Source organism: Acinonyx jubatus, chromosome D1 (genome assembly GCF_027475565.1).
Source record: "Acinonyx jubatus isolate Ajub_Pintada_27869175 chromosome D1, VMU_Ajub_asm_v1.0, whole genome shotgun sequence".
Lineage (NCBI taxonomy): Eukaryota > Metazoa > Chordata > Mammalia > Carnivora > Felidae > Acinonyx > Acinonyx jubatus.
The window spans coordinates 7,210,621-7,457,685 of NC_069390.1; the positions used below are offsets into that span (position 1 = coordinate 7,210,621).

The window sequence follows — 247,065 nt, forward strand, 5'->3', positions numbered from 1 at the left end:
ATAAAAGAGAAGATTAATAAGTTTGACTACCTCACACAAAGATCTTTGCACAGCAAAAATGCCATAAACAAGGGGCGCCTGGGTGGCTCAGTCGGTTAAGCTTCCGACTTCAGCTCAGGTCATGATCTCACAGTTCGTGAGTTTGAGCCCCGAGTCGGGCTCTGGGCTGTCAGCGCAGAGCCCACAGCAGATCCTCTGTCTCCCTTGCTCTCTGCCCCTCCCCCGCTTGCACGGTCTTGCTCTTTCTCTCTAAAAAATAAATGAAACATTATTAAAAATGCCATAAACAAGCTGTGACCGCCATCGTAGGACCACCAGAGGGCACATCGGGAGACAAAAATCATTACGCTGAGGATGTCAGAGTAGAAACATAAGAAAATGCTAGATCTCTGATGACATCATCGAGCCACTTAATTATCAGAGGAATTTACCACCTACTCGGACTTCTTTTATATGAAATAATAAATGTCCTTTATTTTAAAGCCTTTGAAGAGGAGCCTTTTACTTGCTGTTGAAATTATCTCGTGTTAACACTTGATCCCCATAAAACATTCCAGCCATAGAAACATTGTATATAAAATAGAAAACAAAAGCCTCTCACAGTTTCCAAAGACACCAGACAAATGAAGACAAAATTTGTCGACATGTATCCTTAATATAGAAAGAACTATTACAACTTGAGAGACAAAAAGACCAAAACCCTGATTTTATTTTTTTATTAAAAAAAATTCTTTTTAACCCTGATTTTTAAAAAGGAAAAAAGATCTGAACGGAAAATTCACAGAATAAAAGACATAAAAATCTTTTTCAGGGGCACCTGGGTGACTCAGTCGGTTGAGTGTCTCACGCTTGATGTTGGCTCAGGTCATGACCCCAGGGTCGTGGGATCAAGCCCTGGCCTCTGTGCTGAGTGTGGAGCCTGCTTGAGATTCTCTCTCTCTCTCTCTCTCTCTCTCTCTCTTTCTCTCTCTCTCTCTCTCTCTCTCTCTCTCTCTCCCTGCCCCTCTCCCCCATTCTTGCCATTACAGGTTGTGGTCGCGTACGAACTCCAAAACAGCAAGAGAGATTGCACAAAACCAAGTTTATGACGGCCGGGCCAGACGGGGAGTAACAGTTCCCAAAAGTCTGGCCCTGAACTAGGTTTGAAGATTTCTTACAAAGGCTGCACAAACCAATCAGGTTACGAAAGGTGGTAGTTGAAATAGGCGGGCCCCGGGGCGCCTGGGTGGCTTGGTCGGTTAAGCGTCCGACTTCGGCTCAGGTCATGATCTCACGGTCTGTGAGTTCGAGCCCCACGTCGGGCTCTGTGCTGACAGCTCAGAGCCTGGAGCCTGTTTCAGATTCTGTGTCTCCCTCTCTCTCTGCTCCTCCCCTGTTCATGCTCTGTCTCTCTCTGTCTCAAAAATGAATAAACGTTAAAAAAAATTTTTTTTTAAATAAAAAGAAATGGGCGGGCCCCAATCACATTGCCTTAGAGTTATTTGAAACATAACTTGCTGACTCCAGCTAGTTGAATGCTGAATCATGTTGTTCGTAATGTTAGTTTTTAATCTAGTTAGAGCAGGATGGGGTGACCGAGTATGGGGAAGTATGATTATGCCAAGCAGTTTACGGAAGCCAAGCAAGCCATTAAGAGGAAGCTTTAATTGTCAGTAACTCACCAATGTGGATTTAAGCAGCACTAATATTCAGGGAATAGGAACGCAGCATTTTAGCGACGATATCTTATTTCTGTGGAAGCCCAACGTAAACATTGGCTCGGTATCCCAGGTCCTAAGGTCCTCTTAGGTTCACATATGGTTTATTCTTGGACGCTGGGATGTTAACTATGTTTTATTCTTCAACATTCCCCACTTCCTTTGGCTTATACCCGATTCCTTGGGTATCAGTTACTGTTCTGGGGCGTCAAGGGTACATAATGCCCTCGCAGTACCATGAGTTTAATGGATCCGAGTCTTTGATTTATGAATTGTAGGAGTACTTTTACCAGGCAGGGCCCAATAAGGGAATAAGAACAACCAAGATTAGTGGCCCAGCCAAGGCACTAAAGTAAGGTAGTTAACCAGGGAGACCAAGAGAAGAGAGACTCATACCAATTTTGATTAGCTTGCCTTTGTTTTTCCCTTTTTTCTAATCTCTGCCTGATGTGGGCCAGGCTTTGTTTAAAAATACCTGAGTTGGTCACAGAGAAGCAACACTGTTCCCCTAAGGCTAAACAGAGCCCTCCTTGTTGTAAAAACAGGAGGTCCAGGCCTCTGCGATTTTGAACTATTACCCCTGCTCGTGAGTCTATAGATTTTGTTCATTTATCCATATATATTTTTTAAATCCGAAAGGTCTTGGTGAATTTGTCTGCTAAGCGGTTTGAAATTTTGGTCCCCTGTAATGAAAGGAGCAGTGCTTACCCCTAGGGACCCTGCAACTCCTAATCCTACAATAAGGGCAGCACAATGGTAGAGATGGGTTTTCTTATCCACCTAGACTGTGGAATGAAGCCTGAGTGTTCCCGGCCACCTTTCCCCGAGAAATAAAAAACCTGGGGAAGTAGATGAACTAGGATACAAAAATCAGAGCGTTTTTTTCATGTGAAAGTTTAAAAATGGGGTTAATCCTGAGGAGTATGCAAACCAAGTCCCGGTGGGGGGGGTACTGAGAAGCGGAGGGTGTCTCCAAGGTGAGGGGTCTTAGGAATGGAAGTGGTGCTATTACAATAGCTTAAATATCGGGATTGATTACCTTGATAATTTCCTGCATAGAAACAGGTTCCCTGACCTTTTAGATCACCTAAGGTAAGACTGGGGTGTTGTCCCCGTTGGCCCTTATTTTGTAATTGATAGTGGCTCATATTCTGGATATGATTATCTCCTGTTCCCAGGGATATTGGTGTTCCTATTCCAATATAATAGGGTTGGGGGGGGTTCTAGGATCCAGGCATAGCCAACAGTCTCGGGTGATGTTAGGGTGAGTAGAGTTTAAAAACTTAAAAGTATAACATAAGGCGTTAAAGGTGTCCGTCTCCTCACTATGTGTCTCTTTGTTTGTCGGGGAAGTGTTTGTCAGCAAGGTTGCCTTCGTGGCAGCCAAGGTGGGTGATCTTTCAGGATCGGGTAGAGGGTTAATAATGGGGTTTGGTCCGATGGGGGCCCTGGGGGTAACCTGGACCTTGAATCTCTGTATGGTGATTTTAACACCTGGATCACTTCCAGTCACATACAGTCTGAGTCCCCAAGTCTTTCCTGAGTTCCATCGGGGGTCTCATCCATCTTTAATTTTTAGGGATATCAGGTGTTGGGTTTTAGAATTAGAAAACGTAGTTATAGAGGATAGAAACGGGTCTTTATGAGTCCGGTCTGCAACTGTCTCACAGCCCCAAGAGGCACAGTGGAATTGCCCATGGCCTTGACAATCTGGAGGCCCATCCGAGGGGCAAGCATAAAGCTGCACCTTTTAAAGGTGTTGACATTCTGGTCCCTTGGGATGGGGGCTGGCTCCAATGAAGCCCATTTTGGCTCCAGTGGGTGATACCATGGGCTTTCCTCCTTGTTTGAAAAGAAAAGGGTTTGTCCAACTTAGGAAATGACTACAAAGGTAAAAAATGAGCAAAGGGGAGGCATAAGAAGTGGAGTTGGCTAAGACCAATCCGTTGACATCGGATTGGGGCGTGTTTACAGAGTGCCTGTCTAGTTATAGAAATTACAAAAAGCATCCGATACTTATAAAACATTCTATCCCTGATAAAAAAAAAAAGCGAACAAGAATAGCCCTTTTTCAAAGGTTGTCCAATCCGTGGGTGTGACAGCAACCAATCTGATAGCTAATGGTTCAGTTTCGGGGGTGGGGGTGGTTCCTTCTGGTTCTCCTATATCAGGTTATGGATAGCTGGCAGCATAATTTGCAGGGCCTGTAAAGGCTTAAGGAGATGGTGGTCGGAAATTTCAGCCCAATGTTCGTCTCCTGATGTGGGGAGTAAAGGAGGCGGTCTCCAGAACAGAATCTCAAAAGGGGTGACACCCTTGACGTAAGTGCAACGTATACTCTGAGTAGAGCAAAAGGAAGGAGGCCTACCCAGTTTTCGCCAGTTTCTGTAATTAATTTAGTCAAGGTTTCTTTTAGAGTTCTATTCATTCTTTCTACCGGCCCTGAACTCTGGGGGTGGTGAGCACAATGCAATTTCCAATTTATTTGTCAGCTTTTGGCCAACATCTTAGATATCTGGGCGATGAAAGCCGGGCCATTATCCGACCAGACCAACAGGGATGCCAAATCGGGGAACCAATTCATCGAGTAATTTCTCAGCCGCTACCTGGGCTGACTCTGTTCTAGTGGGGAAAACCTCTACCCACCCAGAGAAAGTGTCTACAAGTTCAAGGCGATAATGACAGCCATAGAGTCCATGTTTCATCTCAGTGAAGTCAAGTTCCCATGTTTCTCCAGGCATCTGTCCGCAGAGTCTCTGTCCTGCCAAATCAAACTTAGGAGAAGGATTAGTTTCAGCACAAGCTTCACATCTGCTAACCAGATCCTTTAAGTCTGCCCTCAGTCCCATAAGGGTACTCACTGTTTCCAGGCAATCATGGAGCGGGGTCCCCGCTTCACTATCAGGCAACGACGTAGCTGGGTTCAAGGCCTCCGTCTTCGGAAGGTGATTTGTGGAGCAGCACCTGATACTGGACGATTCGTGCGTTGGAAATCCACCCGTCCGGCGGGGGGTGTAACAAGGCAGCCGCTGCATGAGGTCCTATAATCTGGAGGTCTTGCCCAAGTGTCAATTTGGAGGCCTCTTTAACCACTATGGCAGTTGCAGCAACCGCTCTAAGGCAGCTGGGCCATCCAGTGGCGACTGAATCTAGCCACTTAGATAAACAGGCTACGGGTTGTTTTCAGAGGCCCAAAGTCTGGGTGAGGACTCCCTTCGCAATTCCCCAGGCCTCGTGTACAAACAGTTGGAAAGGCTTGGTAAGGTCCGGTAAGGCTAGGGCTGGAGCCTGGGTAAGAGTGCTCTTGATTTGCTAAAAGCCCTATCTTCTTGTTCTCCCCGGACCAACTCAGTTCCTTCACCCCCAGTGGCAGAGTACAGGGGTTTTGCCATTTCAGCGAAACCTGCTATCCAGAGGCGGCAATACCCAGCGGCCCCTAGGAACTCCCTGATCTCCCTTTTAGTTGTGGGTTTAGGAATGTTGAGGATAGCTTGGATTCTCTCCGGCCCCAGCAATCGCTTGCCTGCATGCAGTTGGTAGCCCAAGTATATGACAGAGTCCAGGCAAATTTGCGCCTTCTTTGCAAAAACTTTATATCCCAGGACATCTAATTCCCTTAGCAGGTCCTCTGTAGCCTTTGTACAATTTTCTAAGGAGTCAGCGGCCAGGAGCAAGTCATCTACGTATTGTAACAGTGTAACATCTGGGTGGCTCTCCCGGTAGGGGACCAAATCCCTTCCGAGAGCCTCATCAAAAAGAGTGGGGGAGTTTTTAAATCCCTGGGGCAGTAGAGTCCAGGTTAATTGCCCATTGAAAGTTCCATCTGGGTTAGTCCATTCAAAGGCAAAAATGGGCTGGCTAACTTTGACTGTCGGTAAAGCAAAGAATGCATCTCTTAAGTCCAAGGCAGAATATAGACAGTGATTAGGTGAGAGTTCACTTAGGAGGGTATAAGGGTTGGGGACTATAGGATGAATTGTCTCCACCCTTTTGTTAACTTCTCTGAGGTCATGTACCGGCATATATTCTGAGGTCCCAGGTTTGGGGACAGGACGCAAGGGAGTATTCCAGGGGGAATGACAGGGCATTAGGATCCCAGCTTCTCGTAAGTGATTGATGTGTTTGGCAAGTCCCTCCCTCGCTTGCCGGCTGATGGGATATTGTCTCACCCGGTTTGGGGTGGCTGTGGCAGCTAGCTGGATCACTAGCGGCGCTTGTTGAATGGCTAGTCCAGGGGGATTAGTTTCAGCCCAAACTGTAGGAATTATCTGCTTCCATTTTTCTATTAATGGAGAGGGCTTTGGTTCTGGTTTTTCTAGGAGCAGATATTCTTCTGATATAGGACAGGTAACTAGAATGGCAGGTGGCTGTAGGCTTAAGTCTATAGAATTTCCAGTAAAGGAAGTTTGGGCCTTGGGGCGCCTGGGTGGCTCAGTCGGTTAAGCGTCCGACTTCAGCTCAGGTCACGATCTCGCGGTCCGTGAGTTCGAGCCCCGCGTCGGGCTGTGGGCTGATGGCTCAGAGCCTGGAGCCTGCTTCCGATTCTGTGTCTCCCTCTCTCTCGCCCCTCCCCCGTTCATGCTCTGTCTCTCTCTGTCTCAAAAATAAATAAAACGTTAAAAAAAAATTAAAAAAAAAAAAAGAAGAAGAAGAAATTTGGGCCTTAAGCTTGTGTAATAGATCTCTCCCCAGAAGGGAATATGGGCAATCAGGTATGAGCACAAAGGAATGAGTAATAGTCCCTTGAGCTAGGTCAGTAATTCGGACATGAGTCCGCGGGTAGCCTTGTGTTCGTCCTGTGGCTCCCTGAATATATACCTTTTCTTTAGTCACGGGTCCCAAGGGTTCCTTAAGAACAGAATACGTAGCCCCAGTGTCAACCAGGAATCTGGTTTCTTTCCCTTCTATGTTGAGGGTAACCACAGGCTCCTGGGGACTCAGGGAAAGAGGGGAGCTGTGGGGACGTCATTGTTCCTGGGCAACCAAAACGGTAGGCGGGCTGGGAGGTTTTGGCTTTTTCTTGGGGCACTCATCTTTCCAGTGTCCCTCTTTTTTGCAATATGCAAACATTGATTTTTCCCTAAAGTCGAGCGGGGTCTCTTCTGCTGGGGTTGAGGTTTCCCCATCCCCTTATTGTGGTTGGGAGGCCTTCCCCATGCCGCCACAAGCACCTTTGCTATTTCCTTTCCTTGTATAACGGCTGGACTATCTCCACTCTGGAAAACTCGTTGAGCTATCTCTACCAGCTTAGAGATCACCTTTCCTTCGAGTCCCTCTAATTCTTGGAGCTTTTTATGGAGGTCTGGGGCCGACTGAGAAACGAAAGCCATGTTAATGGTTTTCCGGTTCTCTGTTGCCTCGGGGTCAATAGGAGAGTATAAGCGGTAAGCCTGGTAAAGCCTTTCTAGGACATTCATTCGGTCCCTGGACCGTGTCATGAATTTTTGTCAGATCGGTGGGCTTTCGTGCCACTGCGCGAAGCCCCTGTCACAGAATCTGGCGATACTGGAATAGACGCTCCCTACCGTTATCCGTGTTAGGCTCGCACTGGGGCGGCGTGGGAGGGAAAACATGCTCAATTCGGTGAAGGTCTGTGGTAGGCATTCCATCTGGGCCAAGGACTGCTCTCGTGGCTTCCCGGAGCACTCGGGCCCTTTCCTCCGAAGCCAGTAAGACCTGCAAGAGTGGGTGACAATCTTCCCAAGTAGGTAAGTGAGTGGTGAAAATGGAGCTCAAGAAGTCAATCAGGCCCTGGGGGTTTTCAGACAAAGGGGGATTTGGGGTCTTCCAGTTGTAAAGGTCAGTGGTTGAGAAAGGGGTATAAACTAGAATAGACCTAGGTTGAGGCCCTTCTGGGCCAGGAATTGGGGCAGTCTGCCGAAGGGGGAGAATGGGGGCTGGGAGTTCGGGGGATTGGGGTCTAGTCCCATAAGATGTCCCTGCCCTGGTATGGGGCGGGCTAGCCATCTTATCTTGAGCATTAACAGCGGAGGGGGGAGCTGAGGGGTAAGGGGGCGGCCGTTGCTCTCCAGAAGTGAAATCCCCTCCCTCTGGGTTTTCCTGGAATACAGGGTAGAGCCTCTTTGACGGTTGGGTAACAGGTAGAAGGGCTTTAGAGGATGTCGGGGGCGCAGGGGCAGAAGGAGGACCAGCGGGGTGCTTCCCTTGGCCTTTACAATATTTTAACCAGGACGGGGGGTCTTCTAGAAGATCTACCCAGGTGATGGCATATGGCTCCCGGTTGGGATGAACATCACGACAGATCCTGCGGACGGCATAAGCAAGGTTGAGATTATAGGAGCCCTCTGGGGGCTCCAGTCAACCCCAGAGAATGTCGGCCAGTCCAGGTGGCGACATGTCCGCACCCAGGATGGCTTTAGGTTAAAGCCATAGTTTTCTCCTCTTTTCCTGAAACCAGAAAAGTTATTTAACCTACATTGGAGGGGGGATCAAGCCTCGGAAGAGGAAGATAGACCTATAACGAGGTTAGACAGTGGGTCACAACAGATAAACGACACTCTAAAGATGACTAAGAGATGGACAGTGGTGTAGGGGTGATCAGCCCCACCAAGAACCAGAACCAGGTGCAGGTGACCCAAGAATCGTCAAAACAAATTAAGAATCAGATGACGATTAGTGAGTCCCGGCAGCGACTTAGGGACTTCTCCTCTAAGCACCCGCTAGGGGAACTTGAGCTGCCTCCAGCCTTCCTCTCCAGCAACAGATCTGGCCAGAAACAGCAACCAAAAGGAGAAGCCAGGTGTGGTTCCTAGCCTACCTGTAGCCAAGGAAAGCCGGGGCCGAGGACCATCTCTCGGGAGCTCCCCGCTAGCGATTCCATTCAGATGCTGACGAAACATTTTGGAGTTCGCGAAATAAAACGATCTCGGTGGAACCTCCAAATGTTACAGGTTATGGTCGCGTACGAACTCCAAAACAGCAAGAGCGATCGCACAAAACCAAGTTTATGACGGCCAGGCCAGACGGGGAGTAACAGTTCCCAAAAGTCTGGCCCCGAACTAGGTTTGAAGATTTCTTACAAAGGCTGCACAAACCAATCAGGTTACAAAAGGTGGTAGTTGAAATAGGCGGGCCCCAGTCACATTGCCTTAGAGTTATTTGAAACATAACTTGCTGACTCCAGCTAGTTGAATGCTGAATCATGTTGTTCGTAATGTTAGTTTTTAATCTAGTTAGAGCAGGATGGGGTGACCGAGTATGGGGAAGTATGATTACGCCAAGCAGTTTACGGAAGCCAAGCAAGCCATTAAGAGGAAGCTTTAATTGTCAGTAACTCACCAATGTGGATTTAAGCAGAACTAATATTCAGGGAATAGGAACGCAGCATTTTAGCGACGATATCTTATTTCTGTGAAAGCCCAACGTAAACATTGGCTCGGTATCCCAGGTCCTAAGGTCCTCTTAGGTTCACATATAGTTTATTCTTGGACGCTGGGATGTTAACTATGTTTTATTCTTCAACATTGCTCTCTCTCTCTAAAATAAAAATAAATTTGAAAACAAAAAGTAAGAATCTTTTTCAAACGCGCGAAAACATGTTCAGACTCACTTAAGTAAATCAAATTAAATCAACACCGAAACAACCATCAGATTGGTAAAAAAGTAAATAATACCAACATATTTTGTTGGTGAGGCTGTGGGGAGACAGACCTCATATGTCGCCAGGGGAAACGGGAACTGGTATAACAACCCTTCCCCAAGGAAATTTGGCAATTTCTAGCAAAGCTACATATGGACTTACTTTTTGGCCCAACAATGCCACTTCTAGGAAATTCCCCTGAGAATACATCTCCAACAATACGAAAGCATACATGCAGATTTTTTTTTAATTTTTTTTTTAACATTTATTTATTTTTGAGACAGAGAGAGACAGAGCATGAACAGGGGAGGGGCAGAGAGAGAGGGAGACACAGAATCTGAAACAGGCTCCAGGCTCTGAGCTGTCAGCACAGAGCCCGACGCGGGGCTCGAACCCACGGACCGTGAGATCATGACCTGAGCCGAAGTCCGACGCTTAATCGACCAAGCCACCCAGGCGCCCCATACATGCAGATTATTTACTGCAGCTTTGTCTGTCATTGCAAATAATTGAAACAAACTTTGCATACTATACCACATGTGGGAGGTGGGTGAATAGATTTGGTACATATAGACAATGCAGCTATAAAAAAAAAAATGAGAAAAATCTCTATGAACCACGAGGGAGTAATTTCCAGCAGCAGATAGGGTGCTACCCGTACGAGGGAAGAGATTTTAAGAAAATAGACATACATCTGTTCCTTTGTGCAAAAAGAAAGACAAGAAAGATAAGCCAGAATGAATGACATTTATTACTTTTATGGAGTAGGTGGGAAACGGGTTAGAAAGAATCCAGGGGGCGCCTGGGTGGCTCCGTTGGTTGAACCTCTGACCCTTGATTTCAGCTCAGGTCATGATCTCACGGTTCGTGGGTTCGAGCCCCACGTCGGGCTCTGTGCTGGCAGTGCAGAGCCTGCTTGGGATTCTCTCTCTCCCTCTCCCTCTCTGCCCCTCTCCCACTCTCTCTCTCTCTCACACACACTCTCTCTCTCTCAAAATAAATAAACATTAAAGAAAAGAAAGAAAGAAAGAAAGAAAGAAAGAAAGAAAGAAAGAAAGAATTCAGGAATGAAACTGGCATAGAAGGGGTAAGGGAAGAATCTGAGTACAATTTTTGTATAGTGCTGACTCTTAGGTCCGCCTGCTCCCCAAAACAAGAAATAAATAAAGTCAACCAGAATGTGGTGGTGGGGGGGGGTACCTAATAAGGAAAATAAACAGTAAGACATGAACTTAGCTGCATTAAAAACAAGTAACATAACCATACTGAAGGTCGCCTGGCAGTATTTTGATTACATACACTAAAGCAAAAGACAAAGGTTGCACTTCAATTACAATATTTGTTTTTCAGAGCGGTATGGGTTAGAAATTCTGAAACTATCTAATATGTATATACTTGTATTGAGCAGGTAAGCAATACATTGTGGATGAAGAGAACCAGATTTGTCACTGTTGAAATAAGAAGTTACAAATAAGGAAAAGGGTAGTGTTGGATTGGAATCAAAGACATTAAATATAAACTTATGGGGGCGCCTGCGTGGCTCAGTCGGTTAAGCGTCCGACTTCGGCTCAGGTCATGATCTCACCATTCATGAGTTCGAGCCCCGCGTCAGGCTCTGTGCTGACAGCTCAGAGCCTGGAGCCTGCTTCGAATTTTGTGTCTCCCTCTCTCTCTGCTCCTCCCCTACTCATGCTCTGTCTCTCTCTCTCTGTCTCTCTCTCTCTCTCTCCTTCAAAAATAAATAAAAACATTAAAAAAATTTTTTTAAATATAAACTTATCATTGGGGCGCCTGGGTGGCTCAGTCGGTTGGGCGTCCGACTTCGGCTCAGGTCATGACCTCGCAGTTCGTGAGTTTGAGCCCCAGGTCGGGCTCTGTGCTGATCAAGCTCAGAGCCTGGAGCCTGCTTTGGATTCTGTGTTTCCCTCTCTCTCTGCCCCTTCCCCACTTGCACTCTGTCTCTCTCAAAAATAAATAAACATTTAAAAATTGAAAAAAAAAAAGCAGAAGAAGAAGAAGCATCGAGAGCAGACGATGATGTCCAGCTCAAGCAGTCCGGCAAGGGGCAAATGCTTCCTTCCCCCACCTTTTGTTCTCTTCAGGCCCTCACTGGACTGGATGATGCCCACCCCCTTTGGGAAGGACTAACTGCTTCCCTGAATTCACTGATTCATACGTTCATTCCATCCTGAAACACACTCCAGACACACCCCAAAATACTTAGCCAAATATCTGGGCACTTCGTGATCCAGTCAAGTTGACACATAAAATGAACCATCGCAGATAGTAATCGATTGTTACTTAAAAATAAAATAAATATGCATGAGCCTATACTCATATAAATAAATGGGGTAGAAGAAACAGCTCTTCTTTAAGTAGGATTCTAATAAATAAATGCGGAAGAAATGATAGAAACAGAAAATCAGGAGGCACCTGGGTGGCCTAGTCGGTTAAGCATCTGATTCTTGATTTCGGTTCAGGTCAGCATCTCATGGTTTGTGAGTTTGAGCCCCGCGTCAGGTTCTGCGCTGACAGCCAGGAACAGGCTTGGGACTCTCTCTCTCTCCCTCTCTTTCTGCCCTTCCCCTGTTCTTTTGTACATGCACGAGCTCTCTCTCTCTGTCTCAAAATAAATAAACATTTAAAAAATGAAAAGAAGTAGAAAATCATCATTAGGCAAACCCCACAGTAATAATTGTTGCATGAATCACTCATGGATGTTAAAATTAGTAAGTAAAGTATGATGAGAAACAAGATATTTACATCAATCCAAGGTATCTCCCCAGAGATGTTTGCTAATCACGAAGAGAAAAACCTGGAAGGCACCACCTTAACCAAGTGGTCAAAGTGTACGTGTCCAGTTATAAGACGTACCAACATCATGGACCATCTAAGATGCAGGACTTACAAGAGGACTTCACTTCTGGAGTATTCTTACCCAAAGCGAATCATCTCAAAGTACGCATTACAAAACATCAGAGAAATCCAAATTGAGGGATATTCTAGAAAATAGCTGGCCAGTACGCTTTAAAAAAACAAAAAAAGTGTCAGGTTCATGGAAGAAAGATAAGGCTGAGACATTGTTCCAGATTGGAGGAGACTAGGGAGGCATGACAAGGGTGGTAATAACCAGCCTCCAAAACGGCCTGAGAGAGGCTGCTTGCTATTCATGGAACACGGCTGACCTGTGTACCAACAGGATATTGTGAAAACCACACAGCGTGATTTCTGAAGCTAGGTCATCAAGGACTTTGCAACTCCAGCTGTCCTTTCTCTGGGTGAAGCCAGAGGCCACTCGAGCAGCACCCTGGAGAGCCCCACGTGGTCGTGAACTAGAGCCTCCTGCAGTTACGTGAATAGGCCGCCTTGAAAGCGGATCCCCCAGTCCTAATCAAGACGTCAGATGACCACGGTCCAGGCTGACATCATGAATGCAACATTCTCCGAGACCCTGACCCAGAACTACCCAACTAAGCAGCTCCCAAATTCCTGACCCACAGAAACTATGAGATAAAAAATATATATATATATTTATATATATATATAATATATAATATATGTATATATTTGTTGTTTTAAGCTATATATATAATATATAATATATAATATATAATATATAATATATAATATATAATATATAATATATATACACATATTTGTTGTTTTAAGCTACTAAGTGTTAGGGTAATTGTCACATAACAATAAATAATACAGCAGTGATATGCAATTTGGAATCCTGGAATCCTGGAATTCCTGGACCAGGAAAAAGACATTAGTGGGACCATTGACACAGATAAAACAAGGTCTATAGTTTAGCTAATAGTATAATGGCTCTGTTAATTTCCTGGTTTCAATAACAGTCCTGTGGTTGTGTAAGGTGTTAGCATTAAGAAAAGTTTGGTGAAGGGTATACAGGAACTCTCTGCACCGTTTTTGCAATTTCTTGCAAGCCTAAAATGATTTCAAAATCAATAGCTTTAAAAAAAGAAGAGAAAAATATTCCTAACGAAAGTAGAAGGAATAAACTTAACAAATACAAGAGCAGAAATGAATAAAATAGAAAAGGAATTTTGAAGTCAAAATTGGGTTCTTTGATAATACCAAGAAAATCGACAAACCTCTGGCAAGACTGATTCAGAATGATTATTTTTTTATTATTTTAAAAAATAAATATTTATTTTTTATTTTGACAGAGAGAGAGAGAGAGAATGCGTCCAAGCAAAGGAAGGTCAGAGACAGTTACCATTTATTATAAATAAGTATCATTTATCAAGTCCCATGCTAGGCACTAAAAAATGTGGAATCTGCTCAATGTGTCACTGAAAATGGGAAATGGAGGGGCGCTTGGGTGGCTCAGTCGGTTGAGCCTCCCCCTCTTGTTTTCTGCTCAGGTAATGATCTCACAGCGGGTGGGATTGAGCCCTACGTTGGGCTCTGCGCTGACAGCTCAGAGCCTGCTTGGAATTCTCTCTCTCCCTCTCTCTTTCTGCCCCCTCTCCTGCCACGTGTGTGCGCTCTTTCTCTCTGTCTCTCTCAAAGAAATAAACGTTAAAAAATAAAATAATATGGGGCACCTGGGTGGCTCAGTGGGTTAAGCGTCCAACTTTGGCTCAGGTCATGATCTCACGTTCGTGAGTTCAAGCCCCACGTCAGGCTCTGTGCTGACAGTGCAGAGCCTGGAGCCCTCTTCGAGTTCTGTGTCTCCCTCTCTCTCTGCCCTTCTCTCTCCCCTGCCCACCCTCTGTCTCTCTCTCTCTCTCTCTCAAAAATAAATAAACATTAAAAATGTTTTAAAAATAATAAATAATAAAAAATACAATAATAAAAAGTAGGGGTGTGGGAGTCAGGGAGATGTGTTGGGAGGAGGCAATGGAGAAACAGAAATGTTGCCAATGTTTTGTTTTTCAACTTTGGTGTTTATTATCTCACTCCATCGTTTATGTACATTTGACAACTATTTTGTACATATCAAGTATTTCACAATTTTAATTTTTTTAATGTTGATTTATTTTTGAGAAAGAGACAGAGATGGAGCTTGAGCGGGGGAGAGGCAGAGAGAGAGGGAGACACAGAACTCAAAGCCGGCTCTGGGCTCCAGCCTCTGCACTGTCAGGACAGAGCCTGACGGGGGCTCGAACCCACAAACTATGAGATCATGACCTGAGCCGAAGTCGGAGGCTTAACTGACTGAGCCACCCGGGCGCCCCTCTTTCGCTTCCATTTTAAATGTCACTTCCTCATCCCATGTTTCGTTGTATTTTATTATTCACTACAAGGTGTGGCATTTAAATACCTCCCTAACAATCTCCCTCACTTTCTATATCCCTGACTTCCAGCCAAATGCAGAGGGTCTCCAGGGCACTCCGTGGGCCCCCAGGGGATGGCAGAGCCACAAAGTGGAAGGAGCCTGGGTTCTTGCATAAACAGATGGGAGCCTGCCCTCCGATGGCCCCTCTCTCTATCAAAGACACATGGTGTATTAGTTACCTGTTGTTGTAGAAAAATTATCCCAGAGCTTTGTGGTTTCAATCAAAAAGCAATTTACTCCCTCTCTGTTCCGTGGGTTAGGACTTCAGGAGCAACAGAGCTAAAAGTCCTGACTCACCATCTCTCGTGAGGTTTGCGATCAAGATGTCAGCCGGAGCTTGGCACAAAACAGACACTCAGATCAATAGAACAGAATAGAGAACCCAGAAATGGACCCACAAACATATGGCCAACTAATCTTTGAAAAGAAGGAAAGAATATCCAATGGAATAAAGACAGTCTCTTCAGCAAGTGGTATTAGGAAAACTGGACAGCAACATGCAGAAAAATGAACCTGGACCCCTTTCTTACACCAGACACACACAAAAAACTCAAAATGGATGAAAGATCTACACATAAGACAGGAAGCCATCAAAATCCTTGAGGAGAAAGCAGGCAACACCCTCTTTGACCTTGGCCGCAGCAACTTCTTACTCAAAACATCTCCGGAGGCAAGGGAAACAAAAGCAAAAATGAACTATTGGGACCTCATCAAAATAAAAACTTCTGCACAGCAAAGGAAACAGTCAGCAAAACTAAAAGGCAACCAACAGAATTGGAGAAGATATTTGCAAGTGACATATCAGATAAAGGGTTAGTATCCAAAATCTATAAAGAACTTATCAAACTCAACACCCCAAAAATGAATAACCCAGTGAAGAAATGGGCAAAAGACATGAATAGACACTTCTCCAAAGAAGACATCCAGATGGCCAACAGGCACATGAAAAGATGCTCCACATCACTCATCATCAGGGAAATACAAATCAAAACCACACTGGGATACCACCTCACGCCAGTCAGAATGGCTATCATTAACAACTCAGGCAACCACAGATTTGTCGAGGATGCAGAGAAAGAGGATCTCTTTTGCACTGCTGGTGGGAATGCAAACTGGTGCGGCCACTCTGGAAAACAGTGTGGAGGTTCCTCAAAAAACTAAAAATAGAACTACCCTACGACCCAGCAATGGCGCTACTAGGCATTTATCCAAGGGATACAGGTGTGCCGTTTCGAAGGGACACAAGTACCCCCATGTTTATAGCAGCACGATCGACAATAGCCAAAGTATGGAAAGAGCCCAAATGTCCATCCATGGATGAATGGATAAAGAAGATGTGGGATATAGATACAATGGAGTATTACTCGGCAATCAGAGAGAATGAAATCTTGCCATTTGCAACTACGTTGATGGAACTGGAGGGTATTATGCTAAGCGAAATTAGAGAAAGACAAAAATCCTATGACTTCACTCATATGAGGACTTTAAGAGACAAAACAGATGAACATCAGGGAAGGGAAGCAAAAATAATATAAAAACAGGGAGGGGGACAAAACAAAAGAGATTCTTCAATACGGAGACCAAACGGAGGGTTACGGGAGGGGTTGTGGGAGGGGGGATGGGCTAAATGGGTCAGGGGCACTAAGGAATCTACTCCTGAAATCATTGTTGCACTAGATGCTAACTAACTTGGGTGGAGATTTTAAAAATAAATTAAATTTAAAAAAAGAGAGAGATGCCAATCAATCAATCAATAAAAAAGCTGTTGGCCCGAGCTGTCATCATCTGAAGGCTTGGTAGGGACGGAGGCTTGTTTGCAGGGTCCCCTTCCCTGGGGGCTCACTCTCATGGCTGTGGGCTGCAGGGCCTCAGCTCCGACCCTGTGGTCCTGCCTGCGTGTCTGCACGCCATGGCAAGTGGCTTCCCCCCAGAGTGAGTGACCCAAGACAGAAGGCAAGCAGGAAGCCAAAGTGCCTCTTGTGACTGGATGTCACATTTTTCAGCCACCATTTACTCATTAGAAGTGCATGACCCAGCCCAGCGCCCGCTCAAGGGGAGGAGAATTGGGGGCCGCCTCTTGCCTAGAGGAGTATCCAGAACGCATGGACACCTCCCAGAAGCACCACGCCCTGGCTGAACCCATTCACCCGCCTACGAGGTACCTGCACCTGAGGAGAAGCAAATATGATAAGCAGAAGGCTGTTTGACTGTGAACTTGGGCCACGGGAGTCTCTGGGCACACACCTCCTTACATTCTCCTGTGTTTGTCTGTGTGGATCCCATCCCTCTTTTTTTTTTTTTTTTAATGTTTATTTATTTTTGAGAGAGAGAGAGAGAGAGAGAGAGAGAGAGAGAGTGGGGGAGGGTCAGAGAGAGAGAGAGGGAGACACAGAATCCAAAGCAGGCTTCAGGCTCTGAGCTGTCAGCACAGAGCCTGACATGGGGCTTGAACCCACAGACCACGAGATCACGACCGGAGCCAAAGTCGGAAGCTTAACCGACTGAGCCACCCAGGTGCCCCCCACCCCCGCTGTCCCTCTTTCTGAGATAACTGGTCGTGACTTCTCAAGCCTCCAACCTCCCACGCTCATTCCCTTGTCCTCCTGGATCTCCCGAGCCCACATCTCTGCATACACCTGCAGGGATAGAAGGACTGTCTCTCCTCCTTTCAGACCCTCTGGGTCCTCCTCATCTGCTCCCCCTCCCCTCCCCTCCTCATTTCCCGAAGTCAACACTTCTCTATGTGTTTCCTTGTTTCTTTGTTGCCTATCGACCGGAAGCTCCACGAGGTGGGACCTTTATCTGTTTTGCTCACTAATGCATTCTCCACACTGAGAACAAGGCCTGGCTCATGGTGGGCACTCAGTACATACTTGTTGGATAAAGAAACGACTGAATGAATGGCAGGAGGGAAACCCCGTACATTCTGATGGGAGAGAGGCAGAAGCAAAAGTGTGTGTCCCAAATTCCCTGCACCAGGCGAGAAGGCTCATGAGGGCAGGAAGTGTCTTTTGGTTCTCTACCAAGCCCCCAGCACAGAGCCCTGTGCCTGGCACATAACAGGCCCTATAAACGTGTGCTGATCGGCTGAGCGCTCGCTGACTGCCCAAGCCATCACCTTATTGCCCCCAATACCTTCCTTTTTTTTTTTTTTAAGTTTATTTTTTTTTAATGTTTATTTATTTTTGAGAGAGAAAGAGAAAGACAGAGCCCAAATGGTAGAGGGGCAGAGAGAGAAGGAGACACAGAATCTGAAGCAGGATCCAGACTCTGAGCTGTGAGCACAGAGCCCGATGCGGGGCTCGAACCCACAAACTGCGAGATCATGACCTGAGCCGAAGTCGTAGACTCAACCGACTGAGCCACCCAGGCACCCCTATTTATTTATTTTTGAGAGGGAGAGAGAAAGAGAGAGAGAGTGCGCGCAAACAGGGGAGGGGCAGAGAGAGAGGGAGAGAGAGAATCCCAAGCAGGCTCCATACTGTCAGCACAGAGCCTGATTCAGGGCTCGAACCCACAAACCATGAGATCGTGACCTGAGCTGGATGCCTAACTGACTGAGCTACCTAGGTGCCCCACCCCTAATACCTTTTTTGGTACATTTGGGTAAGAGGTGCTGTCCCTGGACCTGTCCTTAGCCCACCCCTGTATTCTACGTCCCTTTACAGATGCCCTCAGGACCTGCGTTCAGAGTTATGACATGGCTCCCGGTCTCTGCTCTGCCCTCCGATGACACTCAGGCTGTCTAGCCTGGTGGTGACCGTTCCCTGGCTTTTCCCAGAGACTGTGAGGAAAGGCTTAGCCCAGACACTGCTTGGGTTAGGGGCGTAATTCACCACAGGCCCCAGGGGACCTGGGTCCGGACGGTGGGGCCTGTTGGCTCACAAGAAGTGCTAAGGTGCATTGGGGAACCAGACAGAGTCCTGGCTCGGCCAGGACTCAGAGACACCCATCAGGGTGACTCTGGCTAAGTTCCCTAGCCTCTCTGAGCTTTTACTTTCTCAGCAATAAAATGGCAACTTGCGGGGCACCTGGGCAGCTCAGTCAATTAAGCATCCGGCTTTGGCTCAGGTCACCATCTCCCAGTTCGTATGTTCAAGCCCCACGTCGGGCTCTCTGCTGTCAGCACGGAGCCTGCTTCAGATCCTCTGTCCCCCTCTCTCTGCCCCTCCCCCACTTGTTCTTTCCTTCTCTCTCTTTCTCAAAATAAATAAATAAAAACTTAAAAATAATTTGATAAATAAATAAAATGGCACCTCGGGGTGCCTGGCTGGCTCAGTCAGTAGACCATGCGACTCTTGAGCTTGAGGTCATGTGTTCAAACCCCACGTTCAGCTTAGAGTTTACTTTAACAAACAAACAAACAAAAAACGACGGCAGCTTGTCACAGGACAGGGATTGAGAAAATGGACAAGGTATAAAGTAAAAGGGGTGAGAACAGGACTACGGGGCCACCCTGCCTGGGTTTCGGGGCTGACGGTCTTTCCCTAGCAGCTCTGCAAAGCTCGGGCGAGTTGCTCAGTCTTTCTGTACCTCGGTCTCCTCGCCCACGAACCACGCATGATCACAGAACCTGGCTCGTGGGGCCGTTGTAAGAATTAAAACCACGCCCGGCATCCAGTCGGAGCCCAGCACACACGGGCTGTGTGATAATCCTTACGATTTGCAGCATCCACAGGGGAGCAGTTTTCATTATTCCAAACCCTGCGCCGACAGAGGCCACAGACGTGGGAGCAATTACAATATGGGGTCATACGAGATTGTGTCCACGCTGGCTCGGTGCCACGGGCGCCAAGAGGAGGGAGAGATTCATTTGGGTTTACAGCCGATGCTTGGCAGTGTCTCAGACGAGCCCTAGGGATTTTCTGGGCAAACGGGAGAAGAAAAGCATAGAGAAGAGACCTTTGCCAAAGAGACCAGCAGAGTTGGGTGGCACGAGGACAAAGTGAGCTTGACGACAACACAAAGTGGATGAGGATGGGTGGGGAGGGGGGAGGCGGGCTGAAGCCGACCACGCGGGAATCCAAATGTCCGGTTGGGAAGGCCTTTGTCAGGCCTTTGGGAAGCGGGTGTAGCCATCTGGCTCATGTGGCGGCTGTCCCAGGTTCCTTCCAGCTGCCTTCTTGGACTGCAGAGGTTGGAATGATAAAACGAAGCCAAACAGCAAAACAACAACAACAAAAAAACCACATATGCTTCAGCTGTTCCGTGGCAACCACGTGAGACTTAACTCTGGAACCCAGTGAAATAGAGCCCCGCCCTCCCCCCCCTCCCGCCCCCCCAGGTATTCCTTCTGTCCCTGTGCTTCCCAAACCGGGGCACCGTGGAGCCTTCCAGGCCCCTGGATGGCAGTGTCATCTCACTGGAACAGCCGCGTCCCCACTGCCTGTGGTATGCCACCTCAAGTGGCTCTGACTGGAACCCTGTGCAGGAAATGATTTCAAACAATCGCAACAGGGACTGTCCCCTCGCTTCTCCACGAAGCTGCTGCCCTCTGTGTCCCTGATTCGGCCAGAACCGACCACTTCAGGGCCATCAGGCCCAAGACAATGCACGTATCCACCCATCTATTCATCTATCCAAACGTTTGTTTATTTACTCCTTCAATATTTACTGAGGGTCCACCAGGCCCTGGACCTGGGGCTGGGAACAGGGAGACAAACCGGGTATGATGCCCACTGTTTGGGCCGTCTATCGCTGTGAAACAAACCACCCTAAAACCTAAAGGTTTGCACCAACAACCGCCGTTTCATTCCTCACAGTTTTGCAGTTTGGGCAAGGCTGAGTGAAGCGCACAACTCTTTTCTCCCCCATGTGGCATCATCTGGCACAGCCAGCTGTCTTCCCAGCAAAGGATGGGCTTGCTCGGGAATCGCTGAGAATTTACAATCTGGGACGAGCCAGCTGCCACGGTAAAACCGCAGGCAAGTCCCCGAACAAAGGAGAGGGCCATTCTTTGATAGAGGCAAGTGGGGCGTCGGGAGTCATAAACGGGGAGCTTGACGTATGGTGGCTTCTCAGTGGCTGAGTTGCGACTGTCTGTCCTTGGCTGGGCTGTGGCTGGAGGAAGAAGAAATGAGCCTTCCTCCCGCTGGGATGGTCAGTAAAAGTACTACCTATCCGCTCTTCGAGTTCCTTCCCTCCCCTTTGGCTCTGCAGTTGACAGCTAATGTTGGGCGTGAGAGCTCCCCCTGCTGGCCTCCTGGCTCCCTTCTAATGAGGTTTCCTTTCATCCCTTTTCACAGGGCAGGGGCTCCATAGAGAGAAGAAACAGACTCGAATAAATGCGTGTCAGATAAATGATGGGAGGAATTCCTGACGTGTGCCCCCTGGAGCCGATACCCAGCTGAGTTGAGGAGTGGGCAGCGCTCGTCAAGGAGTGCCGAGAATTGTCTCCATTTCGACGCCTGCCTCAGGTAAGGAAGCCAATGCCCAAGGAGCTGGGACAGGTAATGAGCAAGAGTGAACTTGGCCGCTGGGGACGGGAAGCAGCTCTCACTGGGGAGGTGGGCCCCGTGAGGCTCCTGGAGAAGCCAGGAATCCTTACTTCTTGTGCGAAATCATATATTTTAAGCAACGACGACTAATTTATAAAAATTCAGTGCTGCGCAGGTCAAACAAAACTCAACCCAGGGTCGGATGTGCCTGTGGGCAGGCGGCTCGAGTCTCTGATCTGAAGGCTGCTTGTCCTCCAGATTGTCAATGGTGCCCTTCTCCCCGAAGCTTCAAGCTCACCTGGCCACCCAGCTCCCAGCGACCTGGAATTGCTACTGCCTTTGGTTTTAAATCTTTATTTTTCTGTGTATGAAAGGAATCCCCTTTCTTGGTGAAAAATTCAAACCTTACAGAAATGTCTAACCCATAAACACAGACACAATCCTATCGCTACCTTCCACCCACATCACCACCAGGACTAGTTGGTGAATATTCCTGCGGATATTTTAAGGGATTTTTCCCCCGCGGTTCACAAAATTGAAATCTTACTGTATAACCATTATACAATCTCTTTTTTCCATAATAACATAGGATGGACAACTTTTCATGGCAGTGACAATGAACTCAATTTATCCCTTTTTTTTTAAATTTTTTTAAATGTTTATTTATTATTGAGAGACAGAGCATGAGCAGGGGAGGGGTAGAGAGAGGGGAGACACAGAATCTGAAGCAGGCTCTGAGCTCTGAGCTGTCAGCACAAAGCCCGACGCAGGGCTCAAACCCATGAACCATGAGATCATGACCCGAGCCACAGTCGGACGCTTAACCGACTGAGCCACCCTGGCACCCAGGTTGTATATATACATTTTAAAAGCAGTGGAATATACAATTCCACCAAAAAACCTTTTTGATCTAGATTGAAATTTTAGGTCCATTTGGAGAAGAATTGAGAGTTTTACAACCCTGAGCTTGTTAACCCTCTGGGCCTGATAAAGTCTCCTGTTGTCTGTATCTCAGGAGGAGGAATGGAGATAGTTAACTACTGACTCATCTTAAAAATATTTATTGGTCTATTTTTGTTCTCAGTTTTAGCACATCTTTTATTTTCCAGAAGTTGTCCATTTCACCTAAGTTTTCCAATGTATTGCCATAAAATTCCACCTACTCTATTTATATTATTTTAAAACCTCTGCTGTGTCTGTGGTTATTTCTGGTTTCCATTCTTTATATTATTTGGACCTCAACTCTTTTTCTATCAGTGTTTTTTTTTAATTTTTTAAAAACTTTTATTTATTTTTGAGAAAGCGAGAGAGGGCGCGAGCAGGGGAAGGTCAGGAAGAGAAGGAGACAGAATCCGAAGCAGGCTCCAGGCTCTGAGCTGTCAGCACAGAGCCCGACGCGGGGCTCGAACTCACAGATCGCGAGACCACAACCCGAGCCAAAGTCTGACACTTAACTGACTGAGCCACCCAGGTGCCCCCTTTTTTGATCAGTCTTGACAGCAGTCTATCTTGGGGGGTGACCGATCAGGTGGAGGCTGGTGTCTCAGAGGTGAAAGAATTCACCCAAGGCAGAACAAAGGAGTTAGATGTTCATGGAATACACTGCAAGGGAAGGAGGGCAGGACAGCAAAGAGATTGTCTGCCTGGAGGCGGGGGTGGGGGGGCTATAGTTAAGGGGAGGAGGTCAGGAGGTAGGGGAGGTTCGTGTGGAATTTTCTTTTTGGTGCCTATGACTGGTTGTAAGTAGCCCCTTGGTCAGCTAGGGCTTACGGGTATTTTGAGGTGTGGCACCTGATAGGTGGTCACGGTGGGCCCCTTCTACCTTTCTCAGGTTCCCACTGCTCAAGCCTGTTGCCTAAAAGCAGCCTCTACATATCTTATTATTAGCGAATTCAAAGTACCAACTTTCACCTTTGTTAACCTCTACTTCAGCTTTACTTATTTTATTAATTTCTACTTTGTTGTTTCCTTGACTTTTTCATTGGTAAAATTCACATACCATAATATTCACCATTTGAAAGTGTAACATTCAGCGATTTTAAGTATAGTTACCAAGTTGGGCAACTGTTACTAGTACGTATTCCAGAACATTTCTATCACCCCCCAAAGGCAACCCCACATCCATTAGCCATCGCTCCCCATTTCCCAATCCAGCCCCTGGCATCCACTAAATTTCTGTCTATGTGGACTTTACTCTTCCAGATATTTAACATAAATGGAATGATACAATATGTCTAGCTTCTTTCACAGAGCATAATGTTTTCAAGGTTCATCAGTGTTATAGCATGAATCAGCACTTCGTTCCTTTTTATAGCTGAATAATACTCCATTGTATAGATATGTTACATTTTGTTTCTCCGTTCACGGACCTTTGGGTTTCCACTTTTCAGCTATGTTGAATAATGCTGCTATGAACACTCATGTACAAGTGTTTATGTGAACAGACATTTTCACTTCTCCTGGGGATGTAACCAGGAGTGGCATCGCGGGATCATAGGGTAACTCTCCGTTCATTTTCTTGAGGAAACGCCAAACTGTTTTCCAAAGGACCTGTACTATTTTCCCCTGCTAGAAATGCGTGAAGGCGCCAATGTCTCTACATCCTTGCTAATACTTGTTATTATGGGGCTTTTTGTGTGTGTCTTTTTTATTATAACCATCTGGGCGTGAAGTGATCTCATTGTGGTTTTGGTTTGCATTTCCTTCGTATGCCTATTGGCCATTTCTTCTTTGAAAGAAATTTCTGTTCAACTCCTTTACCATTTCTGAATTGGGTTATCTGCCTTTTTATTATTGAGTTGGAAGGATTCTTTTTATATTCTAGATACAAGTCTTTCATCAGATATATGGTCTGCAAATCTTTTCTGTTATTCTGCGGGTTGTCTCTTCAATTTCTTGACGCTGTCTTTTGAAGCACAAAAGTTTTAAGTTTTGATGAAGTCCAATGTAGCTAGTTTTTCTTTCGTTGCGATGCTTTTGACGTCATATCCAGGAAACCATTATCTAACCCAAGGTCATGTAGATTTATGCCTGTTTTTTCCCTAAGACTGTTATAGTTTCAGGTCTTACATTTAGGTCTTTGATCCATTGTGTGCTAATGTTTTGTGTATGGTGTGAGGTAAGGTTTCCAGAACCATTTGTTGACAAGACTACTTTTCCCCCGCTGCATCGTGTTGTTGATAATCAACTGACTATAAATGTATATGCTTATTTCTGGACTTTTAATTCTACTCCACTTCTTTGTCTATCCTTTTGCTATTAGTACATAATCTTGATTATTGTAGCTTTGTAGTAAGTTTTTAAAATCAGGAAGTATGAGTACTCCAACTTTCTTCTTCCTTTTTAAGAATGTTTTCTCTATTGTGGGTCTCACGCATTTCCACATGAATTTGAAGATCTCATCAATTTTTGTGATGAAGGCAGCAGGGATTTTGACAGGGACTGCTGAATTTTTAGATCAATTTTAGGGACCATGCTGTCTAACAATATTAAGTCCTATAACCCATAGATATCAGATATCTTTCCATTTATTTAATGTTTATTTTTGAGAGAGAGAGAAGATCCAAAGCAGGCTGTGTGCTGACAGAGAGCCTGATGGCGGGGCTCAAACTCACAAACGGTGAGATCATGACCTGAGGACTGGAGCCAAAGTCAGACGCTTAACTGACTGCGCCACCCAGGCATCCCTCTATGTGTCTATTTTTGTGTCAGTACCACACTGTTTTCATTACTACAGCTTGTAGTATAACTTAAAATCTGGAAATGTGATGCCTCCAACTTTGTTTTTCTTTACCGAGATTGTTTTCGCTATTTGGGGTCTTCTGTGGTTCCATACAAATTTTAGGATTATTTGTTCTAGTTCTGTGAGTAATGCTACCAGTATTTTGATAGGGATTGCATTAAGTCTGTAGATTGCTTTGGGTACTATGGACATTTTAACAATATTTGTTCTTCCAATCCCTGAGCATGAAATATCTTTCCACTTGTATCATCTTCAATTGCTTTCATTAACGTTTCGTAGTTTCCAGAGTCCAAGTCTTTCGCTTCCTTGGTTAAGTTTATTCCTAGATACTTTATTATTTTTGGTGCAATTATAAATGGGATTGCTGCCTTAATTTCTTTCTGTTGCTTCATTATTGGTGTATAGAAATGCAGTGGGTTTCTGTACATTGAGTTTCTATCCTGTAACCTTACTAAATTCGCTTATTGGATCAGGAACAGGACAAGTCATACGCATGACACATCTGAGGTCCCCACAAATAGGGCATATGCCTGACAGGCAGAGCGTGGGGAGAGGAGACAAGACGTGAATGGAGGTGTCAGAAGATCTTTCTGGCCATTGTAGGGGCAATAAGTGGAGAGCAGAGAATAGGAAAGGAGACCAGTCGGTGGCTGTTAAACTGGACCAGGCATAAGATGGTGACAGCCTGGACTAAGAAGACCAGGAGATGGCGATGGAAACACTTCGGAGGCAGACTCAATAGGACTTCATCTTTCTCTCTCTCTCTCTCTCTCTCTTTTTTTTTAATGTTTATTTATTTTTGCGAGCGAGAGAGACAGAGCCTGAGCAGGGGAGGGGCAGAGAGAGGGAGACACAGAATCGGAAGCAGGCTCCAGGCTCTGAGCTGTCAGCACAGAGCCCGACACAGGGCTCAAACTCACAGACCGCAAGATCATGACCTGAACCCGCGAGATCATGACCTGAGCCGAAGTCGGCTGTTAACCCACTGAGCCAGCCAGGTGCCCCCCCCCCCCCCACCACCCAGAACTTCATCTCTTGAGTAATATACTGTAAGAGCCTCCTGTTTTCCCCCCGCTCTCACCTTTGCCCGCAACCCCACTCCATTCAATAGCACAGGTGCTAGAGTGACCCTCTTACCTAAGTAGAGCCTTTTACAACATCTCTGCTCATGGCTCCTCATGTCACTGAGTAAAAGCCAAAGTCCTGGTAATGGCTAATGCCATCTGGTTCTGCCTCCTCCTCCTCCTCCTTACCCTTTTGCTATTTCCACTCTGGCCACACCCACGTCCTCCAACAAACCAGGACAGGTCGACTCTTACCTAGCTGCAACTCTTTACCCAGATATCCACTTGGCTCACGCCTCTACCTCCTTCAAGTCTTTGTCCAGCTTCTCACTGATAGGGCAACCTGCTTCAAGCACCCTACCGCACTCCTGACCCCCTTTTGTTGTTTTGTTTTGTTTTGTTTTTTGCCTAGAGCACTTATTATTCATTGCCTCCCAACGTAGTAGAGAAATCACTTACATCATGCGTATTGTCTATCATCCAGCACGTTTACTAGAATAAAACGTCAAAAAGGCAGAGATCTGTGTTTTGTTCACGGACATCCTAAGTTCCTAGAACAGGTTGCATCTGACACATATTCGCAGACAACTGAATAAATGACTTATTTACCAGTGGGGATGTGGGGACAGATGGAGAGGGACAGGGGAACAAGATGCCCAGGTTTCCGGAGCCCGGTAAGAGGGGATGACTAGGGACACTGAAGTGTTTTAAAAACAGGAGATATTCTAGTAAAGACCAGACGTGAGAGTCATCAGCACTTGGGTGGGGAAATGGAATCCACAGGAGCAGAGGACATTATGTACACAAAACAAACAGAAGGGGCCAACGTGGACATCGACATTTAAATAAAAGGACAGAGGGAGGAAAGGGGCAGATGTACAGCCAGAGAGAAAAGCAGAGGCCTGTGGGATCACAGAAGTTGAAGGAGGAGACTTTTTACAAGAGGAAAGAGATCGAGTCAAGCGAGAACCCAAAGCTGACCATTGGTTTTAGTCACTAGAAAGTAATAGATGGCCTCGCGGGGGAGCCAACTCTGTGACAGCTAAATTGGTCAGGCCAGTTGGGGAGGTGGTGAAGGTGATGAGGCCAACCAACAGCACGGGAATCTAGAACCAGACACACCCGATGCCAATCCCAGGACAGGTCTTGTTAAATCTCTGAACATCAACAGTCCCAAGTCCAAAATGAGTATAGCACCTTCTAGCTCATAAACTGTAGTGCTTGGATGTTAAATGCGACGGAGGACAACGCAAGGCACAAATTGGGTGTATCGGCTTCATTCTGTCAACGAGCCGACTGGGTTGGCTGCGACTGCGACACAAACAAATACTACGCAGCCCAAGATCAGTAGTAGCTGCGATTACGGCCCGGGGCTGAACACAAGGAGAGCAAAGCTGTAGGCGCCGGGAAGCTGAAGTCAATCCCTTTGCATTGAACACCATCCCAACATTAGCCGGAATTAAACGTCTGCCTTCTTAATCCCAGACACATCAGGCTGCCCCTCCCTTTTGTGGCGCAGCAAATGGTCCCGCTGGGCAGACACAGATCACCCGCCCACGGACTGCGCCCCCCCTACCCCCCAACCCTGCCAGCTGTCCGCCCACTGGGGTTGGACCCAGACCTAGGCAACGCTGCCTTCCGCCCCTAGCAACCGCTCACCTGCTTTTCTCTTTCCACAGGCCAGCAAATGTCCTTCCTTTTCTTATTGGTCCGCGTAACTCTATCTAGGCCAATTAGTAGCAGCCACGGGGACCCAACTCACTCCTACACAAATCGGGGGTGATCGCGGAGAAGCAAATTTTTCTTTTCTGAACCCAGTTCTCCAAGGAAGCCTCTTATTTGTGAAGTTGTTGCGAAATCTTCTGGAATGAGACTCTAAGACATTTTATTTCTCTTAAGCCCGTAATGCTTGTCCCTTGCACACTCCCCCTTCCAAGTGGTACGGCCCACACGAAGCCCCACCTTCCAGCCTCTTTGAGAGCCTGAGCCCTCCGCTAGGTTGAGTACACTCAGCGGCGGAGGCGATACCATCTTTGACTGATAGATGGGGGGACTCCAACTATCTCCCGGGTTGTCCTATTCCGCTCCGACCACCTCTCGCGTCTTTCGCTCCGGCCGTGGGCACGAAGCCTAGATACAGTGGCGGGACTACCGCTCCCGGCACCACGGACGGTGCGCGGGGCGGCCAAAGGAAGGGTGCACTTGGTACGATCCACGCCGCGCCCCGCCGGAAGTGAGGTGTCTCTCCCCCGAAGTTCCGGCTCGCAGGGGGTGGGGAGTGTTGTTAACCGGGGCCGCCTCCGCAGTCGCGGGGATTGAGCGGGCTCGCGGCGCTGGGCTCCTGGTGAGTCGGCCGGGGTGGGGCCCGGGTTGTGGTTGGAGTCGGGACCTGGGCCCTCCCCTTGCGGTCTCCGGGGTCGACGCGCCCCCTCAGCCCCGCTTGCGGCTTGTCAGCTGGCGGTAGACCTCAGGCTCCCGTGCGGCCGCTCTCCGGAGGCTGGGCCCCACCTGCGACGTTCGCAGCTCCCGGAGCTTACAGGTGCGGGGGCGACCCGGGTCCCTCTCCGTGCCGCCGCTGCGTCCCTCCAGTCGGCCGTTTCTCCGGTGCCCCGAGTGGACATTGCCCCGGCGGGTGGGGGACGCCAGGGTTCCAGGCTGACGTATCCCGCCCGCTCCCGCGGGGCGCGCGGCGGGGTTGCGCACCCCGGCCGAGCTGTCACCGGCGCTGTCGCCTGCCCGGCTGCGCCCCCCAGCGCCTGGCTTCTCCGAGTCCAGGCGGCACGTAACCGCTTCTGGAGATTTCTGCGTTTGCATCCTCTCCATCACCTTCACGGTGGAGCCCGTGGTTGCAGTTCTTCCTGCAACACGTTTGCCTTTCCCGGTTCCTCCCTGGAGGCGGTGGCCTGGCAGGCGGCGTGGAAAGAGCCCTAGATTTGAAACAAAACTGACCCAGGCTCCAGGCCTTGCGTCAGTCTGATCGCTTAACCCTTTTGAGCCTCCATTTTCTTGTTCGTAAAATGAGGGGGCGGGGGGGCGTTTGCTATATTTGACGTCATGATTGTGTGGAGAGGTGAGGTGGGGGGGGGGGTCTCTCCCTGGTGTTTAGTGACATCGCGCGCTGGGCACTGTTCAGGGTTTGCGCAGTGTGCGCAACACGCAGGTTATTCCTTCCCTGTCCCCACGCAGGTCTCCAGGCCGGAGCGATGTTCCGCACCGCAGTGATGATGGCGGCCAGCCTGGCGCTGACCGGGGCCGTCGTGGCTCATGCCTACTACCTCAAGCACCAGTTCTACCCCACCGTGGTGTACCTGACCAAGTCCAGCCCCAGCATGGCAGTGAGTTCAGGGCTCAGGGTGGGAGGAGCTCCCTGGGAGGGAAGGAGGAGTCTGCTTGAGACAGGGGCGGAGCTGGGGGTCAGGTAAGCGTGAGAGGCGTGAAGCTGCCACCAGCCGCCTAACTTTGAACGAATTGGGACTGACGGGGACATAGGGAGGTTCCGGAATCATGAGCCCCAGACATAGCAGAGCAGAAAGTGACCTCAAACCATAGCCTCTTCTCACTCCTAGGTCCTCTACATCCAGGCCTTTGTCCTTGTCTTTCTCTTGGGCAAAGTGATGGGCAAGGTGTTCTTTGGACAGCTGAGGGCAGCCGAGATGGAGGTAAGATGTTCACGACTCCCAAAAGTGAGGGCCAGGGAGCTGGGCAAGCAGAACGTCTTGAATTCCTCGTCCTTCTCTGCCCAATCCCCAGCACCTTCTGGAACGTTCCTGGTATGCCGTCACTGAGACTTGTCTGGCCTTCACTGTCTTTCGGGACGACTTCAGCCCCCGCTTTGTTGCACTCTTCACTCTCCTTCTCTTCCTCAAGTGTTTCCACTGGCTGGCTGAGGACCGTGTGGACTTTGTGAGTTGGGTCAGGGGGTTCTCAAAGCAGATGGGAGCCAGGGAGTGGCTTGGTAGGTGGGCTTGTGAAGTGAAGGCTGGGTGGGGGGGTGGGGGGTGAGCCCCAGCCTTCCCGACAGGCCCCCTTTCTGCTCTGTCTCAGATGGAACGCAGCCCCAATATCTCCTGGCTCTTTCACTGCCGCATCGTCTGTGAGTGAGATCCATGGGAAGGGAGAGGAGGGAGCTGGAGGGAGTAAGAGGCTCTGTGGAGGATTGGAACGTGATAAGTCACAAACTGCGGACCCGTGCCGTAGAGCGCAGGCTTCCCCCTCGACCCGCAGCTGTACAGGAAAGATAATTTGGGAAGTTAATTTGCATCATCTCTGCCCTGTTCCACCCCAGGGCTTTTCAACTGTCCAGCCCCTCAGTTCTTTGCCTCCTCACCTGGAACTTGGGCTGCTCTAAAACCCTCCTAGGCAAAACTGGAGCTCCCAGGGGGCCGGGGTCAAGCCACCTGACTAGATGGCTAGGGCTTGAGGGTGGGAGGTGTCTTAAAGTGGGAAGTGGCTGTCAGTCCCTGGGCTGACCCCACCAACCCCCTATTTGGGGGGTCCCCACAGCCCTTATGTTCCTCCTGGGTATCCTGGACTTCCTCTTCGTCAGCCATGCCTATCACAGCATCCTGACCCGTGGGGCCTCTGTGCAGCTGGTGTTTGGCTTTGAGGTAACACCGGCTCGGGAGGTGGGGAGGACGAGCCTGAGGTGCCTCTGAGTGTGCCTCGAATAACCCAACAGCCCCTCCCTGGGCACCTGTTCTGTGGCCAGGCCCGTGCAGGCCACCAAGGAGCAGCCGTCAGTCTCCGCTCCCGCCTCGTGCGCTCTCACGCCTAGGAGAGCGGGGGAGGCACAGAAAGAGGCGTGTGTGTTGGGGGAGCCCTGACCCGGCGCTCAGGGAAGGCCTCCTGGAAGGCGATGCCAGAGGAGCTGGCCGTCGTTGGGACGGAAGCACTTAGCTCGATGGACAGCTGGGGAGGGGTGTTCAGCGATAGCAGCTCACCGTACGCTAGAGCCCGTGCTGAGCACTGGCTGCGTCTTTTAATCGGCAAAGCAACGTAGTCACTAAGGAACATTTAATGCCGTCACTTGGCAGACGAGCAAAGTGTCTGACGTTCCGAGAGGTCTGGTGAGCCGCTAGAAGTCAAACCAGCTAGTGAGTGCAGGCGCTCGGAAGACCCCGGCTGTGTCCAGTACCATGCTTGCGTCGTTGCACTCTGCTGTAGCGGCCTGGGTGTGGCAGAGGGTGACCAGAGCAAGGAGGTGTCGTGTGCTTAGGTCCCCGCGCCCCCTCCTCCCTCCAGTATGCTATCCTGATGACTATGGTGCTGACCATCTTCATCAAGTACGTACTGCACTCCGTGGACCTCCAGAGCGAGAACCCCTGGGACAATAAGGCCGTGTACATGCTCTACACGGAGCTGTTTACAGGTGAGAAGAGCCTGGGCCTCCCCTGACCTGGACCAGCATCCCCAGCCCTGCCTCCCAGGCCCTGTGACTGCTGCTCTCTGCACCTCCCCTTGCCCCCCAGGCTTCATCAAGGTTTTGCTGTACATGGCTTTCATGACTATCATGATCAAGGTGCACACCTTCCCTCTCTTTGCCATTCGGCCTATGTACCTGGCCATGAGGTAAGCCCAGCCCAGCCCAGCCCGTCCTGCCCCTGCCCCTGCCCCACACCTGATTCTTCTCCCTCACCCAACTTTCACTGCATCTCTCCTTTCAGGCAGTTCAAGAAGGCCGTGACAGACGCCATCATGTCTCGCCGAGCCATCCGCAACATGAACACGCTGTAAGTGGGTCGGTCCAGCTGCTCTCCCTAGCTCTGCCCCAGGTTCCTCTGTCTCCACTTCCGGTCTGGACATACCCTTGGCCCGTCCTCACTAGGTATCCAGATGCCACCCCGGAGGAGCTCCAGGCAACGGACAACGTCTGCATCATCTGCCGAGAAGAGATGGTGACTGGCGCCAAGAGACTGCCCTGCAACCACATTTTCCATACCAGGTGGGAGGGGCCCGGGGAGCCTGACTGCCGGGGATGGGCTCTGGAAGGCAGGCTCCTGGGGACTTGCTGACCGTCGCCTGTTCTTGACCCCCAGCTGCCTGCGTTCCTGGTTCCAGCGGCAGCAGACCTGCCCTACCTGCCGTATGGACGTCCTTCGGGCATCACTGCCGACCCAGTCACCACCGCCCCCTGAACCTGCGGATCAGGGGCCACCACCTGCTCCTCATCCCCCACCACTCCTGCCCCAGCCCCCTAACTGTGAGTGGCCCCCTCATTTGGCCGTCCAACACACTGTTGAGTACTTGCCCGGAGCTGGGTAGGGGAAACACGGAGGTGAATCCTCCAGAAGCTCAGTCTGGATAGGGGAGGGGGTCATAGAAAGAGACCTCCGTGGACTGAAGTCACGTGTCATCAGTGCTGAGCTCAGAGAGGCCCGTGGGAGCAGGGACAGAGTTCCTAACAACCAGTCTCTCACATGTGATTCGGAGCTATCTCACTCCGGACCTTTCTTCACTGCCTCATCCTCTCTCTGCAGTCCCCCAGGGCCTTCTGCCTCCCTTTCCTCCAGGCATGTTCCCGCTGTGGCCCCCCATGGGCCCCTTTCCACCCGTCCCGCCTCCCCCCAGCTCAGGAGAGGCTGTGGCCCCTCCACCCACTAGTGCAGGTGAGTCTTTTGGCTACTGTGACAGCCAGGGGGCGGGAGGAATGGAGAGCCAAGGCCTCAGCTCTCACCAACTTCCTGTTCTCGCTCTGTACCAGCCCTTTCTCGGCCCAGCGGAGCAGCCACGACCACAGCTGCCGCCGCCGCCTCCACCTCTGCCTCAGCACCTGGCTCTGCCCCCGCCCCCGAGGCCGGCCCCGCTCCGGGCTTCCCCTTCCCTCCACCCTGGATGGGCATGCCACTGCCTCCACCCTTTGGTAAACCGAGCCGCCCTCGGGGTTGATCTGGAGGGATTTGGGCGTCGGGCCCAGGCCGCCCCGGCTGAGCCTCTGCCTCCCTCCAGCCTTCCCCCCGATGCCCGTGCCTCCCGCGGGCTTTGCTGGGCTGACTCCGGAGGAGCTGCGGGCTCTGGAGGGCCACGAGCGGCAACACCTGGAGGCTCGGCTGCAGAGCCTGCGCAACATCCACACCCTGCTGGACGCCGCCATGCTGCAGATCAACCAGTACCTCACCGTGCTGGCCTCCCTGGGGTACGTCTGCACGGGGGCCGGCGCGCATGGCGGCAGCCTGGAGCTGCCAGTGAGGCCCCCGGCCCCGGTCCCGGGCCTTTCTCTTCGGCCACCCTGTGATGCCTGTTGGTTCACGTCACCTGTGTGTAGGCGCAGCAGGACCTCTGGGTTTCTCGATGCCTCTGTTCTCTCGCTCCAGGGGGCCTGCCCGGGTCTCAGGAGGGCTGGTGTTTATTATTAGCAGAGAGTTGACTTCGAATCCTGCTCCTTTATATTTTTCTGTAGTCAGTTCACTCATGATCGCCAGCGCTTTAGCTCATCACATATACCTTTCTCACGTGTGGTGACTCTGTGCCCGGGAAACACTGCCCCTGATCTGAGACCACGCGTAAGTCACCCAAGGGCACCTGGGTGCCTCAGTCAGACGTCCAGCTTCAGCTCAAGTCACGATCTCACATTTCGTGAGTTCGAGCCCTGCATTGGGCTTGCTGCGGTCAGCAGCGAGGCCACTTCAAATCCCGTTCGCCCTCCATCTGCTCTTCCCCTCCCCCCGCCCCCAAAAAGTCACCCAGAACCAGCCTGGCCTAAGTGTAAGTTATGGTGCCCACCACTCATTTGCTTCGTGACCACTGTCACTTTAATTGAACAGAAGAGTCCTAGCTCCTATTCACGGGTCACACACACACAGTGTCTGGCACACAGAGCACTGGCTTGGAGGGGAGTTTGAGTCTGAGCAACCTGAATACGGTTTTCTTCCGTGGAAAATCTTAGGTGGGAACTCTGTGAGGAGCCTGGCGCCCCGCTAGAGACCACCGTTTACCAGCGAACAGGCCAACGATTCTTGCCCGCAAGTAGTTTAGTCTGTAGTATGAAATCCCGAGAACTCACACACGCTCGCTCGCGTCTGCTGCAGACTGAGGCTGCAGAGGTGCGGGCTCCACCCTGCAAGGCTCACCAAGGGCAGAATCTTCTCAATCATGCCAACATGTCCAGGCCTCACCTCCCTCGTCTTTCTCTCCTAGGCCCCCTCGGCCTGCCGCCTCAGTCAGCCCCACTGAGGAGACCCCTGGAGTCGTCACTGCTGCCACCCCCACCAGCGTCCCCAGCTCGGAGGCCACCACCCCATCCCCAGGAGACTCCCCACCGGCCCCTGAACCTGACAAGCCTCCAGGTAGTCTGGGCGAGCGTGGGGAGGGGGTGGGGGTTGGGAGGGAAGTTCTCTGGTTACCACTTCCGAACTCTGTCCCCAGCTCCCGAGTCCGTGGGCACGGAGGAGCTGCCTGAGGACGGGGAGCCTGACGCCGCAGAGCTCCGCCGCCGCCGCCTGCAGAAGTTGGAGTCCCCTGTTGCCCACTGACACGACCCCAGTCCTACTCCTGCCTCCACTCTCTTGAGCAGCCCTCGCTGTAACGTGTCCTGCCACCAAGTGCCAGCTCCCTCTGTGTGCACCAGGGAGTAAGAACCCCCAGCTCTGAGACAAAGGAGGTGGCATCCCCTAGGCTGAGTGGAAAGAAGCCTGAGGCCCCAGTTGACTCCAGCCCTTTCAGTCCCCGGCAGCCATGGGGATCTCGGGTCAGTCCCAGCCTTTCTTTCCAACCCGTCACCTTTTTCTGCTGGGGCCGTGAAGGCAGAAAGGCAGTCTCTGAGAAGCCCTCTACCCCCCTCTGGGAGAAGGGGCAGCCCTTCTAAGCCCAGTTGTGTGCGTGTGTGTGTGAAGTCGCTTCAGTGCTGAACAGTATTAGCTCCCCAATCCCACGTGTGAACTTTAGGAGCTGGAGGCAGGCCAGGAACTTGCTTCCTGGGCCACCCACCAAGATTGGTACTGATTTCCCTTTTCTTACCCTAAACTCCCTAGAAGCTCTTTGTGACAGTGACTGTGTCACTTACGCCCTGTGGTGTTTCCGCGTCTTAGTGGCAACCGCACAGCTCTGGGAAAGGAGTGCCGAGCAGGTGGGCAGCATTGAGGTGTCCACGCCCCTCTCCCTACAGTTTGTCTAAAGTGAGACTTCCTGGTCTCACCCAGCAACCACTGCCCAGCCTCACTCCAGGCCGAGGGCTCGTGTGTCTGCCCCTGAACCACTGCAAGCCCCAGAATCTGTGGAAGGCCACTTCTCAACTTGCAGAACTTTTCTTGAGTTGAGAAGAATTGGAATTACTTCCTTGCCGTTGTCTCTTGGCTTAAATTTTGTCTTTGAACTTGAATGCTTGACCCTAGGAAAGAGGAGCAGGAGTGTCAGACTCCTGGTCTTTCCAGTTTAGAAAAGGCACTGGGCCAGGTAGGGACCACAGGAGCCGAGGCCTGCCTGCCCTTGTCTCTTTCTCCTTGGTTTTGTGTTACAAGAGTTGCTGGAGACCGTTTCAGATGATTATTTAATTTGTAAATATTGTACACATTTTAATAGCTCAAATTGTATATACCGCCAAATAAAGACTTGCATTAATGAGCGGTGGAGCTAGTGTCATGGGGTCAGTGTGCCGGGAGTGGTCTTCTTGCTCAGGCTGTAGACTGGAGAATCCGGGGGGGGGGGGGGGGGGGGTGATGGTTTCTTTAGACATTAAACCATTACAACAGTATCTCCATTTTCCAGATGAAGAAACCAAGCCCCAGAGAGTTAAGCTTTTAGAACTCCCGAGGACGGGGCAAGTGTGAAGGCCCACGGGCCCAGAGTGGGATGGGAATGATGACAGGGGCAGACGGCCAGCATCTTTCTTCCCGCAAAGGCCCTGACCACCCGACACCGGGTCAGGAAGCTGGCAAGGATGGCTTGCTCTGCGCTGGACCGCTAGAATCTCCCAAGCACCCCCTGGTGGACAGACCAGCTAAAGCTGATCACTTAGCTTCCTGGAGCTAGAAACCTAGTCATGCCCAACTCTAGCCTAGAATGGAGCAAAGGCCACTGGGCCGCCTTCTCCAAGGGTGAAAAGAACGAGCCAAGGGGCTGACGTGGGTGCTTTATGCCTATGCCCAGGACTGCGCTGGGAACTGAAGACCTCTAGGACCCACGCCTGAGTTCCCTGTGTCCTCCGTAGCCTCCACCAAGCCGGGTCTGGCCTGGAGCAAGGGCTTAAGGGTATTTGTAGTAGTGAGGGTCTGAGGGCCAAGGAAGGCAGGTGCTCAGTGCGTTTGCCCTGTGCCACCCTGCCCTGAACTGGATGGGGCTATTCCCCCAGAGGGGCAGTCAGCAACCTCCAGAATTTGAAGAACTGAGCCCAGTGAGCTCCAATGAAGGTAGGGTCCAATGTCAGACAGCCCGCCCCCAGTGCTGGCCCCTGTGTAGAGGGTCCCGTTCCCCCTTAATGTGAGCAAGGCCTGCTCTGAAGCCCTCAGCCCTCATTTAACCCGTCTACGCGCTCAGCCCTGCCATTTATACCTGCTGTCCTGGTTGGTCCTTCAGCCATCTCCCTCCTGGCCCGCCCCCTCCCCAGACTCTAGTTGTGGGGAACGCTGTCAGGCAGGCTGCTCGGGTGGGCCTCAGAAGCCCTTTTCCAGGAGCAAGGCCTTGAGCTGCTGGTCAAAGTAGCCCTTGACCCGCAGGGTACCTGTCACCTCATTGATCTGGGTGACTGGTGTCTTCCCGAGCAGTGGACTCAGAAAATCTTCCACATCCTTCTGCAGGGCCTAGGTGGAGAGAGGACAAATCAAGCCCGGTCAGACCATCCCCTCTAGTAGACTCCCCATCCTTCAGCCCTGAAAAGGTCAGAACCGGGCCCTAACCCATCCCCTCGCTTACCCAGATGTCCCCCTCCACCTTTCGGATCACAGTCATCTGGCGGTTGCCATGTGTGACGTCCTTGTAGACAGGGATATTGTGCATACGAGAGCGCCTCACGAAGTAGGGCAGGTTAGGTGGGGGGTCTGCGACAGGAACAGTGAGAAGTCAAACCTCCCCAGGCTTTATGCCACCTTAGCCAACACCCTTCCCCTCACAGTCTACACAGAGTCAGTGCACCCAATGGCAAAGCCACCTCTAGATTTCAGATCAGAAGACCCGCTCTTTCCCTAAGTTTAGAGCCAGGGCCAGATTGTTCACCCTGGTAATCTCGCAGACCCAACACAGGGCCTGGCACCAGAAGGTGCTCAAGAAGAAACGAAGTCAGGGCCATGCCTCCCTGGATCCTCATCTGGGGCCAATCCTTGTACTTCTCCCCTGGCACAAAGAATCTCTGGCACAAAGAAATGGGGATTTACAAGCACTGAACACCTACCTACCGCATGCTGGGCTCTGTGCTAAGTGCTTTATGTACTGAGCAGATTATCTCCATTTTGAGAAACCGAGTGACTAATGATCACGCTGGCAATGAATAACAGAGCCAAATTCGAACCCAGCACTGCCCAACTCCCAAGCTATGTCCTCAGTTATGGTACGAGGCCTACTGGAGTCGGGGCATGGAGGTCCCAGCTCTTGGGTCTTCTCTCTTTGCTTCACTGTTCCTGAATGGGAAGACCTCATCCCAACAGCGTTGATGGATGGGTACTAGTAAAACAGGGCTGCATTCCCAGGCCCCTCCTTGAACATGAGATAGGTGCTGGGCCCTGAGTGCCCTCAACACAAATCCTGAACCCACTGGGGAATCCAGAGCCTCAGCTGGGGAAGTACACCACTGGGGGGGGGGGGGGTTCCCTGTAGCTTCCAAGCCATCCCCATCACCCAGCTCACCTCTGGGTGGCTGCCAGCCACTAGGAGTGGGATAATGTTCATGCTTTGGGGGCTTCGGGATGCGGGTAGGGGGTAACAGGCGCTCCACAAACCGGTATTCATCCACAGACTCCACAAAGCTGGGGTAATCAGGAGGCCCCTGGGTCTGGCTCTGCGGCCAAAATCAAAAGCAAACAACCGTTGCTCTACTGGCCCAGCCACCATACACCCACCCACCACAGGAGAGGCAGAACTTCAGTAGGTAGAAACACTACGGGTGCAGAGACTGGGACAAATAAGAGACTGGAGGTAGGAAAGCATCAGACTTCAGTCTGCCAGGGTAGAGGTGGGACTGGAAAAGAAGTTCGGGCACTCTGAAGCATCTGCCTCTCTTGGGATTTCTGTGGGACTCAAAACCCAAAGCCAAATCACTGTCAGTCTGACCAATACAGCATTTTTCAGGATTTTAAAGTTTCCTCTAAACATCCTGCTGAAATATTCTAGTTCTGGATGACGCACTTTCAGCAGTCTTGATAATGCCACTCACAATCATCTGACATGACCCTCGCTGACCTGGAACGTTTTGGCCTCATATAAACACCGCCAGGCATTGGACTTAACGTATTATGGGTATTGTTTTGAGTAAATTCCTACAATGACACAGTAAGGTATTTTATTACCCCCTTTTGCCATCTAGGAAAAATTAAGACATTAATAAACAGTCTACCTAAGGTAACTCTCCGCTGTCTCTCCATCCTCCAACAGATAATCCTGGAATCCTGATGGGCCCCGGGGTTACAAGCAGAACGAAGTGGCCTGTATATCATGAACCCCAGGTTCCCTAAGTGTCGCCAAAGATCTGGGGCCGACCCCTACCCTGTGAAACGGCTATCCCTTTTTAAAATTAGGCAGCAAGCGTTGATGTGTAGCCTCTCCCAGTTCTGACCAACCCGAGCTGTCCACCAATCAGGTTCCAAGCCCCACACACAGGGGCGCGTTGTCAGCCCTGCACCTTGCCTCTCAACCTTGTATGTGAGCTCCAGGGTTACAGGAGTAACAACCAGACTCACACGCAGCCCTCTTCCCCCACCTCCAGGCTCAGCGCCCTCACCAGCCACCGTAGCCCGCAGCCCGGCTGGACGCCGGTTCTCCCGCCCCTCAGCGAAGCTCGGAACAAGGACGCTGCCATCTTGCACCGCTCCCGTACACTGGCCCTCTGCGCGCGCAACCGGCCTGGTTCCGCCCCTTCGGGAGCGCACCGCCCCGGACCGAAAGAACGCCTGCGCAAAGCGTAAAGAGGCGGAGCTAGGACTGCGGTGGGCCGTACAAACACCAGAGACCTTCGCGGTCGCTCAGCAGTGACGTACCACGCAGCAGGCGGTGAGGACGTGCGCGCCCTTCCTCCTTCCTCTTTCTCGACTCCATCTTCGTGGTTGCGGCTGCGGTGGCCGTAGTTCAGGTAAGATTTGGGTCCCCGCTGGATCTGGAGAGCTTAACAGTAGGTTGGCCGCGAGATCAGAGGGCACGGGAAAAGTAGAGGCAGAGGGGCTGTTCTGAGGGCCAAGTTCTGTTCCCCACCCGACCTCCCTGAAAGGCCCGGCCTTACCCACGTGAGATCCCGCGACCACCTAAATCCCAGAGCGATCGGCCCCGGCCCACCACCCATCCCCCGACCCCTCTAGAGCATTGTTTCTCATACAAGCCTTTCTTTCTTCAGTCGCCGACATGCAGCTCTTTGTCCGCGCCCAGGAGCTACACACCCTCGAGGTGACCGGCCAGGAGACGGTCGCCCAGATCAAGGTAAGGCTGCTTGGTGCTTCCTGGGCTTCATCCTCTTTTTTTTTTTTTTTTTTTTCAATCTCCCCTCCCAAGGGAACGCTGACGAATCTTCTTTTTCCCGGTAGGCTCACGTAGCCTCTCTGGAGGGCATCGCTCCAGAAGATCAAGTCGTGCTCCTGGCGGGCACGCCACTAGAAGATGAGGCTACCCTGGGTCAGTGTGGAGTGGAGGCTCTGACCACCCTGGAAGTAGCCGGCCGCATGCTTGGAGGTGAGTTGGGGAGGATTGTCCTTTGAACTGTTTGTAAGCTCATAACGAGTGTGGGCTGTGGAGTTCATTGTCCTCAATCCAGGGTGGTTCTTGTTTACCTCCCTCAGAAGGAACTCCTGAGAGGTCCGTGGGAGACTGAGCCAGAGCCTAGTTCTCTTTTCAGTCATTTATTAGACACTATAAAGGCTTGAATTGAGAGAGACAGAGGATTCTGCTGGGTGGGGCCTTGTTGCTCCCCTAACTGTTGGCTGTCCTTTACCATCGCAGGTAAAGTCCATGGTTCCCTGGCCCGTGCTGGGAAAGTAAGAGGGCAGACTCCTAAGGTAGGTGCGAGTATTGGTGGTGGTGTTCGGAATTTGTTTTGTTTTGTTTTCCTTCTATCAAAGTTAAGCCAAGACCTTTGGCCTTTCCTCTTGTCTGCCTTCTTCCTGGAGTTGGGCTGAGGGAAGGCATGGAAGAGGTCAACCTGGGTCTGATCATTCCTTCCTTTGCCCAGGTGGCCAAGCAGGAAAAGAAGAAGAAGAAGACCGGTCGTGCCAAGCGGCGGATGCAGTACAACCGGCGCTTTGTCAACGTTGTGCCCACCTTTGGGAAGAAGAAGGGCCCCAATGCCAACTCTTAAGTCTGTCGTGATCCCGGCATTCCCCAATAAAGCCACTTAGTTCAGACATCTCATAGTTTCACCTTCACTTGCAGGGCTGCGGGAGGATACGTGGCTCCCAGGGTCGGTGGTGTGTTCATTAGTTTCTTGGCACCGTTTGGTTGGAAGAGGCAGGGACCCTTGGGCTGGCATGGGCAAAAAGTGATAAACTACAAGAAAAGGCTTGCCGTGAAAATAACTCGGTAATTCTCCCGAGTCCTTTTTTGTTGTTGTTCTTTAAACAGAAGGTGGCGAGAATCGTGGGAGGATTATGGAGGCCGTGGTAAAGGAGAGGGGTTTGAATAGTAGATCTATCAGGAAGGCCATTCTGACCTTCCCTTGGAGATGGGACCAGCTATGTATGGCCTTAGTGGAGTCCTTGGCAAGGGTCTGGCCTGTCCCCACTTTAGAAAGGTGGGGTGACCCGATTGGGTGGAGGCCAGTGACTTGGGCAAAGCAGTGTAAAGAATTCACCCCAGGCAGAACAAAGGAGATAGAAGTTTATTGAACACAGTGCAAGGGAGGGAGGGCTGGGATAAGGTGAGGAGGTAGGGGAATGTATGGAATTTTCTTTTTTTGGTACCTGTGCCTGGTTGCAAGTAGCCCATTGGTCAGCCAAGACGTATGGATATTTTGAGCTGGGTCATCGGATGGGCCTGTTTGTTGCCCAAAAGCGGCTTGTACAGAAAGCATTGCCTGATTACTTTGGCATTGTGTAACTTTGCTCCCTTAATCACAGGTCAGGTGGGTTGTTTCTGTGTTCCCAGAAGCGGAATTCTCTGGGATTCATTTCAAGGTCCCTTAGCTATGTGGGTACCCACTTGTTTTGATAAGGTTTTTCAATCTGCTTGTTCTTGGAATACAGTATAACAGGAGGTAAAGACCTCGGGATCTAGACTTGGACTGCCTTGAGTTTTAATCCTCGCTGCATTTGTTTTCTGACTGACAAACTACTTATTTAATCTCTGTCATCATCAGAGTTGCTGTGGAGACTAATAAAGGATATGAAAGACTGAGATCAGTACTTGCCACATAGAAAGTGTGCAAGTATATTGGCTATTTTTATCTCTAGTAATCTTTCTAGAAAAAAGACGTCCCCTCCCTTCTAGGAGTTTGGATTCTCCTGGGCTAAGTGCAGAAGCTAGTTAGTTTCAAGTGCTAGAGCCTCAAAGAAAGTAAGCAGGGTGTTGTAATGAAAGAGGGGCAGGGGGTGGTGGGCAGACATAACATCATAGGGAAGGGCTCTGAGGATGTGTGACACCTGAAGCAACCTGTCAAGTGAAACGACCAGAGTTCCAGCCAGGAGAACAGTGTGCAAAGCTATGTGGTATTGTTAACATGGAGGAGTTTGGGTTTGAGTCCAAGTGCCAGTGGAACGTCGCCCGAGTACAGGGAAAGGTTTTAAGCAAGTGCCTGATGTGATCTGACTTGTGATCCAGTACTTTCTCTGCCTGATTTTTCTGGACAGCTGGCAAGAACAGAAACCAGTTAAGGGACCAGTAGCTTAAACCAGTGGTCGTGGGGATGGAGAGAAAGAGCAGACTCAAAGGTCCTCAAATCCATCCAGATCTTGGTAGGGAAAGAAGTGATCCACGTTGAGATAAATACAACTTACTGAGGCTGGGACTAGATGGAGGTGAGGGGCTAAAGAACCGGAGCTCACTTTGATGGGTGCCATGGATGGTCTTCAGGACACTTGCCACGGTTTGTGTGGGTTATCACGCCCACTCTACCACAAATAAGCTCCTTTAGGACAGGGACCACATCTCTGCCCCTCAATGTGATTTTGGAACCTGCTGTGGATTCTGCCCTTAAAAGTTGGATAAACCACAGATTAGGAGGGGGAATCAAACAAGTTCAAGTCTTAAAAATTGCTTTCTTCTCCAGAGGGGAAACGCCTCCAACACACACACACACACACACACATTGTAGGCCAAGTAATCTATCTTCCTTCTTTTTCTATTCCGCTTTGTGTCCCCTAGTTAGAATGGCTACCCTCCCAGCGCTGGGACGCATCTCATCCCCCGAGGGCCTGGGGCAATTAGCCGCCTAGAGTAGGTGCCTCGCCGAGGATGAATTTCCGCCACCGCGCTTTCTGGTGCCAAAAAGGGAGCCACTAGGGGGCGAGCTGGTACCAGCGGAGCTCCCGCCGAGCGCGCTTGCGCTTCCTCCTCACCGCTCAGGCCGGACTTGTGCCTCAGGAACCCTCTCCTGCGCCTGTCCGAGCCCTACTTGACCGAGAGGTGGGGTGGCTCCCGAGTGTGGGCGGAAGTTGCCGAGAGTCCTCGGGAGCTTTGGCTACGCCCCGTTGGCCTCCCTTGGAGGCGGAAGCAACCGCTTAGCGCCGGAAGTCGCCCCGCGCCGCCTGCGCGTGTTCGCGAGTGGCACCGGGCGCCGGTTGCCATGGAGCCGGCCGGGCCGTGCGGTTTTTGCCCGGCGGGGCAGGCCCAACCAGCGCGCTACACCTGCCCTCGCTGTAATGTGCCCTACTGCTCGCTGCGCTGCTACCGGGCGCACGGCACCTGCGCCGAAGACTTCTACCGGGACCAGGTGCTGGGGGAGCTCCGCGGCCGCAGCGCCTCGCCCAGCCGCCTGGCCAGCGCCCTGCGGCGTCTGCGTGAGCAACGCGAGACCGAGGACGACCCGGAGGACGCAGGCCTGAGGCCTGGCCCGGCGCCCGGCGGCCTCTCGGGGCTCTGGGAGCTCCTGGCCCCGGCCGAGAAGGCGGCCTTCGAGCGGCTGCTGAGCCGGGGCGAGGCCGGGCGGCTGCTGCCCCCATGGCGGCCGTGGTGGTGGGGACGCGGGGCCGGGCCGCGGCTCCTGGAGGAGATGGGCGATGCTGCGGGCGGTGACCCCGTGGGGCTGGAGCCCACCCCCGCGAGGGCGCCACCGGAACCCGTGAAGGAGGCCGCCGCCGAGCCATTTCTCGGAGACACCCCCGAGGCCTGCGCGCCCACCGTGCCCACCCGGATCCCCACGCTGGCCAGCCTGAGCCGTGGCCCGGCCTCGCCGCTCGTGCGCTTCCAGCTGCCCAACGTGCTGTTCGCCTACGCACACGCTCTTGCCTTGTATCACGGCGGCGGCGACGACACCCTGCTCTCCGACTTCTGTGCCACGCTGCTCGGCGTTTCCGGCGCCCTGGGTGCGCAGCAGGTCTTCGCCTCGGCCGAGGAAGCCCTGCAGGCTGCAGCCCGGGTGCTCGAAGCCGGCGAGCATCCTCCTGGGCCCCTGGGCACACGGGGCGCCATGCGCGAGGCCGCCCGCATCCTGATGGGCGAGGGCCCGGCCAACCAGAAAGGCTACACGCTGGCGGCACTGGGGCACCTGGCGCGGACCCTGGGCCAGGCCCGGAGGCAGGCTGTGGCTACCGAAGAGCGAGATCGCCTCTACCGGGCGCGGAAGAAGTGCCAGTTCCTGCTGGCTTGGACTAATGAAAATGAGGTGGCCCTCACGCCCCTGGCTCTAGACTGTGCCAGGGCCCACCGAGCCCACGCTGTGGCCGCCGAGGAGGTGGCAGCCCTCACTGGGGAGCTAGAGCGGCTTTGGGGAGGCCCCCTGCCACCTGCTCCAAGAATTCTCATTGAGGAACTCCCTGGCTGAACTGGGATCTATTTGTCATGAATAAAGCCGCGACTGGTCTGCCCTGGCATCGGTGCCCATTTCTGAGTAACAGCCGTTGTCCCACCCCCTCTCCCCTCCCCCAACCCCAACCCTGGGGCCCACAAACCACCTCTCAGCTTCTCCCAGATCAGAGCTGACCCAGCTGGTTTTTAAACACCCTAACCCCAGAAAGGGAGAGAAGTGGTACCAAGGGTTCCAGATGTTTATCCGAGGAGGACGAGCAGCCCCTCCACCCCCCCCCCCCATTTTTGGGGCACTGGCTTCATTTCTCCTCTCTCCGGAGCACCTCCCTGAGGCTGTTCACCCCTGCCTGTGGGAGCTCAGAGCAGGGGAGGGGTCCAGGCTCCTGGTGCTGGGTGCGCTGACGGGCGGGTGGGCACGTGCCCCCACCCGGGGTCGGTGGAGCTGCTTCAGTAGACGTAGGGCACGATTCGGTAAGGCACGCGCCGGCAGTACTCCTGCCAGGCCAGGCCGTACTTCTGTAGGCACTGCTGTTCATCCCGGGCCTCCCGGTGCACCAGGAGCGCCGTGAAGTAGAGGAAGTAGAAGTAGGGCAGCAGGTGAGACACCCCTGTGGGGAAGGGGAGGCTGTGATCCCTCAGCAGCGCCCCCCCTCCCCGCCCCAGTTCACAGAGGTTTCCGCACCCACTGGCTCACGGGGACCCCGGGGCTCTATGGTGAAAGGTCCAGGTCTGCAGCAAGGCGCTGGCACAGCTTAGGTTGGATGGAGGTCGGCCCCGGCCACTCAGTCCATCCCCAGCTCCCTGACGCCTCCCTCCACCGGGGCGCACCCCTGCTCTGCATTCCACACCCAGACTGGGCCTCCTGTGTTCACCGTCTCTGCCCTTCGCACGCGTGGTGCCCGCCCTGTGCCCACCCGAGCCGCTCACCGCAGGGCAAGGACCACGCCAGAGCCATGATGAGGTCCCCGAGGTAGTTGGGGTGGCGGACCAGACCCCACCACCCAGACACCAGCAGCTGCCGCCCCGTGGCCGTGGGGATGGTCTCAAGGCCTGGGGAGAGACAGGGAATGAGGGGGCTGGGGGACTGCTGGAAGCCCAGCTGTCCTTGACACTTCACTCATGGCAGCCCGGGAACCCAGCTCACCAGCCACTCTGGGGTCAGAAGGATTCTTTCGGAAGGTGTTCTTCTGGGAATTGGCTCTTCGGAAGATGTAGTAACCAAGAGCTAGGGGAAAGCACGAAGCGGTCAGGGCTGAGGGTTATAGCCTTCTACCTGACCCTAACCCTCCCCGCGCAGCCCCGGAGACCTCGGACCCAGTCCTCCCCAAGCCCCGGCTTTAGAGAAGCGCCTGAGGCTTAGCACCTACCAGGTGCTGAATAAACATGACATGAATGAATGACAGGGGGAGGAGCCCCTTCCAGACTGACCGTTGATGAGACAGATGGCGGAGGCCATGGGCAACCCCAGGGGCTGCGGGTGATGCAGCAAAAATTGGGCCTGCAGGCTGTAAGTGAAGGGTACCCAGGCTAGGTCCCCAAAGGCCAGCATGAAGCCAAACCCGTCGTGTGTGATGTCCATGGTGGTGAGAACAGCCTCCTGCAGGGACGGGACCCAGACACACTGGCTCAGTCCCCACGAGGTCCTCAAATGCCCTCCCCGCCTCTCCGCCCAGTCGGGCCTCACCTCATGCCAGAGAGCATCACCCACATAGAATAGCTGGAAGCCGTTGACCAGCCACATGGCCAGTGAGGGACTCCCCCGAAGTTCCGCTTCCTGCATCAGCAGGGCCAGGTTGATGAGGACCTGGGGTCGTGGGGGAAGGAGAACAGGGCAGTGTGTCCCCAGCCCGTCTCTACAGAGGTGGCAGCACCTACATGGGAGAGGAGCCAGCCTTTCCCCTTACAGCTCTCAGTCCTCAGGCCTTTGTTGAATGGATCCAGGCCCTGTACCCAGGGGAAAGACTGCAATAGATGCTTCTGGAAGTGCTCCCTGCCTGTTGGCTGACTCTTGCCTCGTCCTATAATATTCCTTTTGGGAGAGCAACAGACAAGGATTAGAACAGATGTGGTTTGGGGGCGCCTGGGTGGCTCCGTCGGTTAAGCGTCCGACTCTTGATTTGGGCTCAGGTCACGATCTCACAGTTTGTGAGTTCGAGCCCCACGTCAGGCTCTGCGCTGACAGGGCGGGGCCTGCTTGGGATTCTCTCTCTGCCTCTCTCTCTCTCTCTCTGCCCCTCCCCCGCTCGCTCTCGCTCAAAAATAAATAAACATTAAAACACACACAAAATCTTTAAAACAGACCTAGTTTTGAATCTCAGCTTTGCGACTTGGGCAAGCTGCTGGCCCTCTTCAAAGCCTCCTTTCCCCCACCCCATGTGGGAAATGATCGTGGACCCACCTTATGGAGCGGAGGACCAGTGGACCTGACACATGGACAGCACGAAACACGATGAGTCTGGCACCCAGGAAACACTCAGTAACGGCTGGCTGGCAGCCAGCCTGTGCCGAGCGCCCCATTCTGGTAGCGGTGGCTTTGGTGTCGCCATTAACATCCCCGCTTCTAATCCCCACAAGAACCTCAGCAGGACTTTATTCCATTTCACACATGAGGAAATGGCCTCAGAGGCCAGAGAGACCTTGCCCGAGAGACCCTTTGGGAAATCTTGACCACAGTCCAGCATGGGGGATTACAACCGAAAACCACAGTTGGCATGTCATCAAGGCCACTGGTGATGACCAGGTTGCCGCACCCAGTGACCAGTCTTAAGTTGCGCACCGCTTGGACCGGCAGGCAGCATAGCATCACCCTGTCCTGTCCTCAAAATAGATCTTGAACTTGACTGCTTTATTGAAAGTTGCACCTGCTCACGTAACTCCCTCCATGCCTTTTCTCCCGAGCCATGCTATATATTTTTTAATTCTGTTTTGTCTGCCTTCCCCAATAGAGGGTAGGCTCCATAGGGACAGGGCACACAGTGGACTCAACAAATATTTGTGGAATGGATGATTAATGGTTTACATCTGCACAGCATTGGCCCTGCCTGCCTCAGCAAGCTTATCCATCCCTCCCCTCCCCTTAGCCGGGCCCAGCATACCCAGCCGATGAGGCCAGGCCGCAGTTCACAGAAATATTTGAAGTCAAAGGAACAGATGCGCGGGTTGAGCTCCCGTCCCAGGAAAAAGTCGTAGATGGGGTTGCCTGGAGAACAGCCGAGGGATGAAGGCGCAAGCGAACGCACCCCCACCTGCCCCCATCCGCTCCCTACCGGGCCCTCTCTCACCTGAGGTCCCCCCAGGTGCCAGGGCGGAGGGAGGGACTCCCAGAGCCTTCAGGTAGAGAAGGAAGCTGAAGATGAAGGCGGTGAGGGTGGCCGCAAACGCCAAGGGCACGAGCATTTCCGGGAGCGCCCCCAGAGGCAGCCCCGCGGACACTGCCAAGCCCACCAACAGGGCCGTCAGCACCAGGGCCTGGAAGCCTGAACCGCAGTCCACAATGAGTCCTGGGGGCTGCGCCCCTACACCCCTGCTCTCCCCCTCCATGCCACCCCCACCCCCACCCCAACACACACACACACAGTCCAAAGCCCAGGGAGGTCAGGGACTTTGCCCTTGGCTTTCAGTGGGTCACACCGACCACTGCTCTGGTGCACAGAGTAGCAGCAAATGCTGCGGGTAGGGGTGGAGGAACAAGGGACGTGCAGAGGGACAGTGAGATCCCCCACGTCGGCCTGGGCACATGGCATGAAATAGGCATCTATCGGAGCTTGGGGTCGGGGGCTAATCGCCACTGGGCCTGGATCTCCACCCCCACCGGGCGCAAGTCCGGCGCAAGGATCCCCCAGGCACCGTTAATGGGGTAGCGCAGGCGACTCTTGTCCTTCAATTCCAGCCCCTCGGCCACCTGCAGGCACAAAGGGACTCTGTAAGGGGGGAGTGTGCCTTCTCTCTGGGGGCGCCCCCTCCCTCCGCCCGCCGAGTCCGCACCTTGCGCGCCGGCAGTAGGTAGAGAGCCGCCTGAAGGCCGAGCCAGGTGAGCCACAGCAGCAGCACCCGCGGGCTCCACAGCACGTCGGGACCCGGCAGGTAGGGGGGTGGGCCCAGCAGGCGCGCCGGGCCCGAGCGGGCCACCAGGAGCAGGTGGAACATGGTGGCGGGGAGCAGCACCATCAGCGCCGCGGCGCCTGGGGAAGGGGGCGGTCGCGTCGGGGGTCCGCTCCGCAACTCGCCCACCGCACCCGCAGGCGCCCTGTTGCCTCCAGGGCCCCCTCAGCATTCCCACTGCCTTCTTCCATATCCCGTCCTCAGCCCTCAGCCCCTGCCCTGACTTCCACCTTGGTCCCCGCCCCCACGCTCGCCCAAGGATCCTCCCCCTGCTCCCCATCCTCCGTCCAATCCTCCACTCCTTAGATGCCGCACTCTGCAGCCGTCTCCCCAGACACTCCCCCCACCCCCCACCGGACCCCTCTGCCTCGGGATACCCTTCAAAGCCTTCCATTCTCAGACCCTGCACCCGCCCCCATCTCTCAGTTCACCCCGTACCCGCCGAGCCTCTGGTCCCAGCCCCGCCTGCCCCATTACCCAGGGGTCCCCCGAATTCCAGCGGAGCCCGGGAGCCCTGAGGATAGGCCATCGTCTCCACTCCACCCGGGGGCCGGGGATACACAAGCGTCCGTCAAAGGAACACCGTCCACCCCATCCCCCAGGAGATGAGCTTGGTGACGCAGAGGATCGGCCCGCTTTACGCAAGCACCTGCTTGGTCCCCGAGCTCGGACCACAAGCGCCCGAGTGCCGAGGTCTTTAAATGGACCCGCCCCCGGCCCATTCCAGGCCCAGCAATCCAGCCAATCGGCTCTCGGGAGCGGGCCTGACGCGAGGGCCTCCGAAGCCACCTCCGTAGCCTCACAACTCCACCCCGGGCAAGCCCCGCCCCCGCAAGCGACAAGGAGGAGGAGGCAGCGCGTCTTTATTTGGCAGGTTTTGAGGCTGGAGGGGAAGGGCCGCCCGGGCGGGAGACCAGGAGATGGGCGGGTTGGGGCAACTGGGCGAGCCTGTGCCTGGCAGCGGCCCGGCCTAGCCGCGCTCGCAGATGACCTCGACGACACTGGGTTCCATGGGCACTGGGTCCGGGCAGCGCAGGGCGGCTGAGGCCACCACTTCATCCAACAGTAGGTGCACAAGCTCCTCGTCGGCCACGAAGCGCCACAGGTAGAGCTGCAGGAAGTGACAGTCCACCTGCACCTGCTGCAAGCCGAAGCGCCCAAAGGTGCGCAGCCGCACACACTCCAGCAGCGTCTTCAGGCTGATCTTGATGATGCCGGTCAGCACCGATACCTGCAGGCAAGGAGAGGAGGCTGCTCTGGGACAGCAGGTGTTGGGTAGGGGCACTGGATCCCGGAGGGCACCCACGTTCTGGGCAGGGGCCAGAGAGAGAGTAAGAAGCCAGTAGCTGTGATGGACCCATCTGAGAGGGAGGGATGGATACAAGGTTAGCACCATCATCCGAGGGGGAACAGACAGGGAAAACCCAACAGTCAGAAGCAGAGATGGGAGAAGCGCCTGGTCGGTTGAGTGTCCAACTCTTGGTTTCAGCTCAGGTCATGATCTCATGGTTTGTGAGTTCGAGCCCCCCATAGGGCTCGGTGCTGACAGTGCAGAGTTTACTTGGGATTCTCTCTCTCTCTCCCCCTCTCTGCCCCCTCCCCCATTCACTCTCGCTCTCAAAAAAAAAAAAAAAAAAAAAAAAAAAAAAGGCAAGCAGAGATGGGAGTCAGCACTGACACCAGGAGCGGGAAGGCTTGCTGAGTTAGAGGCAGAAGAACACCAGGTCCCCGAGTGTGGGCTGGGTTGGGGCAGGGCCTATCATGTGGACAGGAATCCCTGATGAGGACCCAGAACTCCTGTGGCAACAAGGACAAGGATAAAAGAGGCATTCCAGATCAGCATCGAGACCCAGGCTGGGGGCACCAAGGTCAGGGCAGAGGGCCATGGGATATGGCAATGGCGGGGCTGTAGATGCCCATTCACTCCTAGAAACAGCCCATAGAGCCTGGTGGCAGGGGGCAGGGGAGCAGAGGAGTCCTAGACTCCTTGAGTCAGATGCTTGAGCCAACCTTCCCTAGGGCCCCTAGAAGGTGGGGTCACAGGGGACTTCAGACCTTGTTGAACTCCACAGGGCTGAACACGTCGATGCGTTCAGAGAACAGCTTCTGGATGTTGCTCAAGAGATTGGTGTCCATTGGGGCACTGGATGGGGGGAGACAAGCAGTCAGAGCCCACCCTGCACCCACATCCTCCTTTGTCCATTCCCCTGGGGTTTCTCTGACCGGCCAGACCTGGGCGTGTAGCTGGGGGCGTAGCGGCCCTGCTGTCGAGAGCTGCTGTACACGGAGAAGGTCCTTTTGCTGGAGTCACTGCTCTGGGCCTTGCGGACACCCTCTTCGTACAGAAGACCCACCTGGTGGTGGAAGGAGGCACTCACTGTAAGGAGGCCAGAGCAAGGGGACCCTCTAGCCCACCAGGTGCCCAGGGTGAGGGCCAAGGACACTCTAAATTACAAACTCTGGGGAGGCTGGGTGGCTCAGCGGATTAAGCTTCTGACTTGGGGTTCAGGTCGTGGTCCCACAGTTTGTGGGTTCAGTCTCCACATCAGACTCTCTGCTGTTGACACGGAGCCCCCTTCTGGTCCTCCCTCTGTCTGCCCCTCCCCCACTCACGCTCCGTCTCTCTCAAAAATAAATAAGCATTAAACAAAATAAGAATAAAAATAAATTACAAACTCATCTGTTAGAAGCACCACAGGGTAGTGGGGACCTGGCATCTGGTTGGTACCCGGTCTCTCTTCATAGAACAGTGGAGCGGGGCAAGGGTAGGACATCAGACTTGGGGCTGAGGCTCAATCTTCAGTGCTAACCCTGTCCTGATGCCCTGGGTGACTCTAGAGCTCAGCCCCCTCATAGGTGACATGCGAGCAATGATGCCACAACCCAGGGCTGAGGAGGAACGAGGGCACAGACACAGGCACTGCTCGGCCCTGCCGTCTTGATCCTCTGAGGGCGGCTATCTTCCAACCCCCCGAGCCTGCATCAGGACCCCTCCTGGCCAGCCCAGGGCCAGCACCTGCACGTCGATAGCCGTCGTGTCCTCCACCACCCGCTTCATGACAGCACGCACGTTCCGGGGCTCCAGGGTACTCAGCCAGTCCCGTGTCTCTACACTCTTACGCAGCATCTGTGATATGACGAGGCCCTGCACCTTCACATAGTGGGTCAGTAACCGCCGCGCCGTCTCCCTGGCCTCTGCGCACAGTGTGCTCACGGGGGTCACTGGAGACTGGTCCTGAGCCAGGGACGCAGAGGACAGAGGGGCAGTGAGTACGGGGTGGGCAGCTCGGGGGCCACCGCCAAGCAGGAGCGGGGCACGGGCTGGGCACGGGCAGCTGGCCCGGGTCTGACCACGAGGGCACCGCCCAGCCGCCTGGACTCCCGGTACCACCGTCCCCTTCCCTGCTATGAGTGAGCGGTTCACCTGCACGAGAAACTGTTCATCGGTGAGGGTGAGGATGTAGGAGATTGTGGCTGTCTCATAGTCCAAGCAGAGGCGGGAGAGCAGCAGGAGCAGAGCAGGTGGCGTGGCTCCCCCCTTCTCCCCAGGGCTATCACAGAAGCTCTGAGCCGTCTGGCACATGGAGCGGATGAAGCCCACGATGAGGCCCTCGCGAACACCCTGGCTGCAGAACTCGCCCTGTGAGGAGGAGGGCCGCAGATACACAGCAGGTCCCCTCTTCCAGGCGGGGGCCAACAGCGACCCTCTACTGGGACCCTACGTGCCCTAGCCCCTCTCCAAGGGACAGCTTGGTCCTACATTCCGGTCCCCAAGAGCAGCTCCCCCCGGAGGGTGGGGGGGCGCGGGAGTGCAAAGGGGACAAAGCCAGCACTGGGGACCCTGCTGGCAGATGCCCTTGGAGGCTCCCCCCCCCCCCCACCGGGTAGTGCCAGCCTTCTTTGTGACTCCCTCAAAGCACACCCAGAGGGCCTGGGGCAAGGACTGTGTGCCCCGACAGCTGCCAATCTACGGGATGAATGAAACAATGCCCAGAATGGGGGGTGGGGCAGGGAGATAAAAGCCCGAAGGTAGGCCATACCCGGAAGTAGGGCTTGTTGGAGAAAGACACCTCCTTGGCAGTGAAGAGGTGCACAGCTGCCAGCGAGGCCTTGATGTGGCTCAGGATGGAGCTGGCCACGTTGGCCAGCAACTCGGCCAGGCCCGGGCCTTCCTTTCCAGCCAGGCGAGGGGCAGCCAAAGCCTGCCGCACATCGGTCAGGCAACCCAGGAAGGCTGACCGCAGGCCCTGCAGGTGGTGGCCCAGGCGCTCGCGGGCCACTCGCTCCACGATCTCCGTGGCCGCCTCGGCCAGCCCAGCAGCGGCCAGCAGGGCCCCAGGAGCCCGCAGGCGCCGATGGAAGCGGTCCAGCGCCCGCACCAGCAGGGAGTTGTCACCGCCACCCTGCTCCTGCGCCAGCCGCCGCTCCACTAGCGCAAAGTAGCGGCCACCCAGCTCCCGGGCGAAGGCTGCCAGCTTCTCGGCACCCGCCGGGCCCTGGGCCGCAAAGAGCTCCTGGTAGGCCGAGGCCACCTGGCAGAGGCCACCCACAAAGCCACTTCCTCCGCGATCCGTGAACTCTAAGACGTCGGGAGCCGGAGGGGAGGGCCCCAGCTCTGCCTCCAGGCTCCGCAGCTCGGCCTCCAGCCGCCCGCGGGCGTGCGCCAGGAACTCCTCACACAGCTCCTCCGCTGGCTCGCCCAGGGCCAGCAGCAGCTCCACGCACTCTGCCTGCTCGGGGGCGCCGGAGCCGCCCTCCCTGCAAAGTGGGAGGCGGCGGTCAAGGGCAGGCTGATCGAATTCGGGCGGGAGGGCGGAGGGGGACGAGTTTGGCCAGCAACTGGCAGGCCCAGGGCCCCGGCTGGGGGTGGGAGAGGGTCCCGGGGCCACACCTGAAGCGCTGCCGCAGCTGCTGAGCCAGGCGAGCCGTGATGACCTGGCAGTCATCCTGGATGGCGCGGAACGAGGGCAGGTGCTGGTACTGCTGCAGGACGGCCCGCGCGCGGCCCTGGTAGCGCACCGCCTGCCCGTAGGCGCCCAGCTCCACGCACTTGGTGAGGCGCGAGGGCAGCTCGAAGAGGAACTGCAGCTTCCGCAGCAGCGCGTGGACCCCTGGGGGCCGGGGACAGGTGGTGTCAGCCCCAGAGCCTCGGGGTAGGCCGCTCCAGCACCCGCTCGGGGGGGGGGGGGGGGGGGGGGGCAGGGCCCACCTGCTAGCTTGGTGATGCGCTCGTGGCGGTCCTGCAGGGTGGCGCTGATGCGCGCACTGAAGTCGGTGATCACCGCCATGTTGGTGGCCAGCCGGTCCATCTCGTCCTCCATCTTCCGGAAGTCGTTCTTCATCTTCCGGATGGTGTCTGGCAGGGCAAGGGCGCGGGGGAGGGGAAAGGAGGCGACTTGTCAGCTTGCGACAGGGTCCGACTGCTCCCCCCACACACACACACACACACACACGCACACACGCACACATGCACGCACATGCGCACGCGCACAACCCTCCTTCCCAAATGCCCCTGAGTCAGCTCCTTAAGGGTCACGTTGATGATTCAGTGCAAAAAGCAATGGTGTTTGGTCACAGTAAATGGGAGGGAAGGCCGCATCTTCTGAGCACAAGTGCCCTGGTGCGGAGACAGCCCGTGGAGCCACAGTCCCTGCGCTCAGAAGATGCCAAAAGGGGGCACAGAGTACCTGGCAGGAGCCTGTCTGCTCCTTTCCAGGGGCATCCTCCGCCTTCAGCGCACTATGTGGCACAGAGGAGACAATATCTGTTCGCCCTTATCTTCCCAAACCATTTCACTCCACTTTCTGGAACATGTCCTCTCTTCTCTGAAGGGTCCTTTAGCTCTCTTGTCTCAGGGGAAACCTGCCTAAGAGTTTTTCTTTTCACAACCGGTGCCTCAGGGCCTGGCCCCTTGACACTTCTAGATAGTTTCTACTCTTCTTCCCTTTTAAAGACCCCAGCTTCTTCGAAGACTGTGCCGTCAAACGGCATCCCTCTTGCTGCTGTCCCTCCCCTCCTCTTTGCCTCACCTCTCAGTGCCTGGTCACTGTCACCTCCTTGTGGACATGACCATCCACGTGAATGAGGCTTCAGACATTCCCGACTCTCCGTTCACAGTCTCCTCAGTCCCACCCACCCTTGCCTCTGCCTCATCTGTGCCACCTCTCCTGGTCCTCGGCAAGACCTGTCAATCTCAGCTTCAAGCCTCGCACCTTCTGTAATTCTGATCATTCACCCTGTCTACCCACTCTAACAATCCTTTGCCTTTTCAGGAACTCTGGACCCCTAGCTCAGGGGCACTTCTCATCACACTTCTCACGGCTGCAATTCCCTACTCCTTCCCCAGGAACTCTGATGCACCACCAGTGTCATCACATGTTTACAAGCCCCCTTGCCTCTCTTGTCCACTCCCTCCATTACTTGCTAGTGAAACTCTACCGCAGGTTAAGCCCAACTAGCCACCTATCCCATGCATTGGAACAGCTAAAACCGCGCCACAAGATCATGCCAACTGCCTCCCTTTATTTTTTTTTAATATTTATTTGAGAGAGAGAGAGAGGGAGGAAGGGGTGGAGAGAGAGGGAGACACAGAATCACAATGCAATTAAATTGGAAATTAATAACAAAACTAGAAAGCAAAGAGACCCCATCATTTGGAGAAAAAAAGAAAACTTCATTCTTAATCGGCTAGTGGGTCAAAAGGGAAATCAAAATAAACTGCAGCATATAACAATGAGAACACTAGAAATCAGAACCTATAGGCTATAGCTCTCTAGAGCAATGTTCAGAGGAAATCAGTTTTAAATCCCTACAGTAATAAATTAGAATAAACATTCAACTCAAGAAGTTAGAAGAAAAAGTACTACAAAAGAAAGCAGAAAGAAATTAGTAAAGCTAAAAGCAGAAATTAATACACTTTTTAAATGGGGTGCCTGGGTGGCTCAGTTGGTTACGCATCCAACTTCGGCTCAGGTCATGATCTCGTGGTTCATGAGATCGAGCCCTGCATCGGGTTACTCGCTGACAGTGAGTAAGTTTATCGCAATATAAATAAAAAAGATCAGGATCACTGAAAATAAAAGGATAAAAAATAAAATTTATAAAATGTTAGCTAACCTAATTTTTTTAAAGGGGAAAAAAACGAAATAAGAAATAAGGGGTGAAATAATCATAAATACACAAATTATAATAATCACAAGATACAAGTTTGCTCGATTCCACATAAAAGAATTGAAAACCTGAATGAATAATTTGCTACACAAACAGAAGTTACCTAAGTGGATTCCAGAAGAACAGAAAACACAAACGGAGGGAAGGGAGAATGTTGTCAATCAAAGATTCTCGCTCCCCTCCACACAAAGGCACCAGGCCCAGGGGATGTCGTGGGGCGGCTACCAGAGCTCAGAAGGGCAGTTCGTTCCAATGCTCTGTGTAAGCAATGCTCAAACAGAAAACATTAGAAAAGCTTTCACGTTAATTTGTGGAACAAACCTAACACTGACATGAGAATGTTAATAAAAAGTTCAAAGATGAAAATGGTACATTCATGTCTCTTATGAATAGAGATGCATAAATTAATAAATGGAGATGTGTAGGTAAATTAGCAAACATAATCCAGCAGTGGATTAAAAGAATAATTGATGAAATATGTCCAAATGTTTTTTATTTCATAAATGTAAAGACAGCTCAACATTAGAAGCCCCTCCCCTGCCCATTCTCTCTCTCTCTCTCTCAAATATAAATAAACATTAAAGAACATTTTTTAAAAAAGAACTTTCAATAATAATTCACCCATATAAAAGGTGAAAGAGGGCCAATTCAACATCTATTCTTGAATTTGAAAAAAAGCCTCTCAATAAAATATGAACAGGGGCGCCTGGGTGGCTCAGTTGGTTAGGCGACCGACTTCGGCTCAGGTCATGATCTTGCAGTCCATGAGTTCGAGCCCCACGTCGGGCTCTGTGCTGCCAGCTCAGAGCCTGGAGCCTACCTACTCCAGTCTCTGTGTCTCCCCCTTTCTCCACCCCTCCCCTGCTCACGCTCTGTGTCTCTGTCTCTCAATAATAAATAAACGTTAAAAAATGAAAATTAAAAAATATGAACAGCTGAGTATTTCTCTAACCTCCAAAACCCAGCATCAAGTTAATGAAGCAATGCTAGAAACATTCCTCTTAAAATCAGAAAGATAACAAGGATAACCATGATCACCACTACTATCTAAGGTTGTTCTGAAGATACTGGCCAATTCGATTGGACTCAAGAAATATATTACAGAGATACACAAATGGGAAAGGAGGTGAAATTATCAATATTTGCAGACGATAGACTTGTATAAATAGAAAACCCTAAAGAATCACCGAAAACATTACAACAAACAATAAGAGAATTTAGTAAGGTGATTAAGTATGGAGTTAATACAAAGAAACAAAATATAGTTGGATTCAGACCACACGCTCTCACACACACGTGCACACACACACACACACACACACACACACACACACACACACACCAGACGGATCAAAGTTTAAATGTGATTTAAAATGTAATCATGGGGCACCTGGGTGGCTCAGTTGGTTAAGCATCTGACTCTTGATTTTGGCTCAGATCATGACCTCCCAATTCGTGGAGTTCGAGCCCCATGTCAGGCTCTGTGCTGACAGCTCAGAGCCTGGAGCCTCCTTCAGATTCTGTGTCTCCCTCTCGCTCTGCCCCTCCCCTGCTCACACTCTGTCTCTCTCTCTCTCAAAAATAAATAAACATTGAAAATTTTTAAATAAATAAATAAATCATTGGGGTGCCTGGGTGGTTTATTCAGTTGAGCGTCCGACTCTTGATTTTGGCTCAGGTCAGGATCTCACAGTTCTCGGGATCGAGCCCAGTGGCGTCAGGCTCAGAGCTCACAGTGCGGATTTTCTCTCCCCCTGTCCCTTTCCCACCTGCACGCTCTCTCTCTCTCTCAAAATTAATAGATAAACATGAAAAAAATCAAATAAATCATTATGAAAAAGAACAAGTCTATAGAAAAATAGGAAAAGGACATGAACAGGCAATCCACAGACAAGGATACCAAACAGCTCTTAAACAGGCAAAAGACTTTCAACCTCACAAGAGACATTGAAACTACACAGAGATACCACTTTTCACCTATCGGATGGCCAAAGATGAAAACTTTTGGCAGCAACGTTGGCCAGGATGTATAGAAAGAGCTCTTCTCTTAGTTGCTGGTGGTTGCACAAACTGACCAATATGTACGGAAAGGAACCTGGCAACGTCTAACTGCGGTCATCTGTGAGGCTTCGCACACCCACCGCTGGTTTGTGTGTGGCTCCTGGGCCAGGGGAATATTCTCGGAGCAGGACTGGAGTAGCAACCCAACTTGGGGAGAGAATGCAGGGCCAGTGGTCATGGGGGTCTTGGAAGGTCATGAGGCATTTCATCCCCCCCCCCCCCCCCCCCAGTTCTTGTTCTTGCTTGTTAACAGTTTAACCTGTGACACAACCTCCTCCCAGGTCTGTCAAATCATACCATCAAAAGAGCAGATTCTTTTTTGGATTAGGTATTTAGGCCCATGATACTTAGGTGCTACCTCAAAAAGGAAACTTGAATCTGACTTCCAAAGGGGGGAAAAATCCCCAAACTAAGTTATCAGAGTAAGAGAGGGGCACCTGGGTGACTCAGTCGGTTGCGCGTCCGGCTTCAGCTCAGATCACGATCTCACAGTTCGCAGGTTCGAGCCCCGCATTGGGCTCCTGCTGTCATCGCAGAGCCCGCTTCAGATCATCTGCCTCCCCCTCTCTCCTCCCCTCCCCCACTTACACTCTCTCTCCCTCTCTCAAAAATGAATAAACATTAAAAAAAAAAAAAAAGAGTAAAAGAAAACCTACCACTAGTGTCATTGTTGCTGATTTCACGGGCCCAGAGCCACAAAATTAGAAATTAAAGTTCTACCATGTCAATAAAAACAAAACAAAAACAAAAACAACTTCATACCACCAAGTAATAAATACTACACTGTGTATCTTTGAACCATTTCAAGCTTGTTAACTGAACCAACTTGGGCTAGGGCAAATGGTTAGCTGTTTGGACACCAATATACCAGCCTGGGGGAGGAGTGGAGGGTAACTGGTTACTGGTAGGAGACTGGAGGGGGCCTTGCTAGCCTGCAGCTTACTGACCTGGGTGCTGACTGCATAGACCTGTTCTGTTTGTGAAATTCATGGAGCTGTCCACTTATGACCTGTGCGCTTTTCTGTATGTCTGTGAATCTTCAGTCAAGTTTACCATCAAAGACTGCTTTGCCTTTGCCTGGAGAAAGGAATGGGAAGAGGCTTTTCATTGCACAACCTTTGAGAGATCTTTTCAATTTTGAAACAGATAAACGCATTATTACATAAACTCAAGGTTGAGGCCAGATGCTGGCAAAGTTTAGCCCGCAGGCCAAACCTGACTTGATCCCTGGTTGGGTTTTTTTTTTTTATTTGGTTGGTTGGTTTTTAACTGGGATATAATCAACATACCATAAAATTCAGTGGGTTTTAGTATTTTTGGTATATTCACAAGATTGTGCAACTGATATCACGATCTATTTCCAGAACATTCATCACCCCAAAAAGACCCTCAGCAGTCACTTCCTGTTCTCCCCATGCCTCAGTCCCTGCCAACCACAAATCTGTCTTCTGCTTGTATGAATTTGCCCATTGTGTACATTTAACATAAATGGAATCATACAATATGTGACCTTTTGAGCTTGGCTTCTTTTAGTTAGCATGATCTCAAGGTTCTCTGTATTTTAGCATGTATCCGTATGTGGGGAGTAAGCTTAGGAATTCCCTTAGCTTGCACTCATGGGTTAACAAGGCATACAGGAATAGGAAGCCCCAGGATAAAAGCATCCAAGATTAGGTAGGCAAGATTAGGTATTCAGGGCAGGACACCCCCCCTCCCCCCCCCCCCCCCCCCGCAATTTAGTACAATAGCAGAAAGCTGCTTTCACTGGAAGGAAGGGCCAAAATAGGTAAACAGGTAAACAGGGCTATAGACCACAGCAGGACAGTGGGGCCAATTAGCAAAAGAAAGCAGGTGCCTTGTTGACCCTGAGGTAGCCAGCTGTCTTGTCCCTGAGTCAAGTTAAGATAAACAGAGGTGGCACCTCATGCCTGCCTTAAACAACCATCCCCCCCTGGCCAGGATTTTGTTTTGTATTGACCCAAACCCCTAACACTGCATATCTATCTTCAAAACCCCCTTTCCCTCACACCCATGAGTTAATGTTCACAGTTTCATGGTCTCTTTGCGCACATCCTTCAGGCTCGTAAGCTTTCCTGATCCTAATAAAAACAGAGTAAGGACCCTCACTCGGGGCTTGTCTCCTCCCGGACATTAGCCTCTCTCTCACTTTAATCCTGTGTCTGCTCTCTTGCTGGACAAGACAGAACTCCAGACCCAGAGTCTATGACATCGGTATGTTATATTTTTTATGGCTGAGTAATCTTACACTGTGTGGGTCCACGTTTGTTGTTCTATCTACCAGTTGGTAGCCATTTGGCTTCTTTTGACTATTATGAATAATGTTGCTATGAACATTCATGTACATGCTTTTGTGCAAACATTTTCTCTTCAGTATATTCCTGTGAGTGGAAACTGCTGGAACATAGGCGAACTCTGTGCTTAGCTCTTTGAGGAACGGCCAGACTATTTTCAGGAGCACCATTCTGTATTCCTGCCAGCAACGTGTGAGAGTTCCAAGTCCTCCACATCTCCAACATTTGTTATATCCCATTTGCTGGAAATCCCAGTGGGGGTGCAGTGGTATCTCACTGTGGCTTGGATTTGCGTTTCCCCAATAACTAATGATGCTGAGCATCTTTACATGTGCTCATTGGTCATTCGTGTATCTTCTTTGGAGAAATGTCGATTTGAATCCTTTGTCCATTTTTAAATAGGGTTGTCGTTTTAGTGCTGAGTTGCAAAAGTTCTTTATATATTCTGGACATTAGACCCTTTTTAGATATATGCCTCACAAATACTTTCTCCCATTCTGTGAGTGGTCCTTTAACTTTCCCGGCAGTATCCTTTAAAACACAAAACTTTAATTCTGATGAAGTCCAATTTACCTATTTTTTTTTCCTTTAGTTACTTGTGCTTTTGGTGTCTGTAAGGGGAAAACACACTCTGGTGCCTCTCCTCCACTCTCGATACTCCAACGCAACTTCGTATCTGACACCACGTGTGTGGGGTTTCCACACATCAAGCAATTCTGCAACACCAGCTGGGAGTCCCACGATTTAACTTCATTGTGACACTATTTGCCTGGAGTTAGTGTCAGATCTCACAAGTTCAGGGCTCGGTCACCCAAGACTACTCTACCCCCACCTCAAACGTCAGTCCAAAGTTGAGGTTGTCACTGGTACTTTTGACCAACTGGCTGTAAACTGGAGGGTTCCCACCCATGATCCCTCTGCAGGTTCAATTAATTTGCTACAGCAGCTCACAGAATTCAGGAAAACAGTTTACTTACTAGATTACCGGTTTATTACAAAAGGATACAACTCAGAAACAGCCAGATGGCAGAGAGGCATAGGACAGCATACGTGGGAGGGGCACAGAGCTGCCATGACCTCTCTGGGCATGCCACTCTCCCAACTTCCGCATGTTCACCAACCTGGAAGCTCTCAAACTCTCTCTCCTTTTGGAGTTTAGTGGAGGCGTCACCGATGAGGCATGACTGATCAAAGCGATAGCTATTGGTCACTGAACTCAGTCACCAGCCCCTCTCCACTTCCACATCCGGGAGGTCTGGGGGGAGGAGCTGAAAGTTCCAAACCTCTAATCAGTCACATGGTTGGTTCCCCTAGCAACCTGCCCGTATCCTCTGGTTATCATGGGGCTTTCCAAAAATCGTTTCATTACCATAAACTTAGGTGTGGTTGAAAGGGGTCTGTTATATGAATAACAAAAGACAGGCATGTTGCCTTTATTGATCTGGGGTTATTTCAGGAACTGGAAACAAAACTAAATATTATTACAAAAGATGCCTTGCAAATACGGTGCATTCCACTGATTGATTTGCATGTTGAACCAACTTTGCATTCCTGGAATAAATCCCACTTGGTCATTGTATGTAATGCTTTTTCTATGTTGCTGGGTTTAGTTTGCTAGTAGTTTGTTGAGGGCTTGGCATCCATATTCATAACGGATATTGGTCTGTAGTTTTCTTATGTTGTCTTTCCCTGGTTTTGGCGTTCGACTAATACTATTCTCATAGAATTAGTTAGCCTCCTCAAATTGTTGGAAGAGTTTGTGCACTATTTAAATGTTTGGTAGAATTCAGTAGTGCAGCCATTCAGTCCTAGGCTTTTCTTTGTGGGAAGTTTTTTTTCAATATTGATGTCTTTCATTGTTATACATCTTCCAAGATATTTTATGACTTCTTGAGAAAGTTTTGGAAGTTTGTATTTCTCCAGGAATTTGTACATTTCACCTCATTTTCTAATATGTGAGCATACAACTCCTCACAGTGTGCTCTTATAATCCTTTGTATTTTTGCAAAATTGGTAGTAACATCTTCTTTCTCATTCCATTTTAGTAATTTGAATGTTCTCTCATTTTTTTCTTGGCCAGTCTAGCTAAAGTTTTGTCAATCTTGCTGAACTCTTCAAAGAACCAATTTTTGGCTTCATTTATTTTCTCTATTGATTTTCTACATTATTTATTTTGTTCTAATCTTTATTATTCCCTCCTTTTGACACACTTTGGGTTCTGTTTGTACTCCCCCCTCCCCAGTTTTTTAGGTAGTATGTTATTTATTTGAGATCTTTTCTTTCTTTTTTTCTTTACTTGCGTCTGTATGTATATAATTTCTACACCCAACTCTGAGATTAAGAGTCCCATGCTCATCCAACTAAGCCACAGCCAGGTGCCCCTCCTTCTTTCTCTCTCTTTTTAAATTTTTTCATGTTTATTTATTTTTGAAGGAGAGAGACACAGAGCGTGAGCAGGGGAGGGGTAGAGAGAGGGGAAGACACAGAATCTGAAGCAGGCTCCAGGCTCTGAGCTGTCAGCACAGAGCCCAACACAGGGCTCGAGCTCACACACCAGATCATGACCTGAGCCAAAGTTGGATGCTTAACCAACTGAGCCACCCAGGTGCCCCATCTCTCTCTTTTTTAATGCAGGCATTTATAGCTATAAATTTCCCTCTGAGCGCTGCTTTTATTACATCTCATAAGGTCTGGAATGCTGTGTTTTCATGTTCACTCATCTCAAAGTATTTTCTAATTTCCTTGCAATTTCTTCTGTAACCCATTGGTCATTTTAGAGCATGCTATTTAATTTTCACATATTTGTGAACTTCTCAGACTCCTTTGTTACTGATTTCTAATTTAATTCCACCATGATCAGAGAACATACTTCATGTGATGTCAATCCTTTTAAATTTATTGAGGCTTTGTTTATGACCTGACGTATGGTCTATCCTAGAGAATGCTCCATTTATGCTTGAGAATAAGGTGTCTTCTATTGTTGCTTGGTGGAGTCTGTTAGGTCTATTTGGTTCAAGTGATCTTTTAAGTCTTCTGTTTACTTGTTTTTCTATATAATTGTTCTACTCATTTTTAAAAGTGGGATATTGGTGCTTCTATTATTGTTGAATTTCTTTTTCTCCCTTTAATTCTGTCTATTTTTGCTTTGTGTATTTTGGGACTCTGTTGCTAAGTGTACAAATGTTTACATTTGTTAAATCTTCCTCATGGACTGACCCTGTCATCATTATAAAATGCCCTTCTTTGTCTCTAGTAACAATATTTGCCTTAAATGCTATTTTGTCAGACATTGGTACCACAATTCCAATTCTCTTCTGGTTATTGTTTGCATAGAATATCTTTATCAGCCCTTTTTCTTTCAAGCTATTTATGTATTTGAATTGAAAGAGTGTCTCTTGGGGCGCCTGGGTGGCTCAGTCGGTTAAGCATCTGACTTCAGCTCAGGTCACGGTCTCGCAGTCCGTGAGTTCAAGCCCCGCATCGGGCTCTGGGCTGATAGCTCAGAGCCTGGAGCCTGGAGCCTGCTTCCGATTCTGTGTCTCCCTCTCTCTCTGCCCCTCCCCCGTTCATGATCTGTCTCTCTCTGTCTCAAAAATAAATAAACTTAAAAAAAAGAACAAAAAAAGAAAGAGTGTCTCTTGGAGGCACTCTTGAATCATGTGAGGTTTTCAAATCTATTCTGCTTATCTCTGCTTTAATTGGAGAGTTTAATCTTTTTACATTTATTGTAACTACTCATAATGTGTGACTTACATGTGTCTTTTTGTTACTCATTTTCTGTCTTATGTTCTTTTTTGTTCCCCAGTTCCTCCATTCCTACCTTCTTTTGCATTAAATAGATATTTTCTAGTGTACCATTTTAGTTCCCTTTTGGGGTATGCGTGTGTGTGTGTGTGTGTGTGTGTGTGTGTGTGTGTGTGTGTGTGTTTGTGTTGGGGTATACCTTAAAACACTCAACCAGGCAGCTTACAACTCTGCCTCAGCCTTCACTTACTACATGTGCAGAGCCCGAAGATGAGCCAGAGGTAAGAGCTTAGGGCATCCTGAGGTCTTTCTTAAAAGCATGTGTACTGGGCATCTAGGTAACTCAGTCAGTTACGCATCTGACTCTTGGTTTCAGGTCAGGTTGTGATCTTGCAGTTCATGAGTTCGAGTCCCATGTCAGGCTCTCCACTGATAGTGCAGAGCCTGCTTGGGACTCTCTCTCCCCCTTTCTCTCAGAATAAATAAATAAACTTAAAAAAAAAAAAAAAGCATGTCATATATATGTGACCTTCAAGATTCCCAATACGGATGTCTCACTTCTTAGCTTTTCTTTTAAGCTTTTTCTTTTTAAGCTTTTTTAAGTCTATTTTTCACCCCAAATATTATCCATCACTTGAGGCAGACACAATACCTGTCTGTAATTGTTTTTGACAAACACCCCCTGGTGAAAGGCTTTTAGTACTGGGTGACCTCAGGGTCAGGACAAATAAAGACAAATCTAGGGAGTAGAATCTTTCAGGAAAGCACCAGACAGGTTACATAATGACAATTCTCTCAGCATGAGGCTTTGAAACAGGTCCAGTCCTGTTCTGGTCCCTCCAGAACTAGAAATAGAGGCTATTTTCCAAGGCTACTGCTGAGCTGGAGAGGAAACGGTGGGCCAAGTTAAAACATCACTACTACAAAGAATTCACTACTTTGACCAAGATTCAGCTGTTTTTCTTGAATAAAGGCTTGTAAGATTGCTACAAACATTTGGTTAATTTCTAGAAGTCTGAAAAAGTTGACTCTGACCGTTTTGGCCAGTGTTTTGGTTCCTTTTATGGAAGGGAGATTTCCAAATACACTTGCTCCACTGTTTTCGCTGATATTCTGGATGTCACAGCTGTTGGTGGAAAGGAGTTTCACCGGAACACAACCATGTATACGCTTACCCAGCGTCTATTGCTGCTTTCGGGCTACAATAGCAGAGGTGAGTACAGAAACCAGGTGGCCCACAAAGCCTAAAATATTTACTCCACCCAGAAAATGCCTGCCCCCCCTCATGGACATCCTATGCAGTCGGGTCCTGTTCCCATCATCCCGTCACTCTTACTCTGGTCATAGAGTTTTCAGGGCCTCTGCACAGGTCGCTTCCTCAGCCTGAGCCACTCTGCCTCCAAATCCTCCCACGGTCAGCTCTTCAGCATTCACCTTCACTGTCCCCTCCTCACAAAACCCTTTCTCTGCCACCCCATTCGAAACCACTCCCAACCGCCCACTCTCTCTATACTATCCTGTTTCATTTTCTCCAGAGCTCCTGACAGGGAAAACGATCCTATCTTCTGTCTCTTTCTCTAGAATGTATGTTCTGTGACGGCTGAGAAATTGTCTCGTTTGCAGCTATATCCTTGGGCCTAGCATAGTGCCCGGCGCACAGGCAATCCAATACTTGGCAAGTAAGTGAACGAACGAATGAATCAGCCGAATGGATGTACATTCGTGCTGATACCACGTTCCCTCTGTGACCGCTCCTCTCTCTGCTACAGGCTCACCCTCTTCTGTACGGCCATCAAACAGGCACTCCTCAGAGGCCTGTTCTGGGCTCTCTCCTCTTCTCAGGCTCTATCCTGTCCTTGGGCAGTCCCACCCACACTTCCCTTCAAAACCTCCTCCTCTTCACAGCAGACTCCCAGGCTTATCCCTCCAGCCTAGCTCTCCCCTCTGAGCTCCAGACCCACACATGTATCTGCCGTCTCGTCAGCTCCTAACACCTCAAAACCTAACTCCCTTAGCCTCCGAGTTCTGAGATCCCACCCCTCGATAAAGGCTCCCCACCTCCAGCGTGAGTCAGAAGGCCACCCCTTAGAGGTACTCGGAGGACAGAAGAGATGGACTGGACTAGATCTGTCAAGGCTCCTTCTAACCTGAGACACTGTTGTCATCTGACATGGATCTCCAGAGTTATGATGAAGACCAAAATCCTTCTCATGATCTACAAGAGCCTTCATGATACAAGGGCCACAGGGTCCTCCAGGTTTGTTTCATGTCTGGCTCCCTTTCACAAAGTAAAAACCACAAACAAAAACACCAACCTAGCTCACTTTGTCCCTGTTCCCACACCTGATCTTCTTGTAGTTTCTTGAGCACCAGATCCACCATCCAGGGGTCACGCTGAAACCTAGGGGTCATTCTTTATGGCCAAAGCTCTTCAACACCGTGTCCCGTCAAGTTGCTGCAAATACTTCTCAGCTGGCCCAGCACGGTCCTTCTCTACCACTCCCATCCTGGGGTAAACTCCTCAAATCTCTGGCTTGGACTAGTGAAAAGACCTCTCTCCAGCCACCTCTCCAACCCATTCCTCCCAGTGCAGCTGGAGGGATCTTCTCAAAACACAAATCTGCCACATGACTCCTGTATCTAATCACCTTTGTGTGGCTTAGCGCTTAGGAGGGATAAAGGCAAAATTCCTTAATACGCTCTAGGAGGTTACACTCTACCGTGTCTGACCACCTGACTGGCTCCGCCCACACTCTGCTTCCCCTTCTACAGTAGTTGGCCTGCTCTCGTCCCCTCTCCCTTCCCTGAGGGCTTGGCTCCTGCGGTTCTGCGTGGCTCTTGCACCACGGATAAGCACTCCCCACACTAACGTTTAGCCCATGCTGATCAATTCTATTTCCTGGAATGCTTTCTTCATTTGGCTTCGAAGACACCTGTGCTCCTGATTGTCCTCAAACCTCCCCAAATGCTTGCTTCCTTTGTGAGATCTCCCTTCTCTTCATGACTTTCCAAACGTCAGGCTGCTGCAGGGCTCAGTCCTTAGACCTCTTCTCTTCTCTCTGTATACTTCCTCCCTAGGAGATCTCATCTTATTCCAGGGGACCTCGAGGTCCAGACTTCTCTGAACTCCAGACCCTTCACCTAATCAATTAAAAAAAAAAAAAAAAAATCTTGAATCATTCTACTTTTCCACTGCTGACAGGCTTCCTGGTCCCTGCCACCAGCATCTTCCCTGGACCACTCCAGTAGCCTCCTAATGCATGTCTCTGCCACCCCTGCCTCCCTAGAGTTCATTCACTGGACAGTGAGCGTCCTTTTAAAACCACAGTCAGGTCACCCCATTCTTGTCATTTCATCTCACTCAGAGTAAAGTGCAGGATCCCCATAACCACTTATAAGTCCCTAAAATCTGGTTCCCACTATCTATCTACCCCAGTCACCTACCACTCTTCTCCCTTGCCTCCCCCCTAAACTCCCTGCTGCACTCTGAATATACCCAACATGCCCCTCTCTTCAGAGCCTTTGCCCCCGCTGTTTCCTCCCCCACAGTAGCTGGTTCTTTCTCATCAAAGCCCTGCTCAAATGTCACCACCTCAAAGAGGCCTTCTCATACTTACCCTAGCTAAAGGCAGACCCCAAGATATACTACTCTTTTCTCCCTACTCGATGTCCTTCTTCTAGTACTTATAACACCTTTATTTGTACATTCACTTATTGTCTGTCTCCCCAACTAGAATGTGGGTTCCAGGAAGGAGCTTGATCTAGCTGGTTCATTGCTGTATCTCCAATATGCAGAACAGCTCTTGGCAAAAAAAAAAAAAGCCAGCCAGGAAGGAAGGAAGGAAGGAAGGCAGGAAGGAAGGGGCATTCAATGAAAACTTCTTGAATGGATACAAAACTTTACAGTATTTACAGATTTAGAACCCCTGATTCCAACGCTCAGTTTATAACTCTCTCCCCTTCGTAGGAAAAAGACAAAACAGCAAACCATCCTTATTTAAGCAAGAGCTAAATGTCAAAACTATACAAATTCTAAGAAATGGAAAATGTAATGTTTGCAAAGTTCCCGTGAGAAATTTCTTAGCACAGGAATTATGATTTCTTACTGGTTGACATTGGTGTTAGCAAACACACAGGTGCCTATTCATTGAACCTGCTTCCAATCAGATAAAAGAACAATAACTATGTGTTACTACACCTGGCATTATGACACTTAGTACAGTAAGCGATGTCACAGTGAACCTCACAGAGGTTCATGCAACATCCTCATGGACCACAGGTAGACTCCTCAGGATCTGCCTCTAGGACTAAGTACACATGGGTCCAAAATGATCACAAAACTCTGAGTAGTGCATCTCACCAACATAAGACAGAAGTTAGTGTGGATGATAGCTAAACATTGTGTGGCACTGTCCTGGACAGAGAATAAAGGGGGCAGGAGGGGAAAAAGAAAAGAAAAGAAAAGAAAAGAAAAGAAAAGAAAAGAAAAGAAAAGAAAACCTTTACATGAACTTTGTGTCCCTTAATGTCATAAATTTTCTCTTTGCTTCATTTATAAGGGGGGGAGGGAGGTGGAGAGAGGAAGGGAGGGAGGGAGGGAGAGACAGAGACAGAGACAAGCCCACCCTCAAGAAGGACCTGGACAAGAGAAGAAAGCTACCACTAATGACAGAAACTAATCCTTACTGAGACATCCTTAGTGTCACGGATTCTAAGTGGTTAAGATAAATCCATTTCAGTTTAAAAATGTCTTTGAGTTTTCTCTCCTTTGACCCTCAGAACGACCCTCTGAGAGCAGCTATTAAGCCTATAGTCGTTTGACCACAAAGGTTCTGAGCGGGAGGTGAGCGTAGATTAAGGTCAGAGAAGGACTAGAATCTGGGTCTTCTCCCCCGGAATCCCCTGCCGGTTTCCCCAACACAGGAGGAACAGGTCAGCGGGACTGCGAAGGGTAAGGTCCCGGTGCGAATCACCTGTGGCTGAGATGAACTTGTTGTAGTTCTCATAGACCAGGGTCTGCATGTCGCTGTCTAGAGCCCGGATCTGCCGCACCATGTCTGTTTCACTGTCCATCAGCTGGGCCAGGGGGCACTCTCTACGCAGCTGGAGTAAATGGGGTTGTTAGTGTTCAGGTCAGGGGGTACTCAGGTCCCTCAGGCTTTCAGAGCACGAAAACCCGCATCCCACCCCTGTCTGGAATCCTAGACATAGAGCCTGTAAGTGGCACGAGTCGGGAGTTACTAGGTTCGGTCCTGTTTGGGATTTGTCAGCGTTTCAAACGCTCAGGCCCGGCCAAGGCCCAGTCCTTGTGCCTGTCAGTGCCTGGGCCACGCCCCCTACCCGGGGCCCGTCAGAACGTCATCCCAGGACACCTCCGACTCCGCATCACTTGAGGCCGGTCCAGATCTGCCCATGCCCCCCTAGACTCCAGCTCTGCCCCTGCTTCCTGCCCGACCGTCGTCGTCTTTTTATGAACCCCTGCTTCCCTCACCCCGCAACAAAGTCGAAGGCACGATCTGGGGGTGCAATGTATCGGGAGCCTGGTTCCCCCCACCACACAAACACACACCTTGTCCAGATACACTTCCGGGTCGAAGTGCGCTCCGTTGAGATCCGTCGGGTCCAGGGGGTCAGACCCCGAGGGGCGCCCCGCCGCCTCCCCCTCCGAGAGGCCATAGTAAAGCTTTAGCATCCCGTGCGCCTTCCGCCGACGCTCCGGAGCCTCTGCCTCGGGCCCCTCCGGAGAGTCCCCGGGTCCAGACCCCGGGCCAGGCCCAGCGGCTACCGCCGCCATCGCTCCAACTGCAGCCCACGGGCGTGAGGCTGCGAAGAGGACCGGGAGGAGGCACTTCCGGGAGCCATAAAGTTCTTGTTGAAACGAGGCAGTCCTGCAGGTGAAACGTCCCCCCGCAGCCCTGGGTTCTTCGAGACTAGAGTTCCCCCGCACCTTTCCTCCCCGAGCGAAGAGGTTCCGGGAGAAGCCTGGGCTCCCCCAGCTTCTCGGGTGGAGGGAAGGAGTGAGTGGAACTGGTCCGGTTGCTTCCCTCCCGGATGGAAGGCGGGTCCTGGTTCCCAACCCCGCGCACCCTTGCGGGCAAGGACCCCCGGAATATGGGGACTGAGCTCCCGCCGCGGAGCCAGAGAGCGTGTGCCGGACGTCCTGGCACTGGCTCCTTGCCTTGGCGGCGGCGGCTCCGTTTCCCCCATTCCTAAACTTGGGGGACAGACTTCACAGTGGGGTTGCGAGTATTAAATGCCCGCACAAGAGGACAGGTAATGACTTGAAGTTCAAACTGAGATCACGATGAGCTTTAACGGAGAAAACGATTTCACGTCGTGGTCCTTGGAACATTACTTATGATGGGCTGTGGTGGGCTCGCGGCGGGGAGGAGAGGGCAGGGGAAGTGTTGGAAGGGAACTCACCTTGCAGGGGTCTTGCGGGCCCAACGCATCCTACCATGTGTTTTCCTATGGCCGGCGAGCTCAGAGTGTTGTTTTTTGTTTTCGTTGGTTTTAAACAATTAAGACTGATGTTTGATGATACATGAAAATTATTTAAGTTCATATAATCAGGCTAGATCTTAAAAGTTCTCATCATGAGAAAAAATGTGTCGCTATGTGATGAGTGTTAACTAGACTTAACTGTGATCCGTTTGAAAAATATACACAAATAGCGAATCATCGTGTTGTACGCTTGAAACTAACGAAGTTATGTGAAATATTCCAGTGTCTATAGTTTTTTAAAGTATCTACTTGTTTGGGGGAGAGCACAAGCTGGGGAGGGCAAAGGAGGGGGACAGAGGATCCGAAGTGGGCTCTGCACTGACAGGCCAAGAGCAGAGAGCCTGATGTGGGTGGGGCTCAAACTCACGAACTGGAAGATGGTGACCTGAGCTGATGTCACTCAACCAACTGAGCCACCCAGGTGCCCCATCTAGTGTCTGTAGTTTTATTTCAACACCAGCCATGACCAGTTGTATACATTTTATTTATGCCCACTTTTGCACGACAACAGCAGAGTTGAGTAGTTGCATCAGAGGCTATATGGCTGGCAAAACCTAAAACGTTTACCATCTGGTCCTTTCAAGGAAGTTTGCTGACCCCTGAAACCTATATTCAGAAGGATGTTCAGAGGCTGTTTAAAAAAACACAGCGTCGGGGGCACCTGGGTGGCTCAGTCGGTTAAGCGTCTGACTTTGGCTCAGGTCATGATCTCGTGGTCTGTGAGTTCGAGCCCCGCGTGGGGCTCTGTGCCGAGCTTAGAGCCTGGAGCCTGCTTCGGATTCTGTGTCTCCCTCTCTCTCTGTTCCTCCCCCGCTCTCATTCCCTCTCTCTCTCAAAAATAAATAAACATGTAAAAAATATTTTAAAAAATACATTGTTGGCCTATGAAGCTATAATCTTAAGAAAATGAAGAAAAGAGTATAAAGATTTAGATCTACTCCAAGAAGTCTATAAACTTAAAAAAAATAGGTTGCAGAACACTGGTGAGAAAAATTACCCAAAATTTGGAAATAAGACCCAAAATGCAACATGTCCTCCCAGTGCTATAGCCATCCAAGGACTATTTAAATACCCATAGGGATGAACATTTGATTTTGCTATTTACCACTAAGTGTTCAGATGCAGACATTACAAGTAGATATTGTGCAGATACAAAACATTTATATCCAGTAGAAAAAATAACTTCCAAAGTTGTATTTCTTATCGCCCTATAGGACATGAACCAGTTTTGTGTCTAACTTAGAATCATACTCTAACACTCCTCTTTAAATGCCTATCAATATCCAGCTCCCCAAGACGTATTACCACCTTACTGAGGGGGAACCCCTCACTGATGGGTTAATACAGCTTGGTTACATGTTCATTCCAGATCTAGCATCGGACTTTTAACATTTTGAAGATTATACTCTGACATACATATGCTGTGATTCTCTACATATTTTTTAAATTATGCATGTATATGCACATGTACGCACATGTAGTTACATCAAGAAGGGACCCAAAAGGGGCGCCTGGGTGGCTCAGGTGGCTAAGCGTCTGACTTCAGCTCAGGTCATGATCTCACGGTTTGTGAGTTCGAGCCCCGCATCGGGCTCTGTGCAGACAGCTCAGAGCCTGGAGCCTGCTTCGTATTCTGTGCTGTCTCTCTCTCTCTGCCCCTCCACTACTCACACTCTGTCTTTTCTCCCTCTCAAAAATAAACATGAAAAAAAATTTTTTTGAAGAAAGGACCCAAAAGATACCCACTCACCAAACTATCGAGGGGGTTACCTGTTAGGTACGTAGGAGGTGGAAGGCTCTTGCCTTTTCCTCTGTATGCTTGTGTATTATGCAAATCTGTTTTTGTTTTTTGGTTTTTTTGAGAGAGAGAGAGAGAGAGAGGGTGCAAGTGAGCGAGGGGCAGAGAGGAGAGAGAGAGAGAAAGTGGGGCTCATCTGAAGTGGGGTTTGTTTTTACTGGAAGCAGGGCTCAAACTCACGAACCATGAGATCATGACTTGAGCTGAAACCAAGAGTCAGACGCTTAACTGACTGAGCCACCCAGGCACCCATCGTGCAAACTTTTACAAGAACAAGTTCACACACTACTTGGATACTTCCTTCAGTGGCACTGAGCCAGGGACGCCTGGGTGGCTCAGTCAGTTGAGCAGCTGGCTTTGGCCCAGGTCACGATCTCATGGTTCATGAGTTCGAGCCCCACATCGGGTTTGCTGCTGTCAGTGAAAAGCCTGCTTCAGATCCTCTCCCCCCCCACCCCTCCCCTACTAGTACGTGCTCTCTCTCAAAAATAAACATAAAAAAAGATTTTTTTAATGACACGGAGCCAGAAACCCTAATGCATAAAAGCTCATGTGTATTCACCAGAGAACCGAGATGCAAACTATTGTTTCAGCAGTGGGCCCATGGCTGGGCCCTGGGTGTCACCCCTGTGGTGTGTCAGAACGGGGGTCTCAGGGACGGTTGTGATTAAGGACACTGGGCAGCAAGCATGGTGTGGCAGGAGACTTTGGGTCTTGGCCAGACCTTGAACCTTACTTCTGGGGCAGAGAGACAGGAAGGAGGCCATGGGAGTGGCCAAGTTCATGTTGTCCTTCTACTTTAGTTCCCGGGAGTGTTCATGTCCCTCCACACCATTTCTGCCCGTTTTTCTGGATTCTGTGGTTGAGAGTCCTGGAGTTTTCACCTCTTACACGTATGGAGGAAGTGTTTTCTTCTTGCTTGGAAGTGTCCCTGCCCACTTAGTCTCAGTACTGGATCTTAGTCTCAGTACTGACTCCTTCACTCATGGCCGTGAGCACTTGAGCCGGCACTCCCTCTCTCTACCTCGAACTTGTGCACAAAACGGGATTTATGCCACCAGTCTCACCTGGGACTCCGGGAAAGGACAGAGATGATGGGGGTGAAAGTGCTGCGTGCTTGAAGGTGGCAGAGAAGGGCAAGCTGGTCAGCATCAGGCCCCTGAAGAAGAGGATAGAAGAGCCGGGTGCTCTCTGGACCTACGGAAGGCCCGGGGAAGGTGCCAGAACAGTTATGGGCACTCTCTCACCTCTTCCCTTCCCTTCGTTCCTCCCCATTAGGGGATGGAGCAGATACTTGGGGCTTGCAATTCAGCCCAGGCCTCCTCACCTGGGAATGCCCTCCGGCTACCCTTCTGGGGCCTAGTCTCTTGTTGGCCGAAGACTTGCTGTGGACCTGCGACATGCCCTTCCGCCGTTCCGAGCCCCGGCTCTGTACAAGTACCCACACTGCCTCCTCTGTGGCACTGTCGAGGGGACTCAGCGAGAAGGTACGCAGAAGCGTACACGGTGTGCGGGCAAGATGATACGGGACGCTGTCCCTTCATCAACCCGATGAAGCCAACAGGCTCCTGCTGGCCTGCACCTGTCACCCTCCAACCTCCCTTAACTTGGGAGCTCCCCTGGCCCCTCATGAACCACTCCTCTATTGGCTGGAACCAGCCTGGATTCTAGAATCTTGTCCCCTCCAATGTCCTTGTGGCCCTGGAACCCCACCGCTATTCCAAACTGTGCACTCTAGAAAGAGAAGGGCCAGCTGCTTCTCCTGGACAGTGTTGGCTTGCTCAACTCCGCTGTCTGACTGGAGTCTACGCTGCCGCCAGGATGCGGTGGCGGGACCGGCTGGCCGTGCTCTTCTTTCCAGAAGGCATGATGCTCACTGTGGCCTCACTGATGCTCTTCCTTGTACACCTGAGTGTCTTTGCCAGCGACGTGCACAACTTCTGCGTCACCCACCACTACGACCGCATGAGCTTCCACTACACGGTTGTCCTGATGGTAGACCGGGGCCGGGGCTCAAGGGCGTGGTCGGGGGAGGTCCAGGGGCTGATGGAAACCCCGCTGTTGTCTCAGGGGGCCACTCTCCCACCGGATGGGGCCTACAGTTCTCCCAGGTGATCGGCATCTGCTGGGCCGCCATGGGGTCACTCTACGCTGAGATGACAGATAACAAGTTTCTTCGGTGCTTTTCCCTGACCGTCCTGAGTGAGTGGGGGTGGGGGCTGGGCTAAGGGGGAAGGGGAGCTTTGGATCCCTGAGACCTGGCAAAGAGCAGGCAGGGAATGCTGATGGGGGCTCTCTCCTCTGCCCAGTGCTAAATGGAGCCATGTTCTTCAACCGCCTGTCTCTGGAGTTTCTGGCCATCCAATACCGGGAGGAGAGTCACTGAGGCCAGAGGACCGGGCCGAGAAGGGGGAAGGAAAAGGAGGCTTCGGTGTTTTAATAAAGTCTGTCATTTATTTCCACCTGCCATCTCCTTTGTGGGGAGGAGGGTGGGAGGCTGGAGACCCAGGGTAAGCAGGTCAAGACAAACGTTTGAACTGCAGGGGCCCCAAGCCCAGGCAGCAGCCACTCTAGTGGACTTGGCTGGGCCTGGGATCTTAGTGTCTCAAGCTTGAAGAAGAGGAGCGGAGAAAAAAAGCCCCCAGACCTCCCCACCTCAGGCCCCCAGGTCCTAGGCTGGCCCAACTCCAAGCAAAGGCTCAGGAGGGTCCCACACGGATGTGAGGGTTCATGAGCGGGTCCAAGTTGGGATCGCTGTCAGCTGCAGCTCGGCCCAGGCGAGACATGAGGGCAAGGAGAGCCAGGAAGCCCAGAAGCCCCAGGAGCAGCAGCAGCCCTGCCCGCTGGAGCAGGGTCAGCGGCCGCTTACGAGATCCAGCCCGGCTCCTAGGGGGATGAGGGGAAAGTCAGGTCAGGTCCCCACTCTCTGACGGCCCCTCAGCCCGGAGAGGAACCCCAGTCACAACACTTGTCTTCTGGCCCTAGGGCCACCATTCCTGAGCTTTGTTTCTTCATGCGTGCAGGGTCAACCCTGCACCTGCCCGTTACACAGGTGACTGTGCAGCTCAAACCAGCTGAGGCAACAACTTGTTCTGGAAACTGGAATGTGTCAGGCATGGTAGAGTCACTAAGGTCAGGTGGTGCCAGAGCAGGAAGGGGCCTCAAAGAGCCCAAGTTCAAGCCCCAGATACCTAACGGGCAAGGAAACAGCCCGCGAGTAGAGCAGACCCAAGACTCCTACTGCCAAGCTGCGGCCTCCCTGCACAGCCCAACACGAGGTGTCACTGCCCAGAACAGGCCCCTTTTGTCATGAAACCATCACGCCCAGGGCCTCTGGCTCTCACTTCCTCCCCTCCCCCTTCCTGCCATGCTGCCCCACCTGACCCTGTGTACCTGAGCAGCTGGGCCAGCCAGCCCAGGGCAGGCCGGCGACGGTACTTGTCATCATCACAATCCCCATGGAGGCCTGGTGAGCGGTCATCGTCCCGCGTGTCATACACCTTCCTCGGGGCTGAGGCTGCAGGGGCAGAGCCACCAGTATCCACAGGCTCAGAGAAACTGGCCTGCAGCAGGGTGGGGGGTGGGGAGGGCAGGAGCTCCTTGCCCTCTCAGCCTGACAGAATGTCTCAGAATCGTGGGGAGGTGATGGCCATGTAAGAGTGAGAGGGGACGGCCCCCCCGGGGAGGACTCTGGAACCCTGAGCTCCTTACAAGCCAGCCCACTCCCTTTCTATCCTCCTCTATACTGGACAGTGCCCCGGCTCACCGTGAGTCAAGGGCTCAGGGCTGCCCATGTGGATCACCGTGTGCTGCTCGGGCCGGCTCGGGGAAGCGGGGGGCCGGGGGACTTGGCTGTAGAAGGCTGGGGCGGCGGAAGCACTGGCAATCTCCTCTCGTTCTGGGGCACCGCTGGCTATGGCAAGAAGAGAGCTGTCAGCAGAGCAGGGTGGCGAGGGCCCCCAAAGGCAGTGCGGGCCACCGCTTACCATTAAAACTAGACCAGTCGGAGAAGTCAGAGGTGTTGACGGGCTCGGGTTCCGGGCTCACCACTTCATCGATCTGGAGGAAAGAGCCTGTGTCATCGGCCTGCCTAATTATGTCCCTCCCCACCCATCTGGCCCAGGTGGCACCCAGGGCAGATGGTCAGACAGACAGATTCTCACCAGAGGAAGGCCCAGTCCTGCTCGGGCCCAGTTGACCGTGGCCAGCTTCTCTCTCAGTGCAGAAGCCACAGGGCCAGCCAGGTTGGTCGGGGGGAAGATGGGGCCACTGCAGCTGGGGCACTGGTAGCCAGCAGGCGCTGTGTTTCGGGGTAGCTGGGCGGCACGTTCGTTGAGGCAAGCCCAGTGGAAGAGGTCTTAGGGCCCATGAGATGGGGAGGAGAGGTAAGAGGAAGAAGACACTTAGGACCCCTAGCCCAGCAACAGCCCCCAGCCTGCTCTAGGGACATAGGCGCACATACACCTAAGCCTGCAGCCTTCCTGTCCTCACTTAGGTCCATTTCAGCAGTGTCCCCTAAGACTTGAGCCTTCTTGGTCACCACTGACCCAGTCAAGGTAGATGCTACCAAGATCCCCAGCCCACTAGGAGGGAGAAGCCCACCAGGGTGGGAAGAAGATGCCAGCGACCCTTAAAGTGAGTCCTCTCTGAACCTGCACTGAACACAAGATCCTCGGGCTAACAGCTAATCAAGAACAGTTTCAGAAAAAGTTCCTAAACACACAGGCACAGGGATGCATGCACACACCCACGGACACAAATGTACGCGCGCTTGTACACCTACAAACACAAGTACTGTCCCCTGTATCTGTACTCGTGGGCACACTAACTCGCACACGTACATATCTATACATTCACGTTTGCTAAAATTCAAGCACTGTCACCCACACATACTCCTGCGACCCCACAACGCACCTGTGTTCGTATGTTCACACGATTTACCCGTTTACTCGTCCCCAAGTACTAAGGAACCCGTTAACACATGTAAAAACATAACCCACGTTAAATTCATGGATATAGATACACACATACACACAACGAGAAGTACATACACGGAGCTCTCTTGCACTCGCTCCTTCAAAAAAGTGGAACTAAGACTCCTACACCGCAGTCAGGTCAAGGTCACGACACATGTGACTGCTGACTTCTTTTTGCTGATTTACTGTGGGAAACTCCCTTCCTCTCTCCCTTCAGCTCACTGTTGGTCCAGCCAGCTACTGCCCACAGTCATGATGATAACCACAAGTTTGACCGACTCTCCTTCAATCCTCAAAACGGGCAGGTAAGCAACGAAGAGCTTTAGGGGCGCCTGGGTGGCTCAGTCGGTTAAGCGTCCAGCTCTTGACCCTGGCTCAGATCATGACCTCACGGGTTCGTGAGTTCGAGCCCCGAATTGGGGGACATCAGTGTGGAGCCCGCCTGGGATTCTCCTCTCCCTCTCTGTCACTTCCCCACTCTCGCGTGCTCTCTCCCTCTCAGAATGAATAAACTTAAAAAACGAGAAACAAAAAAAAAACCTAGGAGCTTTAATTTTTAGGGCAAAACACTGAGGTCTAGAAAGGGAAAATGACTTGTCTGAGCTCGCATAGCAGGTAAATAATGTAGCAGGGCTAGAATTTTGGGCTCCAGCCTCCCAAGCTTGGGAGGGGGTGGTTTCCATTGCCCTGCTGCTTAGAGAGGCCCTGGAAACTGGTCACCAAGCTGGGCCTGTCCTGATCCCTCCCAAGGCGCTCAGGCCTCACCATAACAGACGAGGCGGGTCGTCTCCCGGTTGGCCAAGGGTATGTTGCACAGTCGGCAATTTGGATTGTAGTCGCTATCTTGGAGCCACTGCAGATAGGACTGGACAATGCACTGCAGAGGGAGAGAGAGGTCACAACTGGGGCCCATCTTCTCAAGGCCCAGCTGCTGGTCTGTCATCACAAAGGAGAATCATCCTTTCTTTTGTCCAATCAATAAACATTTATTGAGCCCACAGTGTGCTAGAGTCTGTCTTAAGGGCTGGGGATAGAGCCGAGAACAAAATAAACCAAGTTCCTCCCCTCCTGGAGCTTCCATTCCAGCCCAGGCCCTTCAGAGATTTGGAGAAAACCAATACTGCCTGCCCACCCAGTGCCCTGCTCAGCGGCTCCCATGAAGGACGCACCTTGGCGTGATTGGCTACCAGGCAGTGCTCGCAGACGTTGACCCGGTGTTCGAAGCAGAACAGATTGGTCACCTTCCTCTTGGGGCACTTGCAAAGTCCCATATTCGACCCTGAGAAAGGAGTCTGAGTTAACAGAGAATTCTGTTGTCCTCCACTACGAACTCACAAGCCCAGATGGCTTCCACTCTGAACTCCTCTAGACACCTCTCATTATCGCCCCAACCCCCAATTCCTGCCCACTGCCCCGCTACATCCCTGGCCACGCCCCCTGAACAAATCCCGCCTCTAGTGACCCCCCATTCCTCCTGGATCCCGCCCCCCGCCACGTCCCTCCATCAGCGTCTCTCCGAAACCAGCAGCCCCGCCCCCAGGGGCTCCGCCTGAGCCCCACCCCCTCCAAGCCCCGCCCCCACGTTCAATACAGACCCCACTCTTCGTGTTCCCGAACGACCGCCGCACCGGTCCCGACAGGCGCGAGAGCTGGCCCGAGGCGCGGAAGGACAGACACCGCGCTCAGCCGAGCTCTGCGCTCTCTACGCCGGACCGCTCTGATTATCCCTCCGCTGCCACGTCTCTTCCGGGTGCGGCGCGCTCTGATGACGCTAGCGTGCCACTGGCCCCGCCCCTGCTGACGCTAGACGTGAAGACGACTGAGGAGGTGAAAACTGAGCACGGCGGCCCTCCCCCCTTGCGTCACTTCCGCTTCCTCCCAGCCAGGCGGGTAATTCGAACGTTTCTGTCTCCGTCGGCCCTCCGGGTTGGCGCGAGCCCTGGCGGCGGAGACCGTGGCGGAGATCGAGACCAAGGCTAATATGTCCGAGAGGCGAACGCGGTCCGGAGGGGCCGCCCAACGCTCCGGTGAGCGGAAGGCGCGCGGGAGCCTGGGGCCGAGCCGTTTGAGGGACGGAGCCCCGTGAGGAAGGCCCTCCCCCACCGCTCTAGGAGGCTCCTTCCCGAGAAGAAGCCCCAAAGGGCTTGTTTGGGAACTTTCTCTCGCCCTCTCCTGAACTTGTTCTCTAGACTCTGAGGTTTAGAGCCCTCCCCTACCTCCTAACTTTTTTCTCTTCCCAGGGCCCAGGACCCCGTCTTCTACTCAGTCTCCGCGGAGGTCCCAGCGGAAATCAGGCCCTGATCTCCCCAGCACCCTCCCTGAAATCTGGCCCAAGGTGAGCCCGGGATTCCTCAGTTTCTGCCTCGGAGGCCGGTGGAGTAATGTGTAGTTCATGTTCACTCCTCTTTTCCAGGCATCCCCTGCGGCTCCTGTCAGAAAGCCCATCGTTTTGAAGAAGATCGTAGCCCATACCGTAAAGGTGAGGGCTAACAGAAGGGTTGTGGGTTGGGAGCCAAAATTGGGAGTGGCTAAGTGATCAGTTATTACTGTCTCCACAGACCCCATCTGTGCACACGCCTCGAAGAAGCCCAAGGGTGAGTTCATTTTCATCTGCTTAGTTGAGTGGGGAGCATTCTAGAAATGGGGCAGGGCATACTGGCTGCTCCCATCTGCCCAGGTAACTGTTTTGAGGTACAGATCTTCCTCCCGTTAGGACGGGGTTACATCCTAATAAACCTATCGTAAGTTGAAAATATCCTAAGCCAGAAATGCATTTCATACACGTAATCCTTTGAACGTCATAGTTTGGCGAAGCTTGCCTTAAACGGGCTCAGAACACTTACGTTAGCGCGCCGTTGGGTAAACCATCTAACGCAAAGCCTATTTATAACAAAGAGTTGGATACCATTTAATTTCTTGAGTTCTGTATGAAAGCGAACAATGGGATGGTTGTACGTTCTATCCATTGTTTACCCTCCGTGATCGCGTATCGGGAACTGCCTGACGAGAGAGTATCTTACCCCGTATCACTAGCCTGGGAAAAGATCAAAATTTGAAATGTGATCTCTGCTGAATGTATATCAGTTTTGCGCGGTAATAAGGTTGAAGAATTTTGAGTCCGACCATCAGTAAGTTGGGAACCATCTGTATTTGGAAACAGGTTGCCTTTGGAAACCTACATACATCGTGCGTTTTGCGCACTCCCTGTGGACTTAATAATACATTGTGGTCTTGTGGCGTTCTAATAGTCTATATTGTTTTCCTGGAAGAACTGAGCTGTGTCCCAACTCTTCCTCCTCCTTTCCAGTCTGTCTGCTCTGTTTGTGAGTACTGGTTGTTGTAAGAGAAACGTACAGCATTTGTACTGGTTTAGCAGGAGTTACTAAGAGTGTTTCATTAACAGAAAACCTGTGCCTGGGGAGACAATAAATGGAAAACGCTAGCTGCCTTTTAGGAGCACATGGAACTCCCAGTCAAGTGGGGAGAAAGACCGATGAGCAAGCGATAGTAGCCTAGTGTGCTGAGAACTGCAATAAGAAAAGTACTAGAGGTCAGGAAGGCACCTAACCCAGACTAGCTGCCCCTGCGATTGTGTCACAGAAGAAGGAAGGTTTCAACTGAGTCTTTAAAGACACTAGTGTTTGGGCACAGGAAGCTGTGTTTGCCGCGACCTCTTAATTCATAAAATCCCGAGGCGTGCAGAAGGGCAGCTTGCTCAGTGTGCCTTTGGCGATCTTGTTAGGGGATGGAACAGGCTAAGACAGAGCAGTTCCTGAAGCATGAAAGCCACACTCGGGAGCTTGGGCTCCATCCTTGGCACCGCAGGAGCCTTTGGGGAGTCGGTAGTCCCCGAGGCATGCTGGCGTGTTTCAGAAAAATCCCTCTTGGGTCTGGGTGGAGACCGGGTTGGAAAAAGCCTGCTGCTGGGGACCCGAGGCCAGGTAGGAGGACTTGACTGAAGGGACATGGTGGGGGCCTGAAGGAAGGGAAGGGCAAAGTGATGCTCTGCCCCTCGGCTCACCACGTGACCATCCCATCACATAGGACTCGGCTTAAAGGACACCTCCTGGAAGCCTTCCCTGACCACTTGCACCCTGTCGCTGTTGCGTTTCTCTTCGTAGTTCTCGTTAGGCCTTACAGATACCTGAGAATATTTGCGTGTGGTCTTGAGGGCGGGGACTTCTGCCTCCCCGTGGTAATCCCTCATTCTTGTTGGTTGAATGATAGGTTGATGATATACTGATCAAAACTGCAAGGATTTGGACGGTTGTTTGGCTGTAGGGGATGAGGAGGAAGTAGTCTAGGGTGACCCCCATTTTGTTCAGCATCCCCCCTTTTTTTCAGTTTATTTGAGAGACAATGCAAGTGGGGGAGAGGCAGAGAGAGAAGCGGGGAGAGAGAGAGGGGGAGAGCACGCACGCACAAGAATCTCAAGCACGCTCTGTGCTGACAGCGTGGAGCCCAAAGCAGGGCTTGATCTCACCAACCATGAGATCATGACCTGAGCTGAAATCAAGAGTCGGATGCGGGGCGCCTGAGTGGCCCAGTCGGTTGAGCGTCTGACTTCACCTTAGGTCATGATCTCGTGGCTTGTGGGTTCAAGCCCAGCGTTGGGCTCTGTGCTGACAGCTTGGAGCCTGGAGCCTGCTTTGGCTCTACTCGCGTGCTCATGCGCTCGCTCGCTCTCTCTCTCTCTCTCAATAATAAACATTAAATAAGAGTCAAGTGCTTAACTGACTGAGCCACCCAGGCACCCATATTCAACATCCCCTTTACTAAGACTCCTGGGGCAGATTTCTAGTGCTTGTAGCTAGGAAGTATCTCTCTTGATAACCAACATACTTCTGTTAGACCACAAGAGTGGCAGAATTTGTCCTGTTTCCTACCTTGTCTTGGCTGCCAGAAAGCTCAGTGTGGAATTTTGTGTACATTTGTTCACTGAGCATTTACGGAATGCCTGCTGCACGCAGGGCTTTGCGGAAGGTGCTGGACGTAGGCAGGGTCACCCAGACGGACGAAGACCCCTTGCTGTCAAGAACCTCATATTCCAGTTGGGGTGATGGTTGACCAGTGAACAAGCCAAAATCTGAGAGTGGTGGCTGCCGGATGAGATAGGTCAGGGTAGCAGCAGTAAATAGCAGTGGTAGGAGGGGCTGGTCTCTGCTCTATGGTAGGAAATACCTTCTCTGAGGAAGCCGCGTTTGAGCTGAGAATAGAATTTTTAAGGAGCCAACGCGTGGACCTCTCTTTTTTTTCTCTCTTGATTGTTTTAAGTTTATTTCTTTATTTTGAAGCAGGAGAGGGGCAGAGAGAATTCCAAGCAGGCTCCACCTACTTAAAATTCCAACCCACCCCCAGTCCTATCTTGTCCTGTTTTTTTTTTCCGAAGCGCTTAGTACCTCTGACGTGCTACATGATTTTTCCCTGTTCGTTAGCTCTGTCTTCCTCCCACGGGAACGGAAGCCCCATGGAGACCGGGTTTTCTCTGTTCTACTCCCTGTTCTCCCAGTGCCTGGAACGGGGCCCGTGACCAACAGGTACTTACTGACTGGATGCACGTTTTAGGAAAACTCTGTGTGACATATAGACCACAGAAGGCACAGGCAGAAGCAGGAAGAGAGGTCAAGAGGTTACTGCACTGGTCAGGACGACCCGTGAAGGACGCCTGCATCAGTAGAGGTTGGCCAGCTTCTGGTCACGTGTTGTTTGGAGACAGAGCCGACAACACCAAGTGGTGATAAGTCCTCTTGCGTTACAGAAGTGCACTCAGAAGCGATGGCAGATTGTTCTTCCCCTTCCCAAATTTGTCTCAAGGTCTGATTTGTTGCTCGTCCTGTCTTTTCCTTTATGAGTGTTCTATGCGTCTTTCCACACTGAATCTCCTCGGACCTTTCTGGAAGTGAGTAATAACAGCCAAGTAACAAGGAGTTGTTCTCTCCTCTGCCCTGGTACAGATTGCTTTTTTCTTGGAGAAGGAAAACAACCCTTCTAGCAAGGAGCCTGCTAGGGAGGAGCCCTTCAAGACAAGCAGTGTCCCCGTCACCCCCACCCCTACTCCTGTGCTGTGCCCCCTGAATGTCGAGTCCAACTCCAGGGAAGACCTGGACGCCAGAGACTTGGAAATGTCTAAGAAAGTCAGGCGATCCTACAGCCGGCTGGAGACCCTCGGCTCTGCCTCCACCTCCACCCCAGGCCGCCGGTCTTGCTTTGGCTTCGAGGGCCTGCTGGGGTCAGAAGACTTGGCCAGAGTCTCACCTGTGAGGTGTTCAAAGTTAACCGAAGTCCCCAGGGTCCCTGTGAAGCCCTGGGCCCCAGATACCACTCTCCCCGGAATCTCTCCACCTGCTGTGAAAGAGAAACGAAAGAAAAAGAAGGTTCCGGAGATCCTGGTGAGTGAGGGGCAGGGCATTTCCTCTGCTGGCATACGGGACACACTGGGAGACATGCCGGGACTCAGGCTGGCCCGGGGCTCAGCACCTGCAGGGTATGGGTAGAAATGCCCTGGCCAACGTGCCCCTTTCCTCACTCACCTGTCCCCTCCTCCCCCCCCCCCCCACGCCCCATTTCTCTTCCTCTAGAAATCAGAGCTGGATGAATGGGCTGCAGCCATGAATGCCGAGTTCGAAGCTGCTGAGCAGTTTGATCTCCTGGTTGAATGAGATGTCGTGGGGGCCGTATTCTCCCCTCCCTTGTACATAGCTCCTCCTCCCTGCAGAGAAGACACTTGGGGTCCCCTCCCCTGGTCTTGTTACCTGTGCATGTGCCGTCACCACACAAAGCCTGTCCTCCTCTGAAAGCTTGTGCAGCGGCGACAGCATCTCAGGAAACGTACTGCTGTCCCATGTCTATTCTGACCCACCGGCCTCTCCTTCCCTCCCAGGGGAGTCCAGCCAGTTTCCACACCAAGGAGTAGAGATTACTGGCACAGCCAGAGGAGGTGAAAGGCTGGGGTTGCAGGTGAGAGAGGACCTGGGCCGCCGTGGGGGATTGAGGCTGCTCTGCATCAGCCGCACCGAGCCTCAGGCATCCCCCCCCACCCTGCATCGTCTTCTCCTGGGGGTTTGGTTCCCGGCCGCGAGCCCATCTGCGTCAAGAAGCTTGGGCTCCCTCTCAGATTCTGTAGATGGTCCAGGAGAGAATTCTGAGGAAGAAGCTGGACACTGTAGAGTTTTACATTGTGAAGGAGGGAGGGAAGCTTCGGTTGGGTCTGAGACCATAGCTCTTACTATGAAAGCTGTTCTGTAGGTCTGCTCTGCTGCTGAGATTGTTCAGTTAAATGCCAGGCTGCTGGGGGCCAGGAGGGTGCGTTTTTCGGTGTGGCCATTAGGTGCCACAGGAACTGAGCCCCGGGCCTCTGGGGGACGCCTGCACAGGGCCGGGAAGGGGCTGTGGTGGGAGGTGCCCTTATCGTCGCTTAGCCTATTTCTTACAAAATAAAGTGCAGAGTCTACTCCACTGTAGAGGGAAAACCGGGTCAAGCAATCCGAATCCTAGTCCCACTAGCGTTTTGCAGCTACGCCCAAAAAGTTCTAGGAGGTGCCTTTTCACCTGCCAGAAAGGGACAAGGGTCAGAGGCAGTTTTAGCTTCCTTAGTGTCTGCTCACACGAGAACACTGCCTGACGAGATGTTAGGAGCAGATGGGGCGCGCGAGCGTGGGTGTGTTGTCTCCTTGTTTCTGGGGAGCCCTGCTCCCCTGCTTCTCTTGGTTCAGTGCTGGTAAAGAGCATGCTCTCAGAGGCTGCCCTCCCACGATTTCTGCCATACGTCTTCTGACGTTTATGGGGCCGTGGAGGTAGAGGGGAGATGCACGCATGCTGGGTTAGGGTACTCGATGATCCGGCGCGGGCCCGGTGGGCACCCGTGAAAGCCCTCAAAAGGCCTGGGAATCCCGGGCTTCCTGTTCAACACTTCGTGCTTCGTCAGACCCTGCAAGCAAGCCCCCTTGCTCGGACGGGCCCGGACGCTCCAGAGCTCGACAGCTAAAGAATTCTTGTCCTCACTGGCTGGTGGGGTGGAACAGGTGGGAAGTGTCTTAGCAGAGTCGAGAGTAGCCAGGTGCTGTGCTGATGGCATCGTTGCAAATTCTCGCTGTCCCTGAAAAACTAAGACTAGAGTTTAAAGGGAAATTGTGTTGTCGTTTTAATAAAAAAAAATTTTTTTGATTACAAAGTTTCTGCTCATTCGTAGACTGCTGTTTTTATAGAGGCAGAGGCAAGGGTGGGAGGCCCAGGAAGCCAAGCCTTCTTGACCTGTGTCACCAGGGTTGTCCCCTTGTGCAGGGGACTACCAGCCTGGCCTCTGGTGGCCCCGTGATCACTGCTCTGCTCTCACGTTTGTTTTTTTCTGTCCGGTCAAGAACAGGCCCTTCGAGGCAGGACTTGCTTCTTCAAGGCAGGACTGCCTGGGAAGGGGGCCTCCAGGGAGCCCCAGCCCCTCCAGTCCCAGGAGGAAAGAGGTGGGGCTGCTAAGAGCTTCACCCGGTGCCTGGGGACCCGCTCCTCACAGAAGCCGGCCTCTGTTCCCCTGTGAGGCTCCTGCGAAGGAGCCAGCTTCTCACATTGGCCCAGCCGCCATGCCCTACGACAGTAGGGGCAGAGGCTCCTGAGGGCTAGTCAAAGATACAGGTTCAGTTCACCCATCCGGCTCAAGGACACCCAGGGACGCGTGTGCCGCTTGATGGCCTGTGGCACGAACTAGTCTCCCTTCCAGCTCCTCTTTAGACTTGTCCTTGCCTCCTGGCCCTTAGAACAAATTAAGGTCTTCAACTCCTTAAATTCAAGGTGCCTGGGTGGCTCAGTTGGTTAAGCATCCAACTTCAGCTCAGGTCATGATCTCACTGTGCGTTCAAGCCCCGTGTCGGGCTCTTTGCTGTCAAGGGGCCCGGGGGGGTCATCTGCAACTCTGTGCTTGCCCTCGCCCCATCCCATCAGCCCTAACCTCAGCCTCCCTCTGTCCCAAGGCCATTGGACAGCACTGGCCTGGCAGGTCTAGTTCCTTTTAACCTCTCACTTCCAAACTCCACACTGGGGCCAGACTCAGTTTCCTAGAAGACAAAAATAGCCTGTCTCTCCCTTGCTTAAAGCCCTTTACACAACTCCACTTCTGAGTGTAACACCCAAAAGAATGGAAAGTAGGGTCTCGAAGGGATAAAAGATAATCATTCGTACAGACCATTGAGAGGCTTGCTTTTGTGGTGTCACAGCGTCTCCTGCACTTGTTCCCCGGTATCCACACAGTGTAGACACTTGGCAGGGGATCAGTTGCGCCTGCCTCTCCACTCCCAAGGCCCTTGGCTTCCCCCCACACTCCTACTCCCCGTGTCTCCTCGTCCCCCCCACACTCCTGCTTACGGCCCAGACGACCCACAGACACACAAAGGTCTCTCCATGCCTCCTTGTCACCTGGGGGCCACAGCCCAGGCCGGCTCACACTGTGCCCTGGTGGGAGTGCCCTTCAGTACCGGCCTGCGCAAGCCGCTCCCTCTTTTGGATTGCTCTCCCCGTGCCAAGATACCCCATTTCCTATGTATGGACAGGCAAGCATCACATTCACGGCGGAATCTAGCTGGAGCTTTGAACCAAATGTGTGGCTCCCTTCTTTCGTGGCCGGGGCTGTCTACAGGCTTCTGTTATGGCACATCTCCCTGTGCTGCGCTCACCTGGGAACCTGGGACCTTCCCTAGCCCCGGGGGCTTTTCCTGAGCAGAACCGGATCACCTATCTGTGTGCTCTCGGGACCCTGCCGAGACCTGTCCCACAGGAAGCAGCTCGTCACAGTTTACTGGGGACCACTAACTGCAGAGTAAGCTGCGTTCTGTCACGTTCATGCCACTGATTACTGATCTTTTCTTATACTTGGGCCCTTGAGGCTGCTTCCAGTTTCGCTCTCTGGTATAAATCGGCTACTCTGTGTAAATTATTTTTTATTTCCATGGGAGTCGTGTCTTTAAGCCTCATTACCAAAGCAACCTTACCAGGGGCAAAGGTCCCGGCTAGTTTTGTAGATCTTGTTACACGCTGCCAACTTCCCCCAGGACACAAATCAAACCCAGTGACAGAGCTACCCGCTTGGGAGCGCTGGTATGACTTTGGAGAGTTACAGGAACTCCTGCAGGATATTGCCAGCCACGAAGGTTCTGTTTACATCATGTGGACAGGAATTATAATATTTTAGGCCACCTGGAAAGGCTCAATGTACGGCAGAGAGGACTTCACATAGGATCCCTGCCACGACCCGTGGGCCTGTCAAAAGCCCAGACGGAGCTCGGTATGAAGGACACACGGGAGGTCACTATTTGCCTTCTCATTGGATTGTCCTCTATCACTAGGCCAGCCGAGGTGCAAGATTCTGGAAAATCTGAAAGTGAAAAATGGCGACAATTCCATCTATTGACTGAAGACTTTCTGTCACCTGGGGGCGGGGGGCGCCTGGGTGATTCAGTTGAGCATCCGACTTCGACTCAGGTCATGATCTTAGGGTTCGTGAGTTCGAGCCCCGCATCGGGCTCTCTGCTGTCAGCACAGAGCCCGTCTCCCTCTCTCTGTGCTCCCCCGATCGCATTCTCTCTCTCTCTCTCTCTCAAAAATAAACACTGAAAAATATATATTTAAAAACTTCCTGTCACTTGGGGAGAAGCTGCTAGTAACATCACTTCGTAGAGACAGATGCATATTTAGGCTCAGGGATGTGAACCCGTCCACGGGGGTCCCGGGGAGGTACATCTGCTCAGCAGAGAAAAGAGTGGGGTTCAGCTCAGATTACAGAGCAGGGAGGGAACAGGAGAGGGGTGAACAGCACGGGCAAGAGTGGCGGTGGGGGCAGCTCAGGCTGGTGTTGGGAAGTGAGGCTCCTGGCCGGTCTGAGCAGAGACCTGTTCAGGGACAGTGGCGTATTAAGGGGGTTGGAAACAGGGGTGTACATAAGAGAGGGTCTTGAATGCCACACTATTTGTTTCTCGGCGTCTCATTGATAGATGATTTCTATGCCCAAAACGGGAGGGAGTCTCCACTTTTTTACAAGCTTCTATAGGATTCCTTTCAACAGGGTGCCCGTCACGCCCCCACCCCCTATACCTTGCATTTGCAAGGGTTCGGTTTCTAAAATATTACCAGCATGTAGCATGTTGCCAGATAAAATGCGGGTCACCTAGTAAAATTTGAATTTCAGATAAACCATGAATCATTTTTTAGTCTAAGTATTTCCCAAACACTGCGTGGGCCATACTTACGCTTTTAAAAGTATTCGGTTTCATCTGAGATTCAAATTTCCCTGGTACCCTTCCTTGCGCTTTATTTGCTAAATGTGGTAATCCTAACTTTGAGGGGTCTGGTTTGCTAGACAGAACTGGTGGTGGAGGCTCTCCAGACCGGAGGCTACGTCAAGAAAACCAGACAAGGGGCGCCTGGGTGGCTCCGTCGGTTAAGCGTCCGATTTAGGCTCAGGTCATGATCTTGCGGTTCGTGGGTTCGAGCCCCGCATCAGGCTCTGGGCTGACAGCTCAGAGCCTGGAGCCTGCTTTCGGATTCTGTGCCTTCCTCTCTCTCTGTCCCTCCCCAACTCCCTGTCTCTCTCAAAAATATATAAACAATTAAAAAAAGAAAACCAGACAAGGCTGGAAAGGGGGAGACCAGCAGGATGGCGGACGTGCCTCACCAACCGGGCTTCTGTCTCCTTCAGTCTCTCAGGGGCAGACGAAGAGCCCACTCTACACCCGTGGTGAAGCCAGAGGTGCAGCCTGTTGAGAAGCAGGAGCCAGAAGACCCTCAGGTCTCCGGGGAGCCAGTCTTAGAGGTGACAGGAAGCACCAGGGCCTCCCAAGGCAGACGGCAGGGGTGGCAGGCAGGGTGGCAGGTGGCCGGAGAAATGCTTCCCCTGCCGGAGAGGAGCTCTGGACTGCCGGCCACCAGCCCCGCTGTCTTGCTCTACGGTGTGAGGGGACCCAGTCTCCCTGGCCGCCAGCCTTCTGCCCTTCAGTCACCATGGCACCTTCTCTGCCAAAGCCGTCTTCTTCAGAGCAACCGCGGAACTTGCAGCCAGAACCTACCGTCACATTCCTGTTTATACTCCTGAGCACAGCGGAGCCCAAGGAATCCAAAGACCCTGAGGGGTAAGGCTGAGTGAGTGTGTGCAGGGGAGGGAGGCAGAGGGTGCTTCTCTCTGTTAACATTCAGACCTGGGCCAGGACTCGGCCCTGGGATGCGCAGACCTGGGCCTGGTCCAGCCCCCCTCCCCAGACCCTCCCCCAGCCTCTAGACCCTCTGGTCCAACCCTTGCTGCACACTCTTCCCAGGGACGCAGAGATCCAGGAGGACCAGTTCCTGGACAAGGAAGACTGGGGGGCCCGGCGGACCTCACAGGAAATCAGCCATTTGCACAATGATTGCATGAGGTGAGCTGGGCCGGGGCAGGTGGGGGTGGGTGGGGGGACAGGGCTCCCCACCCCCCGCCCCCGCCTACTGAGGTCAGGGCCTCGGGCTTGACAGCAGTGGGTTTGCACCCTCACGTGCCCCTCCTCCTTCCCCTCTTCTGCCTGCTCACCGTTCTGCACTGGATGACCTCCTCACTGGCCAGCAGGTCCCCTCCCTCCCCAGCATCGGTGCCCTCCTTCTGTGTGAGCGGAACCTGCCCCACAGGTGCAGGAGGCGACCGCTCTTTCCCATCGGGCAACTGGGTGCCTGCATGCCTGGTCAGCAAGGCTGCCTGCAAGGGGACCACCACCTTTAACTGTCCAAGAACTTGAGGGAGCAGTTTGGTCTGTGGAGCAACGGGGGTGGGGCTCTGTTCTCTGGGTGCCAGGCTCTGGAGTCTGTGTAATTCCGCGGCCACTTGGCCCTCCGTGGTGATGCCAGGGTCAGACATCTGCCTGGAGACAGAGGTTTGGGGGGTGGGGCAGGGGGACACATTCCCTCCGGGCTGCACGTGGGCTCCCATAGCAGAGATCTGAGGGGTGGGCACGTTGATTCATACCCAGAGCACTCGGGCCGGGCTACTTCCGGGGCCGACCCTCTTGCTAGCCTGGAACCACTCAGAATTCTGTCATGGTCCCTGCTGCAGCCCAACAGGCTGGGATGGCTAGCCTGTGGGACAGAGCAGCCGGCCCTTCTCCTGCTGGAGAAGAGGAAGACACACTCTTCATTTCGGTCTGAGTCTCCTGCTGTGAGTCACTGGGGGGGGGGAGAGGAACCCGCCCCTACCTATGGCTTTGCCAGGACAAGACTGGACCCTTGGTCAAAGCCCGTTCCCAGGTGGCCTTTCCAGGTCACACAGCCCAGGCAGGAGACGCGTGTTGGGCGCTGCGGGGAAGCTGCTTAGGACAAGAGCCTGGGGGCTGAAGCAGGTCCCTTTCCATTCTAGACTTCGGGAGTCACTGAGCACCATCCAAGCAGACAACCTGGCCCTGGGGGAGAAGCTGCAAAGGCTGGTGAGCCCCTCAGCCCGGGACCCCCTTTCTTCGTTGTGCCTCCCCCTCCTCCCTGCCTCCCAGCCCAGCTAGAGGGCCTCATAGCGGGCCTCAGGCAGTCCTGTCCGGGGTCAGTACCCACCTCTGGGCCCTGCAACCTTTTGTTCCAGCTGAACTTGTCATATAAGAGCCTCCAGGAGGAAGCAGAGGCCCTCCAGGAGGAGGTGAAGGCCGTCCACGAGGGAGCCCAGGCCATCCAGGAGGGAGCCCAGGCCGATCCGGAGGAGGCCCAGGCTGTCCCGGAGGATGCCCGGGCCATCCAGGGGGTGGCGCTGTCCCCGCTGCCCTGACAGCACCCCTGTGGCACGTGGGGAGCAAGGGCAGGCCTTCCCAGCCGCTCACTCAGCTCCCCTTGCCTGTGGCAACCCAGCTCCCAGGAGACAGCATTCGTCCTGCAACCTGGTGCTCCCGCCACCCACAGACACCAGCGTCAGCCCTGGCCAGGCCCGAGGCTGGAAACTGGTCGTCTCCTCGGGAAGATGTTCCAGCAGCTCCTCTGCAGGTTCCAGCAATAAACTTCTCCGAAGTTGAGCAGCCACTCCCCGCGTGTTTGTGGGCCCTGGGAATCAGGTAGGGTGGGAGGTCACCAGCTCCAAAATGAGCTTGGTCCCTGGGCCCCCTCTGAGACACCCCCCCCCTTGGTTCCCTGGCCCTGAACTCCCATCACCCCGGAAGAGGTGCCAGGCCTGGTGGTGTCAGCCTCAAGGGCAATGTCCCTGTGATAAGCACTGGGGTGGGACTAGAAGCCCCCCCCCCCCCCCCCCCCCACCAAGGATGGAGGCCACAGGTCTAACTCCAAAGGGCAGAAAGAGACTAGGGAAGGGCTGGAAGAGCCACTACCCACCTTGCGACCTCGGATAAGTCTCTTCTCCTTTATAAGTCCAATCATGGGCAGGGGTGGGGGCTGGTAGTGGGAGCTCCACAGGGGTCCAACACCTGACACTCGTGAGACCTCTTGCCCTACACCCATGGGACTCTTCCTGCCCTGGCTGCGGCTGGCTGCCTTCCTGTATGACAGGGAGCATGGTTCAGTTTGGTTTGGTGTTCAGACTCCTTAAAGAGGGGCACCTGGGTGGCTCAGTCGGTTGATTTCAGCTCAAGTTCCTGGGATCGAGCCCGAAAGTCGGGCTCTGCGCTGGCAGTGCGGAGCCTGCCTGGGATGCTCTCTCCCTCTCTCTGCCCCTCCAGCGTGCTGTCAGTCTCTCTCAAAAATAAATAAACTTATTTAAAAAAAAGAGAAAAAAAACTCCTTAAGGAGGAAGAGGATAGAGCCAGCAAGATTGATGAGGTTTTTGGGGTGACTGTGGGGCTCGTGGGGTCTGGAACCGACGACCAAGAAAGGACCCGTGGGCAGGAAGAGCTGCCCCGGGACCCTGAAGAGAGACTGGTTAAAGTCCAGGGGAAGTTTCCAGTGAGATTTTCATATGCTAAAGACTCAAAGGTTACCGGAGGCCTAGCTATTGTCAAGCTAAGGCTGTTTTCTCTCCAGCAAATCATTAGCATTAAGACTGTAAGGAGTTTCTGGGGAAACATTTTACTCTGCCTGCCTCAAGTATTTATTTGTCGATGGGCTGCTGGTTAGAAGGAAATTGAGTTCTAGCTGCCATTTCTTTCTGCCTTTGTTCCCCACCTCACTATGGAGGGGTGATGGAGACTTTTAGGTCCTTCGGGACTATGATCTCTATCAGTAAACCATCTGTTTTTCCCCTTTCCTTTGTTCTCGGGCAGCCAGGAGTGCCCAAGGAATGTCACACAAGTCCCACCTTGGTGGGGGAGGGGGGTGTTTGCGGCCTGTCAGCTTGCCTCGTGCTCCCTGATCAAGATGATGAAACCAGTTTAAAGGAGGATACAAGAAATCGACACGTGTGTGTGTGTGTGTGTGTGTGTGTGTGTGTGTGGTCAATGGGAGAAACAGGAGGAATCCTGAAATAAGATTGCTATTGCTGAATTAGATCAATATTGGTCAATATCCTATAGAACAGTGTTTTTCAGGGGCACCCAGGGGGGTTCAGTCAGTTAGGCGTCTGACTTCGGCTCAGGTCATGATCTCACAGTTTGTGAGTTCGAGCCCCGTGTCGGGCTCTGTGCCGACAGCCTGGAGCCTGCTTCTCATTCTGTGTGTGTCTCTCTCTCCCAAAAATAAATATTAAAAAAAAAAAAGAGCAATGTTTTTCAAAGCCCCATGACCCCTAAGGGTGATAAAATGTACTGGGCAGAAATTCTCTAGTATGACACGAAAGGACTGGGGCCACCTTTCTGCCTCATACCCACTGCAGGGAACACTAACCAAGAGGGTGGAAATTCAGGTTTGCGGCCCCTCTTCAGACCTAGTTTGACTTACACCAGCCCCGGTGGGATCACGCCCAGGCCAGTAACTCCCGACAGATTTGATTAGTGAAGGTTTGATTTGATCAGAGCTGAGCTGAGCTCTGACCTAGCAGCCGCCTCCCCCAGGACTCCACCCTCAGGGCCTGGATGGTTCTAGGAGTCCCAGGTGCCCCCCGCCCCCCCCCCCCCCCCCCACTTCCTGACCTGTTCTTGAAGGCGGCCCAGCTGTTACAAAACAGCAATCCTGCCATTTTCCTGAAGGGAATCATCTGATGCTCAGACGGCTGTTGGACCGGAAGCATGGTCCCCTTTGAGCCTGCTTCCCCCGAAAGCCTCCAGCATCTTAGCCTGGGAAAGCAAAGGTATGCGGCTACGTGAACACTGCAGGAAATGGAGTCGGTCAGAGAGCCCTCTCTGCCCATTTGTCTCCAAACCACAGAAGAGCTGACAGGTGCCCCGGAGGCCCCAGCATTGTCCTGCCCTGAGCTCCGTCCCTACAGCCGCTCCTGTTGACACAGCAAGGCAGCAAGGCAGGGAGGCCTTCCCAAGGAGGGGGTCCCACAGCACAGCCATGTGGGCCCCGGGACATTCCCAGGTCTTTTAACACACACACACACACTACTGTGCCATTCACAAGCTGTGCCCCCCGATCGTCCAGGCCTCTCTGTCTTCAAGGCACTGAGGCTGGGTTGGCAAACCAGCCTCCTGCGTCCCCGTGATTCCGCCTTGTGAGGAGCAGAATGGGATGCCCCTCTCCGCCTGAGGCCTGAGAGGTGGTGTAGCTTTGGAGAGAAGAGGTCCTGCTCCGGGGTTCTAATCTCAGCTTGACCACGTGCCAGCCCGTGTGGCCTCGACCGAGTAACCACACGTGCTTCTTTTATCTGCAACATGCCCACTTCAGAGGCCCCCGCGAGGACCGGTGACCCAGTGCGGGCTCGGGGAGTTGTTAGCATGCATTGATGGTTGGCAAGTAGCCTACTTCCGGTGCATCTACCCACGCCTCCGACGTGGCTTCGGGGGCCCCGTGGAAACAGGGTGGAGTGGGGTACCCCAGCAGGCTCCCAACTCCCACCCCACCTGAAGGGGCTGCTATTCCTGCCTGTGAGGGTGGCTCGATCCCGTGGCCCAGCAGCAGCACCCTCTGGAAACATCCCCCCCTGGAGGACTGTTAGATCCCACATCCCCGTCTCACGAGGGCACTTGTGTCATGCAGGCCCCTGCCTGTGGCCACCTCAGCGATCCCACTGGGGCTCATTCAGATGGGGTCTGTTTCCCAGGAGTTCTGAGCCCACCTTTTGTATCCCTTGGGGTTGCCCCGGGCCCCCTGCGTTCTGCTCCTTAAATCCCAGATAGCTGGGCCATGAATGCCCGACGCTGAGGAGGTGCGCTGGTCCAAGGCGGCTTTCCATCCATTCGACAGGCATGTGCTGAGTGCCTCCTACGTACCAAGCTCTGTTCTGGGCTCCGGAGACTCAGCGAGGGTGATTCAGTGAGATTCAGTGAGGGCGAAGCTTCCATCCGGGAGCAGGCCAGGACCAGGGAAAGACAACGGGACCACTGGGCAGTGCTGAGAGCCTGCCTGAGGTTTGGGATCATAAAGGTAAAGCAAGACCACTGAGGTCACGTGATTCTGCAGGCCCATTCAGGGTCAAGGGTACAGGTGCAGAGCGGGCAGAGCGCCAGGTTTTTTTCCCCAGCGAATGTGACGAAAGCAGAAGACGAGGCCGGTGGAGAGGCTTTGTAAGGGGCTGGGCGAGGCCAGTAGGGAGGAGAGAGAAAGTGGGAAGAGCTAGCACCAATTGATCAGGGCTCCTGGAGGGACAGAACTCCTGCAGGCAGCAGGATCAACAAATGAGGTGGGAAAATAAAAGAGAACGCGGTAGCTACCTTAAGTGGTTCCATCAACACCACAATCCAAAATGTTCAGGGAGGGGCCACACCAGCCACCGAGCCAAGATGGGGAAAGGAAAATGGGCCAGGTTTACATCCGGTGCAGAATGCGGCGTAGACACCAGCTGACTCCAGCAGCCTGAGCTGGGGTTCTCAGATGGCACACAGAGATGTCACACGCCCTTGTCCACGTGTCGCATCTGTAATTTCACAGGTTCAAGCGGCTAAGTCCCTCCAGGAGGGGGTGGTGTGGGACCGTGGGGCTGTTCCTCATGTCGTCATCACCGTGTCTGTTCCTCAACTTATCAGCTGATCTTGACGTCCCTCCCACTGCCTGCCAGGTGGTGACAGTCCTCCTGGTCCTCAGGAATGTGTACGCTCCCTACACTAACAGGCTTCTGATAAGATCCAAGGTCATATCTGGCGTGCTGATAACCACCTTGCAAAAACTGTGGCTTCCTGGTGTGCCTCCCTGAACCACTGATCACACTAAACCCCACGCATAGCCCTCCCATGCTGTCCTCCTGACCAGCAGCACCAGGGGGGATGGACACAGGACGGTGGGGGGCAGGCGGTGCCCACAAAACAGGGTTGTGAGCAGGAAGGGGGCTGCTCCGGGAGTGGGCTGTGAAATCACACACACACCAAGTCTACCCTGCCTGGCTCGTCCAGCTCTTGGGGCATCTGTGGGGCAATCAATGGGCTGCAGCCTGGCTGGGGAGAGGCCCAAGGCAAGATAGGTCATGGGGGTAGGAGGAGTCACAGCTTGAGCCCCAGGGATCTTCCCACCCTGCCTGGCTGTCTGAGGCCCAGAAGGGGCCCAATCAACATTTGTAGTGAGAACTTGGTGTCTTCCTCTCCTTCTCAGCCTTTGCGCATGCTGGGCCATTTGCACGGATGGCCTGCACCTCCCTTCTCTGCCTGCTGAATGCCTTCTCATCCTTGGAAGATCCCCTCAAATGTTCCCTCTTAGAATTCCTCATTCTCCCCACTGGGACCACACTGGTCCTCCCTCTATAGGGGCACTTACCGCATGGTTGAGCCCAAAGCCTGCCTGTCTCCCCTCTGGACCTGAAGTCTTGGGCGCCTCTTCCTCCTCAGGCCCTAACACGGGTCTTGCACAGAGCTGGATGAATGGATACTTGCAGGTATAAGAGAAGGAGTGAATAAAGGAATGGATGGATGGGAGGGTGGGTGGATGCGTGGATAGAAAAATGGATGGGTAAATGGGTTAGTGGGTAGATGGATGGATAGATGGATGGTTGGATGGATGGGTAGTTGGGTGGGTAGATGGATGGATGGATGGATGGGTGGGGGAATAGGAGGGCGGGTGGATAAATAGTGGATAGATGGATGGATGAACGGGTGAATGGATTCCAGAGAGGGCAGATACGGTTAGAGGATGGAGGAGGAAGTCACCTTGCAAAGGAAGAAATGGCTTCCCTTTCTAAGAGTTCCACTTCCTCACATAAGCTGGGACCCCTGCAGGATACACACAGAGAATTCTTCTGGATCCCCTTTCTTCCTTTAGCCCCTGGTTTTGCATTTTAGGAAGTCAGATGAGGCAGGAGTGGCTAAAATGTACTGAGCTCCCATGATGTGCCAGACACTGGGCTAGATTTTTCTGCAGATGTGGTCTTGTTTAATTAAAACAGCACCAGTTTTGTGAAACAGATCTATTATCCCTGTTTGACAACTTTAAAAAAACAAAACAAAACAGAGTCAGAGAACCTAAACGAATTGCTCAGGGTCACACAGCTTACATCCGGCAAGGACGGCATTTGAACTCAAAACCTGCTCAAGCAGCGGGGGCTGAATGCGCTGGAAATCAAAGGGCGCTGAGGAGACAGAGGCAGGGGTGGCTGGGGGCAGGCCCAGCCTTGCTCTGAACAGTGGCTCTGAGTTCCAGTTCTGGCTGAGACCTGGTCCCTCTCTGGGCCTCAGTGTGCCCATACGGACTTGATACCCGGGGGTTCGCTTCGGTGAATGATGCAGATATGGAGGTGGATGGGAACAGCTCACGGCCCTCCCTGCAGGATGCTCCCTGACTCTCCCCGCCAGCGGAGGGCCAAAGGGCAGGGCCACCCATGGGGTAATGGTTAACTAGACCTGACACCCATCTACAAGGAGTGACCCCAGCTGGCCAAGACTCCACAGGATGCAGTGGGTGAAGGTGCTTGGGGGGCTGGTGGGGGCCTCTGCCCTCTTGGGCCTGGGGATCATCCTGGGCCACTTTGCCATTCCCAAAGGGGCCGACGCACCAGCTCCCGGCGTCTCGGTCTCCCAGGACCTGGATCTGGAGATCCTTGAGACCGTCATGAAGCAGCTGGATGCCAGCAAGATCCGAGAGAACCTTAGGTGAGAGGGCTGTCTACCCTCCCCTCCTGTTCACCAGAGGCGCCTCCCTGACCCTGGGCCTGGCCCTTTGTCTCCCCGCAGAGAACTCTCCAGGGAGCCTCACCTGGCCTCCAGCCCCCGGGATGAGGCGCTGGCACAGCTCCTGCTGCACCGCTGGCGGGACCCAGAGTCAGGCCTGGACGCGGCGGAGGCCCCCACGTACGAAGTGTTGCTGTCCTTCCCCAGCCGGGAGCGGCCCAACCGGGTGGCTGTCGGTGAGGTCCCTCCCACTCAGGTCTGGGGATGCCCGTGGGGCGGGACCTGCCGGGCCCAGCTCTGATGCTGCCCCTCCTCCACAGTGGGTCCCACTGGGACCATCCTCTTCTCCTGCCGCCAGAGTGAACAGAACCTGACTGGGGAGCAGGGGGGCCCCGATGTGGTGCCACCTTATGCCGCCTACGCTCCCCCTGGAACCCCACAGGTGGGCCTGGGACACTCCCTCCCCTCTGCCAAGGCCCAGTCCCCTCTGGCTCCACCCCAAATTCTCCCTTCCTGACCCAGGGCCCTTCCCCCTAAACTCCACTGCCACACCTTTTGCCCATCGCCTAGCCATTTTACAAACGCTGATGGCCCCATGTTCAAGGTCAGGCCCACTACAGGGCACCTGGACCCAGAAGAAACGAGATGTGACTCCGTTCGTTCTTGGGAAGTTTACAAGCTCTGGGTGAGGCGGGGAAAATAGAATCAAAATCCTTCACTCTGCCACTCGGCCTCCGCTCTCTCCTTTCCTCACCCCCTCTTTCCTGGGCCTGGCTCTGAGGATCACCTCCCCTTGGGACCAGGGCCTCCTCGTCTACGCCAACCGGGGAACGGAAGAAGACTTTATGGAGCTACAGACTCAGGGCATCAGACTGGAAGGCACCATCGCGCTGACCCGCTATGGGGGTACAGGGCGTGGGGCCAAGGTGAGCAGCAGCCCCCAGTGCAGGAAACTGGTGTGTGTGTGTGTGTGTGTGTGTGTGTGTGTGTGTGTGTGATGGGGTGGTCAGCAGAGGACAGGAAGAAGAGAGGGGAAGAGGAAGGAGCAGGGTTGAGTGGCCTGCGGAGCCCTGGGCTGGGGCACAAGAGGTGAGCTATATTTGTGCTGTTACCACTCATGATGTGCTGTGTGACCCTGGATGTCTCCCCTAACCTCTCTGAGCCTTAGGAAATAAATGGATCAGGTAAACTTTGATATTCTGGGGGTCTAAGTTCTCCTGAATATTCAACTTAAGTCCCTCCTGTTGCCCTCCCTCCCGGCCTGCATCTTTTCAACTAAACATTTTGGCTGAGTAGTTCACACGTGTGTTTTTCAAAAATGCGGGATTTTTTTTTTTTTTAAACGTATAGAGTGAGAGAAGGGAATAGGGAGTTAGGGTTTAGCGAGTACAGAGTTTCAGATGTGCAAGACAAAGAATTCTGGAAGTGGGTGGGGGTGATGGTAGTGCAATAAAATGTGGATGTCCTCCCTGCCGCTGAACAGCAGGCTATAAAATGGTTAGGGTAGTAAATTTCATGTAGATTTCGGTTGGGGTCACAGGCTCAGGTCTTGATCTCACAGTTTGGGAGATTGAGCCCCTTGTGGGATAGCTCCCAGCCTGCTTGGGATTCTCTCTCTCTCTCTCTCTCTCTCTCTCTCTCTCTCTCTCCTCTCTCTGCCCACCCCCCCCCCCTGCACACATGCTCTCTCTCAAAATAAGTAAATAAACTTAGAAAAAAAAAGAGAAGTGCCCATAATAAGATCTGCAAAAGAGAAAAGAGGAAGAGCCATAATGGAATTACACAAACTATAGAATTTCCAGTTAAAAAAAGAAAAAAAGTTTAGAGTGCAAAAGCTTTCCTGTCATGCCATCCTCCAAAGAGGAATCTATCCACAGTTTCTTTTGGAAGAAATGCATATGAATATATATTTTTATTTCTCCCTCTTTTTGTATAAAAGCAGCATACTATACCCACCTTTTCAAGGTGTGCTTTTTTTCACCTTAATACATCCTGGAGATGATTCTCCATCAGCACATAAATTGTGTCCTTGTTCTCTTTCTTTCTTTCTTTCTTTCTTTCTTTCTTTCTTTTATGTACTATTATGTTTTCATTGTGCTAAAATATACCAGTATAAACTGACCGTGTTAACCATCTCTAACGGTACAATGCAGATGCATTAAGTAGCTTCACAATGCTGTGCAAACCATCACCACCATCCATTTCTAGGGCTCTCGATCATTCCAAATGAAACTCTGTGCCCATTAAACATAACGTCCCCTCTCTCCCTCCCCAGCTCCTGGTGACCTCTATTCTACCTTCCAGCTGTATGAGTTTGCCTATTCTAGAAACCTCATATAAGAGGAATCACACAATACTGACTTTTTGTGCCTGGCTTCTTCACTTAGCATAACGTTTTCAAGGCCCATCGATGTTGTATCAGAACTTCATTGCCTTTCAAGTCTGAGTAATTGCCTTTTGCATGCTGTATACCACACATTGGCTTATCCATTCATTCTGCCCATGGACACTTGGGCTGCTTCTGCCTTTTGGCTCCTGTGAGCGGTGGCCCTGCTCTCCTACGCAGCTGCCCAAGGTGCCCTTGTGCGATGCCTCCGATCACGTGACAGCCCTGCTGATGAGCATCGACCTGCCTATGTCCAGCGGTCTTTTGCTCCCTCGAGCAGGGCTGCAGTAAATGACTTGGGCGAGCATCATCTTGCCTGTGGGAAGACAGACCCATCCTGGCTGCCGCAGTGAGGGAGGGAGCGGAACAGGACATGACATCCCCTCTCCTTTCCCCTAAACACAGCCTCATCCCCCTTCCGCAGGCTGTCAATGCGGCCAAGCACGGGGTAGCTGGGGTGCTGGTGTACACGGACCCCGCAGACATCAACGATGGGCACAGCTCCGCCAGCCAGACCTTTCCGAACTCTTGGCGCCTGCCTCCCTCAGGGGTGGAGCGAGGCTCCTACTATGAGTATTTTGGGGATCCTCTGACTCCCTACCTTCCGGCCAATCCTTCTTCCTTCCGCCTGAACCCTGATACTGTCCCTGGATTTCCTCCCATTCCCACTCAGCCCATTGGCTTTGAGGATGCAAAAATCCTTCTCTGGTAAGCTCTGGTGCCCCCCGGGGACCCCTGCCCGCAATCCAGTGGCCCCCAACCTCCAACCCCCACACCCTCCACCTCCTCCTCAGTAACCTCCAGGGAACCTTGGCCCCAGCTGCCTGGCAGGGAGCACTGGGCTGTGACTACAAGTTGGGGCCTGGCTTCCGACCTGATGGAGACTTCCCAGCAGACAGGTGAGGTGGGGCCCCGCTTCCTCAAGGCTCCTCTCCTCTCCTCTTCCCTTGTTATGCTTCTCTGCCCACGTCAAGGCCTGGCCTTTTCCTTTCTTCTCTCTCCCAACCTTCCCCTGACTCCAAAATATCTGTCTTGTCTTTGGGGAAGCCACAAGGCCCTGTGGGGTTCCACCCGCCCTTCATCTACACCCTCCACTCTCCAGCCACCCTCTCTCTCTCTTGAACTCATTCCCAAACCAAGGCCTCTGCACTTGCTTGCTGCTCCCTCTGCCTGAACACCATTCCCCAGGCTCCTGCCACTCCTGGCCTGTCCTCCCCCCATCTGCCACCAGGTGTCCTCTTACAGGTCAACCTGTTAGTGTCCTCGCCACACCCCTTCACCGCCGGCAGGTGCTGTCTTCCTCGTGGTTTGTCTCGCTCAGGGGAGGGAGGTCCCCCCAAGGGCGGGGCTGTGTCTGTCTCAGGCCCTGCCCAGAGCCTAGTACGGTGCAGGCATACACTAAGTATCCAATAAATACTCTCACCTGAGTAAGTCAGTCCGTGAAAAGAACTGACTCTAAAGAGCGGGGCTCTAGCCTTGCTGCCTCTCCAGGTACTTCTGGGCAAGTGACCTCGTGGTGTCCCTTTCTCGCTCTGGGTCCCAGTTTCCCCTGTATTGGGTTGTGAGGGGAGTGGGCAGGGCCCAAGACTCTGCTCGCCCCCTTGGCTCCCCAAGCCAGGTGAACGTGAGCGTCCACAACCGCCTGGAGCTGCGGAACTCCTCCAACGTCCTGGGGATCATCCGCGGGGCGGTGGAGCCCGGTGAGCGCCCCGTCGGGGCTCCCTGACCACGCCCCCTGCGCTCCGCCCGGCTGGCCCCGCCCGCCCTCCTTCTTCCCTGGTTTCCGAGCCTCTGCTCCTCTCTCCAGACCGCTACGTGCTGTACGGAAACCACCGGGACAGCTGGGTACACGGGGCCGTGGACCCCAGCAGTGGCACTGCCGTCCTCCTGGAGCTCTCCCGAGTCCTGGGGACCCTGCTAAAGAAGGGTGAGGCAACCCCCGGTCCCGGTCTAGGGACTCTCCCAGCAGGAGGTCACCCGCAGCCCACTCCTCCCCCCAGCTTCCCCCCCCCCCCCCAGTCCTCTCCCACCTCCTCTCTCTCACTCTCCAGTGCCCACTTGTGCCAAGCCTGAGGGCCCTGTGGGACGACCTGCACGGACACCAGCCCTGGCCTTGCTCCGGTCGCCCAGTGGGACATGGGGAGCTCGTGCGGTGGCTGCTGAGAGCCTCCTGTGTCCCTCCAGTGGAGGGAAACCGGGTGCCACCATAAGGAAGCCAGTGCCCGGGCTCTGCCTTCAGCCTAGTTGAGGCAGGGATGACAGGCAGTCGTTAACTCAACAAACATGTCCCGTATGCCTACTACGTGCCAAGCCAGTCCTAGGCACAGCAGACCCCACAGTGAACACCTGAGTGGCTGTGTGTAAAGACAACCGTGGTCACAGTTTCTCCTGCTCCAAATGGGGAGGTTATAGGGAGTGAAGACCCTACATGGAGGGACCCGTCAGAGGCCTTGGCATCCTCAGGGCCAGGAGGGATAGTGGGCTTGGGCCAAGGTGGGGGCAATGGGAAGGAGGTCTGTGGGTTGTCACAGGTGCGGGAGAGGACGAGTGGACTCCTGGCTCCCTGATTGCTGGTTTGAGCAACCTATATATGGCAGTGCCATTTATGAAAAACAAATTGGGGTCAGAGGGCAGATCGAGGGGGAAGAACGTGAGGTTAGTTCTTTACATGTTGATTTTTTTTTTTTTAGCTTTTGTGTGTGTGTGGTAAAATATACGTGCCATACAATTTGCGCTTCTAACCAGTTTTAAGTGTACAACTATGCATTAAGTATATTCTGTGTTGTACACCCATCACCCCCATCCATCTCTGGAACTTTTTCATCTTCCATTACCTATAACATCCTAAAGTTATCACTCCATAATTTGAATGGATACCAAGTTAATCTCATAGGAAACTCTACTGCTATAAAGCGCTGTCTTTCCTCTTTACGTTACTGATGTCACAAATCACATCGTTATACATGCATGCCCGTTCACACATGGATTTTGAGGGGCCTAGGAGACATTCCCCCCGGGGAGAGGGCAAGCAGGCAGTTGAAAGTGCTGATCTCCAGGTCAGAATAGAGACTCCAGAGATAAACTGGGGAGTTGGTGGCATAAATGGCATGTGAAATCACAGGCGTGGTAGAGATCAACTGTTAAGTGGAGGGGGGCTGAGCTTGTGGCTTTATCCCCTTCGTTACAAGGGCAGGAATTTCTGTCTCTGTCGTTGCTGTTCAAGTCTTTTATTTTGAAATAATTTCTGGGGTGCCTGGGTGGCTCAGTCGGTTGAACATCCGACTTCGGGTCAGGTCATGATCTCTTGGTCTGTGAGTTCGAGCCCCGTGTCGGGCTCTGGGCTGATGGCTCAGATGCTGGAGCCTGCTTCGGATTCTGGGTCTCCTTCTCTCTCTGCCCCTCCCCTGCTCATGCTCTGTCTCTCTCTGTCTCAAAAATAAATAAAAACATTAAAAAATTTAAAAAAATAATAATTTCAAGCTTACGCAAAGACTTGCCAACATAGTACAAAGAAGCCTTAGACACCCTTCATCCAGATACTCCTGATATTAGGATTTTTACCTTGTTTTCTCTTTCTCTTTTTGTTTTCTGGAGTGTTTGAAAGTTGCAGAAATGCTGGACTTTTACCCATAAACTGTGTATTTCTTAAAAACAAGAACATTTCCCTTCATGACCACCATACAATGACCAGAATCAGGAAATTAACAATGGTCCCAGTTGTTCTCATAATGACCTTTAGAGCAAAAGAAATTTCTGGTTCAAGGCCCAATCCAGGATCACACATTGCACGTGTGGTAGTGGTATGTGTCATCTGTGGAGGGTTAGGGGGTGTCTGGAGGAGGTAAGGGGCAAGCGAGGGCTGCTAAGGCTTCTGGGAGGCGGCTGGAGACTGCGGCAAGAGCGGTGTGGCATCGAGATTGGAGATGGAAACGCGGTCGCCAGAGGCAGTGAGAGGGAGTGTGGGCTAGTGAAGCCCCTGGACTCTGGAGCCGGGCTGTGGATTTGAACCCTGGCTCTGCTTCCTACCAGCTGTGTAACTCTGAGCAAGTCATTTAACTCCTCTGTGGCTCAGTGTCAATTGCGAGAAGGAGACTGTAACAGTCCCTCCCTCAAGGCATTGAGGACTGCCTTAATATGAATAATGCCCTAAGGAGAACATCAGTGTCTTATCAAGTGGAGAAGGTTCCGGAAGAGTTTGGCATAGGATGCTTGAAGGAGACAGTTGGGGGGGGGGGCGGGGCCGAGGGTCAGGATGTCTACCCAAAGCATGCCTATAAGGAAGGGGGAGGGAGGGCATTCTGGCAGAAGGGATCACCTGAGATTGGTATTGGGGGCAATTTTGTGGTGGGGTCATAGCACAGGCCGGGGGCTGGAAAAAGGAGGCCAGAGGGAGCCTGGGCCAGAAGGCTGGGCTGGAGAGTAGCTGGGACCTACCTCCTGTCTCTGGCAGCCCCGCCCCGTCCAGCCCTTCCTCCTCTCCACGTTCTCAATATTTCCAAGCGACCCCAAGATCCGGGGACCCTGTCCTCCAGCCCTTTATCCCCCTCCCCAGGAACCTGGCGGCCCCGCAGATCAATAGTGTTTGCGAGCTGGGGGGCAGAGGAGTTTGGCCTCATTGGCTCCACAGAATTCACCGAGGTGAGTGAGCCCTGCAAGGCTGGCGGTCAAGGGGATTCCCGAGGCAGGGCACCGCTGAGCTGACGTCGGTCCTCCCACCCTCAGGAATTCTTCAGCAAGCTGCAAGAGCGCACCGTGGCCTACATCAACGTGGACATCTCCGTGTTTGGTACGGGGGGGCAGCTGGGCTGGCTGGGGGAGGCGGGTAATGAGGGGCTGGGGCCTGAATAGAGGCTTTTCTGATCTTCCCACAGCCAATGCCACCTTGAGGGCTCAGGGAACACCCCCGGTCCAGAGCGTCATCTTCTCCGCGGCCAAACAGGTGAAAGGGGGTGGGGCCGGGAGGAGGGCTGTCCCAGGCGGGGTGGGCGGGGCTGGAGCTGGTACTTATTAGAAGGTCCTGGCGTTGGGACTGAGGCTGGGGGCAGGCTTTGTAGGAGCCGCAGGGCTATGCATAGGAAGGAGACTCTAGTGGGCAGAGCGGAGGACGACGGCCTCTTGGGCCTTGGGGGAGGCCAGCCCCAGACTGGATTCCTCTCCGGGTCAGATCCCCGCACCGGGCCTCGACGGCCTCAGCATCTACGACAACTGGATCCGGTATTTCAACCGTAGCAGCACAGCATACGGCCTGGTTCCCAGGTGAGCCCAGGGCCAGGACAGGGACCCGGGAAGGGCGGGCTGGCCCAGCGGCCTCCAACCTGACCATCTTTCTTTCCACAGCCTGGGCTCTCTGGGTGCTGGCAGCGACTACGCACCCTTCATTCACTTCCTGGGCATCTCCTCCATGGACATCGCCTACACCTATGACCGGGTGAGCAGGCACTCCTGTCTCCCAGCTCCGTACCTTGCTCCACAATCCCCTTCCTCTTTTAGAGCTGCTCTAGTGCAGACTGAATCCGGCTCCACCACTCAGTAGCTGTGCTACCTCAGCCAAGTGTCTTAACCTCTCTGAACATGTTTATGCTCACCTGTCAATTTATCAAATTTAAGATACTACTGATTTTAAGATGCAATATGGTGATGTACACTATTCAGGGGGGAAAAAAAAGCAACACTGCCAGTTAGTTGTAGGGTGACATTGACTTAAGCATCATCCTGGGGCAGGGCACCTGGGTGGCTCAGTAGGTTCAGCATCTGACTTCTGCTCAGGTCATGATTTCATGGTTTGTGAGTGCAAGCCCCACATTAGGCTCCCTGACAGCTCAGAGCCCGCTTCGAATCCTCTGTTCCTGACTTGTGCTCTCTCTCTCAAAAAAAAAGCATCCTGGGCTCCTGGCTGGCTCAGTGGAGCATGCAACTCTTGATCTCAGGGTTGTAAGTTTGAGCCCCACATTGGGTGTAGACATTACTTTAAAAAATCAATTTAAAAAACATTTGTTTAAATGTTCATTTATTGTTAAGAGAGAGTGCGAGCAGGGGAGGGGCAGAGAGAGAGGGAAACACAGAATCTGACGCAGGCTCCGGACCCCGAGATGTCAGCACAGATTCGGCTTGAACTCACGAACTGCGAGATCATGGCCTGAGCCAAAGTTGGACGCTTAACTGACTGAGCCACCCAGGCGCCCCAAGAAACAAATCTTACCACCAAAGAGGCATCCTCATTCCAGAGATCTTAAAATATGACAAAAATGTTTACCCCAGAATAGACTAACAGTATAAAACAGGGGTGATTCATAGCACTGGTGTGAGGGTAAAATGGGATAAGGGATATGGAGTGCCCAGCTTGTGTCTCCCTGCTTGATGTTCCAAGAAGCCACTTCTCTCATCCACGGGTATACTGCTGCAGGGCAGTAGAGCTGGGATTTGAATCCTCTTGTCTGATTCCCAAGCCCTCTTCTTCACGTGAAATAGGAAACTGGCACCTGACCCGGTTCTGCTACTCTTAGCTGTTTGGAGTCAGGCAGGTGACTTTACTTCTTGAGCCTCAGTTTCCTCCTCTGTAAAGTAGGAATTCTAGAACCTACCTCATACCCGTGGCGATGATTTGAGATAATGTCCCTGTGTTGTAGCTCGCTGTTGACTCGCCTTCTCCCCCTTCTCCTCTCAAGCCTGTCATTTGGCCTTGTTCCCCTAGAGCAAGACCTCGGCCAGGATCTACCCCACCTACCACACAGCCTTCGACACCTTTGGTTACGTGGACAAATTTGTGGACCCTGGTGAGGAAGGGGGCAGGGGGAATCCTGAGGCTGGAGGGCGGGGGGCTGAAGACTGAGCCGTGGCCTGATGGCATTCCTTGCAGGCTTCAGCAGCCATCAGGCTGTGGCCCGGACAGCAGGGAGCGTGCTGCTTAGGCTCAGTGACAGCCTCTTTCTGCCTCTTAACGTCAGTGACTACGGAGAGACCCTCCGAAATTTTCTGCAGGCTGCCCAGCGCGACCTTGGGGTCCTGTTGGAGCAGCACAGCATCAGCCTGGGTATGGAGCCCCCTTAACATGGAGGTGTGGGGAGCCCTGCACCTCCAGAGCTAAGATGCTGGCTGTTGCCCACAGGGCCTCTGGTGACTGCAGTGGAGAAGTTTGAGGGGGCAGCCGCGGCCTTGGGCCAACACGTATCAGCGCTGCAGAAAGACACCCCCGAGTGAGAAAGGGCAGCAAGCAGGTGTCTGGGAGGGTGGCCTCCGGGGCAGGATGCAGGCTGGCAGCTGGGCTGTTGGTTCCAGGGTGACAAGGTCCTGCCACTTCCAGCCCCCTGCAGGTCCGGATGCTCAACGACCAGCTGATGCTGCTGGAACGGACCTTCCTAAACCCGCGAGCCTTCCCAGAGGAACGATACTACAGGTGAGCCTGCTCAGGGCTCTTGGGAAGTGCTGTGCGGTGGGGGCCGGGCAAGGGGCACCCATCTGAGGGCGGAGAGATGTCAGAGTTCTGCTGGCCTTTAGAGCACAGCACAGCCCTTTGAAACAGGTGGGGAATCAGCCTCAAAGGAGGGAGGCAAATCAATCAAGGTCACCTTGGGGCTATAAAGTACATCTCTCACCCCCACTGCGACGAGGGCCGCAGGTTTCAGAGGCGGTGGGGAGGCGCTTTTGTGCCTAGCTGTACAGAGAGGGGCCCCTCCAGGCTGAAGCTCTCTCCTCTCCTGGTCCCTGAGTGACTTTGCGTCTCCCCCATATCTGCTTGCAGCCATGTGCTCTGGGCACCCCGCACGGGCTCTGTAGCCACATTCCCAGGCCTGGCCAATGCCTGCTCCAGGGCCATGAACACGAGCCTAGGATCTGCAGCCTGGGCGGAAGTGCAGAGGCAGCTCAGCATCTTGGTGGTGGCCCTGGAGGGAGCGGCAGCCACCCTGCGGCCTGTGGCTGACCTCTGACCCCAGCCCTCATTCTCCAGCTCCCACCATCCTTTATCCTAACCTTCTCCCACCCGAGTTCTTTTTGGGTGTGCCCCAGTCGTCCTTGATGCCAACCTAAGGCACTATCACTGGACCCTCCAGAGCTTGAGACAACAGCTCAGGGTCCTGCCAGTTGTGGACACCTGAAGGGAGTGACAAGCCTTCCTCGTCCTGGATCTTGGTCGGCAGAGGGTGAAGATCCGGAGACGGGGATGGTGGGGAGTGTCAAAACCACCAGCTGGTGGGGGCGCCTGGGTGGCTCAGTTGGTTAAGCGTCCGACGTCAGCCCGGGTCACGATCTTGCAGTCCGTGAGTTCAAGCCCCGCATCGGGCTCTGGGCTGATGCCTCAGAGCCTGGAGCCTGCTTCCGATTCTGTCTCCCTCTCTCTCTGCCCCTCCCCCGTTCATGCTCTGTCTCTGTCTCAAAAATAAATAAACGTTAAAAAAAAAAATTAAAAAAAAAAAAACCACCAGCTGCTCTTGGTGGTACGTGGGCAAGGGAGGGATGCATAATGCCAACCAGCGACCACGAGACCCACCCCTCAGGGACCAGCAGGGAAACTGAGGCCCAAGATGGCTAGGGCCTTGCCCAGGCTCGGTTCCTCTCTCCCTACATACCTATCGTGTCTCAACAACCCCCTGCCCTCCCCCACATAAATCAATTATAGTTCTTGTCCCTACAAAACAAATTCCTTTTATTGTGTAGGAATGATGAGAAAAGAAACCTGAGTGCTTGGATCCATTCCTGGGCTCTGGGAGAGCGCACAGCTCCTCACGCAGGGGACTTCCGTCTAGCCACACCCTCATCTTCCTCCTCCGCCATGACCACCTCCTCCAGGGTGCGCCCTCCCAGTTTGCTCGCCACCAACACACTGCAGGTCCCCGCAGGTGGCAGCCCTTTCTCTGTGTAGCGACCCCTGAGAAACACAACTCTCTCCTGTCCGTCCAAGGGCAGTCCGTGGGCCTGGCACAGATCCCGTGCCTCTTCCGGCCCATCCAGGGCCAGCAGGTGGACCATGAAGCCCAGGGGCAAGGTCTGGCCTTTGGGGGTGCTCAGGGCACGAGCGAGGCGGGCCAGGGCTCCCCGGCGGGCACGGCCTATGTGGCACTGCACTGCGCAGCTTTGCAGATAGGGCAGGATCCGGAGCAGGCGAAATAGGCGGGCGGTGTTGCCTTCTCGAAAGGCCGAGTCCACAGCCAGGGCCCTGCGCAGGGCGGGGCAGGAACGCAGGGCGGCAGGTAGCTGCAGAACCTCATGAAGGGCCTCCACGGAGCCTGTGAGGGCGGAAGCCGGGGGACAGCTCAGTGAGTTTCTCTGATCAGGTCCACGTTCCGTGTGGCCTCGGGTTAGGCCTCTCCCCCACCCTACCCTCCCACCTGCTGAGGTCCTCAGCCACGCCCACCCCCTCTGGCCTACCACCAAGCCCTTCTCCGACCTTGGGCCGCCCACCTTCCGCTCTGGCCACGCCCCTCCCCTGGGCCAAGCTTACTTTCCCTCCCCCTTTCTCCATCAGCCCGTTCCTGAGCCTTATTGGAATGAGGTGCAGAGAGAGCCACTTCAAACAGTCTGGATCCTCTTAGCAGAGTGAAGCATTGTTTTCGGATGAGGGAGACAGGCCCAGATGATTTCACGACTTGGCCTGAGGCTGTCCTTAAGTTCGTACGTAGAATTTGACACACACATACACACACACAAATCTGTTTTCTGGCTTCAAACTCAGCTCTTTCTCCACTGCCCTAGCTGCGATACAGATGAGGAAGCTCGTTCTGCCACACCTTCCCTGTCTACCTGGTGAGGCCTTTTCTTCAAAGAGCTTCTGCCCCTGCTTCCCTTCCAGGAGAATCACAGACAATAGAACCTCGGGCCTCTTTTGTGAACTAAGGCTTCTGACCCATTAGTGGGTTGTGAAATCAAGAGCATTTTATTACAATTAAATAGGATAGTATTAGAACGCACCATCCACCCACAGGGAGGATCTAATGTCTTGAAACTTCTGTGTCAGAAGTCTCATGGGCATATATTCATGGCTGCTTTGCAACACTGAACTGCAGGTTTAAAAAAGTTTGAAAATCACTTAGGTGAATTTTCCCGTTCCAACCTTGTCCTCTCCACTTTTATTACAAAAACACCCGAGACCCAAATATGGGAATGGACAGTCCGGAAGGCCCACGTCGGGGCTCGGCGGATCTTGCGCATTGACTCGACAGACATCTAGAAGGCAGGGATGGGGAGGGAGCTAATGGTGAGATTGTAGAGCTTCCCGTTCCTTCCCTGGCCTCCACCGTCCGTCTACAGGGAGGCACCCTTCCCACGCCCCGCCCCCGCCCCCTGCCCTTCCGCCGGGACCCGGACTCACCCAGGTTGTAGAGCAGAAAGAGGCCCTGGAAGACGGCCTCGCGGGGATGCGGCCCCGCGCCCTGAGCGTAGCAGCGCCGCAGAGAACCGAAGCCCTCCTGCACCTGGGCCTGCAGCAGCACCGGGTCCGCTGGCCCGCGCACGGCGTCGGGCCCCAGCCGCGCCACCACGGCCAGCAGCACTGCCAGCGCCGCCTCCAGCACCCCCGCCGCCTCGGCGTCGCCCGCGCCCTGCAGGGCCAGGTCCAGCCGCACGGCGCGCAGCCGGTCCGCCACGAAGCTGGCCACCTCGGCGCTGGATGCGTCGGCGCGCTCGGCCACCTCGCCGGCCAGGTAGCGCACGGTGGCCAGCAGCACGGACGGCGGACGCAGCTGGCTCGGCGGGGGCCGGGCCTTGCCGGCGGCCGGCCGCCTGTACTCCTTCACCGCGCGCTGCGGGTCCGCGCGGGGCCGGTCGCCGCGGCACCCCGGCGCCACCTCGAAGCGGTGCAGGCGGCGCTCCTTCTCGCGCTGAGCGCGCTCGGCGGCCGGGCACATGTCCGGGCACGTGCCCACCGGCAGCTTGCAGCCGGACATGGGTGGGCTGAGGGGAAAGGACAGGCTCTCAGCATCCCGGGGACCGTGGCGGCCAATCGCTCCATTCTACGCGAGGGCTGGCGGGGACTCTGGCGGCGGAGCTGGCTGATTGTGGCGGGGCCCCGCCTCCCCGCCCGGGGCCTGGCGTTCCCACCGCCCAGCTGGCAAGCGCCGTCCTCTCACCGAATCTTGTCCCCTCCCACAAGGCCTCCAGCAGGACTCCCGAGACGCCCCGCGTTGTAGTTCAGCGCCACCATCTCCGGCTCAGGCGTCCCTGAAGCCTCCACGATGCACCGCGCACAGCCCCGCCCACTCGCATGACACACCGGTTTGTAGTCCCTTCCGCAACCAACCGCTTTGCAGGAGGGGCGGGGAAGGAATAGAGCCACGCCTTCCCAGGTTTCTGCCTGCCAAACCCTCGCTCTTCGCCTCTGGGCACCTCCCAAAATGGCTAACGCTAATTTGGGTTCCTCTTCATCATCCTTTTCACCCAATAACCTGGTTCAGTCGGTCCTGCTATCATTCTCTACTCTTGTTTCCCTGCAGACTATTCTCCCTATTTTCTAGATCAGGGGTCAGCAAACTTTTTCTGCAAAGGGCAGATAGTAAATGCTTTGGGATTTGCGGATTGGAATTAGTCGACTCTGCCACTATTCACCTCAGCTGGTGTAGTGGGAAAGCAGCCACAGACAATATTAAACGAATGAGCCTGATTGTGTTCCACATTTTATTCTTAGATACTTAAATTTCATGTAATTTTCACCTGTCACAGAATACTATTGTTTTGATTTTTTTTTTTCAACTATTAAAAAATGTAAAAACCTTTCTAGCTCATGGGCCTTACAGAAAAAGGCACTTCGGCAAAATGTGGCTGCTGGCCGTAGTTTGCAGAACCCTGTTCTAGATGGGTAAACAGCTAGTTTAGGACCAGAGATGCTGCTCACACAAGATAGGATCACAAGTAGGAGTCCCTGATTCCAAGGTGGCAGATGTGGTCAAGGAGCTTCAAATTCATTATTTGTCTCATTCTTGGTCCAGTTACATACAGAAATCACCCCTAGAGTTACAAGACCAGGATACAGGGCCAGGCCCCAGGGACAGTAAAAGGGAGTAGCTGGCAGTGCTGGAGCTAGTCCTGGGTAGGGGTTCATGTCCTCTCACGGGGGGAGTTGGGACAGATGCAGGTGCAAAATTTCTTCTGCCCGCTTTAGATATTCAGCTGCCTTCTTCTTCACACCCTCCCGGCGGGCAGGTGATGGGTCACCTATGGAGAGAGAATGGTTCAGCTGAGACACCTGGGTTCAGAACCCCTGGTCCAGCCCCTTACAGTTCACAGAGCATCAACGTGCATCTTCCCCCCTCCCCACCCGCCCCGCTGCTCCCCTGCTCCCTGGGAATCAGATCTATTCTCCCCATTTTACAAATAAGAAAATTGAGGCCACAAGAGGTAAAGAAACTGCCCAAGGTTATATACCTGGTCAGGGACAACGCTTGTCCCCCTGGACTTGCTTGTTTTGCACCTTCCCTTCCCTTCGCTGCACCATCTGAGACTCTGGGCCTCACCTTCCACCTTCTAGGCCTACTCACCGGGAACCCCCTGTAGCAGGATGTGCACGCCGTCCCGATAGCCCTGCAGGGCTGCAGGGTAGGCACCTGCCTTCTCATCCCGCAGAGCCTGGGTGATGAGCTCTGTGGCTTGGCTCAGATATGCAGGGACGGGCCGTTCTTCCTCCTCCTCTTCCTCCTCCTGCCCTCCAGGCTCCCAGGGTTCCTGGTCCAGCCTTTCAGACTCTGCCTCCATTGCTGCCAGCTCACCCAGGTGGGTTGGACTGGGGCCCGCACCTTCTACAATCAGATATGGAGGACTCAGGCCAGACTGGCCCTCCTTTTCCCAGGGCCTGCTGCCCATCCCCAGAACTCTCTTGCCCATCAAGGTACCAACCTGTTCCACGTGGAGGGAAGCAGTGCCTGAGCAACTCAAGAGCCGTTTGTGCATAGCAAACTAGCCATGACCTATTTAATTGATGCAGTCCTTTGCTTTTGTAAAAACAAAAATAATGACCTTCCTAATTCTTTCCTTGGGTACGCACTAACATTAGTTTGTGAGGTTTGGGTCACTGGGCCTACTCCTCTCCTGACTATAGTTGATCTACAAACGTAAGAATTCTCTCCACAAAGTTTAACGGAAGGATGCTAGAGCAACCATACCAGGCCAAGGATAGAAAGGCTCCAAACCTTGGAACGTCAGAATAACGGATTCAGAGAATCTCAGGTCTTACAACTTCAGTTGAGAACCCCCTCCATGGGGGGGCCTTCCCCCTTCCATGGGGGCGGGGGGTCTTGTGGTGCCTCCACCTGCCAGCAGCTGCTGCAGGGCCTCCTGTGCTGCTCTCTGACCCAAGCCTTACCCCTCCCCGATCAACAGGCCTCTCCTGCCTTCAAGATCTGCAGCGTGACCCCGAGCCAGCCGGGAAACCCCCACCTTGGGCTTCCAATGGAAGGAACTCAAACCCTCCGAAGACAGGGTGACCCCTGCCTGTTCCAAAGCTTTCTCAGGGAGGAGGAGATCCCACGGTGGGAGGTGGCTCATTTCCTTCCTCTGTGGTTGCCCACTGTCCAGGGGCCTCCGGCTTATGCGCCCTGGCACAGGGCAGGGGGGAGTATGGGGGGTGGGGACCTGCTTCCGATTCTCACTAAGGCTGTGGGCTGCCCGAAAGGGGGCTCTTTTCTAGGATTCACACAGGCACGACATGAGCTAGTTGGTGGCTCTGCCTACTCTCCTTGCCCCCACATTAGCCCCCCTCTGCTTGTCCCAGCTTGTTACCTTTCCTGGAGAAGGGGTCGAAGAGGGCAAGCTCAGCCTCTGTGAGGGGGCCTCGAGCAGGGGAACCGGATGCCTCCTCGGTGCTCCCACAGTTAAAGAGGAGATCCAGGGCCTCCTGGGCAGGGCTGGATGGTGGGGGATCCGCTGAGGAATAGATCATTGGTGACATTTCATGCCTGTCCTTATCATTTCCCAGCTCTCAAAATGGAATTGCCTCTCATTAAATCCTTGTGGCACCCAAGGGCACAGATAAGCCCATGTTTAGGGTTTGTACCCCTTTTACAGATTAAGAAACTATAGCCCAGAGAAGGAAAATGGCCTGGCTAGAGCTCCTCAGCAGGTTAATGGTAGAGGGGCTGGAACACACCCCAGAATTTTTACTGGGGAAAATCTTTACCGGGGAGGAAGTGTGTGCCCACCACCACCCGCGAACCCTCCAGCCCTGCCGCCCTCCCCACCCCCCATGTACCTGGCACCTCCAGTTCCTCAAGGCCTCTCCTCTCTGCAGGGAGCGGCTGGGGCAACCAGGGTTCCTCAGGGGGCGGTGTGGGGATCAGAGGGGGTGGCAGGATGTGTAGGTCCCTGGACATGTCAGAGGGCCGGGTTACCTCCCCACCCTGTGGGAGAGAAAGACAGGGATGGGGAAATCTCCAGCGCGGCCTCGAGGGCAGGCAGGTTTCCCAGGTACCCGGGAAGAGGGACAGCAGGGACACGCACCCGGAAGAACTCCTTGAGCTGGGGGCTGTTGTTGAGTGCAGGGATGTGCACCGTGAAGCGAAGCAGGTCCTCAGCCCCCTTCCGCCGCTCCTCAATCACTGAGGCCTCGAACCGGCCTGCAGCCGCCCCAAGGCAAGGGGTGGGGAGAGAGGCAGCGATCCACAGGGGTCACTCTCCTGGTTCAGCCGGAGAGGATCCCAGCAGCCTGCTGCCGTCCTCCCCATAATCTTCCCTGGCTCCTCCCAGGGGGGTGGGGTGAGGGTGCTTGCAAGCAGGGACCGAGCTCCCTAGTCATCCATTTGCCACGTGTTTATCGAGCACCTACTAATGCGCTAGATTGGTGTTGAGAAGGCGAAAGAGAGAAAAGCAAGGCCTCTGCTCTCATGGATATCACATCCTAGACAGGCGGGGCAGGCAGCCAGCAAGAAACAAAATAGTTTAGACGGTTTTGATGTAACGGAGAGGAAAGTAAGGCTCAGAGAGAGAAGTGACTCGGCCAAGGTCACACAGCAGGTAGCTCTGTGTTTACGGTTGCCCTGCTCTGTTCTAGATGTCCTGCAGAGTCACCTAGCTCTGACCTCGTCATCATGCTGCCAGGGGAGCAGCTGGCTGCGCTGCCCACAGCCTGGCATGACCTGCCAGCAGCAAGCCTTCTTCTTGCTGTGAAAGGGCAGCTCATGTGGTCTACAGACGCAAGTAACAGATCAGTCCCGGCCACCCAGAAATACATCATGAGTGGCATATGTAATTTGTCATTTTCTAGTCACCATGTTAAAAAAAAAAAAAAGTAAAAAGAAACAGGTTAACTCAGTGTTAATAATATATTCCATTTGGGGCGCCTGGGTGGGCTCAGTTGGTTAAGCGTCCGACTCTTGGTTTCCGCTCAGGTCACGATCTCAAGGTTCGTGGGTTCGAGCCCTGTGTCAGCCATCAGCGTGGCGCCTGCTTGGGATTCTCTCTCTCCTTCTCTTGCCTCTCCTGTACACACACACACACACACACACACACACTCTCTCTCTCTCTCTCTCAAAATAAATAAGAGATTCTCTCTACAAAATATATAAATAAATACATAAATATAAATATATAAATAAATATCTTTATATTGAGTTAAGTGAAATGCTTTATATATATGTTTCACTTCACCCAAGCAACCAAAATAATCTCCTTTGGACACGGGATCCATAGATAAGCTATCAGGATAATTTACATTCTATTTCAGTGTGCATTCAACCCATAGGCACACCTCAGCTCAGACTCATCATGTCTGGCTCACAGCTGCTGCTTTTGGACAGCGAGGGTCTGGAGGAAACACCGGCTTGTGGGGAAGCATTCTGGTTCTAGACATTTACAGGCCAAGCCCCTTCATGACCCTGCATCCCAGCGGCCTTGTCTTGAAAATGGGGCTAACGAAGACAGAATGTTAAAGGGCCTGAGACGCACACTAAAGGCTAGGCTGCTCTGAGCCTCAGTTTCCCCCTGTGTGGAAGGAGGTTGTCTCTAAGGGCCCTTCAGCTCCCCAAAAGTGTCTCTGCTGGCGGTCTGGGTTCCCCTCATCCAGCCCCCGCCAGCAGGGGTCCCCTTTGCCCACCTGTCCCTCCATCTGCGGCCTGAATGCCAGGATGAACACTCACCAAACACTTGGGCACGGGGGAAGGCCGGGAACTCCTCTAGGCGGCGGAAGAGGTTGCGGTGGGTGTAGGCCAGGTCCCCATGCAGCTTGCGGAAGTCGCTGTACCGCTTCCAGACCACCACCTAAGGGGGACACAAGACTTGACCCAGGCCGGCAACGGTGGAAAGAGGCTTCCCCGCAACCCCCACCCGCCCCCCGCCTGGCCCCAGTGTGGGTGTGCAGATTGGGGCGTAGCACCCCCTCTTCCCAGGGCTGCGGAGTGATCAGTTGTTCCTTTACTGCTCCTGCATCTGGAATCGGGGAATGGTCCCCCTTCCTCCCAGGAGCCTCACCTCTTTGACATCCTCTGGGTCCCTCTTTGAGATGAACTGAGGAAGAAAGGCAAGAACCAGGTGAGTCCAGAGACTGACATCTGACACCCCATCACCCAGTAAAATCCAGGGAGGCCCCAGGTACCTCCCAGCCCCCTCTCAAAAGGGCAGTGGCCTTTGGCTGTTGACCACGGCTATCAAGGTGTCCTGGCTTCGAGGCTTTGTGTGGCTTGGAGCAGTTTTTCGACCATACGCCAGTTTCGTCATCTGCTCAACGCGAGGGTCCCTAAGGACCCGTCCACACCCCTTGGTCCTCGGCCCAACTTTTATCTCAGTTCCTTCGTGAATTACATGCCATCCTTCTGCAGCGGCCACACTAACCTTCTCTGCGTCGTTCCAACTGTAGCTTACGTACCACCTAAGTGAGCACTATTTCAGTTCCTTCAAAGGGCCAAGTCCCTGAATTTCATACTGAAACCAAAGAACCTCAAGTTCTCCAAAGAATCAGGTTCCGTCCCAGGAGCTCCTCCTTCCTTAAGTGAGGGAGATGCTGTGGGCAAACACTCCTGAACACAGAAGAACCATCACCGGGGTTGTGACCTTCTGGAAGGGCAGACTGGGGTCTGAGGTGGAAAGAAGACCCTGTATTCGCTATGTTACATTTCTTTTTTTTTTTTTTAATTAAAAAAAATTTTTTTTACATTTTTATTTCTTTTTGAGAGACAGAGAGAGACAGAGTGCGAGTGGGGCAGGGGCAGAGAGAGAGGGAGACACAGACTCCGAAGCAGGCCAGGCGGTCAGCACAGAGCCTGACGCGGGGCTCGAACTCACAAATTGTGAGATCATGACCTGAGCCGAAGTCAAACGCTCAACCAACTGAGCCACTCAGGAGCCCCCCCCCCCCACCTTTTTTTTTTTAAATTTTTTTAATGTTTACTTATTTTTGAGAGAGACAGACAGAATGCGAGTGGGTTACGGGCAGAAAGAGAGGGAGACCCAGAATCCGGAGCAGGCTCCAGGCTCTAAGCTGTCAGCCCCGACGCAGGGCTTGAACTCATGAGCTGTGAGATCATGACCTGAGCTGAAGTCAGAAGCTCAATCGACTGAGCCACCCAGGCACCCCCACTATATTATATTTCTTTTTTTTTTTAATTTTTTTTAACATTTATTCATTTTTGAGAGACAGAGGCAGAGTGGGAGTGGGGGAGGGGCAGAGAGAGGGGGAGACACAGAATCTGAAACAGGCTCCAGGCTCCGAGGCATCAGCACAGGGCCCGACGCGGGGCTTGAAGTCACGAACTGCGAGATCATGACCTGAGCTGAAGTCGGTCGCTTAACAGACTGAGCCACCCAGGTGCCCCAATACTGCAATAATTTTCTATGGCGACAGATGGTCAACTACACTTATCGTGGTCAACATTTCATAAGCGTCGAATCACTATGTGGTACACCTGAAAATAACATAATACTGTCTGTCAACTAAACTTCAGTTAAAAATAAAAATTCTTTAAAAATCACACAGCAAGCAAGAGGGACAGCTAGGACCAAAACCTTGGCTTTTGCTTTTCACAACAAACTTGCCTGAAATATGTTGGGTAAAAGAAACTAGATTGATTTATTTATTTATTTATTTATTAAAAAAAAATTTTTTTTTAACATTTTATTTATTTTTGAGACAGAGAGAGACAGACCATGAACGGGGGAGGGGCAGAGAGAGGGGGAGACACAGAATGGAAGCAGGCTCCAGGCTCTGAGCCATCAGCCCAGAGCCCGACGCGGGGCTCGAACTCACGGACCGCGAGATCGTGACCTGAGCCGAAGTCGGACGCTCAACCGACTGAGCCACCCAGGCGCCCCAAGAAACTAGATTTAAAAACTGTTGAGGAATATACATACCTGACAAAAAAAAAACCCCTCATATCCGGAATATATAAAGAACTCCTACAGATCAATACTAAAAAGGTAACTCAACTTTTAAAATTGGGCAAAATAGGGGCGCCTGGGTGGCTCAGTCGGTTAAGCGTCTGATTTTGGCTCAGGTCATGATCTCACAGTCTGTGAGTTCGAGCCCCACGTCAGGCTCTGTGCCACCAGCTCAGAGCCTGGAGCCTGCTTCAGATTCTGTCTCCCTCTCTCTCTGCCCCTCCCCCACGTGTGCTCTGTCTCTCTCTAAACAAAACAAAACAAAACACACACACACTAAAAAAAATTAAAATTGGGCAAAATATTTGAGCAGGCACCTTCCACAAAAGAAGGTGTTTGAATGGCCAATAAGATTATGAAAATATGCTCAACATCATTAGTCATCAGAGAAATGCAAATTATACTGCAATCAGATGTTACACATCCACCAGCCTAGAATGCTGAAAATTAAAGATGCTCATGATATCAAGTGCTGGTGAGAATAGGAGTATAAAACAGTATAACCACTTTTAAAAACCGGTGATTTCTTTCTCTTTTCTCTTCCTTCTCTTCTCTTCAGATTAAAAAAAGAATTTTTTTTTAATGTTTATTTTTGAGACAGAGGCAGAGCACAAGCAAGGGAGGGGCAGACAGAGGGAGACACAGAATCTGAAACAGGCTCCACGCTCTGAGCTCTCAGCACAGAACGCGATGCAGGGCTCGAACCTACGAACCGTGAGATCATGACCTGAGCCCAAGTTGGACGCTCAACCGACTGAGCCACCCAGGCGTCCCTCTTCAGATTTTATTTTTAAGTAATCTCTACACCCAACATGGGGCTCAAACTCACAACCCCAAGCTCTACTGAAAGAGCCAGGCAGGTGCCCCAAAAATTGGTAATTTCTAAAGTTTATTTATTTTGAGAGAGAGTGTGGGCTAGCACAAGCCGGGTAGGGGCAGAGAGGGAGAGAGAGAGGGAAGGAGAGACTGAAAAACCCAAGCAGGCTCTGCGTTGGCAGCACGGAGCCCTACTCAGGGCTCGAACTCACCAACCATCGGGAGATAATGACCTGAGCCGAAACCAAGAGTCAGATGCTTAACCGACTGAGCCACCCAGGTGCCCCCCAAACTGATAATTTCTAGAACAACTACACAGGTACCTATCAAATGACCCACTAATTCCACTCCTAAATACATACCAAGAAGAAATGGGTGCACATGCCCATAAAAAGACTTGTACATGTGTTCATACAACTCTACTTGTAGCAACTAAAACACTTTTTAGATACAACCCAAATGTCCAATAACAGCAGAATGAATAAAGAAATGGTGGTGTATTTATACAAGGGACTAATACCACATGGCAATGAAAAAAGAAAACTTATACATGTAACAACACAGATGAATTCCAAAAACACCATATAGACAGTGACGAAGGCCAGACACAAGAGAGTACTTGCTGTGGATGATTCCATTTGTATGAGGTTCAAGAACAGACAAAACTAATCTGTGGCAAGAGAAGTCAGGTCAGTGGTTACCTCTGTGGGAGTAGGACTATAGATTGGGAAGGAACAAAAAAAGACTGTCTATATCCTGGTCTGAGCGCTGCCTGCACAGACGTATACATACGTAATGTAAAAATTACTGGGCTATACACTTGAGATTTGGGCATATGTATGTAAATTATATGTCAGTTTTTAAAAATTTACAAGGAGAAATAACAAAAAAAAAAAAAAAAAAGGAAGAATACCGGCAAGTGACTTGTAGAACGTCACTGTGTGTCAGTAATAAAATGGATACACATATCTGCTTTTTTTAATAGTCTTTTTAAAAATTTTTATTATTTTTTGGTTTGTCAGGTGATTATCTTTTTTTTCTTTTGTAAGTTTTCATTTAAATTCAACATAAAGTTAATATAAAGTGTAACATTAGTTTCAGTAGAATTTTGTGACATACCTCATTTTTTTTAAGTTTGTTTATTTTGAGAGAGAGAATGCAGGGTGGAGGGAGAGAGAGAGAGAGAGAGAGAACAGGGTAGAGGCAGAGGTGGTCAGGGCAGGGGGGAATCCCAAGGAGGCTCTGAGCTGTCATTGTAGAGCCTGACTCAGGACTTGATCTCATGAACCTCGGGAGTAGATCCATGACCTGAGCCTAAATCAAGAGCCGGAGGCTTAACGGATTCAGCCACCCAGGCGCCTCTGACATATTTGCTTTTAAATATAGGGTTTATCTGCAAGGATAAATAAGAAACTAGCTGCATTGGCTCTCACAAAGATGGCAGACAGATGGGGATGGTAAGGGAGGGAAAATTATTTATCTTTAAAAGTTACAAAAAATATATCAAAATAATGCATTTACTTGTTTAAAAGTGCTTCAACAGAAAGACTTCTAGGAAAAGGCTACAGCTCCTTGTCACACCCTTCCCACCCCCCTCCGTCTCATCTTTCTAAGGGCAATCTTTTTGCGTTTTTAGGTCAAAGTTAAGGCATAAAGGATATGGGGAAAGCTCATTTTAAACATCTAGGATTCTGCACTTAAATCACTTTGGAAGTATCTTTGAGTTTCTGCATCCTTTTAACAGTTACTAATGCACCAGTTTAATAGTTGCCTAGTTCAAAATTCTAAAGGTACAAAACAATTTATAGCGAAGTCTTCCCCAACCAATTCTTGTCTGTCATTCTACAGATACTCTTTTATACTGCTTCCATTTTTTAATTTTTCTCTTGGTTTCCCCCAAGTATCTATACACGGTGTTTATAAACGTTGTTACTGCTACATACGTCAACTTTCGTCTTTATCTACTGACCTCCTGCTAGGACTGTGAAGATAGAGACTTACTCTTCAGATTCTTTTGAACTGTATGAATTTTTAAAGCCATAGAGCGGTGTTTTCTGAAGAATTAAAAATGAAAGTCTTTTAAAAAGGAACTTTTATGTAAACATCAAACAAACCAGTTAACAAAACTTAACTCCAAGAGACTGGAGAACTGATATTTGGATGGAACAGAGCTTTCCTCTTAATTTAGAGAAATTCACAGCCTGAAGTGAAGACACCACACGTCTGGCGTGGGAACCCACCCCTCCCACTCCGGGAACTGCCGTCCACGCCCTTTTAAAAGGACAGCGCCCTCCCAGGGCCTCGCCCCCTGAAGGCTAAAGAAGTAAACGAAGGCTCTTACCGCAGCCTCCCCTTAAAGGGGAAATCCATTTCTGTCGTCTAAAAAGGGAGCTTCCAGCTGCTCCTTGCCTTAAGGTAAAACCCGGCCCCCCTCTAGTTAAAAGGGTAAAGGTCCCCGCCGGGCCCCACCTCACCTGCGCGGTCACTTTATATTCGGTGTAGCCTTTGGGGTGGGTCCGGGGATCGGAGACGGTGTAGTGCCGCAGAAAGTCGTCCTTCGCCTGGCGGGACATGGCAGCCGAGCTGGAGCGGAGCTGACCGCCGGCCTCTGCCTCCTCCACGCCGCCCCCGCCCCTCCGGGTCAGTCTCCGCCAGCCACCGCCTCAGCCGGGCTAGCGCCCTCCTTCCTTGGGCCTAGGGAGCAGTCGCAAGTGACGGCGCAGTTCTCGGCCCAGGCGGGCGGCCAGGGAGCGTCTAAAAAGTTCACGGTTGTTGGTAAAGCGTGAACTGGGGGATTGAAGCTGGGGAGGTTGGATCGTTCAGCTGTGACCCGAGGTCAAACCCGCCCCATCAAGCATCGCCAGCTTCTCCTCTGCTTCCCAATTCCTGCTTTCATCTATCCATCCAACTTTCACTGTGTCCAAAGTGTGCCAGTTGTAGCCAAATCATTTCCCTGTCTCCCTCCATAGGATTCGATAATTCATGTTTTCAGGAAAGGTGGGGGAAGCAAAAGAGAATTCCAGAGAGGCAGGATGGCTTCACAAGTTCTGAAGTCACACTTTTTTTCTTCTTTTTTCTTTTTTTGATAGCATTTTCTTTAATCAATTAATTTGTTTATAGTTTAATTTACATCCAAGTTAGCACGTGGTGCAATAATGATTTCAGGAGTAGATTCCTTAATGCCCCTGACCTATTTAGACCACCCCTCCTCCCGCAACCCCTATCTGGCAATCCTGTTTGTTCTCCATATTTAAGAGTCTCTTACGTTTTGTCCCTCTCCCTGTTTTTATATTCTTTTTCCTTCCCTTCCCTTCTGTTCATCTGTTTAGTATCTTAAATTCATCATGTGAGCAAAGTCATATGATATTTGTCTTTCTCTGACTAATTTCACTTAGCATAATACCCTCCAGTTCCATCCACATAGTTGCAAATGACTTTTTTTTTTTTAATGTTTATTTATTTTTGAGAGAAAGAGAGAGTGTGAGCAGGGGAGGGGCAGAAAGAGAGGGAGACCCAGAATGTAAAGCATGCTGCAGGCTCCGAGCTGTCTGTCAGCACAGAGCCTGTTGGGGCTCTTGAGCTCAAGAATGACTGAGCCACCCAGGCACCCCTGAGGTCACACTTCTTACCAGCTGTATGGGTTTCCTTTAATTACTGGAGCCTAAATCTCTCATCTCTAGGTTTTTAATAGAGGGTGTTTTATAATAGAATCTCCTGCAGTGGATATTTCTTTTTTTCTCTTCTTGGCCTGTCCAGCATTCACCCCCTTCTCTCCGTTAGCACCGGATCTTTGTTTGAAGATAGTTCTCTATATGTGTAGCCCTTCAGCCTCCTACCCCAGAATCCAAAGGTGTTGGCTCCTTTCCTTGCCCCAGCTCCTGGGTCGGGGTGGGGGACTCTCTCCTGAAGCCTGAGTACCTTGAGTGAGGGACCGAGGGCACAATGTCTGGCAAGGGGACCAATTTGTTCCTGGTGTGCAGTGTTGGCCGCAGATTTAGCTGCCCAGCCCCTGGGCACTCCTGACGTCTGGCATCCTGAGACCTCCGTCGGGGAGACCATGAGTTCCGGGTATCCTTCCAAGAACCATCCAGTTGGCTGGGGGCAGTTGTGATCAGTATCTGGGGCAGGCCGATGAGAACCCTGACTGATAACCACCGCTGCCAGGGTGTGAAGCTTAAAAGCAGTAGTGTGAGTGAGGCCCTCAAGTGCTCATGGCCACTCCTGGTGCTGGAACTCAGATGTGTGGGCACCGTACTGCCAGTCTCCAGACAGAGGTGAAGGAAACTCCCAAATAAGACTTGTGGAGGCTCAGGCAGAGGGTAGATAACCAGGAGGTGTTGGGGAGGGCGCTGAGATGGGATATCCCCTTGAACGGTACACACCTCTGCAGACCCATTTGCTTTGTTTATTTATAAGTGTTTATTTATTTATTTTTGAGAGAGAGAAGAGAGAGAGCACAGGCGGGGGAGGAGCAGAGAGAGAGGGAGACACAGAATCCGAAGCAGGCTCCAGGCTCTAAGCTGGGCACAGAACCTCTGCGAGAGGGTAGCGGCAGCCAGGGTCTACACGTAGCCTTTATTTCATGTTCCATTAGATATAAACATCAAAGAGCCTCAAAGTATGAAAGGGAGCACAAAGGGTCTTAAACATAAACGAGACCCACATCTGGTGTTTATGTGCAAGCACGCAGGGAGCGCGTGCAGTTTCACGGACTGTCAGGCAATTACAGTGGGTCTGTTTCTTAACTGCCTTCTGGGGGAGCACGGGGCTCTGTACCTCGTGATGCTGTCGCGTTCGACAGCCTTGAGACCAGAACACTGCGGATGTTTCAGCTGTTGCCCCCTTCACCCTCCCGGGCTTACAATACATTTTCTAGAAATAACTCCACAAAGCCCCGTTCCTATCTAGATCAGTTTCCCCCCGCCCCCGGCCTTCAGACTCCAGCTCCACCACTTCCATTGGCGGGAGGAGCACCACCATTTCCATCAGCGGGAGGAGCAGAGGGAGGCAAGTTGCAGATCCCCGCTGCCAGCAGGGCTCCCCACGTTCCCACTGGGCTGAGTGCAGGATGCAGGCTTTCTGCCACAGCTCACACTCCCCATCTGCAAGCCTTGGTAATGAGTGTGGCCTTGTTATTTTCTTCTTTTTCTCCACCCATGCATAATTCATGCTTTAACTCAAGGATGCTGCTTACTACTAAGGGTGCCCCGGGAGGACTTGAACCCTGTGATGACTCATCTGGATCAGTGGATGGCTGAATTCACATCCACTGGATCTGCTTGAGCTCTTACTGGTTCAAATAGTGATATTTATAGCTAACACTGTGCAGTGCTTGTGACACACAAGACACCCACCCATTTGGTCCTTGTCCCAAACTTAGCAGGTCGGTGCCATGGATCTCTCCCCCAGACGGGGACACTGTGGCACAGACAGATTAGGCAACTTGCTCAGCATCATCCGGTGAGTGGCAGAGCTGGGGTTTGGTTCTGGAGCCTGGGTGTGCTCACGCACCATAGGGCTTGGGAGCGCGGGGACCACAGAGTGTCTCACACAGAGGACAGGGCAGGTCGTTTTAATCTTCTACACGGTAGGACAGGTTATGTTCTGAGTTTGTCTACCTAACGCCAATTTCCCCTCGTCCACCCTAACAGAGCCCGGATTTTGCACATTCCCTCTCCAGGAAGGAATCCTAGCACCAGTTTAGGAGCAAATCTCTGTGTCTTTCTCGCCTTTAACGTCACTCCCTCTGGGGAGCCTGCCTGGACTCTTCCAAGTGGGATTTGTTGCCGCCCTGTCCTGTGCTCCTCTAATGCTTTGTCTGTCCCTGTGACACTGCCGTGGTTAACCCTCTGATTGAAATGACCTGTTCCTTTCTGTGCCCTGCTGCGCCCTGGGCTCCGGGTGGGGGTCTTAAAGCTGCTGGATCAACGCATGACTCTACCAGGAAGTGGGGCAGGGAACGGTTTATTCTCACAGCTGAGCAAAGGATGAGGCCCACAGCCATGGTAGCAGCAGAGGCGGCCCCCTCCCAGCCCCAGCCCTCTCCTCCGCAGGCGGGCCGGGTCAGGAGCCAGGGTGACAGCCAGGGAAGCAGCCCTCCGGCCACGGGAGCCGGCCGCCGAGAAGCAGTGGGTAGTGTTAGCAGCAGCAGGTTACGGAGTGGGGCAGGGGGGGGGTGTTAGCCTGGCCGACTGCCATCCCCCCCCCCCCCCCGCCGTGGATGGTGCCTGATGAGGGCCGAGGGAGGGGGCTGGACTGTGAGGTGTGGGGGTGAGGGGGGGGAACGTCTGGAGTGGTTCAGTCGGCCGTGAAGACGCGGCTGGAAATGTCATCCAGGAGCCAGTCGATGCCAGGTAGGAGGTTCTCCCCGGTGACGGCGCTGCAGCCCTGGATGCACCAGTGGTGGCTGTGGATGGAGTCCAGCTCCAGGGCCTGGGAGGGGGGAAGATGACGGTGGGCCCTGGGGACCACAGGCCCTGCCCACTCACTGCCTCTTCCCTCTTCTGGCCCACGGGAAATCCATGCCTCCCTTTAGGGCCTGCTCTCAGGAGCCTCCCCTGGCCCCTGGGGAAGATCTGTCAGCCCCTCAGGGCACCTGGGCTCTCGGCACCCAACCCCACCGGCGCTACCCCTCAGTAACTGAACAGGGACGCAGGCTCCTGAGCATCTGCTAGGATCCAGGCATTGTGCTACGAGCCCCACAAACGTCCTCCCATCCACTCTTCCCAAGGCCCAAGGAGCCAGGGATTGTTGGGCATTTTACTTAGAATACCTCAGAGAGCTTAAGCAACCTGCCTTAGGTCACACAGCTAGTAAGTGACAGAACCAAGATTCTAACCCTACTCTTTCTCATGCTGCTGCTTCAAGCCCTAGAATCAGAAGTAGGATCGATACAATTTGGGGACACAGAGGCCTGTGTTTAAATCCGGGCTTGTCTGCTCCCTGGCTGTGTGACCCTAGGTGAGTCGCCTAGCTTCTCTAAACCTGCTTCGCCATCTACAGAGTGATAGTAACAGTTCCTAGTCCGTGAGGCTGGGGTGAGGACTGAATGTCAAGATAATCCACGCAGAGAGCCTGGCATGGGAGCACTCACTACTGGCTGGCTGCTATTGTCCTGAAGGATCATGTTCGCAGGCCTGCCCTCCCCCAGGCTGTGGGGCACAACCGTGTCTCATTAATCACTGACCCTCCGGTGGCCTGCATAGGCCCTGCCACACAGGAGAGGCTACTAAATGCTTGTCGAACAAGTTAACAAAGAAAACGTGTGCCTCTTTTCCTCCACGAACCTGTGCCAAGGCCCGGACTCACCTCACAGATGGCGTTAGAGGACAGTGCTCCGGGTAGGTCCTGCTTATTGGCAAAGATGAGGAGGGTCGCTCCAGCCAGGCGCTGGGGGAAAAAAACGGGGGGGGGGGGAATGGGGGGAAAAAAACGGGGAGTGGGGGCTCAGAGGGCAGCCCGGCCCCTCCCCTCATCACCCAGAGCAGGTGGGGTCAGAGATCTACCTGGAAGATCAAGGCAAGGCCCTGGGGTAGTAGGAGAGGCCCAAGTGGGGTAGCACCATGGCCATGGTCTGTGAGTCCAGCCATACTTGGAGCGGGTTGGGAGGGGGGTTGGTGCAGAGCCCTAGGCTGGGGCCCAGTGGGCACCTCTCCCCTCTATGCCTGTTTCCTCCTCCATAAATGGGGAGGGGGTGACGGGCATGATCCCCAAGCCCTCTGGTTCTAAACGGCTCCCATATCCCATGACCTGATATGGGCAATGAATGCAACTGTCCTGGAGACCACGGGGTCTGCTGGAAGTGACCTTTCCCTCTTCCAAGTTCATGCTGCCCTTTAACTGTGCACTACCCTCATAGGCCTCACTGTTGGCCTCTGCTTCCAGTTAGTTCTACGTGTGTATTTCCGCCGGGAGTCCCTCCACATAAGCAGGTGGATCTAGCCCTGACAAATGGCCTCGAGGTGCCAGGCCAGGGCTCAGCACTGACATCCATGATCTCACTGAACCTGCTTGACACCCCTTGGAGGTGGCTCCTGCTACCCCAGGTGACCTGTCCCTGTGTGCCCAGAACAGTCCTGTTGCTGTCTGTTGTCCCTGCGTAAGTATTAACAACTTCCTCTTTCATTCTTAAAAGTGTCCTTGTTTTCAACTAAATGCAGTGTCGTACCCCGGACAAATCCTGCAGCAGAAAAAGGAGATTGGTGGAAAAACTGGTGAAATCCAAGTAAAATCTCTAGTTAAGAGTGACTTACTAATGTTACTTTCTAAGTTTTGACAAATGCAGGGTGGTTGCATAAGGTGTTAACAGGGGAAGCGGAGTGAAAAGTATTTCTGTTTCTTCGCTATCTTCGCAACTTTTCTGTAAAACTAAAATTTTACTTAAAGCATTTTGGCCCAGCTAATAAGTTAGCAGAGCACCCTAATTATAATGCCCAGCTCAGAAACGAGGAAGTGGAGGTTCAGAGAGGTTAAGTGCCTTGCCTGAGGTCACACAGCGGAGAGGCCAACTCCGGAGCCAGGCTCCGCTGCTTCCCAAAGCTCCACCCACTGGCCTCAGATGAGCCTCCCGAGAGCCCCATTCACGGTGCAGAAACTGAAGTTCAGGGTGGTGGGGCGGTGACATCACAGGGACGTGAACCCAGGTCCCAGTTCATAGCCTGCCCTGCCCACAGCACTGTGGGTTTCCCTGGACCAAATGTACAGGTTGTCTCTGCCTCCCCAAGGGTGGGCACCTGGTGAGGGCTCAGTGAAGGAACAGAGCCCTCCCCCCCGCCAGGTGTTCCTTTGGGGTCACGGACCCCTCAGGGAATCTGCTCACACATCCGCGTATGTGCACAAAGTGTGGGGGCCTGGATGGAAGCCTGGCTCCCCTCTGCTTGGCCAGCCACCCTGCCCACCTCCTCCACCAACAGGCTCTGGAGCTCCCGCTGGCAGTCCTTCATGCGCTGCCGGTCGGCGCTGTCCACCACCCAGATGAGGCCGTCGGTGCTCTCAAAGTAGTTCCGCCAGTAGGACCGCAGGGACTTCTGGCCGCCCACATCCCAGATGTTCAGCTTGAATCTGGGCGGGAATGGGGTGGCCAGAGGGTCAGCCTGGCCCCTCACCCGCCCTCCCTGCCCTACTCTGGGCCAGCCCGCTGCAGGGCCCCCACTCACCCCCGGTGTTCCAGGGTCTTAATGTTGAAGCCCAGTGTCGGGGAGATGGTGTCGATGTCTTCCCCGTTGAACTTCTTGAGGATGGTTGTTTTGCCAGCATTGTCCAGGCCTCTGGGGCACACCAGGTTAAGGAGAAGTCCCCGTGCTCTGCCCAGGGTGGTGACATCACCGCCGTGCCCCTCTTTTAGGGGACCAATCGTTTCCCGCCACGTATCAAATGAGTTGAGCACGTGCCTGAGCCCCAAGTTATCGGCCCGTGAGAAATGGGAAAGTATCAAGAAATAAAGATTTTATCATCTCGTCCTGACCGAAGATTCCTTCATTCGCTCTACAATATTTATTGAATACTGACTATGTGCCCGGCCCTCCTCTGGTGCTGGGGGTGGGTACCCCAGAGTCAAAGTCCCCACCCTGTGCACCTTCTAGTCCAGTGTAGAGACAGGCGACAGAGTGCAAACAAATGAGACTCAAGGTACCGTCAGCTCCTGGTGAGTAAGGAATACAGCTAAGAGGCTTTCGGGGAGGGCCTTTGCAGGAGCTTCCTTTAGCTCAGGCACCCCTCTCGGGGTCTTGGGCTGAGGCCCAAACGATAAGAAGCCAGCTTTCCAAAGGGCTAAGGGAAGAGCATTCTAGGTAGAGGGAACAGCAGGAGCAAATATCTGGGGGTAGCCAGCCTCACCTTTCTGTTTCTGGAATATTCCAAACCCTCTGCTGCTGAGTGCGCAAACAAATGGGAACCACCCTCCTCTGTCCTTCCAACGTTCGAGGGGGCTTGCAGCTGGGAGCGGGCCCAGGCGACTCAAACCAGTGGAATGAGGGGGAACCAAGAAGCTCTCCTGAGACCCAGCCTTCACCTCTGATTATCCAACTCCAACTCCATCATCCACTGGATCATTCCCATCAGCAGACAAGCTGGTGTCTCTCCCACCTTAGGAGAAGCAAACGTCACCCTCTCTTGATCCCTTCTCCCTCTTATTCCTTTACTTCCTTCCCTTGACAGCAAATCTTCTCAAAACCATTGTTCGTAAGCACCCTCTCCAATTTCTGCCTTCCTGCTCGTTCTTGAGGCTTTTGCTGCCACTGCTTCCCTGAAACAGCTCTTACCAAGGTACCTAAAGACCTCGTGTTCTTCTCCTTCTGGGCAGTAACCAGGCCTCGTCTTCCCGCACCATCAGCAGCACCTGACACAGTGGCCTGCCCCCCTCCTCCACTGCCTCACCTGGTTCTCATCGCCCTGACCTCTTATCTAGGTAAGCTCGGTCCTTTCCTCTGTCCACACTCATCCCTTAGAGCTCTCACCCAGGACCATGGCTTCAGATACCATCTGGTTTTTTTTTCTAAGCTTATTTTATTTTAATTTTAAGAGCACATGCCAAAAAAAAAAAAAAAAAAAAAAAAAGCACATGCACAAGCAGGGAAGGGACAGAGAGAGAGAGGGAGAGAATCCCAAGCAGGCTCTGCACTGCCAGTGCAGAGCCCGATGTGGGGCTCGAACCCAGGAACCAAGAGATCGTGACCTGAGCCCAAATCGAGAGCCGGAAGCTCAATCAACTGAGCCACCCAGGTGCCCCGCAAATACCACCTTTATGCTAATGACTCCTAAAAGTACACATCCCACCCAGCTGCTCCCCTGGACTCAGTCCCTCTCTTCAGCTGCCCATCTGGCACTTAGAGGATGTCTCAGAGGCATCTTCTGTGGCTAAACCTGAGATCTCCTCTTTCTGAACCTGCTCCTTGCCCCCCTTCCCCATCTCAGCAAGTGGTTCCTCATTCTTCGAACCGCTCTGGCCAGAAACCTCAGAGTCAGGCTTGACTTGGCTCTCCCTCTCACTTTGTGCCCAATCCAGGAGCGATTCCTGCTGGGCCTGTAGGCAAAATGTTCCCCATCTTCCATCACCTCCCTGCTTCCACCCTGATCCAAGCCACCATCCTATCTCGCCTCTGGCGGGGCAATGGCACACCTAACCTGAGATCATGCTTCCTCTCCACACTTCTCATCGAAAGGAAAGGCCAAAAACCAAAAGGCTCTTCAGTCCCCTCTGTCTTCATCTCGTAATCTAGTAATCACTCTCTCCAGCCACACTGCCCTCCTTGACATTCTTTTGAACACACCCGTTGAGTTCCTCCTCCCAGACCTTTGCGCTCGTTCCTTTTGCATCAACAAATTTCCCTAGATATCCACGTGATTCAGTCCTCACCGCCTCACCTTTACTCCACTGTCAATTTCTCCATTGTGGCCTTCATTGACCACTTTATTTAAACTGCATTTTCCCCCCCATACGTCCTATACAGCTTACCTATTTGCTTTCTCCCCACAGCATTATGGACCGTCCAAGACGGTGGGGTTTGGTTTTGCTGTTTTACCCCAGCCCCTAGGAGAGTGCCTAGTACATAGTAGGCACTCAGTAAATATTTAATTGGATGGGTGGATTCTCGGCGCCTTTCTAATAAAAGAGAGCTTTTTAAAAGAGACATGATGTGACTATTATAGTTATTTGTACACTTAAATGTCTTTTCTCCCCTGCTAGGGGAGCTCTGGGTGAAACCCGCCCAGCTCCGGGATCGCGGAGTCCCGACGCGGCCAGGATAAGAGGGGGCAGAAGGCGTGCAGGCGCCTGTTAACGGGACTCGGAAGGTCGGCGGTGCCCTCGGGCCTACACGCAGTCAGCCTGGGGAGGGGACGGGAGATAACGACCGGCCGCGGGGCCACACAGACGGGCAGTTGGACACAGGGGTGAAAACAACCCGAGGCGTCTACACCCGCCTCCCCCCCGCCCCCAAAGCGAGGGCGGGGCCCGCACGCCCCCGGGATTCCGACCTTGAGGGCGGGGCCGGGGTCTGGCACCCTCGGACAGGGGAGGAAGGTCAGAGCCAGGGAGGACAGCGGCCTCACGCTCGGGCCAGACCGACGGGTGGTGGCATCCGAGTCGCCTCCGGCCCTCCTCCCCGCCCCCTGCAGAGGGATATCTAGTCTAGCCGCTGCGCCTGTAGGCCCTCACCTTTGGCCTTGGCAACGGAGACCCCCCCCGCCCCGAGCCGGTGGTACGACCTCCTCACGCCCCCCCCACCCCGCTAGAGCGATTGGTAGGGCCCACGTGCGCGACGCACAATGGGCAGTTGGTACGCGCCGGCCGCGCACCCCGCGCCCGGTAGGGGGCGCCTGGCACCGCCCGCCCGGCGGGGCCCCCGCTACCCTCGCGGCTCCGGCGTCCAGGAGGATACAGCATGAGCAGTCGCAGCTCCCGCTCTTTCTGCTTCATCTTCTTCAGAATGGTCAGAAGCCCCATGGTCCCAGTACCCCCTCCCGGCCGCCGTTTCTTCCTAGTCCCGGGACCCCTCTCCCTGCTCCTATTGGCTATCACGCCCACCGACAGCGCAACCTATTGGTCGGCCTGTCGCTGGGTCCCGCCCTCGCTCCCACGTGACCGCGAAGCCGCCTGGCGGTGGGGCAGAGATGGTCCCTCTAGCGGTGCTAGGGGCTTCTGCGGGGGGGGGGGGGGGGGTGTGTGTACCTGCGTTAACCCTTCGCTTCCCGAGGGCTTGGGGGACGAGGGCACCGCCATTCCTTCTTCCCCAGGAACCCAGACTCGGCCAGGAACGGAAACCTGGATTGTATCTTGGCTGCACAGGGGGTAGGAGCTGTGACTCAGGAGTCGGAATCGACAGCCCCAAGGATGTTGACAAGCTCGTCCGGGGGCCAGTGTAAGGCCCTGTTCCCCGGAAACATGATCCAGGTCCTGCTCATCTTAGGTCTCGGCATCATTCTAAACCTGCCAGTTGCAGGGCCTCCCCTTTTCCCCGTCTCCTGGACTCGTAGAGGGTGGGCCGGGGATTCTTCGTCGCGGGCGAAAATGCCCCCTAGGGGCCGTTTCGAAATGTGCTGGAGCATTTTGGGCTTGTCCCAATTACAAGATATAGTTCCTGTTGTTTAGATGACACAAAGAGTTGTTCTGCCTAGGATGCCCATCATTTCTCGTTTGAGAAGCACTGGTCTTCATTTTGCCAGTGAGAATATTGAGACGCACACGATGGTTAGCACAATGACTGGCGTATGGTGGTTACTCAATAAATATTTGTTATTGAATGAATGACTGTCCCAAGAGTTTGGTTCTTTACCTTAGCGTTCAAGTCCTGAAGAAGTGAAGAAAATGAGGCCAGGGCCAGGCAAACTGTAAAGTCAGAAGGGTGAGCTAAGCTTATGGTCTTATTTTGAGCCCTTGCCCCATCCCACTGCAGGGTAAATGTGAGTGGGTAACAGAGTAGGCTCTGACTGGTGCTGGGGAGAGAACAGTCAGGCACAAGCTGAAAATAATGGCTGATTTCTGTGTGATTTGTTTATAAAGCTCGTCACCTTTTCTACTTCACTCTCCTGGCAACCCCGAGAGGTTTCTTTTTTGTAGATAGTGATAGTGAAGTCCAGAGAACTTAAGGAGCTGGGGCAGCACTTTAGCATTTTTTTAATATATATATTTTTAACGTTTATTCACTTTTTGAGAGACCGAGACAGAGTGTGAGCAGGACAGGGACAGAGAGAGAGGGAGACACAGAATCCAAAGCAGGCTCCAGACTCTGAGCTGTCAGCACAGAGCCCGACTCGGGCTCGAACTCACAAACCCTGAGATCTCGACCTGAGCCGAAGTCGGATGCTTAACCGGCTGAGCCAACTTGGGCAGCGCTTTAAACTCAGATCCGGGGGCACCTGGGTGGCTCAGTCGGTTGAGCGGCTGACTTCGGCCCAGGTCATGATCTCGCTGTCTGTGAGTTCGAGCCCCATGTGGGGCTCTGTGCTGACAGCTGGGAGCCTGGAGCCTGCTTCGGATTCTGTGTCTCCCTCTCTCTCTGCCCCTCCCCCACTCATGCTCTGTCTCTCTGTCAAAAATAAATAAACTTTAAAAAATATATATGAAAAAAATAAACTCAGATCCGGTTGACATTAAAATGCACTGTTTTTCAGGGTCTCTCCATAGTGTTTGTCTAGAGAGGGAGAGGTCTGGAGCAAGCCTGAGCTTCCAGTCCTGCAGAAGAAGGTTGTGGACAGATGAGGGCTGGACAGAACAGGGTCCCTGGCTGAGCCCCCTTAGTCAGTACTGTTTTACCCTCCACCAAGCACACACAGGGGGAAAGAAGTGAGCCTAACTCCCCATTCAAAGGCTTTGAGACACAGCAACATTTATGACGAGAAAGTTCACCGTGGTGGTTTGAAACAACAAGGAATTGGAAAACATCCAAGTGCCTTCAGTGGGGATCCGTAACCTAAGCTGGGTGGTGGATCCCATGAAGCCTTTGAGAAGGGTGAGGTGGAGGGATAGTGTATCTGCAAGGAAAGATCTCATGCCATATGAAGTGAAATAAAAAAAAAAAAAAAAAACACGTTTTCAATCTCATTTTAATTTTAAAAATCACAACCCACTAAACAGTGTTTCCCGGGTACGTGGGTGGCTCAGTTAAGAGTCTGACTCTTGATTTCGGCTCAGGTCGTGATTGTGAGACTGAGCCCCACGTCCGGCTACACACTACAGCAGGGAGCCTTGGGATTCTCTGTCTCCCTCTCTCTCTCTGCCCCTTTCCTGCTCGCTTGCACATGCACTTTCTCCCTCAAAATGAATAAATACACTTAGAAACAAATAAAGTGCTTTCCTACGGGATGCAGCCCATTAAGTAGATTGTGAAATGATTGTAGTGTCACAAATTAGTCGAACCATATGAAGTCACCTGTATTTGACCATTTTGACTACGAAGTTGTCTGTTTCATGTGGTTCAACCTAGCAGCATTAGCAAAGATGCGGAATGAACAGATTAGACGATATCACCGCCTTTGCCTTCCTTGAAGTAAAGGAAAGTAATGTTTTTTTTTATTTTTTTTAATGTCTATTTATTTTTGAGAGAGAGCGTGAGTGGGGGAGGAGCAGAGAGAGAGGGAGACACAGAATCCGAAGCAGGCTCCAGGCTCTGAGCTGTCAGCACAGAGCCCCACGCAGGGCTTGAACTCACCAACTGCGAGATCATGACCTGAGCCGAAGTCGGACGTCTACCAACGGAGCCACCCGGGCGCCCCAAGGTAAGTCATGTTTGTTGAAAAATCAGATATCTATATGTACGTGTGTGCGTCTTACTCAGAGTCCCAGTCATGAAAATCACTGTTTGAAAATCACTGCAATGCAACTGCTAACTCGAGTGGGTGTTTTTTTGGGGGGGTGGGGGTTGGTATTTTTATTTAATTTATTTTTTAAAATTTACATCCAAGTTAGTGAGCATATAGTGCAACAGTGATTTCAGGAGTAAGATTCCTTAATGCCCCTGACCCATTTAGCCCACCCCCCCCCCACAACCCCTCCAGCAACCCTCTGTTTGTTCTCCATATTTAAGAGTCTCTAGTGTTTTGTCCCCCTCCCTGTTTTTATATTATTTTTGTTTCCCTTCCCTTATGCTCATCTGTTTTGTCTCTTAAAGTCTTCATAGGAGTGAAGTCATATAATATTTGTTTTTCTCTAATTTCACTTAGCATAATACCCTCCAGTTCCATCCACGTAGTTGCAAATGGCAAGATTTCATTCTTTTTGATTGCTGAGTAATACTCTATTGCATATATATATACCACATCTTCTTTATCCATTCATCCATGGATGGACATTTGGGCTCTTTCCATACTTTGGCTGTTGTCGATTGTGCTGCTATGAACATGGGGGTACACGTGTCCCTTCGAAACAGCACACCTGTATCCCTTGGATAAATACTTAGCAGTGCCATTGCTGGGTCGTAGGCTAGTTCTATTTTTAGTTTTTCGAGGAACCTCCACACTGTTTTCCAGACCGGCTGCACCAGTTCACATTCCCATGGAGTGGGTTTGAAAGAAACTTAAAATGATTACCTTAAGCACGTCTGGATTGTTTCACTTTACTACCGCCACTAGTACTGAAATCCTTGTTTAAATGTCAGGATGGAAGTCCTGCCCTGTCCAAACTGGTCTAGCTTCCCAGGGGCCACAGGGTAGGATTACAATCAATATCAATTAAGTAAAAGAAAAACAACAACAACCTGGGAAGGAAGTAACTGTGTTTACGTTTCAGATAACAATTGTCTGGAGCTACAAATCTGAGTGGAGGGTGGGGAGGAGAAGTGGGGGCTTTTAAAGACACGTGGAAGGGTCTAGCAGGTGACAGGCAGTATTTTCATTTGCCTCACTGAAAGGAGGAAAGGGTGCTCTTAAGGAAGTGAAATCTTTAGGGAATACCTTTGGAAGAAAACTGGGAAAGATCTATAGAGCTGTAGTTATATATAGCTATGAATATATATATTCACGAGAAAGAATCATGGGATTGAAATACCAAATCTTGGCAGCTGTGAAACCTGCTTTTGAAGGGAGAGTTTCTGAGGCTAAGCTAAGTAAGTGGACTCTAAGTTGAGGATAGAATTATAGATGCCTTTTAAAAAGACGTGTGCTATATAAAAGTATGTGTATTAAAAAGGCATGTATGTTTACCCAATGTCTGGGGAGGAAATTTTGGCACTATAATTTTAATTTTACGAGGTATAGCTTTTTTTAGAAGTAATCGCTATACCTCACATGGGGCTCGAACTCATGACCCAGAGATCAGGCGTCACATGCTCTCCTGACTGAGCCAGCCAGGTGCCCCTTAAGAGGAATAGCCTTTTTTATTCATCTGTACCTTTCACGTATCACCTTTATAACTATAAAAGGAAAGTAACAAAACTCTTTATTTTGGAACAACAGCAAGCAGGGGAAAAGACCCCGCTTTAATTAAATCGCTGGTCATTAAGCATTAGCAAGACTATACCTAAGTATTTTATTGATTTGTGTATATAAGTATTTATTTTTAAGTTTACTGTAGATAATTTTTTAATTTTTTTTTCCGTTTCATTTATTTTATTTTTAAGTTTATTTATTTTTGAGAGAGAGACAGAGAAAGACAGGCAGAGAGGAGGGCAGGGACAGAGAGCCCAAATCGGGCTCTGTGCTGACGGCAGAAAGCCCAATGTGGGGCTCAGTCCCATGACCCTGGGATCATGACCTGAGCCAAAACCAAGAGTTGGTCGCCCACCTGACTGAGCCACCCAGCACCCCTAGATGAATTTTCTATTTGACTCCTCAAAACTATAATCTACATCGAGGTTGTTTAACATAACGTTATAGTTTTGATAAGAGAAATCCTGTGTTTCTCCCCGGCGAGACACATCTGTGATGCAAGTTTTATTTTTTGGAGCACATGCACAGGCCAGAAGCAGCAACTGGCACTTGGGGGCAGCATACCCAAGGGCAGGCTTTGTCCTACCAATCAGTAAACAAAGAATTGGAAGGTGGAGGGCGCGACCTCATCCCCGAAGTGGCCACTGCCTAGAGACCACAGTTCCGCCCTGGCCTGCTCTAGTAGGCCCACCCCTCATCTTCCTGTAGGCCTGAAGTATCCAGGAAAGGCCCTGTCCCCGGCGGTGTGTACAAGGTGCAGGCCACAGCCACAGCTGAATGCCTCAAATGGCGAGCCAGAGTGTTCAGGCGTCCTCATTACGGTCTCAGTCCAGCTGCCTCACGTGGGAAACAGCGGTGTCCTCTCCGACTTACGGATGACGCCGTGAGCTGTTTACTCACACCTTTGTCATTCACCTAAGGGCACAGGACATTCTCCGGCTTTTCCAGAAACTTAGGAGTGGGGAAGGACTCGAAAATCTGAGTCTCTTCCAAGAAACGTCGGTGTCCCCTCACCTGTGCCTGTGGTATCCTCAAGGGCAAGGCTGAGCCGGTCTCCACAGGGCCCCGGGTGGGCGAACGTTTCACCTTCACTCCGCAACCGGAGAGGCAGGTACGGCTTTTCTCTGCACTTGACAGATGAGCCAGGGGCTCCACTCGCCTAATCACTGCAGCAGCCTCTCCACCCACCGTTCTCCCCAAGGCAGAGGGACATTTTTATCCTGTGCTCAAAGCCTTCCCCTGTCTGCTGGGTGCTCCCTGTATCTTCCAGAGTTAGAGCCCAAGATCTTCGGGGGCCTACAAGGCCTGCGTGAATGGCCCACGAGGCTCTCTGCCCCCATCACCTCCTCCTCCCCTGCCCTAACCAATCCCCTGATACACCAGCACATTCCAACAGCCCCGAACCCATATTTCCTGTCCCCTCCCTCTCTTCAATTCTTGGCTCAAATTTCCAATCTCAAAAAAAAATTGTTTTTGTTCGAATGTCTCATTGAGGCCCACCCTGACCACCCTGTTTATTGTTTATTTTTATTTTTTAAATGTTTATTTATTTTGAGAGAGAGAAAGAGTGTGGGTGGGGGAAAGGGGCAGAAAGAGAGAGGGGGAGAGAGAATCCCAAGCACGCTCCATGCTGTCAGCGAAAAGCGTCTCAGGGCTCCATCTCATAAACTGCGAGATGACGACCTGACCCGAAATCAAGAGTCGGACGCTTAATGGACTGAGCCACCCAGGCGCCCCTGGACCACCCTGTTTAAATCTGAAGCCCCATAATCTGCCACCCACATTCCCCAAATCCTTGACTTTGCTCCGTATCCCCCATGACACTGAAACCCTTCTACCAGGCTACATAATTCCTTTAAGTTAGTACGTTTATTCTCTCCCACCCCTCCGTCCACCCTACAACCTCCACAAGGCCAGGGATCTGGATTTTTTTCCACAGTGTCACTGCAAAATAATTGATATATGTCACCGTGTAAGTTGAAGGTCTACAGCTAAATGATTTCTGCAGTAGGTTTAGCTAATATCCATCTTCTTATACAAACAGAAAAAAAAGAAGAAAAGGAGAAAGGAAACAAAATTCTCCTTGTGATGAGAACCCTTGGGATTTTTTTCTCTTCACTTTCCCATACAGCCTGCAGCACCGGTAGCTTTGGGCATGGCTTTGCACACCACACCCCCAGTACTGTGTTATCTTGTAACTGGAAGTTTGTCTCTTTTGACCACCTTCCTCCATTGCCCCCTCCCCTGATTATTCACCTCTGTTATTGGATCCGTTTTATTTTTTAGTTTTTGTAGGGTTTGATTTTTGTTTTTTACTTAGAGAGAGAGGGAGGGAGAGAGAGAGAGCACGCGCGCGTGCGTGCAAGCAGGGGCGGGGCAGAGGGAGACAGAAAGAGGATCCCAAGCAGGCTCCGTGCTCGGGCGAGGAGCCCAACACGGGGCTCGATCCCACGACCCTGGGATCATGACCTGAGCCAAAATCAAGTCTGATGCTCAACCTACCGAGCCACCCAGGTGCCCCATGTCTGTTTGTTTAAATTTTTTTTTTAATTTTTAACGTTTATTCATTTTTGAGAGATGGAGAGAGGCAGAGCACGAGTGGGGGAGGGGCAGAGAGAGAGGGAGACACGAAATCCGAAGCAGGCTCCAGGCTCTGAGCTGTCAACATAGAGGCTGACGTGGGGCTCGAACTCACAGGCAGTGAGATCATGAGCTAAGCTGAAGTCGGACGCTTAACCAACTGAGCCGCCCAGGCGCCCCTGTTTGTTTTAAACAGGTGTCTCCCAGCAGGGAGAACAGAGCCTGCCACGTACTAGATGCTCAGTAAATATCTGTTGAGTAAAAGGGACAGGAGTAGGGGGTCCTGTTAACTGCTTCCCAGCTGTTCACTCGGCCAGAAAGCAGCAGAGCTCTGGGAGCCTTGCTCTGAACCGCCAGGCTTGTCGGCCTCCAGACCAAGGCAGATCTGGCCCCGACCTTGGCCACTGAGATCCTACAGACGCCAGTTCCCAGAGCAGACCCATACGGAATAGGGCGTCCCTTGGGCACCCCTTCCCCGCTGTTGTGCAGCGGGAGAGCTGAGGCCTGGATTGGGGGGCAGGCAGGTGGCAGTGCCGGGAGAGGGACCCAGGCCTCCTGTGCCCAGGTACCTGCCCTCAGTTCAGTGTCTCCTTGTCTGGTAGAAAGTGCCCTCGGTTGTCTCCATGGCACAGACCCCTGAGGCTCCCAGGTGTCTATCTCCCAGAAGGCCTCAGGCTGGCCGCAGGCTCCAGCCACACCAAGAGGGGCCCCAGCAGGCCCATTGTCACATTCTTTCCTTTTACAAATGAGAAAGCCCCACAGAGGGCACGAGTCTGCCCAGGCCTCACGGCTGGCAGCACACGCTGCCAGTGAATCCAGTTTTCCTGGGACCCTTTCCTGGCCTTTCATCTGGAGAGGGGCCGTTTTCAGCTTCAGGAACCCCGGCCCAGGACCTGCAGGGGTCAGCCATCGTTCCCCTGCGGGCCCACAGCAGGTTTCCTCCCCAGGTACGGTGTTCCCTGTCCTCCCGAGGGTGCTGTGAGTCCTCATTATTTCCACGCCAGGGCCAGAGGCCAAGAGGAGAATGGTGGGAAGAACATGCTGGGACTGGGGCTGGGGCGGGGCCTGTCGGCCTGATTCGGCCGCGTGCTTGCTCTTGGTCAAGTCCCCTCCTCTCACTGAACCTTACTTTTCCCACCTATAAAGCAAGGAGACCGGATGGACAATCTCTAGACTCTTCTGATCGTGACCTAATGCCAACCTGCCTCGCCCAAGCTCTTGGCACCTTTGGTACAGTGCTTGGGATGGGTTGGCCAAGGCAAGCACTCTCTTGTCTCTTGCTTGGGAGACGCTGGCCACACTCAGTTGGGCTTTTTTTTTTTTTTTTTTTAATTATTTGAGAGAGAGAGAGAGCGAGCACAAGTAGGGGAGAGGAAGAGGGAAAGAAGGTTGGAAGCCGGCTCTGCCCTGACAGCAGAGAGCCCAATGCAGGGCGAGATCATGACCTGAGTCGTAAGTCAGACACTTAACCAGCTGAATCACCCAGGCACCCCTGGGCTTTTATATCCCACCCCTTTCCAGCCGTCCAGGCTCTTGCCCGTGACCCTGGCTGGCTGTTTCCCTCTACCAGCCTCCGAGTAAGAGGGACAAAAAGGGAGAAAGACCTTCCTGCCTCTCAGGGCTCTTGTGGGAACCAACACAGAAGACCAACTAAGAGAAAGCCACTCGAGGAGTGGAAAGGCTCCCTCAAAGGCCGAGGTGACAGTCCCTTTTCTCCAGTGCCCAGGATCTTAGCAGGGCGCCCAGCCTGGGCTACTCTGCCATCTACAGTGGACTCTGGAGATGTGAAACAAGGGAAACCCACCCACGGGCACTGGGGCAAGAGGGAACTTGCTGGTGACTGCTTTCCGTATGTGGTTTCAGTCGTCATGACCGGGCTGACAAAGCAAGGGTACTATCCCCATTTTACAGACAAGGAAACCGAGGCCCAGAGACACAAACCGTGGGCCATGTCTGAAGTCACGCAGCTAGAAGGGGCAGAGCAGGGATTTGAACCCAAGCCGGTCTGGGACTCGGACCACCTGGAAAATCCAGGAGCTGTGCTCACCGGTGCCACATCCTGTAAAGCCCTGGAAGGTTTGCTGTCACTTTAGCACTCGGCTGTTCTCTTATTTATACTCCCTGCTTTTACTTCCAAGAGTTTGAGTCCGTTTCCCGACCTGGAAAGATGTGTACGTTAAAAGAATAGCAGACCCTCAGAAGCACAAAGCTCTGGAGGCAGCAGAGGGCCTGGCGGGACTGGGGGGGTGGGGACACGCGCCAGCTCCCACTGACTCTGTGATGGTGTCACAGAGCCCTGGTGGAGTCACCCAGTTCGTGGGAGGCCTGGCTGTTGGCAGATTCCAGCTTTGATGTGTGCTCACAGGGTGCTGTGCTGAAGTGAAAGTCAGTCCTCTCCTCCCTACGGGCTGGGGAGTCCCCACGATGTCGCTGCCCCAGTCCTTGTGCAGCATTCAGGTCATCTGGAATCTTCCCCTTAGCAAGCCTCCGCTTTCCCGCCCACGGGTCCCTGGGAAGCAACGGAAAGAGAGTGCAGGCTTGGTGTCCGGGACGTGTGGGGCACTGTGTCCATCCCACCTGGGGATGTGATTCTGCCAAGGGATGTGCCGCGAGCGGCAGCCTCCTCATATCTGAATCTGAGCCACGGTGGTGGATCAGCCCAGCATCCGTTAACCCTTCTCCCGCCAACAGCTCTCTGGGAGTTGCCCTTCCCTCACCCCTAGTCCTTAGAGTTAAGGTGGGGTTGACCCTTTCCCCTGGCTCCAGGATGGTCCTCGGAGCCCAGCCTTGTCTACCTTATCCTGGCCACAGTGACTCATGTCAGCAATAGCCACACCACCCAAGCCAAACCGAGGCCTGGCCCTTTGTTGAAACTTCTGGGAAAGTGGCGGGGTGGGCGGGTGGAGGGATGCACCCCCCCCCCCCCTCCCAGGGCAGCTGAGCTGGTATTTCTGTTTTAGTAAGGAAACAGCTAGGGTGAGACACTGGCTCCTGATGGCATTGTTTGGGCAGCATGATCCAGCTGTGCCTGAAGCTGGCACACTATAGACTTGTCAGTAACTTAAGCTTGAGTTAGATCATTTAGAAAACTAAGAATCCAGAGAGCGCCAGTTTCCCACCTTTTATGATGCTCCCTTGTAAGCATGAGAAATTGTGAGCAATTTACCTCAAATATTAAATGCTGCTTCTTACACGTGGACACAAACATTAACTTCTTTCCACTAAAAACGTATTATGTAAAAAAAAATCTTTTTAAAAATATTTACTTATTTTTGACAGAGAGAGAGCGAGCGCAGGGAGGAGCAGAGAGAGAGAGAGAGAGGGAGAGAGAATCCTAAGCAGGTTCCATGCTGTCAGTACACCGCCCAATATGGGACTCGAACCCATGAACCGTTAGGTAATGACCCAAGTTGAAATCAGTTGAATGCTTCAGGTGCCCCAGGAAAAAAATCTTATCCCTCGTGTATTCCACCATTTTTTTCTTAAAATAAAGAGTAATTGTGGAACAAAATACAAGCCTTTGGTCATGCCAACAGAAATTTATCAGATAGTTATCAAGTGCCTTTGCTAAAAGTTTAACGGATGTTTATGTGACTTGCTGTGTGCCGGGCACTGTTCTTTTTTTTTTTTTAATTTTTTTTTTAACGTTTATTTATTTTTGAGACAGAGACAGACAGAGCATGAACGGGGGGGGGGGGGGGGGGCGGTCAGAGAGAGGGAGACACAGAATCCGAAACAGGCTCCAGGCTCTGAGCTGTCAGCACAGAGCCCGATGCGGGGCTCGAACTCACAGACTGCGAGATCATGACCCGAGCTGAAGTCGGACGCTTAACCGACTGAGCCACCCAGGTGCCCCTGCCGGGCACTGTTCTAAGCCCTTTATGTATATTACTTCCTCAAATCCTTATGTGATTATGCCCATGTTACAGAAGAGGCATGAAGGGTTAGGTAACTTGCCCAAGATCAAGTTCCAGGTCCCCGGATGGAGCCCTGCCCATCCTTCCATGTCCTTGGTAAAGAGCTTCTTCTTGGAAAGTCTGCCCTGATTTCCTCAGTAAGGAAGTGCCCTCTGCTGCCACAGACCACACCCTGCCCTGTTGGCTGATGTGCTGGGCGTGTGTCACACACCCGGGCGCCTTGTGAGTTTGTGCCAGCTGAGGTGCAGCTCCCGCACAGGCCCATCCACACTTGCAGGTGGGCAGTCGATAGCCAGCCTCAGCCCCACCAGCAGCCACTTGGCCTCTTTCTCTGCTACCCGTCATCTGACGCTCCCTCGAGGTGCCCTGAGGAGGTCAGCCCTCAAATGAGGGGTGCACAGGGTGCGGAGACCTGGAAAGAGGGTCCTCATCCCTGGAAAACTGGAGACCCCTAGCATCTGTCCAACCTGGAAGGTGTGGGAAGGAACTGGGAGAGAGCATCAGTGCGTCCTAGCTTCTCCCAAACCAGCCGAGGATACCAGGATTGTATCCTCCCTGTCCCTCTGTTTCCTCACTGGTCAAATGAGGAGGTTGGGTTGAGGACAGTCCCCCAGGAACCCAGGGCAGGTCCCGTGGGAATGAGTAAAGCAGCAGCTTCGTTACTCGTCCGGAAAACTTTTGGGGTTTCTGGCAAGCTGTCTGCTGGGCTTTCATTGGTTTATTCATTCATTGAACACCCATCATGCGGAGACAGTGTTGAGGGGATATACCTCAGAGTAAGACAGGCAACGATCCTGTTGCCCAAGAGCTCCCTCGGTAGCTCTGGTTTGGGGAGGCCTCCCAGCCTTCACCCACGGGGACTGCAGGCTTTGAACCAGAGGCTCAGGGTGTGGAGAAGGACTGAGGGCTTGGAGGAGAGACGCGTGTCCTCTGCCCCCTGCCTCTGGGCCACCTGGCCTCTCGGGGCATTGGTTTCCTCATCTTCTAAGTGAGAGGCTGGACTGCATGGCCCTGAAGCCTGCCCTGCCAACCTGGGAAGGCAACCACCTCTTTGGAGAAGCCACACACACGGCCATTCAGGGTTAAACATTACCCACCCTGTGTCCCTCATCCCTGCCACTCCTCAGGGAGAGCAAGCCATAAACGCTGCCTCCTTCAGACTTCCTCCAGGGCTGTGGCCTCCTGGGAGGGGCCGCAGGCACACTTGCTGACTGCCTCTCTTCCACCCAAAGCCAGGGTCTGGAGCGGGAAAGACTGGCGGTCCCGGTCTGGGGCTGGGGGCTGAGGTGGGGAGCAGTTGGGCCCTAGCTACTGCCCTCCGGCCCCACAGATGTGTTTTTCCTTGGTTACACCATGCGTGTGGCTTCCCCAGATCCTTCCCTGTGGAACTCCTGGACTGGCTTAATGAGCCCCTTAGGTGCCCGCCGCAGGCAAGGTGACCTGGCCCTCTTGGTTTTTCAGAAACAAAAACAATGAAGAGCAATGGAGGCAGCCTCACTGCATGGGGTGCCCCATTTCAGCCTCTGTCCCCAGACCCCTTACAAGCAGGGAGGGCCGGGCCCAGCCGTCATGCCCAATCCCACCCACCTGGGCATTTGAAATCATGAGCCTTCATTAATCCCGTGTTCCCGCAAATCTCAATGCAAAGAGCTTTCTCCTCGGCTCCTTCTTCTCCATCCTCAAAACGGCTTTGTAAAATAGATACGATTTCTCTGTCATCTGTCGCGTACATAGGACAGCACTGAGGCTCCAGCCTTCAGACCTTGTAAGTGCAGGGTGTGAGGGTCAAGTCTAACTCTAAAGCCCAGATTGGTTTCATGCCCAGTTTTAGGCAGAGCAGGGGAGGGGAGATGGTCACTCTCCAGGCCCTGCTCATGACAGACATCACTAATCGATCACGGCATGGTCGATACAGCGAATCATTTGCAGTGTTCTTTTCTGAAAAGCTCAGAGGCAGCTGTGAAGTTCCCAACACAGCACTCCAGGACACCATTACCTATCAGAAGATCACGTCTACACTATTTGCCATTCCTGTGGTCCCACACCATCAGCCTGGAGCCCTCAGGACTCAGGCACAATCCCCAGAGGCTCTAGTCACCACAGCAAGGGACCCTCTGTGCTCCACATCAGTTGCTATGCTGCTCTCGGGAGGGGCTTCCCGGCTCCTCTGGGTTCCCCCAGACAGATGTCCCTTCCAAGCTTGTCCCTCCAACCATCCAGGTTTGCCTGAGGCTCCAGGGCTAGCTAGGTCTTTAATAGAAGTTTTTATTATGAAACTTTTCAGGTATATGTGTGGAGAACAATATCATCACAGAGTTTAAGCAACAAAACACCACAGACACAACTGAAATCCCCGTGTGCCCCCCGTCAGCGCACCGCCCCCCAGGCCACCGCTCTCTGAATTTTGTGTTTCTCGTTCACAGGCACATTTCAGGACTTTTATTGCGTGTTTGCATACCCCTATCAGCAAACCCCACAGAAGTGATGTGGTTCAGACTTTCTTGCAGCTGTGGCCTTCAGGCAATTGGATGTTACAGACTTTCAGGCGCGATGATAAGTGCAGCCTCCATCGTCCACCAGGTCGTAAGTGCAAATATTTGTTAAACTGTTACTCCGCGCCGGGCGTGGTCGCAGGCGCCTTGCCTTCCTGAACTCGTTTGCTGCTCACGACAGAATTATTTTGATCCCCGCTTTATAGATTTGGGGAGGGGGGGGAAGGCACAGAATGATGAAATTATGTACCCAAGTCACATAGCTTGGAAGCTGTTCCCCTAACTGCTAGACATCCCTCCCTCTACTGCTGCGTGGTCTGTTGAATGAAAACACAGTAATTTATCCATCTGTGCTCCTATTTAAAGGCCATCGCTTATTTTTGCACACTCGCCTCAACATTGGTGTCAGAGGGTTCGGGGGTGGTTGTATTACCTCGCTTAGTGCCTACATGAAGCCTGTGAGCGGGTATTTGTATCATCCCCCCGCTGCCCCGTGCCCTTTTAGGGATGAAGAAACTAAGGCTCAGAGAGGGTGAATCGATTTCTCAAAGCTGCACAGCTCCAGGGTGCCAGAGGTGGGCCGTGAACCTGGACTCATGCCATTCCAGAGCCCAGAGGCTCTCCCCATGTCCCGGATGAGCCCTACGTCCCCTACTGGCTTCTCCTCTTGGTTCCGTGCCTGGCAGCCTGCCCTCCCTCCCCCAGGACACCCTCCCCGTAACCGGCTTTTGGTCTCCCCCCTCCTCTGGCCACCCTCTGTCATTCTCTTTCCAGAGAAGGGGCCCAACCGGAAGGCCAGTTCATGTTAGGAAATTCCAGCCACGTGAGCCAACCGGAGCCAGGGATTCTGAGCAGCCCGTGGCTTTAGAAGAAACTGAAACTTGTCTTGCCGGGGGCGGAGTGGTCACCGGGGATTTAAAGAGCTGCCACTTCCTAGGGCCCCCAGAGGGCACCAGGAGGTCACAGTAGCAGAGGGACACCTCTGCCCGCCCCTTGCCTAAGCCATGCACCTCTGCGAGGGCAATGCGCTGCTGACGAGGACGGTGAGTATGGGGAACCAGGGACAGGGGATGGGGAATATGCCCGAGGGTCCCCAGTTCCCGGGCAGGGAGGGATGTGGTCAGGGCTGTGTGACCAAGGGATCCATACACCTCCTCCTGGGGGGCTTCAGGTCCCCCAGGTGATTGAAATGAGGGCTTTGGGGCTCTGCTATTTCAGAGCCAGCCTCCAGTTTAGAGCGTGGCCTCTGAGCAACCTGTCCCCTAACCCACTCTCCCTTCATTGCCTTGATGCGAACATTCTTTTCCCTCCCCAAATTCTCAGACTTGGCTCACCTTGGAGGCCCTGCCCCTCCCCCAGGACCCAAGTACCGAAATCCTACCCCTTTCTGTCCACTGCTGGTCTCTCCCCCAGGCTCCAGTCTCTTGGCACCCCCAGCACCTGGAGTGGGCCTGTCGTGACCTTGAACCGAGCAGCACAGAGTCCTCAGCAGGGAGGCCAGGGTCCTGCCTGAGCTCCCTACACTCAGAACATATGTCCAGAGTGACCTAGGGGAGGGGGACTAGAGCTGTGGGGTCTCCAACATTCCCTCTCACCTGACCTTCCAAAGCTCTGGGCATTTGGGTTAAAATATTTTGTCTACATTTTCTCGACGCCCTAATGTGGGGACCAGGGCAGGGGGAGGGGTCCCGCTGTGAACCTTTTGAGTCCACTCACGCGTCCCTGCCGGGTTGCTGCCACACTGGAATGTGAGCCACTTGGGGGCAGGGGTTTTTGCCTGGTTCGTCTGCGGCTCTGTTCCCCTAGCTCAGTGGCTGGCGCGCAGTAGGTGCTCGATAAATATTTGTCGAGTGACTGAACATCAGCTTCGGGTCTGAGCTGGGCAGGGGCTCACAGAGCCCAATCGGACCCTGGCCCTGCCCTTGCAGGTGAAGCCCACACCTGTTTTATGGCCTGTGAGGAAGGCAGTGGTGGCTCCGTTGTACAGCTGAGGCGGTTGGGCTCAGAGAAGGGAGTGATTTGCCCAGAGCCAGATGGCTGGTAAGGAGAGTGTGGGTGTGAAGTCAGTTCTTTCCGGGTTCGAATTGAAGCTCTGGGCTTCTCTGTTTGTCCTCCCCCATCGCAGGCCGTAAGCAGGACGTGTGGGTGAGGCCGGCGTTCCAACATGGTGGGCCGTGCAAGGAGGGATGCTGTGCGTGTGTTTGTGTGTGTGTGTGTGTGTGCGTGTGTGCACGCGCGTGCGCGTGTGCGCCCCCAGGGAGACAGAGGAAGGAGCCCCCTGGGGAATTGAACTGGGGAAGGTGTGGCTTTACAGATGGCCTGGACAGAGGGTGCAAGCCCCTGCTGGGACCCCTGACCCCTCCGCCTCACACCCTGCAGGATCCCGAGGAGCATCAGAGGCTGAAGAAGAAACAGAAGAACCGCGCGGCCGCCCAGCGCAGCCGGCAGAAGCACACGGACAAAGCGGATGCCCTGCACCAGGTGGGGTTGCCTTCCTTTCCCCATCCTGACTCCACTCATCTGGCCCGGCCACCTCGTCTCCATCCGCCTATGAGCAGCTCCCCTTATACGCTGCATGTTTCCAGGGCACGTGAGTTTGAGAGAGGTGCTGAGATACACGCGGGGACTCTGGGGACACAAAAGTGCATTTGCAGCCCAGCCCTGCCCTTAAGGCGCCCCGATCTAGAGAGAGGAGACAAGAGGTAGAAGCAAACAGAAGAACTCAGCACTCACACTATGAGAAACTCTGGTTCAGGGTTAAGGTGGGCAGGCTTTAGGGTCCCAGCTGCGGCACTCATAGCTACAAGGCACTTCCTTCACCTTCACTGTCCTCATCCAAAAAAATGGGGACAATAATCCCTGTCCCCTGGCAGGACCCCTGTGGAGATCAAAGGAGGCAAAGGAGCCTTGGAGGTGGGAGGGGGGCAGGAGAGGGTTCCACTGTACTTGCCTCTTGACCTTGGATGGTAACTTGACCTTGGATCGTGACCTGACCCTTAGAGCTTTTCTTGTTTCTCTGTGCAGAGAGCAAGGATACTACCAGTTCCATCCCAGGGAAAGGATTAAGACCTGGGCTCAGGACCTGGCCCTTGGGAAGGCCACATACCCCTTAGTCCTTATAGCGATGAGTGAAATTCACAGCCCTCCATGCCAAAGGCCCTAAGCTCTCTGCGACCCCCACCCCTACCCCTCCGCCCCCCTCTCCTAACATCCCACGCCCGGTTCTCCCTGTTCTTTCACTGGCCGAGCACATCCAACCTCAGGGGCTCTGTGTAGACCGTTCCCTCTGTTCTCAGAGAACAGCCCAGCTAGACCTTCCCTTCTTTCCAGTTGTTTGGTTTATTTCTTATTTATTTTAATTTAAAAACATTTTTTTTAAGTTTTATTTATTTATTTTTGAGAGAGAGACAGAGAGAGTGAGTGGCGGAGGGGCAGAGAGAGGGAGAGAGAGAGAATCCCAAGCAGGCTCTGTGCTGTCAGCACGGAGCCCGACGCGGGGCTCGAACTCACACGCTGTGAGATCGTGACCTGAGCCGAAACCAAGAGTCGGACTCTTAACAGACTGAGCCACCCAGCCGCCCCTCAGTTGTTTGGTTTAAATGCTACCTCCTCAGAAGGACTTTTCTAAGCCATCTGATCTAAAGAGACGTCTACTTGTGACTCCGCTTTATTTTTCTTGTTAGCCCCGAACTTCAGTTACATAGTCAGATATTTATTGCTTGTCTCCCTCACCAGACTGTAGGCGCCACGAAGGCAGGGAACGATTCTGTTCCTTGCCATTTGCCCATCACCCGGAACAGTGCCTGACAAACAGAGGGAACTCAGTAATGCCCTGTGAAGCAAATGACAGAGTCAGAATAGAGCGCTCTAGGAACACACGGGGGGGTAACACACGGGTAGCAGCAGTAGGATGATACCAGAGATGAAGTCTGAGCTGGTCTTGAAGGATGAATCGTTTTCCAAATGGATGGAGGTAAGAAAAGGCATTGCAGGCAAATGAAGGAGCCCGGGCTTGGGTGTGAGGGAGCAGCACCCTGTAGATTGTCCCGAGTGAGGACTGATGTCCAGTAGGGTGTCCGTCTGGCCGGGATAGGGAGCTTCATGCATTCATGTATTCATTCCTCCCAGAAATGCCTATCGAGTGTCTCCTGGGTGACAGGTGTAAGTCTTAAGCATTGGAGATACAGCTGTGAACACAGCAGACGGAAGCCCACCCCACACTCTCCAGGGCTCGTATTCTCATGGGGGAGCCAGCCGGACAAATAAATTGTCCGTGAGGCATCTGCGATGTCAGCTGGTGATAAGCGCTATGGGGAAAAATACAGGGGGGGGGGGTGGAGCGGGGGGAGATGGCAACCTAACTAGGGAAGCCTTCCCTGAGGAAGTAACATGTGAGTAGCCTGGAGGTGGCCAATGAACGAACGAAGGAACCGATGAGTGACTCAATTTCTGGAGTTGAATGGAAGCCTTTGGAGAATTTTTTTTTTTAAGATTTTTAATATTTATTTTTGGGAGACAGAGATGTGGCACGAGTGGGGGAGGGGCAGAGAGAGAGGGAGACACAGAATCGGAAGCACGCTCCGGGCTCCGAGCTGTCAGCACAGAGCCCGACGCGGGGCTCGAACTCAGGAGCTGTGAGATCATGACCTGAGCCGAGGTCGGACGCTCAGCCGACGGAGCCGCCCAGGCGCCCCATAAGCCTCTGGAGAATTTAAGCGAGAGGTGACCTGATCACATGTTTTCAAAACGTTATTCCACGGGCAGAGACCAGCCTGGAAGCAGGGCCTTTGATTCCGTTAGAATTTTGAGTTCATGCCCGAAGCGACATTTTTATGTAAAACATCCTTGCCTCCTCTTTTAAAAATTGTCCACGAAAGAGATGAGGTTGGGGAGGGGACCAGAGGAAGTCACTCAGCCTTGGGAGCCGTGGAAAGAAAGTTCTTTTGTTGCTGTCGCTGTAAATGGTTGTTTAGAACTGCGTGCTATCAAGGGGGGGGTCTCAGGACCCAGCGTCCAGCAGAACAGACCCTAACAGATGCTGACTCAGGGGTGCTGGATAGAACATAGTCGCCCTGTGAACCACTACCCTGGGCTCCTCCCACAGTGCCTCAGTGGGTGAGTCCTGGGCCCTGGGGAGGTCTGGCAGTGACACGAAGCAGCCCAGAGGTGCGTACGACAGAATGACCTCTCGGTTGTCATGAGAAGGCCACATCGGGATCGGCCCGGGAGAGGAGGTTGCTGGAAGGGTGCCAGCGAGAGGAGACAGGAAGTGTGGCAGAAAGCAGAGTCCGTTGGAGGGACAGGAAGTGAAGGGGAGCGGGAGGTGTGAGCCAGGCCCGCCGTGCACAGGGAGGTGTGGGAGCCTTTAACGTCCGGTTGATGATGCAATTGCCGGATGGCTCCTCTGGGCCGAGAGAACAGAGTGGTTTGAGGGGCGCCCCAGTCGGTACAGCTCCCAGGTGAGTGGAGGTGACAGGCTGGTGGAGCAGGGCTGGCTCAGGGAACTGGTGGCGGGGATGGGGAGCAGCCCAATCTACCCCCGGAGGAGTAGAAGGGGCAACACGTGGCGGGCGGTGGCGAAGAGCTGGCCAGAGAGGAGGAGCCAAGGGGCCCTTAGCTTAGACATTCAGATGGTAGTAGTATCTTCCCTCCTAAGTTAAGGAGCCTGGGGGCAGGGTACGGGGCTCGTGCTGGGACCCTAATGCCGGCTGACACCCCCTTCCCCACCCTTCTGCTTCTGCCCCCAGCAGCACGAGACGCTGGAGAAACACAACCGCTTGCTGCGGAAGGAGATCCAGACTCTGCAAGCTGAGCTGGGGTGGTGGAGCCGGACCCTGCATACGCACGAGCGCCTGTGCCTGATGGACTGTGCCAACCGCTTGGCTCCGCTGCCCCCTGGCTGCTGGGGCCAGACTGAGCAGCCCCCGGACCCCATGCCCTGTGGACAATATGGCTTCCAGGAAGAGCCGGGCCTGTTCCAGACCCCCGTCTCTTCTCCCTCGGCCCACCAGCTCTCTTCACATCTGCGGCCTCATAGTTCCCCTGGCCTCCTCCTGTCCCCTCTGCCTTCTCTGTCCCTTGGCTCCACCGCGGCCCCTGCACCCCCTCCCCAGCTGTCCCCCAGCCCTGTCCAGTCAGCCTCGCCCACTGGCTCCAGCCTGCTAAGGCCTTCCTCCAGGCTCGACGCCCTCCTGCCCAACCCCCCAGCCCAACCTGCCCCTCTACAGCCCCTTGGGGTGGAGCACCCCACCAGGGGGAAGCTGGGGTCCCCACCTGACAGCGCCCCACCTGCTCTGGGGCTGGCCGGCCTGCAGGGTAGGGAGCACAAGCCTGTGTCAGCAGAAGCAGCAGACCGGCAAGGGCTGGGTGTGGATCCCAGTCCCCACCCACTCCTGGCCTTCCCCCTGCTCTCCTCTGCTCAAGTTCACTTCTAAACCACCCCCTGGAGCTGAGCCAGCCCCTTCCTGGGGCTGAAGGAGCAGCCATAGCACACAGGGACCTCCTCCACCACCCCTGGAGGTTGCCTTTCTTGGCTGACCCGCTGGCCCAGCATTTCACCAAGAAAAGAGAGTCATTTCTGCTGCCCGCCACTCTGCCAGGCCCTGTCACTGCTGTTATGTCGAGTCTGTGGTCATTGCGCAAAATCCGGATCGTCGCTCCCCTTTTTTAGATCAGGAGATAGAGGCCAGAGAAGCCGTGTGATGTGCCCAAGGTCACGTGGCCTTTTTTGGGATCTGAAACCCCACCATCTGCTCCTCCTTCTCTTGGTGGGATCCTGGCCTGGGCACCCTAGGAACTGACGTCCTAGAAAGCGGGGGCTGGCGTGAAGAGGTTGAAGTGCCGGGAGCAAGGAGGAGACCTTTCTTCTGGTCTGCGCCTCCCAGGGCCACAGATCCCTGCAGTCCTTGAAACCTCGCCCTACTGGGGCTGGTCCAGAGTCCAGGCCTAGATGGGGAGAGGCCAGCCAAGCAGGAGCCCGGAAGTGGACTCTTGCTTCCCTAGCCGTGCTTTCAGTGCCAAGGAACCGCACTTGTGAGTTGGAGTTGGGGAGAAGCCTAAAACAGTCTCCCCGGGGATGTCTGCCGGAGGGGCACCTATAGACATGCCAAGACCTCTAGGAGAGTCTCCAGGGTCAGCTCTCCAGGCTCTTCCCAAACAGCTCCCTGCCTTTCCCAGGCAGGAGCTCAGCTGTAGTATCGGCTGGGATTGGGGGTGGGGGTCCTCACTCAGACTCAGTCCAAGCTCCGTAAGGGGCCTGAGCCGAGAAACCCCAATCCTCCACCTGGATTTTCATACAGACACTATGCAAGTATTTGACACGCTCCACGATGCTGAGCACGTCTTGGCGTATGTGTTGTGGTAAATACATTAAAGTGTTTTCCAATTCTTTTTTGCTTTGGCTAGTTTTTTTAAAGCTCTGATTGTACTCTACATGATTGAAACTGAAGGGCCTTTGAAAGAGGAGGGAATAGTCTAGGGGCTTAGAGGTGGGCAATCCCTCATGGGCCTCCCAATCTAACCCCTTCCCCATATTGCGGATGAGGAAGCTGAGGCCCAGAGATGGGATGTACTTGTCCGGGGCCACGCAGCTAGACCAAGGGTGATGGTTTCAGGATTGTGGGTGGTGCCGGGGGTGGGGGTCTGAACCACAGGTTCATGGAGAGCAGACTGGTGGGAGGAAAGCCAAGATACTTTTCACTGAAGGTCAGCGGGAGTCTGGGACAAGAGTTGATATCATGCGCCATGGACTGAGACTTAATGAGGGGCAGGCCCTGTGTGGGAGGACACTGTGGTCTGGCTTGTGTCCGTATGACCTAAAATTTGTCAGGTACTGTGCTGTGTTTCACCTGGGTTAACCCCCGGGTTGTGCCTCTAATAACTCTGTGAGGTAGGTACGGTTGTTATTCCCACTGTTCAGAAAGGGAAACTGAGGCCTGGGGGCGTTAAGTAACAAGCAAAGGACACATAGCCAGGAAGTGTTGTAGGCTTGATGCAGCATGAGAAACACTTAAACATAGGTGATCCTGCCTTCTCCCTACCCCATACCCCCTACCCCCTCTCCCCACAAGCCCTGCTTGAAGGGGCCAGCATGCGCCGATAGACGTGAACCGAAGACTTAAAACCCCACCTTGAGCTCAAAACATGAGAGAGGGAAGTGACTAAATTAATGTTGGCGCACTCATCAAATGGGCTGCTGGAGAGGCGCGAGGAATAAATAATGCTTCGAAGTACAGTTAATGAGATGAGAAAATGCTCCTAACACATTAAGCTGGGGGAAAAAAAAAAAAAGAATGTGTAACTGTCACTATAGTTTGATATTCTGTTTCTTTAAAAATATAAAAAGGAGTGGGAGGAGATGTTGTAGATTCTCCCCAGAAGGGATATGAGCTAATATCTGTGAATCCTCGAATTTGTCAACATAGCTACGGTTATAGCCTGAGCCTTCCACGTGGTTGAGTAGAGCCTAGAAATTTATATCTGGGTGTATCTATCGCTGTACGACAAATGACTCCAAAACTTAGCGGCTTCACGATGAGTGTTTATCATTTCACAGATTCTGTGGGCACAGCGTAGCTGGGGGCCTGGGGCTCAGGGCCTCCCACAGGCCCCAATCAAAGCGTTAGCTGAGGCTGCAACATGGGAAGGTTCAGCTGGGGGTGGAGGAGATCAGGTTCGAAGCTCATTCCTGTGGCTTGTCTGCCGGCCTGGGAAGGTCCACTTCCAAGCTTGCTCACAAGGTTGTTGGCGGGCTTTAGTTCTCTGAGGGCTGCTGGACCTCAGGTTCTTGTAGGCTGTTGGCTAGAGATATCAGTTCCTCGCCACATGGGCCTCCCACAGGGCGGCTTGATATGGAAGCTGGCTTCCCTAGAAGCAAGGAAGCTAGGGAGTGAGGAAAGGTGAGCAGTACAGAAGCCACAGTCTTTTGTAACCTAATTTCGGAAATAACATCCTGACATTCTTACTGTATTGTATTTAGCAGAGGGAAGTCACTAGATCCAGGCCATACTTGAGGGGGAGGGGACGACATGTAGACATAAAAACCAGGAGGGGAGACCATTGAGGGAACATTCATCTTAGAGGCTGCCTACCATCCTTGGACCCCTTCTTTTTCCTTTCTTTTTTTTTTTAATTTTTAAATTTATTTTTGAGAGAGAGGGAGGGAAAGAGAGAGAGAGAGCAGGGGAGGGGCAGAGAGGGAAACATAGAATATGAAGCAGGCTGCAGGCTCCAGGCTCACAGCTGTCAGCACAGAGCCTGACGCGGGGCTCAAACTCTTGAACCACGACATCATGACCTGATGCCAAGTCAGATACTTAACCAACTGAGCCACCCAGGCACCCTTCTTTTTCCTTTCACTATCTGCATAGCAGGTGACTCTCTTTGGAAAGGTCATTTTCTAGAAAGAAACTATTTTGGCCCCTTAATCGTAGTGGCAAGACCCCCCCCCCACCCCAGTAAGGAGCAGAGAGGATCTGATGGGTTTGGGGTGCAGCAATGCCCCTGGTTAGACTCATAGCCCTGAATTAGCCTTGCAGCGAGCACAATGCAGACACTCCCTCCTCACAATGACCTTTGGAGTGATGCGTGGACAGTCAGTGCTGAAATAGCAAGCATGTGCAGGGCAGGAGTCTTCTATGCTTTGAAAAGGGATCGCTCACTGGAGGACTAAAGTTTAAACTCAGTTTACAGTCTTTTAGCTTTTTTTTTTTCTTTTGAGTTTCACCTCTGCACTGGGTTGTACAGTACCTTTTGGCTCCCTAAAAGGTATGTCCACCCAGGAGCTATGCATGTGACCTTATCTGGAAAAAAGATCTTTGCAGATGTAATTAAGTGAAGGGTCTTAAGATGAGATCATCGTGGATCATCCAGGTTGGCCCTAAAAAAATAAGAGGAAGTCACCAATAATAGGGAGAGGAGATGCAGGGAAGAAGGCCATGTGAAGACAGAGTAGAGATTGGAGTTAGGAAGTCCCAAGCCAAGGAACACCTGGAGCCACCAGAAGCTGAAAGAGGCAAAGTAGGCTTCTCCTTGTGGCCTTCGGGAAGAACACGGAAACAGGAAGGCAGGGAGGATGTTGTTGCAGTTGTCCAGGTGAGCGATGGTGACAGTCGTGACCAGAGGGGTCGCGGGGAGGTGGTAAGGAGAGACCAGATTCAGGATGTGCTTTGTAGCTACAGCTGAGGGGGAGTGCTCATGGGTTGGGTATGGGAAAGGAAGGAAGGAAGGATGATGCTGTGGTCTGGAGCCTGAGTAATTAGTGGCTGGTAGTTCCTAAGAGCAAGAAAGATTGGAAGAGGAGCAGTTTGGAGTGAGTGTGAGTGGACAGACAGGGTTGGGAGCCCTGTCTTGGCAATGTTAAATTTGAAATGCAGATTTGTCACCCAACTAAGAAGAAAAGAGTTTGGAGATCAGAGGGATGGTCAAGACTGGCTATATAAATTTGGAATCCAGCAATGCAAAAATGGGTGAGTGGACAATGGTGACTGGACAAGGTGATCTCTGAGGGCCCTTGTGGCTACGATTATATGAGGACTTACTCTTCCTGTGCCCTCAGACTCCCTCAGCCTGGCGCTGCTTCCCTTCACCCTGGCATGCCCAGAAGCTTCCCCCATCTTTTCTCTTTAGATGCTTTTTCCTTTAGGAAGCCTCCTGTGATCTTCCAGGATACAAATGACCCCTTTTTCCTTAGACTTCTTGTCACACCCATGTGCCTTACCAATATTCATCATTTTCCTTCTAGAGTGACTGTGCATTCCTCTCTTTTTTTATTTCCCTCAGTGGCAGCAACCAGTCTTGCACATCATGAGTACCTCTAAATGGCCTGTGTGCCAGGAGGCAGTAAAACATGACGGATAGAGAGCTTGAGCTCCAATGCCAGACAGGATGGGATTTGCAGCCCAGCTCCACTACTTTCTGGCTCAACTTCTTCAAGCCTCAGTTTTCTCATCTGAAAATGGGAATTTAAAAACCTACTGCAGTCCACCTGATGTATGTGTGTGTATGTGTATACATACTCCTCTATACATGTGTATCTAATATCTTATATGTTATAGAAAAGCATATGTTCACCAAAAGATATGAACAAGAATGTTTATATCAGCAATATTCATAATGGCAGAAAACTGGAAACAACTCAAATACCCCATCAGCAGCAGAACGAATAAATTGCATAACGTCTTACACAAGGTAATGCTACATGACAACAGGAATGAACAAACTACAACTATCTAGAATATGAATAAACTTCCCAAGCATAATAGAAGCCAGACACAAAAGAGAAGACAATTTGTATGATCCATTTATGTAAAGTGCAAAAGTAGGAAAAAACTAATCTCATAATGTTCTGTTTCTAGATCTTTGTTTTGGTTACATAAATATATTCGCTGTATGAAAATTCATTGTGTTGTATGTTTATGATCTGTGCTCTTTTTCCTTATGTCTGGAAGACCACAATAAAAAGAGGCTGAATGTAAGGACATCACAGTCCCTGGGGCATAATAAGTGCTCAGTGTATATTAGTTATCGTGAAGGAACGAAAGAACCCATGTCTTGCCCTCAAGTGAAATACATTAACAATCAGAACCATGGACAGATCAGAGTCTGCTCTCAAGGAAAGCGGAAGGGAAAGAAATTGATCTCAGGTCTGATCCTGGGGACTGGAAGAAGGAGAGAATCTGAGACCTTTCCTCTTGGATCAGTGGTTCAGTGCCTTCTGGGGGGCAACCTTCAAGGCAGAAAGGAGACTATTCCTAGAGGACCACGGGTATCTGTGTGTGTGTGTATGTGTGTGTGTGTGTGTGTGTGTGTGTGTGTGTGTGTGCTCATGCAGAATTTCATTCCATTTTAAAAGGTCTGCAGCTCTTATTTTTCTAAGCCAGTGAATACTGAAATCTCCCCAGAGAGGTCATTCCTGGACTTAGCATAACCAATGGCTTGCTCAGGCTCTGCAGGCTTTGCTCACTCTTGGGCTTGGTTAGGGGAGATAGGGAAGAGAGCCCAGGCAGGATAAAAACAACCTATGACAGAAGATCTTCTCTCGGTTATGCCCAAACTCCAGGAAGAAAGGCATATCTTGTTACCAATTGAAGGAGCTGCTTTATTTGACAGTGAGTTCCCCATCACTAGGAGTATCCACACAGAGGCTGCACAGCTACCTGTCAGGATATTGCAGGGAAAACTCCTGCAAAGTGAAAAACTTACCCAGGTGACTTTCAAGGGCACTCCAAGTCTAAAATTCTATTATTTAATTCAACACAACATTCCCTTGAAGGCATGAACTGCTTCTCTATGCATTGCCCCTGCTTATCAGTACTTTTCCTTTTTCCTAAGAATTAAAATATTTCATACTCAGTAGGAAATTTGAAAAGCAGGTGAGCAGAATTACTTATACCATTGAATGAATACTACTCAGCAATTAAAAGGAATGAACTACAGATACACCTAACAACTTTGATGGGTCTCAAGGACATTATGCTGAGTGAGAAAAGCCAATCTCAAAAAGCCACACACTATATGATTCCAGTTATGTAACATTCCAAAATGCCAAAATTATAGAGATGGAGAACAGATTAATGGTTGCAAAGGCTTAGGGATGGTGGGAGAGGAGATGGGTGTGGCTATAAAGGGTTGCATCTTTGAGGTGATGAAACAATTCTGTACCTTGCATGTGGTGGTTATACGAATTTACATGTGTGAATAAATGATACAGAACTATACACACACTTTATAGCAAGGACATTTTTCTGGTTTTAATATTGTACTAAGTCATGTAAGATGTAACCATCGAGGACAGTGGATGAAGTGTATGGGACTTCTTTGTACCACCTTGACAGCTTCTTCCAAATCTATAATTATTTATAAAAATGAATAAAATTAAATGAATTTTAAAAATTTAGAGCACAGAAAACCCACTGTTAACATTTTAGCATATTTTTATGAATTATTTTCTTCACACAGTTGTGATCATATTGCATATAAATTTTGTATCCTGAAATTTTTTTCTTTTTTTTTTAATTTTTACCGTTTTTAAATTTATTTTTGAGAGAGAGAGAGAGAGATGGAGCATGAGCAGGGGAGGGGTAGAGAGAGAGAGAAACACAGAATCTGAAGCAGGCTCCAGGATCTGAGCTGTCCACACAGAGCCCAACAGGGGCTTCGGACTCATGAACCGCAAGATCATAACCTGAGCTGCTTATAACCTGGCCGCTTAACCAACTGAGCCACCCAGGTGCCCCCTGAAATGTTTGTTAATAGAGTATCATGGGCATTTCCTCTGTCCTGAACTTCTCCACAACACCATCGCCATACTAGTTATTCCCATCAGCTGGAAAATGGATAAAGAAACTGTAGTATGTTCATACAATACAATATTATTCAGCAACTAAAAGGAACAAACTGCACCAATATGGATAAATCTCAAAAACATTACATTGAACAGAAGAAGCTTTACACAAAATAGTATACGCTATATGCTTTCAATTATATAAAGTCCCAAAACAAGCAAACAATCTATGATGGAAAAAAATTAGGTTAGTTGTACCTCTGGGGTGGGGGTGGGGGATGAAGTGAGGGCAGGGATTGAGTCGGAAGGGGCATTGAGTAGGAAGGGATTGAGTAGGGCAGGGATTGAGTAGGGCAGGGATTGAGTAGGAAGGGGGAACTTTTTGGCATGTTGGTAACGTTCCATATCTTGATAGGGATTTGGGTTACACAGGTAAATGCATTTGGTAACATGTAGCAAATGTACGCTTAAGATTGACGCATTTCATTTTATGTAAATCTCCTCTCAAAAGTAAAAACTTGTAAATCAATACTGATCCCCATTTAATGAAGTGCATGCTGAAGTATTTACAGGAAGTATACTGATGTCTGCAACTTTTTTGAAATGCCTCAAAAAAAGAACGAATTGTTGGGGGGAAAGAAGGATGGGTGGGTGGGTGGAACGGGTATGTGATGAAGCAAATAGAGTTAAATTGAAATGACAGTCTAGAAGGTGGGTATACCACTTTTCTGTCTGTTTGTAGATTTTCATTATATACACATATATATTTTTTTAAATTTAGACAAAAATCACTTGGAATCTTTGGTACAATGCAGAATGTCCCCCATCCCGGTCCCCCCGGTGACTCCCTGGTCCGGGCCTGGGACCCAGTGTCTAGATCAGTTTCTGTGGAAGATTCTCGGCACACTTGAGCCTCTAAGGGCTCAGTCTCCCAGCTAGGTCCAAGCATGAACCCTTTCCAAGCATCCGTCTTCTAAAGAGGTTTCTCCAGAGTCTCTCCCATCTCTTTGCTGAGGTTCGCTTCTTCTGTCCTATGGCAGCCACCGCCCGCAGAAGTTAGCTCTCTTTACTGAATTCACAAAGGCCTCCAAGGTCTAAGCTGAGCCCAGAAGATTCTTTTTTCTGGGGGGAGAGGGGGTGATAAAACATAATAATACTCTATAGGGAGCATATCCAGCTCCAAGAGTTCCCCTCCAGATTATAAGGAAGTTCTCAAAAATAGCTAAATTTGCTAGAGCCTGGCCCACTGCTCAAGGGAGGGAGAGGGAGTGGAATGGGCAAAGCACTGAGGTTGGTTCTCTTGTCACTCATGGATCCGGTTCTAAGCCCAGCTCTTCTAATCTATCAGCTCTTCAGGCTGGAACCATAAGCTAATCTTCTTCTCTGCACTTTGCACGGAATCACTGCCAACTCGGCTGCAAAAGTCCCACGGATAGTCCCAGGTTTGGAGTCTGCAGGGTTGGTCTCCCTGAGCATCACTTGTCCTGTCTTCACCACATTCAACCCCTCCCAGACCATGGCAACCACAGGCCCTGATTGAATGTACTTCACCAGGCCGGCAAGGAATGGACCGTCCTTCAGGTCAATGTGGTGTTCCTTGAGAAGGTCTTCAGAAGCCTGAATTGATTTCATAGCAGTGAGGTGAATCCCTTTTGCTCAAAACACTTGGTGATCTCTCCCACGAGGCTGCACTGGACCCCATCAGGGCTTGATGGCAATGACAGCTGCTCAGGCTGCAACTCCCACAGCCCCTCTGGGGCTGCCGGCACCGGAGAAGCCCAGAAGGATTCTGAGGCCTCTTTGAGCAGCCCTAGCCCAACCCATTGCATCGCTGAGCTCTACAAGGCTCACACTTGGGTAGTCACAGGGTGTCACAGACTTGCTGTGAGCCAACACTCAAAGAAGGAGAGAAAAACAGCCAATCAAATGATAGTTTCCCTTAGGAACCACTCCTCCTCCCCTCCTCCTACCCCCAGGGTTGCCTCTCTGAGCCAGTTTTCCTGGTCTCCAGTCCCCTCGAGATGAGACCTGAAGAACATCCAACATCGCCTGACTCTGGTAATTGACCTGGGAAGCCGGAAGGGAGGTGGCAGGGGCTCAGGGGAGGCAGAGCCCCAGGTGCTGCAGGAAGTGCAGCTGTTAATTTAGTGGCTTCTTGCCACCCTGGGAGAGGGAGATGGGGGAACTGCAGAGGCCCAGGAAGCAGGGGTCTTAAAGGGGACAAGACCCCTTTCTGACCCTATCAGAAAGAGCCACGTTATATCCCAGGCTTCTTCATGGGTCATACTCGGGATTTGTCCTGTCCTCTGGGGCTCACTGGTGGAGCTACTCAATGGGAGGGAAGCCTGTTAAGGAACCCATGTGACCACGCTCCCTCTGAGAAGCCTTAGGGAGTCCCTGGGAGAAAAGGACCAGGAGAGGGCACTGTAATGCCCAGCTCCAGCTCCAAGGGGTGGGACAGAGTAAAGACTAAGGAAATCCCCTGAAGGGATCCACTGAAGCTTCAGGTGGTCAGACAAGAAACAGCAGCAACAGCTGCAAAGAGGGCCCCTTGACAATGCCCAGCCCAGGGCTTGTCTGTGAGAAGCACCTGAACTGTAACCACAGCCACATCAAAGGTTCCTTGAGTGTGGTCCTCAGCAGCAGCAGCATGATCACCTGGGAACTTCTTTTGCATGTCCAACATGCAAATTTTCAGTCCCCTTCTCCTTCCCAGACCTATGAATCAGAAACTTGGGGGCTAAGCCCAGCAATCCACAAACCCTCTAGGTGATTCTGACAAATACTTAAATTTGAGAACCACTAGTATAATCTGACAGATTCTGGAGCTGGGCTGCCCAGAAGACTTCTATTCACAAATTCATTCACATTCATTGAGTATTTGTGTATTTATTTATTTATTTATTTTTAATTTGTTAGCGTTTATTTATTTTTGAAGGAGCAAGAGACAGGGCACGAGCAGGGGAGGAGGGGCAGAGAGAGAGGGAGACACAGAATCGGAAGCAGGCTCCAGGCTCTGAGCTGTCAGCACAGAGTCCGACGCGGGCTCAAACTCACAAGCCGTGAGATCATGACCTGAGCCAAAGCCAGAGGCTTAACTGACTGAGCCACCCAGGTACCCCTCATGAAGTATTTATTAGCACCTTCTGTGTGTTGACCCTGTGGTAAGTGTCACGAGGAGCCCAAAGTGGGGTGAATCATAGTTCCCACCCTCCAGGCAGACTGATAGTAAGTACAAAAGATGGGTGAAGAGCCCCAGGAAGGAGCCAAAGTTTCTGGTTAGGATGATTAGAGAGGACTTCCCAAAGGAGGTGGCCTTTGAAATAGACCTTGAAGATTGAGTTAGAATCAACAGAGCAGAAAAGCAAGGAACTTCTAAAACCAAAATCTAACTTAAAAAAAATGTTTATATATTTTTGAGACAGAGAGACACAGGGTGTGAGTGGGGGAGGGGCAGAGAGAGAGGGAGACTCGGAATCTGAAGCAGGCTGCAGGTTCCACGCTGTCAGCACAGAGCTGGGCCAGGGGCTCAAAGTCACAAATCATGAGATCATGGCTTGAGCCCAAGTCAGACACTTACCCGACTGAGCCACCCAGGCACCCTCAAAATCTAACTGTTAAAAGCACCTTATGGGGACGTCTGGGTGGCTCAGTTGTAAGCGTTCAACTTTGGCTCAGGTCACGATCTCACTGTTCAGGGGTTCAAGCCCCACATCGGACTCTGTACTGACAGCTGGCAGCCTGGAGCCTGCTTCAGATTCTGTGTCTCCCTCTCTGTCTGCCCCTCCCCTGCTTGCATTCTGTCTCTTTCTCAAAAATGAAACATTAAAAAAAAAAGATCAATGAAAGGAAAGAAAAATATTCATTAAAAAATAGGTAAATAAAATAAAAGCACCTTATAGCTTTGGGGATAAATTCAAGTGCATCAGCCAAGCTTCTCCATGATCCAGCCCTTGTCTCCTTCATTAACTCTATGTCCTGCCACTCTACACCTCTATCCATAGATTTGAGTAAAATTGAATTTCTCATAGAAGTGCGCACACAGCATGCTATTTCTTTTTTTTTTTTAATGCTTTCTTTTCTTTTTTTTATGTTTATTTATTTTGATAGAGAGAGCAAGTTGCTAAGGGAGAGAGAGAATCCCAAGCAGGCTCCTCACTGTCAGCACAGAGACCAATGCAGGGCTCAATCCCAGGAATTGTGAGATCATGACGTGAGCCCAAACCAAGGGTTGGTCGCTTAACCGACTGAGCCACCCAGGCACCCCAGCAAGCCATCTCTTATTGCCAGGGCTTCGCTTAGCCTGTCTCTTCTACCTGGAATGCCCTCTTTGTGTCTCTTAGTCCAATACCCACCCGTTCTTCAGGACTCCTTACAGGTGTTATCTTCTCTAAGAATCCCTCTCCTCCAGGTCCCCAAAGGCCTGGAACACTGGTCTCTCAGTGCCTTCACTGCACTGTATTTAAAAATCTGCTTTACGTTAATCCGCCCCCCCCCCCCCGTTGGAATGTGAACCTACTGTAAGTGGGCATCTTCCTCAACTTTGTGACCCTAGAGCCTAGCACAGTGCCTGGCATGCAGCGGGCTTTGAATAAATAGTTCTTTAGCAAAGGAAAGAAGGAAGGGAGAATGTTAAGTAGGAGGCTCAGGGGAAAAAACCATGACAAGAATGACGTAGAGTCTGACAAGGAGCCCATCCCGAAGGCAAAGGCACAAAGTGTTTTCCTCTACATAAAACCTGGAGCAGGGGAGACAGTGCTTAACAGCCAGGAGCCTCTTGCCACCTGCTTGCTGGCTGGACAGACCTGGCATATGTGCTTTGAATCCAATTGTCATCTGCTGAGCATGCCTGCTAAAATGTTCCAGTATGTCAGGCCAAATGTGAATCCATATAAGTCTATTTAGCACTGTAGGTTGGTTTCTGAGTTGGGGTCCAGGTTTATTAATTCTCAGGATTCCCAAGAGCACATGAAAAGATGCTCAAAAGATGCATTAGGGAAATGCAAATTGGATCTACAACTAGATACCATTAATATCTCTTAGAATGGCAAAAAAAAAACCCCAAATATTTTTAACTGAAAATACCAAGTCCTGGGGTGCCTGGCTGGCTCGGTTGATTGAGCGTCCGACTCTTGGTTTGTGGGATTGGGCTCTGCATCGACGGCACAGAGCCTGCTTGGGATTCTCTCTCTCTGCTCCTCTGCTCATGTTCTCCGTCCCTCTCTCTCTCTCCCTCAAAATAAATAAATAAACTTAAAAAAAAAAAGAAAGAAAATACCAAGTGATATCAAGGATGCACAGCAAATGAAACTTTCATACTCTTCTGATAAGAATGCAAACCAATACAGCCACTCTGGAACACAGTTTGGTGCTTTCTTAGAAAGTTAAACATATACTTGCCATAGAACCCAGCAGCCCCTGTTCTAGGTCATTTTTTTATATTTTTTAAAATGTTTTTATTTATTTTTGAGAGACAGAGCAAGAGTGGGGGAGGGGCAGAGAGAGAGGGAAACACAGAATCTGAAGCAGGCTCCGGGCTCAGCGCCGTCAGCACAGAGCCCCAGGCGGGGCTTGAACTCACGAACCGTGAGATCATAACCTGAGCCCAGGTTGGACGATGAACTAACTGAGCCACCCAGGCGCCCCTCCTGTTCTAGGTATTTACTTGAGACATATGAAAACTTACGTTCATACAACAATGGGTATGTCAAGCCTTATAGAAGCTCTATTCAAAATCGCCAAAAACTGAAAACAAACCAAATGTCCACCAATAGGCAAATAATAAAGAAATGGTGGAATATCACTACAATAGAATACTTCTCAGCAATAAAAAGGAATGAGTTGGGGCGCCTGGGTGGCTCAGTCGGTTAAGCGTCTGACTTGGGCTCAGGTCATGATCTCACTGTCCGTGAGTTCGAGCCCCGCGTCGGGCTCTGTGCTGACTGCTCAGAACCTGGATCCTGTTTCCGATTCTGTGTCTCCCTCTCTCTCTGCCCCTCCCCCCGATCATGCTCTGTCTCAAAAATAAATAAAATGTTAAAAAAATTTTTTTTAAATAAATAAAAAGGAATGAGTTATGGATATATATACAACAACATGGATAAATCTGAGTGTATCACTCAGAGAAAGACCCCAATTCCAAAAGGTTACATAGTGCATGAATCCATTTACGTGACACACTGGAAACTAGGAATGGAGAACAGGCTGCTAGTAGTTGGGGTTGGAGGAGGGTTTGACGATAAAGAGGCAACCAGAGGATATTTTTTGGAGGGACAGAACTGTTCTCTATCCTGATGTCCTTGAATCTATGCATATGTTAAAAATCATGGACTTAGGGGGCACCTGGGTGGCTCAGTAGGTTAAATATCAGCTCAGGTCATGATCTCACCGTTTGTGAGTTCGAGCCCCACGTGGGGCTCTCTGCTGAAAGCTCGGAGCCTGGACCCTTCTTCGGATTGTGTGTCTCCCTCTCTCTCTGTCCTTCCTCTGCTCGTGCTCTTTCTCTGTCTCTCAATAATGAATAAAAATTTAAAGAAAATCATAGACTTATACACCAAAAACAATGAATTGAACTATATGTGATTTTTTTTTACTTTGTATTTATCTATTTAGTTTTAAGGTTTATTTATTTATTTTGGTGGGGGAGGGGCAGAGAAGGGGGGTGGAGAACGAATCCCAAGCAGACTCCATGCTGGGCACAGAGCCCGACTCGGGACTTGATCTTATGACCTCGAGACCATGACCTGAGCCAAAACCAAGAGTCGGACACTCAATCAACCGAGTTACCCAGGTGCCCCTATAATTTTTTTTACATGTAATACTAGTTTAAAGTAAAAAAAAAAAAAAATCCCAAGGGACCAGGCAGTCTTCAGGCCCACAGGTGGTGCCCCTCCCACCATCTTGTCTGCAGTGACCAGGTGTGGTGGCCAGGTGTCGGTGTTACCTCTAGCTCTTGAAGCAGGTCAGTCAGCTATACAACCCTCCTGGGGGGCTCAGGAAAGCAAGCTACAATTCTCCCATCTAGTTTGATTTCCGGGTCGTCTCCATAATGACAGCTAATTTTGTCTTATTCACCAAAGTATCCCCAAAGGGCTAGAACAGTGCTTACAGTTATTCAAATAAATATTTGTTGATCGAGTAAATATTTGTTATCCCTTTATCTGACTGGCTCCAAATTCCTGAATCCACTCTCTTAATTGAAGTACTCATCTCAGCCCCCCTCCCTCTTCTCCAGTTATGTCACTAAGTTCCCTCCTGGAATTTTGGCACGTAACGTTCCTGCTCAGGGGGTGGCTCTGCCCCTTTTCTGGCCCAAGGGACACCTGTCATCTCAGGTAAGAATTCCTCCCTATGGCTGCATCCTACTACGGGCCCTCAGCCAGAGCCCCCGTGGAGGCAGCCCTGGGCTCACCACACAAGATGGTGCCCAACATGGGGCTGGCACCCTTCCCGACCAGGAAGGAAAAAACAGCGGGCCACATGGGCGGAGAAGGCACCCATGCCTTGACGGAGTGTGTGTGCGTCTGTGTCCACCAGGAGACTAGACGGACTAGTATTACATGTAAAAAAAATTATAGGGGCACCTGGGTAACTCGGTTGATTGAGTGTCCGACTCTTGGTTTTGGCTCAGGTCATGGTCTCGCAGTCATAAGATCAAGTCCCGAGTCGGGCTCTGTGCCCAGCGTGGAGTCTGCTTGGGATTCATTCTCCACCCCCCTTCTCTGCCCCTCCGCCACCAAAATAAATAAACTCAACTCAACTTTGGTTGAATCTTCCTCCTTGAAAGTGTTTGTGTGCTCCTTTTATTTCACCTGACACCCTGTAATTGCAGATGACAGGAAGTGTAATGTTTGGTCATTTGGAGTTGTAAGTAAGCCTTTTGGTTAGAATCCCCCGGGTTCCTGCTTATTTCCCTTCTGGCTGGTTGAAACTGAAGACCTTTTGTGTCCAGTGATTACTTCCTGTTCATCACACCTGACAAGGGGCCCTCTTCCATAGGAGATCATGTACATCACACAAGTGGCCATTCAACCTTCTTTACCGCTTTGGGACAAATAATATCCAGGTAGGTAGATTACAAGTAATTAGCACATGTACACAACAGAAGCCTGATCCCTTTACCCTGCATGGATCCTATCCCCACCCGGCCCAAAGAGGGGTCTTTCTCTTGGTTCCCAAGCATAAAGAGTGCAAGAGTGCATACAACAACTGCTGGAAAGCTGCCCGGTGCTCCGACTCAAGTCTCACTAGCTTGGTCATCTTTTTCTCTGTGCCAAGCAAGGTCAGAGCCACAGATGGGTGTCTCCAGAGCTGTGCACACAAATGTGTCAGTTTCAGTCCACAGTGTATTCAAGTTTTTCAATTAGTTGCCAACATTTTTTTTTTTTTTTTTTTTTTTGGTTAATGTTTCTTTATTTTTGAGAGAGAGACAGCCAGACAGGGAGGGCACAAGCCAGGAAGGGGCACACACACACACAGAATTGGAAGCAGGCTCCAGGCTCTGAGCTGTCAGCACAGAGCCCAATGCAGGGCCTGAACTCATGAGCCATGAGATCACAACCAGAACTGAAGTCGGGCGCTTAACCGACTGAGCCACCCCGGCGCCCCTAGTTGCCAACATTTTTAAATTGGGAGATTCCCCAGGAAAATCAGATCTGGCATTACCAGGCCACACTTCCCACAGGCCTCCCTTTAGCAGAACACTGGACAGCAGATGCCTTCTTTAGACGGGACAGATGCCCAGGTGAGATATTTTCCTCCCCCTCCATCCACTTTTCCTTTTTCTTCCTGCCTTGCTTTTCCAGGTCTTTGCGTGTACTACTCAGTAGCAGGTGCTCAGTTGCCCTGGGTATAAAAAGATATACAAGACTCAGCCTTCAAAGAACTTACTATTTGGGCATGTGGAGTAAAGTTTTCAGGTGGGGTGGGGGAGGCATTCCAAACAGAGGGAACACCATGAGCAGTGAAGAGGAAAGCAGGAGAATGCAGGAGGACCGTAGACGTAAGAGTTGGGATCGCCGGGTATCTGGGCAGGTCCATTTTCAGGAAGGCAGTCACCCAGTCCCCGCCCCCCCCCCCCCCCCAGATGACGTAGGGCCAAATCGCTTAATAATTCACATGGTCAGAATTTGATCAGCAGGGAGTTGGAGGGAAGGTGCTGGGCTTTGAAACCAGAGACCCCTGTTCCTGACCTTGCACCTCCGCAAGTCGCTCCCATTCCCACGCCTCTTTCAAAATAGGATATGAATAACTGCTTTACAGAGGCGCCCGAGTGGCTCGGTCCTTTAAGCGCCGCCTCTTGATTTCGGCCAGGTCATGATCTCATGGTTTCTGAGTTCCAACCCCAGGTCAGGCTCTGCGCTGACCGTGTGCAGCCTGCTTGGGATTCTCTCCCTCCCTCTCTCTCTGCCGCTCCCCTGCTCGTGCACTCTTTCTCTCTCTCAAAATAAATAAATAAACATTAAAATAAAATTTAAAAAACCTGCTTTACAACACTGCGGTCGGGATTTATCAAAGAAGAGCGAGCATGAAAAGTGCCTTCACGATGCTGGACACATTAGTAGGGGCTCCGCAGGACACAGCTCCCACGGCAGGCACGGCACGCACGGACTATGCGCTAAGTGAACAAACAGTGGACAGGATGAGTAGTGACAAAAAGGCCCCGGTTGGGGTGGGGCCGCGAGCCACTCCGGACCTGAGCGGCGTACCACCCACGGGTCCGTGGCGCCGCGCCGCGCACGCGCACATCACGGCCAAACCTCGGCGCGCGCGCCCACAGCGGCAGGCGAGGGAGCACATCTGCGCGTGCGCAGAACGCTCGGCCCCGGCGGGGGGTGGGGCGGGGAGTGCGGTTGCGCGTGCGCAAAAGGGCTGGCGGGCGCGCGGCATGAGCCAAAGCGCGAGCGCGCGCGCCTGAGTGAGTTCGCGAGCCGCGCTTCGTGCGCAGTCGACGCCCGCACGTTTCGGGGGCGCTCTCCGGGCGGAACTGCGGTCGAGGCCGCTTGTACGAAGCGCGAAGAACCCGTAGCCTGTATAAGGGCCCGGCCTGGCCTGGGAAAGTCTTGAGTCTGAGGTAACGGCCCACAGCGGCGTGGTGCTCCCGTGAGGGTGGCGCTTCGTGGCCTTTTATTTTCCGAGGGAGAGTTACAGCCCCGGCGGCCCCTCCCTTCAGCGGCGCGAGAGGGCCAGGCTGCCGCGGCCACTTGCAGGCCGCGAGGGTGGCCCGGGGCGGGCTGGGCTGGGGGGGCGGCGGCGGCCTGGGCCGACCCCCTTCGCCGGGCGAGCGGAGCGGCGGCGGCGCCGAGGCCGAGAACGCGGCGCGCTGGCCGCTCTTCCCGCCCCCGAGGGCCGCCCCGTCTTCCGAGGGCCCCGCGCCCCCCTCGCCGCACCCCCTTTTTTAAAACCCCCTTTCCCCGTAACGAAAGTGTGCCCTCTGCTCTGCAGCCTCCCGGTGACCCCAGGCTCAGCGGTTGCCACGAAAGCAAGACTTCGCCCACGGAGACGTTTCTTGTCCCCGCCATGTCTTAGTGATCTTGGGGAGTCTCTGCCTTGCCTGACTCAACCTGGGAGGGAAATACTGGAGGCGTGGCACTCAGTGAGACCTCCCCGTCCCCCCCCCAACCCCCCCCCCGCCCCCAGCCCCGCCGTTTGAATCTTGGCATCTGCGAAAGTGGAAAGATTAAGCCTGCCTTGGTCCTTGACTTTTCTCAACTTCAGTTCCTCCCCTTGCGCATGTGCAGGTGGTGAACCTACCGCAGTATCCCAACCGTCTCCCTAAAATCGCTCTTTGGCTGGCTCGTGGGCACCTTAAAATTGAGCATGTCCCACTAAGGAGGTCACATCTTCCCCCTCAAAAATGGACTTTCCAGGGGCGCCTGGGTGGCTCAGTTGGTTAAGCCTCCGACTTCAGCTCAGGTCATGATCTCGCGGTTCGTGAGTTCAAGCCCCACATCGGGCTCTGTGCTGACAGCTCAGAGCCTGGAGCCTGCTTCGGATTCTGTGTCTCCCCCTCTCTCTCTGACCCTCCCCCGTTCATGCTCTGTCTCTCTCTGTCTCAAAAATAAATAAACGTTAAAGAAAAAAATTTAAAAAAAAATGGACTTTTCAGGGGCGCCTGGGTGGCTCAGTAGTTGTGGGGTTCTTGATTTCAGCTCAGGAGGTCATCAGCAACTCCCGGTTGGTGAGTTCCAGCCCCACTTCGAACTCTGCTCTGGCAGTGGGGAGCCTGCTTGAGCCATTTCTTTCTCCCTCTCTCTTACCCCTCCCCTGCTCGCTCTCTCTTTCTCAAAAAAGGAATAAACTGAAAACTTTTTTAAAAATGTACTTTATAGGGGCGCCTGGGTGGCTCTGTCAGTTGAGCGTCCGACTGTAGCTCAGGTCATGATCTTATGGTTGGTGAGTTCAAGCCCTGCGTGGGGCTCTGTGCTGACAGCTGGGAGCCTGGAGCCTGCTTCAGATTCTGTGTCTCCCTGTCTCTCTGTTCCTCCCCGGCTCACACCATCTCTCTCTTTCAAAAAATAAATAAACATTAAAAAATTTTTTAAAGTTTACTTTCTAAGGCTACTTTTTCAGGAAGTGGTACTTTTTTTCCTCTTCCATTAGCTGCTCAAGCAATTAGGAAGCATCTTTGTTCTCTCTCCCTTCCCTCATCAGTTGACAAAATCACGTCTAGACATCTTCGCAGGCATCCTCCAAACCAATCCTTTTCTCTTCATCTCCACTTTTGTCACTGGAGACCAGGCCACTTAATCAGCTTCTGCCTAGCACCACAGGCATCGCCTAGCTGGTCCTAGTCCTTTTTTATCTGTTCTTGTTCTGGATTATTTCCCACGTTACAACCGGATCCATACATATGTGTACTTTAACTCACAGCTGTGTGGTCATTTCTTTATTATACCCTTTAGCGCCTTCCTATTGCTTTCAGGATAGACTCCACAATTCATGACCTGGGCTGTAAGTAAGGCCCACATCCCTTCTTTACCTGCACTTTCTCCCCTGATGATCACGTCTGTTGAATAGTTTCAAATACCACCTAAACACTGATTACTTAAATTTACATTTCCATCTTGATTTCCATCTCTTTCACAATAGGAGACCACCCTCTCAGCATATCCACTGGGATGTTGAATAGGCCTTAGACTTAACCAAAACAGAACTATTGAGTTTCTCTACAAATCTCTTTCCCTAGAATCCTTCCCCATATCAGAAAAGGGTATGTACCATCCTCCACCTAATAGCAAAGGTTGAAAACATAAGAACTGTCCTTGACTCCCACATCTAGTCCATCAGTCTAAAATATACCCCCATTCAGCTATTCATTAAGACTCCCCAGTCAAAATCAGCATCATCTTTCTCCTGGACTACTACAAAAGTTTCCTAACTGGTTCCCTGCTTCTACTTTTACCCTTGTACAGTTCATCTTTCTAAAACAAATCAAATCCTTTCATTCTTTATAAAACCCTTAGCATAAAATTTGAACTCTTTACAGTGGCCTACAGGCCTTACACGATCTGGTTGCTTCTTATCTCTGACTTCGTCTTCCTCTATTCTGTTTTCATTCTCTGTGCTCCAGTCACACTGACCTTTCTGTCCATTAAACCTGAACAACCCATCACAAGGCATCTGTGATTGCTGGTTTTTTTTCTGCTTGGAATGCTTTTCCTCTTGACTTCGCATGGTTGTTCAACTTTCCATTTGGGCCTCAGCTCGGCTGTAATCTTGTCCGAAAAGTCTTCCCTGGCCACAGTAGTTAAGCACCCTCCCAGTTACTCTTTTCTATGAAACTCTTTTATTTTCTTTATAGTACTTAGAGTACTTCAAATTACATTTATGTACTTACATGTTTATTGTTGCTTCCACACCTGAAATATAAGCCCTTAAAGACAAGTTATCATGTCTCTCTTGTTATACTCTAGACATAGAGCAGTGCATAGTAAGGCTCTCACATGTATGCTGACTAACTCATTGCTTATCTGTATGTGTTATCTCAAAGCACTGTCCTTTTTGCCCACTAAGTTCCAAGTTTCTATACTTCTTTCTTTTGAAAGCGCCATGCTCTCTCCAAATTGAAGACTCTTACATCTTCTGTTTCCTGTACGCACCTCAGACCTGCTCTCTTTTTGTGCGTCCCTAACTCATATTCATCCCTCAGGTATGAGTCTTTTACTTAGAATGGGCTTCCATGATTTCCTTTCTAGGGTTAGGATTCTCTGTATCATGTTCCCATATCACCCTGTTCTTTTTTGTAGCAGTCACCACACTTGAAATGATTTGTAAGCTCTTTGCAGGTGAGGCCCAAGTTCCAATCCTCTCCACTTCATCTCCAGCACTTCCGCTTCTGGAACATTGTAGGCATGCGAATATTTGTGAGCTGAATGAATGAATGTTGAATGAACATGAGATTGAGAGGCTCAGATCAGGTAAAACTAGGAGAGCAGTTAGCATGGAAAATGAATTAGCTGACTCTACCTTTCCTACTTCAATAGAAGTTTTTGGATCTTGTGAGCTAGAGATAAGAAAGCATTATATGCACTGAAAGTGCTTTATAAATATGAGGTTTGCTTGTTTGCTAAGGCCTCTTCACCATTAGAGCCCTGTGGTTTGATGGTTATTCAAAGTACAAAACTTTATGTTTCTTAGCCATAATAAATGATTTGTTGTTTTAGAGCTAGGCTTAAAATGTAAAATATAAAGAATTGAGGCTAATATTGAGTGTAGACCAGTTCATAATCAGTTGGACTGTCTTGCTTTAACAATACATCTGAGTTTTAGTCTTGCCCGTCATGGCCAAATTAGATGATCTCCTCAAGTCAGCTATATCTTTTTGTAAATACAGTTCTTATCTCTGCCCCCCGCCCCACATCTCACCAGAATTGGATTAAACTTAATAAAATATTTCAAATTTCCTGTATGAAATGTCTCTCATTACATAAAAAGTAATTTAGTTTTCTTATTAATTTCTTCAGAATCTGCCATTGTTTCCTGGCAAGAACAAAGCTGGATATTTTAGAAGCTTTTCTTTTCTTTTCTTTTCTTTTCTTTTCTTTTCTTTTCTTTTCTTTTCTTTTTTTTTCTTTTCTTTTGTTTTGTTTTGTTTTCAATAGGCTCCACACTCAGCATAGAGCCCAACTCAGGGCTTGAACTCACGACCCTGAGCTGAGATCAACAGTTGGACGCATAACCAACTGAGCCACCCAGGTACCCCTCAAGCTTTCTTTTCACACTTTCCTATATCAGTCTTCTGTCACTAAGACCATCGAGATATGTACATCAAGGACTCAAGAGTTTTGAGCTCAAAGTTGTAAAAGATGTTCCTTTCTCTCTACCTAAGCATATTCTCTAAACCATTTGCCCTTCTGAAACTACTGATGCTTTCCCCCCCACCAATTTTACATATTCTTCCCTACATGTACGGGTGAGTACAGGTCAATTCACCCAATGGTGTAACCAAAAGATAAAATGTCTCTCGTTGCCTTCAGTTTTACATCCAAATGCTTTTTGGGTTCCTGGGGTTGGTAGGATGTTTAGAGTGCTACAGTGAATTCAGTGTGATGTGAATGCTAATAGGTTGATCATCATGTAACAAGCCAGAACTTCTGGGCAGGGTGATGAGATGAGATACCATTCTATTGCTTTTCTAGAATAAGGACCACAGTTCTGGACCTATTGACTAAAGGTAGTTTTTCCAATAGCTTTTAGGATGGTTAAGATGTAAGTGGTGCAAAGGTAACTTAAGAGATTAACTTAGACTCCTTTCTGGTCTACTGACTTGTCCATTAAGGCCTTTTAATTTCACTTTAGGGCATCTTCCTACCTCTCTGTTAGAAACTTTAGTTACTCCTTACCTCTCAAACAAAACAAAACAAAACAAAATCTAACACAGTTCCAAGGGCAAATCTATTCCTGAACAAATGCCAAGAGCATTTTAAAGATTGTATTTTACCAGAAAGAGTAGGAAGAAACCAAAAGAGAAAGAATGATACCAGTAAACACGAAAGTATTCTGGGTAGTCTTAGATCAGTCTCTCCCTGTCCCCTCCCATATCTTAAGACTTTGTTTTGTCTTAGAAAGGTTATTCTTTATTGAAAAACCTGTGTAGAGCACTAAAATAAGCAGTTATACCTGCATTATTTCATAACCATCCTAGCTACCCTGCAAGGTAAAGAAACGGAGAATAGTTCCTTTTGACAATAGAGCTTGAAGACAAACAAATGTGAACACTTTAACACTCCAAGAAATAATTCTAAGAACATTTGATCAGAAAAGCTTACATTTTGGTTTGATGCCTTTATACCCAGATTGAGTTTGCCTTGAGTCATCCACAATTATAAGAGTGACCAGGGTTACAATTTAATAAAGTGACTGACAGGGTATTGTGATGTAATGGGGAATGCGTGGGTCAAAGGAATCAGCAATCTTGGGGAGTGCTAATTCTGGTTCCGTACTAAGTTATATGACACCTTGTGGAAGTTATTTCGTTCTTTGGTGAAATCACTTTATTCTCATACCGTCTAAAACAGGGCGCTTCCAACTATAGGCAACCATGAATCTCTGTTTGGAAATACAGACTTCAGAGAGTCTGAACATACTTCAGTAAAGCCAGGCAGACCTTGGAGACTAGCCAAGGACTTGTGAAGGTGGAAGGAGTTGCTGGTCATCTGTCTTCAATCTCAATTCTAAAACTTGGGTAGTAAATTCATAGTATCAGTGGGATTTCCCTGTTTTGTTACCCCCACTCATTAATGGTCACAGAGCCTATCATATTAGATCTGCTCAGTAAATGTATTTTGAATAAATGCTTATGAAGCTCTTTTATTCTTTAACACTATGGAGGATTTTTCCATCAAATATCACCAGATATATTTAGTGACAGCACTTCCTTATCTTCCACCTCAATAGTCAATATTATCCTCATATAACATTCAGCCCTGCTTTAGGTTCTATGAACTGACCCAGATGTTTCTTTATGTGAAAAAATTACTAAAACCTTAAAAAATCGAACATCATTGCCTATGTGGCATTTAAATATAATTCTTGGCAATTTTCAAAGAAAAGGTTCTTGATTGGGATTTGTCAGATTTTGCACTGAAATTAAAGGTAGTCAGTTTTCCTCTCTTAAATTTGCTTTTCTAGTGAAGCATTAAGAGAGAAACTCTTCAAATCTATCAAAACAGCTAATGTTTATGTAATATTCTAGAGTTTATGGAGTGCTATTTACAGCATAATCTCATTTAATCCCACTACAATTCTAGATGGGATTCCCATTTGTAGATGCAGAAATTGAGAAATGGCAAGGCTAAGTGACTTGCTCAGGATCTAATGGCTAATAAGAAGCAGAGCTAGGACTCAGGCCTTGATCCTCCAATTGTAAATCTTACGTGTTTCCAACTAAAGCATTTTGCTTCTAAACTTTTCTTTGTTTTAACACCATCGTGTTGTTTGATCACCTAAAAATGGATTGAGAGTGACCCTTCTTCATATGTTAAGACCCCATATTGTTATCTTGACTACAGTACTTAGGTTGAAAAATAACCTTGTGAAATCTTTGAACCAATAGTACTATGTGGTTGTTTTGGATTATGCTGTCTAATCTTTATTTTCAAATGAGGCAATTAGTGTGTGGTTGTTTCTGAAGCAGGCAGCCAGCAATTAACAGGCAGGCCCCAGCCAGAAGAGGGCTGTTGTTACCTCTTTCGGACAGCCACTGTGGTGCAGTACATGAAGTTTCCTCTCTGGATTGTCATTTCCAGCAAATGTCCTTCATTTCCTTTGCTCTGATCCCCCAGCCCTCAGTCTGTGGTGAGAGGTGACTGCATTTAAGTAAAACTCTCTGAATAACTGAAAGCTAAATTTTTGTGGCAGCAACTTTTGTGGCAGGTAGGCTCCTTTCCTACTTAGAAAAGTCATCTTAGCACCGAAAACACCATCAAATCTAGCTGGGTTCCTGCCATGCCTTGGGCATGGGAATCAACAAGCTTCCCCCCCCCCCCCCGCCCCCCGCCGCCCCAGCCTTCCCCACCCTACCTCAGGATATGAACAGTATTTCCCCTCTGGTAACTTTGCAGTTGGCACCAAGTATTTCTTTTCACTTTTGACTGCAGTTCTAGTCTAAATAGTCTCATGGGGTCTGGCTCCAACCCCCTGTCATTCTAATCCCAAGCAGCTGAGATCAGACACTGGGATATCTCTTTACTGGCAGCCCCAGACATGAACTCTGGAAATTGTGGGAAATTCCATTCTTTGGGCACGTAGATCTTCTGACTCCACCACACGAGTTTTCCCTGCTGAGTATAAATGGTACTGGGGTAATATGGAGGAAAGAGTAATGAAAATAGTCCTTTATGTGTATATAGTATTTTAATACTTACAAAATGATTTATATTCATTATCTTATTTTTTTGTCCTAAAAACCCCAGAAAGCAGAGTAGGAAAGTGGTTAAGAGGTATCAAGTCTGGCTTCATATTACTTCGTTTGAAACTCGGTTCCAACATTCATCTCTCAATGTCTCAGTTTCCTTATCTATCAGATTTGGGCTGTTGATCTCAAAGCCTTGGTGTAAGGATTAAGTGAGATCATACATGTAAGACACTTAAGGCAGGGCATTTAAAAAAGTTGTTGTTAATTGTTATTATTGTATAAATAAGAAAATCAAGGCCCAGAGAAGCCAAAGAGGGATATTGGACCCGAGACTCAAACCTAAATTATTCTTTCTTTGTGCCTGTTCTGTCTACCCATCTTAGCTACCTCTGAAATCAATACTTTGTGTTGTGTGTAGGTAGCTTTTATCCTCAGGAACTCTGAACCTCTCATCTCATTATTTATTACTTACACTTCCATATGAAGAGACAAAACGCAGGGTTTATTATCTCTACAAGTAAAAAGAGGCACAGAAAAGTCCCAGTGACTTAGAAAATCACTAATCGCTGTGCTTAATTCTTTTTAGTGTGTACCGAATGCCTGCTTGGAGGAGAAGAGACATGCCATTCTTCTTTTCCCATCTTTCCCTTTTCCTGACTTTCCCTCAAAGAGGACCTTCAGTGACAGAGATTCAGGAATAGGAAAAGTAAATCTAGTAAGTGCTAGGAGGATAGTAGGTACTCTTGTGGCACAGGGCTGTCTCACAAGTGGTGAAAAGGAAGAGTGGTTGAGAGGTAGGGAAGATAAGGCATTCCTTGGCAGCACTGGGAAACATTAGCGTACATCCTTATTTGCTGCATGAGCTGTGGCAGGAAGGTGTGTTCCTTCCTTAACTTCATCTAAAATTAACAGCAGAGGTCTTCCTAATTGTGCCACCTATTGGTACATTCGGATTGTTTCATTATTTGACTTGAGTCCTCTTCATACTGGCCTAGATTCCAAGGAAAGTGGGGACAAGGGGGGAGAATAGATTCAAGAGATGTTTGAGAGAGAGATTTAATCCTAACAAAAACCTTATGAGGCATCAGATGTTGGTTATCATTAGTCTCATGAAGAGAAGTGATTTGCCCGAGGTTGTCAGGTAAACTACAAAACTCGAACCCAGGTCTTCTGATTTCAAGTATAGAGATTATTCCCAAACACCGTGTATCTTCCCCCATGCAGGTAGAAGAATGGTCCAAGTGATTAAAATAGGTGATTAATGTAAAATCTGAGACGGGACATAGGCAGTGGTGCTGAATGTTGGACATTTTACTCATGAAGAGACGCTACAGACTGGGCAGGTTCTCTTTCCCATATGATAACATAAGGAACCATCTTTAGCTTTTTAATAATTCTCTAATATTTGTATTTCATTTAGGCTATCATTTGGAAGCAATGAGTTTAAAACCCTTCACCTACCCGTTTCCAGAGACGAGGTTTCTTCACGCAGGACCCAATGTGTATAAATTCAAAATTAGATATGGCAACAGTATCAGGTAATTTTGAAGCTAAGAGAATAGCCTTTGCAAATACAGGTTAATACATTCCCACAGGTATCCCTTCTCTACCTTCCCCCTGTCCAGGGGACTGGCTGAATTAGCATCTTGTAGGACTCTGTTTCCCATGTATTTTATTTTTTTAAGCTTATTTATTTGAGAAAGACAGAGACAGTGAGAGTGAGGGAGGGGCAGAGAGAGAGAGGAAGAGGACGAGAATCCCAAGCAAGCTCCACACTGCCAGCAGAGAGCCCAGCACAGGGCTCAAACCCATGAAACTGTGAGATTATGACCTGAGCTGAAACCAGAAGTCAGATGCTTAACTGACTGAGCCACCCAGGTACCGGTTTCCCAAGTATTTTATAGTCCATATATTAATATTCATGTAAGTTTCTAAATTAGTGATGGCATACCTTTGGAGCAGTAGTTCTCAAGATTTTTTTATCTCAAGATCTCTTTGCACTTGTAAGATTATCAAGGATCCCAAAGAGTTTGGTTATGTGGGTCATACCTGTCCATATATATCATATACAGTTTAAAACAGGAAAATTAAAATAACATACTTACTAATTTAAAAATAATATATCATTAGGGGTGCCTTGGTGGCTCAGTCGGTTAAGTGTCCAACTGCAGCTTAGGTCATGATCTCACGGTTCATGACTTTGAGCCCCACATTAGGCTTTCTGTTGTCAGGACAGAGCCTGCTTCAGATCCTCTTTCCCCCTTTCTCAATGCCTCTCCCCATTTATTCTCTCTCTCTCCCTCTCTCTCTCTCTCTCTCTCTCTCAAAAAGTAAATAAACTTAAAACAAAAATAATATATCATTATGCTAAGGGAAATTAGAAAGATAAATATCATATAATTTCACTCGTAGGTGGAATTTAAGAAACAAAACATGAACATAGGGGAAGAGAAGGAAAAATAAGATAAAAACAGATGCAGGCACCAAGGGATACAGGTGTGCTGTTTCGAAAGGACACATGCACCCCCATGTTTATAACAGCACTATCAACAATAGCCAGAGTATGGAAAGAGCCCAAATGTCCATCCATGGATGAATGGATAAAGAATATGTGGTGTACATATATAAAATGGAGTATTACTTGGCAAAGAGAATGAAATATTGCCATTTGCAACCATATGGATGGAACTAGAGGGTATTATGCTAAGAGAAATCAGTCAGAGAAAGACAAATATCATATGACTTCATTCATATGAAGACTTTAAGAGACAAAACAGATGAACATAAGGGAAAGGAAACAAAAATAATATAAAAACAGGGAGGGGGACAAAACATAAGAGACTCTTAAATATGGAGAACAAACAGGGATTACTGGAGGGGTTGTGGGACGGGGGATGGGCTAAATGGGTCAGGGGCATTAAGGAACCTACTCCTGAAATCATTGTTGTACTATATGCTAACTAATTTGGATGTAAATTAAAAAAAATTAAAAAAAACAGAGGCAGGCAAACCATAAGAAACTCTTAAATACAGAGAACAAATTGAGGGTTGCTGGAGGGGTGTTGGGTGGGGGGATGGGCTAAATGGGTGATGGGCATTAAGGAGGGCACTTGTTGGGATGAGCACTGGGTGTTATATGTAAGTGGTGAATCACCAAATTCTACTCCAGAATCCCTTATGACACTATATGTTAACTAACTTGGATTTAAATAAAATTCTTAAAAATTGCTGAAAATAATGTCGTTAAATGTTAACAAATAATATGTTTTATTAAAAGTAACTATATTTTGGGGCACTTGGGTGGCTCAGTTGGTTGGGTGTCTTGATTTCAGCTCAAGTTATGATCTCATAGTTATGGGATCAAGCCCTTCGTCAGGCTTTGCACTGATGGTGTAGAGCCTGCTTGGGATTCTCTCTCTCCCTCTCTCTCTCTCTGCCCCTCTCCCCTCAAAATAAATAAATAAACATTTTTTAAAAAGGTTAACTATATTTTTAAAAAAATTAATGAGGAGATTGGCACTGTTTACATTCCTGGGATAAAGACCCTAGGAATGCAAGGATGGTTCAGTATACAGACATCAGGGGCACCTGGGTGGCTCAGTCAGTTAAGCATCTGACTCGATTTTGTCTCATGTCGTGATCTCTCAGTCTGTTACATTGAGCCCCATGTCTGGCTCTGTGCTGACAGCCAGAGCCTGCTTGGGATTCTCTCCCCCTCTCTCTCTGCCCTTCTCTCTCTCTCTCTCTCTCTCTCTTTTTTATTTTATTTTTTAATTTTTTTTCAACGTTTATTTATTTTTGAGACAGAGAGAGGGCATGAATGGGGGAGGGTCAGAGAGAGAGGGAGACAGAATCTGAAACAGGCTCCAGGCTCTGAGCCATCAGCACAGAGCCTGACGCGGGGCTTGAACTCACGAACCGCGAGATCACGACCTGAGCCGAAGTCGGACACTTAACCAACTGAGCCACCCAGGCGCCCCTCTCTCTCTCTCTTAAAATAAATAAGCATTAAATACACACACACACACACACACACACAGAAATCAACCAATATAATACACCACAGTAACAGAATGTAAGGGGAAAAAGTCACATGATTATCTTAATTGAGAAAGAAAAAGCATTTGACCAAGTCCAGCACCCTTGCATGATAAAAACACTCAATAACCTAGGAATAGAGGGGAACTTCCTCAATATGATAAAGACCATATATGAAAATCCCACAGCCAACTTACTCAGTTATGAAAAACTTAAAGCTTTTCTCTCAAGATGCTCATTTTCACTACTTCCATCCATCATAGTACTTGTTTCTAGCCAGAGCAATTAGTTAAGAAAAAGAAATAAAATACATACAAATTGGAAAGGAAGAAGTGAAACCATCTCTATCTGTGGAAACCATGATCTTACCTGTAGAAAACCCTAAAGAATTCACACACACACACACACACCAAAAAAACAAAACAAACAAAAAACCTATTAGAGCTGATCAATGAATTCAGCAAAGTTGTAGGATACAAAATCAACACACAAAATCAGTGGTATTTGTATACACTAGCAAAAAATCTGGGCTCTCAATTCTATTCTATGGTCTGTAAGCTGTTCTTACGCCATTACCTGTAGCTTTTTGGGTTACCTGTAGCTTTGTAGCAAGTTCTTAAATTGGGAAGTAGGAGTCTTCCAATTTTGTTCTTTATCGAGATTATTTTGGCTATTCAGGGTCTCTTGAAATTCCATGATTTTTTTTTTTTAAGAGAGAGAGTGGGAGGAGAGAGAAAATCCCAAGCAGGCTCCACTTCTCAGTGGAGAAGTGGATTCATTCTCAATTTCATTTACAGTAGTACCAATAAGAAAAATATTTAGCAATAAATTTAACCAAGGAGATGCAAGACTTGCCCACTGAAAACTACAAAAAGTTGCCAAAAGAAATTGAAGACTTACTAGATATCTATGTTTGTGGATTGGAAGACTTAATATTATTAAGATGACAAAGCAATCTACAGATTCAGTGAAATCCCTATCAAAATTCCAGTGGCATATTTTGCAAAACTGGACAAGCCCATCTTAAAATTCGTATGAAATGGAGCATCCAGGTGGCTCAGTGGGTTGAGCATCCATCTCTTGATTTTGGCTCAGGTCATGGTCCCAGAGTCATGGGTTCGAGTCCCACATTGGGTTCTCCACTGAGAAGTGGAGCCTGCTTGGGATTTTCTCTCTCCTCCCACTCTCTCTCTTAAAAAAAAAAAAATCATGGAATTTCAAGAGACCCTGAATAGCCAAAATAATCTCGATAAAGAACAAAATTGGAAGACTCCTACTTCCCAATTTAAGAACTTGCTACAAAGCTACAGGTAACCCAAAAAGCTACAGGTAATGGCGTAAGAACAGCTTACAGACCATAGAATAGAATTGAGAGCCCAGAAATAAACCTTCACATTCACATCTTTGGTCAATTAGTTTTTGACTAGAATGCCAAAACTGTTCAATAGTGGAGGAACAGTGTATTTAACAAATGGTTCCGAGAAGAATGGATATCCACATGCAGAAGAATGAAGTTAGACCCTTATACTGTACACAGAACTTACAAAAAATAGATCAAAGACCTAGATTTAAGAGCTAAAACTATAAAACTCTTAGGAGAAAACATAGGTGCAAATCTTCATGACTTTGAATTTGGCAGTGGTTTCTTAAATACCATACCAAAAGCATAGGCAACAAAAGAAAATTCAATAAATTTGGACTGCATTAAATTTTTAAAAATTGTGCATCAAAGGACACTATCAACAGAGTGCAAGGGCAACTCACAGATGGGAGAAAATATCTATAAATCACATATCTGGTAAGAGTTTAATATCCAGAATATAGAAAGAAGTACAACTCAGGGAACCTGGGTGGCTCAGTCTGTTAAGCATCCGACTCTGGATTTTGGTTCAGTTCATGATCTCATGGTTTGTGAGTTTAAGCTCCAAGTCTGGCTCTGTGCTGACAGTGCAGAGCCTGCGTGGGATCTCTGTCTCCCTCTCTCTGTCTCTCTGCCCCACACTGCTTGTGCTCTCTCTCTCAAAAATAAACACTAAAAATAAATAAATGAACATTAAAAGAAAAGAAGTACAACTCAAAAACAAAATAAACCAGTTTAAGAATCTACAAAGGCTGGGGTGCCTGGTTGGCTCTTTTAGGTGACCAACTTCAGCTCAGGTCTTGATCTCGAAGTTGGTGAGTTTGAGCTCCCCATGGGGGTCTGCACTGACAGTGTGGATCCTGCTTCAAATCCTCTGTCTCCCTTCTCTCTCTCCCCTCCCCTGCTTGTGCACACGCTCTGTCTCTCTCCCTCTCTCAAAAATAAACATTTAAAAAATAATAAAAATGGACAACGTATTTAAATAGACATTACTTCAAATGAGATACACAAATGGCCGATAAGCACATGAGAAGATGCTCAGTATCCTTACACCAGGGACATGCAAATCCAAACCTTAATGAGATACCACTTCACACCTACTTGGATGGGTATTAAAAAAAAAAAAAAAACCCAGAAAATAACAGTTGGCAAGGATGTGGAGAAATTGGAAGTCTTGTATAGAACTGATGGGAATATAAAATAGTGCACCTGCCATGGAAAACAATTTGGCAGTTCCTCAAAAAGTTAAACATAGAATTACCATATAACACAGCAATTTCATTCCTAGGTATATGCCCAAAAGAATTGAAAACAGGGAGTCCAGCAGATTCTTGTACAACAATGTTCATAGCTGTATTATTCATGATAGAAGATGGAAACAGCCCAAGTGCCATCAAATTGGTGAATGTATAAACAAAATGTAGTTATATGCGTGCTGTATACATATATGCAATAGAATATTATGCAGCTTCTAAAGAAATTGCAAAAGAAATGAAGTTCTGATACCTGTACAACATGGATGAACCGCAAAAACATTATGCTAATTGAAATAATCCAGGAACAAAAGGAAAAATATGATTCTACTTCTATGAAATATTAAACAGGAAAATTCATAGAGACAGAAAATAGATTAGGGGTCACCAGGGGAGGGGTGGAGGGGAGAATGAGGAGTTATTGCTTAATGAGTACAGTGTTTCTGTTTGGGAAGATAAGCTTTGGAAAAATAGTGGTGATGGTTGTACACCATGGTTGTGAGTCTAATTAATACTGCTGAATTGTATACTTAAAAATGGCTAAAATGGAAAATTTTAGGTTATATATATTTTACCACAATTTTAAAATGTATTAGTTAATTTAAAATAATGTATCCATTAAGTGTTAACACATTTTTATTAAAAATAGCTAATTTTCAAAGACAAAAAAATTAATGAGAAGATTGGCATTGTTTTAAATTTTTGCAAATCTCATTAGTCTGGCTTAATAGAAAGCTGATAGATTATATCTGCTTCTGCATTCAGTCTGGTTTTTTTGGTTGAATTATATGAAAAAAATCCAGCCCCACATAGATATGTAGTTGGGGAAGGTAGAAATGTGTTAATAGCCTTCACAGATTATTGTGGGCATTCTTTGACCCTACATTAAAATTTAAGAAGTGATAGTTTTTTTGTTTGGTTTTGTTTAACGTGGTACTTTTTTAAAAGTTAGTTGCAATATGGAATCTGAAATTCTATCAGTGAACTTTTTGAACTCTGCTGTATTAAAATCTGTCTTGTTCTGGGAGTGAATCTTTTACCTAGGATGATTTGTAACATAACGTGTTTCATTGGTCATTTGGAAAATATTGGTTGACTGACTTATATAGATAATCCAAATGTCAACACACTTCGTTATACAATATCAAAAAATCATATCTGTTAATATCACGATCAATCTTAGAAAAGTGTTTTAAGTTTTTGAAACTTGTCAATCTCACTGTGGTGGATTGAGTTTTCCAAAGTTCAAATTTTGCTTGAAATCCCAAAACTCATCATTGGCACAAATAAATACTGTCAGTTGTTTTGCTTGAATTGATAAGCTCACTATTCATTTTTGAGGAAATGTCACATTTCTAAGTCTGTATAATGACTATAGTTTGTTAGCTGATCATTGAAGTAAAATACCATTCCATGAAAAGCAGCTAGTTTAATCTGCAACTTTAACAGTTAGTTGCCCAAGTGCTTTTCCTCAAGACACCCATCATATTTCTGTATGCAGCAGAAGTACTTAATGAATACTTCCCATTTTATCACATAGTGTATTAAAAAGACATGTATTTAAGGGTTGAGATTTTATAAAATTATTAATTTTTTTCTTGCTTCCTCAAATATATTAAATGAAGCTGGATTTTTTTTTTCCTGTGTGGCAGTGAAGATTACCACAACTGCTAGTACAGTTTAGTGTAACTAGCTAGATTTGTGCAAAGGCACCAGCAATTTTGCCCTCCATTGCTTTTGTACTAATGATTACAAATGTTAACACAGCAAGGAAAAAAAAGGCAAATAACGTCTTATTATTAGTATAAAAAGAGTTATGCCTTCAAGAACACTTGACAGGGGCTTGAGGATGCCTGGTGGTCCACAGACTACACTTGAGTACAACAAGTCTAACAAATTATTAACTTAATTTCAGGTCTTGGCAAGTTAATGGGGAAGATATTTTGGAACAACCTTCTACCAGTTCTCAGACCATACCACCTACGTGATCACTTCTTCCCATGAGCTGTTGGTCAATACACACGATTCTTACTTAGTCATGTTTCTGTAGCTCAGTGGAAGTGTCATTTTTGCTCTTCTGTCTACTCTGTACTGACAGTAGAGTCTAGCGTCTTCAGAGCTTTCCTTCTCAGCTTATTTATCTCTTGTTTGTTTACCTTCTAGAGGGGAAGAGATAGAAGATAAGGAAGTCATCCTCAAGGAGCTGGAGGTAGGGGAAAAAGCAGACAACTTCTGGGAAAGTTATTCTTTAAGCCAAGGATGCGTCCATATCCAGCTTTTAATTATTTCCTGTGAACTGAGTCACAACCTCCACTTGATCACTTGGCTTCTCCCTGCCGTAGTTCCTCTGCAAAGAAACTTAACTGTTTTTCCAAGGAAATTAAAGCCTGTATCCTTTCTCAGTTCTTCTAGTTGAAGTGTCAGCACCTTTGAGGCTTAGAGTTCTATTGTTTCCACCAGAGTTCCCAGCCCTCTGCAGCTCTCTTCTGTGGTGGCTGGCATGGAGAAAGCTTCTGGAGGACTGCCACCTTCCAGGGCTCTGGGAAGCCTCACCCTCCCAACCACTGCCTGGTACTTGACGTTCAGGAAACTCAATTGTAAATACACATACAAGACTGCTGTGTCTTCATTTTAATTGGAAACATTTGCAATTGCTTTATTCCCACTTCATTTTCATTCCTCCTTTACCCAGCCTTACTTAGGTTCTCCCACAGGAGAAACACTGAGCAAGTGAACAGCTTTGTGAATTGGTGAACGCGTTGGGCAAGGAGTCAGAGCTCTGGGCGCTGGCCTTGGATTCCAGCCCTGGCTGAGCCACTGATTAGCAGTGTGAACCCCAGCAAATCATTTCTGTCTCTTGGTCTTAATTGCCTTATTCATAAAATGAGAGTTCTAAACTAGTTTATTTCTCTTTCGACTTCACAACTCAGTGATTTGGGACCGTTCAGATTTATAAAGACATACACTGTCATATTTCAAGGAATTTGAATACAATGAAATATACAAACACAAAACTCTATGAAACCAAAAATTTGAGTCCTAGCCTTAAAGGTATCTATAGCTCTTGGCTAAGTGTTGAAGGTACCTTAGAATCTTGTGGGAGATCAGAGACATTGTTATAAATAACAATTATTTTAATAATAGAACCATGAGAGTTTTCTGCTTATTTTAATTGTAAGTAGAGCAGAGTTTATTTCACTTTGCTTCAGTTAACATGGGCAGAGAAAAGTGCAAGGCAGTATCTAGCAAAGTGGAGAGACCATAGACCTCAGAGCCAGTCACACCTAGATTTGAGTTAAGTTCTGCCTTCACAATGGGACTTTTGGGCAAGTTACCTACCTTCTCCGAGCCTGCTTCCTTACCTGTCAATGAGGTTGATAAACAGTACCTGTTTTCACGATTGTGGTGAGGGTTAGAAATAGATGTGTGCAGTGCCTGCCACACAGTAGCTCAGTATGCGGTAGCTAGGGAGCATTTATATACATTTATAACCAAAGTTTTCAAGGTGCTTTTTCTGTGTTCTTGCTCTCAGCTTTCAGGCAGATATTCTCATCTTCTTTTACTCAGAAAACATTTGTTGATAGGCATTGTGCCTAATGAATGGTTAAGAGAGTAAGCCCTGGAACCCCATTGCCTGGAACCCCATTGTTCATATCTTGGCCCCCTCCATTACTCCCCCATTACTAAGAAAGGGCATTTCAGGCAGAGGGAACAGAGCACAGAAATGGAGGATCAGAAGGCATGTTCAGGGAACAGCACATAGTTCAGCTTTAATAGAATGAAGGGTTTGCAAAAAGCAGTGACAGGTGTAAATGGACAGATTGGCTGGGACTAGACAATATTAAACTCATTTCAGATTTTTTTTCCAGGATTCTATTCGTGTGGTCTTGGGAAACTTGGACAATCTGCAGCCATTTGCTACAGAACACTTCATTGTATTTCCCTGTATCCTTTCATTTCAGGATAGAAATAAGCTACAGGTCACACTATAGATTCAAATGGAAGCAGCAGACTCGTAGGACAGGGAAGGGCAAGGGTCTTATCCCTAGAATTGTACTCAGGGATTCGTACTGACTGCTTTCTTCACTCCTTAGCACCATTTCTCAGATAAAAGCAAATGGGAAAGAGTGTCCCACCTGAAATTCAAATATGGGGAAATCGTCTTGGCCCCCTATCCATTTGTTTTTACTCTGTATGTGGAGATGAAATGGTTTCATGAAAACCCGTCACCTGGTAAGTAGAATGATGGAAGTTTTAGTGGTGGAGGAGAAATAGGGAAGGTTGAATGTCCGTGGGTTAGCATTGCGAGGTCAGTATGGCAAAATGGCCAGCCTGACTGGGCCCTAACGCCACACAGTGTAGAGGTTAGGAGCAAGTGCTCCAAGCCAGACGGCCTGGTTCAAATCCCAGTGGTTTTGCCACTTGAGAGCTGTGTGACCTTAGATGAGTTACTTAATCTTTCTGTGCCCCCTTTGTGAAATGGTGAAGGATAATAATAGCACCCATCTCACTGAGTTGTTAAAAAAAATATATATATATATTAATTATACATATTAATAAACAAAGTCTGACTGACAGTAATCACTCAGTGAAAGAGATCTCTTATATAAAAATACTTCCTTCCATTTTAGAGTATTCAGTGACTTTTACGTTAGCGGTATCTTAAAGGCATCTCCAGGTTTTTAATCTCTGAAGGCCATTGCTATTTTTACTCGTAGAGGGACAAATAGATACCTGCCAGTTTGATTTGGAAAAGAGTTCAAAGGCCTTGCCTCAGAGTATCTCCCCAATTCATTTGTCACTGATGTCTGAAGTTCTACCTTTTTTCTTTTTTTCTTCTTAAAAATTTTTTTAATGTTTATTTATTTGTGTGAGAGAGAGACAGACAGACAGAGTGTGAGCAGGGGAGGGGCAGAGAGAGGGAGACACAGAATTGGAAGCAGGCTCCAGGCTCTGAGCTGTCTGCACAGAGCCCGACACGGGGCTTGAACTCACAAACTGTGAGATCGTGACCTGAGCCAAAGTCGGACGCTTAACCGACTGAGCCACCCAGGGGCCCCTACCTTTTTTCTTTTATACTAAGGATCATTCCCTTTTAAGTGGCATATCATTAGAATATAATATAAATGTAGTATGTTTGACCTTGTAGATGACAATAGTTCTTTAAGTCTAAAAAATAGGGGAAGAGAGTTTGAAGACCCCGGATTTCTAGCAAAAGTGGTACCAGGCAGAAAAGGGAAAAGGCATACATAGAGCTTTTTGTCTACGACCAGTTGTAAGAAATAAGTGGTAGCCAGAAATCCAGGTGAAACAGCATCTTGATCCATTATAACCTTCAAATTTCCATTGTAGGGAAACCAATAAATGACAGTCCTCTTGAATTGGTAAGTTTGCCTTTTCTATACAAGATGAAAATCGCCTTTATTGCCATGTCTTGTCCAAAAAGTCCTGCTCTTGTCTCTTCCTCTTACTTTGCCCCTTGGTTGCTGCCCCGGTCCAATCAGAATTGTATACACGAGACCATCTTTTTCCTCTTGGCTAAATTTCTAAGACTGTCTCTAACAACGATATCTAGCCTCACTTGCGAAGCTGGTGTTAAAAGTTGCTGTAGGCAATGTAGAGATGGGGAGTTCTCTTCACTGTGCCCTCGTGAACTGTGAGCAGGTCTGGAAAAGGAGTCACAGGAGTCTGGTTCCTCTCTGAAGGTGCCGGCAGAGACGAAAGCAGCAGGAGCCATGATGAGGAAACAAGCGCGAGTGGAAGTACCCAGCCCCCTGCACAGGCCAGAGCTGGACAGGTCAGTGGTGTTGGGAGAGAGTTGAAATCCTGCATCCTCATTAGGCTTTGCCAGCTATTGCTGCTGGCCGATCTTGTCCTTCGCTGAGTCACTTTTTGTCTTCAGCCTACATTGGTACCTGCTTATTTCCGGGGGTGGACTAAGGGAAGGAGACACGTTGATGTTTGCAAAGTAATTTGAACACAGTTCCTTCCTCGGCAAAGTGGGAGTCTTCTCAAGACAGTGACTATGAGGAAAGGCGATCACATCTATGTACAATTGAATCCAACACATACTCAGCACTCAGTATGGTCACACTACCAGAAGGCCCAAGACTTAAGAAGTCCCAGCATATTATATAAGAACACAGAAAAATCCTCAAGAGAGTGAGAAAAAAATAAAATAAAATTCTATTTTACCTAGTAAGCAGTGAAGTTTTTTGGAAATCTGCCTTTAAGAGAGAATGTGAGCTAAAATGTAAATACGTACAAGAGGGTATGTATCAGTCAGTGGGTGAAATACTGCAATATTAGGGTCAATGTTGAACATATCCTTAACATGTTGAAGTTGCTATTGTGGAGGCTACTTACTTTATTCCCTACAATCTCTGTCAGGGACAGAGTGAATCAGTAAAGATAAGATAATTCAGTCATTCTTAACTTGCACCCAGAGAGGGCAGCTGGAATAATCCAAGGTGTGGTTTGCTCCCCAGCCCAAAGTGCTTTCAGCCCATGTTCCCAGAGAGCAGCTGCTTCTTTCCTGGGGTCGTGTGGGCAAACAGTTCTGTGAGGGAACTGAGGCCTCTACCCTCCACATGCACGTGTCAGGGAAGAGTCAGGAAACTTCTTTCCCAGACAGGTGGAATGTGAAGGTACTTGGAGGTGTGAAGCTTTGCTCTGTTCTATTTGACTGAATTTTCCATGGAGATGAGGCCTCACATCTTCCCTTTCTCTGGGTTTTGATGCAGTCAAGTATTTCAAAATCTGATTACCTGCTGTCAATCACATTTTCCCTTTCTCAACCCCTAGATCCTTAAATGTTTCAAATTGGGATTCTGCTGTGAATTAAAGCAGCACCCAAAGAAAATTTGGCCACGCAATTTATTCCGTAGGCCAGGAGTGGTATAAAAATAGCCAACCTGCTGAAATATTCATTTAGGCCACATTTGCTTAAATGTGATGTTGCTGCTGCCAGTAACATTTCCTGGGCTTTTTTCCCCACCTCAGGGCCAAGATGGGGATTTCCAGCCAAGGCCCCAGCAAAAAGAGGCCCCTTATGGAAACCAGGAGGGTAAGCACTAAAATGGAGGCTGCAAGGCTTTTGGCTGTTCCTGTTCTGTAACAAGTCGTAATTCCTGTTACCAGCACATTTTGGTCCTAAGTACAGAGTGAATTGACTGAACTCGTTCTCAGGTTTCACCATCTGCAGAATAACATTCAGCCACTCTACTTCTGCCACAACCTGTCCCAAAAGTAGCCACATAATACACACATCGATGAAGCCTTTTGTTAAAAGGCCTTTTCTTCTCAGCTTAAAAAGCTGCTTCTTGTACTCTGCAGTGAGAGAAGAAAATAGGTCTGTTGAATCGGGGTGGGATCTGGTATAGAATTTTTTCATTTTAGAAAACTTTTTGCCTTCATCTGCACCGGGGTCTGAGTCTGGGAACATCTAGTTTTTATAGACAAGCTAGGCATACATCAGCATGGGATACTGGTAAGAGAAAACTTCACTTAGAGCAGTGATGGGCTGGCCCCAGTGGCATTTGATTTCATTTGTGAGGTTTATTCCCCATTTAGATATTCTTATACCTGCTACTCTTGCATTTCAGGGCTTCTTTTTTAGTAGCCTGTGGAAGAGTCCCCTTTTTCTTTTCTTCCCCTCTTGAAATAGCTGTTATTTGTGCCTTTTTCTTACTTTCCACTTATCTCTCCAAAGTAGCTCTGACCTTAAGTATTTAAAGTTACTTAAGGTCACACTCCCTGTTCACCTCCCTCACCTTCCCAGAACCCGTAGCATGATCAGTTATGCAGTAAGTATCTGTAAAACATGTGCATTTATTCGACAAACTGACTGCGTGTCTGCTGTGTGCCAAGTACTAGAGATCTCCTGCTCTCCCCTAAAAATGCCAACTGTGTAAAAAGCTAGGCAGACAATTATTGATAGATGTGCTACGTGCAAGAATAAAGGAAGCAAAGGGACCACAAAGGAGAACCTCACCCAAACCAGGTGGATGGGAGGGAGGCTTCTCAGAGTAGCTCAGAGAACTAAAGCCAAGAGGAACGAATATAGTGCTTTTGGTGACTGCAAGCCAGTGCACCTGGAGCTTAGAGTACAGTGCTAAGAAATGTTATTGGAGAGATCAGCACAGGCTGGATCTTGAAAGACTTAAGGGCAACTTCAAGATCACAGGCTTTCCCCTAAAACATTTTTTAAGTAGGAAAGTAAAGTGATTTTCATTTCTATATGATTATTCTGCCTCCTGTTTGCAAGGTATTGTGTTAGGTGCTGGGGTGCACCCAAACATGTAAAACATGGTTTTTCTTGCAGGAATTTATTGTTTAGTTAGGGAAAGAGAGAATCCTTAGGGACTCAGTCCTCTGGCTCCGTGGGGGGGCAGGGTATAGGACCCATTATGCCATGGCCACCTGGCCCACTGAGTGATTGTAGACAGATGATTACCCTCTTCTATACTCCTATCCTTTCAAGAGGGAAGAAAAAGAAATGAGAAAGTACAGGAGGGGTACATGAAGCTCTGAAGAACAAAGACGCTTTATACAACCAAGATAATTACTATTAAAAGAACATTTCCCTCACTCTCTATCGTTCATACCTTCCTATTCTTAGTTTGACACATCATCTCCCTCAAGAACAGTACCCACAGTTTCTTACTCAACATAATTACCTTTTCAACCTGATACTGGGTTTAGAAAAAAACTCTGAGCCCAAAAAAAAAAAAAAAACAAAAAACAAAAAAAAACACCGAAACAAAACCCAAAAGGAACATGTTTATTGATTTTGACTCAAAGCCCAATGACAGTCTCCATTGTAGACCCTGTTCCCAGAAAGAGGATTTCTCTTGAATTAGAGTGATCATAGTGGCTCTCAGTGTAAGTCACTTGAGATGGAAAAATCGAATTTGCTCCTATGGTCCAATGCTTAATATTTTCTCTCCCCTTTGGGGAACTCAAGATGTAGGGTCACAGTCAGTGTGGACTGTCACGTCTTAACAGGACACCACTGGGAGCTGATACAGGGAAAGCTTCGAAGAACATGGCTCACATCTAAATAAGGTCTCTGTTTCATAAGAGGTGTTTTGGGGAGAATGGGAAGGAAAGGCAGACCCATTCCCTTTATTACTCGAGGTGCCAGACTAGAGATCCAGACTTTGTAAGGACAAAAATGGGGAGAGCAGATGTAAAACAGACTGCTGTGTGTGTGTAGCTTTTTTTTTTTTTTTTGCCACTTCTGCTTGAACTGCTTGACCTTTTTTTAAAATTTCTTTTTTTTTTTTTTAATTTTGAGAGAGAGCGTGAGCCAGGGAGGTGCAGAGAGAGCAAGGGATAGAGGATCTGAAGCAGGCTCTGCACTGACAGCAGAGAGCCCAATGTGGGGCTTGAATTCAAGAGCCACAAGATCATGACCTGAGCTGAAGTTGGACGCTCAACTGATTGAGCCACCCAGGTGCCCCTTGAACTATACTTTTAAGCAGATCTGGCCCTGAACATATAGAGGACAGTTTTGTGTTGGGTTGTCAGTGTATTATTATGTCTTGTTGGATGTCCCAGATGGTACCATCAGTTTAATTTCAGGCTATGCTTTTCTTTTCTTGTGACATTTTCCTGAGGAGACATCTGTCAAGATTTTAGGAGAACACAAATGCTAACCTATATTGTGAGGGGAATCTGCCCTGGTTGAGAGATCTTTACCTCTGTCCCAGGGCCTTTGAACCCTTCTATTCCCCACTGCCACCCTTAGTAGATGCTTTCATTAGAGCCAATGTAGCAGAATTTAAGCTCCAAACCATAGTTTCATTAAATTTGTAAGAGTCATTTTCTCAAGCTAGAAGTTAGAGCTGTGCCCTCTCAATTCCATCTCCACCCTGTGGTGGACTGCAAGCCAGTGCACCTGGAGACTTAGAAGAGGTAAGAGTTCCCCTTCACTTTTATAGCAGTATGACCCAGGTAGCAGCCTATGTGTTCCGGAAATTGAGGGTTTATGGAAATGTTTATCTTAGAAATACAACTCATGCTTAAGATGGAGGCTACATCCTAATTTCTTTCTTTCTTTTTTTTTTTTTCATCCTAACTTTCCTAGAGGCTTATCATACCTCTGCCTCCCAGACCCACCTTGATAGTCCACAGCCCCTGGCTGTAGAATTCTTCACCAGCACAATGGCTCAAGGAACTTCCCAGCACTGCTAAGGTAGTCAGGCCCTTTCCAGGTGAGGGGAGTGGCCAGTTAGCAGAGAGTCCCAAAGAAAATATATGAACCATGATTCTGAATACTGGGGTATCAACTGGAAATGTGGGCTTGGAACCAGGTTATAGGATGTCCTCCTCAAAGTATTAAAAGAAGTTCTGTAGGGGCTCCTGGGTGGCTCAGTCGGTTAAGCGTCCAACTTTGGCTCAGGTCATGATCTCACGGTCCGTGGGCTCGAGCCCCGTGTCGGGCTCTGTACTGTCAGTTACAGAGCCTGCAGTCTGCTTCAGATTCTGTGTCTCCCTCTCTCTTTGCCCCTCCCCAACTCATGCTCTGTCTCTCTCAAAAAATGAATAAACTTTAAAAAAAGAAGTTCTGTAAAGGGGTAGCCCAGGGAGAAGACTGAGTTATAGTGTGCTGCCTGCTTATGCCATAGTCATATTTCCACTACCCCAGCTCTAGCCACACTCATCCTTTTAGTTGTTAAAGGTAGTGCCTCCTATACACCGTGTCCCTGTCTAAAATGCCCTGCTCTCTCTGACAGTCTCTTCACCCCCATTATGATAAAATTGCACTCATCTGTCAAGACCCCATTCAAATAGCACTTTCCCTGCGAAGTCTTCCTTGACTAACCACCAACCAACAAATAGCATCCTGCCCACCAAGATGTATGGGAGTCAAGTTTAAAACTTTTCTTGGTCCTCTTTTTATCAGAACATGGAAAGAAAAACCAAGCAGAAATGTCAGGAGAGCCCAACGTTTGATATCACTGATGCCCAGGAACAGGGTAGGTTCTGGGAAATTTATTCTCTTTTAATAATCATCCTGACCTCTTTCGTTCTCTGATGAGCAGAGCAACACAGAGCTGAGTCTGGGCACACTTGCTGGGTGATATACCTGCTCCCATGAAGACTCTTGTTGGCCATCCTCTGGTGTGGGGGCCTGCCCTCGAATCGTAAAAGCTCCCTCAGCTTCCAAGAGAAGTGAGAGGAAACGATGCATGTCCTTCCTGTGCAAATGATGGTGAAATTGATGCTCCCACTATTTGAAAACAGTTCTATACGGGTGATAAGTTTTACAGAAAAGTTGGGAGGGATGTGTTTCACTGTTCTGTCTCGTTGGAGAATAATCTCTGGGAAGCTGTCTTTCCTCCTCTTCCCTTCAGGGCATTAATGTGAATATTGGAGGTGCAGTAGATGTTCAGCAAAGGCTGGAAATGCTTGTTAAGATGTCCAGCATGAGGATTCAGTATGGATTGTAGTTATCACAGATGCAGGGATGTAAGCACATGAGTTCTTCAACAAGTTGTCATTCCATGAGAAAACATCATGGTGGGTGGCTAGGACTTAAGCCGTGTAAAAATCTCAGGGGCCCAACTAAAAATAGTCCAAGGTCAGAGTAGTATCTTACTGGGCTGAGATGAAATTGGGAAGGTCTCAACAAACAGTTTGGCTAGCTTCGAACAAATGGTGTGAGGCTGCCCTTGGCCCATACTAGATGTCATGTGAAAGTCCCTGGGCTAATACCTTTTCCCTGCCTGAGTGTTTTCCTTGCAGATTCTAAGCTGGGGGACAACCTAGTGGGACAGATCATCCCCCCACTGCAGCCAGACAATCCATCTCCACCGGAAAGACCCGCAGAGCTGGCAACCAATGGCTTCTTTGGGTTTCTAAGGTAGGATGGATTTCTCTCCTGTCAACTGAGACCCAGAGCAATCTAGCTCCAGAGTCTGCCTCATTGAATCTTTTGGGGAAATTAGAAAAGCAAGCAGATTCCCCACATAATCTCTATTTTTCCTGGGATACAGGATGGAAATGAGACAGCACAAGGGCCCTGACTGAATTTAATAAAGACCGTGTCTTGTTCGCTTTTACACATCCCACCCCACCCCACCCCAGTGTGCCTAGCATTGGACCTTGTCCCATAAATGCTGCTTAAACAGAGCCTGTTCTTACCGTTAGGTCATTCAGATGCTTCGGTTACCAAAATGTTTCCATTCTCCTCTCTGAATCTAGGCTGTGTCTTCAGAGTCCTTTTTGCGGAAGACAATTAGCAAATCCCTTTATCCATCTAGAGCTCAGCCATCCCATTGAATTCTCCTTCATGTGTCCCTCCTGAGTATAATTGAATTTGGGTACCTTTTCAAATGCTGTTCCAGACTTGAATCCATTCAGTGGTTCCCCGAAGCCAAAATGTCCTAGCTAATGGAGCCCTAATGGGACTGGGAGAAGGGAGGGACCTCTAGAATCTCAAGCCACTCTGTTCTCCTTCCTGCAGCTCTCTCTTCCCCTTTCGTTATTTCTTCGGAAAGAGCAGCCGGTGAGTCTTCCAGATGCAGCAGTGGGAAGAGCGTCCTCTCGCAATGACTCTTCCCGTTCCACCCTCCATGCATGACATTTCAGTCAAGGGGAACGTGGGCCCTAAACCCTCTGAGTCCTCTTGTGGGTTTGTCCTATCCTTTGCCTCTTTACAGTGGATTTTTTTTTCTATTTAAAACACTAAGAAAAGAACTTCCTAAAATGTTCTAGTCTGAGAATTGTACGCTCTGAGGGCCAGTTTAGGTCTTTCGTCTCCAGCACTTAGGATCCTAATGAAAATAAATTATTTACGAAGAGTTATTGACTGGATTTCATGAAGTAGAGAGAGAGAAAACTTCTCCCTGAAGATACAGGGAAGCAATGCCTGAAACCTCCCCTGGGTCTGCCTGGTCCTTGTTGGTGGGATGCTTTGGGTGGGTGGGGTCTGCACCTGACCGCAAACTTTAGCCTCCCTGCCAGGGCCTAGGGAATGAAGTTTGTAAGACTCAAGAGCCCCACAGACCCCCAAGACATCATCTGTCCCCAGTTCACCCAGTTTGGGCCCAAAGTGCACCCTCAGTGCATAAATGCTTTCCACTCACCTACCCCCTCTGGCTTTTGATAGGAGAACAGTTTAGCTTCTCAGGTCAACTGCAGGTCAGCCCAGCTTAGGGCCCCTGGAGAAGACCAGGGCACCCCAGCTCTGACTTCATGTAACCCAGAGGCTGGTCTGGGACAGACAGATTAGACTTGTGTTGTGTGGCCACAGAAGACCAAATGGGAATTTAGGGAAACTCAGTTTAGCTCAGAACAAAGGGTTCTAACTGTTATAAATGTCCAGTATTAGAATGGGCCACCTTGTGAGGTAATGAGTCCTTGTCACCTCTAGTCTTTAAACAGAGCTGACGGTCCATCAGATGCTAAAAGGTTCCCATGATTAATGGCAGTGTCGGGGCTGGAATGCCTAGGTCCCTTGCAGGCCCCTTGTTAGGCTGCCTCACCCTGGATGGGGAGAAGAGGTGGATGCTGTGGACATGCCCAGGTCCTGAGGAGAGAAGTGGAACTGGAGGATTAAGGACAAGTTGCGTTTACGGCCTTTGCCCTATGGTCCCAAACATGGCCCGCTTTACAAAGCTGCCGAAGGCACACTGCAGAACCTAGCGAAGTGAGCGCCATTCTGACCCTGAGTAGCTTATGGTGAAGCCTTGGCAAAGTCACCTTCCTCTCTGGTTCTGATTTTCTCATCTGAACACCGAAGGGGAGATCCAGTGAGCTCTTGAGCACCTTCAGGCCATGGCAGTCTGTGTGGCCGGCTCTGCCTTTCTGAGTAAATCAGTGAAGTAGTGGCCCTGGGGTCTAAGGGGCCAAATCACCATAGGCTTCTTCCTGATGTCCTGCAGCTACTGCTGATGGGGAGCTTTTCCAACTTGCCACATTCTTGCCCCAAGTGTAATTTAGCACCATGTGTGGACGGCAGATTTAGCCTGATGTTAACTAGCCGTGTGACTTTTAGTAGCTTTCCTTCTCGAAGACTTAGCTGCTTTACCTGTAAGACCAGAGCCAGAGCTGGACTAAACAATGGGATTTACTGGGGTTGACAGCTCCAGACTGTTCTAGGAGTCAGGACCCTGTCGTTCCAGGAACTAAGGGGATCCCCACTCTGTGGCTGACCCCCAGGATGAGAAGTCATCCACCTGACCGTGCAAGTGAGGCTCTAAAGATGGACTTAGCACCCTCCGTTCCCCCCAACTCTGCCACCAAGCATATCTCAGGAGGCCCTGACTGGGGTCATTTCCCTTGTCCCTCTGCAGTGGCTAAAGGATAACCTGGGAGGAGCTTAGGAGCTTTAAGTTCGGGGTGGCAAGGCCCTGAACAGGGGAATGTCCTGTCCACGGTCACACGGCAAAGAAGAGAACCCTCAGCCCACAACTCGGCCCGGTCTCGAGCCCTCTCTCCCCAGCTGCCCACAAGCCACCCATTCCACCAGTCTGTGGGCTTTTTTCCACATCTCACTTCCCCCAGCCCTGGACCTCAGACAGCAGAAAGCGGCAGAAGCCCTTCTCTGAGGACCGCACCTCAGAGGAGAGCTGGATCTCCCAGGTGGGATTTGCTCTAAGGCCTCTGGCAGGGAGGCAGGCGTGAAAGCTGATCCCCGAGAGGGCGTGGCTCTGGAAAGCTGGCAAATAAAAATCCGGAGAGCCAGCACCGTCTGGAGACCCACCGAGGACCTGAGGAACCCGCTCAGCCAGCCACTCAGTTCCTGGGCCTTGGAAGTGGTAAGCCTCCTGAGGCAGGAGGAGCCCGGGGAGGACCTGGGGACTGCGAGTGGGGCAGATGGAGGGAGGCAGGTGTTTGTGCTCCGATGGAAGAAGAAATTCCAGGGGAGAATCACTGCAGCGAGCTAACAGCTGCTCACACTCCCACCCAGCAAGAGAGACCCCCAGGCAGACACACACATGCACCCAAAGAAGGATACAGGGAAAAGACAGCCCCGCTCACAGGCTTGCCTCACCCCAAGCAGAAAGAGCGGCCCAACCCTGGCTCATTCACCTGGAGGCACACAGTAAAGAGCCGCCCCTCCCACCCGCACGCTGGTCTAGAGCCCGCTCTTTGCCCGCTGTGTTTCAGATACCCATGGCATCCCCCCACATGCTGCTCCTCTGCCTGCTGGTCCTGGCAGTCCCCGAAGGCTGGGGTCGGCAGGTGGCCGTCCCAGGCTGCCACTTGCACCGTGAGTAACCCCGGGAGCAGAAAGCTGGGTGGGAGCAAACAGCTGATGGACTGGACCGAAGGTCAGGCAGCACCCTCAGTGGACCCCCCTGAGGTTCCCGCAACAGGAGCTAGGCGAGGCTTTGCAGAGGCTCCGTCTGCCACTTGCCCGTCTCCTTCTAGCCTTCAACGTGACTGTGCGAAGTGACCGCCAAGGCACCTGCCAGGGCTCCCATGTGGCACAGGCTTGTGTGGGACACTGTGAGTCTAGCGCCTTCCCTTCCCGGTACTCTGTGCTGGCGGCCAGTGGCTATCGACATAACGTCACCTCTGTCTCTCAGTGCTGTACCATCAGTGGCCTGAAGAAGGTGAGAAGGCCTAGCCCAGTAGTGGCTCGTTGGGGGTGGGGAGAGACCAGAGGAGATGGGGATCTAAGATGGCCCAAGGAAGGTGAATGGAACATGGACCCCCTTCTCCCACAGGTAAAGGTGCAGCTGCAGTGTGGGGGGGACCGGAGGGAGGAGCTGGAGATCTTCACGGCCAGGGCCTGCCAGTGTGACATGTGTCGCCTCTCGCGCTACTAGCCCCTCCCTTCCCTTCCTTCTTCCCCTTGGTCAGAGGGTTTGAGTTGGAGTATATCCCAAATATCCTGAGCCTCGTTGAGGACAACAGCTCCAGCTCTCTTAAGAGTCCGTGATTGTCACCTCCAGAGAAGAGGGGAGTTTCTCTCTCTCCCCTGCCTCTGCCTGGCCTCGTAACCAGCCTATCTAATCATTTCACTCCATTCTTTGTCCCTACCCCTAAATAAAGCAAGCAATTCTCAAGTTTCTCTCTTTATTAAGTCTACCCCCAGGCAGGGGAAGGGGGACAGACCATGGTAACTGTGACACCCCCCCCACCCTAGGACACGGGGAATCTCTTCTGCCTATGCCCTCACCCCTCCCCCTGCCCAATAAATAAAAAGGGGACAAGGAAGTACAGGGTGAGGGAGAGGAGGGAAAGAAAATGCCCCAGGCCCAGGACAGCGTCTGTGTTGGGGGTGAGCTGGGGAGAATAAATAGACCATGGATCCCATGGTGGGGTGAGGAAGAACCTCGTGCTGGCACGAGGCAGGGCAGGCAAGGGGCTAAGTGCCCTTGCTCTAGGCAGGAGCCGGGGTGGGAACCTGCCTGCAGTCTGGAGCCCAGCTTTGCGGGGCAGGTGCAGTCCCTGATGGCAGCTTCCTGGTCAAGCCTGCCCTGGTCGAGTCCTGCCACAAAGGCCTGAGAGTTCTGTTGCCAGGACCACCATCTCTCCTCCTCTCCCCATAGCAAAAGCTGCCCATGCCGGGCCAGGCAGGGAGCCCTCCAGGCCCGCTCTGGCAAGGCCAGGGGTAGGTGTGTGTCTCTCTGGGCCCCTGGGCAGGAGAGGGGATGGAGGGACTGAGAGCTCCGAATTTAGCTCTTCCCCTTCTAGGGGATCTCTAGCTCTGACCCCCACTGGTGGCCACCTGGGGTGTAAGCCGCTGGAGGGGGGCCTCTTTGGCCCCTTGGGTCCCCTGTAACCGGCGTAGCCGTAGCTCCTCCAGGCCTTGCCATAGCTCCTGACGCTCCCGGGCCTTCTGCTGCTCCCTGGGGAGAGAGGGTGAGGCAGCTCCCATACCCCGGCCGCTCTACAGTCCAGCCTCCCTTACCACCACCCCCACTGTAAAGGGGCTGTATGGGAACCTTCCACTTAGGGGAGAGGGCATTGGGAAACTAGCCCTGGTCTGCGGTGGTGAAGCTGAAGGGGAGGAAGCTCCATACCTGGAAGGACGTGGGAGCACGACTGGAGGAGGCAGTGGGGGGCTGGGCGTGGATGGCCCGGCACTTGGCAGGAACACAGGGACACTAAACATCTGATCAGATAGGGTGTGGGGCCGTCCTCTTAGGCTCCCTCCAACCACGAGGAGCTAGCTCCTTCCTGCTTTTTTCCCCTCTCCCCCCATGCCCAGCCCGACACTCACTGCTGCTTCTCTAGCTTGTAGGAGGCTGTGAGCTCATCAAACAGCTTTCCATTCATCTCCATGAATGTCTTGAGCACATTGTAGATCAGAGATACGATGGTTCTTAGCAGGGTCCAGCGAAGGGGGAGGGGAAGAGAAGAACTTCAGTTAGGCGCCACCTCCCTCTCTAGGACTCTGCCTGTCCCAGACAGCATGCAGCCGTGAACACCACAGGCACTGCTCTCTCCCTGCCCCCTTTACCATCCCTGACCCTCTCCAGCTAGGAGTCATCCCACATCTGGACTGGCCGACCCTGGAACCAGCTTCTGTGGGGTGGGTCAAGGCCTGGGCACTCACTGATTCCAGTGTTCCTTAGAGACTTGGTAGAGGGTCCCAAACACAGCAGGCAGCACAGTGTGGCAGTTGTCCTCAATGAGGCTCAGGATATACTCATTGTTCCAGAAATACAGAGCCCGCTCTGCAACCTGGGGGCAGGGCAGCAAGGTGGCAGAGTGGGCGCCTGGTAATGGCTTCCCTGCGTGTGCAAGGGCCCGGTGTCCACCCCCACCTCAAAACCCAGGGAGCTCTGCCTCAGCTCATCTGACCCACTGGAGGAGGCAACGCAGTGAGGAGAAAAGAACACTGGGTTTGGAGTCCAACGCTCAGGGTTGAATCCTAGCTCCACTACACATGGGACGTATGACCTAGGGTGAGGCGTTTAACCTCTCAGCCTCAGTTTTCTCATCTGTAAAATGGGGCTCATAATAGCTCTCTCCCCCCACCCGGGGCTGCTGTAACCATCAAATGAGGTGTTTAATAAATTTAAGTACCAGAGTCACTGTGAGAAGAACTGACTTCCACCAGATTGAGGCTCATAAGATTGAGGGAGACAGTCTGCACACACGTGCAGGAAAAGAGCAGTTATGGCCAGCCTGAGAAGTGGAACCGCCTGGCTGTGCCCTGGAGTGGGACTGATGAAATCAAAAGCCACTAAGAAGAGGGAGCAGGGATAACAACCCATTCTGGAGCACACTGCAGCTTACGAAATAGGTTTGCACTACGTAGTTCTCAGACCTCATCACCATCTGGGGAGGAGATCCCTGTGGTCCCCTTCACAGATGAGGAAGCTTCGTCAGATTCAAGTGGCGGAGTGGTTGCCTGTGACCCCTTAGCCCCTCGGGAGTACAGCTGAAGCCTGACCCTAGGTCTCCTGACCTGAAGTCCAGCATCTCCCCGTCACCAGACCCTGGAGGGTCCAGAGGAGACACTGAGGGCGCAGGGAGCGGTGTTTGTTCGACTGGCCAGCCCTCCTAGTCCCTACCCTGGCTCCCACTCTTACCTGTTCAGACCCCATACCTGGAAATGGGGGCTAGACACACAGCGGGCCACCTGCTTGAAGAGGGGTTCCTGGATCTTCACAAACTGGGAAGGCTCGATGACATCAAGAATCTCTTCCATCTCCCCCAGAAACATCACCTGGAGGTAGGGACACAGGACACGGCAGTTCCCATCTCCCCCCCCCCCCCCCCACGCATTTGACCGCCCTCCAGAAACAGCCCTCCTGATCCCTCCCCCTGGTGGGCATCAAAGCCCTTCTTCGTACCTCCTTCTGGGTACAGGTTTTTGGCCAGTATTTGAGCAGCCCCCGGATCACCTGTGGGAGTTGAGGCAGAGAGGAGTCAGACCTGCAGGGGTGGGGCCTGCCTTGCCCCCCAGAGGTACTCACGTGCTCTGTCAAGGTGGCGTCTTTCTCCAGGAACTGCACCACACAGTATGCCAGCTGAGGGGGGAGGCGGGTGGGTGGAGAGAAGGAGGACTGGGGTCAGGAGGGGACCAGGACGGGAGGCCAGATGTCTGCTCACTTACTGTGTCTACTCTCTCATTACTAAACGTTTATTGACCGACTACCTATGATGTGCCAGACACCATGCTCTGTGTGCAGGGACATAACCGTGTTCACCCAGGAGGAACATTCAGCACACCAGTCCTTATACATTTTACAAAAGCTTCCATACTTGAAATCTGTATCACAATCTGTGGGACCGTGGCAAGAGAAGAGTTTAATCCTGCCTAGGGCAGGTCAGGAGGGAAAGGGCTGGGAAGTCTTCACAGAGCTGATGTCTGAGATCAGCCTTAAAGCGTCATGGAAATTCTCTAAGGTAGACGGAACAGAATTAGTAAAGGAAAAGAAGGTAAGGGAGGGAGGATCCCATGAGTTCAGGACTTAGTGTGTGGCTGGAGCAAAATGTTGGGCTGACCCGGATGACCGGATGGCTGCCCTGACTGTGTCAGGATCTCTCTGCTGTGGCAGGGCCAGGCCTGGGCCTCACCTGGGCATGAAAGACAGACAGTGACTTGACAGAGTGCAGGGGAATCAGGACCCGGACCAGGAACTGCTTGTGCTCGGTCTTCAGGGGCAGCGCAAAGCCATTGATGATGCTGAGGTGGGGGCAGAAGAGAGGAGGAGGGCTCAGAAGACCGGGCCTCAGTCTTTCCTCCCAGAATCCTGATGCTCCGGCTGAGGCCCAGAGAGAATCACCTTCCTAAGATCTCCAGCAGCTCAGCCACACCATTGAAGTGCTCGAGTTCATAGATGAACCTACAAGAGAAAGAGAAGGATGCGGAAGGGCTCAGAGAGATCAGAGCAGGCCCAGCCCCTTCTCAGCTATCCTGCCTGCCACCCCATCCTGCACACTAATCCAACTGTCTCCCAACCCAGAGGCTGAGCTCCCTTCCCAACACCCCAAACCACGCCCCACTGAGATCCACACCCACAGGTGAATCACCCTCCTCAGCCCAACCGCTGGTGCTCAAACCTCTCTTCTAGGAAGCATTCCAACTCTTCTCTTTCTCCCCCAGACCCTAATTCTCATTTTCTGGCCCCCCATCCAGTCAGCAGGCACCCAGGCTGCATCCTTCACTCTTCATGCCTTTCAACCCAATGAATAACAGACACTAAGAGCATCTAGTCTGTGCTATGGACTTCTCAAAATGATCCTGAGAGATAGGGTTTATTAGATCCATTAAACAGATAAAGAAATCGAGGCTCGGCAGTTTGATGACACCCGCCCCAAAGTTAATAAGCAGGATTATTATTGAACTACAACTCCTGGAGGACGGGGATCAGGTCTCACCTATTCTGTAGCTAATAACAACAAGAACAAATGTTTCAGCTTTGGTCAAGGAGCCATATGCTGTGTGCTTTGGAAGCACTGCCTTGTTTCATTGTGATGACTGTCCCTGGGTTAGTGTAGCTAGCATTCCCATTTTAGAGATGGGAGAACCTAAATGATTCGCCCACAGTCACCCAAACATTTGAACCAAACTCAAAACAGGCCACCTAGCTCCAAAGCCAATCTCAACTCCTTCCTACCCTTGTCCAGACCCATGGGGCCCCCTGATGCCCAGTGGGCATCATTGCTCAATACACATTTGCAGAAAGAATCTCTTCATTTGGGTCTTTATGGTCCAGCACAATAAAGATCAAAAGATTTGGATCCTAGGCTCCTAGGCTCCCGGGGCTGACCGAGTCCCTGCAAACTACTTCATCTCCCTCAGCCTCTATTTTTTTCATCTGTAAAATGGAAATAAATACCCTTTCCCTGCTGACCTCACGGGAGCCTTTGCCTCTGTCTTCTCCCCTGCAGCTCCCCTCCCTCCCCAGGTCTCAGCTGGGCAGGCAGCAGGCACCCACCGGAGGAAGATGTGGCTGCACTGTTTGCGGATGTAGGCCCGGAGCCCCAGGAACTTGCCATAGACCCGGTGCAGGATGGTCTTGAGGTACTCACGCTCCCGGGGGTCCTCACTATCAAATAGCTCCAGGAGCTGGGGGACCCAGGGTCAGGGGTCAGGGGAGAGGCCAAGCCCAGGTTGCTCCCATCCTATCCCCACACCCCTCAGAGAGCCTGCCCCTGTCCCATGGCACCACCCGGCCTGGGCTCCCCACTTCACCATCAGGACAAACTTTTGATCCACATATCTCTTGGCCACAGAGGGTTGGAAGTCTGGGCTCTCCAAGAAACGCAGGAAAAACTCATATACCAGCTGAGAGAGAGGAAAGACAAAAAGGTGACTTCAGGAACAGCCTCCCTCCTCCCCCTACCCGCCCTCTGCCAGTCTAGGAGGCCATCCCCCCCTCTACTGAAACTCAGCTCCCTGCCTTCCCCAGCCCCCGTACCTGCAGATGTGGCCAGGAAGGCTCAAGGTTGGGCTCATCCTCTTCAGGATCAAATTCAGGGTTCTCACTGGGTGGCAGGGTCCGGAAGATATTCACTGAGATCTGAAGGGCAGGGGCAGGGTTCTTTTAGGAAGAGCCCTCGAAGGCAGAAAAGCCAGGAGGTCCCTTATCCAAAGGTCTAACGAGCCTCAGCACCTGCCCCGGCAAGCAATTCACTCCTCAGCGATCATGACCTGAACATATGGAAGCCCTGGGTTGGGGGCTGGGGACCCAGGGATAAACAAGTCACATCCCTGCCCTCTATCGGGTACTGGAGTCCAGCGGGGATGACAAGATGTTAAGCAATAAGGTCTACGGACATCCTAGTCAGCAGAAAAGGAGGTGTCTAGCCTGGACATGGAGACGCTTCTCTTCACTGAGAAGAGGCTGCACCTGAGCTAGGCCATGGCAACAAGGGACACGATGGGAGTGCACGCCAGGCGTCAGGAGAGCATAAGCGAAAGTGCAGGGTGGGACAGGCCCAGGAGGCACCGAGGGACCTACACTGGCCAGATGCAGCAGGGCTGTGGGGAGGAGGGGAGGAAGATGTAGGCCCTGAAGCTAAGCCAAAGAGCATGGGGTTATCCTTTGCAGAAAAAGGGGAGCACAGGCAGGTCAGTAGGGTTCCATGTCCCCCAAGCCCTCCCCCAGAGGCCGGGAGCCAGGCAGGTGCTTACCATGCGGATGATGTCAGGGTAGACAGGCTCAATGAGGACCCCCCGGGTGCTCCCCACACACTCCACCAGCTCATTGAGCGCTGCCCGCTTCACCTCCTTCCCCTTCAGGTCAGCCACACAGTCCAAGAAGTCAAACATCACCCCACATTGGGCCAGCTTCCGGCTCAACAGCTCGTGCAGCTCAGAGGCTGGCACATCTGGGGAGAAGGGAGGGGGCTGAGCCTGCGCGCCGGTTACCACAGCTCTGGGCATGGACGAACCTTCCTAATCCATAGAGCAGCCTCCCCCTGCCCCCAGCCCCAATGCTCATGTCATCCTCCACTCTTTGCAGACAGCAAATGCCTCCTGTCCCACCCTCCATTCCTGCAGGATAAAGGAGCTGCTTCTCTTCCTAACCCAGGCTCAGAGAGCAGGATGGCCTGACTCAAAGCAAGGTAAGAGACCCTGGATGCCCGGGCTTGCCACGGGTGCCCAAAACAACCATGCCACCCTTTCATAGGTGGCACTCTGTTCTAAGAGCCAGAGATGAGAAGGAGGGTGGGTGCTGAGGATCTCCAGGGTACCCTCTGGCCCAGCCAGTCGAGCCCCGTGGCCCAGAGATGAGGACCCTACGTGGTGATCACAGGGAGCTGTGCTGAGCACCTGCTCCAGGACCCTGGCGGTAGCCTCCTGGAACCCAGACTGTGGGCCCCACCCTCGGCCGTGGTCTGCCCCCCCAGGGTGGTGCCACTTCCAGATGCCCCACCTCCAAGGATGACAGGCCAGTCAGGCTATGCGTCAGCAGAGGGCTGGAGCGCTGGGGGTGGGGGTCATCTCCAGTGCTGGAGTCCCCAGCCCGGAAGGAGCCATCTAAACCCTCTGATCACAGTGGCCAGCTGCTTCTCACTACCCGCCGCAGCATCGCTTGCCCGCTCTGGGACTCGGGTACCCTGGCAGCCAGCCGCAGGGCTCACCTTTGAGCAGGGGCAGTGGAGTGAGCTCTTGCTGGTTGCTCTGATAGCGGAACTGAGAGGAGCTGTGGGAGCGCCGGGGCCGGGCCCTGCGGAGGGAACGGCGGGAGAAGCCGTCCACCTTGTCGGGTGGGGGCACAGGCGACAGCCCAGGGGAAGAGGGGCTGGTGGGGGTGCTCGCAGGGGGCAGCTTTGTCTCCATGGTGGCCAGGCGGTGGGTCAAGCCTTCAGGGCCCCTGGGGTTCCCTCTGGGCCCGGAGGATGCCGAATGAGGTGAGGCTGACTAACTTGGGCCCATCCTGGGGCGGGGGGGGGCACACAACCACAGTCTGGGCCCCCCCCCCCAGGGCCTTCGGCAACTGCCCAGTCTTGGGGGGCAGCAGAGTAGAGAGGAGGATGGCTCAGGCCTCAGGTCCTGGGGTTCCCGAAGAGTCCAGTTAGAGTTCCCACCCTGGTTCTTTTGAAAATGAAGTCAAGGCAGAGACATCAGCAAGAGAGACAGAGAGAGCCTGTCAGTTCTTCCCAGAAAGACCGCGTGTGCGGCTGCTCCAGTCTTCTATTCCCTCCTACCTTTGCCCAGACCCTAAATACAGGTGCAGCCCATTCCCACAGGAGCATATCCCACCTTCTCCTAGACCTAAAGGCCCCAGGCTCCAAAACAATCCCTCTCCAGTCCCTACCCAGAATGGGAAAAACCCCATCCTCATCCCTGGCCCCTAACAGCATGGGCCCCCCTTCTGCTCCACTAATACAGGCCACCAGCGACTTCCCCAAGAATGGGGTCCCTAATGTCACACACACCCCCTCCCTCCTAAAACCTGGCATCCTTCCCCGCCCCACCTCCTCTTCCTTGCCCCGCAAATCTCATCTGCCTCCCGGTGCGGGGACACTCACTTCTCAGAAGCCCAGACTTCCGTCCCCGACCACAGGGGACTGCGGGTGGGGAGGGGGCGGCCGATCAGGGCTCCTTCGCAGAGGTTCAGCTCCGGGCGCTGGCGCTGGGTGGCGGCGCTCCCGGGTTCTCTCTTCGGCTCCGGAGGGGCCGGAGCATGCCCCCAGCTCAGCCCCTGGTCGGGGTGCGGACGGCTGGCACGCTCTGGGCTGACCCGAGCAGCGCGCGGACCTCTCCTCAAGTCGTGGGACCCGACCCAGCACGACGCGACGCCGCGGGAGCCCCGGCTCTGGGCGCACCGGCACCCGCCGCCCAGCTGCTCAGGATGACATCAAGTCACCTCCCCCCGCCCGGCCCGCACCTCCCCGAGGGCTGGGTAGTTGCGGGGGGGGGGGGGGGGGGGTGCTGCGTCAGGATGTTCCCGGGGGCCGCTGGGAGATGTAGTCCCCGCACCGCTTAAAGGGGGCTGCCGGAGCAAAGGGGTAGTGCCTGCACGGTCCTGGGGTCAAAGCTTAAGCAGAGCGGGATGACGTCCAGCTGGGGCTAGGCTCCCGGGTTCTAGAAGGGAGACTACCTAGGAAGAGAGGACTCAGGAGTCTGCATCGAGAAGCTGGGGGTGATGTTGGGACCCTGGCAGGAAAGAGGCCCGATCCTATACCAGAAGCAAAGATTTGGCCTGCTCCCTCTGTGCTCCAGGCATTTCACCCCCGTGGGAATCCCACCCTCACCCCAGAATGGCAGCACCCTTGAGAACCCACTAGGAAACTGGCACTGAACTGGTTAATAATCTGCAGTGAGCAAGAGCCTGCTGGGAGAGGTGTGGTGCATTCAAGACTGCTGGGAAATGCAGTCCATCCTTAGGCCTTAGGCCTGCAGTCCCCCTCCCGTCCTTTGCTGTCTACGGTGACATCATGGTCTGGGGTTTAAAGGGCCAGCCTCGGAATGGCAAAGCATCAGAACAGAAGGTGCTGCCTGGCGCTGCCACCCCACCCCAGGCAAGCTGGCCTCCCTGGACAGACCTCCCTTAGCCCCTCTGGGCCCTAAGATGTGCTAGTGGGGTCTCTTGTTCAAAACCTTACTGTAGGTATCCAAGGTACAGGTGGGATTTCAAAAGTTTGGCATTCTGGCCAAAAGTTCCTGGCCTGCAGTCCTGGGTCTCCTTCTTAGGACCCTAGACCCCAACACTCTTTTATTTCTCTGAACTCCATCCCCTACACTGCACTGTGAAATCTCCACCCAGAAGTTTTGCCTGGATGAACAACTAACCGGTCCATGTAAGCAGCAGCAATGGGCAATAAGAATGGACACCGAGGTCAGGGAGGGGACTGGGGCAATTTTCAGAGTCTTCTCATTCTGCCTTATACCTTAGCAGCCATCTTCCCTGCTACAGAGGGAGCCCGGGTGCCCACCTGCTGCAACAGAAAGCAACAGAAAGCAAAGCCCATGGATTAGCCAGATGGGGTACAGGGCCGTATGACTTGAGAGCTGGCCAGCAATCCCTTGCTCAGAAATCTTCAGCAGGCCTTATCCACCTGACCCTTGGTGTCCTCGTCTGTCAAATGGAAACCCATAATTTCCTCCTTGCCCACCTCCCAGGCTCAGGAAGTGAAGCCTTGTCCCACATCCCTGCAGAAAAAAACTGGGGGACAACAGGCCCACGGAGCCTTCTACAGCCAAGTGAGGACCCCCACGCCCAGAGAAGAGAAGTGCTTTGCCCAAGGTCACAGAGTCTGTCATCAAAAGCTGGAACCACAGGCCTCCCAGCCTGAGTCAAGAGGGCACCACCTCCAGCCTCCCATCCTTGGCTCCCTGGGCTAGGACCCTGAGCTCTGAAGGTCTCCAGGCCAGGATGACTGTGGAGGGTTTATACTTTATATAAAGGGTACTATGCTCCATTTGAGGATATTGGGGATTGAATGGTGGAAGAGGTAAGACTTCTTACAAGACGTGACATTTGAATTGGGTCTCAAAATAGATAGTGTCACCTGGAGGTTATGGGGTAAACATTATTTTTATTTATTTATTTATTTATTTATTTATTTATTTATTTTTAATTTTTAAAAAATGTTTATTCATTTTTGAGAGAGAGAGAGACAGAGCGTGAGTGGGGGAGGAGCAGACACACACACACACACACACACACACACACACACACAGAATCTGAAGCAGGCTCCAGGCTCTGAGCTGTCAGCACAGAGCCCAATGTGGGGCTCAAACTCACAAACCGTGAGATCATGACCTGAGCCAAAGTCTGTTGCTTAACCAACTGAGCCACCCAGGAGCCCCAACATTATCATTTTTTAAATCATCATTATTGAGATACCACTCACATACTATACAATTCACCCATTTTGGTATTGTTTAATGTGTATAGAGTTTCAGTTTTGCAAGACGATAAAGTTCACAATGTGAATATCTTTAACACTACTGTATGCTCAGAAATGGCTAAGGTAGTAAAATTTGTTATGTGCATTTTACCACGGATCAGACAAAATGCCAAATCCAAGCCCTCCACCGTGGACCCAGTCAAAGGCACAGCCCCCAGGCTATCTTCCATGATCCCATCTACACCTATCAAGACCCCATTGAGGGATTTCCCTGAGGGATTTCTTCTGGGTGGACCATCCCTGGGAAAGGGAGAGCCTCAACCCCAGGGCCCCTGAGGCCTACAGCACCCAGTTTGCCTGATGAGTTTCTACCTAATCTAATATGGAGAAGTCCCCAAGGGGTCCCACAAATCCTGACCCTCTCCCTTTTCTGTGGAGAGGCACCGTGCCCTGGATCTTCATCCCAGGAATACCCCTGTGAGGCCCCGTCCTGAGAGAACACCATCCTCTTTACTCTGTTCTCTGTCTTTACTCTGTATTATTTATTCTCTCATTCAGCTCCTACTCCAAGGCCTGGGTCAGGTTGCGGAATGACTACATCTTTGGAGTTGGTCTTCTGTGGATCTCATGGCACGTTGCAGGAGGCAGCATGAAAGACCTCTGTGCCCTTCTAAGTCCTAGTTATTCCTCTGCTGTGGCACAGACACTGTGCTGTGTCACAGACTTGAGTGCAGCCTCCCTGGAGGGAAGCTGGCCTAAGAAACAGCCACCCAGACTGAGGGCCTAGATGCTGGGAATGGTTCTGTGTCCCCAACCTTTGCACGTGATGCACCCTGTTCCCACAGCAGGGGAATAGTTGCCTCTCCAAGTCTGGACTTCAGGACTTTTCCTAGACTCCAGTATACACCCTTCCGCTCCCACTGCCTTTGGGAGTAGTGATGCTTGTTCATTCACTTGCTCCACAGGCACTTACACACAAGGCCTCAGTTTTCCTTTCCTGTAAAATGGGGATATTAATAGTACCTACCACCAAGGACATAGTGAAGAAAGACGAAGCAATGCGTATAAAGTGACAAGCCCAGGGCCCAGGACATCACACAGGCTCAATTCATGGTGTCTATCATTTTAATTATTTAATTTTTTAATTTTTTTAAATTTTTTTTTTCAACTTTTTTAATTTATTTTTGGGACGGAGCGAGACAGAGCATGAACGGGGGAGGGGCAGAGAGAGAGGGAGACACAGAATCGGAAACAGGCTCCAGGCTCCGAGCCATCAGCCCAGAGCCCGACGCGGGGCTCGAACTCACGGACCGCAAGATCGTGACCTGGCTGAAGTCGGACGCTTAACCGACTGCGCCACCCAGGCGCCCCATTATTTAATTTTTTAAAAAATCTTAATTTATTTTTGAGAGAGAGAGACAGAGTGCAAGCCAGGGAGGAACAGAGAGAGAGGGAGACACAGAATCCGAAGCAGGCTCTGGGCTCCAGGCTGTCGGCATAGAGCCCGAGACGGGGCTTAAACTCACAGACATCGAGATCATGCCCTGAGCCAAAGTCGGACACCCAACCGACTGAGCCACCCAGGCGCCCCTATCATTTTAATTATTAAAAAAATGTTTTTAACGTTTATTTATTACTTTGAGAGAGAGAGAGACTGCACGCTAGGGAGCCTGCATGAGTGAGCGGGGGAGGGGCAGAGAGGGAGAGTAAGACACAGAATTCGAAGCAGGCTCCGGGCTCTGAGCTGTCAGCACAGAGCTTGATGTGGGGCTCCAATGCAGGGCTCGAACTCACAGACCTTGAGATCCTGACCTGGGCCGAAGTTGGTTGGACATTTAACTGACTGAGCCACCCAGGCACCCCTCTCGTTTTAATTATTATTAATTTAATAAATGTTGGATGAACATAACACTGCCCCTGGCCTATTATGGGAGAAAGGTTAATCTCTTGATTCATTCCACATTTTCCTATTAATCTGCCTTGAATGGAACCTTCCCAGTACTTCCCAAAATTACCTAGGAGGCTGTTCCTTAGTCCCTTCCAGGTAAATGGACTGTACCACCTACCACCCCAACTCCAGGTTACCGGGGATAAAACAGGCTCTTGGAAGAACAGTGACTTGCCTGAGGCCACACAGAGCTGGGACTGGAATCCAGGCCCCTGGCTCTCAGGTCAGGGTGGTTGCCCTTGCTTCAGGCTGCCTTTATTAGATTGCAGTAGAGTCCCCCTCCCTAGTAAGGCTAAAATAGAATTATAATTACCTGTCGGTATCCTTTAAATCACCTATGATGTCAGAGGGCTTGGGTGGCCAACCCTGTAGAATAAGAGTTGGCAAACTTTCTGTAAATGGCCACGAAACAATTATTTGGGGCAACAGCTCCCCACCTTCCAACAGCTCCCAGACAGTACTTAATCGAGCGTGGTTGTGTTCCACTAAAACTTTATGGATACTCACATGTGAATTTCATGACATTATCATGTGTCATGCAGTCTTATTCTTCTTTTGATTTTTTCCAACTATTTAAAAATGTAAAAAAAATTAAAATTAAAACTAAAAAATGTAAAAACCATTCTTAGCTCACTGGCTGTACAAAAGCAACAGACCCCTGCTCAAGGGATTAAGTCCATCTGTTATTAATTTTAGGTTAGAGATAAGAAAAACTAATTTTTTTTCCCCCAGAGAGGAGCTGGAGGCTTGACCAAATGCGGAGAGAAGGGAGGGTCGGTAAATCTCCTGCCCAGCATTCCAGGTAAGGGGGGGGGGGGGGGACTTCCTCGGTGATGGACTTAAGAGTATTTATAAATCGGTTTTCTTATCTGTAAAATGGTTTTCTTATCTTTCAAATCTCCACCTAAGAAGGTCATGAGGGTTGAATGAGATAAAAGATGGTGAAGCGTTTTGTAAAATGCAAATGCTTACTCACTTAATTGTTTCTATGACGCGCGCTGGGGCTCTCACACAGACTTTATTCCTCTGGGAAGCTTAAGTTTGATGGGACACTGTCCCTTTAAATCCTGCCTAACTACCTCAAGTACTTGGAAGAGTCGGCACATGCGCATTCCTCTGCGGGGCTGGTACCTCCTGCAACAGCCTTCCCAGAGCCCGTAGAAGGGAGGTTAAAGGTCCTCCCACCGAGAATTTTTACGCAAGCGTAAATCAGGATCAGGAGCCCTGTGCCGTGCGGAGAGCCCAGTCCCTTTTTCGTGCTCGAAGACTCCGCCCCCCGCGGCCAATCAGCAAGCCTCGCCCTTTACAACGGCGAATGGCATTGAGCGTGGGGGGCGTGGCTGAGGGTCCGGGGGGCGCGGCCTGGCGCTGAGAGAAGCGGCGGGGAGAGCCGGGGGCTCTAGTGAACAGCGAAGCCCGACAGGCATCGCCGGCGGGTGGCGAGCGCAGGCGGCCCGGGCCCGACGGTCTCCGAGATGTCACGATGGCTGTGGCCATGGTCGAACTGTGTAAAAGAGCGGGTATGCCGCTACTTGCTGCACCACTACTTGGGTCACTTCTTCCAGGAGCACCTCAGCCTGGACCAGCTCAGCCTCGATTTGTACAAGGGCAGCGTTGCCCTGCGGGATATCCACTTGGAGATCTGGGTGAGGAACCAGGCCCGAGCTCGCGAAGGGGGGCGGGGGGCGCCGCAACGACCTAAGGATTCTGACTGAAGGGTGGGCTGGGGACCGGGCATACGGCGTGGAGAGGCCATGGGAGTCAGGCCCTTTCCAGGCGACTGATCGCTTCCAGAGCCAGAAGCTGGGTAGGACTGGGTCCCTGCCTCCACAGTAGGAGAAACTGAGGCTGGGGAGGGGGATGTCACTTGTCTGAAGAATGCCAGAATAAGCACATCGAGTTTGGGGCCTGAGTTGGGAAGCGTGGTTCTCAGGGGCTAAGGGGAAGGTGAGGAGGGAGCGGAGGAACTAGGGGGCTCTAATAGGACCGGGCCAGGGCAGTGAGAGAGTTGGGGCCTTGCAGCTGGTCAGGGAAAGCTGGTAGGGGTCCGGAGTCCTGCCGAGAGCACCTGTGGGAAAGGTGCTCTGACCTCCTGACCCTAAGATCCTGGGCCAAGTGGGTGGGGTTCCCGCCTCCGGACGTGGATGTCAACAACCGCGTCAGCGCCGGTGTTGATCAACACCTCGTGTGACTGGCGACTGCCGCCCCTGCCTACTTCCTGCTTTGGGGAGAGTGGGATGGACCCAGTAGCGTTTGGGGAGGGGCTTGGGAGTTAGCATCCGTCCCCACCTGCCAGAGAGTCCCTGAGGAAAAATGGAGAGGTTTGGCTTCAGGCCGGGAGGAAGCCGAGGGAGATGCTGGGGAGGCGGGAGGGAGAAGGTCTGGGTCAGAGGCCTGAGGCTGGGGGCGGTGAGAGGCAGTGACTCACAACTCAGCTGAACTGGGAAGTTGCAAAGAAGCCACCAATTAGAGGCATCAGCCCAGGGCTGGCACTGGGTCAGCCCTCCAGTCCAGAGCCGCAGGGGTGGGCATGGGGCAGGGGCTTCTCAGTTTTCTGGCTGGGCCGACAGAGTGCCTGGCCTAAATGCAATGTGGGGCAGGAAGAGCTGAGCTTTAGGGGTAGGCAGGCCTCCCTGGGCAAATGTAAGGTAAGAGGAAACGCCTGAGCCCAGAGCTGGGGACACTTCCCGATAGCTTCTTGCCTGTGAATCCTAGTGGAGGAGGCCTTTTCTGACCTCTGACTTCAGCCTCTTAGGCTGGCCTGAAAGAAATGGCCAAGACCTCTAGGCTGCCTCTTCCTACTTCCAGTCCCAGAAAACACTCCCACCCTGCCCAGCCCTGCCCTGCCCTCTTGGAGATTGAAATGGCTCCTAGCTAGGATGCTTTCTGGGCTGGCCTCAGGAGTTGTCCCTTGGAAAGCAGGTGCTTTCCCCATAGCCAGCCCCTCCTCCAAGCTGCTCTGCCTGCCGCTCCTGCCTTGAAGACCCCAGAAGAAGCTGAGTGCCTGGGGATCCTGGGATGGGGTGAGGAGAGAGACTTCAGTCACAGTCCTCACCCCACACTGAGTGGTTAAACTAGGCCCTTCTCTCTAGGCTTCAGTTTCCCATCTGTGGATCTCTGGGTAAGGAATTTCAACTTGACCTCTATGAGTCTTCTAGTTCTGCCATGTGTTTGTTTACTCACGGATCCAACAAGCGTTACTGGGATCCTCTCTGGGTGGTACCACACACTACCTGGGGTCACGTGAAGCAGGCAGGTGAGTTCCTGCCTTCAAGAAGCTCCCAGACTGGCAACAGTGCTATTTCCCCATTGGTAACCAGGGGTTCTCAGCCTCATACCTCAGAGAGGTACAGCTACACCAAATGTTTGAAGTTGGGCAGGGGTCCCCTCCGGCTCAGCTCGGCCCTCTGCCAGCCTCTCGTGTACACTCCCCTTGAACTCCACACTGATCCAGAGAGAACGTGGGTGCTGCTGCCCTCCGCTGTGCCTTTGCACGTGCTGTTCCCGTGCCTGGAACATACCACCTTCCATCCCCTCTGCCTGGCTTCCTCCTTCTCATCCTTCAGCTCCCCCTCCTCTGGTTTAAAGGATGGACCACGTTTGGATGGGCCAAGAGTAGGGATCAGCTAGAGCGATAGTAGAAGTTTATAGGTAGCACAGGGGCAGCGGGTGGGGGGTAGGGAGGGGGCAGGGAGAGCCAGGGAGCTCTCGAAGGTCGCAGCAGCCCACCAGGAGTGCTGCAGCCAGGGAGACCGCCACATTTGGAGGTTTCCCTGAGCCGGATCTGTCCCTTCCCTGCTCCCAGTCTGTGAACGAAGTGCTGGAGTCCATAGAATCACCCTTGGAGCTGGTGGAAGGCTTTGTGGGCTCTATCGAGGTGGCCGTGCCTTGGGCTGCGCTGCTCACCGACCACTGCACCGTGCGTGTGTCAGGACTCCAGCTCACTCTACAGCCCCGCCGGGGCCCAGGTGAGGGCTGGGCAAGGCCAGGGGCAGGGGGCTGGGGAGCAAGTGGTAGGAGTAGGCCTGGGCACCTCTTCTGAGACCCTCTGCCTACTCACAGGGCCAGGGGCTGCTGACTCACAGAGCTGGGCCTCATGCATGACCACGAGCCTACAGCTGGCTCAGGAGTGCCTTCGGGATGGGCTGCCCGAGCCCTCTGAGCCACCACAGCCCCTGGAGGGACTGGAAATGTTTGCCCAGACCATTGAGACTGGTAAGTAGGCCTCCCATGGCTACCCTGCTCCCTGCCCCCCTGTAGCCCACAAAGCAGGGGCCCTAGACAGTGGGATGGCCACTCTGCTGCCCCAGTGGGGAAACTCTGCCTGCTCCCTTGCGGCTCTACCTGGCTTGAGACCCCTTTCCGCCCCTCAGTGCTACGAAGGATCAAGGTGACCTTCCTGGACACTGTGGTGAGGGTGGAACACTCACCAGGTGATGGGGAGCATGGCGTGGCGGTGGAAGTCCACGTGCAGAGGTAGGGGCATGCCAAGCGGGGTGGTCTGGTGCGAAGAGGAGAGGGAGTGAGGGGCTGCCGCGTGGCCTTGGCGTTGCCCCTGCCCCTAACCCCAGCCTGGGCTCCTGAGAGGTAGCAGGGCGGATTTGGGGTGGTCCTGGTGGTGGCTGTGGTGGTGGGAGGACCATATCGTGAGCCTGGAATGGGGCCCGACGGCCAGGGTGATACAGGCCCAGAGTGGCTGGGGCCCTAAGGAGCAGGTTACACACCAGGGTCTGAGGAAGAAGGGCTGGCCATGGAGGTCCAGGATGGCCTGGCTCTGGTGGGGAAGCTCTGCTGTCCAGACTCTGACCCCAGACCCCTAGAACAAAGTACTGTGTTCGGAGAGGGGCGCCAGCCTGAGGTGGCTGGGGCAAGGGCTCATCCTCCACTCCCCAGACTGGAGTACTGTGACGAGGCAGTGCGGGACCCAAGCCAGGCCCCCCCAGTGGACGTGCACCAGCCCCCTGCCTTCCTGCACAAGCTGTTGCAGCTGGCGGGGGTCCGCCTACACTTCGAGGAGCTCCCCCCACAGGTGGGCTGACTCTGATCCCCACAGTTTCTTTCTCCTTCTAATCCCTGTCTTCTCTCCCATCTGCCCCCGCTGACCGTCCCCCCATTCCTTCTGACCATCTCTGACCTCATATGTTCAACCCGTTCCCTCCTGTATCCTCTTGCCTCCAGGAGGAACCCCCGAAACCCCCCTTGCAGATTGGCAGCTGCTCAGGGTATATGGAGTTGACAATGAAATTGAAGCAGAATGAGGCCTTCCCAGGCCCCAAGGTAGGTCCCAAGCCCCTGTGGAGGATGGAATGTGCTCCATTTCAGAATACTCCTCAGCAGTGCAAAGCAGGGTCATTGAGTGGGGGAAGTTACTGCCTTCTTAGCAATTAGAGAAACAGGCTCAGTGGTCAAGTTGTGGCCGGGGTTCCAGAACTAGCTGGTGACAGCTTAGCCTGGCAACTGACATCCTACGTCCTCTGGGTGAGGGCAGGTGAGTGGTGGCTCTCAGAGGGCCTAGGTGGCAGATGCAGGCTCCATGGTTGTCTCCTCTGGCCCCTTCTGGCCCCAGCTGGAGGTGTCTGGACAGCTGGGCTCCCTGCACCTGCTCCTGACCCCTCGGCAGCTCCAGCAGCTTCAAGAACTGTTCAGTGCCATGAGCCTTGCAGGTGAGGCCTCTGGGCGCTCCAGGGGAATGGATGCCTGGGGAGGGGCCAGCCAGGCCGGGCTGACAGAAACAACTGTCCTCCTCCTTAGACCCCGAGGGCCTGGTGGACAAGCTGAACAAGAGCCGCCCGCTAGGTGCCGAAGATCTGTGGCTGATTGAGCAGGACCTGAATGAGCAGCTTCGGGCAGGGGCTGTGGCTGAGCCCCTCAGCCCAGAACCCCTTGCCAGCCCTCTTGTCAACCTGGACAACACTGGTGGGTGTGGGGTCACACTTGGCATTTGTCTGGGCAGCGAGCATGGGTGCAGGAGTGGGGACCAAGTGTGGCTTTCCCTAACCTCCCCTGTCCTGGCCCACAGACCTCTTCTTCTCCATGGCGGGCCTCACAAGCAGTGTGGCCTCAGCCCTCTCCGAGCTCTCCCTCTCCGATGTAGACCTAGGATCTTCTGTGCACAGCGACATGGCCCCCCGCCGGCTGTCTGCTCATGCCCACCCAACTGGTGAGTGCTCCTGGGGCAAGAACAGCTGGAAGAGGCCTCAGTGCCCCTGTGATGTCACGTGGGTGCAGGAGGCCTCCACTCATGCTTAGCCGTCCGCGTGGGTGACTTGGTTCCCTGGGGATGCTCGGGAGGCTGGTGACACAATAGATAGAGGGCTAGGTGTCAGAGTCAGTGATCTTGGGCAAAGCATTTAAATTCTTGGAGACTCCGTTTCCCCTTCCATAGAAAGGGTGTAATAAGATCTAACCTTGCCGAGCTATACGTATTGACCGGTGTTTGTCGAGAGATCATGTGTGTCAGGCGCTGGACTGAGTGCCTTGCCACCTGTAGTCCTTCCAGCTCCTTGAGAGGGTTGAATTGAGCTTGGGCTCAGTTTCTGGCATGATGAGGCTCTGTGTCGCCCCTGCCCGGCCAGGCCCCGTGCCAGAGTCATAGTCCATCTGGGCCAGGGCTTCTCCCAGCCCCTGGCCCAGCATCTGACCATCACTTTACCTGGGGTGCCCGTGAGCTCTGGGAAGTCCCTGGTAAAACCTCTCTCCTCTCAGGCAAGACGGCCCCCACACCCCTCCCGGACACCCTGCGCCCTGACTCGCTGCTAAAGATGACCCTGGGGGGCATGACCCTGACCTTGCTTCAGACATCTGCCCCATCTTCTGGACCACCTGACCTCAGTACCCACTTTTTTTCGGAGTTTGATGCCACCAAGGATGGGCCCTTCGGCTCCCGTGACTTCCACCATCTCCGACCGCGCTTCCAGAGGGCCTGTCCCTGTAGCCACGTCCGGTACAAGCCTGAGGCAGGGGCCCAAGGAGAGACTCCCCGAGCCCCCCGAGCCCAACCTCTGATGCCCAGCTTCTTCCTCGCAGGCTAACGGGTACAGCTGTGCAGCTGTCCTGGGAGCTGCGGACAGGCAGGGGCCGGCGGACTACCAGCACACAGGTGCACTTTGGGCAGCTCGAGGTGCTGGAGTGTCTGTGGCCCAGGGGCGCTTTCGAGCCTGAGTACACGGAGGTGAGGGCCGAGAGCGAGTGTGGATGTGGGAGGGCCCGCAGGTTCAGGTGGATCTGGAGGCCCCGCCTGACTCTTGCCTCCTATGTCCCATCCCAGATCCTGAGCTTCCCCGGCAGCCTGGGTTCCCAGGCCTCAGCTCGGCCCTGTGCCCACCTGCGTCATACACAGACTCTACGCCGTGTGTCCAAGGTAACCCCCCCAACCCGTGCCTAAGGGCCCTTGGCTGTTTCCGTGGTACCTTGACCCCACCCCACCCCCCGGCCTCCCCTGGTGGCTGCCTGCTCCCACCCTCCAGCCCCCTTGCCTGTGCTCCAGCTAGAGCACACCTCCCCATCTGGGAGCCCTTGAAGACGATGTCTGGGCCCTACACATGTATCCTTTGGCCTGGTTGCCCCTTCCCTGGCTCATCTTGGCAACCCCTGCCCGTTTTGAATATTGGATGGCTTATATTAAACAAACATGGTCCTCTTTGTCAGGCAATGTGGTGAGGGTCTCCCTCTCCCTTCCTAGCTTTGTCCCCTGTGCAAGCTTTTCTCCACACCAGCCAGGCGGCCTCTGCGTTTTGTTTTTGCTCAAGGGGGTCCCTTCCCATCCTGCCCTCACCTACCCCACAGTTCTCGCTGACCTGAACACCTTCACCCTCAGAGCCAACCCCGGCGCCCAGCCGCCTGCCATTGCCACTCAGAACTGGCCCTGGACCTAGCTGACTTCCAGGCAGATGTGGAGCTGGGGGCCCTGGACCGGCTTGCTGCCCTGCTGCGCCTGGCCACCATACCCCCTCCCGAACCACCTGCTGGCCTCCTGGTAAGATACCCAGCTGGGGCAGGGGGCCGGCACGGACCCTCTAGCTCACAGCCATAGTGCTGGGGCCTCTGGCAGCTCTGATCACCCCCCTCGTCCCGCAGACGGAACCCCCACCAGCTGCCGAGCAGCAGACAGTGGTGCGGTTGTCAGCACCCCAGGCCACGCTGCGGCTGCGCTTCCCCATTGCTGACCTGCGGCCCGAGCGGGACCCCTGGGCAGGCCGAGCTGTGCGGGCTGAGCAGCTGCGGCTGGAGCTGAGTGAGCCCCAGTTCCGGTCAGAGTTGAGCAGTGGTCCTGGTCCACCCGTCCCCACCCGCCTGGAACTTACCTGCTCCGACCTTCACGGTGAGAGCCCCCAGAGGACAATACCCAGGGCAGGGCCTCAGGCCTCTGGGAGAGGGGGGCCCAGGGCTACGGAAGGGACTGAGACACAGTTGGGATGGACTGGGGCCCAAGGTCTCACCAGCTCTGTGAGATGCCAGCATTACCTGTCTTCAGGCTCCTCTGAGAGTGTGCAGAGTGGACCCTTCATCACTGGACTGCTGCCGGCCATGGGTGTGAGGGAGGGCGCAGGCACCACGATGGAGGCTCCGGGCCCCCACTAACCCCACCTGACATTGGGGAAGAAATGGGGAAAGGCAGCAATGACAACCCCTCCTCTTCATCCTCGCAGGCACCTACGAAGACGGAGAGAAGCCACCCATCCCCTGCCTGCGGGTCTCCAAAGCCCTGGATCCCAAGAGCCCTGGGCACAAATACTTCCTGCCCCAGTAAGTGGGGGCTCAAAGGGCAGACAGGAGAGGAGTGCTTTGCTCCTGAGGGCAGCAGGAAGCTGGAGGGGGCGGGGACCAGGGGCTGAGGGAGACTTGCAGCCCAGTGACAGGCCTGTGCCCTGGCAGGGTGGTGGTGACCCTGAACCCCCAGCTCAGCAGTGCACAGTGGGAGGTGACCCCCGAGAAGGGAGAGGAGCTGGAGCTGTCGGCTGAGAGTCCATGTGAGCTGCGGGAACCTGAGCCCTCGCCGTTTTCCTCCAAGAGGACCATGTACGAGACAGAGGAGGTGAGGCCCCAAACCCAAGGGAGCCACTTGGTGGCTGTGGGCCAGGAGGACAAGATCACTTAGGGCACCAGGTGACGTGACCCAGCACCGGCAAGAGTGGCATCGCTTCCATCGTCTTTGATCGGTGGGGAGTCCGAAGCACCCCAGCTCATGGGGCCTAAGGGTGAGGACACTGGTGGGGGCAGGTCCTTCGCTGGGAAGATCAGGACCTTGTCTCTTGGCAGGGACCTCGGGATCCTTTTCTATGAAGGTGATGAGATTTGAGTGAGAGACAGTTAAGGGCCTGGTCTCTGGGCTAAAGTGGGTTTGAATCCAGGCTCTGCCCTTCTAGCTTTGTCATCTTAGAACTGGTCTAACCTCTTAGAGACTTATGCTCAGATGAGTTTCCTTATCTTGAAAGTGGGTGCAGTGACCTGTGTCTTAGGCCTATCATGCGGATAAAGGAGTTAACATATATGAGGCCCTCCAAGCAGATTTGGCGTGCTGCCAGCGCTTCTCCCGAGATGGCTGCCCTACCTCCCAGAAGAGAAGGGCTCCCATCAGTGCATGAGAATGAATGAATGAATGAATGAATGAATGATAGGAAGTCAGCGTGCAGACCAGAGTCTGATTCCCGAGCCAGCGGCAGACCCTGACGTCTCTCAGATGCCTTTCCCCACTCCCCTGACCAGATGGTGATTCCCGGAGACCCCGAGGAGATGAAAACCTTCCAGAGCCGGGCCCTGGCACTATCACGCTGCAGCCTTGAAGTGGTCCTGCCCAGTGCCCATATCTTCCTGCCCAGCAAGGAGGCCTATGAGAGCCTCTATAACAGGTGGTGACTCAGGCGAGTAGGGGGAGTATGGGGAGGGGCCGGGCTGGGCCACCCTCACTGCTGCTGTCCGTCCACTTGTCTCAGGATCAACAACGACCTACTCATGTGGGAGCCTGCGGACCTGCTTCCCACCCCTGACCCCACTGCTCATCCCCCTGGCTTCCCCGGCCCCTCAGGCTGCTGGCATGCCAACTTCAAGATGTGCAAATCGGCCTTCAAGCTGGGTAGGAGGGATGCCCTGGCACGGATCCCAAGGTCCCCAGAGCTGGGTAGGGCTGGGGCAGCCCTCCCAGGTCTCCTTCCCACTTGGCTCTTTGATCTCACCCCAGACTCTGATTCGGATGAGGAGGATGCCCACTTCTTCTCAGTAGGGGCATCAGGCGCCCCCCAGCCCCCTGCCCCTGAGTCCCCAGGTCCTCGCTCCCAGAGTACCTTCTCTACACTGGTGACGGTGCTGAAAGGTCGGATCACAGCCCTTTGTGAGACCAAGGTGAGGGCAGCCCTGGGGAGGTGAGCCCCCCTGACTCCAGAGCTCCCCACCCACCACTGGCAGGAGAGCAAGACCTGTGTGAGCAGTTGGGGAATCTGGGGGAAAAAGCCCCAGTGGGCCCGAGAGTGGCCCATCCAGCTAGCAGCACCCACCCATGACCCACCTATCCCATCACACCCCATTAGCGCCGGTTGTATGCAAGGTGCCATGCTAGGGGTCCAGATGGGTGCTGTCTCGTGCTGGATGGCGGGGAGGGCAGGGATGACTCCCCTTCTGGCAAAACAGGCAAGTGTTGCTCCAGACCTTTAGCAGAATCTGGGTAGAGCTGGGGCTGGTCCTAGGCGGGCTGGGGCTCCAGGGCCCCCTCCCCTGCCAAGGGCCTAGGGGCTACTGAGTGCCCTGGTGGGGCCAAGCCACGTGCTTTGTCTGCAGGATGAGGTTGGGAGGAGGCTAGAGACCTCACACGGGGAACTGGTGTTGGATGTGGAGCAAGGCACCATCTTCAGTGTCTCCCAGTACCGAGGCCAGCCAGGACTCAGCTACTTCTGCCTGGAAGCCGAGAAGGCGAAGCTCTATCACCGAGGTATGAGGGGAGGGGGCTTTCAGGAGGGACTGGGCCCCGGGTGGAGGGGACGGCCAGCCAGCTTGGCAGGGGGCTCACCGGGTGCCTCCCCAGCGGCTGTGGCTGACCGCCTGCTGCCCAGTCGCCTGGAGCCGCCCAGCTTTGCTCCTCCGGCCCAGCTGGCCCCAGCCATCTACCCGTCAGAGGAAGGCGTGACTGAGCGGGGAGCCTCGGGCCACACGGGCCAGGGCCGGGGCCCCCACATGCTGTCCACTGCTGTGCGCATCCACCTGGACCCCCACAAGAACGTCAAGGTACAATAGTGCCCGCTCCCGGTCCACCCGCTTGGCTGGGACGACTGCCTCTCTGGTGCCTGGCGGGCTGGGCCCCACCATGCTGACTGTGCCCCACCTCCAGGAGTTCCTGGTAACACTGAGGCTCCACAGAGCCACCCTGCGCCACTTCATGGCCTTACCGGAGCAGAGTTGGCACTCCCAGGTGAGTGAGAGTGGTACAGGCAGGCAGGTCTCTGGACCAGCGGGGAGGCCAGTGTGAGGGGTCTGGGCTGGGCCAGAGCTGACTTCCAGGCGAAGCCCCTGGGCAAGGGGTATGGTGGCAGCTGACAGGTGACGGGCAGCAGGTGGGGAGCCGTGCTGGGGTGGTGGGGGTGGGGGTTGCTTAGAGGAAGGAAGAGGGCCCTTGTCCTCACAACTCCTGTCCTGGTCCCCAAAGCTGTTGGAGTTCTTAGATGTGCTTGATGACCCAGTGCTGGGTTACCTGCCCCCAACGGTCATTACTGTCCTACACACTCACCTGTTCTCCTGCGCCGTGGACTACAGGTACCCAGGCTGGGTGGGCCAAGAGCCAGGGGCGGGGGCGCAGGCTCTCATGTGTCAGGAGCCTACTCTAGCCCACATGTGACCCCCAGGCCCCTCTACCTCCCTGTGCGCGTCCTTGTCACCGCTGAGACCTTCACGCTCTCCAGCAACATCATCATGGACACCTCCACCTTCCTACTCAGGTATGCGCCACCCCCACCCAGCTTACTTTACATCCCACTCCAAACTGGGCTGCAGCTGCTACTCCCCTGGGTCCTGCCTTTCTGCTGTGTGTCCTCGGGCCGGTCTTTGAGCCTTTCTGTACATTAGGGTGATGATCCCTCCCTCGAGAATGAGAATTGGTTCCGCCTTCCCGGAGGACAATTGAACCTCTGAATCAGAGCCTTAAAAGCATTTGTGCTCTCTAACTTGACAGTCTCACTTAGGTGGTTGTCGTAAGGATCTATAAGAAAAACAGGTGGAATGTGATGTCTCTGGAGTATAGCTCAAAACAGTTCAGGGGCACCTGGGTGGCTTAGTCGGTGAAGCATCCTACTCTTGATATCAGCTCAGGTATCGATCTCAGGGTTGTGAGTTCAAGCCTTGCATTAGGCTCCATGCTGGGTGTGAAGCCTACTTCACAATAAAGAAATAAAACAGTTGAAACCTAGAAATAATCTAAATACCCCCAGATTATAACCTGAGTCAGTAAACATGGGTTACCCAGCTATTGAAGTCAAGTCAAAGAATGAACTTGAAAAATATGGAAAATCCCTTAATGCAACATGGACTGAAAAAACCTACGTCAAGGCTTATGAGGGGTTATGTGTGTCCGTGTCTGTGGCTTCACAGAAAGGATGAAAGAAATGTATAGGCACTTTTCTCAGAATTTGGGATCAGGGAATGTGAATAGAGATCATTTCTTTTTTCTTTCCACATTTTGAGATGTCTCAAAGGAGGTTGTGCTATGTTGCCATTAAAATAACTTATTTTGGGGCACCTGGGTGGCTCAGTTGGTTAAGCATCTGACTCTTGATCTCAGCTCAGGTCTTCATCTCAGGGTCAGGAATTCAAGTCCTGCATCGGGCTCCACACTGGGTATGGAGCCTACGCAAATAAGAATAAAATAAGAACATATTTTGAAAGAACAATGAATGCCGGAGGGGAGGGACGCAGGACACGTCCCTCCCGGGGCCACTGTGAGGTGAGGGGGAGGTGCAGGAAGTACTTGGAGAGCCCTAAGTGCCATGTGACCTAAGCAAGCTTGTGCTATTTCGGGCCTTCGGCTCAGGAGACAGGCCCAGTCTCCCCATGGTACAGACAAGAACACTGAGGCCGAAGAGGACCCAGCGCTGGCTTCTTGTGGGCTTGGGACCCCCTGTGGGTGCCCCCTTGCCCGTCTCTAGGAGCCCCACCCCTGTGGCTCCCATGGAGCTGCAGTCTGCAGCGGCTCCTGGGCCCTTCTCAGCCCTGTTCCCCACCAGGTTCATCCTCGATGACTCGGCCTTATACCTGTCTGACAAGTGTGAGGTGGAGACCCCGGATCTGCAGCGAGGTGGGCAGGGCCTGGACGGGGCTCCCTCCCCCCTGAGGGACCCCAGCCCCCGGCCACACCCAGAGCAGCCAGATGTCCTCACCTAGCTGCTAGCTGGGCCCTTAGCATGCACGCCAGGGCTGCACTCGGATGAGCCCCACATTCTCCCCTGTGGGGGTGGGCCAGGCGCTGGGTGTGAAGAAGCAACTGGAACTTCTCTTACTTTCTGCTTCAGATTACGTCTGTGTCTTAGATGTCGACCTCTTGGAGCTTGTGATTAAAACCTGGAAGGGGAGCACCGAGGGCAAACTGGTGAGTGTTGCCCGGGGTGGCCCAGAGCCAGAGCAGTCGCAAAGGCCGATCACCGTTTCCCTTGTGGCCGTCTCTTCTCTTCTGCTACCTGGGCCTGGGCTGGGGTTATGGTCACTGCCTGCCCTTCAGTGCTGGGCTCTGTTTATTGGCCCTCCCGGAAAGGGCCAGGCCCATCGTGCATGTCTCAAACTGGGAACCCTACCACCAGAAGGCAGCTGTAGCCAGAGCAAAAAAAGGGCCTTGAGAGTCAGATGGCGTTTGTGGGGCCCCATTTCCTCATCTGTAAAATGGAGATAATCGGCCCCACCTCCCCAGCTTGAGGCGAGGGATTGAGGACGGACACGGGAACGTTGGCAAGCCGGGAGCACCCCTGCTGCCTTGGGTGGCCCCGAGCGAAGCCCCTTTTAGTCTCAGGCTCAGTTTGCTCAGTGGGGTTGCCGGGCAGCAGGCTGTATGGAGGGATGGACCCTGGGCAGGTGGGGTGTGGAGCCTGGGCTGACGGCGCCCCGCCCCCCAGAGCCAGCCGCTGTTCGAACTGCGCTGCTCCAACAACGTGGTGCACGTGCACAGCTGCGCGGACTCCTGCGCCCTGCTGGTGAACCTGCTCCAGTACGTAATGAATGAGGGCGACCTACACCCCCCTCCCCGGCCCCCCAGCCCCACGGAGATCGCCGGCCAGAAGGTACAGGTGAGGCCTGGCCCTGCAGGCCACTAGAACTCTGCCAGGCCCCTGCCCCTGCCCCTGCCGTGGCCCCCTCGGGGTGGGGTGCTGGCTTCGGAGGAGCAGGCGTGCCTCCTTCCTGTCATTCATTCATCCCTCCTCCCCTGCCTGGCCCAGCTCTCCGAGAGCCCTGCCTCCCTGCCCTCCTGCCCCCCAGTGGAGACAGCCCTGATCAACCAGCGGGACCTGGCCGACGCCCTCTTGGACACCGAGCGCAGCTTGCGGGAGCTGACCCAGCCTTCAGGTGGGATGGGAGTGCTTTGTGGCCGGGGGACGCAATCAGGCGCCCAAATCAGGCATTGCACCCCCCAAACTGGACTCTCTCTCCACAGGTGGCCCCCTCCCTCAGGCCTCGCCCGTGTCAGTCTACCTGTTCCCCGGTGAGCGGAGTGGGGCCCAGCCCCACTCGCCCCCTGTTGTGACCCCTACTGGCAGCTTGGGGTCCTGCTCAGAGGCCAAAGAAGATGCAAAGGAAGAGGAGGGAGATGGAGACACTCTGGACAGTGACGAGTTCTGCATCCTTGACGCTCCTGGTCTGGGCATCCCGGTGTGTTGGTGGGGAAGGCTGGGCAGGGCCAGGAACTGGTGGGAGAGAGTGGCTCCCTTCAGCGTGCTTCTAGAGCTCCCGGGGAGGCTGGGTCTGTGGCAGGGCTGGGGGCGGTGGGGTGGTGGTGGTCTCTGGCTCTGGGCTCTGAAGGATTTTTCCAGAGGAAGAAAGAATGGCATCCAGGACAGAGGGATGGGACATAGGACATCAAGAAGAGGGAGGGCGATTAGCAAGAAGGGGGTGGAAAACCATTTGGCTGCAAAGGTACAGATCTGCTGGCCCCCAGGAGCCAATGTGAATGTCATTTGTAAGCAAGACCCAGGGCCCAGAGAGACAGGCCTGGCAAGAACAAGGGGCACTTAGCCCCCACCCGGGAAAGAGCACTCTGACACAGCTTCTGGGGATGGTGGCCCAGGGGAGTCATCTTTTGTCCAAAACAGGGAGGGAAATGTGAGGATGGGGACGAAATCGCGAGGGTGGTCTGGACTGAGGAAAGTATCTGTGCACACGTGTTCACTTGGCCTTCTCCCTGTAGCCCCGAGATGGGGAGCCCGTGGTGACACAGCTGCATCCGGGCCCCATCATCGTGCAGGACGGGTACTTCTCACGGCCTCTGGGCAGCACAGACCTGCTCCGGGCACCTGCCCACTTCCCTGTGCCCAGCAGCCGTGTGGTGCTACGTGAGGTCTCCCTCGTCTGGCACCTCTATGGAGGCCGAGACTTTGGCCCCCACCCTGGCCACAGGTGAGAAGGATGGGTGTAGGTGGCAGCTATGGCCATGGGGCCCACCCACTTAGGAGATGGGGCCCGGGCTGGGGTTCAGCTCTGACCTTCAGCCACTGATAACCTTGAGCAGGATCCTTGCCTCGGTGGCCTCCGTTCTTCCTTCCTTGCCCTGCACCCACCTCCCAGGGCTGAGCTGGAGAGTGTCTCCCGTCCCTGGCTGAAGGGCCCACTCAGGGGAAGGGGCAAGGGAAGGGGTTCCCCTGAGTCCATTTGTCCCCTCTCTGTCTTTCCAGGGCAAGAGGCGGCTTCATGAGCTCCAGGGGCTCCCCTTCTCGCTGCTCTGGCCCCAACCGGCCCCAGAACTCTTGGCGGACGCAGGGGGGCAGTGGGAGGCAGCACCATGTCCTCATGGAGATCCAGCTCAGCAAGGTGAGCTGGGGGCAGAGTGCAGAAAGCCGCCGGGGTGGGGGACAGGGCAGGCTATCCCATCCCTGCCCCTCAGCCAGCCCTTCGTGGCAACTTACCTCAGGGTCCCCCGTCACGCACCAAGTCACCGAGCGGCTGCCGTGCTGCACACTACGTGCTGTGCTAGATGTTGGGTGTCACGACAGGCAAAGCAGACAGCACCCCTCCCTTCCTGTCACTTGTGTGGTAGTGAATGGAGCCACGGATCTGTATGGTGTGGAACGTGGTGAACGTTTGGGGAAGGTGAACCAGGGAGGGGCACGGGGAGCGCTGGGGAGGGGGGCCAGCCATGTTCTCGAGAAGGTGCAGTTGCACGAAGCCCTGAGGAAGGGAGCAGGAAGAGGTTTTCAGGCAGAGAGCACGGCACGAAGGCTGCCAGCCAGGAGCCTCCCTGGTGTATCCAGAGTGGCAAGGAGGCCAGCAGGCTGCGGCCGGGCAGGGAGGAGGGCGGTGGAGGCCGTGCGTCCAGCTGGCAACCAGGCTCGCAGGCCCCACAGACCACGGGACGGCTTGGGTGTTTACTAGAGTAAGGCGCCCTCAGCAGGAAACAGTGGCTGCACGGGGTGGCCGCTGTAGAGCCCATGATGATGGTCAGATTCTGGAGAAATTTTGCTGGGGAAGAATAAGTTGGGTGGGTGGCCAGGCTAACCTGAGAGATTGTGCAGGTAGAGGTGCCGCCCATTGAGTGAGCACACGGGCTGTCGTGGGGCTGGCACATCGGGAGCAAGGGTGGAGGGCAGGCTTTGGAGGGCGAGGCCAGGGTGCAAGGTGAGCAGGCGTGTGCTTTATGAAGAGCCCGGTCGTGTGGAGAAGGGGCTGGGGGCACCACCAGGAGGGGCTGTCCAGGGGGAGGGGACAGCAGTTCCAAGATTAGCTGGAGGCGGTGGACAGGACACAAGTGCGGAGGGACTGGAGAGATGTTCTAAGGAAGCAAGCCTGATGGCCTTGGTGACGGAGAGGTGGGGGTGCAGTGTGGGGACTTGGTGACAGACAGGTGACACTTAGGCGACAGGAAGGGAACGGGAGCAAGTAGATTCAGGGGAGGAGTTCAGTATGTTAAGAGGAGTTTGAAATGCCTGTGGGACAGCGACAGGGAGGCAGCCAGGTGGGGGGCTGAGGGGGGTGCTGGGGGCAAGAAGGGTGGCTGAGAGACAGGGGCCCTGCCTGCATGGCTCAGGCCTCCACCCACCCCTCAGGTAAGCTTCCAGCACGAGGTGTACCCAGCGGAGCCGGCCCCCGGCCCCGCGGCCCCCGGCCAGGAGCTAGAGGAGCGGCCACTGTCCCGCCAGGTGTTCATTGTTCAGGAGCTTGAGGTCCGAGACCGGCTCGCCTCCTCCCAGATCAACAAGTTCCTGTACCTGCACACGAGTGAGCGGATGCCACGTCGCGCCCACTCCAACATGGTACAGGCCACCCCCGCCGTCCACGCTGGGCAGAGCCGTGTGCGCACGCCCGCGCCGGCCTGTTTGGGAGAATGCTGGGGCTCGGGTGGGCTCAGCTGTGGCGACAGCATGCGCCGATGCAAGGCCAGCTGGGCACGGGGTGGGGGCAGGGACCCGAGGCCTCGCGGGCACCCAGAGCTTGCCCTCTGCCCCCAGCTCACCATCAAAGCACTGCACGTGGCCCCCACGACCAACCTGGGTGGGCCCGAGTGCTGTCTCCGTGTCTCGCTGATGCCCCTGCGGCTCAACGTGGACCAGGTGAGGAGGTCAGATGGGGGTAGAGCTGGAGGTGAGCCCCACTGCCTCCGGGCCTGGGCGCCTGACCTGCACCTTCCCCTGCAGGATGCCCTGCTCTTCCTCAAGGACTTCTTCACCAGCCTGGCGGCTGGCATCAATCCTATGGTTTCGGTGGAGACGTCCACTGAGGGTGAGAGGCTAAGCTGGGAGGGGAGGGTCCGGGCCTCCCACCTCCCGGCCATCCCCAGGCCCATCCCCAATCTGTGCCCCCCACCCTAGCTCGCCCTGAGACCCGAGTCCAGCCCAGCAGCCTCCAGGAAGGCCAGGCTGAGGACACAGAGACGCCTGGCTCCCGGGAGACCACAGGCAGTGGACACCGCTCCTCTGCCGAGCAGCAGCCTATCTACTTCAGGTGGGGCTGCAGGCTGGGGGGTCCCAGCCCAGGCCGTAGAGGGCCGGGTCAGTGACCAAAGGCCCCTCTCCCCGTTCCCCACCCAGGGAGTTCCGCTTCACGTCTGAGGTGCCTATCTGGTTAGATTACCATGGCAAGCACGTCACCATGGACCAGGTGGTAAGTAGGGCTGTCGGGCAGGCTGGCTGTGTGGGCCCATCCCTCTCATCCCCATTCTGCCCAGGTGTGGCCTAGGGGGCCAGGGCTTGCATCCAGGTGACATCAGCTGCTGAGTCGGCCTTCAGAGGCTGCTGTGGGCTGGGCAGGCCCCTGTGCTCCATCGCATAAACCCCAATCCCTTCTCCGTCCCCAGGGCACTTTCGCTGGCCTCCTCATTGGCCTGGCCCAGCTCAACTGCTCTGAGCTGAAGCTGAAGCGGCTTTGTTGCCGACACGGGTGAGCCCTTCTTGCCCTGCAGCACCGCTAGCCTCTCTCCAAGGTCCTCTAGCTTCCCTCTGCTCTGTTTCTGACTGGTTGTGTGGCCTTGGCCAACTCATCACCCCTCTGGGCCTTCAGTTTCACTCTGTCTAATGGGGACCATCATCCTCCACAGTCCTCCGGGGGGTGCTATAGAGAGCATTGGGGTACCTCAGTTCCTGGTCCCATGACCCCTCAATGTGTGGCTCTACCTCTCCTCTCCTCTCCCCTTCCCAGGCTCCTGGGTGTGGACAAGGTGCTAGGCTATGCTCTCAACGAGTGGCTGCAGGACATCCGCAAGAACCAGCTTCCTGGCCTGCTGGGGGGCGTAGGCCCCATGCACTCAGTTGTCCAGCTCTGTGAGTGGCTGACTATCAGGGCTCTGGAAACTGCTCTTACTCTTGGGCAGCCTAGAAGCTGCCTCAGGGATAGGTAGAGGAGGTCTGAAGTCAGGGCTTGTGTGGACAGCGCAGCCCTGAGCTTCTCTGACAACCCTGTCCCTGCAGTCCAAGGGTTCCGGGACCTGCTCTGGCTGCCCATCGAGCAGTACAGAAAGGATGGGCGCCTCATGCGGGGGCTGCAGCGGGGGGCTGCCTCTTTTGGCTCCTCCACGGCTTCCGCCGCCCTGGAACTCAGCAACCGGCTGGTGCAGGCTATCCAGGTGAGTGGGCACATGGTTCCAGGCCAAGTAGGGCAGGGAGGGTGCTCCACAGCACCTGACCCATCCCCAGATTTCTACTGAGGATAGTCTTGGGTGTGTGGTCTCATGAGACACAGTCATGGATGAGAGAGGCCCAGTGACCAACTTGGGGCCCACACAACTCCCATGTTGGAGGGTGAGTGCCCTCCAGGCTCTACAGCCCACTGGTGTCTGTTCGTGGCCACCTCTTGAACAGGAGGGCAGGGGGTGTGACTCTGTTTACAGGCGGAAAATCTGAGGCACAGACCGGCCCTCACTCATTCAGGCCCTGCATTTTGCTAGGCCCAGACAGATCCCAGGGACACCAGGGCATTGTCCTGTGAGCAGCTGTAGGTCAGTGCCGTGAACTCTGGTAGAGGGACTAGGACAGACACGCCCTTGTGGGGGAGCTCAGTGCTTTCTGGGATCTGCAAGCCCAGCCCCCTGCAGGCAGGGGGCAAGATCTCTAGAGAGGAAGCTGGAAGGATTAGCAGGTCCCAGAGAGGCCCCAGAGGCACAGGTGAAGAGACTGGGTGAGAAGTGAGGGGGCAAAAGGAACAGAGGAGCCAGCTTCGGAAGGTAGAGGGGACTCGGTGGGGGTGAGCAGGGGGGAAGCCGGTGCTCTGCCAGAGCTGCCTCTGCAGCGGACAGGGCAGGGCAAGGTGCAGGGTAGGGGAGACGGTGCACTCAGTCTCAAGAAAGCTGCCTGTGTGGCACCTCACAAATGGGGCAAGGGCACACAGATGTGGTCCACACGAGGAGGGTTTGGGGTCCAGAGGACGTTGGGCGAATCCCCTCAGGAGGCATGTGCCCACCTGAAGCCCCTTGACCTGAGTCGTGGAAGCATCAGCAGGGCCCCAGGAGCAGCACCATAAAGCACAGCTATGGAGGGAGACAAGAGTGCGGCGGCTCCCTGGGCTGGCCAAGGGTCTGGCACGGTCCTCTGGGGCTGGCTCGGGGGGCCTCGGGGCTGGACGTGTGTGCCCCCGCCAGGTGTCCTCATCCAGTGCCCTCCGTGTTCCTCTAGGCCACAGCTGAGACGGTGTATGACATCCTGTCCCCTGCAGCACCCATCCCCCGCTCCCTGCAGGACAAGCGCTCCGTCAGGAGGCTACGAAAGGGCCACCAGCCCGCCGACCTCCGGGAGGGTGTGGCCAAGGCCTATGACACAGTTCGAGAGGTGATGAGGCCCCGTCCCCCCTCCCAGCCCCACAGCCACCTCCCCACCCAAACCCCTGCGCTGACCTCCCACTTCCACAGGGCATCCTGGACACGGCTCAGACCATCTGTGATGTGGCATCCCGGGGCCACGAGCAGAAGGGGCTGACGGGCGCCGTGGGGGGCGTGATCCGCCAGCTGCCCCCAACTGTGGTGAAGCCCCTCATTCTAGCCACGGAAGCCACATCCAGCCTGCTCGGGGGGATGCGAAACCAGATCCTTCCCGACGCACATAAGGACCATGCTCTCAAGTGGCGTTCGGATGAAGGCCAGGACTGAGTGTCGGGGGCCCAGGACCCAGGGGCACTGCTGCCCACCTCGCGCAGCCAGCCCCAGTGGCATCTTGGTCCCTGCGCCTCCCCAGATCTTCGGCCCACAGCTGGGCGGGCCCTCGGGGGAAGGGCCTGGAAGGACCCTTCCTGGCCCACCCTGCCAGTCGCTGTGAGAATGAGGCCTCCCTGCCTGGGGCCTCGGCCCTGTCTCTGCACTTTTCCTCTGGGGAGAAAGGACGCTGCCTCCACTACTACCTGGGCCCACACTGCCGCCTTGTCCCAGAATAGGAGGCATTTGGACCCTCAGACCCCAGCCCCACTCAGCCAAGTATCTTTCTATGTCTGGGGGGAGGTGGGGGACAGACCCTGTGTGGTTCAATGTATTTTTAAGCTCCTTGAGCGTGTGGGTCAGTGTCTGCATGAAGTGGAATAAACTGCCCACCGCCAGCCCCCTTGTCCCGTGTACCTGCGCTGCCCCAGCCTCAGCCTTGACCTTGGCTCTCACTCAGATCCCCACCTCTGTACCCAGCACCTCCCATGTCACCACCAGGGGTCACCACACCTGCCCAGCAGGTTCAAACTGGCCCCCAGCTACCTGCCCACCCCTGCACCCCTTCCCCTGCCTGCCCTGCCTCCGCCCTGGGCTCCTTGCCACTCGGCCCCACTTCTGCTGTGGCAGGAGCGGAGGGGGCAGGAGGAAGGCTTGGAGCCCGCCTCACCCGACCATGTTTCTTGGCTCTATCCCTGCAAGAGCCCAGGATCCAGCCTTACCTGGGGCCAGGTATTAGGGGACAGCTGGGAGGACACTGGCCTGCAAAGGGTAGGGCTGTGGGGTGCCCCCGGGAGATGCAGACCCTGAGCATGTGGCCTGAGGCTACGCCCTTGGTCTCTGAGCCTCAGGTGCCTCCTGGTAATCCCTGCCTGGGGACCAGGAGGGTCAGTCAAGGCCATACCTGGAAGGCTGGGCCCTCTGGAGGCTGCTCCGCGTCCCTAGCAAAAGGCTGTTCAGGTGACTGGAGCCTCTGCCCTGGGGTCCCAGCTCCAGGGCACTAGACAGGGAAGGACACTGGGGGGTAGCATTGGCCAGCAGGGGTCCTGACAGGCGTTTCCCTACATGGGGAAGGGAAAATGCCCACTGTCCCCACCACCACACATGCATGCGTGCACACACACGCCTTGTTTCAGAACAAGAAGGGGCTACTCTTATGCCCCACCCCACCTTGCTCCCCCAGGCAGGTGGGTCTGTGGGGAAACTGAGGCTCAGACTAAGAGGCACAACTTAGAGAACCCTCACCTTGCTAGGGTCATCTGCAGACTTCTCTTTGGTGAGCAAAGGTTCTCCCCCCAACCCCAGTCTCCTCTGTGCCCTTGCTGTCCCCTTTGTGTCTGGGCACCAAATGAACAGGGCAGAAGTTTTGTCCTGGTGGATCCCAGGGGTCTCGGCTGCCCATGGTCACCTGAGGGGGCAGGGAGTGAAGGAAGACAGGCTGTGGGTGGCTGGGGTCTGATGCCACCAGAAGGGACAGATGGGGGCCCAGCCTGATGCTTCCTAGAAGTGCCCCACCCCACCTGGGCACAGTCCAGGGTTTCATGCCCTTCGAACCACACTTGTGATCAGTATTGACAAGCAGCAGAGTAATCATTAACCACCGCCAGGGGCTGGGCCAACGGCTCAAAAGGCACTGGGCCCAGGGCGTCCCCACTTCCTCCTTGTGCCCCGAGGGCCAGCCAGGCACCGAGGTAAGAGCTGGTCCAGGTGGTCAGACCCCTACAGCCCCTCTGCCCCAGGGCGCTCCTGAGCCCAGCTACCTTTTTGCAGGGTTCCCAGCCCCTCTGAGGAAGGAAGGGAAGGGCCTAAGCAGCTGCTGGGTGACCTGAGCCAGTCCTTTCCAGCCCTGGGGCCTCAGGTTCCACCTGTGAGATGAGGGAGCCCGACCCCTGACTGGGCAGTGGCATCACTGCCTCCACTAAGCCTGGCGCTTGGTCTGGCCTGGGCATCTTTGGGAGGGCCTTCTAGGCTTTGGTGATGGGAGGTGTCACCTGCTATGGTGTCTTCATTCACAGGCCTGTCTTTCCAGGCAAAGGACTCCTGCCCAGGGACCTCCCATCCCACCTTGACTGCATCCCAAGAGGGTGGAGGCTGCTTCGGAGAGGTTGCCAGGCAGGACAGAGGCCCCGCTCCGTGAACTCGGGCAGCCTCCTTTGCCTCCCTGGGCATCTCCAGTGTCAGGAAAGGGAGAAACGGTCCAAGTCCACTCTCAAGGCTCAGAGTCCCAGATCCTCCTTCTTCTCCCAAATGTCCCCTAGGTGGGTAGGACTGGCCTTGGAACCTGTCACTGAAGCCTCTGGGGCCAGATCCTGTCTGGATCTGGGGGGTGGGAGGTTTGGCGAGAACACACTTTGCAGGAGGAAAGTCTGCTCCCCTGGGAGTCCTGGGCTGGCTCCAGGACCTCGGGCAGAAGCTCCTTCGGATCTTCACAGCAAGGTGGGACCCAAGGGTTGAAGGGACGGTGGCTTCCAGCAGTCAAGGCTGGCGTGCAGGACAGGTCTCACAAGCCCTGATTTGCAAGTGAGGAGGAACCAGCAGGAGATGAGGCCACACGCTCAAGGTCACCCAACTGCCAGACCCCTGCAGGCCCTCAGGCCACTGAGGTGCTAAGTGCTCTTGCAGATGGTGGTCGCTGACAGCCCTGTGCTTAGCATTCTGCCGGCAGGTTTGCACATCGCACCTTCTCAAGTTCCCTGTTTCTCCCCGTCGCCTTCCTCTGTCCCTATTTGCTCCGTTCCTTTCCAGTTCTCTCCGGCTCTGCATCTGCTTCTCCCACCTTCTGTGTCCCCCGCCCCCACTTCACCCCTGCCCCTCTCAGTCTTGCCTCCAGCTTCTCATCTGGGGCCATCCTCAGGAATCTGGACGGTCAGAGATCCCTGGAGACCGACAGATGTCCAGCTATCCCTCACTGTCCCTCTGCCCTGTGGCTGTGGCAGGAAGGGTGGGCAAAGGGCAGAGGGTGGAGGCCACGGTGGCCCAACCTGGAACTGGGGCCCGGCTCTGGTTGGGAAAGAAAGGAGGAAACAAGGAACTTGGGGACAGAGGGTGTGGGGTGTCAGGGCGGGCAAAGGCTGCCCAGGAGCTATAAATCGGGGCCACTCCCGGCTTTATGAGCAGAGCTGGGGCTGAGACAGGACTTCGCCCAGAAAAGAAGGGCTGGCATCAGACTCCAGGTGTGGGCCCCGGATGATAAGGAGCCTCAATAAAGAGACCACGGACCTGGGGCCATGAGGACCCAAGAGGCCCACGTGGGTGGGCACGCGTCCTCCCCGGACTTCTGCCCAAGGGGGAGACACCAGACAGGCAAGGTCCAGGCCTCCAGTTGGTTCCCACCCTCTGTAACAGCAACTCCATGTGGAAGTGCCCACTGGTTCCAGTGGGGCTGCTGTTATCGGGGATGGGGACCAGTACCCACGGAGGCGGAAGAGCACGCCAGCAGGGACCTCCACGGCTGCGCTCCCAGGCCCAGGATGGCAAAGGGCAGTGGGCTGTCGGCAGGCTGCCAAGACCGAGTGCACAGGGCTCTGACCTATGAATTGACAGCCAGTGTTCTCATCTCCCCTCTGGCTGCCAATTCCATAGGTCACAGGTATGTTCGCCTCAATGTCAGCCGCCAGGGACCTGCAGTGGAGGGAGGGGAAGGGATGGGGCGAGGGGTGTCCAGAGGGCAGGGAAGACTTGCTACCCCAGGGCAGCCCTCAGGTCCAACTCCTTCCTGTTTCATTCCTACCTTTCCATGTCCCCTCCCGTGAGCCTGCCCTGCTTTAGGTCCCTGCCTGTACTGACTGCTTGTGGCATGCCTGAGTGCTTTGCCCATGCTTTTCCCTCTGCCTGGAACACTTTTCCCTGCTTTTTTGGTGCCAGGTTCACCCTTACTAACTGTTCCAAGCTCTGTCCAAGCATTGGTGCCTACAGGAAGCCTTCCTGAAGCCCACTTGATCCCCAGTGCCTGCCTGGGCACCCCCAGCAACCTGTGCTTCCCCAGAGAACTGTACTCTCCCCCCCACCCCACCCCGGTGTTTCCATCCTCCCCACCACCTGTGAGCTCAGCTCCCAGCACCCAGCCCCCTGTGCTCGGTGGATGTCCAAACAGATCCTAAGCCTTCGTCTTGCACCCCAAGGAAGCACCACCAATGTCCCATGTGGCCAAGAGGGGCCGAGGGCTCCAGGCCCCAGTCTGTGTCAGAGCCTCTCCAGGACGAGGACCCCCCGAACCGCCTCCCCTCCACTGGCCTGCTCTCTCCTGTCTCCCTGCAGCACAGCCCAGACTTGCCTGCCCAGCTGTGGTGGCCGTGGAGGAAGGCGACCGTGTGGGGGCAGGACCTGGCGGAGGTCGCCACAACAGCCTCTCTCCTGCTTGGCTTTCATACGATGCGATGCCGTTCCGGAGACATTCGCATTTGAATTAAAAGCCTTCTGCTGCTAAAAGATAAGCTTTTCGAAATTGGAAACAGAGACCTAAGAATAAAGTTCAAATTGCTCAACGATAGGAGCCGGCTCTGGAGCCCTTTCTGTGTGCCGGGCCCTGGCATGCATCGGTCACCTGGGATCAACTCAACGACTTTGCGAAGCGACTATCATGGACCTGTTCGGGAGATGAGGACTCGGGGCTCACAGAGGGGGGAGCATCTTGCTAAAGTGAGAGTAGTTGAACCTTCTCTCTCCGAGGACCAGGCAGCTGGCAAGCATCCAGCCACCCTCTCTGGCCCCTATGACTCTTATCCCAGTGGGGCTTTTTTGCTGCCCCATCGGCTCCGGATCCCTGGGCCACCATCTTGACCGAGCTGGGCTCAGATGTCCCTCCCGCTACCTCCCCTCACTACCTCCCACTGCTCCCCCCACCCACCACACCTTGGGCCCCTGGGCCTCTCCCTGCTCCCTCTTATCTTATCCCTTCAGGGCTGAGAGCTCCATGCTCTTAACACCCAGGGCTCCAGACTCCTGGAGGGCAAAGTCCATGATTCACTCATCCTGCCTGGCCCCTGACCCCACCCCAGCATGGCAGGTGTTCCAGAAACCCTGGCCCTCTTGGGGGCTGTCAGGCCCCAGGCTCAGAGTGCTGGCTTAGGGTGGGTGGGTGGAAGGGTGTCCACTTCCATCTGCCTCTGGCAGCTCCAGGAGATCATATCCCAGCTCCAGAGCAAGGCCCACCCAGCTGCCTCTGACCAGCTCGTTTCTCTTCACTGTTTCCAGAGAGGCCCCGGGCCGTATGCTCCTTGCCTAGCCTGCATCCTGCCCCCACTTTCTCTTAAGACCTCCGGGACACCTGCTGCTTGGTCCTTTCCCCCCACTCAGTGGCTCCCGTGACCTGACCGCTCTTAGAGTCCCCATCACCAATGCCTGGCTATTCCCTGCCCAACTTGCGAACCCCTGGCCGCAGCAGCCACTGACTTTTTGTTTCCTGTAGCCTCGGAGACTGGTGCCGAGTAGCTGCTTAATAAATGCCAGCTGAAGTACCGACCACATGGCCACGCGTGTGAATGAAGAGGCCTGTGGGGAGCAGGCCGCAGACGCAGGCAGGCGGGTGCAAGGCCCTCAGTGAGTTCCGGCTGTCGGCTGTCGTCTCCATCACCATCACCATCACCATTGCTGCAAGTTTGTAAAACAACATGAGGCTGACGAGGCATCCTGAGGGCATGTGCAAATTCCAACAGCAAAGAAAGCCCTATGGGGGAAGGAACGGTCAGAGTGGGGGGGCTTTGATTGGGAAAGTCTCCCCGAGAGAGGGGAGTCTGAGTTCAGCTTTTGCTGCGGTGAATCCTAGGAAAAGGTCATGAGCACCGGGGAAGGAGGGAATAACAGGGAAAAAGGTACAGAAAGAAGGGGCTGGGGGGGGGGGGGGGCGGGTGTGAGTAGAGGCGACCCTGCGCTTTCGCAAGCCTCGCTCCCTAAAGCCACCACCAGGGGGTGCACTGGGCCACGTCCCTCCCTGGCTGGCTGGGGCTGACGCTCCCCACCTCCTCCCCAGCTCAGGGACTCCTCCCAGCCCTTCTCCGAGCAGCCCCCCAGGGCACCCCCCCCCCCAGGTCCTCACAGATGTCAGCTCCCTTAACACAGTGGCGGCTCCCAGGCACTCAGTGCACACCTGGCACAAAGTGGGATTCCTTAGGGACTTTTTTTTTTTAACATGTATCTATTTATTTTGAGAGAGAACGCAAGTGGAGAAAGGGTAGAGAGAGGGGGAGAGAGAGAATCGCAAGCAGGCTCTGCGCTGTCAGCACAGAGCCGGACAAGGGGCTCGATCTCACCAACTGTGAGATCATGACCTGAGCCGAAATCAAAAGTCAGAGGCTTAACCGACTGAGCCACTCAGGTGCCCCTTGATGGGGCTTTTACAGCTGCTTTTTGTGTATAAAACATAAATTTAGGGGTGCCTGGGTGGCTCAGGTGGTTAAACGTCCGACTTCGGCTCAGATCATGAACTCACTGTTCTTGAGTTCGAGCCCCGCACGGAGCTCTCTGCTGACACCTCGGAGCCTGGAGCCTGCTTCGGATTCTGTGTCTCCCTCTCTCTCTGTTCTTCTCTCTCTCTCAAAAATAAGTAAACATTAAAAAATTTAAAAAGCACATAAATGTATAGTGTATATTTGTCTCATTAAAAGTAAGTCCCTGTGTAACTACCACTCAAGAAAGAAAATCTGTGCCGCCGAGCACCCCATATGTGTCCTTCCGGGTGCCCCCCCCCCCCCCCCCAGGTAAGCACAGTGCCGCCTTGTAAGATAATCACTTCCAGTTCACCACCCAGGTACATAGCGGAAAACACTATGTGTTCCTTTCACCTGGGTTTGTGTTGTTGTGTGTTTATTCTTTAAGTGGACCCGGCTGCTGGGTTCGTCTGTGTCCGCGTGGTTGCTGGAGCCATAGTGTGTTTCCATCCGTTCGCTGCTGTGCCGCATTCCGCTGTATGAATAGAAAAGCTGGGTTGTCCTTCTTACTATAAACGGACTTAGTACTGCTGGGTCACGCACGGGGCAGCAAATACAACGCTGGACCAGGCTGCACAGTGGTCTGAAGGAGGAGCGCCTGGTTACAGGCGGGTTTTTTTGGTTTGTTGTTGACAATCATGAAACCTTCAGAAAAGGTGCGAGAAAAGCACAATGAACACCCTTACACCCTTCGCCCAGATTCACCGATACTTAACATTTTGCCACGTTTGCTTTCTCTTTCTCTTTCTCTCGCACGCCTGAATGTTTTCGGAACCATTTGAGAGTAGGTTACGTACGTTATGACCCTTCACCCTTAAATATTTCAACACGTACCCCCCCCCCCATGACATCTCTTTACACAACCACAGTACGGTTACCAAATTGAGGCCCAGCGACAATGACGCAATACTGTGATCGTACGTGTCATCCCCTTTCAAATGTCTCCCGTTGTCCCAATAAACGGGGATCACACCTCACCTGTGGTCGCCTGGTCCCTTCAGCTTTCTTTAGTCTGCAGTTGTCTTCGACCTTGCTTTGGTTTTCAAGACCTTGACATTTTTGAAGAGTACAGGCCAGTTGTTTTGTAGTATGCCCCCTCGGGTTTTTTCCCCCCACTTGCCCCCAATTAAGAAAATCAAAGGGGGCGCCTGGGTGGCTCAGTCGGTTGAGCGTCCGACTTCAGCTCAGGTCACAATCTCACAGTTTGTGGGTTTGAGCCCCACAGCAGGCTCTGTGCTGCCCACTTGCTCAGAGCCTGGAGCCTGCTTCAGATTCTGTGTCTCCTTTTCTCTCTGCCCCTCCCCCACTCACACTTTGTCTCTCTGTTTCTCAAAAATAAATAAATGTAAAAAAAAATTTAAAAAAAAGAAAATCAAATATGTCCATTATGTGAAATTTTGGCAATATAGGAAAGTAAACAAAAATTGCCTCAGCTCTGATGATGCAAGAGTAGCCCTGTAGACATATCCTGTAATCACTCAAGTTAGCAGACTGTGTTGTTCTATGCACTCTGTACATTAACTCACTTAGCCCTAGAAGGCGGGTGCTTTCCTTAGCCCCACTTTACAGCTGCTCCCAGAAATCTCAAATCTTGCTAAAGATCACATAGTTCGGTAGGACTTGAATATGACCTTGTACTTGGCCCTTATGCTACACTGCCTCTCGATAGTTGTTGGGTTTGAGTGTGTGTGTCTCAAACTTTTAGTGACATTTAAAAAAAATTTTTTTTAACGTTTATTTATTTTTGAGAGAGAGAGACAGAGTGAGACAGAGTGTGAGCAGGGGAGGGACAGAGAGAGAGAGACAGAATCAGAGGCAGCCTCCAGGCTCTGAGCTGTCAGCACAGAGCCCGATGCGGGGCTCGAACCCACGAACCGCGAGATCGTGACCGGAGCCACAGTTGGATATTTAATCGACTGAGCCACCCAGGTGCCTCTCAACCTTTTATTGACATTTGGAGCTGGATAATTCTCTGTTGGGGGCTGTCCGGTGCATTGCAGGATCCCTGACCTCTGCCTGCTAGATGCCAGCAATGTTCTCCCAAGTTGCAACCACCAGCAACATCTCCAGACACTGCCAGAAGTTTCCTGGGGAGTAAAACCACCTCCAGTTGAGAAACTCGTGTGTGTGTGTGTGTGTGTGTGTGTGTGTGTGTTGAGCCAGGCCACACTGTGTACAGTCTTTTTTTTTTTTTAATTTTTTTTTCAACGTTTATTTATTTTTTGGGGGACAGAGAGAGACAGAGCATGAACGGGGGAGGGGCAGAGAGAGAGGGAGACACAGAATCGGAAACAGGCTCCAGGCTCTGAGCCATCAGCCCAGAGCCTGACGCGGGGCTCGAACTCACGGACCGCGAGATTGTGACCTGGCTGAAGTCGGACGCTTAACCGACTGCGCCACCCAGGCGCCCCATGTGTACAGTCTTGAAGTCTGCTTTTTCAGTTTGTTTTTTTAAATTTTTTTAACGTTTATTTATTTTTGAGACAGAGCATGAATGGGGGAGGGTCAGAGAGAGGGAGACACAGAATCTGAAACAGGCTCCAGGCTCCGAGCTGTCAGCCCAGAGCCCGACGCGGGGCTCGAACTCACGGACCGTGAGATCCTGACCTGAGCCGAAGTCGGCCGCTCAACCGACTGAGCCACCCAGGCGCCCCTCAGTTTTTTTTTTTTTAATGTTTATTTACTTTTGAGAGAGAGAGACACACACACACACACACAGATGTGTGCAGGGGAGGGGCAGAGAGGGAGGGAGACACAGAATCTGGAGCAGGCTCCCCGTCCTGAGTTGTCAGCACAGAGCCCAACATGGGGCTCGAACCCATGGACTGTGAGATCACAACCTGAGCTGAAGTCGGACACTAAACCGACTGAGCCACCCAGGTGCCCTGCTTTTTCAGTTATCGACTCCACGACCACATTTGTTCCTTTCCTTTTTCTTCTCTTCGCCGGTTGAACGGCTGCGAGGCGTTGCCAGTCAAATAAATTGTCAATTGACCAAAAGACAAATCCATTGCTGCGGTCGTCTTCTATGGCCACGCAACAAATTACTGCAAAGTTAGTGGCTTAGAACAACCATTTATTAGCTCATGTTTCCGTAGGACAGAAATCCAGAGTCTCGAATGCTGAAATCTGGTGTTGGCCGGGCTGAGTTCTCAGCTGGAGGCTCAGGGGTGGAGGGAGTCTCCCTCCGTGCTTATTCTCGTCCACCAGCAGGGATTGGGATTTCTTGCTGGTCGTCAGCTCTTGGCTCCTAGAGGCCACCACGTTCCTTCCACGCGGCTCCCCTCCATCTTTAAGCCAACAGTGGAGCACTGAATCCTTCTTATGCTTTGAATTTCTGATGTCCTTCCTCTGCCACCGACTAGAGAAGAGTCTTTTTAAGAACTCATGTGACTGGGTCCGGCCACTGGGAGAATCTCCTATCTAGAGTCAGCTATGCTGTCAAACACGCTCTATCACAGAGTAAACCACCATAGCCACATTCACAGGCCCTCTTCCAGGTGTGTAGACCAGAGCAGGGAATCTCAGGGGATTCAGGGAGACGTCTTGGAACCGACGGGCTGGAGGCCAGATTAGAAGAGCAGAACATGGAGGCGTGATGCCAGCTCTGGGAAGGGTCCTGCTGTATCCCTGCCCTTGGAGAAGCCCCAACATGTATTTCTGGGAGCAAACACGGACCTTGGGCAGACACGGCCCTCACCTCATCTCCCCACCCCCCAGTCCCTTTCCAGATGACCCATCCCCATTGCCTGTACTTAGGGCAGGAGGAAGAAAACACAGGTCAGAGGAATGTTCCAGCGGGGCCAAGAGGGAAGTGAGAGGCTGACTGCTGGCAGAGGAGGTCAGCTGGGGCAGCTGTGTGGACCACCCAGCTCAGTGGGACTTGCGTGGCGACCGATGTGGGGGAAGGAGGGGGGAGCTGCAGGTCAGCAGAGGGGACTGGAGGGTGGCCTTGGGCACCGTGTCTGACCCGCACTGAGGTGTATGGGTGTGAGGGGCTGGGCCAGAGGAGCTGGGCTTGTGCCCTGGTGGCCAAGTATGACACACTGTCGGGCACAGAAGTGCTGCTCCCCGTGAGCCCCGTGAGGCCCGTGGGGAGGCTCAGGGTAGCCCCCAGCTGTGGGGGAACAGGGGCTCCAGGCTATGGTGAGGGCCAGTCAGCTGCAGCAGAAAAGCGTGCCTGGAGGGGACGCGAAGAGGGCGGTGGCCTGCGCTCAGGCAGGTGGGGCCACCAAAGCGATCACCCCGACAGCAACATCTGAGCCCCTCACGTGTGCTCTCCGGCTGCTGGGACTGGAACTCCCAAGTCCCATCTTGTCTCTGACCTCGCCACTGAGCCCTGGCAGCCTCGTAACTGGCCGATGGCCTCCTTGCATCCCCCACGTCCCCTGCTGACCTGAGCCTCTTTCTGCCATTTCTCCTCCTACGCCCACCATTCCCATCAGTATGGAGTAAGGAGACCCCAAGGCCCTGCCCAAGGACCCCGACGGTATCACTGTAAAAGGCAGAATTCCCATGTGCCAAATAGTAAACTCATTCCCACGGAGTCCCCAAACCCGATGCGTCCACAGCAAAGGCCTGGAGGGCAGCGCGGGGGTGGTGCCTGCCGCTCCAGCCCCGGCAGCCCCTGCAGGATGGGGAGCTTGGAAGCCCAGCGGTGGGTGGAGTTATTACCAAAAGTGCTCGGAGGTTTCTGTGGCTCAGCTCTGCAAAGAGCTATGTGGTTCTGTATACACAGCATCCTCGTACATCTGCACGCTGGGCCCCCAGGCTGCAGAGCTTAAGGGCAGAGTTAACCCCAGCCTGCACCTAGCTGGGAAAGAGGTTCTTGAAACTCCCTTCCTCTGCGTTGCCACCAGCCCAACCTCGCAACTTCCAGATTTGAGCGTGCAGAGGGCAGCGATGTTAAGATTCCAAAGGCCCAGCTTCTTATTCAGCCTGAGTGACTTCCAACAAGGCACTCACCGTCCCTGGGCCTTGGGCTTTTGTCGCTGAGATTTGACAGCAGAGATCCTGAGTAGCCCTGACACTCTGTCACCTCCAAGCTGGGCCTATCCCTGCCACTGGACACACCTCCAGATCGGCAACTCTCCCCAGGACCCTAGCCCCAGGGCCACACGCACTGCTGTGCTCTTCAGGAGAGAGGCTTCATTGGGTGCAGAGGATGTGCTCGTGGCCAGCACTGGAGACCTCAGCCTGCAGAGGAACAGCCCTCCCCATCTCTTGACCTTGTTTTGACAAAATTCATCTCTTGGCCAATTCTGTTCCTCCAGACTGCAGGGAAAGCTGTGTCTACACAAACCCATGTGGTTTTGGGTTTTCCCAGCCTCGTACAGACCCTTCTCTAGACCAGGCCATTGTGGGACTGAGGGGCCAGCTTTGAGGGAAAGCAGGTAACCCCCTTCTGCTGAGAGCGATTTCTGGGACTGCAGGTGTATGCTTCTGCATTTGAAAGAAGGAAACGCTGGGGGGCGGGTGGGGGGGCATCATTTCCGAGAAAAAGGAAAAGAGTCGAACTCTTCCTCAAGATAGTGAAACCGAGACACCCAAAGTGAAATGCTTCATTCGTGTTTTACAAAACTCCCACCAAATAGAATCTACCCTACTCAAAACACACACACACACACCCAAAGAAAATTAGGCCATTTTCACAATCTGGGAACTACCAGATGAGGAAGCTGGCCAGGACCTGAGCGCCAACTCCGTGAAACCGGGAAAACTGATCTCTGCCCACTTGGGCCTCATGAGGGAGAGAGATGCCTTCTTCCAGTCCTTTGTGCTCCTTGGAGAAAGCGGCCATATGTAACAAACACGGGCTGAGTCTCATGTATAAATAACCCAGGAACATTTTGTTTTTCAATTTTATTGGGAGGGCCATTCCCAGCACGGAGGGCTCTGGGGAGATGCGATAAACCACCGCCGGTCAATGTGAATGCCGCCGAGGGGGAGCTCGCTGTAGCCCCATTCAGGCCATTGAACAACCAACTCTTTCAGGATCCTCAGCCCCGAGCTCTGCCCTGGAACAGCCCGGAAGTTGCATCTCCGGGGTGGACCCCTCAAAGCACCATGGAGGAGGCAAGTCCTTTGGCTTCTAAGGCTGGCCCAGGAAGTCTGGACTGGACCCACCCAAGGCTCCTGATCACCAGCTGGCACTCAGCCTCTGGTGACAGCCCTAAGAGGCTCAATGTCTTTTTTTGACACCAAAAAAAAAAAAAAAAAAAAAAAGACCCTTGGGGCTTCTGTTTTACTGTGATTGATGAAAGAACACTAATGAAATCTCAAATAAAAGCAGTAAGTCAGAGACCTAAGATTACAGGCAGGACTTTCCAATGATTAGGGAGGGAAAGGGGAGGGGTGGGAGGCAATGGATTTAACATTTTACTTCTTCAGAAGGCGCTGAGGCCCTATCCTACAAGGGGTGGGCAACCAAGCCTTCCATTTTGCCCTCTCTGGCTCCCACTTGACCCAGATTCCCTAATATTCTGCTTCTTCTCAGATCTGAGTTCCTGCCTCCATCCTTTTACACTGCCATCTTGCTTTCTTCCCGGATACAGGCACCTGGCCCTCCAGGCTCCCACATCTCCCAGAAGCCGGAAAGTTGGACAGGAGGCTTTCGAGTTCTTAGGCGCATTTCAGATCCAGCTAGGAACTTCTCACCACCACCTCACCCCCGACCCCCTCCTACACTCTGGTATCCTCATTCTGGTTATGTAACAATCAGCCCCCCGAGTTCTGACATCACCCACTGAACATTCTCACCGGCCTGGACAGCCAGGGCCAGGGGCCTATACGTGGCAGGGAACGATGGCGGGGGAATGAGCCTAATGGAACAGCCAGGAACTGGTAAGGGGATGGGGCACAGATCAGAGTAAAAGCCGGTTAACTGGTGGTGACCCTAAGAGGAAAGCAGAAGTATTTGGGTTTTTTAATTCCCCCTAGGTTCCCACAAGATTTCATTGTTGCCCCACATTTCCCCTCCACCCCACATAGGGAATTTCCGATTTCACTTCCTCAAAACTCAAGCGGCCAAAGGGCCTCAACTTCCTTTGTACCCCTTCCCAACCTCCCACAGATGCAGCCCCTTCAGAGAGGCCATCTCTTCTTCCCCAGTATGTCCTGTGTCCTCCGCTGCTGTGTCCATCTTACAATTCCCCGCCCCACTGGCCTGAGGGCAGCTCAGGCCTCCTGCTGCTGGTCGCTTTTTTCCCCAGGGGCGTCTTGCTCCCTCCCCAGTTTTCTTTCCCCAGTCATCACCCGCCTTGGACATTCTACTCCCTCAGCCTCGTCTACTCCCTCTTCCCTCTCTCCCCCTCTCCCCAAAGCAGACGGAGAAGAGGGGTAGGAAGTAGCATCAGGGAAGCAGGGGCGAGGAGGAGGCAAGGAAGGCCTGTTCGGACTGGAGCGAGGCCCCCGGGGTCCGCCAGTACTTCCGGGGACTCTGAGCCAGTGGGGGCGGGAGGACCGTTCGTGGGGGAAGCGCGGGTGCGGCGCGCAGCCAGGGAGCCGGGTGTCTAACTGGGCGTCTCGAGGGTGCTGGAAGGCACGCAGATTCCCCGACCTCTTCGCGCGCGACCCCGGCTCCCCGGCTCCCCGGCTTCCCGGCTTCCCAACCGCAGCACGTCCGCGAGCGGCCCCAAGGAGGGCGGGCGGTGGGTGAGAAACAGGTGCGGTTGCCACGGCACCCGGGCCAGGGCGGGGAGCGGAGCGAGCGGCGCTCGCGATATTTGGAGTCGGCCAATGGGAGCCGGGGGAGGGGAGGACGTGGCGCGGGGTTCGCGGGCGGAGCTTCTTCCTCCCCCGCCCAGTTCCCCGCGGCCTGTCGCGGCGGCGGCAGCGGCGGCGGCGGCGGCGGCGCGCGCCCGAACGCCGGGCCCGGCCCTATAAAGGCCGCACGGCTAGGAGCGCGCGCCACTGCGCAGAGGGCGCTCAGCGGGCCGAGTTGTGCGCCTGCGCAGTACGGGCCGTTCCCCGCCCCCTGCCCCGCCGCCCCTCCGCCGGCCGGCCGGGCCCCGCCTCGGCTCTGCGCCCTCGCCCCGCTCTCAGCCGCCTCTCTGCCCCGCAGCAGCCAGCCCCGTCCCCGGCAGCATGTTCAGCTGGGTCAGCAAGGATGCCCGCCGCAAGAAGGAGCCGGAGCTCTTCCAGACGGTGTCCGAGGGGCTGCGGCAGCTGTACGCGCAGAAGCTGCTGCCCCTGGAGGAGCACTACCGCTTCCACGAGTTCCACTCGCCCGCGCTGGAGGACGCTGACTTCGACAACAAGCCCATGGTGCTCCTTGTGGGCCAGTACAGCACGGGCAAGACCACCTTCATCCGGCACCTGATCGAGCAGGACTTTCCGGGAATGCGCATCGGGCCCGAGCCCACCACCGACTCTTTTATCGCAGTCATGCACGGCCCCACCGAGGGCGTGGTGCCGGGCAACGCGCTCGTCGTCGACCCGCGGCGCCCCTTCCGCAAGCTCAACGCCTTCGGCAACGCCTTCCTCAACAGGTAGCCGCCCCTTGCCCCCGGGACGCGTAGGGGGGACCCCCGATGCCGCACTCGGGTCCTGACCCTATCGCGGCCGCTGCCCACCCCCACCCCCCGTTGTCCTTTGTCTCCGAGGCCCCAGCGAGCCCCTCGGCGACCACTCCCTGGGACAAGGGCCCCAGCCTCTTCGCACCAAAAACTCACCCAGAGGTCTGGGAGCGGGTGTCGCCGCCACCGCCCCCCCTCGCTTGTGTCACCCCCCCCCATAATTTTCCAGATTATCAGTTTAACCCCCAAACCTTCCTGCCGATCCTAGCCCTGCTTCCCTTAGAACCGCGATCCGCGTTGAGAAAGTGAGAGATTCTGTCTCCACCTCTCCACAAAGTAGTCCTTTCCCCAGACTGGGTGCGTGTAATTCATTCATACCGGCCCCTTTCTCCCTCCCTTTCTCCAAATGTCTGTTTCTTAAGTGTCCTGGAAAAATATGTGAAACTTTTAGTCATTCCCTTTGCTGGTGTGCTGTGCCTCCCCCGGGACCAATGGTTTCATGTGGGAGGGGCAAGGAGGATCTCCTGTGGCCTGCTGAGTTTGGGGCAACCCACGAGGTAGCGGACAGATGGGGTGTGAACACTTCTCTTCAGGTAGGGGGCAGGAGCAGCTCTAAACTGTGCTGCTTTAGGAGTTTCAGGAAGCAGCCTCAGGCTGTGGCACTGGGAGTCCTGGAAGGAGATCGGGGCCCTGAATCCCTCCCTAGGACGTTCCTTAACCTTCTTGAGCCTCAGTTTCCCCGGTTAAATGGGTGAAATCTGCCTCCTCGTGATCAGGGTTATCCTCCAAGAGACTAACCCTCACGATGCTGGGAACGAAACCCATTGGCCCTTGTTCTAAGGAGTGCGACAGCCAGGTTCACACTTCTGTAAAGGAATTCAAAGGCGCTAGTCCGTGATTCTAAAGTCCCTCTCCCCGTGCTCGCTTATACTAAATTTCCTCTCCCCACCCCTACCCCCAGAGACATACCAGAAGCCTTGACAGATTTGCCTTTTCTGCCACCCCCACCCCCCATTCAAGGAGTGACTCCACATGCCTTTCAAAGTCTGGGTCCTGGGAAGAGCCTAGGAAAGAATCCTTGACTCGTGCCTTCCAGGTCTCCGCCCTGTATGATCACATTCCTTTCCAGACACTGTCCAACCACACAGGGTGAACCAGCTTGCTCCTGATCCGAGCTCTGTGCACAGAGCTGACCTCTAATAGAAAAGACAGGCAGGCTTCTGTTGTATTATTTTGTCCCTTTCAGGCGTTTTAAGCCTGTCCTGTTTGGTGGTTGATGGCGTTCGTGTGTCAAGGGCCAGGGCTAAGTAAAGCCCTTCATGTGAGAGGCGTGGCCCTCTTAGCCGTGAGCCCTCCTCCGGTATTACACCAGTGTTTTGGAATTACTGTGCCTGTAGATAGGCAATTAGCCCACACTGTTAGCCGGTGGGTGCCATAGGGTCTTGTGGAACGTTTGGCTGCTGTGCCGGAAATTTCAAGCATTATTAGGTCTTGACTTTCACGCTGAACTTTGGGAAGCTAGAACGGAGGGTAGCTACACCTACTTCTGTCTTTGCGTCTCCACTTCCGACTGTGAGAGCAGACCGTTTTTTGCAAGGATATGACCTGTGTTCTGAATTTGGAGACCTAAAGTTTCAGAGTTGGAAGGGATCGTAGACATCATCTAGGCACCCCGCACCTCGGTGGTTCAGGAAAGCCTGGCTCAGAGGGCTCTGCTGCCTTGTCAGGCTCACCAGAGCAGCGCTGACGGGCCTTCATGCAGCCAGTTACCACCCACCGCTGCTTCTGCCTGAAAAAAAGAGCAGTTCGGGGGTTCCGGGTCCAAGGCAGGCACTCTGATGATGTTGGTGCCGTGTGTGTGTGTGTGTGTGTGTGTATTTTTTTTAAGTAGGCTCCACGCCTAACGTGGGGCTTGAACTCACAACCCTGAGATCAAGAGTCCTATGCT

The 247,065-nt window shown here is 52.3% G+C and overlaps 19 protein-coding genes, 2 long non-coding RNA genes and 1 pseudogene across 51 annotated transcripts in view; 12 read left to right on the forward strand and 10 right to left on the reverse strand.

Moving 5' to 3' along the window:
- Positions 1 to 18,903: 18,903 nt before the first annotated feature.
- Positions 18,904 to 27,779, reverse strand: LOC113595468 (uncharacterized). The gene is made up of 2 exons (XR_003415966.2): positions 27,508 to 27,779; positions 18,904 to 20,665 (listed from the first exon to the last, which is right to left on the reverse strand). It is a non-coding gene; the product is annotated as an uncharacterized LOC113595468 (long non-coding RNA).
- Positions 27,780 to 27,921: 142 nt separating this feature from the next.
- On the forward strand, positions 27,922 to 35,403 carry SYVN1 (synoviolin 1). Of its 3 annotated transcripts, none has more exons than XM_053202953.1 (16): positions 27,922 to 28,053; positions 29,035 to 29,183; positions 29,415 to 29,507; positions 29,599 to 29,751; positions 29,893 to 29,941; positions 30,352 to 30,455; positions 31,090 to 31,216; positions 31,317 to 31,416; positions 31,512 to 31,577; positions 31,673 to 31,789; positions 31,884 to 32,047; positions 32,325 to 32,453; positions 32,549 to 32,707; positions 32,794 to 32,980; positions 33,982 to 34,130; positions 34,210 to 35,403. In XM_053202953.1, the coding sequence occupies exons 2-16, from the start codon at positions 29,052 to 29,054 to the stop codon at positions 34,314 to 34,316; spliced, it is 1,836 nt and encodes a 611-aa protein (XP_053058928.1). In that variant the 5' UTR covers positions 27,922 to 28,053; positions 29,035 to 29,051; the 3' UTR covers positions 34,317 to 35,403. The 3 variants fall into 3 exon arrangements, with proteins under 3 accessions (XP_053058928.1, XP_026901259.1, XP_026901258.1); XM_027045458.2 differs by lacking the exon at positions 27,922 to 28,053 and adding an exon at positions 28,067 to 28,192; XM_027045457.2 differs by lacking the exon at positions 27,922 to 28,053 and adding an exon at positions 28,130 to 28,387.
- MRPL49 (mitochondrial ribosomal protein L49) lies at positions 35,316 to 38,918 on the reverse strand. Of its 2 annotated transcripts, none has more exons than XM_015068006.3 (4): positions 38,708 to 38,918; positions 37,618 to 37,768; positions 36,691 to 36,815; positions 35,316 to 36,578 (listed from the first exon to the last, which is right to left on the reverse strand). In XM_015068006.3, the coding sequence occupies exons 1-4, from the start codon at positions 38,783 to 38,785 to the stop codon at positions 36,432 to 36,434; spliced, it is 501 nt and encodes a 166-aa protein (XP_014923492.1). In that variant the 5' UTR covers positions 38,786 to 38,918; the 3' UTR covers positions 35,316 to 36,431. The 2 variants fall into 2 exon arrangements, with proteins under 2 accessions (XP_014923492.1, XP_053058929.1); XM_053202954.1 differs by having other exon boundaries at positions 38,687 to 38,814.
- FAU (FAU ubiquitin like and ribosomal protein S30 fusion) lies at positions 38,914 to 40,313 on the forward strand. The gene is made up of 5 exons (XM_015068007.3): positions 38,914 to 39,055; positions 39,314 to 39,396; positions 39,501 to 39,645; positions 39,913 to 39,968; positions 40,142 to 40,313. The coding sequence occupies exons 2-5, from the start codon at positions 39,322 to 39,324 to the stop codon at positions 40,265 to 40,267; spliced, it is 402 nt and encodes a 133-aa protein (XP_014923493.1). The 5' UTR covers positions 38,914 to 39,055; positions 39,314 to 39,321; the 3' UTR covers positions 40,268 to 40,313.
- Positions 40,314 to 41,227: 914 nt separating this feature from the next.
- Positions 41,228 to 48,673, reverse strand: TM7SF2 (transmembrane 7 superfamily member 2). The gene is made up of 10 exons (XM_027045462.2): positions 48,448 to 48,673; positions 47,854 to 48,050; positions 47,716 to 47,770; positions 47,151 to 47,345; positions 46,965 to 47,068; positions 45,554 to 45,673; positions 45,298 to 45,466; positions 45,014 to 45,094; positions 44,797 to 44,919; positions 41,228 to 44,477 (listed from the first exon to the last, which is right to left on the reverse strand). The coding sequence occupies exons 1-10, from the start codon at positions 48,497 to 48,499 to the stop codon at positions 44,317 to 44,319; spliced, it is 1,257 nt and encodes a 418-aa protein (XP_026901263.1). The 5' UTR covers positions 48,500 to 48,673; the 3' UTR covers positions 41,228 to 44,316.
- Positions 42,604 to 43,934, forward strand: ZNHIT2 (zinc finger HIT-type containing 2). The gene has a single exon (XM_027045465.2). The coding sequence runs from the start codon at positions 42,689 to 42,691 to the stop codon at positions 43,883 to 43,885; it is 1,197 nt and encodes a 398-aa protein (XP_026901266.2). The 5' UTR covers positions 42,604 to 42,688; the 3' UTR covers positions 43,886 to 43,934.
- Positions 48,674 to 48,816: 143 nt separating the features above from the next.
- Positions 48,817 to 69,154, reverse strand: VPS51 (VPS51 subunit of GARP complex). 2 transcript variants are annotated; one of them, XM_027045456.2, is made up of 10 exons: positions 68,827 to 69,154; positions 68,231 to 68,360; positions 53,180 to 53,326; positions 52,862 to 53,081; positions 52,011 to 52,728; positions 51,395 to 51,610; positions 50,987 to 51,205; positions 50,203 to 50,324; positions 50,026 to 50,113; positions 48,817 to 49,201 (listed from the first exon to the last, which is right to left on the reverse strand). In XM_027045456.2, the coding sequence occupies exons 1-10, from the start codon at positions 69,049 to 69,051 to the stop codon at positions 48,941 to 48,943; spliced, it is 2,346 nt and encodes a 781-aa protein (XP_026901257.1). In that variant the 5' UTR covers positions 69,052 to 69,154; the 3' UTR covers positions 48,817 to 48,940. The 2 variants fall into 2 exon arrangements, with proteins under 2 accessions (XP_026901257.1, XP_053058927.1); XM_053202952.1 differs by lacking the exons at positions 68,231 to 68,360; positions 68,827 to 69,154 and adding an exon at positions 58,149 to 58,630.
- Positions 69,155 to 72,146: 2,992 nt separating this feature from the next.
- TMEM262 (transmembrane protein 262) lies at positions 72,147 to 74,073 on the forward strand. 3 transcript variants are annotated; one of them, XM_015068012.3, is made up of 3 exons: positions 72,147 to 73,554; positions 73,662 to 73,729; positions 73,869 to 74,073. In XM_015068012.3, exons 1-3 carry the CDS (start codon positions 73,381 to 73,383, stop codon positions 74,071 to 74,073), a joined length of 447 nt encoding a protein of 148 aa, XP_014923498.2. In that variant the 5' UTR covers positions 72,147 to 73,380. The 3 variants fall into 3 exon arrangements, with proteins under 3 accessions (XP_014923498.2, XP_014923496.2, XP_014923495.2); XM_015068010.3 differs by having other exon boundaries at positions 72,156 to 73,542; positions 73,662 to 73,761; positions 73,869 to 74,021; XM_015068009.3 differs by having other exon boundaries at positions 72,157 to 73,554; positions 73,662 to 73,761; positions 73,869 to 74,021.
- On the reverse strand, positions 73,992 to 78,294 carry ZFPL1 (zinc finger protein like 1). The gene is made up of 8 exons (XM_027045187.2): positions 78,131 to 78,294; positions 77,705 to 77,814; positions 77,301 to 77,412; positions 75,723 to 75,916; positions 75,546 to 75,618; positions 75,326 to 75,472; positions 74,953 to 75,076; positions 73,992 to 74,445 (listed from the first exon to the last, which is right to left on the reverse strand). Exons 2-8 carry the CDS (start codon positions 77,804 to 77,806, stop codon positions 74,259 to 74,261), a joined length of 939 nt encoding a protein of 312 aa, XP_026900988.1. The 5' UTR covers positions 77,807 to 77,814; positions 78,131 to 78,294; the 3' UTR covers positions 73,992 to 74,258.
- An 84-nt stretch (positions 78,295 to 78,378) lies between these two features.
- CDCA5 (cell division cycle associated 5) lies at positions 78,379 to 90,526 on the forward strand. Of its 3 annotated transcripts, XM_027045185.2 has the most exons (10): positions 78,379 to 78,562; positions 78,776 to 78,870; positions 78,949 to 79,014; positions 79,094 to 79,129; positions 82,490 to 82,924; positions 88,213 to 88,326; positions 88,536 to 88,642; positions 88,826 to 88,924; positions 89,890 to 89,956; positions 90,106 to 90,526. In XM_027045185.2, exons 1-10 carry the CDS (start codon positions 78,517 to 78,519, stop codon positions 90,283 to 90,285), a joined length of 1,245 nt encoding a protein of 414 aa, XP_026900986.1. In that variant the 5' UTR covers positions 78,379 to 78,516; the 3' UTR covers positions 90,286 to 90,526. The 3 variants fall into 3 exon arrangements, with proteins under 3 accessions (XP_026900986.1, XP_053058930.1, XP_026900987.1); XM_053202955.1 differs by lacking the exon at positions 82,490 to 82,924; XM_027045186.2 differs by lacking the exons at positions 88,213 to 88,326; positions 88,536 to 88,642; positions 88,826 to 88,924; positions 89,890 to 89,956; positions 90,106 to 90,526 and adding an exon at positions 83,114 to 84,695.
- A 5,823-nt stretch (positions 90,527 to 96,349) lies between these two features.
- NAALADL1 (N-acetylated alpha-linked acidic dipeptidase like 1) lies at positions 96,350 to 107,388 on the forward strand. Of its 5 annotated transcripts, none has more exons than XM_053202956.1 (18): positions 96,351 to 96,571; positions 96,653 to 96,825; positions 96,910 to 97,031; positions 97,393 to 97,515; positions 99,400 to 99,683; positions 99,770 to 99,874; positions 100,590 to 100,675; positions 100,783 to 100,902; positions 103,528 to 103,613; positions 103,698 to 103,761; positions 103,847 to 103,914; positions 104,140 to 104,231; positions 104,313 to 104,403; positions 105,667 to 105,748; positions 105,832 to 106,005; positions 106,081 to 106,168; positions 106,251 to 106,368; positions 106,714 to 107,388. In XM_053202956.1, exons 1-18 carry the CDS (start codon positions 96,372 to 96,374, stop codon positions 106,891 to 106,893), a joined length of 2,256 nt encoding a protein of 751 aa, XP_053058931.1. In that variant the 5' UTR covers positions 96,351 to 96,371; the 3' UTR covers positions 106,894 to 107,388. The 5 variants fall into 5 exon arrangements, 3 of the variants coding, with proteins under 3 accessions (XP_053058931.1, XP_026901255.1, XP_053058932.1); XM_027045454.2 differs by having other exon boundaries at positions 106,276 to 106,368; XR_008290263.1 differs by lacking the exon at positions 106,714 to 107,388 and having other exon boundaries at positions 96,350 to 96,571; positions 105,641 to 105,748; positions 106,251 to 106,269.
- Positions 107,389 to 107,589: 201 nt separating this feature from the next.
- SAC3D1 (SAC3 domain containing 1) lies at positions 107,590 to 110,312 on the reverse strand. The gene is made up of 3 exons (XM_027045876.2): positions 110,036 to 110,312; positions 109,279 to 109,859; positions 107,590 to 108,196 (listed from the first exon to the last, which is right to left on the reverse strand). The coding sequence occupies exons 1-3, from the start codon at positions 110,107 to 110,109 to the stop codon at positions 107,694 to 107,696; spliced, it is 1,158 nt and encodes a 385-aa protein (XP_026901677.1). The 5' UTR covers positions 110,110 to 110,312; the 3' UTR covers positions 107,590 to 107,693.
- Positions 110,313 to 110,565: 253 nt separating this feature from the next.
- SNX15 (sorting nexin 15) lies at positions 110,566 to 120,775 on the reverse strand. Its single transcript, XM_027045875.2, has 8 exons — positions 120,551 to 120,775; positions 115,359 to 115,394; positions 115,028 to 115,148; positions 113,394 to 113,509; positions 113,146 to 113,293; positions 112,677 to 112,820; positions 111,440 to 111,697; positions 110,566 to 111,116 (listed from the first exon to the last, which is right to left on the reverse strand). Exons 1-8 carry the CDS (start codon positions 120,647 to 120,649, stop codon positions 111,010 to 111,012), a joined length of 1,029 nt encoding a protein of 342 aa, XP_026901676.1. The 5' UTR covers positions 120,650 to 120,775; the 3' UTR covers positions 110,566 to 111,009.
- A 3,505-nt stretch (positions 120,776 to 124,280) lies between these two features.
- On the reverse strand, positions 124,281 to 130,612 carry ARL2 (ADP ribosylation factor like GTPase 2). Of its 2 annotated transcripts, none has more exons than XM_027045878.2 (5): positions 130,454 to 130,612; positions 127,232 to 127,342; positions 126,974 to 127,136; positions 125,385 to 125,465; positions 124,281 to 124,508 (listed from the first exon to the last, which is right to left on the reverse strand). In XM_027045878.2, exons 1-5 carry the CDS (start codon positions 130,516 to 130,518, stop codon positions 124,374 to 124,376), a joined length of 555 nt encoding a protein of 184 aa, XP_026901679.1. In that variant the 5' UTR covers positions 130,519 to 130,612; the 3' UTR covers positions 124,281 to 124,373. The 2 variants fall into 2 exon arrangements, with proteins under 2 accessions (XP_026901679.1, XP_053058933.1); XM_053202958.1 differs by lacking the exon at positions 130,454 to 130,612 and adding an exon at positions 129,198 to 129,475 and having other exon boundaries at positions 127,232 to 127,465.
- A 13,280-nt stretch (positions 130,613 to 143,892) lies between these two features.
- BATF2 (basic leucine zipper ATF-like transcription factor 2) lies at positions 143,893 to 151,314 on the forward strand. Of its 3 annotated transcripts, none has more exons than XM_015068021.3 (4): positions 143,893 to 144,016; positions 144,700 to 144,968; positions 146,305 to 146,406; positions 149,676 to 151,314. In XM_015068021.3, the coding sequence occupies exons 2-4, from the start codon at positions 144,930 to 144,932 to the stop codon at positions 150,357 to 150,359; spliced, it is 825 nt and encodes a 274-aa protein (XP_014923507.2). In that variant the 5' UTR covers positions 143,893 to 144,016; positions 144,700 to 144,929; the 3' UTR covers positions 150,360 to 151,314. The 3 variants fall into 3 exon arrangements, with proteins under 3 accessions (XP_014923507.2, XP_026901724.1, XP_026901727.1); XM_027045923.2 differs by having other exon boundaries at positions 143,895 to 144,016; positions 149,673 to 151,314; XM_027045926.2 differs by lacking the exon at positions 143,893 to 144,016 and having other exon boundaries at positions 144,690 to 144,968; positions 149,673 to 151,314.
- Positions 151,315 to 156,826: 5,512 nt separating this feature from the next.
- LOC106971154 (nucleoside diphosphate kinase A-like) lies at positions 156,827 to 159,036 on the reverse strand (annotated as a pseudogene).
- An 8,071-nt stretch (positions 159,037 to 167,107) lies between these two features.
- MAJIN (membrane anchored junction protein) lies at positions 167,108 to 195,919 on the forward strand. 10 transcript variants are annotated; one of them, XM_053202965.1, is made up of 14 exons: positions 167,108 to 167,279; positions 167,651 to 167,801; positions 175,150 to 175,278; positions 175,984 to 176,101; positions 183,378 to 183,423; positions 185,084 to 185,159; positions 185,322 to 185,447; positions 186,567 to 186,598; positions 186,899 to 187,011; positions 188,217 to 188,280; positions 192,124 to 192,196; positions 192,966 to 193,083; positions 193,687 to 193,728; positions 195,518 to 195,919. In XM_053202965.1, exons 4-14 carry the CDS (start codon positions 176,001 to 176,003, stop codon positions 195,522 to 195,524), a joined length of 798 nt encoding a protein of 265 aa, XP_053058940.1. In that variant the 5' UTR covers positions 167,108 to 167,279; positions 167,651 to 167,801; positions 175,150 to 175,278; positions 175,984 to 176,000; the 3' UTR covers positions 195,525 to 195,919. The 10 variants fall into 10 exon arrangements, with proteins under 10 accessions (XP_053058940.1, XP_053058939.1, XP_026901716.2 ...); XM_053202964.1 differs by lacking the exon at positions 175,150 to 175,278 and having other exon boundaries at positions 167,109 to 167,279; positions 195,518 to 195,918; XM_027045909.2 differs by lacking the exons at positions 167,108 to 167,279; positions 167,651 to 167,801; positions 175,150 to 175,278 and adding exons at positions 167,873 to 168,097; positions 168,337 to 168,386.
- On the forward strand, positions 195,587 to 197,239 carry GPHA2 (glycoprotein hormone subunit alpha 2). The gene is made up of 5 exons (XM_053202657.1): positions 195,587 to 195,644; positions 195,774 to 195,982; positions 196,335 to 196,437; positions 196,599 to 196,783; positions 196,898 to 197,239. The coding sequence occupies exons 1-5, from the start codon at positions 195,587 to 195,589 to the stop codon at positions 196,997 to 196,999; spliced, it is 657 nt and encodes a 218-aa protein (XP_053058632.1). The 3' UTR covers positions 197,000 to 197,239.
- Positions 197,233 to 205,513, reverse strand: PPP2R5B (protein phosphatase 2 regulatory subunit B'beta). Of its 5 annotated transcripts, XM_027045906.2 has the most exons (15): positions 205,116 to 205,509; positions 204,225 to 204,678; positions 203,272 to 203,468; positions 202,556 to 202,657; positions 202,330 to 202,422; positions 202,073 to 202,203; positions 200,918 to 200,977; positions 200,709 to 200,817; positions 200,105 to 200,158; positions 199,982 to 200,032; positions 199,735 to 199,854; positions 198,736 to 198,863; positions 198,400 to 198,501; positions 198,200 to 198,291; positions 197,233 to 198,025 (listed from the first exon to the last, which is right to left on the reverse strand). In XM_027045906.2, the coding sequence occupies exons 2-15, from the start codon at positions 204,421 to 204,423 to the stop codon at positions 197,643 to 197,645; spliced, it is 1,821 nt and encodes a 606-aa protein (XP_026901707.1). In that variant the 5' UTR covers positions 204,424 to 204,678; positions 205,116 to 205,509; the 3' UTR covers positions 197,233 to 197,642. The 5 variants fall into 5 exon arrangements, with proteins under 5 accessions (XP_026901707.1, XP_053058934.1, XP_053058935.1 ...); XM_053202959.1 differs by having other exon boundaries at positions 199,982 to 200,158; positions 205,116 to 205,511; XM_053202960.1 differs by having other exon boundaries at positions 197,730 to 198,025; positions 198,200 to 198,262; positions 199,982 to 200,158; positions 205,116 to 205,513.
- On the forward strand, positions 203,498 to 210,202 carry LOC128311740 (uncharacterized). Its single transcript, XR_008290264.1, has 3 exons — positions 203,498 to 203,705; positions 206,710 to 207,041; positions 210,121 to 210,202. It is a non-coding gene; the product is annotated as an uncharacterized LOC128311740 (long non-coding RNA).
- Positions 210,203 to 210,742: 540 nt separating this feature from the next.
- Positions 210,743 to 230,574, forward strand: ATG2A (autophagy related 2A). 3 transcript variants are annotated; one of them, XM_053202968.1, is made up of 41 exons: positions 210,743 to 211,034; positions 213,194 to 213,356; positions 213,451 to 213,603; positions 213,762 to 213,864; positions 214,282 to 214,417; positions 214,567 to 214,665; positions 214,955 to 215,051; positions 215,140 to 215,304; positions 215,408 to 215,548; positions 216,094 to 216,331; positions 216,415 to 216,559; positions 216,656 to 216,748; positions 217,205 to 217,363; positions 217,465 to 217,708; positions 218,037 to 218,133; positions 218,263 to 218,422; positions 219,094 to 219,236; positions 219,321 to 219,460; positions 219,566 to 219,726; positions 220,159 to 220,309; positions 220,403 to 220,602; positions 220,706 to 220,786; positions 221,021 to 221,127; positions 221,217 to 221,309; positions 222,591 to 222,661; positions 222,876 to 222,952; positions 223,470 to 223,640; positions 223,791 to 223,917; positions 224,006 to 224,220; positions 224,756 to 224,964; positions 225,240 to 225,375; positions 226,701 to 226,814; positions 227,010 to 227,111; positions 227,196 to 227,280; positions 227,370 to 227,502; positions 227,589 to 227,661; positions 227,855 to 227,937; positions 228,196 to 228,317; positions 228,465 to 228,619; positions 229,665 to 229,817; positions 229,898 to 230,574. In XM_053202968.1, exons 1-41 carry the CDS (start codon positions 210,864 to 210,866, stop codon positions 230,132 to 230,134), a joined length of 5,703 nt encoding a protein of 1,900 aa, XP_053058943.1. In that variant the 5' UTR covers positions 210,743 to 210,863; the 3' UTR covers positions 230,135 to 230,574. The 3 variants fall into 3 exon arrangements, with proteins under 3 accessions (XP_053058943.1, XP_026900842.2, XP_026900841.2); XM_027045041.2 differs by having other exon boundaries at positions 223,470 to 223,634; positions 226,608 to 226,814; XM_027045040.2 differs by having other exon boundaries at positions 210,744 to 211,034; positions 226,608 to 226,814.
- Positions 230,575 to 243,324: 12,750 nt separating this feature from the next.
- Positions 243,325 to 247,065, forward strand: part of EHD1 (EH domain containing 1) — a 22,494-nt gene continuing 18,753 nt past the window's right edge. The window contains exons 1-2 of the mRNA XM_027045291.2: positions 243,325 to 243,444; positions 244,664 to 245,090. Of these exons, the coding sequence (XP_026901092.1) occupies positions 243,417 to 243,444; positions 244,664 to 245,090 (455 nt within the window). The 5' untranslated portion in view covers positions 243,325 to 243,416. The remainder of the gene's footprint in view (positions 243,445 to 244,663; positions 245,091 to 247,065) is intronic.

What these genes read in the sequence shown, in the direction of transcription:
- SYVN1 (XM_053202953.1), top strand. Translation starts at nt 29,052, where the DNA reads ATGTTCCGCACCGCAGTGATGATGGCGGCCAGCCTGGCGCTGACCGGG. An exon ending in CTACACGGAGCTGTTTACAG is followed by an intron (nt 31,217 to 31,316) that starts GTGAGAAGAGCC and finishes CTTGCCCCCCAG; the next exon opens with GCTTCATCAAGGTTTTGCTG. An exon ending in ACCGTGCTGGCCTCCCTGGG is followed by an intron (nt 32,981 to 33,981) that starts GTACGTCTGCAC and finishes TTTCTCTCCTAG; the next exon opens with GCCCCCTCGGCCTGCCGCCT.
- MRPL49 (XM_053202954.1), bottom strand. Translation starts at nt 38,785, where the DNA reads ATGGCAGCGTCCTTGTTCCGAGCTTCGCTGAGGGGCGGGAGAACCGGC. An exon ending in TGAGGGCGCTGAGCCTGGAG is followed by an intron (nt 37,769 to 38,686) that starts GTGGGGGAAGAG and finishes TTTTGGCCGCAG; the next exon opens with AGCCAGACCCAGGGGCCTCC. An exon ending in TGGCTGGCAGCCACCCAGAG is followed by an intron (nt 36,816 to 37,617) that starts GTGAGCTGGGTG and finishes TTCCTGTCGCAG; the next exon opens with ACCCCCCACCTAACCTGCCC.
- FAU (XM_015068007.3), top strand. Translation starts at nt 39,322, where the DNA reads ATGCAGCTCTTTGTCCGCGCCCAGGAGCTACACACCCTCGAGGTGACC. An exon ending in AGACGGTCGCCCAGATCAAG is followed by an intron (nt 39,397 to 39,500) that starts GTAAGGCTGCTT and finishes TTTTCCCGGTAG; the next exon opens with GCTCACGTAGCCTCTCTGGA. An exon ending in AGCCGGCCGCATGCTTGGAG is followed by an intron (nt 39,646 to 39,912) that starts GTGAGTTGGGGA and finishes TTACCATCGCAG; the next exon opens with GTAAAGTCCATGGTTCCCTG.
- ZNHIT2 (XM_027045465.2), top strand. Translation starts at nt 42,689, where the DNA reads ATGGAGCCGGCCGGGCCGTGCGGTTTTTGCCCGGCGGGGCAGGCCCAA.
- TM7SF2 (XM_027045462.2), bottom strand. Translation starts at nt 48,499, where the DNA reads ATGGCCTATCCTCAGGGCTCCCGGGCTCCGCTGGAATTCGGGGGACCC. An exon ending in CCTGCGCTACCCCATTAACG is followed by an intron (nt 47,346 to 47,715) that starts GTGCCTGGGGGA and finishes ACTGCGGTTCAG; the next exon opens with GCTTCCAGGCCCTGGTGCTG. An exon ending in GGCACCTGGGGGGACCTCAG is followed by an intron (nt 47,069 to 47,150) that starts GTGAGAGAGGGC and finishes GCTGTTCTCCAG; the next exon opens with GCAACCCCATCTACGACTTT.
- VPS51 (XM_027045456.2), bottom strand. Translation starts at nt 69,051, where the DNA reads ATGGCGGCGGTAGCCGCTGGGCCTGGCCCGGGGTCTGGACCCGGGGAC. An exon ending in CGGAAGTGTATCTGGACAAG is followed by an intron (nt 68,361 to 68,826) that starts GTGTGTGTTTGT and finishes CATTTACTCCAG; the next exon opens with CTGCGTAGAGAGTGCCCCCT. An exon ending in GCCCCCAGCTACACGCCCAG is followed by an intron (nt 50,114 to 50,202) that starts GTCTGGCCGGTC and finishes CCCCCCATCCAG; the next exon opens with TGCCCCAATGGACACCAATC.
- TMEM262 (XM_015068012.3), top strand. Translation starts at nt 73,381, where the DNA reads ATGCGGTGGCGGGACCGGCTGGCCGTGCTCTTCTTTCCAGAAGGCATG. An exon ending in ACTACACGGTTGTCCTGATG is followed by an intron (nt 73,555 to 73,661) that starts GTAGACCGGGGC and finishes TGGGGCCTACAG; the next exon opens with TTCTCCCAGGTGATCGGCAT. An exon ending in GCTGAGATGACAGATAACAA is followed by an intron (nt 73,730 to 73,868) that starts GTTTCTTCGGTG and finishes TCCTCTGCCCAG; the next exon opens with TGCTAAATGGAGCCATGTTC.
- ZFPL1 (XM_027045187.2), bottom strand. Translation starts at nt 77,806, where the DNA reads ATGGGACTTTGCAAGTGCCCCAAGAGGAAGGTGACCAATCTGTTCTGC. An exon ending in GACCCGCCTCGTCTGTTATG is followed by an intron (nt 75,917 to 77,300) that starts GTGAGGCCTGAG and finishes ATGGGCCCTAAG; the next exon opens with ACCTCTTCCACTGGGCTTGC. An exon ending in CAGGACTGGGCCTTCCTCTG is followed by an intron (nt 75,619 to 75,722) that starts GTGAGAATCTGT and finishes TCTTTCCTCCAG; the next exon opens with ATCGATGAAGTGGTGAGCCC.
- CDCA5 (XM_027045185.2), top strand. Translation starts at nt 78,517, where the DNA reads ATGTCCGAGAGGCGAACGCGGTCCGGAGGGGCCGCCCAACGCTCCG. An exon ending in AGGGGCCGCCCAACGCTCCG is followed by an intron (nt 78,563 to 78,775) that starts GTGAGCGGAAGG and finishes TTCTCTTCCCAG; the next exon opens with GGCCCAGGACCCCGTCTTCT. An exon ending in TTGCACAATGATTGCATGAG is followed by an intron (nt 88,925 to 89,889) that starts GTGAGCTGGGCC and finishes TTTCCATTCTAG; the next exon opens with ACTTCGGGAGTCACTGAGCA.
- NAALADL1 (XM_053202956.1), top strand. Translation starts at nt 96,372, where the DNA reads ATGCAGTGGGTGAAGGTGCTTGGGGGGCTGGTGGGGGCCTCTGCCCTC. An exon ending in CTCCCCCTGGAACCCCACAG is followed by an intron (nt 97,032 to 97,392) that starts GTGGGCCTGGGA and finishes CCTTGGGACCAG; the next exon opens with GGCCTCCTCGTCTACGCCAA. An exon ending in GGGGACCCTGCTAAAGAAGG is followed by an intron (nt 100,903 to 103,527) that starts GTGAGGCAACCC and finishes CCCCCTCCCCAG; the next exon opens with GAACCTGGCGGCCCCGCAGA.
- SAC3D1 (XM_027045876.2), bottom strand. Translation starts at nt 110,109, where the DNA reads ATGGTGGCGCTGAACTACAACGCGGGGCGTCTCGGGAGTCCTGCTGGA. An exon ending in GTGGGAGGGGACAAGATTCG is followed by an intron (nt 109,860 to 110,035) that starts GTGAGAGGACGG and finishes CTTTCCCCTCAG; the next exon opens with CCCACCCATGTCCGGCTGCA. An exon ending in CTTTCTGCTCTACAACCTGG is followed by an intron (nt 108,197 to 109,278) that starts GTGAGTCCGGGT and finishes CCGCCCTCACAG; the next exon opens with GCTCCGTGGAGGCCCTTCAT.
- SNX15 (XM_027045875.2), bottom strand. Translation starts at nt 120,649, where the DNA reads ATGTCCCGCCAGGCGAAGGACGACTTTCTGCGGCACTACACCGTCTCC. An exon ending in CCCCCGTGCCCAAGTGTTTG is followed by an intron (nt 113,510 to 115,027) that starts GTGAGTGTTCAT and finishes GGGCGGCTGCAG; the next exon opens with GCCGGTTCGAGGCCTCAGTG. An exon ending in TGAGGAACTGGAGGTGCCAG is followed by an intron (nt 112,821 to 113,145) that starts GTACATGGGGGG and finishes TCTATTCCTCAG; the next exon opens with CGGATCCCCCACCATCCAGC.
- ARL2 (XM_053202958.1), bottom strand. Translation starts at nt 129,280, where the DNA reads ATGAAGACAGAGGGGACTGAAGAGCCTTTTGGTTTTTGGCCTTTCCTT. An exon ending in GAGAGGAAGCATGATCTCAG is followed by an intron (nt 127,466 to 129,197) that starts GTTAGGTGTGCC and finishes CTTGGGGCTCAG; the next exon opens with GCACGTGCTCAACTCATTTG. An exon ending in AGAGCCTGTTGGTGGAGGAG is followed by an intron (nt 125,466 to 126,973) that starts GTGGGCAGGGTG and finishes TTTTTCCCCCAG; the next exon opens with CGCCTGGCTGGAGCGACCCT.
- BATF2 (XM_027045923.2), top strand. Translation starts at nt 144,930, where the DNA reads ATGCACCTCTGCGAGGGCAATGCGCTGCTGACGAGGACG. An exon ending in ATGCGCTGCTGACGAGGACG is followed by an intron (nt 144,969 to 146,304) that starts GTGAGTATGGGG and finishes CACACCCTGCAG; the next exon opens with GATCCCGAGGAGCATCAGAG. An exon ending in AAGCGGATGCCCTGCACCAG is followed by an intron (nt 146,407 to 149,672) that starts GTGGGGTTGCCT and finishes TTCTGCCCCCAG; the next exon opens with CAGCACGAGACGCTGGAGAA.
- MAJIN (XM_027045909.2), top strand. Translation starts at nt 168,063, where the DNA reads ATGGACTTTCCAGGGGCGCCTGGGTGGCTCAGTTG. An exon ending in TCATCAGCAACTCCCGGTTG is followed by an intron (nt 168,387 to 175,983) that starts GTGAGTTCCAGC and finishes TATTTCATTTAG; the next exon opens with GCTATCATTTGGAAGCAATG. An exon ending in TCATGAAAACCCGTCACCTG is followed by an intron (nt 185,448 to 186,566) that starts GTAAGTAGAATG and finishes TTTCCATTGTAG; the next exon opens with GGAAACCAATAAATGACAGT.
- GPHA2 (XM_053202657.1), top strand. Translation starts at nt 195,587, where the DNA reads ATGTCCTGTCCACGGTCACACGGCAAAGAAGAGAACCCTCAGCCCACA. An exon ending in GTTCCTGGGCCTTGGAAGTG is followed by an intron (nt 195,983 to 196,334) that starts GTAAGCCTCCTG and finishes GCTGTGTTTCAG; the next exon opens with ATACCCATGGCATCCCCCCA. An exon ending in CCCAGGCTGCCACTTGCACC is followed by an intron (nt 196,438 to 196,598) that starts GTGAGTAACCCC and finishes GTCTCCTTCTAG; the next exon opens with CCTTCAACGTGACTGTGCGA.
- PPP2R5B (XM_053202959.1), bottom strand. Translation starts at nt 204,423, where the DNA reads ATGGAGACAAAGCTGCCCCCTGCGAGCACCCCCACCAGCCCCTCTTCC. An exon ending in ACCCTGACATCATCCGCATG is followed by an intron (nt 202,658 to 203,271) that starts GTAAGCACCTGC and finishes CCTGCCCTTCAG; the next exon opens with ATCTCAGTGAATATCTTCCG. An exon ending in ATCAAAAGTTTGTCCTGATG is followed by an intron (nt 202,204 to 202,329) that starts GTGAAGTGGGGA and finishes TGGGTCCCCCAG; the next exon opens with CTCCTGGAGCTATTTGATAG.
- ATG2A (XM_027045040.2), top strand. Translation starts at nt 210,864, where the DNA reads ATGTCACGATGGCTGTGGCCATGGTCGAACTGTGTAAAAGAGCGGGTA. An exon ending in GGCCCCCACCCTGGCCACAG is followed by an intron (nt 224,965 to 225,239) that starts GTGAGAAGGATG and finishes CTGTCTTTCCAG; the next exon opens with GGCAAGAGGCGGCTTCATGA. An exon ending in CAGCAGCCTATCTACTTCAG is followed by an intron (nt 227,503 to 227,588) that starts GTGGGGCTGCAG and finishes TTCCCCACCCAG; the next exon opens with GGAGTTCCGCTTCACGTCTG.